We start from the raw sequence: 288358 nt of genomic DNA, 5'->3' as shown, positions 1-288358 counted from the left end.
TATGATACTGTCATTTGTAATCATAACAAAATGTCTTCATGAGTCCCAGACAGTTCTGGAAGAATTAGTCAAGTTATCCTGTGTGGGTATACACACCTGGGCTGAGGTGACAGAATAAATGTGCTTTCCATACAGTCTCAAATTAGTCTCTTGGTGACATTAAGAGAAACAAAAGCAGATTGTCTCCTTAACAGGGCCGGAAAATTCACCCCTGCCAGGAGGGAGACACAGAACACTCCAAAAAGTAGAAGATGTAGGCTCTGGCTCTGGACTATTTATACTCCCCATAAGTATAGGTGGGTGGCAAAGGCTTAGTGGCATGGGATGGCAGCCAGGCAGAGATGAATTTTTCCAGCACTAAGGGCTCTAGACCAGCCGTGGGCAAACTACGGCCCGCGGGCCGGATCTGGCCCGTTCGGCTGTTCTATCCGGCCCGCGGAGCCAAAAGAGCAGAGGGTTCTCTTGCTCTCCCCTCCGCTCCTTCACCAGCAGCAGTGTTAACATGGCAACGTCGGGAAACACGGCCGCAGCTCCTTCTTCTGAGTGGGCGGATTTATATCCCCATTCAGTAGAATGAACAACCTCTCCATCTTCCAGAGGCTCCTTGTAATGCCCGCGGACGCCCCCCCCCCACATCACCCTGGGAATGCGGAGACACGTGATCGTGGTGATGTAGGGAGACACGCCCCTGGAGAGCACAGTATCAGAGCATTAGCTAAAAAGGAGACCAACAACACTGTTCCCACTGAAGTTGATGTTTTAAAGACCAAAAACCTTTCAACCCAGTCTACATTGCCATCTACATCGACGTCCCGGGCATAATTTGGAAGTTGCACTAAAGAAAATGTTTAATTTACTGTTTACACATTTTGTTCTTTTCTATTTGTTTTAGTTTTAAATTATTTTATTATATTTAAGTTTAATTTGAAAGGCTTTTGTACTTTTCCTTTGTTAGGCAATTTTATTTTGCCTTTGCCATCTTCAATATAAGGTATGTTATTGTGCTATGATTCCTCCATTTTTTGAAGTTTCAAATTATAATAATTAGTGTTTCCATTCTTCTTGTTAAAATGTTTGAAATGAATAAAACTATTGAAATAAAAAAAAAAGACCGTACCCTTTTATGTAATGATGTTTACTTTGAATTTATATTAGTTCACACAAACACTCCATCTATGCTTTTGTTCCGGCCCTCCGGTCCAGTTTAAGAACCCATTGTGGCCCTCGAGTCAAAAAGTTTGCCCACCCCTGCACTAGACTGATTCAGGGGTTTAGATGCAACTTGGCAGGTTAAGGGCAGGCAGGTAGGGTACCTGCATGAAGCAGGCCAGGTGGGGGCTGTGGGAGCCCCAACTAAAAGGGATCCAGAATCAGCACATGCTAGTGCCACTTGAGGAAGTAAGCATGCACTGTCCTATTCTCCAATGGAGAAAAACAAATTTCTGATATCCACAGTAATTTTCTCAATGTTTAAATATTGGCAGCTAATGTAACTTTTAAATACTACTCTGAGACTAGCTGAAGAATTGATATATCTATCAGACTTCCCATTTGTCATCTACAAGCAGGGCCTTTCAGTGAAGTCTAGCCATCTGCTTTACCTGCCCAACCTTACAGGAATCCTCTATAATTGTTCTAGATTAAAGACCACAGAAGAGAAGTGCCACTAAATGTATGGCGTGGTACCCTTCAGCCATTCCATGTTGCCCCATTATTTAACACACTACCGTTATTTGACATTTTTCATTCCAGGAGCTCCATAACTCAGAGGGGGCTATAGTCTGTTTTTTATGTATCACACCATAAAAAAAACTCTCAAAACTTCTGATTGTCAATAGAGGTGATATGATTAGTGATTAAGAGTTCCATCTCTGAAGTCAGAAATGCAAGGGTTTGAATCCCAGCTCTACACTATATGAGCACATGAATTTAAGCTATCAAAATCTCAGTTTACTCATCTGTAAAATGGGCTTAAAAACAGCTCATGAGCTTGTTTTGAGGTAGAATGCATGCATAGCACATAGCAGGGTGCCTTGTCCATAGTAACAGCTAAATAAAAATGAGCTGTTCTTAGCTATTCTTGTTAATCCAGATGAATCATAAATAAATGGGCCATATTGCTTATAAAATTTATTTTAAGAAAAGTTGATTCAAAACATTGACAGATGGAAAAAAGAATGACAGTCCCTCAACATAATTAGGTAGAGAGACACTAGAAGGAGGTGAATTTCTGCAGTTAGAAAAATGATTGAGGTTGCTCATGTGGTAAGATGCTGTCAGGAGCCCTGAAAGAGCTCTCTGCCCCACCCCCACACATCATATTTCCTGATGCATGAAATCACATTGGTATATGACAAAGCCTTCCATTCCTGTGTTCAGGGATTTGAGGAGGAATAAGGCAGTTATTTTGATCCCCAGTGAATATAAAAGAAAGGGAGGACTAGGAGGCAAATCCCAGAGGACGAATCCCAGCTCCTTGTCAGATCTGTGAACAAGGAATGATTTCCTTGTTTTGAACAATAAATGAAGTATCTCTTTGAGGCTGAGAGAATAACAAAGATACATGCCTGGGCATTAAGGTTGGGACACAGAGGCTCTCATTCTCACTGTGTGTCAGATTCTCAATGACACCTATTATTCAGATAGGGCCCCACTCTCAGAGATTCTGAGTTAATTGGTCAGGATAAAACCACTTTGGAGACCTGTTTGGCAATTTTTGTAGAGTAAACATACTTCTGCCCTAGGATCCAGATAATCCACTCCTGGGTATACACTCAACTGAAATGAGTGCCTATGTCCACTAGGAGATATGCACAAGAATGTTCACAGCAGCTTCATTCATAGTAACACAAAAATTAGAACCAACCTAAATGTCTGTGTAAACCAGAACTGGAAAATAAAATATAGTAGATTCCTGCCATGGAATACTACACAGCAATGGAAGAGAGTAACCCTTTGATACATACAACAGTGTGGATGATTCTCCTAATGTTGAGTGAAACAAGGCAGAACAAGAACACCTACTACATGATTCTATTTTTATGAAGTTCAAAAACAGTCAGTGATAGAAGACAGAAGAATGGTAACCCTTGGAAGAAGGTGCTGAATGCGAGATGTTCTTCTGAGGTTCTGGGGATGTTCTAAATCTTGACCTGGGTAATGGTAACAGAAGTGGAAACATTTGGAAAAAATTCATTACGTTGTACACTTAAGATTTTTGTTCTCTGCCTATATTTATTTATTTGTTTGTTTGTTTCAAAACTCAATTACAAATAATCTTTAGAAATCCCCCAAGTGGTTCTTATATGTGGCCAGAATTTAGAACCACTGCCATCAGGCTACCATGTCTGCAGAGTATTGTTGTCCTATCCACACCCAGCTGTGTCCTTAGGTAGCAGATTTCACCATGTCATTCCTTGCTCTTATAAAACCACCTATGATATTTCTAAGAGGCCAAAAGAGAAAGCACTAAGTGCATCATTTAAAATTCCCAGCAAGGCTGTTACCTTCATCAATTCAGCTTTTCTACACTCTGCAATTGCTAATGGGAGTTGAGAATTCTCTTGTCAGTTTTTAAACTCTGCAGATGAGGCCCACATGTCTAGGAAGAAATCTCTGGCCTGGTCACTCATCTGAGGGTGCCAAATTATCTCAAGTAATCTCAATCTGAAAAGTGAAGAGAGTGAAAGAAGGGCAATAGTGTCACAGTGCAAAAGATACTAATCAGATATATGGTTCTAATTCAGATTTGCCTCTAAGCTGATCTTAAGCAAATTATTGAAATTTCAAGAGCCTCAGTTTGCTAACCTATAAAATGGAAAAATGAGCTGTGGTCCCAGTAGTTCACTGTTATAAGTATCAAATAAGAATTTTTGTGTGTGTACTAATAAATGTGCCTCTGAAGTCAAAAGGAGGAGAACAAAGCTGCAAATGTGCTGATGGATAGTTTTTCTGCTAAAATATTTTCCAGCAAAAGCCTTCTTGTTAACAAGCTACTCAGTATACTATAACATATACATCACAATTTATCTACCTCCTGTGCAATATCAAAACAATTGGCCTATAATATTTCTAAAATATACTCAGCCATGTTTACATTTATTATGTGTGTATGTATTTGCATAATGATGACTGGATTTACACATCATGCATCTTTCCAGATTTTAGGTTGCCATTACTCTTGGTGTTTTTAAGCACAAGTCTTGTTATGAAATCTAAGAGTCTCTAAGCATAATTACCATTTTCTTGAGCACACAAAAAAAGTTCAACTGCTAGCCTGGAGATGAGAGATTAGTAACCACTAATAACAAACTTGGAATCTCTTCTCCATTGATCAGAAAAGAGATGGTTCCAGATATGGTGCCCAACTCTGTCATGGCAGCAACCCTAACCTCAGTAAGTTGGCAGAATACTTGAGGCAGAAGCTTTGCTGTCACCATCATTTTATATATTGGGAAAAGGTTTTGTCTGCGCCAATCCAAGGGGAGTAGAAACTGAGAAGAGGTGGCCCCAGTAGATACCAATGATTGGCCCAGTTGGTTAGCTGTCCCAGAGCTATTTCCAACCCCATTATCCCTTGCTGTCTCACTCTACAGAGAGTGGAAAGTTAAATGTTTTCCCATATTCCCTGGCTGTTTTGGGTTGCTATATGTCCAGATCTAGCCTATAAGATACAACTGAATTTTTTAGCATTTTTTTTTTGTCCAAAGCATATATCTCACTAGGAATATACTGTATATATATATATATATATATATATATATATATATATAGTTAAATTACTGTGGTTTAAAATTATTTTAAGTATTTCTTCTCTCTGTATTTTTGCTGTTAACTCATTAACTATAACTTTAGATTTGTTTATTTTATTGTGTCTTTTATTTTTAGCAAATTATTTTTAAATTTTAATTTTGTTTAGAGTTATGTAAAGTATCTACATGATTCCAAAGTAAAATCTACAAAGCATGGTATATCAAAAAGCCCAAATTCTATCCCTATGTCCTCTTCCTGGCTTCCTCCTTTCTTTATGTGTGGCTATTTTTAAAGTTTGAGGCAGAAGCTTTGTTGTCATCATCATTTTATCTGCTATTGGGAAAAGGTTTTGCCTACCAATCCACGGGGAGTGAAAACTTATTTTTCTCCATTTTTTACTTTTTATTTTAAAATAATTACAGATTTACATAAAGTTGCAATAACAATACAGAGAGTTCTTGTATACCTTTCATTCAGTTTTCCCTAATGTTACATCTTACTTAACCATGGTAGATTTGTCAAAAATAAGACATCAACACTGGTACAATACTTTTTTTTTTTAAATATATTTTATTGATATTTCACAGAGAGGAAGGGAGAGGGATAGAGAGCTAGAAACATCGATGAGAGAGAAACATCGATCAGCTGCCTCCTGCACACCCCACACTGAGGATGTGCCCGCAACCAAGGTACATGCCCTTGACCGGAATCGAACCCGGGACCTTTCAGTCCGCAGGCCGACGCTCTATCCACTGAGCCAAACCGGTTTCGGCTGGTACAATACTTTTAACTAAAATACTATTAACTAAAATACGGATTTCATTATATTGTTGTTTTCCCACCACTATCCTTTCTCTGGGCCAGGATCCCATCCAGGGTCTTGCATTATATTTAGTTGTCAGGACTCCTTAGTGTTCTTCAATCTGAGATGGTTTGTTAATCATTGTCTCTTATGATATTAACACCTTTGAAAAGGACTGGCCAGTTACATAATGTTCCTTAATTTGAGTTTTAGAGATGTTTCTTCATAGGTAAATTTAGGCTATGCATTTTTGGCAAGAAAACCATTAAAGTGATGGTGTGACCTTCTCAGTTCATCATATCAGGAGGCACAGGATGTCAATTAACTCCATTACCAATGAGGTTAACCTGGTCAAGGTGGTATCTTCCAGATTTCTTCACTGTAAATTTACTATTTTTCCCTTGGTAATTACTAAATATTTGGTGGATGATACATTTAAGCTATGCAAATATGTTATTTCTTCTTAGATTTTCATCCACTACTTTTAAGATCCATTAATAATTCTTGCCTAAAAATTATTTGTGTAGCATTTGCCAAATGATGACTTTTATCTCCATCATTCTTTCTGTATTTATTATTGAAGGGCTATCAAAAAAGAACTTTTCCTTCTCCTACAATTGTTATTTTACTCAATTATGTACCTATATCAGTATGGATTCATGGATATTTACCTTATTCTTTAGTTATAATCCATTATTATCATTATTTGTTTTATTGCTTATATTTTACCAAATTTTACCATTAATTGCCTCTTCAAGTTGACTGCTATGTCCTTTCAACACATCCCCATGGCTTTTTTTAGCACTTTTAATTCTGACAGCACAAGATGTTTTAGTCTTTCCTGTATTTTCACTGCCTCAATCCTGGAATCAGTCATTTTTCTGATGATTTCTGGTTCCTTTTATTGGACAATGGTATTTCAAAACCAATATTTGTGCATTATATATGATCCTTGCTACTGTGATGTCATTGAACTCCATCAAAATTAATTCTTTTGCTCTGTGAAAGATACTGTTAAGAAATTGAAAAAATAATACACTACATTAACAAAGTGAAAGATAAAAATCATGTGATTGTCTCAATAGACGCAGAAAAACATTTTACAAAATTCAATGTCCATTTTTGTTAAAAACTCTAAAAAACGGGCATAGACAGAATATACCTTAAAATAATGAAGGCCATATATAACAAGCCCACAGCTAATATCATATTCAGTGGTGAAAAGCTGAAGTCTTTTCTCTTAAGATCAGGAGCAAGACAAGGATGCCCAGTGCTGCCACTTCTATTCAACATAGTATTGGAAGTCCTAGCCATTAGGCAGGGGAAAAGGGCATCCAAATTAGCAAATACTAAGAAGTAAAACTGTTACTATTTATGAGAAACATGCTTTTATGTATAGAAAACACTAAAGACTCTACCAAAAAAAAACAAAAACCACACCTGTTAGCACTAATAAACACATTCAGTAAAGTTGCAGGGTCCAAAATCACTACACAAAAATCTGTTGTATTTTATACACTAACAACAAACTATTAGAAAGAGAAATTAAGAAAACAAGCCTATTTATAATTACCTAAAAAAGAATAAAATATCCAGGAATAAATTTAACCAAAGAAGTGAAAAACCTATACTCTGGAAACTACTAGTATAAGATATAGATGAAAGAGAGAGAAACACACAAATAAATGAAAAGATATCCCATGCTCATGAATTAGAAAAATTAATATTGTAAAAATGTCCACGTTACCCAAAGCAATCTACAGACTCAGTGCAATCTCTATCAAATTTCCAGTGGCATTTTTCACAGAAATAGAACAAACAATCCTAAAATTTGTATGGAATCATAAAAAGATCCCAAATAGCCAAAGCAATCTTGAGAAAGAAGAGCAAAGCTGGTGGCATCATACTCACTGGGCTGATACTTATTACAAAGCTACAGTAATCAAAACAGTATGGCATTGACATAAACACAGACACATAGATAAAAGAAACAGAAAAGAGAACCTAGAAATAAACCCACACATATATGGTCAATTAATTTACAACAAAGGAGGCAAGAATATACAATGGGGAAAGAACAGTCTCTTCAATAAATGGTGTTGAGAGAATTGGACAGCCACCAGCAAAAGAATGAAACTAGACCACTATCTTACACCATACACAAAAATTAACTCAAAATTGATTAATGACTTGATTGTAAGACTAGAAACCATAAAACTCCTAGAGCAAAACATAGGCAGTAAGCTTCTTGACATCACCCTTGGCGATATTTTTTTGGATCTGACTCCAATGGCAATGTCAACAAAAGTGAAAGTAAATAGTTGGGGCTACATCAAACTAAAAATCTTCTGCACTGCAAAAGAAACCATCAACAAAATAAAAAGCCAATCTATTGAATGGGAGAAGATATTTGCAAATCATATATCTGATAAGGATTTAATATCCAAAATATATAAAAATCTCATACAGCACAGTAACAAGAAAACAATCTAATTTTAAAATGGGCATAGGATATGAACAGACATTTTAGAAAAGAAGACATACACATGGCCAACAGGCATAGGAAATGATGCTCAACATCCTTAACAATCAGAGAAATGCAATTCAAAACCACAGTGAGATACCACCTCACACCTGTCAGAATGGCTATTATCAAAAGAACAAGAAATAACAAGTGCTGGTGAGGATGTGAAGAAAAGGGACTCTCATGCACCATTGGTGGGAATGTAAATTGGTTCAGCCACTACGGAAAACAGTATGGAGTTTCCTTAAAAGTTAAGAATAGAACTACCATACGATCCAAGAATTCCACTTCTGGGTGTTATCCAACAGAAACAGAAACACTAATTCAAAAAATAATGTTCACTGCAGCATTATTTACAGTAGCCAATATATGGTCACAATCTAAATGTCCATAGAGGGGTGAATGGACAAAGATGTGGCATATAGTATATACAATGGAATGCTGCTCACCATTAGTGACAACATACTGTAGACAAACCTAGAGGTTATTATGCTAAATGAAATAAGTAAGACAAAGAAAGGCAAGTACCATATGATTTCACTTATATATGGAATTTCAAAACAAAACAAAACAAAACAAAATTCATAGATATAGAGAACAGATTGGCTATTGACAGAGGGGAGGAGGGTTGAGGGGGTGAGTAAGGAGGAAAGGGGATCAAGAGATATAAACTTCCAGATATAAAATAAGTTATGAGAATGCAATGTACAGTATGGTTAAATTTTAAATTTGCCAAGAAAGTAAATCTTCAAAGTTATTAACGAAAAACAACAACTTTGCAACTTTGAGTGGGGGCTGATGGTAACTAAACTTATTGTGGTGGTCATTTTGTAAAGTACACAAATGTCAAACCATTATGCTGTGTACCTGAACTAACATAATGTTGTATGTCAATTATATTTCAATTTTTAAAATTCTCTCTCTCACACACACACACAAGAAAATGAAAAGACATGCTACAGATTGGGAGGAAATATTTCTAAAACACATACCTGATAAAGAATTTGTTCCCAGAGTATTAAAAACAAACAAACCTCAAAACTCAATAGTAAGAAAGCAAACGATTCAAATAAAAATGGGCAAATAATTTGAACAGATACTTCACCAAAGAAGATACATGGCTGGCAAATAAGCATATGAAAAGATTCTCAACATTGTTAATCATTTGAATATGCAAATTAAGCCACAATGAGATACTACTACACACCTATGGACTATTAACCGCCCAGGATTAAAAGACAAAAACTGATAGCACCAAGCACTGCAAGAATGTAAAGCAGTTAGAAGTCTCACTCTGCTGGAGGGGATGCAAAATGGCATGAAAAACAGTTCAAAAGTTTCTCATCAAGTTAAACATATACAGTACTTAACACATAATTCAGCAATCCCACTTCTAGGGATTTTCCCAAGAGCAATACAAGCTTAAGTTCATACAAAAATCTTACATGAAAGTTTATAGTGGCCTTATTCATAATCACTACAAACTGAAAACAACTCAAATGTCCTTCACTGAGAATATATAAACAAACTGGTATACTCCTACAATGAAATCTTCTTAGCAGTAATATGGAACAAACTACTAACACATGCAACAACATAGATGAATAGCAAACGCATTATGTTAGTTGAAAGAAGCCAGACCCAAAAGGCTACATCCTGTATGATTCCATTGACGTGACATTCTGGAAAAGGCAAAACTATAGGGACAGAAAATAGATCAGTGTTTACCACGGGCTGAGCTTAGGAGGCAGTATAATTACAAAAGGGCACCAGGAAGCTTTCTGGGTTAATGGGAATGTTCTATATCTTGCGTGTCATGGAGTTACATAACTGTTGGATGTAACACCTCATGGTGGTTACATGCATTTGTCAGATTTCATAGACCTATATACCAAAGACAATGAGTTTTTCTATGTATAATTCATCCCTCGGTTAAAAAAAAAAATTTTAAAGGCAGGGAGGAAGGAAGACAAGATATTCAAATCACATCTCTGAATCTCCAGATTATCTATGTCTTGTCAGTTGCTGCCCACAACACTTAACAGGGCGCCATTTAAATTTTCTATAGCTTATTGTGTTTCCGTGATCGTAGGCCTGGAAATAGCCATGAAACATCATGTGGATAAAGTGCCTTGTACATTTGGAACAGGGTTTTACAAGAAAAGATGAGAAAAGCAGCTATTCTATGTTGATAAAAGGTATAAGAAGTAAATCATGTTAAGAGGCTTAAAGGCCTGAGCTTTGGAAATTTTAATTTAAGAGAAGCAGGTGGGCCAATTACTTCCTTTGAATAAAAGACAGAAAATCTTCTCCAGCTTTGTTCAAACCAATGAGTCATTTTGAGTGAATCTGTTCAGAACAATTCCTCAAGGCAGCAGGCATCTATCATTACTGTGGTGGGGAAGAGGTGCCTGCCTACTCTGAATAAGAGCTTTCTCCTCTGTCCTCTTTTAAACCTGAATTCAGATATGTTTTCATCCTAATGTCCTCTCCCCTCTCCCAATCACACCCTTATCTCCTGCATCCTTTATAGCCATTCTGTACTAATCACTCCAAGACTGCCAATTGTCACCCACAGGCCAAATCCAGCCTGCTGCATGTTTTTGTACAACCTGTGAGTGAAGAAATTTTTTCTTACATTTTTAATGAAAAAAAATTCAAAAGGGGAGTAATATTTCATGAAACATAAAAATGAGCTTAAATTTGAATTCTAGTGTTCATAAATAAAGTTTTATTGGAACATAGCCATGCTCGTTTGTTTCTGTATTGTCTATGACTACTTTAGCCCTATAACTGCAGAGTTGAGAAGCTGCAAAAAAGACCATATGACTTTCTAAGCCTAAGATATTTACTATCTGGCCCTTTATAGAAAAAGCTTGTCAACCCATACTTTAGGAGTTTTCATTCTTTTGCCTGTATGTTGAAGTCTACACTATAAGTTTTTTAAAAGACAAGGCCCAGCAGCATCCTTTACACCAGGGGTCCTCAAAATTTTTAAACAGGGGCCAGTTCACTGTCCCTCAGACCGTTGGAGGGACAGACTATAGTTTAAAAAAAACAACTATGAACAAATTCCTATGCGCACTGTGGGCCCGGGACGAGTCGGCTGCTAAGCAGGACAGGCAGTGGCACCCAGCGGGCCGGATAAATGTCCTCAGCGGGCCGCATGTGGCCCGCGGGCCATAGTTTGAGGACCCCTGCTGAGTTTACCACTAGATCGTGTCTCTCTGACATCATAACAAATGTGCTCTTGCATACTACTTTTTGCTGCTGCTAAGCAGAATAGACATGTAGCATTGCAGTAGGAATGTAGCGTTGTAGTAGAAATAATCTGAGGAAAACAGTGCATTCCTTGTTTCTAAAACTGTCTACTTCGGACAGCTTCAGATTATAACACTCAGTGAACACCAAAGCCCCACTGAAGCAAGTCCTGCTCCATAGGAGTATCTCCTGCACAGCAGTTCTTCTATTGTAGTTGCAGCTGGTCTGGTCCTCACATCCAATTGGCCTGGAGACACTAACAGCAATTAAGGCTCAACTACAACAAGACTGTGAACACAGCCCACAAAGTGGTGCACCTAGAGTACCCAGCTCAGGTGACTGGGGAGGCTGAGTCAATGGATCCTACAGGATATCTACTATGCAAGGCCACTTACCAATTCCAGGAGACATAGCAGCTCTACCTAATACATAGAAGCAAACACAGGGAAGCAGCTAAAATGCAGAGACTAAGAAACATGTCATAAATGAAAGAACTGAAGAAATCTCCAGAAAAATACCTAAATGAAATGAACGACAGCAAGCAAACAATGGTTATAAGGTTGCTCAAGGATCTTAATAAGAGCTTCTAGGGACTTGGTGAGACTTTCAAGGATCTTAGTGAGAATTTCAAAGAATTGAAAAAGGCCTAGTCAGAAATGAAGAATACACTAACTAAAATGAAGAATAATATACAGGGATTCAATGGTAGAGTAGAGGATTCCAAGAATCAAATCGATGATTTGGAATATGAGGAAGCAAAAAACACCCAATCAGAAGAGCAATAGAAAAAACAATTAAAAAATATAAAGATAGTATAAGAAGCCTCTGGGACAACTTCAAGTGTACCAACATTCCCATTAGGGGTTTCCAGAAGGAGGAGAGAGCAAGATATTGAAAACCTATTTGAAGAAATAGTAGAGAAAACTTTCCCTACCTGGTGAAAGAAATAGACTTACTAGTCCAGGAAGCTCAGAGTCTCAAACAAGAGGAACCTTAAGAGGTCCACACCAAGATACATCATAGTTAAAATGCCAAGGGAAAAAGACAAAGAGAGAATCTTAAAAGCAACAAGAGGTAGGGGAGGGTGGGGGTAAGGGGGAGAGATCAACCAAAGGACTTGTATGCATGCATATAAACCTAACCAGTGGTCACGGACAACAGGGGGGTGGGAGCATGCGTGGGGAGGGGTTTGGGATGGGAATGGGGGGATGAGGACAAATATGTGATACCTTAATCAATAAAGAAATTAATAAAAAAAACAAAGTCAATCTCTACATATCTGGAATAAACTTGTTTTCAATAAAAAAAAACGAGAGAGAGAAAAGCAGTTAGTTACCTATAAGGGAATGCCCATACTACTGTCAGCTGATTTCTCAACAGAAACTTTGCAGGCCAGAAAGGAGTGGCAAGAAATATTCAAAGTGATGAACAGCAAGGACCTGCAACCAAGGTTACTCTACCCAGCAAGGCTATCATCTAGAATTGAAGGTCAGATGAAAAGCTTCACAGACAAGAAAAAGCTAAAGGAGTTTGTTGCCACCAAACCAGTATTGATGAAATGTTGAAGGGTATTCTTTAAGAAGTTGGGGAGACAAAGAAGGAGAAGGAGAAGGAAAAGAAGAAGGAGAAGGAGAAGGAGGAGAAGGAGAAGACGAAGACGAAGACGAAGAAGAAGGAGAAGGAGAAGTCAACAAATACATATCTATCAATAATTATATCTAAAAATCAAAATAAATGAACAAGGGGAAGGGGGACATCTGTAATAACCTCGACAATAAAGATTTAAAAATACCTGTCTACTTTGTATTCCACTCTTATAGGAAATTTGTAGAGTCCAAAACAATAACTCTTCACTAAGTATCACAATATCCAGTCACTCAAAGAATATTTACCTATCAATTCTACAAGTTATATTGTCTTTGCAATGTAAGTGTAATAATCATATCCAGAATTGTAATGGCAAGTTATACTGATTCTGGGCATTTGTCTACTCACCTTTTCATATTCTAGCATTGCTCATATTTTCTTTTGACATTAATCAAGTTGTGAAGCCAAATGACATAGCAAAAGAGTGCTGGACCCACAATAAGATGTAGAGTCCAAAAATTTACATTTAAATAGTGGTTATACTACTTACACTAAGTGAATTTCCTAACATCATGTAGACTTGATGTCCTTATGTGTAACATGGGAATGAAAATTACACCTCACAGGAACTCAGTGAAGTAGTAATAATATGTGAAAGCATCATGCTTGTGTTATGATGATGATAATATATTTTACTCTATCTTGTGTTCCCCTTACCTTATACTCTCGCAACCTCACTAAAATTCCTTCTCTGCTATTGGGAAAGCCAAACCCACTCTGCTAAGCAAGAGGTTTTCTCAACCAGTGTGGGCAGAAAATCATTTAAAAAATCAGTTGTTTAAACTTTCTGATTAACTGTTCCTATAAACTGACTTGGCTAATAGTTTGGCCCTTAAGCGAACAAAGACTAAACAGTTTAATATTGCCTTTTCTTTCTGTGATTAGGGAAACAGTTTCATTTTCAATTAGCAGGTTCAAAGATATTACACTAATAGGAGATGATGATCAATTAATTATGAGCTACACTGATGGAGAAAATATTCACTTCCCTTTCGCAGCCTTATTATCCTTCAAAAACATGGAGAGTGCATCATCAAGTACAGAAATGAGGATCAGATCTCTTGAGTTCTGAAATAACAGTTTCAAATGTAATCAACCATTTCCATGGAAAACATACCTATTATTAGTCATTAAAGGACAAAAACAATTGGCTGTAGATGCCATTATGAATAATGTCATTGCTATGCACTTGAATGACAAATTTGATTGATGTTGAAAAATGAATGCTATAACATTTTTATATTCAGAAAATTCACCCCTGTACTTGAAGGACTCTTCAAAGGTTTTCTTTGATTACTAATTATTTCTGAGATCTATTGCTGGAGAACCAATACAATGAACCCCAGTTTGTTTAAGACACAGATCAGAGGGTATAGAAGAAGTAGAAACTATTTAAGCCTACGCTTCCTTTTGAAAACTGAAGTCCTACGTAAGCTCAGAATGGCAGATAGGGCAGAAAAAATTGGGAGGCTAGTCAAAATCAGCCAGTTAAATGGTGATCAATTTCTTTTTTAAAAACCTTATTGTTGAAAATACTACAAATTACACTATTTATCTCGTTGACCCCCCTCCACCCTGCTCCAGGCCTTCCCCGCACTATTGTTTGTCCATGTGCTACGTATGTGAGTTATTTGGTTGATCTCTTCCTCTCCCCTGCTTCCTTCTGAAAATGCTCAGTCTATTCCATGCTTCATGTCTCTGGATCTATTTTGTTTGTCAGTTTATTTTCTTTATTAGATTCCACATATAAGTGAGATCATGTGGTACTTGTCTTTCCCTGACTGGCTTATTTCGCTTAGCATAATACTCTCCAGGTCCCTCCATGCTGTCTCAAAGGGTAAGAGATCCTTCTTTTTTACTGCTCCATGGTGTAAATGTACCACAGCCCTTTTATTCACTCATCTACTGATGGGCACTTGGGCTATTTCCAGATCTTAGCTATTGTAAATAATGCTGCTATGAACATAGGGGTGCATATATTCTTTCTAATTGGTGTTCTGGGATTCTTAGCATATATTCCCAGTAGTGGGATCACTGGGTCAAATGGCAGTTCTATTTTTAATTTTTTGAGGAAACTCCACACTGTTTTTCACAGTGGCTGCACCAGTCTGCATTCCCACCAACAGTGCATGAGCGTTCCTTTTTCTCCACATCCTGTCCAGCACTTGTTGTTTGTTGATTTATTGATGGTAGCCATTTAAGGCAGGTGTGAGGTGGTGCTTCGTTGTCATTTTTTTATATATATATTTTATTGATATTTCACAGAGAGAAAGGGAGAGAGATAGAGAGCTAGAAACATCGATGAGAGAGAAACATCGATCAGCTGCCTCCTGCACACCTCCCACTGGGGATGTGCCCGCAACCAAGGTACATGCCCTTGACCGGAATCGAACCTGGGACCTTTCAGTCCGCAGGCCGACGCTCTATCCACTGAGCCAAACCGGTTTCGGCTTCGTTGTCATTTTAATTTGCATCTCTCTGATGAAATACTCAGGTGGAGGTTTAATTTCATAAGGAGAAACTATTTTTCTGCAACAAGAGGAAATAAAAGGAGACGATGGAAGAAATAGAGCAGAATTCTGAGACAGACAAGGCATTTGAAGTGGAGAGAAGGAAAAACGGCAGCTCTCAAATTGAAATTAAGATGAAATGTCTTAAGGTCTATAAGGAATATAAATGACTAAGCAAGAAATTGAATAGTACATCTAAAATATATAACTCAAGTATTTCTTAATTTTGAAATAAGTTGAAAGATTGACAAAATGATTGCTGTTGATGCTGAGTGATGGAAATTTATTACACCATTTCCACTAATTATGTGCACGCTTAAAATTTTAGTAAAATGTTTAAAATCTGAAAAATCCATTGAATAATATACTTATATCTTTTTTAAAGGAAATAAATAAGATTGCATTTTTATTTGTGGGTTGTCAATAAAAATGTTTCCCTTAGGCCAATGGCTCTCAGTGGAGAAAGGATTATCTATTTGTCTCATACATATTACTGTCCAAAATAAATGTTTAATCAATTTAAATTTCCCATAAAATCCTCTGCCTAACACCTTTTTAAATGCTTGTCACATACCTTCATCAAGTTTTAAAATAATATTGCTTATTTAACTTAAAAGCACATTATTGCTCTTCGTTGAAGTAAAAGAATAAGTTTTTATTTTTTGTTATGACTTGACAAGTTGGTTGCAGGTTGGATTCTATTCTGTCCTCTCTATAGCAATATCCAAGTGAAGAATTTCATATGGTTTACAATCTAGCTAGACTTCTTCCTGACACTGACAAAACATTCAGCTGGCAAAATAAACAGCTCAAAACCTCAGAAACATATTAGAGTGATATGATAACCTGTATTCTTCATAACCCTGATCATCAACTCATTTGTTTTCTTGGGAATTGAAAGAAAGATATCAAGAAAAAAATATTCTTGCCCTGTACAAAATGTCACAGTCAGCTAGCAATAAAGATTAAAGACTGAAGAAATATCCATGAAGCAGCCACTTGGTTTCCTGAAGCATGTCAATGATACCCAGAATTCATCAAGTTCATGGTTCCACATCTTGAATTGTGAAAAGTGACGAGGCAATGTGCATGATTGCAACCTTCAGTCAATATCTTTTTTCTGTGTTATATTAGGAATAATGAATTCTCATAAACAGCATGTGGCTCAAACCAATATTCTGAGAAAATAGCCGGTGGGTTTTAGAAATTAGATGGCAAAACTTTCACAGATGATGTTTTGTGATACTGCAAGTATCTTAAAAATAGAATAGCCTAGTTTTCTCGCTTTGGCTCTTACCAAACTATCCATATGATAACCAGGCTCCTGCTCAGGTAAGCAGTAGAATAAAGAGCTTAAGTAATATTGTGGATGAAAATCCTGAACAGGATAGAGGGAGAAGAAGAGAAGACCAGGGAGATTAATGAAAAGGAAGATTCAAAAGCATGAACTCAAGGTATGAGGGGTGGAAGACACCATGGACCCCTTGCTGAGGGGTGGAATTATTTCTTTCATATCAAGACAGCAATGCAAGGACAGAAAACAGGAATTTTTTGAGTCAGATACATTTTATTGGGCAAAATAATGCCTAGCTACCTTCACTTTCAATGACCTTTGGCAGTAATTTGCAGTATGCAAAATAAAAATTACTGATATCAAATGACAGCACCCTCTGACACCAGTCCTCCCTTGACTGGCACTAATCATCAGTTACTGTCCATGAAGAACTTTTTATTTAATGGAGAAAGAAAGCATATGCCACCTTACCTTAGCATCTTATTAAATAGTAGTTCTGGGATTCATTTGCATGGACAACAGACTATGCCTGTAGCCTTGAACTTGATTTGATATTGAGAGTGAGGCTGGAGTGGGACTGATGGTGATTTTTTTTTCTGTAAATCTACTTGCTTCCTTAATGGCTGTAAATTGTCAATCAAATATACATAGACACTCTTAATGGCCAGAGAAGAGCCATGCCATCATTTCCTTTTTTTACTTCGGTGAGTCCCCTAAAGACATAGTCAAAGAGTTGGTGTTGACAGACCCAGTAGAGATACCACTCATGGTTCCCTTATCAAATCATCCCAGAAGAAAGCTCTGTCCAGGTATAGGCACAGCTGTAGCACACAGCCCCTGTACTCTCTGGTCCTGTGTGACACAGACACCTTGGCCCCACTGATGGGGACAGGGGACAAATATGGTCCAGCTCCAAGATCCTGACAGACACTAACTCTTGTGTTAAAAGAGTGAGTTAACTCAGCAACATTGATTGAACTCAGCATTGAACATGCATTGAATGCATGTACTGAATACATGTATTCAACAGCTTTGAACAAAATAAATTGAACTCAGCAGTGAACATGAAGCAAATGTTGAAAGGCAAATATAACTTTTGTGTCCAAGTCTCCCCTATTGTGGTAGGCTGAATAATGCCCCTCCCCAAAGATCTCCATGACCTAATATTGAGAACCTATGAATATGTTACCTAATATAGCAAAAGAGATTTTGTAGATGTTATTAAAAACCTTGCCCTGGCTGGTGTGTTTCAATTGGATGAGCGTAGTCCCATGTACCAAAAGGTCACCAGTTCCATTTCTGTTCTGGGTACATACCCAGGTTGTGGGTTCAGTCCCTGGTAGGCAACCAATTGATATTTCTCTCTCACATCGATGTTTCTCCCTCTCTCTCCCTTCTTCTCTTTCTAAAATAAATAAAAACATATATATATTTTTTTCAAAGCTTGCTTTGTCCTTGTTAATTAAAAAATTAAGGATCTTGAGATGAGGTGATTATTCTGAATTATCTGGGTGTACCCAATGTATTCACAAGAGTTCCTGTAAAAGGGACATGAGGGGGGAGAGAGCAAGAGAGAGGAAGGGTGGAAAGAGATGATAACAGAAGCACAGGAGCAGAGAGAGAGATTAGAAGATGCTAGACTGCTGATTTTGAAGATGGAGGAAGAAGCAATGAGCCAAGGAATGCAGCCAGTCTCTAGAAGCTGGAAAAGGCAAGGAAACAGATTTTCAACTAGAGCATCTAGAAAGAATGCAGTCCTGAAAACTCATTTTGGACTTCTGACTTTCGTAACTGTAAGAATAAATTTGTATTGTTTTAAGTCACTAGCTTGTGGTAATTTGTTAGAGCAGAAATTGGAAACTAACATCGGCAGATAAAATGAGATCAATTTTCTCCTAGTCCCTAAATTACAACAACTTAGGTTCTATCTCAATTGTCAGAAGTTCAATCTTTATTTGACTCCTCTCCACAAATCAAAGGGAAGGATTACTCCTTCTAGGAGTTTGCCTTGATCAGTTCCTACTTTCTTAGTCCCCTCATGGATTGAAGCACTCCTTCCCTCCACCCTTCGGGCCAATGATGGCCCTGCTGCTAGTCACTGTACACTTCCGTGGTTCACGTCCCTTGTATTCCTGCATCACTCCCTTGTATCATTGTGTCCAAAGCATGGCCCTGATAGCCTGTCTTAATTTCCAAAGTGAAATGCGAAGCAGCAGCTTGTAGTAATAAGAAAATAATAATAACATGAAGGCATTGAAATCTATAAACCTCTTCTTAAGGAAGAATACCAAGAAGTGGTGTTCATACCGCAGATGGTCCTGAGGAAAAGATTCATTAAAAAAAAGGGTAGACTAGACAAGATCAAAATTCATTTTTAAAAAATGTACTTATCGCCTCATGGAACAAGTCTTTGTTTCAGTTATATCTATTCAAGCATTTGCATGTTCGGAGTCATGATGTATTTCTCATATGTATTTCAAAAATATGTATTTCTTAATAGGTATTTAATATGTATTTCAAAAAGATTGAAAAAAAAAAACCCTCACCAATTTAAACACTTTTCACTACACAAATAACCTCTCCATTTTCATCCAGAACAGCTTGATATCTTGATGTCACTGGAGGTTTAGAAATCTCCGTTTACTGTTGTGGGTCTTTGCTTTGTGCTTACAAAATAGAAAGATCTATTTGGGCATTTGTTTTTCCCCGAACAACCAAACTCTTAACTCCATTCCACATCCCAAAGGTGAATTGAACTCTAGTTCTCTACAAGGCCTGCTTAAAGCTTTTTTAAAAAATATATTTTATTGATTTTTTACAGAGAGGAAGGGAGAGAGATAGAGAGTTAGAAACATCGATGAGAGAGAAACATCGATCGGTTGCCTCCTGCACACCTCCTACTGGGGATGTACCCGCAACCAAGGTACATGCCCCTGGGACCTTTCAGTCTGCAGCTGATGTTCTATCCACTGAGCCAAACTGATTTTGGCAAGGCCTGCTTAAAGCTTTGAAATTATAACATTATGGGTTGAAGTGGATAGAGTTATTCGCCCTAAAGAGATATGCTCAAGTCCTAACTCCCAGTACCTGTGAAAGTGACTTTATTTGGCAATAAGGTCTTTATAGACATAATCAAGTTAAAAGGAGGTCATACTTGATTAGGGTCCACCCTGATCCAGCAGCTGGTGTCCTTATAAGAAGAGGGAAATTTGGACACAGAGACACACAGGGAAAATGCCATGTGTTGACAAAGGCAGATATTGGAGCGATGTGTCTACAAGCCAAGGAACATCTAGGACTACTGACAACTACCAGAAGCTAGGAAATAAAAGAGGAATATTCTTTCCTAAGGTCTTGAAAGAAAGCATGGACAGCTTGATTTTGGACATCTGGACTCCAGAATTGTGAAAGAATAATTTTCTGTTGCTTTAAGTGACCCAGTTTCTGGTAATTTGTTAGAGCAACCCTAGGAAACTAATACATGGGTTTTCCTACTTCTACCCTCAACACTGAATTTTCAAAGATCTTAAGAAATATTTATATGGACCCTCCTTGAATATTCATAAAACATATCTGAAAAAATAACCAAAAAACTGACAATATTGGTTGCCTTTGGGAAAGGGAACTTGGGACCTGCAGGATGAGGGAGGGAGACTTTTATTATAATACCATTTTGAATCTTAAACCATGTGATGTATTAACTGTTTTAAAAACAAAATAAAAATTTAGAAAATTTATGGCTCAATCTTGACCTACCTAGCAATCTTTCCCCTTTTCCTAGAGATTGCAGCTGATGGAAGCCAATTCAATTTTTTTGAAACAAAAGGGTAAAGTCCTAGGAAGATGGATCTTCCTCTTTCACAGAGAACCCATGGTTCATATCCATCTCCCTTTTGCACCAAAAACACAGGAAGACTAACTGTCCAGTCTTATCCAGAAATATCTTTAGTCATCTGCCTCTCTCTTTCAAGCTATTTGCCTGAGGATAAAAAGGTACAAGTAGCTGAAATAATGTTCTTATCCATGAGATTCATTGATTACTGACTTAAATGAAGAGCCATTGTCACAGTTAACCAAAGAACTTATATGCATGCATATATGCATAACACATGGACACAGACTATAGTGCAGTGAAGGCCTGGGGAGGGGATGGGAGCTGGGAGGAAGGGGTCAAAGAGGAAAAGGGGGGGGACATCTATAATACTTTCAATAACAAGATAAAACAAAATTTAAAAAAAGATATATTTATGTTATTTCTCTTTTTATTGAATTTATTGGGATGAACTTGGTTTCAGGTGTACAAGTCTATAATACATCATCTGTATATTGTATTGTGTGTCCACTACCCTAATTCAAGTCTCCTTCCATCACCATTTATCTAAAAGACATATTTTATGAGCAGATAATTCACATGGATGATTTAAGAAAAAACTCATCAGACAGTTGAGACTGAATTCAACAAAGTATGCATAGTTAATTATATAGTTTGAAGTGTTGAACAAAATGGGCCCAAGAATCTTTCAACATCAAAGCCTCCAGTGGAAAGGGATGCCGTGTAACTCAGTCCCTTCAGTGAAACACTCCCTCAAGAGAACTATTATACACAGTATTTGTGATCAATGCATATTTCATTAATTGAACCAAAGTAAAAGCATAAAATGAAGAACTGGAAGAGACTTTGGAATTCTCAGACATGTTTCCCCTGTAATGCTCTAAAAATTGGCACCAGGCTGTCTGGGTTGGAACACTGACTAACTTTAGCCATGCTTTTTCTATGCCTCAGTTTCCTTATCTGAAAAACAGAGCAATTATAATATCTGCCTCTTAAGGTTGTTGAGGAGGTTAATGTGTGTGTGAAAGGTGGAGATGGGTAAGTCAGGACTCAGCTCAGGCCAGAGGGAGAAAGGAAGAAATTAACAAGTTGTTGCTGAGACAAAGCTATGGCCCAGAGGGAAGCATCATTTCTTCCCATTAAACCAGGGTGCTTCCCACTGAAACAAAATCTAAAAATCAGTGGAAGTAGACAAGTGCTCAAAGGTGAAAGAAGTAAGGTGCTTGGGCAGAAATGAAAACTGAATGAAGGGCAGGAGAAACACCCATTATTTGTCAAGAAATCCTGCCACTGTGACTCTTATTCATGCAGAATTTGAGGGATGAGATTTGGTTTCTCTCATCAGCTCTAGCTAAAGTCATAAAAAATTGTGGCTGCCTTTTAAGCATGCAGTATCTCGACCTTGATTCTCAGCATAGTTATGAAAACATTGGGTACAAGTTGAAGGAGGTGCTCATTTTTAGAGCCTTAGGGGAGAAACCTTTCCCATAATCTCAAAATCAAATCCCTTCTGCACTTTTAATTCAATTCCACTCATGAATTATGCGCTGAGCGCCTATATTATATCATACTTAATGTACAGTGTTTCTCCACATGTGTACCTATGACATATGAGAGAATCTGACCTTTTAACAAGCCCACAGGTGATTCTGATGTGTCCCCAAATTTGAGGACTAATATTTAAAAAGTTACAAAGAAAAAAATACAGGTGAAGCACTGACATTAAAATACAAGAGCATTCTTTTAAAAAAGTGGGTCAGAGGATGTAGTTCTTATTTTAAAAATAACGTAAAATACAAGATCATGTAGATTGAGTCACACTATTAGTGGACCAACAGAAAGGGCAGAGCAGTTGAAAAGAGAATGAAGGTAATTGTTCAGCCTCCTGAAAGGGAGGTTAACCTGAGCTTTGAAGATGAGTAGGATTTAAACAGACATAGAAAACATTCCACACAACCACACAGTGATGAATATGAGCATTCAATTCAGCAAATGTTCATGAATTACTTAAAAAATGACAAACATCACATCAACTACAATGTAGTTGCCATTTTTATTTGGCTGAGTCTGTATTTGAGGGTGACGTTTTTGGTTACAAGTGACAAAAAAATCCAATTTAAACTCACTCAACTCATAAAAAAAAACACACAACTAAGAGGTACTACATTATTTCTTTTTTTTCATTTCTTTTAAAAAATGTTTTTAGTGATTTTTAGAGAGAGGAGAAGGAGGAGGGAGAGATAGAAACATCCGTGAGATGAAAGAGAAACATCATCAATTGGCTGGCTGCCTCCTGCATGCCCCCCCTACTGGCGATCGAGCTCACAACCTGGGCATGTGGCCTGACTGGGAATCGAACCCGTGAGGTGATCTTTTGGTTCCTGGGTTGACGCTCAACTGCTGAGCCACACCGGCTGGACCCACATTATTTCTTCATTCAGGTGAATCTTGGTCCTGCAGCCCATGCAGTGCCACTAATGACCTGGTTTCTCACTAGCTTCTTCTCAGCCTTCCATTGTGTTGGCAACATCCCCAGGGCTTTCACATTAATCCCTTGGCTTGCCCCATATTGTAGCAAAAGAGAAGCTCAAGTCCAAACCTCACATCCTCACACCAACGTGCTTGGATGAGAGTTGGCTTATTTCTGTAGATTCTGCCTATATTTCAGCCCCATTTTGAATCATATTCTCACTTGCTCTTTGCACTCCAGCTCCACTGGCCTATTTCAAGTTCATCAAATATGCTATTCTGACGTCTATCACAGCACATGGGTTTCCATACTTCATTCCTCCTCTTCTTTGCCTGGTTAGTGCTCAAACTTTAGTTCCTAGCTTAAACTTTATAACCTAAAGCAGCAGTGGGCAAAATACGGCCCGCGGGCCGGATCCGGCTGTTCTATCCGGTTCTCTTGCTCTCCCCTCCGCTCCTTTACTTTGAATTTATATTAGTTCACACAAACACTCCATCCATGCTTTTGTTCCGGCCCTCCGGTCCAGTTTAAGAACCCATTGTGGCCCTCAAGTCAAAAAGTTTGCCCACCCCTGAAAGTAAACTCCCTTGCCACCCCTGCCTAACAGAGAAGGTCAGCCCCCTGTTATATGCCTTCACTACATAATGTAATTCTCCTTTGTGGCAATATGTTAATATAACCACTTGATTAGTGTTTGTCTCTTTCATGAGAACAGAAACAATGTCTGGTTTTGTTTACCATTGTATCCTCAGCATCAAACAAGTGCCTGGACAGTGGACACTCAATAAATACCTATTGATTGGATAGGTGGGTGGATGGATGGATGGATGGATGGATGGATGGATGGATGGACTTGGCTTCTAAACCTAGCCATGTAACTAATTGGCTACTCAGCTTTTTTGAGATTCAGTTCTCTCAACTGTGAAATGAAAAGGTTAGACAAGTTGACCTTTAAGATCTCTTCTGAATTTAAAGTGCTGAATTCATAAAGTGTTACTGGCAACACAATTTCTTTAACTGAAGGTACTGTGGAGCAAAACTAAAAAGTGATGTTTTTGGTTACTCTGCTATCATTTTGCAAATGTTATTTTTAATCTAATTCTGACTTTGTGTGGTCTCATGCAGTAGTTAGCAATCTGGAGAAACCGGTATCCTACAACTGTTACCAAGCAGCTGGAATTGCCAAATAGCTAATACAAGTTAGAAAAATATATGCTGACAGTCTAGGCAGATGTTACATAAAATGCTATTGAGAATATTTTGCACATGTTCCTTTCCCCACCCCATGCCATTCCTAAAATTTGCAATATTCAAAGTAAATGGTTATTTCATTTGATGCATGGCTAAAAATAAAATTCCCATCTCTGAGTGATGTTCAGTGTCAAACATTATTATCATATTGGAATAGTTATATTCTAAATTCATAAAATAGCCTTGCTGTATATAAATTCATAGTAATTTGATTAGACCCCCAATATATTTTCATTCAGGGTCAAATTTATAGCCCTCTACTTGTGCATTTAAAAAGAAAATACAATTCATCTTTTCACTTGGCATACCTATGAAACACAAAATAAAATTTCCTACCTGCTCTCTATTTAACATTTAGATCTGAACTATAATCTGCCTATAAATAAGAAATAAGAATTTTGATCAGGCAGCTTTGCAATCTGTTCCAAGTAGTATGGGAACACTTGATTGCATAACAAACCTGCAAGTCAATTAAGTATTGTTAAGACAGTTCAACTACCATTAAATTATTTTAATATATTCTCTATTCCCTTAAAAATGTATACTTTCTAATGAAGTGATACAGCCTGAATATTGATAAGATAAAGCTTTATGTGGAAAAGTCCTTGTAAAAAGAAGCCCCCTTATTGAGGAAACAAAGGCCCCATTGTTCTTTGTGTTTCCTCTAAGTGGCTGGGTTAGGTAATAGCTAACTGTTTCCCAACCCCATTTCCAGTTCCTCTTTGGCTTCCATGCAGACTACATTTCCCAGCTTCCCATGTGACAGATTCCTGGCCAATGGAATGCAGGCAGGAAGTTATATACCCCACTTCCAGGCCTGGCCTGTAAAATTCTCCCATGTAATTCCCTACCATCTTTTTTCCCATATGTTGAAGATGGCAGAGCTAGGACCACCTTGTTTGCTGAACACTATGTGGAGCAGAGCCTCCCACCACTTTCTCATATTTCCAACTAAATTATGAGCTAGCAGAAGAGGAACTATATTATCTCACCCCTCATTCTTAGTATCTCAGGTATCTGAGCTCAGCACACTACCAAACGCCTCCATTAAAAATTCGCTATAGGTGATTATTTCTTTTCCCTCCTTTTTTCTTAATTTTAAAGACAGAAGGGAAAAGGAGAGGTAAAAGCCCAACGTAGTACTTTTTGCCCAAGAATAATTTATCCTTGCAGAAATTGGGCCCATAAAATAGACTGGCTGCAGGAATGGAGAAAATGTTTAGCTGCAGTAGTCTTATTTACCTACAGGCTTTTTGCTTACAACAAACCCTGCTTCAAATGAGTTTGTTATTCCAGGTACTCATAGAAGCAGATGCCAAGATGAGATTAAGTATGAGAAGATTTTACTAATTTTGCCTGTGAGAGAAAATAGAATGTGAACCAGGAAGGCTAGAGGGTCATCAGACCATGACACAAGTCTGACCTCAAGTGAAGAAGAGAAGGAGAGAAGATTGGGTAACAGTGTCCTAATAGTCTAAGGAAGGTTTGGCAAGGCCATCAAGAAATCCTCAAGCCAAAGTTGACATACAGAGGAATACCATGTCCCTCCAGAAAAAAAAAACAAAAAACACAAAAACCTACCTTAGTATCCCTGCCACACGTCACTGGCTGGGAGCGGCCCTCAGAAGATAAGGCTTTGCTATCAAGACTACATTATAAAATTTCCAAAAGCCTCCTAATATTTAAATCAAAAAAGGGGATAGTAGAAGAATATCATGTAAGGAAAAATATCCTGTAAGTAAGTTACATCTAGAAAATTTTTACTTTAGAAAATTAACTTTCATTTGTAATGCTAACAGCAAGACACCCATGAAAAACACACATGGTGTCAAAACAAGCCAAAGGAAAATCGTTTGGGCAAAAAATGAAAAAGGATCCCAAGTCAAATTTATAGAAAAGATTCCTTTATTAACTTTTGGTCAAGAATATGTTTGTATATTTTCAGAAAACAACTCCAAGACCATGTGGATTCCTGCAACAGAGAGGAATTGACAGGTCTGCTCCAGCCATGAAGACAGAAGAGAAACAGTCCAGAGATGGAAGACGCTGACAACACCTTGCCATACTAGCAGTCAGCAGCTGTGCGTCGTGGCAGATTGCCCAGGACCAAACCAGAGAGGGTCGGACCTGCATTACCACCATTTGTCCACCATCCAGAACTGAAATATCATTGCTGACATGTACACATAAGGAACTGTTTGACATTGAAATTGGGACTCAAAAGAACTGTTGGCCCAGAAAGAAACTCACTACAGACTGATTCATTTGCCTCCCAGCATAACCATTATTGCTTGTCCCATTTTCGGTTCTTATAAGTGTATTTCTAGTATCACATGATCTCACTCATCTAGGGGAAATAATGAACAACATAAACTGATGAACAAAAACAGACCCGGAAACAGGGAAGCATCGATCAGACTGTCAAACCTCAGAGGGAAGGTAGGGGAGGGTGGGGGTAAGGGGAAGAGATCAACCAAAGGACTTGTATGAATGCATATAAGCCTAAACAGTGGTCACCGACAACAGGGGGGTGGGGGCATGCGTGGGGAGGGGTTTGGGATGGGAATGGGGGGATGAGGACAAATATGTGATACCTTAATCAATAAAAAAATAAATTAAAAAAAACAAAACAGGAAAAAAGAACCATGAATACCAAAAAAAAAAAAAAAAAAAAAAAAAAAAAAGAAGAAGAAGAAGAAGAAGAAGAAGATAAGGCTTTGGTTCAAATGTGGAGATGGATTTCAGAGCCCAGCAGCTGGGGCCTCAGTCAATTAATTACACTCCCAGCAGTTCTTCAAAGCACATTCTCATAGCGTCCACAGAGCGTTCTTTCTTTTTTTTTTTATTGTCACAGAGTGTTCTTTTAAAGGCAACATGAGTTTATCCATCTTATCTGTATGTCATTTTGTTTCAATAAATGTTAGCCACAATGAAAACATAAATGGTCAGGACCAGAATAAACTAGTCTCAGTGGTAGGTCTCATCATAAATTTTGTTTTTCTCAGTCATTAGTCTCATACTTCTGTCTCACTGAATAGCAGCACCTTAACCCAGTTAGGATTTATATTCATCTGCTAGTTATAGAGATAAAAATGGTTTAGCCAAAACCAATAGGTTTATTTCCCTCTTGTATAAGAGAAGTCTGTGGTTAAGTAGTGCTGAAATAGTATAACAATAGCTCTACAGTGTCATCCTAGACCCAGCCACCTACTATATTTTTATCCCTTCATTCTTAGAATATGACTACCATCTCGAGGTCACCTCATATCAATTAAGGGATGCTGGGGATCCAGTCATTAAGTCTGCGTTCCAGTCAGGATGAAGAGGAAGAAATGAAAAGCATAAAATATATATGCTAGCTATGCTCCCCTTTAAAAAAAAATAACTTTTGCTGTGAAGTCCACTGTATGCAGACAATTCCAGCACATAACTCACTGGCAACACCTTGCTACACTGGAGGCTGGGAAATGTATTCTTTCAGCTGTGCAGAAAAATGCCCCAACTGTTTTCAGAGAGGAGGGGGATGAATACTGGGAGGTATTCTTTGTCCCAGCCTTTTTTTATGTTTGGTTCTGAAAGAAAAGTTTTAACTAAAGGAGACTGATGAGATTTTCCCTGTGCTACCAGATAAATGAATTATATTTATGAGAACCATTGACCCAATTCAATTGCCTTCCAGAAATTTGCACATATTGTTTATTAGTTTCCTTGTCCAAATATCTATTCATTTTGTACTTTCTTTTCTCTCTGGGCAAAAGTAAATTTTTGTTTGTTTTTCTGTTTCTGTTTTCCCCCCACCCATTGTATTAATGACCTTCTAGGCTATCTATCCAGACCACCAGCTCCCCTCTCTGAGAATGTTCTCCCAGACAAAAGTGGTCTCTGAGTCATATTTATAACTACTTAACCGATCACTTGGCCCTTGAATATTGGGCCATGGATAGAAACTGAACCAAGTTGAGCATATCCACTTCTCTCTTCTGAGATCAAAATAATAAATCAGTCTCCACTGTTCATTTAAACAATGGAGGTGTAAAATCAGAAATGATAGGGACAGCCACTTTCTGCCATGTTTATGGGACAGCCAAGAAAGCCAGCTTTTCAACAGGAGAGAGAAAAGCAGAGATGGTGCAGCCCTTATTTTTGCTGTAGTTATGTGGTTCAATGCTTTCCACAGATATTTTCCTAAATATTATATCCAAGTAGATGAACTGGAAGGACCATAAATAGCCTGTGTAGCTAGTGTCCGGTGCTTTCTAAATCACTTTTATTATTGTGACCTAACAAATATAAACCCAGACCCTTCCCTCTATGGTCCTCCTGTGTGGTACACTAGAACTATCATGAAATTTGTTGATTTTTTTGTGCGTTCCCCATCCTCATCCTCACCCCCAGTGTGTGTGCGTGTGTGTGTGTGTGTGTGTGTGTGTGTGTGTGTGTGTAATTTATTTCAGAGAGGAAGCGAGAGTGAGAGATAGAAACATCAATGATGACAGAGAATCATTGATTGGCTGTCTCCTGCACACCCCACAGTGGGGATTGAGCCCACAACCCAGGCATGTGTCCTGACGAGTAATTGAACCATGATCTCCTGGTTCATAGGTCGATGCTCAACCAATGAGCCACACTGGCCTGGAGCCAGTGTATATTTCTTTAAGTAGGTATCTGTTACTTCTTGCCAATACGTCTTACCCTGCCTGCCATAAGTTGTCACAGGTATTCAGGGATAAAGGTAGTGATAAAGGGTTGGGCTGTCGGTTGGCTAATTGGATTCAATTTGAGAAATTGAGTGCAATTGGCTTCTATATTGTGCTAGATCTGGAGACTGCATAAGTGAATAAGACATGGACCCTGCACAGGAATTTATAATTTGCTATCATAAGTGACCCTCAACCAAACTCCAGTATTGTATATGCACATCAAGTCATATCTAGCAAGAAGGAATTAAGATCTCTCAGTTGGAAGATGACTCAATAGTCAGAGACAGAAAGGGACCGGTGATTCCACTGATTTTTTTAGAAACAGGAAACCCCTTCACAAGTTTTTATTTTCCTCTCTGACCTATATTTTTACCTACTCCCCTCTTTTTCTGCACTCAGTATGTAGATAGCGTCACTGAGGAGGGAATTAAAAAGAATGCCAGAGCAAGGTAAACAACAACAACAACAAAATCTACATATAACTACTTTTAGGTTGTTTTCAAATTTAAAAAAAGCTCAGAATTATGCCAGGTTATGAAAGTCTATAAAAAATTGAATGCAGATACAAGAAAAGAATAATACTCGTAGTCTTCCCGTTTTACTTTGATCTGCCTGGCTGTTTTTAAAAAATTGAGTTCCCTGCCTTTTGGAACTTTTTACCAGCAGGAGGTGAGAAATCTTATAAATTGCTGAAAATAAATGGTAACAGTCATTTTTTTTTACTATGGACCATTAGATTGGTGTATTTTGCATGTATCATTAAGATTTATTGCAAATTCTCTAATGGAATGACAATGCTGAAAATGGTCTGTCTAATACAATTGGAATGTAGAATTGGTAAAATTACTACACATTTTCCTTGGAGGAGAAAAAAAAAAGTGTTATCTTCTGCCATGAAAATACCAGTAAGAATAAAGATGCTATTCTAAATGCTTTTGTCTAATTTAACATTTTTCTATCATAACAAAATTCTTATGAATTTCACATTAACTGGTGATTTGAAGTCAGGCGCCTTCAGGAGTGAATGTCTTTTTTTTATGCAGAACACAGGATAATCCAGATCAGCAACATTCTCTTTTATTATTTGACAGGAAAGGCAAATACTTGGAGGGTGCGATTACCAGTGAAGGCCAATGCTATGCCTCTATAAGAAATTGTAGGAGCGTTCCCCTGAGCAATGCTTCTGGGTGGCAGGTGAGAGCTGGAGCTAGATTCAGACTCCAAAGTGGGGCGGAAAAAGAGGCATGTCCTTGTTCCAAGATGCACATAGGTCCATCTCAACCTACAGGTTGGTTTTCAGGAGAGTTTCACACCTCCATTTCCCATCAATACTTGGCACCATTGGTCAAATACTCCCTATCTCCAATAGAAGGCCTCCCCGGTAAATACCACTCCCTTCTACTCCTTGAAATGACAAAACTTTCCTATCACTCCTTGCATTGTTGCCACAGCTTCCAGGGCACCTGACTCATTCCTGGGAAACCGTGAAACCATAAGGAAATCAAATCCAATGTAATTCCACATCTGGAAGTCTGGGAAATACTTCCCCAAGCCTGTAGTTTTAAACTAATTTTTAAAGCAAACCTAAGCATTTTGGAGACTTTATTTTAATTACAACATTAATTTAATAACATATTAAATATTATGCATGTATTCTATAGAAAGGTGGGGATAGTAAAAAGAGAGCTGAATTTTAAAAATCAGTGGCTTTGCCCTAGCCGACTTGGCTCAGTGGCTAGAGCGTCAGTCTGCGGACTGAAGGGTCCTGGGTTCGATTCCGGCCAAGGGCACATGCCTGGGTTGCGGGCTCGATTCCCAGTGGGGGGTGTGCAGGAGGCAGCCAATCAATGATTCTCTCTCATCATTGATGTTTCTATCTCTCTCTCCTTCTCCCTTCCTCTCTGAAATCAATAAAGAAATATATTTTTTAAAAAATCAGTGGCTTTAACATGTATTTTAACAATATGAATAATTTAAATCTGCCTCATGGCAGAAATTTTAGTTATTTAAAATTTAGTGATATGATGGGCTTTAGCTATGTTCAAATGGATCATTAAAAATGGAGTATGGTTAACTCAGGGGATGCCAGAATGCCAGAGGAAAGAAAATATTCATGAAAAAAATATGTGTTTTATTACACATTCAGAAGCTTAAATATTTTCTTACATTATACTTGAAATGCCTATGGTGTACTATATTACAAATGAGGAAATAGAGTGTGAAATTAAGTTAATTGCTGAGTGGTCAACCAGTTTATCAAATGGAAGATTCACTAAACTGGTTTTATGGTATTACTTTAGAGAGAGCTATCACAGAATACACACACTTTAAAAACAACCCTGAAGCATATAAAGCTATGATGATCAATATTTTCTGCAGATATTCTCCCAAAGGTTACATCCAAGTAAATGACCTGGAAGGACCACAGGTAGGTAGTAGATCTAGTTTCAGATGCTTTCCAAACTACCCTTCTGTTATCATGACCTAACTAATACAATCTCAAATCTTTCCCTCTCTTGTTCTTTCATATGGCACACTGAAATCAGAAAGCAGCCCTAGCCGGTTTGCCTCAGCGGATAGAGCATCAGCCTGCAGAGTGAAGGGTCCCAGGTTCGATTTCAGTCAAGGGCTCATACCTCAGTTGCAGGCTCGATCCCCGGCCCCAGGGCCTTGTGTGGGAGGCAACCAATCAGACACAACCAATTGATGTGTCTCTCTCAGATCAATGTTTCTCTCTGTCTCTCCCCCTCCCTTCAACTCTCTCTAAAAATCAATGGAAAAATAGAGCGTAAGCCTGTGGACTGAAGGGTCCCGGGTTGGATTCGAGTCAAGGGCACATACCTTGGTTTCAGGCTCCCGGCCCTGGGGTATGTGTGGGGGTGGGGGGGAGGGCCATAAGAGAGGCAACCAATTGACTGTCTCTCTCACATCAGTGTTTCTCTCTGTCTCTCCTTCTCCCTTACACTCTTTCTAAAAATCAATGGAAAAATATCCTCAGGTGAGGATTAAAAAAAAAAAGAATGCAATTTGGTCATTTTTTTTAAATGCCTCCCTCATCCCCACCCCATCCCCACGCATGTACTCAAGTGTTTGTTTTTTATTCATTTACGAATTTGTTTACCAATCTGTGAGCACCCTGAGGACAGAGACCATATGTAGTTCATCTCAGTATCTCAGTGCCTGAGATATCGTAGGTATCCTGCAAATGTTTGATAAAATGTTTCATAATTATGACTCTCAAGTCACTTATTAGTGGTGGGACTTTAGGCAGTAAATGGAAATCTCTGAGGCTCAATTCTCCTCATCTTTAAAGTGGGGATTAACAATATACTTGCTTACATCATGGAGTTATTTTTAGAACCAAATAAAGTTGTCAGAATATTTGAATTTTATTTTATTACATTGTCATCATCCTTATTTTCATTATTACTCTGTTATCATGAATATTCAGCCATTATCCAAGAAAAGTGATTGTCTCAGTCCTCTCAAGGGTATATGGCTGAACTTGAACCTGAAAGATGAAGCCTGACCCATGAGAAAATAATAATGGGCGCTATGTTTTCATTGGAAAATTTTATTTAGCAGTAAGAGCTCTGATAGTTCAAATTCAAATTCAGATACAGATAAACAATGAGTATGGTTCAGGAATAATTGCGGAGTAGCCATGGTTACAGAAAATCCCTTTGTCAACACCCATTGTTCTATTTATACTTTCGGAGATGCGTCACCACATTTCTATAAAGAGTAGAAATTCATTCATTTCAACTCTCATTGTGTGCAAGCCTCCAATCTTCCCAAGAATAAAGGAGCTGAACTCAAGTGTAATGGGGAAATATGTAATGTAATGGGTGTAATGGGCCATATGTTTGAGGAAGAGTAAACACAGCAAAGATGAAAGAAAATATATAAAGGGAAGTGGAGCTTTCTAAGATCTCCAGCAGGCAACTGTTGAGGGAACAGTGACCCTGAGAAGTTGAACAGCCTTAAGCTACTTATAATTTTCCCTAACCACTCATTCAGTTTTAGATACAAAACAAAAAGTGGATTGGAAGATATTGCAGAAAAAATTATTTTTTAGAAAAACCATGAGGTCAGAAAGAATGAAAGAGTAGATGACAGCAAATGAGAAATGACCATAAGTTTTTTTTAATTATGAGAGGTAACTATTTTTAAAATATATATTTTTATTGATTTCTGAGAGGAACAGAGAGGGAGAGAGAGATAGAAATATCAATGATGAGAGAGAATCATTGATCAGGTGCCTCCTGCATGCCCCTCACTGGGGATAGAGCCCACAACCCAGGCATGTGCCCTGACTGGGAATCAAACCATGACCTCCTGGTTATTAGGTCGATGCTCAACCACTGAGGTATGCTGGCCAGACCACAAAATTTTGAAACCTGGAAAGCAGATGGCTAAGTGATAACTGACTTAACATAAAGCTAACACTTAAGTATCTACAAGGATTCAGGGTTGGGTAGCAATGGCAAGAAAAAGCAATTTGGATTGCAGAATCCCAGGAATGTTCAGAAATTGGCAGCACCAGGTACTTATGGAAGTTGAGTGGCAAAAGGCTGAAAAATAGCCATAGCTGAGAAGAGGGGTTCTGTACTAACAACCGAGGAATTAATTTAGAGGTATTGCATCCCAAATAGTGATATCTTCCTACCTGGCCCTGAGAACACCAGCAGCCACTCACTTTCCAGGTCAGAGAATGATCCCTAAAAAAGTACATACAGGTATGAAAATATGGCAGTCCCCCATAAAACATCCAGACCCCTCTTAATCATGTAATGATAAGGTCAAGCCCCACCAATGTACACAGTTTCCACTAAACTAAGCTTTTTACTATTTAATTCTTAGACTATCAAGACTTTCCATTTAAAGAACATTTCTGACATGAAAGACAAAGAGCAAACATATGAAAAAAAGGAACTAGAGAAAACAGAAACAATTCAGAGAGCAGAAGAAAACTAAACCTCACTATAAGTACTATACACATATGATCAGAGATGTATCATTTAAGAAACAAGAACAGCATGCTATAAAAAAAGAAGCATTCCAAGAAGAAATAAAGACCCATTTGGAATTAAAATATAACATAAAATAAATCAGTAGAGAAGTTAGCTAAAAGATAAAGCTGAAGAAATTTTACAGAAAGTTGAATAAATGAAAAAAAAGAAAGAAATGTAAAATACAAGAAAAGAGATCAGAAAATGAAAGGATCAATATCCAAGATTGAATCATGGAGTTCTAGAAATAAAGACATGAAAATAGAAAGGAGAAAACAATAAAAAAAAAGATTAAAATTCCCAGAATAAGGGGCCAAGCTAGTACCCAGTACTATGCCCTTGCTAAGGTATTACTATAAACTTTCAGAACACTGGGCATAAGGGAAAGATTCTCAAATCTTCCAGAGTGGAAAAAATAGCTCACAAATTAAAGTTAAAGAAGCAGATTGGCTAGAAAACAATGAAATGATGTTATAAAAAATTCTTTAAAAAATAGTTTCAATATAGAATTCTATACGCAGCCATATTATTTTATCTGTTTTGAGGGTAGTTTAAAAATATTTTCAGATATGTAATGTCTCAAACACCTCAGGAAGCTAATGGGATGTTGTGATATTGCGATTTATGATAAGAAATATATATTTGGTCTTCATCCTGGTCTTGACACAGAGCTCCTGAAACCCTTGGAACTTCCTGTGCTGGAAGCACTAAAGGTGTCTTTCATGTTAATGAGGTGACTTTTAAAATGTACCTAAGGCTGGGGTTGGGGAGAGGTGAGAGGCTGAAGTTTGAGGTCAAGCACTAAAGGCCAATGATTTCATCAATCATGGCTATGTAACGAAGTCTACATAAAAACTCGGACTGGGTTCGGAGAGCTTCTGGGTTGGTGAACAATAGAGATTTGGGGAGAGTGGACAGCTCAAAAAGCATGGACTCTTCTCGTCTTTCCCCATACCTTGCCCTATGCATCTCTCCCATCTGACTGTTTCTAAGTTATATCCTTCTATAATAAACCAGTAATCTAGTAAGTAAAATGTTTCCCTGAGTTTTGTGAGCCACTCTAGCAAATTAATTGAACCCAAGGAGGGGGTCATTGGTGGGGATGGGCGCTAGTTTCCTGGGACTGAGCCCTTAACCAGTGGGATCAGATGCTATCTCTGGGAAAATAGTCTCAGAATTAAGGTGAACTACTAGTATAGAACACCCAGCTGGTGTCACAGAGAACTGCTTGGTGGTGTGGAAACCCCGGACACATTGGAATTAGTATCAGAATCCTTATATGTGCTCCACCAAATGAGGGAGTACACTAACACAGAAGATAAAGGATCAAGGAAAGGAATCAAACATATGAGAGAGGATAATTCAGTTTCACCAGGATGAAGGTGAAGGAAATCCCAGAACCACACAGCTAAGAAGTGGGCTCAGAGAGCCACTGATTCAGATTGGATAAAGAGGATAGAGTCATAACTTAAAAGAAATAAAGCTGTAGATTACCACCGGTATTTAATGGACTCAGAGGGGATTGGTACTTCTGGCAGAATGTTTGGGAGGTGAATTAGGGAAAGATATTTAGAAAAATAGCCAAAAATAATGCAATTACTAGCTCCAAAGAAAACAAGTTTTTCAAGAAATGTAATAATTGTATACTACGTAGTTCATTTATGCCTAATAGCTACAAAGTCATATTTTGAACATTGAATTCTGACCTAATTTTAAAAAATTGGTTTAACTGTAGTTTAGGAAGGGGTAGTGTAAGTATATGTGTTTTGGAACTCAGTCTGAGATAGGAAGGGAAGCTGAGGGTAAGAGTAGAAAAATAATATAAATGGAGACACTTTAAAATGGAGTTGGAGCCACCATTCCAGAGGAACTGACTTGCACTCCTCAAACCTTTGGAATGTTTGAACTGGGCTAATCACCTGTGGACTGGGGCAGACCAACATTGTCTTCCAAACAACAGCTTGTAAAGCTAGGAGGAAAGCAAACCTCCTGATGACAAGGACTGAGATTAAGGACTTTATTTAGAACTAGAGGCCTGGTGCATGAATTCGTGTATGGGTGGGGTTCCTCGGCCTGGCTGGCGATTGAGGTCCATTGGGGGCGCCGGCCAGCAGGGGGTAGGGGCCGCGGGAGGTTGGCTGTGGGAGTGCACTGACCACCAGGGGGCAGCTCCTGCATTGAACGTCTGCCCTCTGGTGGTCAATGCACGTCATAGCGAATGGTCGACCAGTTGTAACGGTCACTTAAGCTTTTATATATATAGATTAACACCACCATGTATAACTCAAGAATAACTTAGCTCATTTGCACCAATAGAAATTCCCTCTTGTTGTTGATGTAACTGTTGCCCTTTCCTTTCTCATAATTACCCCGTTCCTTCACCTCCTAATTGGAACACTTTGGGTTTCTGCTTGAATCAGTGCTTCCTAAATAGCTATTCTTTGGATCTCAAATAACTGCTTGTTGCCTCTCACTTTGGCTTTTTCTTTTTATGTTAACAAGAGTTAATCCTCAGCCTCTGTAGTGAGAAATCAATCAATAAAATAGAATTAGAAAAATATTAGAAATGTCAGTGTTGATTTAAAAAAAGGAGGTAAGTCCCAGAAAAAAATAGTTAATAGAATCAAAAGTAGTTGACTCCTAAAAGTGGGTGACAAGTATTGAAGGGTGGGGGAAGAGATTATTCATTTTCATTGACAAACTTGTAGAACCATATGAAATTGTAAAATTATGTGATAAAAATTAATTTTTAAAAAAAGTATTGCTGAGTGATGTAGATGTAAAGTACAGTACAGGGATATTGTCAATAATATTGTAATAACTATGTATAGTGCCAGGTGGGTACTGGAAATATTCGGGGGGAACACTTTGTAAAGTATATGATTGTCTAACCACTATGCTGTGCACCTGAAACTTATGCGAAATAATATTGAATCAAAACTGTAATTGGAAAGAAAATTTAAAATAAAATAAAGCATTGTTGTACATATTCCACTTCCTCTTTCAGATCTATCTACTCTCTGCTTTGCTCCTCTCTGTTTTGTGTTCTGGGGAGTTGACTCATGGTGACCACACTAAATGTCTTAGTTGAATTGGCTAAACAGCAGAGACTGGAATGAGAAAGAACAAGACCAGGACATTACTGTCACAACTTCGGTTGAATGGTTCCCAAAGCTGTCTCTCCTCTTGTCCTCCATACCTATTGGCACTAATGGCTCTACTGAGCTATCCTTGAGTACTGCACTCAGCCTGATGATTTCCCTCCACTCTGCCCACACCTTGGAAACAGTCTTTTTATTAAAATTATCTTCAAAGGACTTAATTTGAATATATCATGTACTTCCTTACAGGACCCTGATTAATCCAGGGCTTTAACTACATCTGCATCTAGATTGACTAGAAAATCAATGATAATATTTTGTCAACTTTTAATAACAATAATAATTTATTATAATAACAATATTTAAATAATACATGTGTATCTCTCTTTATTCTAAATCTCTGGAATAATATTTTTAAGAGTTAATTTTTAAAGTAGTCATAGGTTCACAGCAAATTTGAGAAGGCACAGAGATTTCCCCTATCCCTCTGCCCCACACATGCACAGCCTCCTTCATTATCAACACCCCCACCAGCGTGGTACATCTGTTACAACTGATGAACCTACACAGATATATCATCATTACCCAAAGTTCATAGTCCACAATACTGTTCACTCTTGGTGCTTGTTGTACATTCTATGGGTTTGGACAAATGCGTAATAACACATATCCATCATTACAATATCATACAGAGTATTTTCAATGCCCTAACAATCCTCTGTTCTCTGCCTATTGATAACTTCCCTGCCAACACGTGGTAACCATGATCTTCTTACTGTCTAAGTAGTTTTGCCTTTTTGAGAATGCCATATACAGCCCTGGCTGGTGTGGCTCAGTAAGTTGGGCGCTGTCCCATGCACCAAGAGGTCGCTGGCTTGATTCGTGATCAGGGCACATGCTCAGGTGTCGGGCTGGATCCCCAGTAGGGGGTGTGCAGGAAGCAGCCCATGTTTCTCTCTCTCTCTCTAAAAATCAATAAAAACATAATTTTTTAAAAGTTAAAAAAATAATGTCATATAGATCATATGCTGTATGACAACATTTCTGTCAACAACAGATTACATATATGACTGTGGCCATAAGATTATAATGAAGTTGAAAAATTCCTATCACCTAGTAACTTGGCAGCCATCATAATGTTGTAGTGCAATGCATTACTTATGTGTTTGTAGTGATGCCGCCCTGCCAGTTGTATAAAAGCATAGCACACACAATTATGTACAGTACATAATATTTGATAATGATAATAAATGACAATGTTTCTGGTTTATGTATTTACTATACTATACTTTTTATCATTATTTTAAGGTATACAGTTCTACTCATTAAAAAACAAAGTTTGCTGTAAAACAGCATGCCATATTACGATAGCACACTCATACATTTCATGTTTACTGGGACTCTTGATGGCATCATTTTCTCTTGCGCTTGGTTTAATCTCATATTTTTGTACAGTTACATGCTATACAGGCTTGTAGCCTAGGAGCAACAGGCTATACCATATAGCCTAGGTGTGTAATAAGCTATACCATCTAGGTTTGTGTAAGTACATTCTCTGATGTTCGCACAACAATGAAATCACCTAAGGATGCATTTCTCAGATTATATCCCCATGCTATGTGGCATATGACTATAGTTGGAATCATACAGTATTATAGGTTGTGTTATTTTGAGGTCTTTTTTTTTTACTAGTTATATACTCATTATGGAAAAATTGAAAAATAAAGTAACTAATCATAGTAATTCCACAAGTTTGAGTCAATTGATACTAATATTTTGAAAACCTGCAGCACAGTAATAATTAGGTACCCGTTCACATGGGTATTCTTTATGGGATGTTCAATGTTTATATAGAGGAGAGGTAGTGTAGGGGAATGGCAGAGCATTAGGATGCATCGCAGTCCCACCCTCTCTTAATGTTCCCAGTAATGTGTCTCCACTTCCAAAACTCTATACTTCACTCAACTATACTCTGAGTTCACCATCTTCCCCTCCAAGTGTCTTTAGATAGTATTTCTTCCGACCACACATACCAGACATACCAGTACAGCTATGTAAGAGAAACTCTGTGAATATGACTTTCTCCATCATGGTAACATCTCCAGTAATGTTTTGGTGCTCCAAAGATCTTTTTTTTTTTTTTTGGTAATTTATCTTTATTGTTGAAAATATTACAGATATCCCCCTTTCTTCCCCATTGACAAAGAGCTTTTACCTCCCCACTTCTTAGTCCTTGGTACCCTGGGATGATGTGCATGCCTTTTTTTCCACTTTGGTACCAAAAGCATGGTAACAGGAGATCAGTTCAACATTTTCAGTAGCAGTGAGACCACATGAAAACATGATCTACAATTTTCCAGTTATCCTACAAAAATGTAATCTTATCTTGTTTTACAATCACCTCCACCAAAGTTTTTTCATGAAGTGTTCACAAAGAGATATTAACTTTGATCCATATCTGATATAAGGGAAAAATCACATACGTGTTTATACATAACTACTTTAACTTGGCTAGAATGGAATGGACTATGGGCTAATGAACCCCATCAACAGAAGGCACTCTCACTGCTGCTTAACTTCATACTGTTACTGTCAAAAGCACAGGAGCAATGGTGACATCTTGTGTCAGGTTAAAAAGTAACAGGATCTTAATTCCTTGTGGCACCTACTGAGAGTACGTCAGATGAGCCCTGGCTAACATTCACCTTTATCTGCTTCTTTTAGCTACAGATCAAATAATAAAACAAGGGCGTTGATTTCTCAGGTGCAGAGATTGTATCTTCAGGAAGTATGGGGGAAACTTCACTTGGCATTTGATTCATCTAACTGTCACTTCAATAATAGGCAACCAGAAGTCCCAGTCTAGTTCTTCAACTCAGCCTTTCCACCTTTCCAGGATATTCTGGGTAAAACACATGGGCTCTCACCCCATCCACCATCCTTCTGAAGCAGCCAAAGGGAAGCTGTGGGTCTCTGTAAAATCGCATCTAGTTATCCAACTGCTTTGGGCATTCTCCTGATCGTATTTCTCTAGCAGGCCTTTGAACATCACAAGACATGACTGGAACCTCTGGAGCCCAATAAATAGCATATAAAACACTGCTGGGAGCAGACACTTGGGAAGGCAAATCTCTTGTTTCATATGCTCTGTAGGAGGGCAGTGGTTTTTAACCCTAGCCACACAAAATCACCTCGGGAGCTTATGAAAATATCAATACCTAAATCCATCCCAGACCAATTAAATCAGAATTTCTGGGAGTTGAAGGCAGACATTTTTTAAAAGTCTCCCGGTGATACTAGCATGTATCTTTCACCTAGCTCTCTTGCCCTTGGAACTCAGCCATCATACTGTAAGAAAGCCGAAGTCCCACGGAGAGGCCATTTGCATCCCTGTGTTTAAAGCAGTGGTTCCCAACGTGGGGCACATGCCCCACAGGAGGGCAATTTGATTTTTAAGGGGCGCAATTCAAGAATGAGTTATTAACAGTGAATTTTGTGCATTTCTTATGGTTATGGGGCCTCATATACAGTATATAAATATATATTGTGACATATTTAAGCTTTTCAGTTCTCTATTATATGTTTTGAAACTTTATTCACTATTTTTTCATATCACTTCATATTATTATTTTTTAACAATGTCTTAGTGATTTCTTCCTCAGTACTTCAACTGTCCTTGTGTCCTTTTATTTTTCTCTTTCATGGATGCCATGATCTTTGGAAGCTTGTTTAGACCAAGTTAATGGCCTTTAAGGCTTCCTCCACGTGAATAGGAGTTCACTTTTTGGATAATAAGAATTCTATGTCACGGGGGGGGGGGGGGAGGGCATCAGGATTTTAGAGATGCTTAGGTGGGGCATGGCCAAAAATGGTTGGGAACCACTGGTTTAAAGATATAGGCCTTAAGTGTAAATCACTGATTATTTTTTCTTAAAAAAAAAAAAAAAACTCGCCCTGACCAGTTGGGCTCAGTGGATAGAGTGTCGGCCTGCGGACTAGGAGGTTCTGGGTTCGATTCTGGTCAAGGGCATGTACCTGGGTTGCGAGCACATCCCCAGTTGGGGGCGTGCAGGAGGCAGCTGATCGATGTTTCTCTCTCATCGATGTTTCTAGCTCTCTGTCCCTATCTCTTCCTCTCTGTAAAAAATCAATAAAATATATTTAAAAAAAAAACTCTTAAAATTATTGAGTCAGAGAGTATCTTTTTAAATATATCTATATTGATTAAAATTACTTAATGTGTAATAATTAAAATAATCTAATTATTTTTTAAATGTTACTGAAGGTGAGCAGAATATGCCACCCCAAACTGTGCTACTTTGGCATGTGAATAATTTTGAGCTACAGCAATCATGATTCAGCAAACTCAAGAAAAAACTTTCCCCTCTCCCTTAACTACCTAAAAGAATTTAGATAGGGGGCCTGGCCCAGAAATAGCTATTATGGTGAGATCATTAGTCCCGTAGGTCAGGCTCACAGCCAATGGGCCTGATGATTGGATTTTTCACTTATCTGACCTGACACAATCAGTGAGCCATCTTGTGAGGAAGGCCAGGTTATCTCCATCTTGCAGATGAGGAAATGAGGATTGGGAGGAGAAAGTAATTTGCACAAGACTACCCCTGCTACCAGTGCTGATGCCAGTATTTTAAAACCCAAATCTTTCTGCCTCTTGAGCTTATATTATTCTCACTGGAATACATTGCCTCCTAGATCATAAGTTTGGTGAGATCAAAATAAATATCTTCCTAGTTCTAGTTGTGTCAAAATAGAAGCGGCTCTTTGTTCAGACAAGAAGAACCAAGATAGAGCCTAAATTGTTTACAAAATTGATAGTAGTGGAAATAACAGCAGTGACAATAGAATATGAGCAAATCATTTCTTTTTCCTGCATCTAAGTTTCTTTACGTGATAAATGGCAATGATGAAACAGGAAAAGCTCAAAGACAGGTCAATCTAATGTTTGTGCCAATTTGACAAAGGAACACTGAAAATACTTATTAGTATATTTCTCATCTATAATAACAAGACTATTATGAAAACACCTGGAAACAATGAACAACCAAAATGTTCATAGATAGGACTATGGATAAATGAATTGTGGTATGTTCACCAAATGGAATATAAGAATAGTAGTAGCCCTAGCTGGTTTAGCTCAGTGGATAGCATGTCAGCCTGCAGACTGAAGGGTCCCAGGTTCGATTCCAATCAAGGGCACCTGCCTGGGTTGCAGGCTCTATCCGAGTAGGGGGCATGCAGGAGGCAGCACGATCAGTGATTCTCTCTCATCATTGATGTTTATATATCTCTCACCCTCTCCCTTCCTCTGTGAAATCAATAAAAATGTATATATTTTTTTTAAAGAATAGTAGTAAAAAGGAATGAACTTCAGCTACAGAAAACAATATGGATGAATTGATGAATATTAGAAACATGAGTGAAAAAACACTACATATATTATAATGCCATTTTTATAAAGCTCAAAAACAAGCCAAACTAAACAAATAGTTTAGGAATACATCCATATGTGGTAAAAGTGTTTTGTTGTTAGTAAAAGGGAATGCAAAACTTAGGAGAGCAGTTATTTTGGTGGGAGAAGTAGAAATCATGAAGAGAGCCCGGATGTTAATGTTCCAGCCCCTGTGTGTTTATATTTTAGTATTTCTCACAATCTACATATATATTATATATTACATTTATTACTTTGTATACTGTACATAAAATATTACGTAATAACAATTTAAGACAAAAATATATTTTCTGTTATAGTGTTGTGGGGCAAATTCTTAAAATTTCTTAAGAACAATCTGTTTTCCTTGAAAAGTTAAGAATGTGTAAACATTGAGAAAGAGGGAGCAAGTGAAGTCTGAATTCTGGTGCAAAGGGCCCAGGATGCATTCCTCCAGCTAGCCTTGACAATAGCCCTATCAGCTGATACAGCAGTTTCCTGAAATCAGGGATCATCATTCCAACTCCAAACACCTCAGAATTACTAAACTGGTTCATGTCAGCCAGCCAGCTCCCTGACACCAGAGAAGATAATTTGCCATATTATGTAACCACTTTGAGAGTTTATCTTTTGATTCGCCATGCCAAATCTTTAGTCTCTGGAACATCGGACAGGCATTTTTCAAAGACTGGAAAAATAATGACTGTTATAAGCAACTTTCTGTCATTCTTCGTGTCCTTGATGTTATAAGAAGAGAGTTCATGAAAGAGCTCTGGAGTAATGGATTTATAATTGAGAGTTTTACTTCGGAGTACAATTCCCTGTACTTTTATGGTCTTTTTTTTTTTTTTTAAGGAGAAATGGAACTCTATCTGACATGTTTCTGACCTGGTTTTTAATCCCGCTTATCGTCATGTCAATCTTACAGTCTGAAAAGTGGAGAGGAGAGGGGAAGTGGGGAGAAGTAAGAAAAGGAAAAGAGGGAGAAGAGGAAATGTGTAGGAGAAAGAAGAAGTAGGGAGAAGGGAGAAGAAGTGAGGAGAGGAAGGAGAAGTGGGGAGGGGAAAGGGAAGTGAAGAGGGGAAATGGTAAGTTGGGAAGGGTACAGTGAAGTGGGGAGAGGAAGGGGAAAATAAAGAAGGGAAGCAGGAGGAGCTGTGAAGGGGGTGAGTGGATAGGAGGGAAGAGAGCTGGGGAGGAGAAAAAGAGAGGAAGGGAGGAGGAGAAAGTTACAAAGTCTGAGGAACCATATTTCCACATGCCCTGCTAGATTATTTCCATATAGGTCATCTCATTTATTTCTCACAACAACCTTGTGAGGTAGGTCAGGAAACTTGAGACTCAGTAAAGAAAGAAGCCTTAAAATGACAAAGCCAATAAGTGATTGGATTAACTCCAGATCTTTCTGACTTTGAAACCAAACTCCTTCTAAGTGTCCACCTCTAGGAATTGGAATTACGGAACAAGGCAATGTACCAAGGAGCAGGGGCCTAGAGCACAGTGAGAAGATGGGAACCCCAAATACACAGACATAAAGAAGTTTCATCTCACTAACATGAAGAGTATTTGGTATTATTGACTAACCTTGTTAGCAATTTCATTGAACAGAAGGTACACACACACACACACACACACACAAAATGGGACAGACACTTAATTCTCAACACCCAAGAACAACTGGTTAAACAGAGTGTGAAGAAGCTTTAAACAAATATAAGAGCTTTATCTAAAAATCTAAAAGGCAAGGGAGGTAAAATTGGATGTAGACCTTTAAGAAAACAAATTTCTACTGATTCACATAAAAGACAGAATCACAGAAGAGATTGTATCGGGAAGTTCTAAAAATATAGTTCTGGCTATTTAATAAGAATACTGTAATACCATTTAACGCTAGCATGGAGAAAGAATTGAAGAAACAAATAGTGCTATGAACTCAGGTCTTTAAAAGAATTTTAAAAAATGGCCACACAACCTCTCCCAGTTTACAGTGATTCCAGGGAGGGTTTCAGGCATCAAGAACAAGGTGAAGGTAGCACAGACCCTGGGGTCAAAGCTGCAGCTGAGAGGAATGAAGGGCTCCCTTGGTTCTTTCTTGTGTCCCCTACCAGAGAGCCTCGGTCATAGGTTGAGAGATCGCCATATAGTTATGGAGAGGTCTAGAAGAAAGAAATGGGAGGCGGCTGGTCACTGGTCAATGTTCACTGGTGTCCAGGTCTTAAGTCAAAGGAGAAAAGGGGCTTCTTGACCTTTCTAGATGATCCATCCCAGGTTCCCAAATTCAGGCAAGCAGTTAGGGATTCAGAATATGCCAGGAATATGAGCATGCTTTTACCATCCAGGGGCCTGCCAGGAAACAGATGGCACACTCCCATGGGGTAAGTGAGAAGGGTTTAATGAAGAGCTCTCTGTAAGGACAAGGGCAAGGCAAAGAAGGATGGGGAGTAAACCCAGGGGACAAACAAAGTGGCTGATGCAATCATTCAAAAATTATGAGTCTATGCAAAAATTTAGCTACAAGAATATTCATTATAGCTTTGTTTGTAGAAGCAAAAATATGGAAGTGACCTAAATGTTAGATAGGGGGGAAATTGTGTTATACCCACATGAGGCAGAGATGATCTTACTAATTTTTGTATATAAACTTCAGCAATTGGAATAATGCCTTACATAGTGAATACTCCTTAAACATTACAAATGCTAGTGTGGGGTATATTTACGGACATGGAAAGATGTTCATGATTCCGTTTAAAAAAACAAGTTACAAAATAATGTGATAATAATCTCATTTTGTTTGATAACTAGCTACAGAGATACAGGATGCCAGTTTAGAAAAATGCACATGGAGATGGTTAGCGTGATTAATGATGCTCTGAGGGAGACTGCTTTGTTTTGTTTGTTTTGTTATTGCGCTTCATTTTCTGCTTTTCCTGTAATGAATACAAATTGCCTTTGTAATAAGAAAATACATCTTTTTTTTTTTTCAAGTTTATTTATAAAACAGTGTTCTTTTTCCTGGTGTTTTCCTTTTCCGTCCCTCTTTCATCTCTTGCTCCATAACCTTGAGAGTGGCAGCAGATGGCTGGGCAGGCATGTGGACTGAGGGGAGGGGAGGGAATCCCACCATATGGGAATCATGACTCACAGCTTTCACAGCTTGTGGAGCAAGCACCGAGTACCAAAATACAGAAGAGTGGCAGGGGCCTAGGAAAACCTCCTCTTCCCAATCCTAAGAAGCTGAGACTTGTAGTGTATGCTGAAGATGACTTACGTATCTTTAAGCTACATGGGAAGCAAGATGAACAAGCAAGGAAGAGTATCACTGCTAAGGAAAGATGCTACATTAACAGAGAGCAGGGAGGAGAAACGGTTCGTTTCCTTTTTTCTTTAATGTCAATCATAAATAAGGCTTTCTTCTCCTTTTTTATTTCTTGGACATCATCATCACGCCCATTATCATCATTGCCGTTATCATCACTAGCATCACCAGCATTGTCATTGTCACCTCCTCCAAAATCACTGCCATTATCATCATCTCCATTCCAGATAGTAAACTTCCTAAGAGCAGCAAATATGTAAATATTTCTTATCCTTGTATATACACAGGAACATTTAGTACATGATCCAACATAGGATAAATATGAACTGAATTGTCCAGAATGTAGGCATTTTACCAAAGGAGTAGATAACATGATTCTGGTAGAAAGAGTTAATATACTGCCTAAGAAGTTCATAAACCTTTTTGAGCCAGCATCCCAAAAGGTGGGAATTTTTTAATTGTGTAACCCCCAGAATATTTATATGTATTTATACATTTTATACATGTTATATTACTATAATACAATGTTATACATATTATCAAAGGCACATAAAATGAAAATTGTAAAAGTTGCTATGAAAAGGGTAACTTTTTCCCACATCCCAATGGATCATTTTGGGGTTTGCACACACTGTCATAGATGACAGACTAAGAATCAGAAGTTATTGAAACAAATCTAAAAAGGCGGTTGTAACCAACAATAGGCGATTAAATATAGATGAAGGTCAAATGTTGTATTTGAATTCCCAAAAGCAGTGAATTTGAGGAATTTAATATGCAAGTACACTGTTGTTTTTTAATCCTCGCCCGAGGGTATTTTTCCATTTGTTTTTAGAGAGTGGAAGAGAGGGAAACACAAAGAGAAATATTGATGTGATAGAAACACATCGATTGGTTGCCTTCTGCATGAGCCCCAACGAGGGCCTGGGCTGGGGAGGAGCCTGCAACCAAGGTACGTGCCCTTGACCGGAATCAAACCCGGGACCCTTCAGGCTGCAAGCCAACGCTCTATCCACTGAGCAAAATCAGCTAGATGCAGGGGTCCTCAAACTACAGCCCGCGGGCCACATGCGGCCCGCCGAGGACATTTATCTGGCCCACCGGGTGCCGCTGCCTGTCCTGCTTAGCAGCCAACTCGTCCTGGGCCCACAGTGCGCATAGGAATTTGTTCATAGGTTTTTTTTTAAACTATAGTCCGGCCCTCCAATGGTCTGAGGGACAGTGAACGGGCCCCCTGTTTAAAAAGTTTGAGGACCCCTGATAGGGCATAAGTACACTCTTGTATTACCAACACATCACCACCACATGACGTGTAGCTCTAGTAATTGAATATGGGTGGACTGAGCAATAAGCAAATTTAAAGAAAATCCAACCTTGACAATTATTCAAATGTACCAGATGGTGCCTTGTTCTTGCTACTATCACTATTTAACACTGTTGTATTAAATTAGTGTGTTTTCTTTCTAGGGATTTCTTTTTTTTTTCCAATTTAAATTCTTTATTGTTGAAAGTATTACATATATCTCCTTTTCCCTCCATTGACCTCTCCGTGGCCACTCCCCCTCTCCCCCCAGCACCTGTCCCTTCTAGGGGTTTCTTGAAACAAAATAAGGTTTCAGAGGGCAGGAGCAATATGTGCCCTGCTTCCATCACTTTTGGAACCTGCTCTGATACTAAGGCAACCAGAAATTCTCAATTACCAGAGAGAGCCCTGTTTTTCATTCCTTTGGGACACCATTCTAGCTCTTGGATGCCCCAACAGGAGGGGAGGAAGGAAGGGGCATCCTTGATAGTTCACCAGCGTGGTTTCCTTGCACAAGTTTTTACCCAAATCTGGACATTCATATCATAATTTCAGGTCAGGTTAGGGAACTTCTGCAGAAACTGCCACCCCAAAGAGTGAGCTTGTGGCAACCACAGTGTGTCCTGGGTAGAATAACCTTTGAACCACAACAGTTTATGGAAGGTTACAGTACGGCAGAGTAGAAAGAACAAAGGCTTTGGAGTGGGATCTGGGATGGAATCCTCCATCTGTTACCCATTGCCTGTGTGACATTGGATGAGCTACTGAACTTCTTCATTACAAAAAGCAGTTAGTTAAATGTCATAAGACTTTTTAAGCTTATTAAGAGCTCCAGAAATAATATTGATAGAGCAGCAGGCTCAGGATCCATACTTGCCATTCACTCAGGCATGCCTGTGAATGTGAATACTTGAGGCATTTGTTTAAGATACAGATATTTCTCCCCTAAGAAGTCAGATGGCATAAGCCCATGGTGAATAAAGCATAAACTGGGGTAAATATTCCATAATTCCCTGCCTCTGTGGAATCTGTATTCTTATTATCAAACAAGTTTTGGAATCCCTGCACCAACAGTTATTTACCATTATTGTGACCATTGTCATTGCTCTTTTGTTCCTTCTTGCCCACCCCTACAGCATGATTCCAGGGTGCCACAGTTATGTAGTCTGCCTACTTTCTTCCACCAAAGGCACTGCATTTTCTCCTCCACTTCCTTCCTCCCACCCTCACTACCCAGTCAACCTGCTCTCTGCCATCTGTCGAGTTGGACAGGCCCGAGTGGATGGATTCACATGAAGGCTTGGAACTGAAAATGACTTACTGCGCTATGCAAGCCAGAGATATTTCACAATAAGTGGCATAAACTAGGGAAATTCATCCTAAATAATAATAGTAGTTCTGTCCAGGTGGGATATGTTTTGAGGAAAGGGATTTCTCAACTCCTGCCATTACCTACTTGGTGATTCATTTGCATTATCTGGAAGAATTACTGAGAGCTTGCTACTATAGACTATATCTAAGGTGGGCCTAAGAATCTACTCTAACAAGCTCCTGGATAATCCAACACTAGTGGTCCAAAAACATTTTGAGTGTCAAAAGATGGGTAATGGTGAAAAAATAGCTACATCCCTAAATGCTTGAAAATTTACCAACATAGAGAGCCTAGTCAGCCGTGGGCAAACTACGGCCCGCGGGCCAGATCCGGCTGTTCTATCCGGTTCTCTTGCTCTCCCCTCCGCTCCTTTACTTTGAATTTATATTAGTTCACACAAACACTCCATCCATGCTTTTGTTCCGGCCCTCCAGTCCAGTTTAAGAACCCATTGTGGCCCTCGAGTCAAAAAGTTTGCTCACCCCTGGCCTAGATCATGAATGTCTAAAGTATCTTAACTTAATAAAGTACCACACAACCCACAAACACAAAATCAGAATTTTTCAACAACCTCAACACCTTAACAATCATTACTTTCCGCAGAGGAACATTTCCACAGGGAAATGATGACAAAGAGCTCCAACATTTATTGTAAAAGCATTAAGGAGAGCAGAATTTGCCACCTCAAACTATGCCTCTTTGGAGATATTATTTTTGTCTGGTTAATATTAAGAAACAGTAGACATGGGAGAAGCTCTGAAAACCAAGGGAAATCTCTACCTGTAAGGGTGTCTAGACCCCTCACTAGGGCCTGCCTTCACTATCACTGGAGAAGGCATGGGTTTAAGTCTGTATAATAGCCTTACCCTCGTTTACTGTGCTTTTTCCTGGTCACCTCCCATAACTGACTCTCCATCCCCAATGTCTTCTTTTCTCTTTAGCTGAAGATGGCATTTAAGGTAATGGCTTCTGCTCTTTAGGGGAATTACTCAGTTTTCCTGGGTATCTCCCATGTATACAGGAGGTTAAACGTTAATTTGTTTTTCTTCTGCTAATCTGTCTCATGTTATTTTGATTATTAGACCAGCCAGAAGAACCTTGAAGGAAACTTTTTCCTCCCTGACAAGCATCTTATCCAGTTATTTTAAAATTACGTCTCAACAACTTATAAAAGGTAAGTAGAAGTAAATGTGCTGGCTTTACAGTGACAGACAAGAACACCAAGGTAATTGTTGAAAGAGCCAGCACTCCCAAAACAATGAACTTTCCATTAGCCCTGTGGCACAGTCAGCTCTGCAAATATAAAAGCTTTGAAAACATTCAACTGGCTAGTGCTGTTAATGTTCTGTAGGAAGTTAAAGTACAATGTGAAACAATAAAATACTGAATGTGAGAGCTAGGAACAATGGAGCACGATCCCGGTGTTCTGGCATTTGAGCAGTAACCTATTTGTAAACCTGGAAGGTTACAAGTGCAAACTCTATAACTGCAATTGTCTTCAGGAAGACAAGCTCCATCTTGGGTGTGTAACTGCGTACAAACTTCATTTCTTTAATATGACCTTTTCTCCTTGCTTTCTGATTCAAACTGGCCTCATGCAGAACCTGACTCACCTGCCTCCTTCCCCCTTGCACGTCCACTCCCTTAATCATTAAGTCCTCAGGACAATGAGGTTCTGGTTGACATAAAATAATCTTAGGAACAAAACCCTGGGTCTTTTGACCACAGAGACAAAGATTTGGTCAAACTAGAGATAAGCTGTGCTTCAGCTCCTGGCCCAGAAAAGCAGCAAAACCAGACAAAATGACGCCATGGCTGACATCAGGAGCAGCTGCAATGACTAATGACCCCCCTACCCTAGTGCCAACCGATTAGTAGAGACCACAACCCCAACTCCCTTAGTCACCAGGATTAATGATTTTTCCCTATAGAATCCATCCCCTGGAAGCCACTGGGGAGCCAGGACTTTGGGCATTAGTTCACCTGTATGTCTCTCTCTCTGCATGAGTGCCACTTCCTTAAAATAAACCCTTACTTTCTTTGTTGCAAGACTCCCGTTCATGTCCTATTGGGCTCTGATATGGGCAGGCAAACAGACCCCTTTAGTCTGGTAACAGGAAGCTTTTAAGGACACTGATTTCCAGGGTTACAAACGTATCACTTGACTCTTCAGCCCCACACATCATCTAGGAAAGCCAGTTTTGGCACTTGCACAGATCCAAAGCCTCCTCCTAGGGCAGCTGGAACTTCCTGGAACATGGCAGTGTTTATTTACAACTCATTTAAAGCTGCTGTCACTCTCGAGGAGGTCCAGGATATGGCCCTGATCTGGAGCCCACACTGTCCCTTCCATAGAAAACCTTCCTCCTCTCCCTGGAAACATGCCTTTTTAGCTTCCAGCTGCTGGGCTACCAGGCTGAGAAAAACAGCACCAAGCAGTGTCAGCCAGAAATTTTCACTGCGTCTGCAGTTCTGCTTGTGCCTGTGGGAAGATATTATACTCAACCTTGTACAAGGCTAGTCTTCTTCATATGTTACAACACATTAGATTTTAACCTCTGGTAGCTTTTTGAACTAGAAAAGACCTCTGTCTTTTCTACTTCTGAGTTGGAAAACAATGGGATAATTGGATAGTTTATATATGATATTAAATGCATCATTCAGATTACTTTTTCTTTTTTTTTAAACTTTTGATTGAACTGTAACATACATACAGGAAAAGTGCACAAATTGTATATGAACAGCTCAGCAAACATTTACAAACTGATCATATCCTTTGAATTGGTACCCAAATGAAATGGAGCATTGAAGCATCCCAGAAGCCCCCCTTCATGCCCCCCTTTTAGTCACGTGCCCCTTCCCCCAGAATGAATATGCTGACTTTTAATACTCCATAGATTAGTTTGGCATAGTTTCAAACTTTAAATAAAATCCTAAAAACAGATTTCTTTTTGAGATATGAAATTTAAAGATAATAATATTAACACCAACTTTTTAAAAGTTGGTTCTTTTCACGGTAATTTGAGAGTCCTAATATTAAAGTGGCTCTTAGTCCAGTCCAATAAATGGATTGTGTCCTCCCAGAATTCATATGTTGAAGCCCTAACCCCCAACATGACTATTCTTGGAGATAGGGCTTTTAGAAGGTAATTAAGGAAAAATGAGGTCATTAGGGGAGAGTTTTAACCATATGGGACTGTGGGACTGTGGCCTCATAAGAAGAAAAAGAAACTCTCTCTCTCTCTCTCTCTCTCTCTCTCTCTCTCTCTCTCTCTCTCTGCCGTGTGATGCACAGCAAGAAAGCTAACATCTGCAAGCCAGGAAAAGAGTGTTTACCAGGATCTGAATCAGCTAGCACCTCAGTCTTGGACTTCTTAGCCTCCAGAACTGTGAGAAATAAATTTCTGTTATTTAAGCCACCCAGTCTGTGATGTTTTATTATGGTAGCAGAGCCAACTAATACATCAATTTTCTTTTAGAATGGATTGCACTTTATGAGTAATAAGTTAATCACCGAAAGCCAGCCTCTACATTCAAAATAATGCATTGTTTTCACAATATTAAGAGAAGCTGGCACATAACATGATAATTTCATACTGCCCAGTAAGAAAAGGGGGTTTATTGGATAAACACAACGAGACCTGTGCACTAAGTGTTTGGGTACAAAGACAAAAAGGCCAGATCTCTTTTTTTCTATGAAATCCACATCTTACGTGGGAAGGTTCAATTATTTCAAGTCAATGACAGATATGAATGATTTCTAATGTAGGTTTAGGTGTCCTGACTTTGAAGCAATGCCATAAAACCCCTCTCCTAATCACTGCCTTTGAAATCAGGGTGGTAGCTGCAGTGCCTCTCACTAAAAGTAGACATCCAACACATGTTGTTGATTAAAGAGGTGGCTGGAGGATATTGAAGTGTAGCTGGAACACAGCGAGGTGCCAAGAGGTGGCTGGCTTTAATTAACACTCTGTTGGGAAGAATCAGGCTCCCAGTGGAATCACCCAGAGTACTCAAAGGGAGTGCAGTGATTCTATTTGTAAGCCAGTGTGACAAGAAGCATTTCCACTGAGTCATATTTTCAAAAGCCACCATTTCCCTCTCCTGTAAACAAATGCCAATTAATATGTAGACTGTGACTTTCTTACAGCTGAATGAAAATAAGAGGGCAACTGGGTAGCATACAATTTGCCACGTGGGCTTCTAATTTACAGACCTATTGCATGCCACTTGTGTTGGTGAAAAAACAAACAAATAAGAAATAATTAGAAAGGTAGGCTAATAGGGAGAATAAGATGTTTGTAATCTCCTGGTCCTCCCCATAGCTCAAAGGGCTCTGTTTGTTATTCTGCATCCAAATATAAAACAAATGGTCTGTCTCCAACATAAACTATTTAGACTGAACACCAGCCAAATGAAATCAGCTGCCACTAGATTAAAAAGGCACTTTCTCAGCCAACTCAGATTTTTAAAAAAACATTTTATAAACATATTTCTTCAACTCAAACAGATTTTACTATTCTTTTCTTCAGCTGCACATATAAATAAAAACAGCATCTCCTGGCATGACTATTTGCCAGAAATTTAATTTCAGATAAACAGATGGTGCTAAACTAAAAATATCAGTAGGGTATTAGCTGTAAAATTCAAATTATTTTAGTATATGTTATCTTTAGTCTTTTTTTTTTTCAATAAAGAAGTTTCTTATTCCAAATCCATTACACCAAAATACAGCTAATATTTATTTTTAAGGATGTTGAACAAGGGGCAGTTAGCATTTCTCTATGTCCCCTATCTTTAGGGGCTCTTGTCAAGAAATAACCTTAAAATATTTACTACTAAATATTAGTATTTAATTAATTTTTAATTAATAAATTAATTAAATTTAATTAATAAAATTTTAATACTAAAGTATTAGGGCTCTGGGATAAATCTGGATACAAACTTTAAAGTCTACAAATTGAAGTTAGAATTCTCTTTACTGGTTGGTTTACTTGCTATTCAAGGCTTGGGCACATTTTGTGCACCTGGGTATCCAAGTTCTAAATGGCTAACTTTAAACACAAAGAAGCAGATAGAGAAGAAAAAGATTGGCACAGCAAATAGCTGACAGACAAATCTCCCAATAAATCCAAAAAAAATTGAAACAAAAAATTGAAACAGTACCTCCAACAGCTCAGTGAAAGTTCTCCCCCAAAGCCAATAGCTACAGCAGCTCTGGGAAACAACCAAAGCTCTAACTGATTCAAAGCATGAATTGGATTAGAGCACTGCTTCTGTGCATGTTTATCACACAGCATATATCAGGTCAAACCATGTGAAATTGGCAACATTCAACCAGTTGTGACGATCATATATTTCAACTTAATATTGAGACTGCTTCCCAAGGCCACCTCATTTCTAACCCTGCCTCTAGTACAAATCAAGAACATTATTCAATAAACATAATTCAGAGTGCAAATCTGACTGATATCAAAAAGCTTCTGTGCATGCAGCCAGTGTGGCTCTGTGGTTGTGAGTCAACCTGTGAACCAGGAGGTCACAGATCGATTCCAGGTCAGGGCATATGCCTGGGTGCAGGCTTGGTCCCCAGTTGGGTGCGTGCAGGAGGCAACCGATCAATGATTCTCTCTCATCACTGATGTTCCTATCTCTCCCTCTCCCTTCCTCTCTTAAATCAATAAAAAAAAATTTTTAATCTGTTGTACCTAGCTGGAGTGGCTCAAGTGGTTGAGCATCGTCCTGTGCATCGAAAGGTTGCTGGTTCAATTCCAAGTCAAGACACATAACTGGGTTGCAGGTTTGATCCCTGGTTGGGGCATGTGTTGGAAATCAGTAGGTTATAGTAAAAATAGCGCATACTTTGGAGCCAGGAAGCTATGAATTGGAACCTGACAATGTCCAACTGCCAATGTGGGAGAGGGGATTATAATTCTATTGCGCAACAATTGTAAAGATAATATAGAGAGTTTGCACGTACCCCTTATTTCCACCCACTGGAAATGTTTATTTAGTTTAATATTTAGTATATTCTATTTTTGCATGTAAGTTATGAATATTATATACATTTTTTTCTCTGTAAGAGTCTGGGGGAGGTGTTTTCCAGGTTTCAGTACTGACTATAGGGCTTTAGCTGTGTGAAGAAAGGCCCTACTTAATTTTGGAGATAGAGCAGGGAGAGCTGAATTGCTTCCCTAAGCAAATGGAAAGAAATTGTGTTTGGCTTTTGGGAAGGACAAAGCAGAGAAGGGGAAGAAGACAGGAAGAGCTGAACAAGGACACAAGCTGATGGGAAATTGTAGCGGGGGGTAAGGGGAAGGCCAAGGAATTGTTTTAAAAACCTGGATATCTAATGTTAATTTTAAGTTTGGTCCATTGTAAACCAGGGGTGCACAAAATACACATTTTAACCACATGCCCAATGGCCCAAGCCAAGGCCAGAGTCAAATAGTCTATCCTAGAATGAACTTCTGTACATAAAACTTTATTTTAAAATATTACTTTACTATAAAAAGTTATAGCACTCACTTTTTAAAGTGTGACATTTTACTGTAGCCTACAGCAACATCTGAGCCGAGACAGTGGCTGGACTGCCCTTTCAACCATGGCTCCGCACATTTGCAATTGTGCAGCAAATGGACATTCACTTTTAAATGAATTCAGAGAGAAACCAAGAAGGCACCATAGGTAAACACCTAAACTGCTGCCTCGCACAACAATTTCAAAACTACAACTAAAAGACAAAACGGACATCATCCAGAACCAGAGGAAGGCTGGCTGAGTGGAAATTCTACAAATAGAAGGAAAGAAAAAAGCACACTGAGACTCAGAGAAGCTTCAGGAGGCAGAGGTACTGAGACGCGCAGGTGTGGAGAGGGAGGGCAACTGAGTACGCGGCTGGCTTTCTCAAGCAGGAGGGAGACAAAAGCTCCCGACTGCACTGAACTCCAATTCTGGGTGAGACTCTGGGGACCCAGACTCATATGGGGTGAAACTGGACTGTCAGGAAAGAGAAAAGCACACTAAGACTCAGAAGAACTGCGGAAGGCAGAGGTACCGAGGCACGTGCGAGACTCTGGGGACCCAGACTCATTCGGGGAAAAACTGGACTATCTGGCAGCGGGTGAAACTCAAGGGCGGCTTTCTCTCAGAGGTGCTTGCAGTGATTACCACGGGACACTGAGACACAGGGGCCTATTAGGGCAGGGCTGACGGGAAAACAATGCTGTCTGCTCCGCCCTAAGACTCCTCCCAAGCCAAGCTGAGCACAGAGGCTTCTGCAAGTCTTATCTCATAAGGGTGTCTCCAGCACAGAAGTTCTCCCAGCGTAGACTCAGCTGATCCTTACAGCCAATTGGCCTGGAGGTCAATTCCTCCCAGTGATACCAACAACAATCAAGACTTAACTACAACAAGGCTGTACACACAGCCCACAAAGGGGTGCACCAAGAGTATCCACCTCAGGTTAACTGGGGAGGCTGAGCCTCTGGGCCCTATAGGACACCTAGCACACAAAGCCACTCTATCAACTCAGGGAAGCAGCCAAAATGTGGAGACAAAGAAACAGATCACAAATGAAAGAAATGGAGGAAAGCAAATGACTGGATATAGAGTTCAAAACCACAGTTATAAGGTTTTTCAATAATTTTCTGGAAAAGGCCGATAAATTTAGTGAGACCCTCGAGGATATGAAAAAGGACTAACTAGAAATTAAGCATACACTGACTGAAATAAAAAATATTATACAGAGGTCTAACAGCAGACTAGAGGATTGCAAGAATCAAGTCAAAGATTTGAAATACAAAGAAGCAAAAAAACACCCAATCGGAAAAGCAAAAAGCAAAAAGAATCCAAAAATATGAAGATAGTGTAAGGAGCCTCTGGGACAACTTCAAGCATACCAACATCAGAATTATGGGGGTGCCAGAAGAAGAGAGAGAGCAAGATACTGAAAACCTATTGGAAGAAATAATGACAGAAAACTTCCCCCACCTGGTGAAAGAAATAGACTTACAAGTCTAGGAAGTGCAGAGAACCCCAAACAAAAGGAATCCAAAGAGGACCACACCAAGACACATCATAATTAAAATGCCAAGAGCAAAAGACAAAGAGAGAATATTAAAAGCAGCAAGAGAAAAACAGTTATCTACAAGGGAGCACCCATACGACTGTCAGCTGATTTCTCAACAGAAACTATGCAGGCCAGAAGGGAGTGGCAAGAAATATTCAAAGTGATGAATAGCAAGAACCTACAACCAAGATTACTCTACCCAGCAAAGCTATCATTCAGAATGGAAGGTCAGATACAGAGCTTCACAGATAAGAAAAAGCTAAAGGAGTTCATCACCGCCAAACCATTATTATATGAAATGCTGAAAGGTATTCTTTAAGAAGAGGAAGAAGAAGAAAAAGGTAAAGATAAAAATTATGAACAACAAATACATACCTATCAAAAAGTGAATCTAAAAATCAAGTGAATAAAAAAATCTGATGAACAGAATAAACTGGTGAATATAATAGAATCAGGGGCATAGAAAGGGAGTGGACTGACAATTCTTGCGGGGAAAGGGGTGTGTGGGTGTGGGAAGAGACTAGACAAAAATTGTACACCTATGGATGAGGACAGTGGGGGCGGGGTAAGGGCAGAGGGTGGGGTGGGAACTATGGGGGAAAAAAGAGGAACAATTGTAATAATCTGAACAATAAAGATTTATTAAATGAATTCAGAGCAGGTGCCCAATAATTTTGGCCAGGACTGCCAGCACGGAATTCTGCTCTTGGTAATGTTGCCACCGATTTATTACATTCCCTGCCTAATAGTAATTGACCACAGTCAAAATTTACCTCCTAGAGTTAAAAGTTAGGTGGATGATGACAGAGCAATTTCACTGAAGCAGGCTCACCAACCGAGCTTTGTGCGTGGCTTAAAGATCATTTCTGAATATTTTCAGGAGCCGTGTTAAGATTGTTTTTCTTGCTCTGGCTTTGTATTTCTAATATTTGTGCAGCACTTACAATGCTTCACATGACCACGGGAGATAAATTTGTCCTCAAACCTTGGATCTGGAAATGTGGCATTGGAGCAGGTAATTGGCTTTCAAGATGACAAAACTATCTCTGAATTTCCACCTGCATCTCAGCTTTCATTGCATTCACACCAATTTCAGCATCTTCACTGGAGAAATATGATAGAGGTATCTTTCCAGCAGGTTACAGAGAAAATACTTGCAGCTTCAAGACACATCAGTCTGGATAACTGCTTTAGCAGCTTCCAGCAAATGAACTATCTTTACTGCAAGTAACCATTGGTTGTTAATAAGCTCTGCTATGTTGTATCACTATCTGTAAAGTACAGAATTAAGGGTTCTTTGTCCAAATAATATTTTAGAAAAACATGTTACTGTTGTTGTTGGACCTGCAGTTTGGAAAGCCCGTGGACACTGTTAGGTAAGGAGTTCTTGTTTATTAAAAACAGCAATGAGTTAAATGAATGCTTTGTCAACTTTAATGATCCCAAGGGATTCTGATTTGGGAGTTTGGGGCAGGACCCAGGAATGTGCATTTCTAACTAGCTCCCGGGAGATGCAGCTGCTGGTGAGGGGACCGCACTTGGAATAGGTCTGGGTTCAGTAAAAACCTTGTCCCTCATCCACTATCTTCAATTGGGGGTCTGGTTTGCTGAAGGGGTGTCCATATGCTTTTCTTATTTCCCCAGTTTCTAAGCTTCTTTTCAGCCCTCTGTTATAATAATAATAATAACAACAACAACAACAACAGCTTTATTGAGATACAATTCACATGCTATACAAATAATCCATTTCAAGTATCCAATCCAATGGTTTCTAGTATATCCACAAAATTGTGCAACCATCACCATGATTTTAGAATATTTGCATCGCCTCAGAAAGTAACTCCATATCCTTTAGCTATCACCCCCACCTCCTCCCAGCCTCTGGCAACCACTAATCTACCTTTTGTCTCTATGAATTTGCCTCCTCTAGAGATTTTATAGAAATAGAACTATATAGTCACCCTCTGTTCTTATGTGTTTCCTTGATGGGACAGGAGCACAGCAATATTTGTCATGACTGAACGTGATTAGAAAAACAGCTCTGTTGGGCAACATTCTTTAAGAAATGAGGCTCTTGGGGATGACATCTCTTCCTTAACAGGGTCAGTAGCATTAGTGGTAAAGGATATTTGGATTTCAAAGGTTTACTATTTACTGTTGTGGTGGGATCTACTTATTGTACATGGCCACCACCCCACTTTTTTGAGAATGACCCATTCTTTCTTTTGGAGGACTCATCTTCACAGCTCCAACTGTGTGGTTTTAATGGCACTGCTAATCATAATACCCTCCTCCCAGATCCCATCACCCACGTTATGGTCTGACTGTGTTAGGAGATGTGGCCTTTCAAAGGTAATTAAGTCATGAGGGCAGAACCTCATGACCATGGGAGAAAGCTTGCTTCCTCGCTCTCTCTCCACCCTGTGAGGACACAGCACGAAGGTGGCCATCTGGAAACTAGAAAGAGGGCTCTCACCAGAACCCGACCATGCTGGCACCATAATCTCACAATTTCCAGATCCAGACCATGAGAAATGTTAGTTGCGTAAGCCATCCAGTCTCTGGTATTCTGTTACAGCTACCCCAGCTGACTAAGACAACCCAATTCATAAGACAGGCCACATGACCCAAGCTTGCTCCATCAGAGGACTTTCCCTGGACATTTTCAAATTAGCCCGAAGGGAAAGGAGCTCTTTCTTTTCAGGTGTCTGTGCTGGGAGGATGTAAGCCCTTGAGCTGCCATCAACCAGGGTTTCAACATCCTGGGTGACACCTGCAGAGAGAAGCAGAGACAGGCAGGGAAGGTAATGTCCTGAGGAGAGGAGGATCCCCATCTTGTCCTTGAAATTACTAGGGCTGCCCTGCTTGCTTCCCTAAGAGCTGGTTTATTAGTTCTGGCCTCTATTCTAGAAGTAGAATGGACCTCAGGCAGGCCTAATGGCTCAGGCCCAGAAACTCATGGGAAATTAACTTTTAATGTCACCAGTCTCATGACAAATGAGGAATGTGCAAGGGTTGTTTTGTGTCTATTTCTTATATCTGGTGAATAGGCAAGCAGGTAGTCAGGTTCTGCAGTATGACTGAAAGAGGCTGACAGAGCAAAACAGAGAGAGAGAGAGAGAGGGAGAGAGAGAGAGAGAGAGTGAGAGAGAAGAAGAAGAAGAAGAAGGAAGAGGAGGAGGAGGAGGAGGAGGAAGAGGAGGAGGAGGAGGAGGAGAAAGAGGAGGAGGAGGAGGAGGAGGAGGAGAAAGAGAAGAAGAAGAAACAGGTGAGAGCTTCTACCACCCAGCAAAATTCTTACTCTGTGCTCACCTACCTTAAAGGAATCGCAGAGGAATCAAGGATGCAAGCTACATTGTCTCCTGCTTTATGAGGCTGTTGGGTGCAGCTACGTTTCTGTATCTTTTGACACCAAAGAAAACATATTCCTTTAACTATATCTATGGGCATTTTTCCATTAATCACACCACTGTCCCACTGAGACAAACCATGGGATGAATTATCCGAAGTCCCTTCCAATAAATCCCTTTTTATCTAAAGCCCTTCTAGTTTGCTTTCTCATCTTTCAAAAAGTTCTAATTAATTCAACTACTGATGCTGAGAAATTCAGTCATCAACCTGCTTATCTAAAGACTAGAGGCCCGTGGCACGATATTCGTGCAGGAATAGGCCTACTTTCCCCTGGCTTCACTCCCAGCCGCGTGGAGCTGGCATGTCCCCGCTCCCGGCCCGCCCAGGAACCAGCAAGTCCCAGCTCCCTGCCCACCGGGAGCTGGCAAGTCCGGGGGAGCCAGCAAGTCCTCGCTTCTGTCCGGAGCATGGCTCCAGTAGTTCCCTCTGCCGCCCCACTTCCCCTCATAGCAGGCGTCATGCCCTTCCCGGCCACTCCGCACCTGCATATGCAAATTAACCTCCATCTTTGTTGGGTTAATTTTCATACTCACTCTGATTGGCTGTGGGCGTAGTGGAGTGATGGTTAATTTGCATGTTTCTCTTTTATTAGGTAAGATAATCTGCCCACTATACCTTTGTGCAAAATCTGACTATATATAACTGTCAAGCAAAACGCTGCTAATCCCTGCGGAAGATTCCAAAACCCTCTGCCCATCACATCTTCACATCAGAGTTGCCAAGGAAAACACAATGCAGGCACAAGAACTGGATGGAACAATGCTTTATGTGTGTGGAGAAGAAACTTAGCAAGATCAGCTTCAATAGTGGGAGCCAGTCCCCCAAGGCTAGAGGTTCCCCCAGGCAGCCTATGCACAACCCTCTAGTGCCACAGGAGTAGGACCCTAACCCCTACCCTTGGAGTGTAAAATACTGAAAGTTGGGTGTGTGCCTATGGGATATTGACATACACACTTAAGCAGAATGAAGGGACACTCATTGAGCATGCCCACACAAGGCAATAAACACAGCACAAGGTGTGTGGGCTCTTTATGTCTTAGTGATGACATGTTCCAGACCCAAAACCTATTCTTATATAGCCAAGCAGGGATCAAAAGACTGTGTGCATGAGACTGTCTTTCCATATCCACTGGAAACTTTGGCTTGCAAGATACAGAAAGCATAACTCAAATAGAATTGGCTCATATAACTGATAAAGTCCAGTAGTAAGGACCCCAGCTCCATTTTCATGAGACTCTTTCCTGTGCTTTCCTATGTAATACTGTCACCATGTTAAGACTGGCATTCTTTATGAAAGCAAAATAGCTACAGATTTTGTCTCTCCTGTCATTAGACCCTCCTCTAATTGGACCAAACTTAGCATTCCCAAGATAAAGGGGGAGAGGCTATCTCAAGGTCCACCACACTGACCCAGGCTCTGATTTGACTTACTTTAGTTTGATAATGGTTGAACTTCAAGTATTGTCCATAAATGAACACAGCCCTCCTCCCCAACCCCCCAAAAAACTCAGTCTTCTAGTCAATGCACAAGTAGTTACTGTTAATATAATATTGAATGTTAATTTACAGGTAACACAAGAAACTCAGCCTAACCTAGGGTGTTATAGAGGCTCCCTGGTGAATATTTTTCTTGTGCTTGAAGATATTTCCACTTGAGACTTCAACTCCATACAGACATTGCATTATTTCTGGTTAGTTCTCTAAATATCTTTCCCTAATTCACCTCCCAAACACTCTGCCAGAAGCCCCAGTCCCCTCTGAGTCCATTAAACACTGGTGGTAATCTACAGCTTTATTTCTTTTAAGTTATGTCTCTATCCTCTTTATCCAATCTGAATCAGTGGCTCTCTGACCCCACAGCACCTACTTATGATCCGTGGTAGGGATCAGCTCTTATGCCACCCTAAATCTGTTCCACAGGAAGTCTTTGCATAATTGTACTTTAACCACTTAGTGGTTTTCTTGTTTCCATGTTCAGCCAGTTGTTTGTTTTCTTGTAATATTCTCTTTCATTAACTTCTGACAATGTAGCAATCTTATCCTGCCCTTCTCCATTTATTCTTACAGCTCCCCAGCCTCTCCACATACATGTGAAAATTTAATTTTCATTCTTAGATGTATGGAGACACAGTAGCACTTTTCAGAGCAAGTCAGCAGGTACTGAGAAGGTGAGAACTGACATTTACTAAGCACCAACTATGTGCCAGGCAAAGAGTAGACTTTTTTTTGCATCCATTTAATTCTCAAAAAAGCCTATGACATATACACTGAGTGGCCAGATTATTAAGACCACCCCATCAGTACATCGTTGGGCCACCTTTTGCCTTCAATACTGCAGCGATTCTTCTTGGCATCAACTCCACGAGATGTTGAAAGGTGATGCGAGGAATCTGACACCATGCCTGATGAATAGCACTGTCCAGTTCTGTGAGACTTGATGGTTGTGGAACCAGCTGCCAGATGGCTTTTTTAACTTCGTCCCACAAATGCTCAATTGGATTGAGATCTGGTGATTGTGGGGGCCACCTAAGCAAGGTAAAGTCTCCCTCATGTTCTTGAAACCACTCCTGCACAATACGAGCACCGTGGCATGGCGCACTGTCTTGTTGGAAGAAGCCATCTCCTTTGGGATACGCCATCAACATGATAGGATGAACTTGATCAGCTACAATACTTAGGTATGTTGTGCTATTCAGACATTGTTCCACATGAATTAAAGAGCCCAAATCATGCCAGGAAAACATGCCCCAAACCATAACACTGCCCCCACCAGCTTGAAGGGTTGTACTCATGCATGTGGGGTGCATGCTTTCATGCTGTTTCCGCGAAATTCTCACTCTGCCATCTGCATGATGCAACTGGAAACGTGATTCATCGGACCACATGACTTTTTTCCAGTGCTCGACTGTCCAATCCTTGTGTTCCTGTGCGAGTTGGAGACGTTGTATCTTGGTAACTGCAGATAGCAAAGGTGTTCGAACAGGCCTTCGGCTTCCACATCCATATGATGCAGTGTACGGATAATTTGCCTACAAACGTCAGGTGGTCCTAATAATCTGGCCACTCAGTATATATTTTTTTCTCCCTGATTTACAAATGAAGAAACTGGGCCCCAGAGGAGGAGTTTTTACCCATAGAAAGTTATACAGCTGCTTAGTAGAGTGGCAGAAATCTATACCCAACACTATCTGATTTCAAAGTTTTTCCAAAGCTTCACTCTCATTACCCAGAAATTTCAATTTTGACTGCAATAAAAATCATATGGACAGTTCACACACACACACACACACACACACACACACACACACACACACACGACCTTGGCCCCGCTGCTAGACTTACTTTACATGGGTGAGGCCCAGGCATCAGTATTTTCCTTCAAAGCTCCTTGGATGATTCCAATGAAAACCCAGGGTTGGAACAAATTGTATTAGAATATGTTGTCTCCCAAACTATATCAATAAATTTCATGAAACATAGCAGAAGTCAGACAGCACTTCAATCTTGGCATCTAAAAATAACTGATAGAGGCACCGACACACAGTATTAAAGGAAACAGGGTAATTTTACCTAGGATGCTTTACTCTTGCAATATGTTTATGATAGGCCTGGGACCCAGATAACAGCACAAGCCAGATCTAAGAAACCTGCTCTTGACTTTGCTTCTGAGTCTACATATGATGGTTGCTTTCTCAGTACTACAAATGTCCTGTCCCATATACCCTTGGCCCACCCTGGGTTTACCTGCAGCTACTATAAGAGATTCACTTCAGATTGAAAGACACACAGAGACTGAAAATAAAGGGATGAAAAAAGATATTCCATGAAAATGGAAATAAATAAAACAAAAAGTGGGGTAGCAATACCTATATCAGTCAAAATAGTCTTTAAAACAAAGGCTATAGCAAGAGACAAAGAAGGAGGCAGCCACTCCACTTCAGGGTATTCATCCGAAGAAACACAAAACATTAAGCTGAAAAGACATATACATCCATATGTTTATTGCAGCATTATTTACAATAGCCAAGATATGGAAGCAAACTAAGTGTCCATCAATAGATGAATATTTAAAGAAGAAGTGCATAGATATCCAATGGAATATAGTTCAGCCATAAAAAAAGAATGAAATCTTGCCATCTGCAGCAACAACATGGATGGACCTCGAGGGTGTTATGCTGAGTGAAATAAGTCAGACAGAGAAAGACAAAATACCATATGATTTCACTTATATGTGGAATCTAACGAACAAACAAAATAGACTCAGAGAAGCAGAGAACAGACTGACAGCTGTCAGAGGAGAGGGGGGATTAAAGCACTGGGTAAAAAAAAAGTGAAGGGATTTAGAAGTACAAATTGGTAGTTACAGAATAGTCATGGCAAAGTACAGCATAGGGAATATAGTCAATAATATTGTAACAACTATATATGGAATCAGATCGGTACTAGATTTATCGGGGTAATCATTTCATAAGTGATAATATGTCTAATCACGGGGTTGAACACCTAAAACTAATACACTATTGTATGTCAACTGTAATTTAAAAATAAAAAAAAAAATCTGTGTTGTGTAAACATTTTTCACTGAGCTAAAAACAATTTAGCATGGGCACAGACTAGGGATGACAGAAAAATTCAACTTTTTTTTCTGTCTTCCTGTAATTTAAATAAAAATGAGATAGAAAGGGGGAGATCATTGGGGTTGCAGCATAAAAAGTAATATACCTCTGCCATTTCTTTGCAACATACAAGAGATCCTCCTGAGTATTATAGCTTATAGCAGTCTTAGCTATAGAAAACTTTAAATAAAATTGACTGGCTCAAGGAAAGAATATTATTATTTTGAGAATAAGAATGAGCAAAAATGCCCAGCTCTCTCTCTGAGTCTAAATCCCTAATGAAATAGATAATCCTGCAGCAGAAGAATTCAATTTAAGCTATTATTGTCCCATCTGTGCTGAGTCAGGGCTGGCCAACTTGCACTTTTCTTCACAGAAAGTAGGGCTCCTTTTCAGTAGAATTGCAATATTTTCTCTACAATTTGGATCTTTTCATTGCTGATTGGATTTCTATTATTCCTATTGTAAGAAATTTTAAAACATTTCCTTAAAAACAAGATCAGAAGTTTTAAGTTTATATAGGAGGCTTCCACATTAACCATGCAGTTAAGTTTCTTTTAGTTTTAGATTTGTTTTTCAAACAAAATCTAGATGGTTTCTTGAAATGTCTAAGCTATATCCACAAATGAGCCTTGAACTTCAAGGTTTTGTCCCTCTTTTTTTAAAATAGATTTTTATTGATTTCAGAGAGGAAGGAAGAGTGAGAGAGAGATAGAAACATCAATAATGAGAACCATTGATCAGCTGCCTCCTACACGCCTCCTACTGGGGATGGAGCCCACAACCCCCACATGTGCCCTGACCAGGAATCCAACCGTGACCTCCTGGTTCATAAATCGACACGCTACCACTGAGCCACGTAGGCTGGGCAAGTTTTTGTCTCTTAATCCGTTGGCCCCTGACTTTAATTAAAACACAATTTCATTCATCTTTTGGGGTCAGGACAAAGTGGGATGCAAAGTGGATGTTTCCTCATAGAGGGTGATAGTGTAAAGGGGTAAATTGGTTCTCAGAAAAAAAATTAAAACAGGAAAAAGGGCTGATCCTAATTGCATGACTGAGGGAGGGGGCAGATGTGATATGGGAGCAACATTTGTCAAACTACGGCCCGCGGGCCACATGCGGCCCGCCGAGGACATTTATCCGGCCCGCCGGGTGCCGCTGCCTGTCCTGCTTAGCAGCCGACGAGTCCCGGGCCTGCAGTGCGCATAGGAATTTGTTCATAGTTTTTTTTTTAAACTATAGTCCGGCCCTCCAACGGTCTGAGGGACAGTGAACTGGCCCCCTGTTTAAAAAGTTTGAGGACCCCTGGTAGGCTCACTGAACAGAAGGGCGTGAAAACTGAAGAGGTAGGAATGTAGGGACACCTAAAGAAGTTTGAAGGAAATGAAGCAGGTGGGTAAAAAAGACACTAGGAATCAGTGGAAATCCCAGGGAGAAGCTGGATTTGCATATTTGACCTCAGTATAGTCATATTTCTAAAATACACCAACAATCTCTGTTTTAGCAACATCAATTCCTACCAAACGTTCCCCGTAGGGAATGGGAAACCAGATGGTTGGGCTCAGTCTATCGACTAACATTTTTATTCCTGATAATAATAATATGAAGATGTTCACATATTAATTAAACAGTAGTAGTGTTCCAGATCATCATGCTAATTATTACTGTAGACTTATGGATAGATTGTAAGAGGGTAAAATATATTAAAAGTATATATTCACCTGTTTTCCTGTGCTAAATTAATGACATCTTGGGGAAGCGAGAAGATGTAATATTCTTTTCAACATTTCTCTTTGGGACTTTTCATCTTTATCATTGACTTGAGGATTGTAAATGAAAGTAGGGTTTTTTTGTGTGTTTTTTTTTAAATTCACAATGCATCACATCTTCTTTGAGGCAGATTTTTATCTAAAAGAGGTGATTATTTGTTATCAGCATTCCAAAAACTTTCCTTTATTGGGATTAGTGTCCTTCTCTATGCTTGTTTCTATAACTTATCAAATAACAACATTCTGGTCAGCAAGCAACTTCAAGAGAAAACATGGATTTGAAATGGACAGTACTGAGATTAATAGAAAGGATGATTCTGAACTTTCCTACCTGCGGACGGTTTGAGACTCAGCTTTGTTGTTTTATAATCATCCAATGGCTCCCTACTGACTTGAATTTTATGTGTTGCTCATGAAGGTGTCATCTTATTCAGATATAGCACTTAAATTTTATCCTGTGTTTTAGAACAATTCCTGTTTTCCTCTTTGCTAGGGTAGTCATAGTTTTTGATATATGAATTTGTTTTTCTGAAGTTTTAAGTAATCAGTTGACTTAAGTTCAAACACTACCACATAAAACAAACACTTGTTTGTGTTTTCAAACACAAAATATTACTTAGAAATCATGCTTGCTGTAATGAGTTCTCTTTAAACACTTGGAAATTATAACATTATTGCATGCTTTATTTATCATCTCCCTTTCTCCCACTGCTGTTTGCATGTCAAAGGAACAAGGCAAGCCAAAAGATTTCAGTTTAAGTTATGTGAATGTTACAAATGGTGGAGATTGGAACTGGATGGGAGGGGCACAAATATTCTTAGGTCACTTTATACAGATTTTTTTTTTCTGGGTCTGGTGAAGAGCTAGGTTTTTGATATCAACAAAAACTGTCAAAATTAAGTCAGTTGTGAAAATTCAAACCTTAGGAGGCATTCTTGACCTGAAAAGCGGTAAGCATTATGCTAACTGTCCAGGCCTCCAAGAGAAAATCTGGTGAACAAGACTTTGCAAGAGCAGATTCAAATTTTCTAATGCATGTTTCCCAGTCGGAAACAGATCACTTTTATTACCTTTTTCTTATTTTTCATTTGCAATTTGTGGATTCATAAATATTATACATAGTTAAAATTTGAATAGAATTCTATGATTACTTTTTCATAAATTTGTGGAAAGTAATTAGCTTGATATTGAAGGTGAAAAGTATTAAATAAGCACTGTGATGGATTTTGAGGTTTTAAAACACTTACGGTGGGGAAGTTGATTCTGAAATAATATACATTTTCTGCTTTTGTATCTAAATTGTACTTTTTCTACCTTCACCCCCACCCACATGTACACACTCCATTCATTAATTGCATTATATATGGTAACTGGAGGGGAACATTCTTAGTGAAAACTGCTCCTAAGACTGAAGGAGAGACATATTGCTGAAATTTTAACATTCATCTGTTATGGGATGTTGGAAATAAATTCAGGCACTTTTAGGCTACTTGGGTAGCCTCTGGGTTCTGCTAAGAGCTCTAGTAGCTATTTTTATGCTGATTTTTCTTTAGCAGGCATACATTCTCTCTAGCTTTCGTTACTCTTCGAAGGAAAAACTAAGTCCTTAAAATTAATCTCAGAATTACATATCCTATATAATAAAGCAGTAATATGCAAATTAACCCTCACACCCTCACAAGATGGCTGCCTATGACCAGGCCGGCAGTGGGGGTTAGTGAGGGACAACCAAACCACTGAACCAGCAGGCTGCATGGGGCAACCAGGCTGGCAGGGGGTTTAGTGAGGAATGACCAAATGACTGAACAAGCAGGCTGCATGGGGCAACCAGGCCAGCAGGGGTGTTAGTGAGGGACGACCAAACAACTGAGCAGCAGGCTGCATGGGGGGGGAGGGCCATGAGGGGTGACCAGGCTGGCAGGGGGGGAAGTTAGGGGCAACCAGGCCAGCAGAGGGGGGCAGTTGAGGGCAACCAGGCTGGCAGGGGGGGCAGTAAGAGGCAACCAGGCTGGCAGGGGGGGCAGTTAGGGGCGACCAGGCTGGCAGGGGTGGTGCAGTTGGGGGCAACCAGGCCAGCAGGGGGGTGCAGTTAGGGGTGACCAGGCCAGCAGAGGGGGGCAGTTGGGGGCAACCAGGCTGGCAGGGGGGGCAGTAAGAGGTAACCAGGCTGGCAGGGGGGGGCAGTTAGGGGCGACCAGGCTGGCAGGGGTGGTGCAGTTGGGGGCAACCAGGCCAGCAGGGGGGTGCAGTTAGGGGTGACCAGGCCAGCAGAGGGGGGCAGTTGGGGGTGACCAGGCCAGCGGGGGGGCAGTAAGGGGTGACCAGGTCAGCGGGGGGGGGACAGTTAAGAGTGACCAGGCCTTCAGGGAGGGAGCAGTTGGGGGCAATCAGACCAGCACACAGAGGCAGTGAGGGGTGATCAGGCCAGCAGGAGGGGCAGTTAGGGGTAACCAGGCAGGCAGGCAGGTGAGCGATTAGGAGCCAGCAGTCCAGGATTGTGAGAGGGATGTCTGTCGGGCCTAAACCGGCAGTCAGACATCCCCCGAGGGGTCCCAGATTGGAGAGGGTGCAGGCTGGGCTGAGGGGACCCCCCCATGCACGAATTTCATGCACTGAGCCTCTAGTACACACACACACACACACACACACACACACACACACACACACACATATATATATATATATATATATATATATATATATATATATATATGCTAGACTAGAAAATGTCTGAGGTTTTTCCGTGGTTGATCCATTTCACCCACTGATGTTGGAGTATTTGGACACATTTGAAAAGAAAGAAAAGCAAAAAAAGAAAAAGAAAAAGAAAAAAATCACAAATAAACATCATCTGGTTAGGTTTTACTTATCTTTCTGGCTTGCTTCAATATTTCAAAATCCTGAATTTGATGCACTTTCCATTTGGGTGTCATCTGATAATTTGATCAGTTTGCCATCTGAAGAGAGATAGTCTATTGAAGGGGCTGTGCCTCTCCTCAGGGAGCCTAGCAACAGGCTATCTCATAGGAAGGACTTCAAAATGTTCAGCTGAGAAATGTGATTGCAAATTCCAGATTAGGGTGATTCTCACTTCAGCAAGGCATTGCACTGACGATTACCAAGTCCTCCTAATTCCTGATGGTGCACTCCCGATTGGGTGCCTCCAGTCCCCTTCAATTTTTCTATAAATACAGAGGAGCAGAGTCTTTCTACTGGAGTCAATTCTTGGTGCTTTCAAGTGTGCCATGTCCCCAAACACTTCTCTATGGGAAGAGAAGAGTTGGGAGGTGGTATGTACAATGTATGTCATCATCTGTCATACATTTCATTGGCCCTCCTCTAAGTTTCCTTAATAAACCTGCCTTGCCCCAGCATTATGCACTGTGTGTAGTATTTGTCTCTGCCATGAGACTGGATAGCTGTCACTTAATGTGGAGTAAAGGCCATTTGACCTACTGCTATGGTCTTGGAAAGACAGAAGGGTTCACTGGGGGAGGGGGTAGATATATATTCCCTGGGGTTGTTGGCAAATCATCTGGCTGAGTTGGAATGACCAGTGACTAGGTGTTCACAAGGCTTATGCCCAAAGACTGCAGAAGCCCTGGATCAGTGCATCTAATGAAATGAAAAAGTAGTATGATAAAGCTGCCATAATTCCACCCCCTGGTTCTTCCTTAACAGTTTGGAGATCTTTTAAGCCCTAGAGATGACAAAGAAAGTATAAGGTGTGGCAAGCAGAAAAATGGACTCCTGAAGATGTCCATGTTCTAATTCCCAGAACCTGTGAATATGTAATGTTACATGGCAAAGAGGAATTAAAGTTGCTAATCAGCTGACTTTAAGATAGGGAGATTATCCTGGATTATTAGGTGAATCTGATTTAATCACAAGGGTCCTTAAAAGTGGAAGAGGGAGGCAGAAAAGCCAGTAAAGTTGCATTAGAAAACCTCATAGCTGAGGGAGGATAATGTGCAGAAGCTAATATCTCCTGTTCTGTCTGGTCATCTCCCCAGACCAAGTCAACCAGTCCCTGCAAGACCTGGGGAAGTTTCCAAGTGGCTCCTAATCACCTCTTGGGATATAGTTTTGGGACTCCTTACCTATGTGTGCACTGAGAGCTCTGTGTTACTGTTTGGAGTCTGCCTATTCATAGTGTCTTTCCTAACCTCTGACAAACTGTAAAAACCCTACTTAAAGCCCAGTTAACTTCTGCCCCGGAAGAAAGGAAGCTAGTGTTTAATGAGCACTGGGGAAAAGGGTCTGTAAGGTCTGCAGATCTGAAGACTGAGTGGGTGCTGGAAAATAAACTCTCCTGGTGAGCTCCTAACATGATGATGTTTCTCTCAGCAGAAGGCCTGGCCTCTCACAGACTGCCCAAGGCCTCCAGTTCCCCCTGTTATGTGATATACAGGGTGCTCCCTTTCAACTTTTTCATGAATATATAGATTATCAGTGGATAGAGTCTCTAAAACTCTTAGAAGAAAACCTAGGGTTAAATCATGACTTTGGATTTGGTAATAGATTCTTAGACATATACCAAAAGCACAAGCAAAAAAGAAAAATAGATATATTGGACTTCATCAAAATTAAAAACTTTTGTGAATTAAAGGATACTATCAAGAAAGTAAAAAAAACAACCTTACAAAATGGGAGAAAATATTTTCAAATCATATATCTGAAAAGGAGCTAATATCAAGAATACATAAAGAACTCTTGCAGCTCAACAACAAAAAGACAAACAGCCCAATTAAAAAAATGTACAAATGACTTGAAACAAACACATTTCTTCAAGGAAGATGTAGCAATAGTCAACAAGCAATCTCATGAAAAGATGCTCATCATTAGTCATTAGGGAAATGTAAATCAAAACCACAATGAGATACCATTTCATACCCACTAGGATAGCTGGTTTTTTTTTGTTTGTTTCTTTCTTTCTTTGTTTTTTTGTTTTTTTTGTTGTTGTTGTATTTTTTTTACAAAGCTAAAACTAGAAAATAACAAGTGTTGGCAAAAATGTGGAGAAACTGGAATCCTCATACATTGTTAGTGGGAATGGAAAATAGTGTAGCTACTGTGGAAAACAGTTTGGCATTTCTTCAAAAAGTTAAACATGGAACTACCATATGACCCAGAAATTCCACTCCTAGGTATAAATCCACAAGAATTAAAAGCAGGTGCTCAAACCAAAACTTGTCCACAAATGTCCATAGTAGTACTATTAACAATAGCCAAAAGGTAGAAACAACCTAAATTTCCCTCAACTGATGAATGGATAAATAAAATGTGTTATATATATATATTCCTGTATAATAAAGAGGTAATATGCAAATTGACCCTCATGCTATAACGCTGTCACAAGATGGCTGCACCCACAGCGGAGGCAGGGGTCCCTTAACAAGCAATCAGCAAGGACCTAAGGGTGTGTGGTGCAGGGCCGGTGCAGGGGACCTCAGGCCGTGCCCCCTGCCCAGCGGGGCTTAATGGGGGACCTCAGGCTGCACCCTTTGCCTGGAGGGGCTTGATGGAAGACCTCAAGCCATGCCGCCCACCCAGCAGGGCTTCACGAGGGACCTCAAGGCATGCCCCTGCCCCAGTGCCAGGCTGGGGGATATCAGGCCGCACCCCCGGTCCCAGGCCGAGGTACCTGAGGCTGCGCCCCCCCCCCACCAGGCAGGAATTGACAGGGGCCCTGAGGCTGCGCCCCCCTGCCCAGCGGGGCTTGATGGGGGTGAGGCCGGCCGGGTCTGGGTCTCGCACAATTTTGAGGCACGCACGGGTGGGTGGGGACTTGACTCTGGGTCCTGCAGCACACCTCAGACTCTGACAGGAGAAAGATTTTCATATACATTTTACTAATTTTCTTTCATCTCTGATACTTCTAGTATAGAGAAAGGGCAAATAGAAATATTAAAATATTTCCTTTAATTAATCCCCTTTTAATGTGTACAAATTTCGTGCACCGGGCCACTAGTTCAACCATAAAAAGGAAGGAATGAAGTACTGACACATGCTACAACATGGATGAACTTTGAAAACCATAAGCTAAGTGAAAAAACTCAGACAAAAAAGGGCACATATCTTGTATGATTCTATTTATATGAAATATCCAGAATAAATAAATCAATAGATACTGAAAGAAGATTAGTGGTTACCAGGGACTGGGGAGAGAGGAGCATGGGGAGTGATTGCTCAATGAGTATAGGATTTCCTTTTGAGGTGATGGAAAATGTTCTGGTGATGGTAGCACAACACTGGGGATATACTTAATACCACTGAATTGTATATTTTTAAATGGTTGAAATAGTAAATTATATATTATGTGTACTTTGCCACAATAAAAAAAAACACAATAATAAAAAAGAACAAATCCATCTAGCAGGATGACCATTCAGATCATATCTATCCATCTTTCCAGAAGGATACGAAGACCTTGCCAAATGACTTGCAGAAATCTCTGTATACTATTTGTACCACATTACTTTGATCAACCAGCCTAGCATCATTAGTGACGGTACAAGTAAAAGCATGTGATGTGATGTTCTTTGTGACCCCACCATCCTAGTGCCTACAACTCACTAATTTCCTGTGCTGGTGTTTAAATTATTTTCTTTGAATATTATAATCAATTACCTGGAAAGAACATCAAGTATACTAGAATGTTATTTTTAGTATTGTCTCCTATTCCAGAATTAGGACCCCTCCTCCCTCACTCCCTTCCATTCCTCTGGCTTGTCTCCTACTTTCCAACCACACAAATTCAGGGTCTCGTTTTCTCTGATGGTTTACCATATTCACCTGGGTCCAAACCCTAGTAATTAGAGGCAATGGATTCTGCATCTTTTGTCTGTTTTTCCTTCCTTTTCTCTTTTTTTTTTCCATCTCACCTCTCACCACTATCATCTTAACTCACTTTACTTCAGCCATGCTAGTTTCCTTCTAATTCCTTACATCAAATATGCCACACTTCCTCCCATCAAGTAGTAAGATTTGGCACTCTCCCTGTTCTCTTCGCCTGGAAGGCTTATCCCCCAGATTCTACTGGTTCATTCCCTCACTTTCTTCTGATCTGTGCTCAGATATCACTTTGCCAGGGAGGCTTTCCATTCTATTTGAAATAGCAACTCCAGTAGCCCCTCCTTACAATTTGTCTCTCTTGCTATTTATCACCTCCTGACCTATTTGTTTATCTGCTTATTGTGTGTCTTCCACTGTCACTCCTTTCCCTTCACTTCTTGGTACTTCTCACAGAGTTACTTGTTTATTTTTGCATTGTATGGCTCCCCTGGAATATCACGGGGGTTCCATACTATTTATGTAATAATAAGGATTGACCTTCAACTCTCCTGACCCATTCAGTCAATCAACCAAGACTTACTGAGCAATCTTTACATGCCAGCCATTATGTAAAGTCTCTGAGTTACAGAAAATAAGAAGACATGGCCTCTGCTTGTAAGTAGCCTCTGGACTACTAGGAGTGGACAGACAACAATAAGTCATAGGAGAGGCCATAATATAGGAATGTCAAGGAGGCCTCATTGAAGAGATGAAAAGGGCTGAGATTTTCTGAAAGCTGAGGAAGGTTTCTATTAGTGTTCAAAGTCACTGAGGTGGGAGAGAACATAGCTTGTTCAAGGAATTTTAATATTCTAGGTCTGGAGTTCCAGATGCAGAGAAGGGTAGCACCTGATTATTTGTTTAGTATTCATCTGTCCCCTACTCTCTTTCCCCTTACTTCTTGGGCTTATCTCCTCGTGAGCAAGCCACAGGAGCCTGACATTAGCAGGTGATGGAACATGAGGTCAAGAAGACAAAAGGGGCGAAAAGAGAGCCCAGCAGCTATGCTGTTTGCACAAAGCCCTCATTACTAGTATTCCTGCTTGCAGATGGCCACAATACTTAAAGAAAGCTGCCAAGTCAGATTAAAATCAATCAAGAATATAGACTATGCATCTTAGGTTCAACAGACAGAACTACTGATGATGGAGTCATTGCTATATAAAAGCCTCCCTATTTCAGTGTAGGCTGGAGCAGGGCTGCATTCAGGGAAAGGCTGGCTAACCAACCCAGCATGTATTTGAGTCTGTTTTTTTCTCTCTCCTCCTAAGGATTCATTAAGCAAAGCGTACTGCTCATAACTGATTCATGACTTCAAATCACACAGAGGAGGCCAATTTCTTCTAAGAACAGGAAGGAAACAATCAGGGCTCTGGGCTTGGTTATGGCAGGAACCCTCCAATTGCTTCTCTCTGGCCAGGCATTTGGGGAAAACTAGAGCGTCAGACCCAGACACAGAATGGGTAGTAGACAAATTCTAGGCTAATGATAAACACATGCCTTGAACTTGGTCACCATCATGCCATTTTATTTTTAACAAACCTATAAATAATTATGAAGTTAGGACATTTTAGCTGTAGTGAACTGATTAGATTAGGGAAAGACATGGGCACTGGCACTAAATATTTCAAATAGAAATATTATAGTGTAAATAAGTTAAATTTTAGTCTATATTTTATAGACTACAGTAAAGCCTTGGACTACATCAATCATGAAAAGCCATGGGTTGCTCTGAAAGAAATGGGGGGCATGCCTCAGTACTTGATTGTCCTGATGCACAACCTGGATTGTGGACAGTAAGCCATTGTCCAAACAGAATATGAAGAGACAGAATCGTTTCCTTACAGGTAAAGGTGTCACCAAGGGTCCATTTTATCTTTCTGTTAATCTGTACTTAGAACATACATGAAAAACCGGGCTAGACTCAGAAGAAGGAGGAGTGAAAATGGTGGAAGAAATATTGGTAACGTAAGATAAGCAGATAACACCATCTTACTGGCAGAAAGTAGCAATGATTTGAATTGATTTCCAATGAAAGAGAAAGAAGAAAGTGTCAAAGCAGAACTGCGTTTGAACATCAAGAAGACATACATCACGACTATAAAAGAAATACACAGCTTTAACATAGACAGTGAAGACCTCTAAATTGTTCATTTTGTTTACCTTGGTTCTGTCATCAATTCGAATGGAGACTGCAGCCAGGAAATCAGGACAAGGCTGAGACTTGGAAGGACAGCAAAGGAAGAATTCGGAGAGATCACTAAGAGTAAAGATGTGTCATTAGAGACCAAGACTGAGATCCTCCACACCCTCATATTCCCAATTGCTATGTACGGATGTGAACGGTGGACAGTGAAGAAGGTTAATAGGAAAAAACTTGATTCATTTGAAATATGGTGTTGGAGGAAAGCTGTACAGATACTGTGGACTTCCAGAAAGATGAAAAAGTGAGTCCTAGATCAAATTAAACCTGAAACATCCCTGGAGGCAAAAATGACAAACCTGAAGCTAGCACATCATGAGAAGGCAGTGTTCTTTGCAAAAGACAGTAATGCTGGGAAAATAGAAGGCAGCCGGAAAAAAAAGACCGAATATGAAATGAATTGACTCCATAAAAGAAGCCATAGGCATGAGTCTGCAGGAGCTGAGCAGAGCTGTTGAGAACATGACATTCTGGACATCACTCACCCATAGAGCCACCAGGAGTTGGAGCCTACTCAACCACAGGTAACACACACACACACACACACACACACACACACACACACACACACACTTTAAGGAGAACTGAGAATTGTTGAAAAGTTACTGTGTGAGAAATTAATAATATTCACATTCCATTGTATGCCTAGTATGTACTAAGCATTATGATAGGTACTTGGCACACTTTATTTTATTTCATCTTCAAGATAACTTTCTGAAGTATAGATTACTAACCTCATTTAATAGATGTGGAAACTGAGGTTCTGAAAGATTAACTAAACTGATTAAGATATGCAGAATAGACAAAATTTAAAGCCTGAGTCAGCCTGATTTGAAGGGCATGCTATTTTGTTTGGGGTTCTAAAAACTTCTTTCAGGCTTTTGTGGCAAACACCAAGTACCTTCCAAAATAAAGTCCTGTTGGAGAGAGAATGGGATGAGAATTAGGAAAGTATTTTTACTTGATGTGAATTTACAGTGACGGAAATTATACTAAGGAGCTGCCGTTTCTTTAGTAGTAAAAATGCATGATTTGTCACTCTTAAATTAGGAGCTATCCACAAGCAAAAAGAAAGCAGTTAAAGGAAAGACTTTTATTTAAAAGGAAAGGAGTCACCTCAGTGCAATTAAATCATGACTATAAATGAGGGTATAAAATAAGAAAGCATCTTTATGAGAAACATAGAGAAGCTTCAAGAAAAGAGTCCCTTCACTGAGTGCTTGTGTGTTAGGCATTATGGGGGAGAGCCAAAGGAAATTCCATATACTGGCCTTCTATCCCATTTGTGCCTGATTGTTCTAGATTTTTGACATATAACTCAGAAAACATTTCATTTCTGTTTGGAGTGGAGAGCAACAACAACAACAACAACAACAACACACACACACACACACACACACACACACACACACACACACACACACACACACATCACCAAACAAAGTGGGCTTTGCAGGGCTCCCCAATTGAAAGGAGGCTTAAGGTTCTGAGTGTCCAGCCCTTCATGTAGTGAAGGAATCCCCTCTGCCATGTTATTTGTTTGGATATTTCCAACAATTGGAAGCTCACCTACTTCTATAGCAGATTCCTAATGATTAGTAGTACTTGTTTATATTTTGTCTAAAACCTACCACCCTGTAACTTTCATCCACAGATCCTTGTTTTCCTACGGAACCGAACAAATTCTATCTTATAGCCCATCTATTTCAATGCTGTAAGAGAGCCACCCTTTTGCTCCTATGTCCTGATTTATAGCACTATATGATATAATTCCTATGAAGGAGTTGAAGTTGGTCTATGTCCCTCATGAAATATGCTTCCCAGAATTGAACATAATAAATCAAAGTATAGTAAGCTTGATCATCAAAAGCATAGAACAGTCAGAATAATATATTTCTATTTAAACAATCCAAGATTTCTTTTCTTTTCTTTTGTAGCCTCATCACATTCTTGGCTCTTACTGGCTTCAGGCCACTAAGAATAGTAATACATTTCTATTTAAACAATCCAATCTTCTTTTCCACATGCTGCTAGGTAGTAAGTTCTCCCTATATACTTAACTTTGGTTCCAAGGATAGAACACTAAAACTTCTCCTATTTAAATTTCATTTTAATAGAGATGGCCATTTATGCATTTATTCACACATTTGTCCTGCCTTATTCTAAAAGATACTAGCTGGTATATCATTCCAGGGGCAATGGCAGTTTGGAATCTGCTTTGTCATCTGCTTTTATTCCTACTGCTTCACAGCTTCTTGTTCTCCATACATTGATAACCAGATCCACTCAGCCCATATCCAGGTTACTTAAAAACGACCATGCTAGGAAAATAGCTCTGACCTTTGACAAAACGTTCCAGATTTGACAAAGATAGATCCACTAATCAGCATTCTTAAGATAGAGTGGTAATGCTGGTAAATTATCTTATCATCCATGCAGTTTCTCCATCTTTCCTACAAGGATACTATGAAAATCTTAAAATGCCTTGTGGAAATACAGAAAACTTTATGTCCACAGCATCCCTTTCTTTGACCTACTAATGTAATAAGCAAACCACACACACACACACACACACACACACACACACACACACACACACACACACACAAAGAAGGCCTGTCTATCAGGCTGCCTTTTCTTAATAAATCCATGCTGGTTTCTTTAAGGATCACCTCTTCTCTCTCTGGGAGTCACACACCACCCATATAATATTCTTAATGGAGAATTAATATTGAAATACCCATTAACATTTGCATAACCTACCTTCTCCCTATTTTTGAAAACTAAGGCATTTGCCCATCTCCTGTCTTCAAGAAGCATTTCTATTTCCCATAGATTGCAGATGATATGTTACAAATCTCTTTTGAAAATTGTTTTCATATTCTTAGATATGATTTGTCCAAACCTGAAGGGTGCATACTTTTAGTTTGCATTCTTGGAATGGGAGTGATGGTGGTAGGAGGAGAAAACAGTGTCCCTGATGAATGGGGCTATTGAGCTTAAAAGGAGTGAGGGATACCAGGCAAACAAACAAAAATGCACTGCGGCAGTGAACCTTCTAATTCAAATACCCTCAGCAAGTCTCAGTTCCCTCTTGCTAGTCTTTCGTGCATTAGTTATTACAGGTCTGTGCTATTCTCCTGCTTTGAGTCTTTGATTGCTATCTCCCTCCTGCCAAGCTTGTATGTATCTTTTACAATCTGAGCTCCTCAGAGAGCCTTACTTTTCTCATCAGCACATTTAGCTTCTTGGATTACTTCCTCCACTAGTATTAATAAGGGGCTCTGGTCCCTTCATACAGACAACAGTCTCTTATGCTTATTTGTAATGGACATTTCCTGGAGGTAGATGTATTCATTCGGTTTTATTGCTTTTAGTAGGACCTGCTCCCATTGTCACAGTATCTGTTACTAATGTAGTTGGGAATTAGCCAAAGACCAGAGAAGATGAAGCCATACAGGGCTTCTAAGGTCAATAGGTTAGGAAATAAATTATTCCAGTATCAGGATGAAAACAGAATCCTCACATTAACTTCCTAATTGCTTGCTTACCTTGTTTTTATAATTTTTAAGTGAACAGAACAAAGACACTTGCTGCTGTTCTTATTAACGCTAATGATCAATAAATAGAAATTTTTGGCTGATTCTTATATTTCGTGCATTATGTATGCTTAATTTAGAGCTTATTAGGGCATTGCCAGTTTTGCTCATTATCTCCTCTACAAGATGAATGTGTTTCTTAGGCGAGCAGTTTACATGAAGCAACAATGACTGACTCAGTTTTTGTAATTAAATAAGACTTTTAATATTTACTGCTGGGGGTAGGGAGGGAAGAAGCATGCATTAGCATTTAATATTGAATTATTTTAGATACTCCTAAGAGAAAGAGGTACTTATAACAATTTTCAGCGCTGAATGCTAATGACCATAGTTGACTTGGTGTCCAAGGGAAGTGTTTGCCTGGCATCCTCCCCTAAGCTCTTTTGAGGCTCTTTTCATCCATTAAAATAATGCTCTGAAATATAATCCCAATACGTGCTATAACTTGGATAAAGCTTGAAAACACTAAGGTAAGTGAAGGAAGCCAGACACAAAGGACTACATGTTGTATGCTTTCATTTATATGGCAAATCCATAGACAGAGAGCAGGTAAGTGATTGCCAGGAGCTGGGAAGGGATGGGGAAATAAGATGATGGTGATGGCTAAGGAGTGTGGGGTTTCCTTTTGGAGTGTTGAGAATGTTCTGAAATTGATTGTGGTGATGGTTGCATGACTCTGAATATAATAGTACTAAAAGCCATTGAACTGCACACTATAAGTGGGTGAACTGTGTGATGTGTGAATTGTATCACAATCAATTGTTTTTATAGAAAAACCACATCCTACTCCTCCTGTTGCCATTATATACCACTCCCCGTCCTTCTTTGAAGTACTTAGCAACTGGATTCCTGTCACCATTTCCATTAAGTCCCGCTACTTTGACATCCACATAGATGACTCACTACCCAACACTCAAGCAAGTCCCTTTCTTGGTTTTCTCTGCTCCAGTGACCTTCACCTGCCTTTCTTTTTTTTTTTTAAACTTTTTTTTAAAAAAATATTTTATTGATTTTTCACAGAGAGGAAGAGAGAGGGATAGAGAGTTAGAAACATCGATGAGAGAGAGACATCGATCAGCTGCCTCCTGCACACCCCCCACTGGGGATGTGCCCGCAACCAAGGTACATGCCCTTGACTGGAATCGAACCCGGGACCCCTCAGTCCCCAGGCCGACGCTCTAGCCACTGAGCCAAACCGGTTAGGGCTTCACCTGCCTTTCACTTGGCCACCAACTCTGCCCTTATTTGTTGCATGCCTCTGAAATAATGCATTCACATAGACATCTTCCAATAACTCCAGGTGTCTCATTCAGTTGCTCTAATTACAATCTATAATTAATAGAGGTAGGGTCTTCCTTTTCCTCAACCCCATTACTTCCTTTCTTTTTGCTCTATCAGCATCCACAGCCTCCCTCCCCACTTTCATTGTCACTGTTTTCCTTGTTTGACTTGAATTCCATGCCTCATCACTTCAGTCTCTCCTTCTATCTCAACCATCTGGCAAATCTCAACCCTCTATCAGTGCACTAAGTATAGGATGACCCAGTCACTGATCTCATCTCCACTATACTCTCCATGCCCTCAGTTATCCTTTCATATTGCTCCAGAAGCCTCTCTCAAGTTCTCCAAGGTTTTGAGTAGAAACCTGCTTCAGTCTGCTCAACCCATCTCCACCTCCCTTTTCACAGCCAGCAGATAATTTCCTCTTCTATGTCAGTGATAAAAAAGCTCCTTCCCTATAATTCATTGCTCTGAGCAAAATGGAAGAAATGTCCCTTCTCTTATTAGTCTCTCTACCTGTGCTGTGGCTTGCATCACCTCCTCACTACTCAGCATCTTTGTAGTACTGAGTATTTACTCATTTCCCCCATATCTTCAACTTCTCCCTGTCTACTAACTCCTACCCATCAGCATGTCTTTCCCTCCTTAAGCAACAACAGCATCTCTAACTTGATGCCATGCCCCCTCTTCAGCTACCTCTCTATTTTTTCCTCCTCTTTAAATACAATTTCCTGAAAGAGCTGTGTTCACTTCTCCCCTTTCCATTTTTTCATCCATATGCTGCAGTATTTCTACACATCACTTCCCTCAAATGGCTTTTTAAAAAACCTAGTGAGCCCTTTCTGTTTCAACTTGAATTCTCAGCAATATTTGGCACATTTGACAACTTTCTTCTTATCAGAAGCTGTTTCTTTAGCTTCATGACTCCACATACTTCTGGATCTCCTCCCATACTTTTTTTAAAAAATATATTTTATTGATATTTTACAGAAATGAAAGGAGAGGGACAGAGAGCTAGAAACATCGATGAGAGAGAAACATCTATCAGCTGCCTCCTGCACACCCCCCACTGGGGATGTGCCCGCAACCAATGTACGTGCCCTTGCCCAGAATCAAACCCGGGACCCCTCAGTCCGCAGGCCAACGCTCTATCCACTGAGCCAAACAGGTTTCGGCTCCTCCCATACTTTTGACCACTGCTTCTCAGTCTTCTTTGGAGGCTTCCCCCTGCCTGCTCCTAGAAGTTAGTATTCCTGAGTTGTATCCTAGGTATTTGTATGTGTTCTATTAATGTATAACAAATCAACACAAACTTAGCAATTTAAAAGAACTTCAATATCTCTCAGCTTCTGTGGGTCAAGAGTCCAGTCATGTATAAACTGGGGCTGTGTTCTCATTTGGAGCTTGGGATCCTCTTCCAAGCTCAGATTGTTGGCAGAATTAAGTTCCTTGTGGTTATGGGACTGAGGTTCCTGGGGTTGTTTTTTTTTTTGTTGTTGTTGTTGTTGCTGCTGCTCTTGACTATCAGTTGGGCTCATTCTCATCTCTTAGAGGCTATTCTCAAGTCCTTTCACATGCCCCCCACTCACCAATGAAGAAACTCCTCTCACTGAATATCTCTTATGCTTCAAATCACTCTGATTTCTTCTACTACTAGTCAGAGAAAACTCTCTTAAAGAGTTCCATATGATTAAGTTAGGCCCACTTGGGTAATCTCTCTATTTTAATTTTCATCCTTGGAATGCGAGTGATGGTGGTAGGGGAAGAAAACAGTTTCCCCGAGGAATGGGGCTACTGAATTTAGAACGAGTTAGGAATACCAAACAAAAAAATGTTACAGGTCTGTGCTGTCCCCCTGACTTGAATCTTTGATTGCTACCTCCCTTCTGCCAGGTTTGTATGTGTCTTTACAATGTGATAATCGCTCTATTTTAAGGTTAACTGATTAGTAATAATCTTAATTATATCTTCAAATTCCCTTTGGCCTGATAACCTAACATAATCATAGGAGTAACACCAGGTGAAAAACATCATGGGAACCATATTATAATTCTGTTTTTAACAGTACTTTTAAAAACAATATTATTGTTGCATACATTATTCTAGAGTGATCTCATCCTCTGACTCAGCTTCATTTACCAGTTCTATGCTGATGACTCACAAATCTCTAGCTCCAGCCTTAACCTGACTCCTGAGCCTTCAGACTTGTGTCAACAACTCTTACTATCCATTTGAAGGCCCTATAGATATCTGATTTTGAAGGTTGACGAATGAGTTCATCATTTCTCTACCAGTTCCATTTCTCAGGGAATCATCCCCCAGTATCATTCTTGACTTTATACCCACTCCCCTTACTCCCACATCAAACCAAACTGCACCAATCAATCCTACCTCCTAAATTCTCTCGAATCTGTCTCCTTTTCTTTATTTCTTGTTCAAGCTACCTTCACTTCTCATGTGAATTACTCAACAGCTTCTCAATTGGTCTCTTGGCCAGCAGTCTAGACTTCTGCAGCGGACATTGTGAATTTGCTTACTCAATATCCATTTTAATTTCCTTGTGGTGCTCCTTCCAGAAAATGGAAAACTAAACCCCTCAGCTAGGCTTCTGGTTGTGATGTAGATTCCAACAATAAGTTGTGCCCATACAAGATTTGAAAGGGGAAATGATATATCATGAACAGGGGGCTTGCCTCTGCTATTTCTGCTGGCAAGTATGTTTATGGAAGCATTTGGCTTTCAATGTCAGTTGAAGAGGAAGTCTAATGTCCAGTTCCTAGCCATATGGTTGAAAAGAGGCAAGACCCATGGCATCCATTTTGTTGGCAGCAACTTCTGAATTCTCAATCACAACAGAGGAAGTATAGGCCTGAAGCCAGCAGTTATGGAAAGAGCTTCTTAATATTCCACTGATAATGGCAGGCACAGCGTTTCCCTGACAGTCAAGTTCTGCAGTGCTATTTTGGAAGGTTTTCCTGGAAACTCATCCTAGATTTTTCTCTTCCAGCTCTTTCAATCACTTTTAGGCTGCTTCTGTTTGTATCAGTTATAATGGTTTATTTTATCTACAACTAAACTCTGACTACAATATATCCTACAATTAACCACTTTTCATCCAGAGTGAGCTTTCTGAAACTCCAATACTCAAATCTGATAATGGCATTGCCCATGCTTAAAATCTTGCAATGTCTCCCAATATCCTTATATAAAGCCCAAATGTGTTTAGTTTTTATTTATTTCAGAGAGAGGAAAGAAGGCAGGGAGAGAGATAGAAACATCAATGATGAGAGAGAATCATTGATCAGCTGCCTCCTGCACGCCCCCTACTGGGGATTGAGCCTACAAATTGGGCATGTGCCCTGACTGAGAATTAAACCAAGACTTCCTGGTTCATAGGTTGACACTCAACCACTGAGCTATGCCAGCTGGGCAAAGCCCAAATGTTTTAATCTTGTTTGAAAGGCTCTGCATGATATGGTCCTCCTATTCTCTGGAGACTCTTCTTTACCCAGGAGTACCTGGCCACATTCAGGTCCCTAAGACAGTAATGTACTCATCTCTTCATCTTTGTACATGCTATTCTCCCTGTGTGGAATACTCTTGCCCTGTATTTTCAGCTAACTCCCAGTTTGTCTTTTCAATCTTGGCCTAAAAGCTGTGCACTCCAGGAAACCTTCTCTGACCCCACCATCCATCACTACCATCAAGACTCTGGGTTAGGCAGTCTTATGTGCTCCCACAGCACCTTGTCCTTCCCCCTTTGAAACACTCCACTATATTGGAATTACTGCGTGTAAACTGTGCTCCACCCCAATCATACCAAATGAACCTGTTAGAAAGTTCTATGTCTAAGTTGTTCTCTATTTTATCCCCAGTACCCAGTGAGTGCCTGGCCCAGACTTACTAAATGAGGTAATAAAGAAATTAAAGCATTTTAAGCAGTGGGTCTAATCTCTATTGATGTTTCAGAAAAAAACACTTAGGTGGCCATGTTCAGAAGGAAGTAAATGGGATCAGGTGGAGGGAAGGGGCTGAAATAGTCCAGTTTGTTGGTCTGACATAGTGCAATAATAAGGAGGATGAAAAGAAGAATACTTCACATGCTATGGTAGGGGAAGAGAGGCAGAAAAAAACTAAGAAAACTCAAGAAGTAGAGATAGGGGCTAGTAGTTTATGGACAATAGAGGTGATTTTCTCTAGGAAAAATCACCTAGAGAGACAGAACATAGGGGTCTTAGTTCCTTACCTGCTACTTAGTTCCTGATCTTGAACAATTTAATTTCTCTGGAGTTTAATTTCCTCATTTGTAAAACAAAAATTTTGAATGAAATGACCTTTAAAATTATTTTTTATTAAATTTATTGGGATGAGATTGGTTGATAGGATCATATAGTTTTCAAGTGTAAATTTCTATGATACATGATCTATATATTGCATTGTGTTCCCACCACCTAAAGTCAAATCATCTTCCATTACCATATATTTGGCCATTTTAATTTATTTTTATTTTTTAAAGATCTTTATTGTTGCCCTAACTGGTTTGGCTCAGTGGATGGAGTGTCGGCCTGCGGACTGAAGAGTCCCAGGTTTGATTCCGGTCAAGGGCATGTACCTTGGTTGCGGGCACATCCCCAGTAGGAGGTGTGTAGGAGGCAGCTGATCGATGTTTCTCTCTCATTGATATTTCTAACTGTCTATCCCTCTCCTTTCCTCTCTGTAAAAAAATCAATAAAATACATTTTTTTAAAAAGATCTTTATTGTTGAAAGTATTACATTGGTTCTCCTTTTTCCCCTATTAACCTCTTCTCATCTCCCCCACCCCCAGGCCCTCACCACCCCATTGTCTGTGTCCACGGGTTATGCATATATGCATACAAATTCATTGGTTGATCTCTTCCCACCCACCCTCCCCTGCTTTTAAATTAAATTTATTGGTTTTCTTATTATTAATTTTACTGGAGTAAAATTCTATTTGTTATATTTAAAATGTATGTGATAATTCTGAAACTTTTTTCAATCATTCTGTTAAAATGTCCATGTATTCTAAATAGTGCTTTAGGATGTTTTAACTTTCTCCTATAGTATTTAGAAGACAAGGGCATAATCTGGTCACAAAAACCTGTAAATTTTGATTTCTTAATTCTAAAAAATAGATAATATTATTCACCTTTTAAAATTAGGGAACTTTACTGGAATGTGCCCCCCCCCTTTTTATTTCCTTGGTTCTTTCAGCCTTATGATGTTTAAAATGTTGCCTTACTTACTGCCTGATACAAATGCTAGCCTTTGCAAGAAGATTGTAAAAAAAACAAGCGCAACTCAATTTTCTTTGCCCCTTTGATAGATGAAGAATTATAAATTCTGGACTCAGATTGTTTGAGAATTCTCTTCTAATTTCAGCGTAAATGAGACACATGAAGTAGCACAAAAAGCAGGTTTAGACTTGAGAAAAAGCTATCCACTTGAAAATTCACTGCTCTCCCAATCACAAAGTTCTGGAGGGAGAGAAGGAAGAGGCTTTCCCATGAAAGGATTTTCTGGGCCATGGCTTGACATCACTTCAATCCACATTTCATTGGCTGATCTCAGTCCCATGGGCAAACCTAACTGCAGGTATGGCTGAGGAACAGGGTCTAGCTGTGTGCCAAGGAACAGAAAGGGCAGATTTTGATTACCACATAGTGGTTTCTGTCAATATCTCCAGGGATATTGATTCTGTCTAGCTGTTCCCTCTAAACCCTCTCTTTTCTAGCTCATGTCTGTAATTGCTGACAAAATATTTCAGAGGAGATTCCTACTTAGTTGGGAAATATTTTTAGACTAGTGATATTCATCAGGTGAGCATCTGACTTCTATTGTTCAATCTTCAGGTTTCTCTAAGTGCTCTAATTTCTAACAGGCTATTATTGTATATTAGTTTGTACAGGGCATACAATGATCATAGGCCACTCTGGACTGTGCATAAAGATTTAGCTTCAGGTTCATATAACTGGGACTATTACTCTCCTAATGTTATTAGGCTTAATGAAGTCAGCTATAAAAAATATTCAGATCTCAAGTTACCTTTAGATCATTTGTCTGGGAAAATTATATCACAATTGCTGGCTTTGAGCACTTTCCAGTTATATAGCATAACTTTTTTTTTGTTGTTATAGAGAAATTGTTCTCAAAGTGTGGTCGGCCCTGCATTATCAGCAGCAACCTATCAGAAATGCAAATGCTCAGGCCCCACCTCAGACCTGTTGAATTAGAAACTCTGGGGATGGGGCCCAGCAATCTGTGCTTACACAAGTCCTCTAGAGACTGTCCTAGAAGCACTGGCTAGATTACTGCTGAAACATTTCATTTCAAGGACCACGTCAAAAGAATACTATCTGAAATCGTTTTGTTGAAAACATATCAAATCTCTGTGGTGGGAGCTGTCCTGTACATTGCAGCAGTATCACCAAGTCCCTCCTCCTCCCCACTGTGACAACCAAAATGTCTCCAGACACTTCCAAGTGTCCCCTGGGGGGTCAGAGTAAGGCAAAATTGCCCAGGTTGAGAATCGCTGCTCTTACCCAATATTAAAAAGAAAGAGTCATTTTCTTGCAATTTATTCAAAGCTATAGAAACAGGCTTAAAGAGAGAGCATATGTTTCACATTTCTCTTTAGCTCATCGTTGAGGACTTTGGCAGTGACAGCTCTATCTCTTTGAAATGCTTTGGTTAACGACTCTCATTTTAGGCCACTTTCCTCTTAGGAACAACTTCATCTTTGGAAATCTTTTTTATACTTATTGTGATCGTCTGCACTGATTCAGCACAGAATTCCATTTTAATAATTTATAAATAACATAGCATAGACTAGCTGAAGGAACTCTGTATGAGTTCATAATACAGTGTTAGTACTAACAGAAGGGTTTTTTAAATCTACTTTATTATAATTTTTAAGAAGATTAAGTAAAACCTTCAGTAAAATTAAATGCAGTAATAATCTTTATTACATCCTACCTCAAGATTCAGTCCCTGGAAAAAGAGGCATTATTGCTTCTGGAGTTTACTAAAAATTCTATTTCTCGATTTATGTTAGATGTTATCTGTTTTCTTACTGTTAGTGCAAGAGGATTTAGCAATATTTCAACATCCCCTCACTTCTGCTTCTCCATATTCTCAATATACACATATTACAATTTTTACTTAAATTGCAGTGTTTAATGATGAGCGACAGCATACCCTGACGTCCCGTTGACATCCTCTCTTATTGTTGTAGGTACATACTTTAAACATTTCTCTCTCTTTTTTTTCATTTAATGTCATTTTGAGAGGGAGAGGAGATAAAATCATATGGTCATCACACATTTAACAGAAAACTAAAACTATTTTTGAAAACTTTAAAAAGATTACATCAAAAGTCTCAACATTTTATTGTTAGAAAGTAGACTCCACTCCCTATTTTACTCTTAGCTCTTGAATTTAGCAAACATGAAACATAGATCCTTTTTTAAATGTAAGAAACAAGTGATAATAGCTAAACTTATTGTGATCATTTTGCAATATATATAAATATCAAATCATTATGTTGTACGTTTGAAAGTAATATGTTACATGTCAATTATATCTCAAAAAAAGTAAATAACAGGCAAGTTATCTGATATACTTCAATTCTTCACCTTCTGTATATGTGGGACAAAATTATCTTTCCTACTTAACGATAAATCTGTTCTTTCTTCTGACCTTGTTGAATTTTCCTTTATCTACCTGGGCCATTGAAACCAGTAACATCAGGCAATCTTGCATCCAGAAACTACCAGTTCTTGTTCCATGAAAAATGGTTTTTTAATAAATATCTCTTGTACAAAAAAGGAACAAGTAAAAAAACCTGATTTTTAATTTTCATAAAAATAATTGTGTGCCATCATTAACAACCAAGAAATCAGGACCACCCAGATAACAGAAGCAGAGGATTAAAAAAGATGCCCTATTAACATAATAGATGAAGAAGATACTAGGTGAGAAGAAACACACATATAACAAAGCCCACAATTTAAAAATTGTGGTAATCAAAGTCAAGCGATTAATTACTAACAAAGACAGTAACAAAGCCTCTTTTGTCTTTCAGGGTGAATGCACAATTAGCACTTAATACTAAGACTGAGGAATAAACCATCTATAATCTACTGAAAAAGACCATCTGCTTCTATAAATTTTGCTCTTATAGACTTGCCAAAAGAAGAGAACATATTAACAAAATAATGGGCCCTGCACTGTTAATTACTAGGTTGTTTGCATTTGTGCTGTTGCTATTAGAATTTAATAAGCCATTCCTTCTGCTAAATTAATAAGCAGCCAAGATTATGTAATAGCTGCTTTCAGCTGCTAATTCTTTTTCCCATAATTCCTTTCCCTCCCTACCTCCAACCCCCACCTTTCTTGGCTAGGAACACCAGAGACTGCCAATATGTCATCAGCAAGTCTCCCGTCCTCATTTTCAGAACAACAGACCAACATTAGGAGCATAACCCATGAGTTTAAACTTGGAGATGGTTATCTGAGGATCCTTGAGGAAATATGTTTTGTACTGAAAAAGAAAAAAAAAAGCAGTTTGGATTCATAGGGCATGTTTTCATGGCATGGCATCTATTTAGTGTAGTCAGAGAGAAATGGGTCATTAACATGTACCTTTGGGGCATGATTCGTCAGGAAACTTCGAGAAATTTGGGAAGGAGACCTAAAGACCTACAGAAAGCCAGCTCTGTGCTTTGGGTGGGCCACCTCTTTAATATTCCAGTATACATTAATCATTCATGTTAGTAGCAAATTTTCCAAGCCACATAATAGTGCTTACAAGAGGAGTTATACATTTTTATTTATACATTTTATTTAAAAAATGCCCTCCAATCTCTATTATGTACTATCCTAAACACACAACAGGAACATAATCCCTAATAAAAGAAGCCTTTAAATTGATTAAATTTAGCTTCATGAAAAACTTAGCATTTCTTTTTCACTTTGGGCCATGAAAAAATTCTGGCGACTATGTTTGGGAACCTCCGCAAAAAAAGGGCATAGCTCAACAAAAGCAATTTTCTAGCTTCCTTTGTGAGAACCTAGGTGACGGGTAATGAATAGCATTAGACATGAGAAATCCCTGCCTGCTCAAACAAGGTCACTTAGTCCCGTGGGGCCCCTCTTTCCTCATCTGTAGAGGATGAGTCGGACTAGATGAATCACGCATTCTTTCATTAAAAAAAAAATACGGACATCCATTATGTGCCAGACACGATGCTCAGCACTACAGCTCTTAGCAAATCTATCATTGTATAGTCCTTATCAGTCAACTCACATTTGTTAATTGTGTTATATATCAGACAGTTGAACTAGGCTGGGATGAAAAATTAATAAAATTCAAGATATGCTAAACAACGGCTTAATGAGCATGTGGGTGAAAGAGGGATTCGTTCTTACAGGGTTTGAGGGTGAGGTTTCGTGGAAGATGTGACATTTGAGAGGAAGGGCATGCCTGGCAGAGCAAGTCATTGGCAAGGCTAAACTGGAAGCCAGGTGGTTGGGGGAGGTGGGCATGCCCGTGTGAAGGAAGCCTAGGGCAGACACCAAAAAACGGCTTAGGGTGAAAGGTGTCTAGGGATGTAGCAGTGCGATGGGAAGGAGGGGCCAGATTCCGCACAGTTTGGAGCCAGAGTGATTGCAAAAGGCCCCTGAACGCGTGCACGAGCTCCACAACAGAGCCGACGTGTTTTCCACAGAGTTGCAGCATCCCTCTCTCTCCTCTTCATCATCCCCAGCTGTCACGCCTCCGTCCCACCCTCTTGGGCCACTGGGAGTTATCGGAGCTCGAACTAGGCTCTTCGCGGTCCTGATCTTCCCTACCCCACACGGCGGGGTCGAGAAAGGGTACCATGGAACGCTGCGTTCCCACCACCGAATAGCCTGGGCTGCCGCCCGCGCGCGTCGTCCCGAAGGAACACGCAGGAGTGCGCAGTCGCGCCGGTTCCGGCGGCGGCCGCTTCCGGGTCACGTGGCCTGGCTTCCGGTCCAGACCACCCCTCTCGGTAGAGACCCGGCCAATCGGCTTCCTTGCTCTGTGCGGTCCGCTGCGCTGTCTCCGGTACTGCAGGCTAGTGTTGGGCAGCTTGGTGCGCACCGCCCAGCCCGCCCCTCCGCTCGCCGCAGCCCCGGCTCCTCCCTCGCCCGGCCCCCGGGGCGGGGTCTGTTGGCTCACCCTCCCCTCGCCGCCTAAGCCTTCCCTCCACTAAGCGGGTCCCCTCCCCACGAGCACCACGGCTTCTTCTTCTCAGCTCAGCGACAGGGGCTTCCCCTCAGCCTCAGCCGCCGCTGGCAGAGCAGCGCCGCGCCCGCGGCCCGCTGCCGCCGTAAGTCCCGGGGGACAAGCTGGGGCGCCGGGGACGGGGAGTGGGCTGGGAGGGTGGGCGCGCCCCCAGCCGCCCCGCGCGCGCCCCGCGACCCCACCCCGCGCCCGCCCGCTCCGCCACTGGGGCGCGACGCCCCGCAACTCACTTCTCTCAGCGTCCGTGTCCCGGGATGCGGGGGTCACAGCCCCGGACGCCGCGGCGGCCCCGCGGCACCTGTGGTTCGGGAAGCCCCTCAAGTTTTGTGGGGCATTTTCGGGAAGGGCCCGCGGCCGGGGGGCGGCGGCGGCCGAGGACCCTTGGCGCCCCCTGCGCGGCGGCGGATGCCATTGTCTGCCCCGCTCCTTGCCTGTCACCTCGCTGGGGCGCGATTGGTGATGGAGTGCGGCCCCGGAGGGAAGCATCGGAGGCGGCCGGACAGAGGACCGCTGGCCCCGAGCCTGCTCCGTGGCCGAGCCCGTTGTTTTTAATACCAGTCTCGAGGAATTGAGGTGCCCTATGATTGGCGGCAAAATCAAAGCATTGTTTTTACCAAGAGGGAGAAAATAGTTGTGTCTTGCTATTCGTCCCGTATCTGCACATCATTTATTTTAAAGAGTGAATTATTTATTCGTCCTATAAAGTGTTAGGGCGGGGGATATAGAACCCTGGTACAGACAGCCTTGAAGCCCTTACTCCTTCGGAAAGCAAACCCCCACCCCTCCTGGCTACCAAGATCCTGGAATACCCGTCTGTTCTTTCCCAAGTTCTGGTAATGGGCTTGCATTAAACGTTGTCCAGTTGGTGCTTTACTTGCTGTCCTCTTCGAATGCCGCTATCTTAACCGGACTGGAATGGGAGGCACTTCGATACCCCAAATACTGTTCGTTAATGTTGTGCCAGTGAAGTGTTTTAAGTGAGGTGCAGTAAGCCAATTTTAACTTTAATAAAGTTAAATTGCTGCATCATACCTTACTCAGTATCTTGCTGATGCCTGTTTGGATTAGTGCAAACAGGGACAATAATTTCGTAGCGAAATTTAGGACCCATTTTATTCTAAATTGGTTGTGTAAATTCTCCCACCCCACGTTCAAATTCAAGATGGTGTGGCGAATATTAAGAATCAGGCTAGGCTAGACTCTTACTTGCAGTAACACTATTAAAGGAACTTAGAGTAGTTAAAAGAAATAAAAATACCTGTGTGAAACAACAGATTTGCAGATTCCAAATAAATATATACAACATAGTACATGTAAAATACACTGGAATTCAGCATTCACTCCATCTGTAAATGCTATTTTTAAAATTTTTAAATGAAGTATTTTGTATAATGTTTCTGAATGTACATTATTTGGGCTTTTTAAAGGTTTATGTTCCCTTTCATAATACATTACCACTTTATTGTGTGCGTATTTATGTTGGAATTTTTAAAAAGTGAGATGAGAAGGGATACATAAAATTAGGCTTTTATTAAGGAAAATGTGTGTTTATGGGATATTTTGGGTTAATATTTTAGATCTTTTGTTTATGTAAGCATACAAATAATATTGACTGTAAACTGTAATTGAAAAATAAAAATAAAATATGTAAGCATAAACTGAAGAAAGTGATAGCAGCCTGCCTACAAGTAATTCATCCTGGAACAAGAACAGCCTAAGGGTGAAAAATAGTAGGTCTTCTGTATCTTTCAAATGTACCTAACCCAGTTGATGTTAACAATTCTCTTTGGATGCATATAGAGAGTGTGGAATGTATAGCACAGATAGACAATAGTTTCTTAAATTGCAAGAATTGTCTTTCTTTTACCACAAAATTTTCACTTCAACTTAATGCCTGTTTTTCTTTTTATTCTGCAGATTCCAAACTTAAGTGGAACAGGGTGGGGTGGGGAGCTCTGCATCTGGTGGGAATATATTTCTACAAGAATTTCTGGCTATTTTAACTGGCATAGAAATATTGATGGCTACTAATCATTCATCAGTCAAACTCCCTGCCCACCAAGCTTCTCTGTGAAACATGTCATCTTAATCGTAACTTTATTGAATCAAAATATTGCACGTAATGTTGATTCTATTTATCTTAACAGATGCAGTTTATGTTGCTTTTTAGTCGTCAGGGAAAGCTTCGGCTGCAGAAATGGTATGTCCCACTATCAGACAAAGAGAAGAAAAAGATCACAAGAGAACTTGTTCAAACCGTTTTAGCACGGAAGCCTAAAATGTGCAGCTTTCTTGAGTGGCGAGATCTGAAGATTGTTTACAAGAGGTATAATTTTTATTTTTCAGAAAGGTGAAAGAGCAGAATAAGATGTTGGTCATTTGTAATCTGGAAATTGCAGACTTTTGAGAGAACAGTTAACAAAGATTTAGATGAAAAAGGTTTTAAGTTAAAGCTTTGTATTTTTTTAAAATAACTTGTTTTTATTACCCAGGCTAACATGATACAATCAGGGAAGTTGTTGTAAAATTAATTATATAATTAAAGTCTTAATCATCTTTTTAAGAAAAATTCAGTGAATTCATCCCTTTGCAGGGGGAAATAGAATCAGTATTTTAAATTGTGAGTAATTCTCTGAATTTGGATAAGCATTTCCTCCCACTTCTATCTATAAAGTAATGACTGATAATTGACATGCCTTTCATCTGACTTTTAGAATCTTATTCACTTTTAAACACCTTGAATACATAGACCATTCGAGTCCTATAAATGTTTAAAAATTTTGTGTATATACAGGATCTATTAGTAGTGTTTATTGATTTGATGTATACTTGTTGCTGTGGTAGAGGTGTGATTAGATCTGATAGATAATTTTGCCAAGAATAAAGTAAAAAATTTTTAACACTAGTCTTTTTTTAAAATGCATATATCTTTATTAGCATCTGAAACTCTTAATACCTTAAAATAAATTTCTCAAGATTGTTCTAATCATGTTAAAAGAAGTATAATAAATATTTTTTCCCTATTTCTCTACCCTTAGGAATAATTTACTGTTTTTAAGATACAAGGGTTGCTGCATGTGAAAAATTCTCTTCTATGGGGGATGGGTAGAGAACTAACAATATGGACTACGAGGAGGGTTGAAGAGAAATCTGGGTTTTATCGCAGCTTTCCTGTATTCCACTCCAAGTGTGGATGGTGCATATTGTGGGGGAAATAGTGGAGGAAATAAGGGAGATTATAAGACATTTTGAATTTAAAAAATACTGTAGACTCCTTTCTCCAATAAAATGAATTTAGTCATCTTTGGGTGCTTTTATATCCAGTGTTTGGTTTAGTACTTGTTGAGAAAAAGTCATAGCATTTTAGAGCTGGGAAATGTCTTAGAATATCTAGTTAAGTGATTTTTTTTTAATTGAGGTAACTTGACATATAAATTATGTTACTTTTTATATGATTAAAAAAAAGCTTTTTGCCCCAAGGATAGAACCTTAAATGAAACAAATGGAAGTGGAGGTGCTCTTGTAGAATAAAGACTGGGATCCTGTACCCCTGCTCACTTGGCCTCTACCCTCTGTATAGGAGATGGTTCCTGAGTTTGAAAACTACTACTGTTGATCAAACTTCAATTTTTTTAAAAAAATGAGGATTTGGGAGAAGTGACTTGTCCAAGGTCATATGTTAGTGACTGACATGGGGGCTACAGCTCAAATCTTAAGCTTGGAGGCAAAGGATTTGAACAGTGATCAAAAAAGATTTGCTCTTTGTAATTGGAGAATGGGGTGGGGAGGGGTGAGGAGGGGAGGCGGGGAAGGACTGAGACTGGAAACTGAGGGGGGATCTGTTTGGAGACCGAATTATAATGAGTCCCTGAAAGAAGACCTCTTGCTGTGTGCTCAGCAGGTGGAAAGAGCTGTTACCCAGGTAAATTTAACAAGACTTGGTCACTGCTAGAAGGTGGGAGGGCAGCGAAAGAAGGGGGAGAATGGAGGAATTCCACATTTCTGGTTCCACTGACAGGCTGAATGGTGAGGTGGTAGATAAGTTGACTTTGAGGTGCCTATGTGACTTCCATTTGGAGATGCCTAGTTTTCTTGGAGTAGGCATAGGCATGGAAGTTTGGGGGGTAATTAGGCATAATGTGTTAGACCACCAACATTCAAGTAGGAGGAAAAGGGGGGGAGAAGGTAAGCATAGGGCCAGTAACATGAGAAGAAGAGAGAGTCACCGGTGCCAAATGTTGCATAAAGTTCAATTACAGTAAAGAAAGACTATTAGATTTTACAGTGAGCATTTCATACAATGCCCTTTGTGGGAACATTTTCAGTGGAATACAAAAGACAGAGCTCTCCAAAAAAATGGGGTGAAGAGGTGGAGACATTTAAACAGTAAGTATAGATTATTTGGGGAGCTTTGCTCTGAAGGACAGAAGACGTGGTAACCAACCATAAACATAGGAGTGGGGACAGGGTTTTAAAAAAGATGTGAGAGACGCAAGCTTATTTCTAGATAGGGGAAGGAGTCCCCCGTGTGGAGGAGGAAAATACCAGCAAGGGAATGAATCCCAGGAATGGAGATTCCTGCAGCGGAAGGAAATGGCCTGTTAAACAGAAGGATGAAAAGCGCTAGTTGGTGTGCTTACATGCAGTATTCAGCATACCCATCTTGGGCTACTGATTTTTCTTTTAAAGGCTATAAAGGGAAATGTAACCTGACTCTGATACTTGCCTCAAACTCCTATAAATAAAAGGTGCACTTAAAAAAAGGCTTTATCAAGACAAAATGCACATACAAAAGTTAAATTTAATCTGTTTTTCTATGCATACTGAAAACATCTATTGTACTAAGGACATATTTATTCACATAAACAGGTGATTATTTGTCCCTAGTCCAGCTGGAAGAGAAGACCTTTCAGGCAAAAGAATTACTACCACTTAGCTCCAGAGAAATTCTGAACTAGCACTTAGCTTTCTGTCTTCCTTCCTCAAGTAGTCTCATCCACTTTATCCCTTCTGAACATTTTGCATAACAATTCCCCGTCAGTTTATAATGTTTTTTATTTAAACTGATGAACAAAAAGGTACAGAGGCAGTAAAGCATCAGACTGTCAAATTACAGCGGGAAGGTTAGGGAGAGGTGGGGGAAATAAGAGATCAACCGAAGGACTTATATGCATGCATATAAGAGTAACCAATGGATGCAATACATTGGGGGGGGCAATGGTAAGATATGTACACATATAATACCTTAATAAAAATATATATAAAGGAAAAAAAAAACAATTCCCTGTCAGGAGGGAGCAGTGGGAAAGAAGTAAGGATAAAATTAGTATAGCTGAAAAAATCTACTGAATGTCTGAGAACTTGAGTTCTATTCCGCTTGTATCATTAGCTAGTTTTGTGACTTTGAACCAGTCTTTGGCCTTTGTTTCCTCATCTCTACAATAAATGCTCTTGAGATCTTTTGAAGACAACACTATGCCTTTTTTTAAATTCCTATTTTGTGCAGCATGTTATGGAAGAGGCACTGGATTAAAGTCTTAAAATTAAAAAATACATGCGTCTCCAAATTACTAACTTGAGAATTCCTCGAAGAGCACTGTATTGATTTTCTTTACTAACAAAAGAATTTTAATGACACCGTGGGTATAGAGAACAGTTTATTTAGTTACATTCACCCACCATCAGCTGATATTTAGCTGACTGCAGAGCAGTCATGTGTTTTGAATGTAAGAATAGGCACTTTCAGATGCTCTGAGTGCCAGTAATTAGAGTAAGCCTTAATCCACTCGCTAAAAATAACTGAACATACGTTTCTTCTTACTAGTCTATTACTAATTTTACTTCAGAATCAGACTTACAAATATGCACTAAGAGAACAAAATGAGCTCATGGTTCAATTTTTTAAAGCCATTTCTAAAAATAGGGAGTACACTTCAGGTTCTCGGTAATCTTTTACTAAATCACTACAACAATTTTTATCTCTCTTCAAAGCTGTTAAAATATTGCTTTGAATATGTCTTAATTTTTGCCAGGTGCTGGGTTACTTTATTTAATACAGTTCCTGGCTATTGTTTTTAATATAAAACTTGGGCTCTGGAGTCAAATCACTGTTCCTGGGGAGGTTGCTCAATTAAGTCTGGGTCTCCTAAATGCAAGTAATAATGGTATCTCTGGAAGGGTTTTTGTGATGTTTAAAAAGGTAAAATATGAGGACTCAATGAACGTTACCCGTTGTTATTGTTTCTCTTTCTCCCCTAAACTTTCTGGAAAGAAGTACCTTCTTATAATCCTGATAACTAGATGCTCATCTACAATAAAGAATTCATTTAATTTGGTTGCTCTTTTACCATTCTGAGCAAGAGCAAACATTTAGATAATGTGTTGTGGAGTTTTTGTGTGTGTTTTTTTAAATATTACTGGTTGGTGCTTAAGACGCATCAGTCTGGTGATACTTATATTAATAGTTTAGAAATACTAGAAGTAAATATTTAGAATTAAGGACCTTTGACTAGTGTTAAAATGCTGTTTATTTGTAAGTAAAGAGGCAGTACAGTGGTTATGGAGCAAGGATCGTGCAAGCATTAGATTACCTAACAGTAACATTGAAAAAAATCTTTTCATTGAGTCCATTTGATGCAATGGATGTTGGATGTATTGAAGCAAACAAGACAAAAGGAAGAAACAAAAATAACAACTATGCATTCTTGAGACTTTAAATGCCTTTTGAAGCTATAGAATGTTCCAACGATTATACCTGTAAGTGGCTATCTAATGGCTTCATGGAAGACCTAGTCACATAGGGAGCTGGAGCTATTTATTTTATTTGGAAATTATGACAAATGAAAAAGAACTAAGTTTGAAAAGCTCACATCCTTTCAATAGAAGGGAACTGTTCTTATTATCCACAAACTAGACAGATTATTTCTTATGAAGTTGATACCATTAGTACATGGTGTAAAACAATGGCTGCTATTTTATTCGCAACTGAATACAATGAAAACTTCAGTTGATTTGGATTTGTTTTGTTTTGAATTCCTATCTACTGTTAACATATTGGTAGCTGTAGGGTATTACCAGATGAAGTTTAGTTTTAAAAGTTCTTTTGGCCAAATACTTCCATTGTATTAATTTAAATATTCTACTGTCACTATTGATTTTTGCATCCTCCTGGTGGTGATGGGGGGGGAGGCAAAGAATGTATATTTTTAAGTTTAAATTAGACTGATTTAAGTTAAAAAAGAAAAAAATCTAATAATTAAAAATTTTTAGCCAAAACTAGTAGTAAATTCTTTCTAATGGAATCGTTTAGCACTCTGTTCATGTTAGCTAGTCATGTCTGGTTTTCAATCTAGCATTTTTAATGTCAGTTCCTTTAACCTTTGGTTTTCTTAAGTCAGGGCATCTTAATGTGTCATTTGTATCCACTTCCCCAAATTCAAAACTCTTATTTGGTGAGCATGGATTCAGGCAAATGGAGAGTTATAATATCTCATTGCATTTTAAACAGATAAACAGGTTAGTGCTGGGAAAAAGAGGGAGAAGCTTCTTTGTTCAAGTTGGAGATGGTGCCCTCTTATGTCCTTCTTGATAATAAATGAACACATTCAAATGCCTCTACACTGTTTTAAATAACTGACTAGATATAGAAGTCAGGTAGAATGAATATGGCAAAAAGTCATGCTTTGTATGACAAAGGATGTTGGTGTGGTAGATGGAAAAGTGCCTGGAGTTAAGGTCTGAAGATCAGATTTCTTGTCCCTGTACAACCACTTACCAGGTCCTGTATTCTTGGACTTTTTTTTTGTCTTCTGTAATCAAGGATGATGATGCTTGCTGTTTGAAAGATCAAATAAGATGAGATGTTTTTGATAATATTAAAATTAGTAGGTTGTTATGTAAATACTTATTCTCACACTGAAGAGCGGGAATTCATTGAATTGAGATTGTGCTTATTTATATATTTGCATTACTGCTTTGAGCAGTAAATTGCCCATTGTGTTTTCTAAAAATCACTTAAATGCTACTCAGTGGAAATTACAATCTCAATTGAAATTTGTTTAGAATGTCTTAGGTTTTTTTTGTAAAACCCTTAATTAGGCTTAAACCATTTGAAAATGCTCTTTTAATCCTCTAAAAGGACTTGGTCATTTGCTATGCCTTGAAGGATTGTATGTTAATAAGTCTTGGCTTTCTTGGGTTAAGTATAACCATTAAAATGCTAATTTGGAGGAAACTGAGTTTATCTACCTTATTCCGTCAAGGGAGAATAACTTAGACTTCAATAGGGTAGAACTTGGAAAAATTGAGGCGAGGTCTCAATTTCCTCTGTTCTCTTTCTCTGACTTCTGTAATAACTTGAAACTGTTGTTGTTTTCTTGGGGTTTATTGCACAATCCTAGAAACTTCCTTTTTAAAAATATATGCTGTTAGAAGTCAAGATAGTAGTTACCCGTGAGGGTGGGAGGTTGTGACCTGGAGAGGCTAGGAGAGGGGGTTCAGTAATCTGTTTCTTGAACTGGGCGCTGGTACACAGGCAGGTTCACTTTGGAAACTCATTAAGCTATACATTTATGACTTGGGTTCTTCTCTCTGTGTATATTACACTTTAAAACATTCCAGAACATTGACTTCACATTGACAATACCTTCAATATCAATAAGTCCTTCAGTTGGAGAGTTTATATTCTTCCCTGTTTACTTGTACTTTGAATTAGTCATGCAGTGCATTTTGTTTTAATTAAGTAAACTTCAGAACAACGTGGGTCAGTTACGTTTCAGTATCTACATAGAAAAGAGCCGGAAAGGAAGAAGAGCAAAGTAGTTACTCTTTCTAGATTATGTGATTGAATGATTATTTTCTTTTTTTTTTGCCTGTCTATACTTTTCAAATTTTCTCTTAGGCATTTATTGCATTTGTAATCTAGGAAAAAACTAATCTGTACTATTGTACAAGAGGAAATAAGCTGTATAAACATGGGGTCCTTCACAATAGGATATGAAAATATATTTAGGAACCATGATTATAGGGTAAATTTTTTTTCACGTTTGTTTTTGTTACAGATACGCTAGTCTGTATTTTTGCTGTGCTATTGAGGATCAGGACAATGAGCTAATTACCCTGGAAATAATTCATCGTTACGTGGAATTACTTGACAAGTATTTTGGCAGTGTGAGTAGTATTTTGTTTTAGGGAATCGAATGCCACAGTTTTGTTTTTTTTATCTTTTCTATAACAAGTTTGATTGTCTTGGGGATTCTGACTATTTGAAAGTAACTGTGGGAGAGAGAAAGAATGACTATTTTTTGTCAGTGTGCCTAGTCAGTTAACTGCCAAAATTTCTTGACCCCACAGACCTACTCATTTAATTATGGTGTTAAGAATGAGGTTTAAAATCATGAAATAGAAAGGAGTCCAACTGCAAAGAGTAATATATAGAAGTGCTTAGTGAAGAATTTAGGTTTTGTTGGCAGTTATAATCACATTACCCAGGAAATGGGTATTTTCAAAGATCAGTTTTTATGAGTAGAAAAGTTGCGCATGCAGAGTTGGTCTGACTTAGCATGTAGGCATTGTGTTTTCAAGTACTTGAGATTTGAAAATTAAACTGACTAAATCAATGATGCTTCGTTAACAAGATTGCCATTTTTAGAAAGAACTTAGATGGATTCACTCTGGTCAGATTTTATTCACTATACTTATCTTTTGCTTTATTATTACTTTTTGTTTTGTTTTTCAGGTGTGTGAGCTTGACATCATCTTTAATTTCGAGAAGGCTTATTTTATTTTGGATGAGTTTCTTTTGGGAGGAGAAGTTCAGGAAACATCTAAGAAAAATGTCCTTAAGGCAATCGAGCAGGCCGATCTGCTGCAGGAGGTAAGCTGGGAGTTCTCTAGACACTAGCAAGTTTTGCTTTTGTTAGGAAGTGTCAGTCATCTTCTCTCATTCTTACACCGTTTCAGAAATTACTCTGAAGCATGCTCGGCATGCAGTGTCTGTGTGCAGTTTATTGATTGGAATATGTCAGTCATGTCAACTCCATTATCTATGGATGGATCATTTACTTTGAAAATGGTCTGTCATATTGATGGCCAGTTTTGGACCTCAAAAAACTAGAGTCTAAACCTTTATAGGACAGACTACTTTAAGAAGGGAAAAGATTCATCAAATATTAACAGTAATTTGAGAACTCTCCATCCATTGTTCTGAATTACTTAAGATAACCCCTTTTCTCATTAATGTAGATAATCAGGAGTTGACTGAGATTATGGCATTTTCATTCCAAATTTCATATTTTCACCTCATGTCCATTAAGTGCAAATGTAGCCAAGTAAGTCATAGTGTTATAATTACACTTTTTGTAGAACCCTATAGTTTTGTGTTAGGAAAACTAACTGAAAAGTACTTTTCTTTGCTCTTAGAGAACAAAACCTGTTCTGTCAAGCTACTACATTATTATCTTGCCTTGATATCACTAGAGCCATTAATAAACCTCCTTCCTGTTCTAATTTCTACAGTTGTTCTGGGTTAATTGTATAGTTGATGCTTCTGTACCTTTGATTTCTGAAGTTTAAAATTTCATAGATAAGGCTACCTTTTCCTAAAAACTTAATGATACCTTAATTCAGGTACCAAGTTAAATTAATGCTTTAGTGATAATTGTGGTTTTAATCAAACAAAGCTTATAGCATAAGAAGAAGGGACTACTCAATATAACAAATGTAGCATTTTTCATTACAGTAACTATGAACTTGTTCTCTTTGTGTATGGGTCTTTTTGTTTTGTTTATTCGTATGTTTTGTTTAAATCCAATTTTTTAGAACTTCTGTTATAACAGAAGGGTATATCTCTTTTTCTCCATTATAACTTCTTAACCATTGACCTCTACAATCCCTCTTCATCAGTCACTGACTGTGTCAGCTGTGGGAATTGCTCAAAGTTGAGATGACATCATCTGGGCCACACATATATAAAATATGAGACAATGCATTATACATTTAGTGATCTTGAGTTACCAAGACAGTGGTTAAGATACCTGCAAAAGTGAAGCATTTTATTAGCTGCCCTGATGCCATTCACTATTCAGTAGTGAAATGAGCAGAGCTCCTCTTCCATGTGTATACAGTTTGCTATTTTTTTAACGTCAGGTGTGCTGACTGCAAGCTCATAGTCCGCTCTTGTTAAGTTGGTTTTAGGGTTAGTACTCATTATTTTGCTGTTCACGGATCAGACTTTTCTAAAAATTAGGTCAGAATCAAGAATTGGAGATTTTCTATATTTGTCCCTTCCCTTGATCACTTTTATATTTCATTATTATGGAACTATAGCCTGTTCTATCAGATCCTGGTATTTCCTCCAATTCATTTCCTGATTAATTATATTTGCTTTAAAACACTTCTAAAGTTACTGAAGTTAAGCTTTTAATTTTAATGTGTTATTTTCTGGAAAATTTTGTTTAGGCGGGTATTGATATCTCCTTGTGTCTGGATTTTTTAAAACTATATTGGGAAATTGCTAGACTTCACAGTATGATAAATATGCTAACTTTATAGCATATATTGTAAGTAATGTACTAGCTGATAAAAAAGTTATTACAGGTCCATATTTATTTGTGAGAGAATGTATGTGAGTGTGTGTGTCTCTCCCCTATTGAAGTATTAGAGTAGTAAGCAATGTCTCCCTTTTTGAAGTATTTTTATATCTTCAATTGGGGAAAGTAGGAATGGAGAGACATCATAGTATGACTATAGTCGTGTGTAAAATTTTCTTACTCATCTCACCCTAGTTTTAAAAAAATAACAAAGTTTCTTGTCTTTAGAAGAGAGCTTTGTCCCTGTTTCTCATCTATAACTATGTTTACATTTTTTTGGTACATAAACAAAAGTGATAGTACATTAAGACTTTTTCTAATCAGTGGTCTGAGTGAATCATTTTTCTTAATTTTGCCGTTCAGATTTTGGGAAGGTAGAAGGTGGCTGGTCCATTATGAATTTAGAGTGAGTTATAATACATTGCAGGTTAAGGCCATTATGAAGCCAAGCTACAGTCTATATGGGGAGTAAGGCTTCAGGTTAACAGGTTAACCTGTTATTCAGGTTATTCACCAACATACTGTCACATGAAATCTAGAGGTGACAAGACACTTGTTTCCTAAAATGGATTCATTTATATGTTGATACATGATACATGTTTACATTTCTGAAAGAATATTTGAAAATTTTGTTCATGTAATAGCTGGTGGAATAAGATGAGAAAAATCATTCCACAAACTGCTTAAAAAACATTTTTTATGGACACCAGACAACAGAAGAGAAGTATGATGATAGCTAATGCTTTTTGAGCACTTAAATATGAGGCAGCCTATACTAATCCTCAGGATGCCCTGAGAGTCATGAGAGCCTTTGCAACAAATGAAGTAGAGGCTTATCGGGTCCAGTAACTAGTCTTAGGTAGCAGCTGGCAAAACCAGGATTCCAAACCCAGGTCTCCTAGACTGCAGAGCTGTGTGAAGTCTTAACCACTGTGCTCTTGTCATTTGTGTATTGTCATGGTATGTATATTTTAAACATTCTGTTTTAAATACCAACTTCTGTGTTCCTCAGTAATATTATTTTAAAAATTCATCATTCTCCTGGACATTTCTCTGTATTGAACAGAGTAGATTTCCAATGCCATCTTTTACTTTTTGGACTGGAAATTTCATTTTCCAAATTATTAATAGTTGGAATTTTAAATTGGATATATAGATATAAATCATATATTTCAGATCATTTCTTGTTGCATTCATCAAAACACCTAGATCTATAGTAGCTTTTTTGGTCTTATAATTTGGGGTGTAGTATTCATTTAGTCTATAGCTGTAAAGACACTTATCTAAATGCAGCCTTAAATTTGTAAAAGTTCTAAGTAATTGATTTTTAACCTAGTTTTTTATGTAAAACTAACCCTGAACAACACGGGTTTGAATTATGCAGGTCCACTTATATGTGGCTGTTTTGTTTTTTTCAATAAATACCTGTATTCCATTAGGAGTCCCCAGATATGGAGGACCAACTGTATGCATTGATCTACATCATTTTATGTAGGGGACTTGACTGTCCTCAGATTTTGGTGTCAACAAGGGATCCTGCAACCAATCCCCCGAGGATACTAAGGGACATCTTGAGTTTTGGGGGAGTCAAAAGTTATACTTGGATTTTCAACTGCATGGTGTTGGTGGCCCTAATATCACCACCTCCACACTAGGTGGCTGTTCAAGGGTCAACTGTATTGTGATTTTTCTATTTGGTGTCAGGTTTTTTTACTTAAATTATTTCTAACACCAAAGATGGCTTAAAGATATATGCAAATCAGAAATGATTTTGATTTCAGTCCTTTTTAATTTGTGAAATATACATTTCTATCCTTAATTGTGTTTATTTTCTTTAGAACAATTTCTTTCAAGTTTCCCTTTTACCCATGTAAATGTCATGTAGTTTGTTTAGGTAGTCCTTCGTTTAGTCCTTCTGTAGGCAAACAGGGTAGACAGTAGTGGATAAAGTGGATTTTCGATTAGCATATTATAGTTAATAATGAGAACTTAAATGTGTACTCTGATAATCACTAACATATCAGACATTGTGATTAAGTAATAAAGATACCTTTTTTATTTTACTTAATTACTTGGTAAACAAGGGTTTTACTTTTGACAATTCTAGACCGAACTCTGTTTATTCCTTTTGATATTCAGTTTTATGAATACATAATTAGATTTGGAGGTAAAGCCCAGAAAATTTTGTCCATTATCCAATTTTTAATGCTTGAGTGTTGGAATTTAAAATATGTTTTCTTAACATGCCACTGGTACTTAACTAGATTTTTTAAAAATTAAAATGGGACATGCTGAGATTACTAAATTGACATTCTTTTTTTTCCCTGTACTTTGAACATTTCTCCCCCCTACACACACCAATTAAATATCTATTTTAAGCTAGACTTTTTAGGAGGGGGGGGTGAGAAGGGGAGTGGTACAGTTGGATTCATTTTATTAACGTATAACAAAGGAAATTTTCTTTGTAAAGTAAGGAACTTAACAGATTTTCTTTGCTCCTTAATTTTATAGAGCCAGAATGAAGAATGGGGAGGTTTGTCTGAGGATATCTTATGATAAAGAGCAGTCTAAGACTTTAGTCCCTTTGACCCCCAACTTATTTATTGGTAACTACTAAATTTACCATTTTTGTGGCATGGATAAAATGGAGTGTTATGCAAAGACTGTTGCACGCGAGATGATACCAAGTCCTTGCTTGATCCGTGAAGATCCAAACGTAACTATTGGGCATTGGGCTTTAACCCTCAGCGGTAGATGCATGATGGTGTTGATCAGTGCTTTTTGAGATGTAGCAACCTTTCTTTTTTATACTAACAGCATCGTTTTGAAATTTGTGGGGGTTTCTTTTTGAGCTTTGTTTGCTGTTGGTATTGTTTCTCACTGAAACAACCTGGGAAATGAAAATAAGTGAGGTACCAAAAGCAAGCATTACTCTCATGAATTTGCTTCTACTTAGAGATGATCCACCTTATGAATAGATTGGATTTGCAGTTGTTAATCTGCCTGTCTAGAAAGTGGTGCTCTATGGAAATTAGTGCTGGGCCTGCATGATATATCTTAGTACTATGCGATATTTTTGTGGAAGTAGTAATCTGTTGGACTGCATTAAGAAATGCAAAGGTAAGAGTCTTAGGAGAAAAAGTGATTTCTTTAAAAAAATAAATCTTTTGTAATTTAAAATTATTTAATACGTACTTCTGGAAGGATTTAATAACATTGTCTTTTAACATGAAGTTTGGGGTTTTTTAATTAAAACTTTACTAATTAAGAATATTTTGGCATGCTATTGAAACTCAAGAATCTTACATTGTTTTAAAACAGATACTTTCAATATATATAATATCATTTAGCAGAAAAAAGCATTTTGGTGTAAATATTTTTAGACAAACTCTTATAAATCCTTTACAATTACCACTGTTTATGTTAAAACCTTTAAGCCTAACCCTTTTTCTTTTAAATTGGGTTAAAATTTAACCAGGCTGTAGTCTCTTTTTTAAAAAAAGATATTTTTATTGATTTCAGAGAGGAAGGGAGAGGGAGAGAGAGATAGAAACATCAATGATGAGAATCATTGGTCAGCTGCCTCCTGCATGCCCCCTACTGGGGATTGAGCCTGCAACCCCAGCCTGTGCCCTTGACCAGAATTGACCCCGGACCTTTCAGTCGGCAAGCCAATCAATGCTCTATCCACTGAGCCAAACCGGCTAGGGCCAGACTGTAGTCTTTTATGCTAGCATATTTTAATTTTCTTTTGTAATTCTCACCATAGGATATATTGGTTTTTTACACTGATTTCAGAGAGAGAGAGAGAGAAACGGGCGGGGGGGGGGGGGGAGAGAAAAGGGGGGGGAGAGAAGAGAGAGAAAGAGACAGGTATGTGTCCTGACCTGGAATTGAACCCGAAACCTTTTTGGTATACAGGACAACACTCTAATCAACTGAGCCACCAAGCCAGGGCCATATTTTAATTTTTTATAGGTAAATTTCATTGGTCTGCTAGAACAAGTTCTGTATAAGTGAGGTGTGATTACATTAATCCTTAAAATGGAAAATACAGAAGGGCAGATACAGAAAATACAGAAGGGTGAACAACTCTTGCCTGTCACTTTATAGTTAACTAGAGGCCCAGTGCACGAAATTCATGCGCAGGTATGGTCCCTAGGCCTGGCCTGCAATCAGGGTCATCTTCCCCAGCTGCCTGCAGCCGGCCCCGCCCCCTGCCACCACTCACCCCCTGTTCCCTATCGATCGGGTGACTGGTGCTTAACAGCTGGGGGAAGGGACCGAGAGGTTGGTTGTTCCTGCCCTCTTGCTAGCCCCGCCCCCACCACTGATAGCCATCAGGTGATCGGAGCCTGCCGGCTGGGTAAAGGGACCAAGAGGTGGTCAGTGTGCCTCATAGTGACTGGTCCAACGGTCGTTCTGGTCCTTCTGCCATTAGGGTCAATTTGCATATTACCCTTTTATTATATAGGATAGAGGCCTGGTGCACAATTGGGGGCCAGCTGGCCTGCCCTGAAGGGGGCCCCAGATCGGGGTGGGGGTCCCTGCTGGCTGGGGGGTGGAGCTGGCCGGAGCAAGGGGCCATGAGCGGTTTGCAGGCCAGCCACGCCCCTGGCTTTGTCAGGAAGACATCTGGTCTATGTGGTCTAATTAGCATATTACCCTTTTATTAATATAGATAAGGAACAATTTGGCCAATGTGCTTGGTCACTTGTTTTTACATTGCAATCATTTTGCTCCATGTTTGTGTGTTTTGAGCTCTCTGTATTTGTCTGCTTTTCAGAATTTTGAGGACTCCCCTCACCCACTGTTTGATTTTAACTCATTTCAAGCCAACTCTTGCTACTCTGGGTTATTTGTAATAATGAAAAGTTGGATAACTTAAAATATTCAGTAACCATAAATCTGATTTTCAAAAGTATTTGACAACCCACAGTAATAAATACATTTTATATCACACTAGTTACATACAATAAACGGGGAAAAACTTTTGTTAAATAATATACTCTTATTTTTTATTTTGCAGTCTCACATTTTCTATTCTGTCCTTCCCTTTTTAGTGCTGATCCTGATTTACTAAATTGATTGCATGAGCCCTAGGGTTGGGCCCTGCAAAAGAGCATATTACTACCGTAGCTATTGGTGATGACTTTCTTTCTTTAAAAAGTGCTTTCTGAAAAATTTTAGGGTTTGAGTTCTTTTTTCTCCTACTGACACATTTTTTAAATTTTCTTCTATTGTTTCCTCTGTTGCTGCTTTTAAAAAATTCCCATTGTAGGAAAATTAACAAATACAGGCAAACACAATAGAACACAAACTTACTCACTGACCAGAGATAAATAGATTAACTCAGTAGTTCTCAGCTGGAGTGATAGGCAATTGTGCCTCCTCAGGAGACATTGGGCAATGTCTGGAAACAGTTTTGATTGTCACAACTGGTGGTGGGGATGCTTCTGGCATCTAGTAGGTTAAGACCAAAGATGCCGCTAAGCATCCAACAGTGACAAGGATAGCCCTCCCAGAACAAGGAATTATCTGGCCTCGAGTGTCAATAGTGCTGAGGTTGAGAAATCCTGACTTAATTTAACACCATAGAATATTTAAAGATTCCATTTGTAGGTTGCATTTACATTAAAGACTGCTACATCTTTTCAATATAATACAGGGTGGGATAAAAGTAGGTTTATAGTTGTTTTATGGAAAAAAATACAATAATTACATACAAGAATAATACAAGAATAAACTGTGTTTTGTGTGCTTACAACTATAAACCTACTTTTGCCCTACCCTGTATATAGGGTAGAAGGAGCAAAAAAGAAAACAAAAACCCTAAATATTATGAGAGGAGGACAGATATCCTTAATATCATGTAAATTCCTGGAAAAATCACCTCTGTGATTCACCAAAATTACTCGATGACCAGTACCTGGGGAGATAATCTATGGTTGAGTTCAGCACATACCCACAGCAAAGCTTGTACGATGTCACTATATAATTTAATTTCCCCTAACAACCACCAAATCTGTTAACATCTATTAAGGTAATTGAGTTTTTACCTGGAAACAGAATTGAATATACTCTCCAGGCAGTTAGTCTGCTCATTTTGCCATCCACATTAGGGATTTGATAATTTCTTAAAGGAGGAATAGTTAAATGATCAGAATCTGAATATATAGGCTTGCATATAGACTTTGTGTGTGTTTTTTGATACCCAATTAGCCTTAAAGAATTTACTTAGTAAAGATACTTAGAGTTTGAAATTCAGCGACTCCAAGAAATCGTTTTTTGGAAAATCCTGATTAAATTTAGCACATTTCTAGTTATGATCCAAATGTAAGAACAAGGCAAACACAATACAATTACCCTAAAATATGTGTCAAACTTTGCATATAGTCTAAAGTTATATTTGCTAAGTTAATCTGCTTTTAAATTTTTTAAAGTACAGTTAACTGCCAGAGAAAGTAATTTATCACTAACAGGTTTTAGAGCAGGGTTTATAGAGATGTAGTTAAGTTATCCCCATCATTATTTTTAAGACAAAAATTAAGACAAATATAATAGAAATAGATCAACAACACAATAGAAAAAGACAGCAGTAGCTATGAATAAGTCATTCATAGGTGAAAGAAGACACAAACGGTCCTTTTACTAAGAATATAAATTAAAATATAAGTTAGACCTATTTTTGCTTTGTTTCTTTTTGGATTGGCAGAGATGAGAGAGACCCTCTAGTTTATTGCTTGTGAGCACTTAAACTTGTATTCCATTTTGGAGGATTAGTTTGGTGATATCTGTTAGTGGTTAAATGTGTACACCTTTTGACACATCAGTTATACTTCAAGGAATTTTATCCAACAGAAATACACAAATACACCAATATACAAATGTACAAATGCACCAAGACATATGGTCACTGTAACATTAAGCCATTGGAACATACACAAATGTCCATCAGTGGGAAACAGGTTAAGAAAATTACAGGATGGCCATATATGAAACTATTACCTGACTGTAAAAGAAATGAGATCAGTTTCTATGTAATGTTATGGAAAAGATACTCAAGGGATATCAAGTGAGAGAAGATTTAGGAGCAGGACATTAACTTAATGGTATTAACTCTGAAAATGTTTGAGCACCCCCCTTGTCCTAGAAGTGTAAAATAAGCAGGTATTGTAAGTACGTTTTTAAGTATAAAATATTTTATTTTGTCATTTTTTAAATGACAAAATGCTGGGTGAATGGAAGAGTATACATTGTGTTTATCCATTAGGTAAAACTTAGAGTAGAATTTGCTGGAAAGAAAGTTTCAGCATGTAAAGTGAAGCATTTCTGTACTCTACCATTTTAGATACCATCTGGAGCAATTATTGCTCTTACCACCCATTACTAACTTAATGTAAAAAAATCACTTGATTTTCCTAATGCCTCACAACTGGTTGTGAAATAACACTGACACCATGAGCCCTGTGAGCCCTGTCATTTAAAAGGTTCTTAAAAAGTGCTTCTTTTTATTCCTTGCTAAAAATAGATCTCAGTGAGTTGGGATACTCCTTTGGCCCTTTGTTCTTCAGCATAGGGAATAGGGTTCTAGAGTTGGGAGTAAGGACTTTGCTATAGAATTCGGTGAGAAGTAATCAAAAGGACTACTGTATTCTAGAACATGAAGGACAAATGATATTTCTTTATAATGCAAGGAATAAATGATGCCCATTTGCAAGAAAAGGTGGAGTAGAAATGTAATTTCAAATTACACTTTATTTTCATTAAATGTAAATTATTTTCTCATTGAGTACATTGTTACTAGAAAGAGAAAATCATCGATTAGGTTTTCAATTTTGGGTTCAATACCACTAGTTTACTTTAGCAATTCTCATTTCAGCAAGCCTTAAGCCTTCAGGTAATTGCTAGCTTACCAGTTTTCGTTGTAGTTTTCCCAGATCACTTTACTTTGCATCATCAGCCTTGTATGGTGAATGTCTGGGGAATTTTAAGGTAATGGGTTTGTCTTTTTTAAGGAACATGGGTGGTTTTGAGAACAGGTGTAACTTAATTCCTCTCAATGTTTGTTATCCTACACTTCCCACTCCATCTGGTCCTTTTTGTAGGGGAGTGAGAAAAAGATTATTCTTAGTATGGAGGAGGGTTGAACATATGTATTCTAAGGAAAAGGAGCTAATGCAGAGACTGATGAAAAACAGGAATAGAATAAAGGGAAAAGTATATTGGGAGGGTGAATCGAGCACTGGTCTAGGGCAAGTCAAATTTTTCCTCCTTTCTTGAGTAGGTAACGTGGGAAAGCTGTAGATTGCTTTTTTCCTCACGAGTTGGTTGAGTGAAATTGAGTGTTGTCATTTTCTTGGCTTTGAGAAGCTACATCAGCTAGTGGAGAGCTGCTGGGGACTGAGGAGAGAAGAGAGAGGGAGAAAGCTTGAGGGAAATGTTGAAGTTTTGGAATAAACTTTAATGGGGAGCAAATCAGTGATGAGCATAAGGACTGCCCAGGATTGAAGGCCCATTTTAGATTGAAAATAATAAGTGCCCAATCTTTATTCAAAAAATCAGTCTCCAAGAGTCTGTACTAAGGGCCGTTTTTGATTTGTATTTGTGTAATACAACTGGATTAAAATTTTTTCTATTTTCATTCTGGCCTGTGTTCTCACATAATCTACATTACTGATATTTTAGTGTATTAAGAAACTCACTTTGCTGAGTAGACGATAGTAGGTCTAATTCTGCACAGGGCCCCTTGTATGTTAAGGCAGTGTTTACTCTCACCCTCCCTAATTCTAAATATAAGTATTCCATAACTCCTACGAAGTACTGGTGGTACAAGAGCCCAGGATACTGGAGTTAGGTTTAATCCTTGGTTAGTGATGGGCATACCTATCATTGTTGAAAATCAACCTTAAATGGTAACTGGTCATTAAGACATTTGTTTATAGCACATTATTTTCAGACCCTCGCAGTCTAAAATGGGAAGTTATTTAAAATATGTTATAGCAACTTAAATGTGGTAAAAGAATACATTATTTAGGGTTTCTTTTCTCAAAGGATGTTTTTCCAATAAACAAGGTTTTCTTTCTATGAAGACTGCTCTTCATAATCGATGAATGCTAATTTCTTGTTTAAGTACAATAATCTGGATGATCGGCTATAAAAAATAGCTTGGTTTATCACCAACCCTTTCCTAAAGGTAGTGAAAGGTCTGTCACCTTTGAGAAATGTTCCTATAGAATTATTTGTTCTCTTTCATAGTAAGTCTCCTGGAGAGGAATGGCTGTGTACTCAGCCCTATTTGGAAAAACTTACTTTCCTTTTAATGGCATAAGCTCTCCATGATATAAAATTAAGAGAGAAAACATAGATTAAAAGCTATAATATAAATACTCAAAATCATTGGTATTATTTAGGTGAAAGGTTATTTGACAGACTTAAACTTTTCTTGTTCTCTCTCCAGAAAACAGAATGAATGTGTATCACAGCAAGAGTTTCATGGGGTGTAAGAAAGCATACTAGAATACGTGCTGGAGTACTGACATGCATCAAAATGTAGTAGGATATATAATTCAGTTTGCAATGATAAGTTTGTTATTTATATTTTAGCATTATCTGAAAAGCCTTAATTACAATAAATCCCAAGGGATAGTCCCAATTATTTAATTTAACGGATATTAGGGAATTTTGCTCTTGTAATGATCCATCGTTGTTGTTTTTTTACATAGAGAATACCGAAAGAGGTTCATTGACAAAAAGTATTATTCAATACTGTGACTCACTAATGCCATTGATACAGATGTAGAATTCCCTTGGGAAAATGAGAGCTTCCATAAGAAAAGGAAGCATTTAGAGGTTTAACTTATTATTAATAGTATTATTTTAAGCTGTTTCATTCCACTATAATGTATTCTTAGTGGTGGGGAAAGGGCAGTTATCTCTTTAAACTATTTAGGAATTATCTGAGGATTAAAATTTAACTGGCTTTTCTCTTCAGATACTTTTGTATTTAATGGTTATTTTGTAAGGGATCTATTACATACTTTATTGGAACAATTTACATGACTTTGTAGCCTAACATTTCAAAGTGCCAAGTTGAAGAAATATTAAAATGAGGATATTTTTAAAGCACTCATATAAGCAGTTTTAAACTTTTTTTTGAGTCACAAGTATATTGGTGGGGGTATAATCCCAAGGAGTCTGAAGGGCCAAGGTTCCTCTTCTCAGAAAAATCTGCACATAATTTTGCCTCTAGTTTCAGGAGGTTCTTGGCGTCCCTAGAAATCCATCTCCGGACTCTCTAAGGTCAGTTTAAAACCTCACCTCAGGTTACCTGTGAGAAACATCGTTTTACATACATTTGTAGGCATAGACATTTAACAAATATGTTTGGAGATTTCTTTAAAAGATTATTTCAAAAGTAATATATCCTTAATCTCAAAGGCCTAGTCTTTGGGTGTTTTTGCTTTTTTTAAGCTAAGTGAACCGTTAAAACCTCCATTGCTACTTAAAATACAGATGGGTGACTACTTTTGCACTTTTTCTTGGGAAAGATTTTTCCTTTAGGGTCTACAAAAGAGTTTATGGTCACCTTAGGATGTAATGATTTTCATTAAGGGTTTAAATTCTTTGACTTAGTGGAATTAAATCCTGATGAACTTGAATGTACTGGTGGGAGGGAGTATGTACTTGCATTTTCAGTTAACTCAGCATTGACCAGATGACTTACACTGAAAATATTTTAGGATTCTGTAGGATGTAGGTCATTTTGATTATATATCTATATCTATATGTATCTATACTTTAGATAGATGGATAGATAGATAGATCTATATATATAGTAAAATTAAAAGATGAGTGTGAACTCCTGGACATTGTTTAGTAGTTAAAATATTCAGCTATAAACCAAAGAACAAAATCAAAAATTTAAGTTTTCTTTACTGTGCACTAAACCTTCTAGAAATCTGATTGTGTCTGTCAGTTTGTATACTGTGTATAAGAACATATGCATTTCTTTTGTAGCCACGTCATGAATATTTTAATGTCCCAGTGTACTAAATGACTACTCGACGGGTATGCAGACTCTTACAGAGGAAATAGAGAGCTGATATACTTATGAAAGAAAATATCCTCAGCTTGGTGACCATCTTATAATAATAGAATGTTTCAAATCAACACCTTTACAATTGTAATTTTGTTCCTGTTCTTATTCCTCTTTTTTGTTTTATTTTCAATCTATATGTGATCTTGATGTAGCTTATTCCTGCTTGCAGCTGGTTTAATTTCTTAAAAAAATATGACCTATGAATGTTTTAGTAATATTTCATCTTAAACACATCCATGTCATTTGTGGCCATTTGTGATTAATCTTGTTAAGAGGAAAACTTAGCAATCATTACAATGTTTACCAAAGAAAATACAGCTGAGATGCTAGGTCCAAATAATTAGTGCCATAATATATAGTGTGGCTTGGTGTTCAAATGTTGAAAAAAAAACACCTATATTCAGTATAACTATATTACAGTCTATATGAGCTAATGTGTTTTAATGTATTACATAAAAGTGTATTCAGAAATACAAGAAAGTAAAATCTGTACTATGACATAATTTAAGGTGAAACACAGTTTTTAAAGAAATTTGTAATGCCACATTTATTGAAGATCAAACAATCCTTTAAAAACTAACAGAAAGCTATGTCAGAAAATCTGATCTGCAATATCTATTTAATAGTAAGTAACCCTTTCAAAGCATTAATACTGAGTATAGTCAAATTTGAATATTCAGTTTAAATACTTATATTTTAATGGTTATGGTTTTATCATATAGTCTTCATTTAAAATTCTTATGATTTATTAACTATGGTTTTATATTTCTTAATATTGATCATTATTGTGTATACTTTCAATAAACATGCAACATACTTTATTACAAAAGGAAAGTACCAAATAATTCATTGTTTATACCTAGAGAGTTCAAAGCCTGAGTCAAGTAAGCTATCATTAAACAGTAAATTTAAAAGATGCTCAAACTGGTTTACCACTAAAGGAAGACCATGAAAATGTGTATCAGGCAGGCATGCAGATCAGTTCTTACCATTCTTACCATGGCACCTGGATGGGCTATCAAATGAGAAATTTAGCATTATACATTGAAAGCATTGGGAAACATTGGTCTTTCATTTCCATTTTCCCCTCCATCCCACCCTGCAATGTATTATTTATCTGGTTTTAATGATGCATAAATATGCATTGTCTCATGCCTGTTTGCTCTGGATGTTGTGTGCTGAGCTGTAACAATATGTTGCTTCTTTTGTTTTCTGTATACAGCTGCTTGCTTTAAATTAGTCAATTCTGAAATAGCTTTCCTTGCATGTCTAAAATAAAAATATTGCATGTACTTTGTCTCATGTGAATGACTTTTTTCTTCTCCATTCCTTTTGATAATGTATTTTACATTTTAGTTTTTCCAGCTAATTTCTTTAATTGTGGTAAAAACCACATAACAGAATTTACCAGCTTAACCATTGTTAAGTATACAGTTCGATAATGTTAAGCATATTCACATTGTTGTGATAGATCTCCAGAAATTTTTCATTTTGCAAAACTGAAACTCTGTACCCATTAAAAAAATCCCCATTTCCCTCTCCCCCCAAACTTTGGTAACCACCATTCTACTTCTATGTTTTTATGAATTTGACTCTTGGGCAATAATTTTTCTAGGTAATTTTGAGCTACAATTTCAATGTGAACGTGTGAAAATTATATTTTGTATTCTAAACACAATTTGACAAATTTCAAAGGATAAAATGTGCAAATAATTCTTTGAATCTAGGCCCTTTAGAAAGGACAAATATTTTAAATAATGTATATTTGATAAGCAACATGGTTCTCATTGAGAAATGCTATATAAGATTGCAGACAGCACATAGGGGAAATCTGGCCAGCTCCAGAGAGTAGGATGAGGGACATTTTTACATGGGTAACTACAGAATTGAATGTAGGCACCCTTTTAATTAATACATTAAAGGTTGTATGACACTAAAAATTATTTAATGTTAAATGAAAATTATTTTTAAATTGTTTCATTTTACTATATGTGATTCAGTGCATTTAATGTTTAAAGCTAAACATTAAAAATGAAAGAGATTGGCTTATATCACTCTTGGGAGTGTTACATAATTTCCATTGGATTTTCTTTAAAAGCTGTATCATGAAAATTGAGACATGCAAATAGAATAATACTAGGAACCCTCATGTACACATTACATTGCTCAACTTCAATAACCATCAGCTCAATACTCTGATTATTTCATCAGCCACCACCACTCCATTTTGCCCTCAGTATTTTAGAGCAAGCCCTAGACATCCTATCATCTTTGAAACTAAAGTATGTATTCCTAAAAGATAAGTACCACACCCCATAAGATTAACAGTAATTCCTAATATCTTATTTCTGGTTCATTTTTCCCCAATTAATCTGAAAAACAAGCTGCCTCCTTAGCTCAGCAGGTATTGTGTCAATCTCATCATCTGAAAAATGTATTTATAATTGGTTTGTTAGAACCAGATTCCAACAAGGCTCACATTGTATCTAGCTGATGTCTAAGTCTCAGTTTTTAATAACTCCTCTGCTTTCTTCCCCCTTACCTTTTTGCTGTTAACTGAGTCACCTATGCTGTAAAATTCTCTCCATTCTGTATTTTGCTGCTTGTAACCTCGTGGTGATGTTTAACTTGTTTTCTTCTCTTTCATATTCAGTTCTGTAGTGTGGTTAGGTTGAGGTTCAATTTTGGAGGAGCAAAAATACTTCATAAAAAATAATCGTTTTTACCAAAGCTGATTTTCACCCATTTTTCATTAATATACAAACATACTAAAGGAGATCATACGAACTTTAGAAAGTTGGTTTTTAGTACTTCATTTGCTACTGAATGCTAAGTACCTTCATTTAGATTTCAACTGTGTAATACTATCAGCTAACATGTTTAGCACTTCCTATAAATCAGGCACTAAGACTTCTCTCCCTTAATCTCTACACATGAAGGTAAGTACTATTGATCCTTGCTTTCCCAACAAGGCAACAGACCATGGAGTTTAAGTGTAATTTACTTAAGATTATTCTATGTAGTGTTTTACATACAATCTAATATATGGATTTATGATTTAATATATTTTTTTCCTTATTTTGTGCTGTACCACAATTAGGATGCAAAAGTAAGTAATTTATTAGATACTAAAAATTACATTATTTTCCTTCATGAAAACATACTATGCCTTTTAATTATAAAATTGTTGGAAGTAATACCTGAAATTTGATCTACTTGGTCCCTTTATATTTAGTGAAGTGCAAAATCAGCCACTTTGGGAATTTTTTAAATAATTTTTTCTAGATATGCCGGCTTTGTCTTCCTTTGATGTTAAAAAATTAGTATTGGTTGTTACATAAGACAAAAATGCCTTTTATCCCAGAGCATTCTTTGTGTGTATGTTGCCTCCATTGAAGTCATTGGTTGCCCTGGGGAGGTTTGAGGAGGTGAGTTTCTGAAGCTCTGCTGGGGTCAGTTGAAGTGAAAAACTGAGTAAAAACTCTGAGAGGAAGACATTCCTATAAATACATGTGACATCCCCCTCCCCCCCGCAAAAAAATCATGGAAACCAAAATTATGTGAAGAATTGGGAGAACTCAGGTTTTCCCCTGCTTTTTATTTAGGGAGGGGGGGTTGAATTTTAACACTAGGATAACTTACCTTTCCTGTAGATAGATAATTCAGTAGCAATGATTTCTTAAATTGCCAATGGGTTTGACTGCTTTTTGTGTTACAGCTATTATTGGTCAGTAATCAATGTAATACTTCCAACAATAAGATTTAAAATATATATATATATATATATATATATATATATGTATATGTATATAGTGCGCACACACACACACACACACACACACTTGAGTGGCCAGGTTATGATCTCTGAACGCATAATAATCTGGCCACTCAGTGTATAACCTATATAATAAAAGGCTAATATGCAAATTGTCCCCTCGACCAGGAGTTCGACCAGCAGGCAGGCTGGCCAAGCGCCCATGTCCCCTCCCCCTGGCCAGGCTGGCTGGACTCCACCCCTGCATGAATTCATGCACCAGGGCTCTAATATCCACTGGCTCACAGTAGAACATGCCCTTACCACTGAACTGCTTTCCTTCTTCTCTGAAACTTGTAAGACTTTTGTCAGTTTCACATTCTCAAGCCACCCCACATCTGCTTACCAGAGTCTCACATTTTCCCTCCACAGGAAGCCGAAACCCCACGTAGTGTTCTTGAAGAGATTGGACTGACATAACTCTCCTCCCTTGTTGATGACTTCCTGTGGCATTTCACACACTGTAGATGGTCACTGCCTTCATGTCCATGTTAGCTAATGGTGTAAGATGTCTTGTCAGTATTACTGTTTCACTAAGCTGCTTCATTCAGGCCTACACAATTTTTTTTAAAGGGAATTTTGGTTAATCAATTGATAACTTAAGGGACTTACATGAATTAGAATGATAGAGAAAAAGAAAGGTACCTGGATATTTTAAGGTTTATAGGTCTGTTTCTCTTCATTGGATATCTTATGAAAATGACAATCAGGTTAAATACACTTATTAATTACTGTCTTTGGCAAAGGAAACTTACGAAGCCAAAAGCCAGTGCACTCCAGTATATATGAGAATAAAGGGAATTGACATATAAAATGAATGAAAACTTAACTATGTTGAAACTTTAAAAGAAAAACATCAAATTTATACCAAAGACCCTATTTGGAAACTACATACCTAAAAACAAAGGGAATACACATAGACTAAATTGGAATTATACCGTTTTACACTGAAAATTATTTCTTTGGCATTCCAAACCTGGGATGAAGAAGAGATTGTTTCATAATGGCAAGCATATTATTTTTAAGGCCAAGGAACATTAGACTCCTGAGACAAATTTTGTGGTCATAATCATTTAGTCACTTAGTTGGATTTTGATGCCCCAAAATAAAATAGAATGTTGACTTGCCAGGAATTCTTCATGACAGATTCTTATGGAAAATGTTACTCTCTTCACAAAGTGTTGACTATGTCATTTAAAGCACTAAGGTTCCTTCTGGGGTGCTTGTTGCAGCCAAATTTATTTTGCTCTTCTTTATTGCTTCCTGCCACTTAGAAGTGCTGCAAACTTTAGGGAGCTTCCTGCCCTTCAATAGCATTGAGAAATAGTTATGAGAAATCTTATAAAAATATAAGCATACCATCTTTCATACAAAAGTGAGAGCTGAAAAAAAGAGCTGAATGAGGTAAAATGGCATTATTAGGCCCTATATTTTTAAGAGCTATTTCAATGTCACTTTTATACATACTCCATATGTAAACACATCTTCACGGTTTACACTTTCATTTGTATTTGCTGGGCTGGATTAAGCTTTATTGTGATTGTGACCAATATTCAGGCCATGTGTGCATTGTCTCATCACATCGCCAATTAGTTTTAATAAATGTTCAATGTACACTATTGTAGTGTGTTTTTATCTATCTCTTCCTAAAAGCTTGTCAAACTATGGAGTTGCTGAAGGAAAAATTCTAAGGTGTGTTTTTTTTTTCAGTAACATGTTGAAAATTCACCTCCATTTGAATGTGGTTAAAAGCACACACAAGATAAATGGCAGATGATATAAGGAGTCTTCATATACTTAAAGTTCATTAAAAAATAATGTTGATTCCATGCTACAGAGAGCCTATCTGCACATTTATTTTCAATCAATAAATGCCGCTTTTAAAACCTGATGCATTTGACTTTTCTACTCTTTCTGAATGAGCAACTCCTATGACTCCAGGTAATAAAAAGTATTCCAAAGCAACTGGGTTCCCCCACCTCTGATCCCATGAACTGGAGGTACTAGCACACTCATAGAACAAACTGATTTTGCCAACTACTGTCTCATAAGCAGCAAATCAAAGCTTAGTTAAGGGACCTATTAACTACAGATGGGGAATGTTAAATACTAAAAAGATATTTAAAAATGAGGAAACAAACGAAGAGACAAATAGTACATGCCCGGGGGCGGGGGAGGGGGGGAGGCGGGTGGAAATACCTATGGACCAGAAAAAAAACAACATACAACTCATCATCAAATTAAGCTGCTAGTCAGCTAAAAAAAAATAAAATCTCGATTTAAAGAGCCTCTAACACATTGCTATTTATTCCCTGAAAACAGGCCTTTGGGCTGTGAGCAGTGTAGAGTTGGAAATTTTGAATTATAAGTGGTAATCAGGTTATACTAGTAAGTTTAAAAAAACAACAGTATTTAAGATGGACATTTTTCAGGATAATGAACTGGTCTGTGGTTTAAAAACTGCTTCTTCCTGCCCAGTTGGTGTAGTTCAGTGGTTGAGCATTGACCCATGAACCAGGAGGTTCAGTCAGGGCATATGCCTGTGTTTTGGGCTCAAGCCCCAGTAAGGGGGGGAGGGGCAAGAGGCAGCCAATTGATGATACTATCATTGATGTCTCTCTCCCTTCCTCTCTAAATAATAAAAACTGCTTCCCCTCCATATGACACTGCCACTTAATACTATAACTCATAACCTTGATTGAACACAAGCTGGTGTTTTTAACCTCTATGACATTTTCCCCTCCATGATCTACTAAAGACTGTTCAACTTTGAATACCACCTTTAATTGTGTACAACTTGGCTGTACTTAGGAAAGTATTAAAAATACTGAATTCAGTGATAATTATTTGGCATTAGTGAATCCTGTAGATCAAGCATGTCAAACTCAAAGGCTAACACAGGCCAAATAAATGAGGCATGTGGCCTGTGGGCCACGAGTTTGACATGCTTGCTGTAGATAATTACAGAAAATTTACAATCATTTTTATGGTAAAACAGGCATTTAAAGCCTGGAACAAATCAATTTTTAAAGTAAAATGTATTCTGGACCACATACTTCCTTTTATAGACTACAGATTAAAGGACTTTTTCAACAGATATCACTCATAAATCTGAATCTTGAAGAAATTTCTATTTCTAAGATTCCTAAGTAACCGCTATTTTGTGTATCCTTAAGTCCTTATTTCCATATACTCTGAAAGTCAAGATCTCTAGTATGTCAATGGAAAGGTTACTAAGAAAATTTAAAAATTTATGAGGAAGCGTGAGAGCTTTTATGATCTGAAATCTAAGAACAATATCTTATATTAAGCTTTTAGAATAGAATGTTCTCTCACCACTTTTTTTTTTTACCACAATTGCTATAACAATAGGCATATTCAGTAGCAATGACTCCAATTTTCCTGAAAATGACAAAAATTTACCTGTATATAGAGAACTCTCCAATATACTATAAAAAAAGATGAACACCCTCATGGAAAACCTCTGAGGAGGGACTGCAAATAGGGGGTAGGAGGGAGGCAGAAAAAAATTGACTACCCTTTAGTACCTTAAAACTGAGAAAGTGAATTTTAAAGTAAAACAAAACTGCTCAGCTATTGCATGTAGAAAAATCCAATAGATTATTAATAAAGGGCAAACAACAAAATTTAATGGCCATTAAATATAGAAAAAGTGTTTTACTTAGCCAATTGTACAGAAACAAAGTTAAACACATAAAGTTTACCAAGTTGGTGAAAAGTAATGTGGGGTGTGGGAATAGCAAAATTTATTATTGATGATCTGTGTAGTTTTTCTGGAGGGCAATTTGGAAATACTTCAGTATTCATATCTCTTGATGTAATTTATCCTAACACAATAATCAGAAATGTATAAAAGTAAGGAAATCTACCACAGGATTATTTGTTTATAGCACAGGGTTCTTTAATAGTGTAAAAGTTAAAATAACTTAAAATCTGACAAGAAGGATATGGTTGAATATATTAAGAGTTCCACACTATGCAGTGAGTAAAAATAACATTCAGAATAGGCCTTGAGAAAGTATGACAATATTTTGTGACAAAAAGCATATTCAACTGCAGCCATCTATGTTCTTTGTGTAAAAAATGTGCACACACCCATAAGAAGAAAAAAAAAGACTAAAGTAATGCTCCATTGTTAACTGGTTATTTTTAAGGGTTAGGATTACAAGTAATATTCATGTTATTTATACATTTAGATTTTCTAAAAGCAGCATATAAGTTATCAGAGAAAAAGTATTTTTTAAAATATATTTTTATTGATTTCAGAAAGGGAGGGGCAGAGAGAGATAGAAACATCAATGATGAGAGAGAATCAATGATCCTCTGCCTCCTGCATGCCCTCTACTGGGGATCGAGCCCACAACATGGGCATGTGCTCTGACCAGGAATTGAACCATGACCTCCTGGTTCATAAGTCGACACTCAACCACTGAACCACGCCAGCCATGCTAATATTTTTAAATAGAGTTATAGATGATATGGGGTTCTACCAGACTTGCTAATCCATTTAAACTCAGAGCCCTCTACCCAGGTATGGAGCAGCCATAATAAATAACATATGCAATCATATAAAAACAAAATCAGTTTATTTGGATTTGGGACTATGAACAGTTCCATCTCTACTACCTGACCTTCTCCCACTGTAATTCCTGAACTTAGAGGGGCTTGGACTCCGGCTCCGGCTCCGGCTCCTGCTTCGGCTACGGTGGCTCTTGCTCCGGCTGCCCCGGCCCCAACTGTGGTCCCTTTTTCTTTCTCTACTTCGTGAACTGTGCCTTTCACGACTTTTTGCTGTGTGTCTGTGAGACTTCTTATCCCTGTGGGTACTTCTTCTTTTCCTCTCAGCTTCTCCATTCCTTTTATAGAAACGGGCCAGACTGGGGCTTCTTCTCCTCCTGGGCCTGCCATAGTACTCATCATGGTGGCCCATCCTCTCTCTCCTCTCTGAGTTCTTAGCAAAGGAAGAAGAGCCAGACCGATCCGGAGACAGGTAGATGTCCCTATTAGCTTCCCAAAATTCGTTGTTGGGATTTCTGAACACGTGAAGAAAGTTGCAGTGTTTTCCTCTTGGGCATTGCTGCATTTCATATAAACCTGCAATGGCACAGTGAGGAAATAGCATTTATTGCTGGCACTTTATCCTTCTTAGAAAGTCCATTTCTCATGTTGGACATGACAGAACTATTTTCTTCTTTATATTATTTAAAAGGGGCTTACATAAATTGATGTCACAGTTTTGGTTCCCAGAATTTCAAATATATTCAAGTGCTCTAACAAATGGCACTGTGAAAAGTAACAAATCAGAAATCTTAATTAGCAGGATATCCTGTTTCTCTACTGGATTACTGTGTGGTGTGCAAGTGACACAAGTGGTAACTCCAACTTTTTCAAGGGTTTCACCATCCCACTCACTGACAATGTAGATCCCTAATTAACACTTTAAGAAGAAGATGGTTAACACTGGCCTAACGCTTTTAAATTTACCAAGTATTTTTAATATGGAAGATTCTTGTGAAAGTGAAATCTAGTTGAACAACTCAGAAATCTTCTTGGGGTCCTCAAAAAAAATTTTTAAAGCAGTAAATTTCCCAAATATGTAAAACAGTTAAAAGAGAAATACCTCCATACCACACACTATATACAAAAAGAAAGTTAAAATGATGAGTCCTAAATGTAAGATACGAAGCTATGAAACTTTGAAATAAACATACAAGTAAAATCTTTGTGACACAGGGCTAAGCAATGGATTGTTAGATATGATAGCAAAAGCACAAGTTAAAAAAAGAAAAAACTTAGATAAATGGGTTATCATCAAAATTAAAAACTTTTGTACTTCAATGGCCACTGTCAGAGTGAAAAGACAACCCACATAATGGGAGAAAATATTTACAAATCATAGATCTAATAAAGGACTTATCTGTAGAATAAATCATGAACTCTTACAACTCAATAGCAAAAAGTCATGTAACCTACAGAAAAACAGGCAAAGGATCTGAATACACATCTCTCCAAAGAAAACAGACAAATGGCCAATAAGAAGGACACGAAAAAATGCTCAACATCACTAGTTAATGGGAAAAACTACCAAACTATTATTTTGAAAAACAAAACAAGTGAAATAGTCTCCTGCTTTGGGAGAGTCAAAGTCACACTCAGAATCACCTCAGTGAAACCATACTGGACTGCCAGGAACTGACAAAAGTAAACACCTTTGTGGATAAAACGGGCCCACTTCTTTCATCCCCCAAGCTTTTAAACTTAAGGTGTAATAGTTCTTCTCGTTTTCCAAAGCAAGGGATTCCAAAATATTCCCCCCCTTCAATAAATGGTTTTTAAGTGACAGCATCCATTACGACCAAGTTGCCAAAGATTCAGACTTTGTAAATTATGTATTTTTAAATAAGAGGTGTTAAGCAGACACGTGTAAAGCAAAGAAAAGTAAAGGATCAGGATGTGCTCCCTTAAGACACAAATAGCTCCATCTCTTTGCTTCCGGTACCTTAGCAATACAGTTTGGCTAAAACCATCCAAGAGAAATAATAAAAAAAAACAAAAAAACACAAGGCCATCAAAATTGCTGGCTACTCAAGGGACTGACTCATTTCCTGATTTGGGGCCACTGTCGATGAGTCAGTCTGACTGAATGTGCTCTCACCACATCCCACAGCTAGAATCAATCTACTGCACAAAAGCATGTATTTCAAGTAAGGCAGGGGATGATACAGGTAATGTTTTAGGTGGCAAAGATGAGCAAAGATTCATTAGGGATAAAGATGGGGAAAACAACACAGCTTAAGTGAGGGGAGCCATCAATAGCAAACATCTCTGAAACCGCAATAAGGAAAGGTGGCTTCCAGGGCCCCAACTTCTCAGGCTTCCTAAAGAATTAGACATAGGGCCCCAGCACTGAGGACGAGAAGACCCAATTCTAGCCCAACTCTGTCACCAATACCCTGTGACCTCAATCATATCATGCACAAAGAGACACACAAGGTCTGTTACAGATCTAAAATGTAATGTCCTTTATATAATGATCTCAGCTCATCTACTGTGTGAGGTAAAAGCTATGCTTCACCTGTTTAAAATACAATTTTTTCACTAAGAATTTCCTTTTACATAACAGTAGAACAACTGGGGGAAAATCATCATGTTATATTTTACCACAAATTGCCATTTTCCACCGCGTCACTGGGCAGAATTCACACTGAAGCTGTCGTCCTGCATACCATCTTCCGTTAAACAGAGAAAAGGCCGCTTGGCATTCTTCTTCCCTTTTAAGCCACAAATTAAAGGACACGCTTTACAGTAACGTTCTAATATGTAGATTAATGCTGTTGTTAACAAACCCTCTTATTAGTTTATTGTAGGACCTCCAAGCTTACTGCTTTTGTACTACTAAGAGAGTACTCATTAGAACATTCCAGCTCCTGAAGCTCACCATTTATTCAGGAACCCTTTTTACCCACTCTCTGATGCATGGAAACTGGCTTGAGTCAAAGCTTCTTAAACCAAAAGATGGGACCATTAAAAATGCAGAAGTGTTTCCCATTATCAGTGCCCATTGTTTCTCAGTTAAGATCACTATTCTTATTACAATGGTTAATTTAACTCATTAGCCACGGTGTGGCCCAGGCAAACAACAAAAAAGCAGAAATGATACACTAACTACACACTGAGATTACTTGGGGCTTCAATTCCTGGCTCTTTGGATTTATACTTTCCTCTATTCTAGTTATCCCTTTCAGTTTGTATTTTATTAAAATCATATAAGTAAAAAATAGCTATATTACAAAAGATTCAAAACTATGTACTTATACAAAGAATGAAGTCCAAATGTATTCTTTTCAAATCCCTTCTATATTTCTGTATCAGCTCTTAATATTTACGTTTTTTAAAATACCATGCATATTAAAGCTGTATTATTCCGTGGAAAGAATCCCAGACACCAACATAGTCACAACACTATACTGCGACAAACTGTGAAGACATTTTATGTTCAGAATACTTACGATTGGTACTGAACATACACATTGCCCCTCAGATGAGGTTCCAAGTTGCAGCTGACCTAAGGAGCAATGAAGAATTCTATCATTAAAAAAAAAAAAAAAAAAAAAAAAAAAAACTAAGGAAAAGAAGTCCTTCAGCCATTAAATGCATTTTGTTCAGGTCAACACTACCAAAACTAGTTATTAATATAAGATCCCAGAATCGAAGTACTACCCCACTCTCACGTCTATTTAAGGTATACTTCAGCACATAGCGGTTTTGCAGGCCCCAATGAGCTGATCCCTGTTCATCCAGATCCTTTCCCCCCATAGATGTGAAATATTTCACATATGCACAGAAATCAAGAAAAAAAAATCAGCCCATCTACACACCACCCAAATTTAACACTGACATTTTCCTTTTTGACTGAGAATGTTTAAATATGTAAAACATTAAAGACCCAGTTGAAGCTCTTCTATCCTTTCCTCCCTCCTCCATCACATACATAGGCACTATCCTAAGGCTGGGCATATCCTTAACATTCCAAACATAAATACATACCTACACAAATATCCACAGCAACACATACACACACAGAAATGTATGTCCACTATGCATATATGGGCACACACATATTTATGTATACATATGCAAAGAAACACACATATATATATACACATATATAGATGTTGTATAGCATTGCTTTGCACATATTAAAATTTTACATAAATAGTATTTATTCCACATCCTTTTTTAAAGATGTAATCCCATAAACTTAAGGACTCATTTTCACTACTGTATACTGGATATATCAAATTAGCAAATCAGTTTGTCCACTCCTCGAATGACAGATATCCAAGGCGCTTCCAATTTTTCATCAACAAATTATTTTTTAAAATATATTTTTATTGATTTCAGAGAGGAAGGGGGGAGAGAGAGAAAGAGAGAGAGAGAGAAACATCAATGATAAGAGAGAATCATGGATCGGCTGCCTCCTGCATGCCCCACACTAGGGCTGAAGCCCGCAACCCGGGCATGTCCCCTGACCGGGAATCAAACTGTGACCTCCTGGTTCATGGGTCGATGCTCTACCACTGAGCCACACTGTCCGGGTGGTTATTTTATTTTTTTATTTGGTTTTATATAATGGTATACAAAGTCCTCAAATGTTCATACTAATGTTCAGCTTTTATTTTCAAAATAAATGTTTAATTTTACAAATTTGTTCCCGATTATTTTTATTAGAGTACCAAAAAAGAGGCAGGATCTGTTTGGGAAGCCACATCAGCTATACCAGGGACCTTAGAGATCACTTAAGCCAGTGATTCACAAAGACCCATTAATTAATTTTCCATGGTAAATTTAATGTTTTGGAAATTTTCCTACTAAAAATTTACTAAACAAACACCTTTCCATTTATAACTACCAATGTGATTAGCATGAGCTTGGCTAATAAAATTCTAAACAAAAGAGAACGAATACACCATGGTTAGTAGGTGGCTAGTTGTAGGTAATGGTGTGATTTCCACTAACTGGCCTGAAGTTTTGTGTGTTGTTTTTAAAAATACATTTTTATTGATTTCAGAGAGGATGGGAGAGGGAGAGATAGAAACAATCAATGTGAGAATCATTGATCGGCTGCCTCCTGCATGCCCCACACTAGGGACTGAGCCTGCAACCTGGGCATGTGCCATGACCAGGAATCGAACCATGACCTCCTGGTTCATAGGTCGATGCTCAACCACTGAGCCACGCCGGCTGGGCTCCACCACTGACTTCATGGAGCAGTGTAATGTAGGGACCCCGAGAGGGAAACCACTAATGTTGTCCAATCCCCTCACTTTCGGGATGAGGAAAAGGCATGGAGAGGTAAGGTGACATGTTCCAGAATGCAGGCCTAGCCAAACCGCACTAACATGGCTCCATGTAACGGGTAGCCAGGCAATTCTACTTGAGTGTTTACTGGTTGTGCTGAGAAGTAGTGTGAAGACAGAAAGGCATGCACAACAGAAATAAAAGGCAAAGGAGGGAAGAAAATGTGAAAATCTTAAAATTGGTAGGAATAAGTATAGCTTTGAATTTCACAAGAGCTACTGGTTAGCAGTTGCTCTGCTCTTGGCTATTTCCAACAAGCAGGAAAAAAACAATTTTATTCCTATTTTTCCCCAAATTATGGGACATTTTCCCTACCCTAACATAACAGAATCATTCAGGATTGGATCTGATCATTCACAAAGGAGGAGTCTTCATTGTGGTAGGATTCAACTACTAGGTCCTGCGAGCAGTGGCTATTACATCTGACTTCCCTCTTGCCTTAAGGAACATGTTAGAATAATTCTGTGCAATTTGAATGCCTTTTTTTCATCCCATTTGCTGCACCACAAACCATGACTTTGGGAATACTATGTTCAGTATTGCAATTATCCAATGAATAAAAATAATGTAAAGAAAAGAAATCAAGATCTACGTTCCAGTGTACTTCCAGAAAAAAAGAACATGCACCTGGCTTGGCACTGTCAACACAATGCAACAATATAACAATAATCTCAGTAAGTGGAGTGGTATTACACTGTGCACATTGCAGCTCTAGGTGAGACCCACTATCCACAGAGGGAGGGAGAGAGGGAGGTAGCATGTTCTCTGTCATAGGTGGCCTTTAACTGAATGCTGGTACTGCTGTCTGTAGGGACCTTCCGCAGCAAATTTACCAGCTAGAAGAGTTAGATCACAAAGGTACTAAAGTGATGAAAGCCTTTCCCATCTAGTCCCTGGCACCCAGGAACTTCCATGCTAGTACATGAGTTCATGTAGTACCTCTGAGAGAAGGGAGTAACATTAATTGAGTGCCTGGGTGGCCTACACAGGGCCAGGCATTGTACCACTGCACACGCCCCCACGCAGGCAGAAAGCCTGTACCCTAGCTCTCTTGTTCCATTGGGTACTTCAGTGGGAAGTGACCCAATCTCCTCCTTCATGTGCACTGTGCATGCCCACCTTGAACTGGATCACCTTCCCCACGTTCCTGAACTCAGGGAGCACGTCCTCATAGAAGTCCAGGAACTGCTGGTAGGTCTCCTCTTCACTGTACTCCAGGCTGGCGTCGGGGTCATAGTCATCCCTTCTGCACTGCTCCATTCCAAATGTTGTAAACATGCTTCTAATAAGAAGGGTGGGGCTCGATGTTGGGAAATTGTGTTTACGTGAACACCTGCATATGAAAGGAAAGTTTATATTAAGTAGTCTAATAGTTAGAAATTACACATAAAGTGCTTGCATTAAATTTGGAGATCAAGACTCAAGTAACTTGACTGTTTCGACTTAATTGTAAAATAAATCCATTCGGACATCAACTTTCAATACTTAAGAAAACTGTTTTAAGACTGAGCAATATATTGATTCCCATTAAAATGCAAAAATTATTTCCAAGTTCATTTGCCATTCAGGTACCCCATGTGGAACTTAGGAGGAAAGTAAGAACAATACAATCCTGGTTCTAAACAATCTTCAACTAACCTGATGTTTAGAGAATAGGGTAATCTAAGAGTAGCCAGCTAATGGAGTATTTCAACCTCATACATGTATAACATTTCATAGTTTTCATGGCATTTCTGCATTTTTCCCTCTGATCCTTGCAACCTGTTGGGAGAGTTGGGGCTAGTATTTCTCTGTACTTTGCAAAGAAGAAAGCACTTACCAAAGTCACATGGCTGGTAATTAAGAAAGGATCCAAGAGATCTGAGTTAACCTACAGTTCATTAAATGGTATGGCAAATGTAATTAATTTTTATTTAATTGAAGAAGACTAACCATTATGAAGAACAATTTTCTTTTCATTGTGTAAACTGGACCAGCCCATACCTGAATAATTCTTTAAAGATCTTTTACTTTTTATTTATATCCTTCTCCTAAAATAAAATGAGGGGGTGGGGGAATGTACTTCACAATTCCAAATCATCAAAATTTTCCTGGCCGAAACCGGTTTGGCTCAGTGGATGGAGCGTCGGCCTGCGGACTGGGGGGTCCCGGGTTCGATTCCGGTCAGGGGCATGTACCTTGGTTGCGGGCACATCCCCAGTGGGAGGTGTGCAGGAGGCAGCTGATCGATGTTTCTCTCTCATCGATGTTTCTGACTCTCTATCCCTCTCCCTTCCTCTCTGTGAAATATCAATAAAATATATTTAAAAAAAAAATTTTCCTGAATAGGTTTCTAGTTATAAAATTGATTAGGACACAACTTTTAGGGGAAAAAAACAACCCAGAACTTTTAGAAAGAAAAAAGTTGAAGAACTAGGCATATGCTAGAAAAAAATAATGGCCCTGAAATGACTAAATGTTTAACTCATCCTCACTTTCCATGTGTACAATATGTATCTGTACACCTAGTGAGATACTGCACACAGAATGCCCGCACACACTGTGCCCAGCTCAGAAATGTGCAGTCAGTGTTCATTAATGTGAAATGTTATTTTTCCAAAGGACCTGCCTAGATTATTCAGTTAGGGACCTTCTGATGAGATTCATCTTCCCAAGTACAGCTACTGACAGAACAAAGAGCAATGATTCAACCTAACTGGCAGTATTAGCTGTGAATCAGAATTTTACATGTATGAAGCACATGCAGAATTAAACAAGAAACCAATTTAACAAGGTTAACATCCTGATCATGGGTTTATTACATCTAAATAAACTTGGTTCTAGTTCCCAGGGTGTCAAATGAGTGTTTGTGAGTTCTGCACATGGACCATCTGTTCGGATCTCAAAGAGTGGGAGACCCATATTTTCAAAGAAACTCCCCACTCGGTCCTGAAGGTCAGCCATGTTTAAGAGCCCCTTGTTTAGAACATGCTACTTACCCATTACTCAGATACTTAAATCAAGTAAAACTGGCACAAAATCACATACTTTAACATTACCTTACCCCAAGGACAGCCAATAAATGGTGTGGGTCTCCAAATGCCCCCTCAGGTAAAGCTAACTGTGGGGTCCTTTGGCCTGGCAGGCTGGGTGGAGGGGTGGGGGGGAACGGGACTGCAGGAGGTTGGCCAGCTGTGGGAGGTTGGCTGTGGGAGCACACTAACCACCAAGGGACAGCTCCTGTGTTAAGCATCTGCCCCCTGGTGGTCAGTGCGTGTCATAGCACTGGCCGGTCTTAACAGTCACTTAGGCTTTTATATATATAGATATATGTCTGTATATATCTATATATATATACACACACACTGCAATTAGGATGCAATCCTTTATTGAAGGTCTCTGTAAGAAACATTCTCATGAAAATTACATATGCAACTGTTAACAAAACATCTATCAAAGTTATTGTTCACCTTCCTATTCAATGTCTTTACATGGTATTTAATGGGAGAAACATTTAGAATTCGATACCAGGAAAATTTCTGCCTTTCCAGAGATACTGCTCATTCTTCCTTTTTGGTAAGAACTACACTGTATAGCTCATCATCTGCCTTGGATATATTCAAATCCAGTGCCAAATATACTGCACATTCACAACCCACTTTCTCCTCCTTTTCCTTAATTTCGATTTCTTTTATTTTATTAAACTTAGTGCAGAAGACCCTGAGTTTTCTTTATACCTCACGCATTTCCTTAGTACAGGAAATGCGTGAGGTATAAATAACTACTCTGGTAAGTTTTACCTTTCATCAGTAATTATGTTCCTTTAGGAAGAAAAAAATAACCCCCCTCAAAGCTCTGACTCTAAAATATATCAACTCCAGAAAGGTTCTAGAATTGAACTGTACTAATTACAGAAACAAAACATAAGAAATGCTTAGGCTATGGAAGTACTGACTGATGATGTGACAGATCTCAACAGAAAAGAACAGTTGTGCGATCCAGAGCAAGTCCCTACGGCTCCCTGTAAAAAGGGCACAGTGTTTTTGTTGGAAGGGATGGTGCTGGATTTTGTAACTGCTAATTTCTTAGAATTTGATTTCACAACTCACCACTTGAACAATGAAAATATCCAAATTGCACCGAAACCGGTTTGGCTCAGTGGATAGAGCGTCGGCCTGCGGACTGAAAGGTCCCAGGTTCGATTCCGGTCAAGGGCATGTACCTTGGTTGCGGGCATGTCCCCAGTGGGGGGTGTGCAGGAGGCAGCTGATCGATGTTTCTCTCTCATCGATGTTTCTAACTCTCTATCTCTCTCCCTTCCTCTCTGTAAAAAATCAATAAAATATATAAAAAAAAAAGAAAATATCCAAATTGCTGTCCTACTTTTTTTTAATAGTTGTGATGGTAAAATGTCATATGCCTAACAAAATATTAAGAAACGTTCACAAACTAATATGACCACTGTATTTCCTTGAAAAGACTCTCAGGGGTGAGTTTTGAGAGCCTGATAGGCCATAACCCTTTCCACAAATAAGCACTGTCAACTGATTTCCTGAAACTGCTTAGGACATTTCCCCTTCTAACTTATGCCCACCAGAAGAAGAATCCCAGAATCAGATGACCACAGTCTTAAAATTCAAGGAAATGTTAGAGATATGTTTCATCAATGAGGAATCCTGCAGCTGGAAGACCTTAAATGCAATCTGGTTCAACTATCCACACAAATATAAACTACTCATGCTGTCTTAATTGCACATTGGTGTTTTACATAAATCATTATTATTTCTTGATGAAATTGAGCATACATTTGGAAAACACTTGTAAAAGTACAAAGGGAAATAAAGTTTCATTAGTCCCAGTTCCTCAAGAGGAAACTTTCACTATTGACCAGATCCTGTGACTCCTTTCAAAGATCGTCTGGGCATAAATAATCCTACTATCTACACTAATAAAAGAGTAAGATGAAAATTGACCATACTTTCGTGACGCCCACCAGCCAATCAAGAGTGAGTATGCAAATTAACCCAACAAAGATGGTGGGTTACTTTGCATATGCAGACGCCAAGCAGCCGGGGGCAGGATGGGATGCTTGTGTCGGATGCAGGCATTCCGCACCACCCCAGCCACTCCGGGCCTCTGGGCAGCGTGCGAAGGCAGAAAGGTGGCTCCGGCCAGAGCGAAGGCGGTGCCAGGAGCCAGGGGAAGGCCCATTCTTGCACAAATCTTCGTGCATCGGGCCTCTAGTAAAATATAAAAGGAGTTAATCACCCTGCATTTGGGACTTTCAATCCTGGGGCACATTAGGAACACTTGAGGACATTTCAAAACTAAGGCTTCCCAAGTCTCAGAGACTCTGATTTACTCGAATGAGGACATACTTTTTGTTACAGTTTTCTAGGTGATTCTAATGTGCATCTAGGGTTGAGGACCATTGTTCTTACAAAAATGTAAAATGGTATTAACGCTTAAATTTAAAAAGAAATTTAAAGAGAAAGATAGAGAAGGTTCATAGAGAAGGTTCATATTTTCAAAGAAGGAAATTATCTCATGGAAGGGATAATTTTATGAATAAGATAAACACGAGAGACAACATACAGTTTCTCATCAAATACATATGAAATTGCCTATTCATATCCCTTTTTGGAATTAATAGGACACTAATATATGATTAGATATTTTATTCTGCAGAATGCATAGTAATTATTAGATTTTGCCTTGGGTGGATTCATTCATCATTATGAATTATTTACATAATTTGAGTTACTCATTCATAAACAGGTCAAATTATAAAAATCGCCATTGCCTGGCATACAGTAGCTATGAAGACATCAATGCTTAATTTTCCACATGAATGTCTTGTTTCAAAAGCACTGATGCAAGCAAAGAGGCAGGGAATAAGAGTTTCTCAGAGAATAATGACAACGATAACAAAAAACACTCCAAGAGTGCTGGCCATTTTCCTGACACTATTCTACCTGCTTTCCCTACGTTCACTCTAATAAGGGGTTCACTCATTTCAGCCTTAAACCCCTTATTAGAGGGTAGGGGTGAAGTGTGGGGGGGAAGCAGAAGACAGACATCTAGGGAACTGGAGAAGCAGTAAGAACATAGCAGATGCCTGACCGTGAACACCTCAAACTCAAGCCCAAGTCACCCCTAAAAACAGAACTCAAAAAGCTCAACATTTTGAGGCACTTCATTCTGACATGATAAAGCAAAATTAGTTACCTATCTCCAAATCTGCAAGCTCCCGTTTTACTGTAGAATGGACAGTTAGCTCGATCTTTCTCCATTATTCTTACATCCGTGGGTGGTTCTGGGTTTTGCCATGTGGCACTATTTTCCAACTGTTGAAAATAACCATGATCCATTAAGAATTAAATGTTTAAAATGTATTCAACTGTATTGGTCATAAATAAAGATGGATTCTCTTATTAATATTAAGTTGTAACATGTAATTTATGTTGTAACATGTAATGGAGACTTGAAAAGCAATTGGGCTGAGACACAAACTGTGTCTCTCTTGGTTCCCTGTCACCACTCATTATCAGGCATCATCACGGCGACCAAGAGCAGTCACCAAGGTTTCCCTTTGTCCAGGCATTCTGAAAATGGCCGAAGGAGTTTTTAGAGAACCACCCCTGAGAGAAATCAAGGTTACTCTGAAGCAGGAAGGTAAAGGGTCCATTGTAAGGAGGGGGTAAGAGTGTGCACTGTTTCTTATTCATACATTAAGGAGTATAAACAAGGACAGCCCAAAGGGGTGATTCAATACCATTTGCTTTTATTCATTGATAACTTCTGCAGTTCTTGTTGTTGCATAAATCACAGAGGTGCAAAAGTAACCCAAGATATTTCAGACATGATCTACAGAGCCAACCGCAAAATTAACATTGCTGGAAGTATTGTTTTTAAAGAAATGCTCATCAGTCTCAAATTCTTAATGAAAGGTTTTGAAAATACCTCATTTTCAGCCCGCTCCAGCATCTTCTGCACAGCCTCCTACAAATGGTGCAAACATAGGACTAGTGAAAACCTGGAAGTCAGGTAAGTCACATCTGGTTTCTCTGGTTAAGAATCTAATGTGTAAAAATTTTAACAACCCATGCATACAAAAAGTTTCAGTTTCTAATTTGCTTTCTACAGCACCGATCTTCTGAAAAGATTTCAAAGTTGAGTTTTCATTCAAATAGGACATTTACTGGCTCAGATTGCAAAACATTGAAAATACCTTATAATAGTAACAGTCATATTTAGTATATTTGAGCATATATGTCACGTTCTAGTTTTTAAGATGAGGTATTATGAATATTATAAAACATAATGGTAGCGGAAACATCATAAACATTTAATATATGCTAAAATATGACATGAACAGTAGTAATTAGGATTGATGAAAAATCTCAAACTTTTCAATAAGGCAAAGGAAGTCCTGCAATATGCCAATAGATTTGACCTTATTGGCATTTAAACAAGTTTTTGAAATTATGATCAACAGACTTTTCTTCCCTAGCCCCTTAAAGCATCACATAAAAGATTCATCTACCTAGCTTCTTTCTTAATAACTCTACCTGGTCATGTAAGACCAGTAATTTAAGGTCCTCAGTAACTTAAAAGCTCAAATGAAAACTACCTTTTCCCTACCTCTCACCCCATTTCAGTTTAAACTAAAAACCTACAAGGGTATGACTTAAACTCCCCTTCTTTTCTTCCCCTCCCTATGCATTCAATCTACCAGCTAGAGTCCTATTAACTCTGCCTCAACACACCCCAAATCTGTGTACTTTTCTGTATTAAGCACTACCCTCATCCAAACCAGCACCATGTTCTATCTGGAACAGCTGCCTTCGAACTGATCACCTTATTTTCACTTTTGCCTCCTTGCTCACTACCCCCTTCTTTATACAAAAGTTAGAATGATCTGTTAAAGGTAAAGATATAAATTAGATGAAGTCACTCCCTGCTTAAAAACCCTTTAATGGCTTCCCATTACTTTTAACATAAAATCCAAATTCCTCCTTCGAATCCAGGTCTTACATGATCTGACCCTGCCCACCCTCCTGACCTCTCCACCTGCCTCTCTCTTCTTTGGTCTCTAGGATTAAGGCACCCTGACCTTCTTTCCACTCCAAGCACAGGCCTCTTCCCTCTGCCTGGACCCCTTTTCTCCCTGAGATCTCTGCACTCAGGTGTCAGCTGACAAATAGGCTTCTCATAGAAGTCTACCTTGACCAGGCAATCTGCAAAAGTACTTGCCTACCCTAGTCACTCTATCACATGACTCTGCTTTATTTCTTTACAGCACCTAACATGACCTTATAGCACTTAAAATGAGCTTTTTTTTCTTACTTATCATCCAGCTCTTCCCTCTAGAAAACTAATTCAATTGAGAGCAGGGACTGTCTTTTTTGATACTTTATCTCTATCCACTAGAGAAGTATCTAGCACAGAGCAGAAACAGACTGCATATCCCTATTTATAAGCTTAGAATCCACTTCATTTTACTCGTTTCTCCTTAATGTCTCAACAGACTTCCTTTGAAATAAATGCCTTAGCTTTTTGAAAAAAAAGCCTTAGCTTTTATCTCATGTCAGAAAGACTGCAATTGAAGAACATTCTACTACTAAAATGGGAATTGATTAGTCTCTATTAAAAAATGACGAGTTCCAAATGACTGCCCTGTCCCTAAAACCTAGGGTGGTCCTGTCTTATCTGGAAAGCAGTGCTCAAATATGGGTGTCTAAAAAAACTTGCACTGGAATTAACTGATAGCCTGAGACACAAAAAGCAAAGGTCAAAGAGGCTGCTTCTACCCCATCATGACTAGGGTGTAAATAAATGCATTTTCCCCACGATATAGTGATTAATTATCCAATTTTATACTAATCAAACCCAGCAATATTACAGAAAAGATACATCCTGATGAATGACTCAGGAAAGATGAGCTGTGATATCTTTGAAATAAATACACTGTTAAGGAACAGCAACAAAATATACCAGATCTTTAAAAAAGAATCCCGAAGATACAGACAGGAGATATGTACATATAACCTTATAGATTTTTTTAAATGAGCAACTATGTGTTGGCTACAATTGAATTATAGCCCCAAATGGAAAGGAAGTCAAGATTTAATAACAAAATACCTTCCTAATTCAATATTTGAGTTCCTGATTTCTTTCAATTAACTAATTCTTGCTGACATGTCATAAGCAGTTAACTCTTATAAATCAAATAAATGTGGAAACTATACAAAATATTATTCTATAAGTCAACCCATATACAACAGCATTTGCTCTAGAGTGGTACATAGTATAAAGCAGGGGCCCACTGCCTGTTTTTGTAAATAAAGCAATAAAGTTTTATTGGAACACAGCCACAACCATTCATTTACAGATTATCTATGGCTGCTTTCACGGCACACTGGCAGGGCTGGGTGTTTGCAACAGACACCGTATGAACCATAAAGCCTAAAATGTTTATGCTTTGGCCCTTTACAGAGTTTGCCAATCCCTGGTAAAAAGGGTAAGATGGGTAAAGCTGAAGAAAAACCTTAATTAAAGTATATGCCAATGCACAGAGGAAAAACTCTAGAGCACCAGAAGCAAACCCTAGTGTATACTTTACTAAAAACGTGACTCTCTAAACAAAAAACCGGAGCCCAAGCCCTGCTATGCCTATACCTTAATCTTCAACCCCATCACTTGCCACATCAGCTCACTAAGAGGATACGCAGTGCGTTTATCCTCCTGTGACAGGAATCACCTCTCTTTCTCTCTTCTCCTGTAGCTTCTGCTCCTCCTCTTCTTTCTCTTTTCTCTGCTGTTCTTCCCATTCTTCCTTTAACTTTCTCTTTACAGGAGGGAAAAAGGAAAAGTAATATTTTTTTCAGACTTACTTTTTATAACATTTCACATACAGGACAAATGAAACAATTTTTTTACAACATTTGTAAAATGGATGATATCCATTTTTTTAAATTCAAGATATATAACTCTTAATGAGTTTTGGGTTAACTAGTTAGTCAACTGGTTATCTGATAATACTGTACCTCCTGTTCTTCCTGCCGTCTTCTAGCTGCCTCTTCCTTTTCCTTCTTTATTCTGAATTCTTCTTGTGCCTTCTGCTCCCGCAGCAACCACTCCTCATGTAATTTTTGCCTATAAATGTGGTAAGGCAATCAAATAAAAGAAATGGGCATTAATCTACAAATACACACACACACACACACACACACACACACACAAACACAAAAGCAAAAAATGGCACGTTTGGGAATGATTAAACTATCACGAAAGACATTTTCTAGAAAGCCGTTAAGTGGGAGTAAGAGGGTCAAAAAACATGAGTAACGATCTTAGAAAAGCACTACACTTACTTCAGCAACTGTCTTCCTAGAAGGCAATAGCTTAAAATCACTATTTCTACATTTTGTATTTATGACATCTCTCACATAAAACAATGACACTACAACTTTCCCTGTAGGTTGACCATAGTTGATGTTTACCGGTAGGTGCCAATAAAGCGAGTAACAAGTTTCAAAGCCACATCTAGCTTTTCACATTCAAAATGTATTACCCTTCCTATTCTGCACATTCTAAAAGTGGCAACTGCAGGATTGCAGCAGTAGGGAAAACTGGCATCTTCTGCCATAAGCCTTTGGACTGCTACTATATACAGTTAAGAGACTCCTGTGGTTTGCTCCAAGCGCTGAAAACAACTTAAAGAAGGAAAATAAAACTAAATCATCATGTCTTTAAAATGAAGAAAGTTACAGGTTTTAAGAAAAGGTGACAAGGAGTTATAAAAATAAATTAGCAGGTGTCCAGTTTATTTTAAAAATGACCTATTATAAAGAGTGATGCTATCTTAAAATGGTGTCCTGGACATCAAATATCACAAGTTTCTAATTTAAAGATGGGTTATGGCTCAAAAGTTTATTAGCCAATCGGGGGTGTTTAGAACCCAGATTGCATTTCCCAATGGAATCTGGAAATGGAAAATGAAATATGAGAAATTATTCTATATCTCTTCAGCAACATTAGGAGTTAAATAAGGTTTTATGTCTAGGGACCTAATCACAATTTCAAATAATCTATGGGGAAAATATATTCCATTTCCAACTGCAGATTCTAGGAACATGTCTTTTAGCCATGATAGAGACTGGCATACTGCAAATGTTGAAAGTTATACATGGATTTTTGACTGTGCAGGGAGTTGGTGCCCCCAACCCTCATGTTGTTCAAGGATCAACTGTGTAACATTACTGTAACAGAAATCTATAATAACAACAACCAGAGTTATCACAGCACCTCCTATCTGCTAACACTATGTTAAGTACTATGCATTTACCCCGATTTTATGAGGTAGGTACTATGATTGACTTTATCTCTATATTTAAGGCAAGGAAATTGAAGCTTAGAGAGATTAAGCAACTTGAACACAACTAGCAAGTAGCAGGGCCAGGACTGGAATGCATATCTGGCTGAATCTACTCCATGTTCCCAATCACTATTACATTTTTTTCTGTTTGGCATTTTGATCAATTCATCTATTTATGTGCTTAGGTAGATAACAGGAATTATAAGAAGCAACATTTCTAATGAACACACTAAATAGAGAGTGTCTATAAAGTTTTTTCTCCTTTTAAAACTTTTTTACTTTTTTACTGTGGCAAAATATACCATAAAAATTTACCATTTTAACCATTTTTAAGTGTACAAGTGAGTAGCATTAAGCACATTCACATTACTATGTTTAACTTAAACAAAGACAAAACTACCCCCTGAAAAATACTAGAGAAAAAAACTAATATTTTTGTCATTTTGGGATGGGGGAGGCCTTTTTAAGTCAGACACCAAGGCAAGATTGCATGATGAAAGTTGACAGTATGAAAATCAAATGATGGTAATTAATGCTGTAAGCCAAGTTAGGATTGATAACAAATGAGATAAAATATACATCACACATATGACAGATAAAGAATATTCTTAATCAAGTTATAACACTGCTCACACAACAAACTTAAAAATATATAACAGAGAAATATGCAAGACTTAAGCAATCTATAAATATGTAATAAAATATATAAAGATACTCAACCCTACTAATTAAGAAATGTACATTTGAAACAATAAAATACAACTTTTGACTATAGGAGTTTATAAAATTGATAATACCTAGTGCAAGTGAAGGTATGGGGAGATGGGCACCTTGATTCACTGTTGGAGGGGCTGCAGACTGCAAACTGGGAAGCCCTTCCTACCTGCCCATCTACATTGTATGTGTATTTATCCTTTGATCGCAACCATTTCATTTCCAGGCATTTTCCTAAGGAAATAACAGGACAGTTACCAAGGATATATATGGTCACTGCAACTTTTTAAAAAAATCCTCACCAGATGACATGTTTTTCATGGATTTCAGAGAGAGAGGAAGGGGGATGTGAGAGAAAAACATCAATTGCATCCATATGCTGCCCAACCGGGATCAAACCTACAACTGAGGTACGTACCCTTGACAGGGAATCCAACCTGCGACCCTTCAGTGCTCTGGCCAATGATCTAACCACTGAACATACCGGCCAGTGCTTTTTAAAATGCAACTTTTTATATAATAGTAAAAAACCTGAATGTAAATTAATAGGACATAGTAAGCAAATGTTAGTTAATAGTAAATTACCTACATGTCCATTAGTAAATTATAAATTATGAATAAAGAATAAATTATGCTATATCTATATAATGAATACTATGTTGCCATTGAATTGGTTGAATTGGATCTCTGCATGAACACTAAATAAATGGCCTATATATTTAGCAAAAAAAGCAATTTACAGAAAACATATAAATATCATCCTATTATAGAAATACATGTACATTTTCTCTCTTACATTCTTTTTTTTAATATTTACCTGAAGGTATTTTTTAATGGATTTTTAGAGAGGAAGGAGGAGGGAGAGAGACAGAAAGATGGATTGGTTGCTTAATGTAGGCACCCTGACCAGGGAGGGATTGAACCCGAAACCTGGGTATGTGCCCTGACTGGTAATCGAACCCACGACCTTCTGGTGTACAGGACTATGCTCCAATCAACTCAGCGACACAGGCCAGGGCCCCCCCTTTTTTTCTCACATTCTTAACAGTGACTATCTTTGGGTGTGTTGAATTCATTAAAGCCCTTTCACTTTTTACACTTAATTGTTTGGATTTTTTTCAAAAACATTTATGAATTAGCAAAAACAGAAATACTTCCATTAAAAATATGACAACATCTCGTTATAGCCTGTCAGCTAGAGATTTAATTATCCAAGGTATTTTATGACTTATTTTGGACAGGGTGCTAGAAAGAAGACCCATATTAGTAAAGACATAATATTCAAATGAAATAACTGCTTCACAAGAAGTGCTTCAGTCTGTGCTGACCTCTCTATCTCCAACAGCTTCTCTTCTTGTTGCTCAATAAAAGATTCCTCCTCTTCCTCCTGCTTCTTCTGTGAGAGTCCTGGGGGAATTTAAATGTTTTATTAAACTATCTGAGAACAAAACCTTAGTCAATATTACAGGGAAAAATACAGATACATTCTTTAATTTTTACATTTATGGTATGATCCTGTTTTTAAAACTTTCTAATAATAAGGCTCCAACTGCCCAACTTTGGTACAATCTGAGCATCAAAATGAACAATATTAGAAGTTGATAAGACATTAAATTTAGAAAGTTAATTGATGGCTTCACAGTGATACTCAAAGAGGTGGTGGGGGTATGGGAGGAAACAAACATATTTGCAGAAGAATGGATTAAGAAATGTAGAAAGACTTAATTAGAAAAGCCATCACTTTTGCAACCCCCACTGTAACAAGTAATTTATACAAAGATGCTAAAAACATCAAACATTGGATGAAAGTTTGCTGTGATTTATTTATACCAGGGGTGGGCAAACTTTTTGACTCGAGGGCCACAATGGATTCTTAAACTGGACCGGAGGGCCGAAACAAAAGCATGGATGGAGTGTGTGTGAACTAATATAAATTCAAAGTAAAGGAGTGGAGGGGAGAGCAAGAGAACCGGATAGAATAGCCGGATCCAGCCCGCGGGCCGTAGTTTGCCCAAGGCTGGTTTATATCATCTCAAAATACCAGCCCAGAAGTGAACACTAATTACAAGGGGAAAACATTGATTGGCAATAATGACCACACTTAGCATCACAAGAAGTAGAACCACCTGACATTATAGCCCCCTCTCCCCCGTTGTATGCAATGAGAGCATCAGAGAGCATCAGCTTTGTAGGAATTTTGCATAAAGCGTATAACCTGAAGCTAATCAGGAGAAGACAGACTAATCCAGAATGCATGGCTTTTCAAAATAATCAATCTTGGTTTGAGAAAGTTTAAATATGGCCTATAAATCATATCACTGAATTATTATTCCTTCACTTGAGTGCAAATTTAGTATTGTGGTCCTTATTCTTAGGAGATGCAGGCTGAAGTATTTAGGGGTGAGTGGTCATGATATCTGCAACGGACATGCAAAGGTTCAGGAAAAAATGTGTACATATGTATCTAATGTTAACAATGGGCAAATCAAGGTGAAGGATTCATGAATATTTATGGTAGTATTTTTTTAAAATATATTTTTATTGATTTCAGAGAGGAAGGAAGAGGAAGAGAGAGATAGAAACAGAGATAGTGTACATGTATTTCTATAATAGGATGATATTTATATGATGAGAGAGAATCATTGTTCGGCTGCCTCCTGCACAGCCCCTACGGGGGGGATCCAGCCCACAATACAAGCATGTGCCCTGCTCAGGAATCGAATTGTCCAGGTTCATAGGTCAATGCTCAACCACTGAGCCACGACAGCTGGTCATATGGTAGTATTTTTTAACTTTCTGTACATTGGTACATCTTCAAAATAAAAACATGAGAAAACAAATTTTACTATAATAAACACATATCTTTTCCTATTCAGAATTAAATTTGAGGGGGAAAATGAGGACAACTAAAGTAACCTTAAGGAAATGTAACAGGAGATCTCAGGCTTAAGGAAAAAGATTTTGTGCCTGTCACACATATTGAGTTTAAGTATAACCCAAAGGTTCACCTTATCCTAGATAATTTACTTTTCTTAAGCAAATAAATTTTATTTTTTCAACACTTGAAATTAAAAGAAAGTCGGTAAAAAAAAATTGGGGTAAGTTCTAACTCACATAGAGTATCTAATAATTCAGATAATTAAATGAACTAAAGTACATAAAGGGCTCCCAAAGAACCTGGCACAGAGGCTATGACTGACTGACTTACAGAGGCATGTCCATATAGACATGGCCTGGACACAGCCAATATGCAAAAATATCTGTTGCCTGACTCACTCAACTCCTCATCATGCCTCAAACCAAGCTCACACACTCCAGGTGATTACTAAGAGTTCTGGGTGTAGCCTTTTCTCTACATATATGTATCCTTGCATATATTTGATCGTACAATATATCTAACTGTATTATACATGCAATTCTGTATGGAATCATGCCAGTTTTACAACTTGCTGACAAGGCAGCTCACTTAAGGTTATTTTAAACAGAATTGGGTGCTAAAGAGACTACCTGTAATTGAGAGGCCGACATTCCAGAAATTTCTACCAATCATTTGTCAACTCACTCTTACAGCAATTTTTTAGAATACCTCTAATCTAACCTTCTGGGCACTGTTTACCCATTTAATGTGTGCTACAATGAACAGCCTCTCCACAAAGGCTCACTCCCAACGCACTTTGCAAAGTCAAAAGGGATAAAAAAAAAAATCCAATGCAATACAAACAACAGCTATAGGATTTAAAATGATAAAGAAAAAAAGTAAGAGGTTTTTAAAAAGTGTTAGAAGAAAACAGATTAATAAACAAAGGTAGCTGAGAACTTTAAGGGGGTCGGGAGATCACTAACAGCAACAATAACTTGAATTACCCTGTTTTTCCTTTTATCCCTGATGCTTTATCCTGCCTCTAGGGGGCCAGTTTTAAATGAATAAAAAAGGAGGTGCTAACAAAAATTGCAGTTAAGCACACTGCTTTTTCCATTCTAAATATTCCAAGCATTGCTTCTAAATCAAGCATGTCAAACTCGCAGCCCACAGGCCACATGAGGCCCACAATGAATATTTTTGCAGCCCAGCCAATATAATGGTATGTAAGAAATCCTATCCTATATAATAAAAGGCTAATATGCAAACTGACTGAATGGTGGAATGACCAGTCGCTATGACGCGCACTGACCACCAGAGGGCAGATGCTCAACGCAGGGCTCACGGCTGGCAAGCACAGTGGCAGGAGCCTCTCCCGCCTCCACAGCAGCGTTAAGGATGTCTGACTGACAGACATCCCCTGAGGGCTCCCAGACTGTGAGAGGGCACAGGCTGGGCTGAGGGAACCCTCCCAAGTGCACAAATTTCATGCACCGGGTCTCTAGTGTTTTAATAAAAATTCCGTAACTTAATTTTTACAATATCCTATTATACATAATTATTAATAACTACGTTCACTAATGACTAATTACTATAATCACGTTACATTCATTTCCCTTACGCGCCTTATGCGCAGGTGCACCATTTCTCTCCACTAATACTAGCAGCGAATATTTTAGCAGCCGATGGCCACATCATTAGTCTTGGACTGACTTGTTTGGTGTGCACAGCAGGCAATATTTCGCTTTCCAAGAACAAGAAAAACAGGTTTATTTGCGTTACGCTTATTAATTTGTGCAGTTATTCAGTGTCTGGTAAGTTAATGTTCAAGAAAAAAATACTAATTTTTATGGAAATGTTCTATTATTTTATGTTAACAATTACTTATTTCAGCCCTTTGTATTCAGCATGTCTCTATCGAAATAAATCTACGTTTCTATGAAAATGGAAGCTTTTGTTTTTTTTGCGGCCCACATAAACTTAAACCTTATTTATTTGGCCTGTTAGCCTTTGAGTTTGACATGCTTGCTCTAAATAATTAATAGGCAACTCCAGTGGTAAATAAAACTTCTATGGCTTTATTTCTCAAGGCCCAAGAATCCTGGTTACTTGAGGCCAGGGTCTGTGAACTTCAAGAATTGTCAGGATAACTTAATAAGCATATTCTGGATAATCTGGATAGCAACCATTATAGCTCAGTACTCCAGTGTGATTTCAGTGCTTCCATCTGCATTTATAACTACTATATAATTTTATAACTAAGTTAGTAGTACTAATTTCATTATATTAAACAGACAAGTTTAATATATAAATGTTAGATTCCACCATGTGAAGGACAAATGATTTTATGGCCAGTACAGATGAATGTTCCACAGTATTTTAACAGAAAAATAACCACAGGGCAATAGTATTAATAGTAGCATTTCAAATTCCAATCAATGCCATAGTCATGTATCTGTCTCCCATCATCTGTAACATCAATGTAGATGTGTAATTCCAGTTGTATATATATTATTTTGTATATATATTATTTATAGTTAAGTTTGGTAACTAGTTTTATGCTTATATATTTCAATAAAGTATCATTAACAACTTGAGTCAACAAAGGGTCTCTTATATTACTAAAGTTTGAGAGAAACTTGCAAAATGTCTAAAATCCTCAACTCCTGCTGGTTTTGCAAGAAAAATATTCACCGAATACTTAATACGTGCAAGGGCTGTGCTAGCTGCTGTAATTCACGTGTGCACCTGTAACATTAGATAGTTCCTAAGTACCTACACACCATCAGTGGATGATGATTCACCAAGACCTCTTCCTCCTCTGTAGTACGGTAACGTGGTGTCCGACATGACTTGGGAAGCAGTAGCCCCAGCAATTCTTATCAGATACAATTCTCAGCATCCTTCTGACAGTGGCAAGGTAAGAGGGCAGTGGGAGAGCCATTTCATCCATACACAGAACACGGGATAAGAGGCCGGTTACCTGAGTCTCTCAACCGAGCGAGTTCCTGACGGCGTTTCTTTCGTTTCTCCTTCTTCAGGGCGGCCCTGTACTTTTTGTGGCTGGGAAAAGCAGACAAGCACACTCGCCGTCAGTGGACGCACCTGCCTGGGCTCCCCTCTCCTCGGCGCCCAATGACAGGAAATCCCTCGGCCGCTCGGGAGTGAAATCTTGCTTCCCGTGCTTTAATTATAGAACACGCATTTGCCATTCCCTCGCCCTTTCCCGCCCAGACGGCAGGTGTTCTCCATCCCGCCACCTGCTCTCCGGACCACCTCCCCGAGCCCACCGACGTCTGGGACAGGATAGAGCCCCGGGAGGGTTCGATCCGCTGCGGAGGCTCGCGGGCTTGGCCTAGCTCCCCTTTCCTTCCTGCTTGCACACCCTGCATGCCCAGGCTCGGCCCGCTCCGTCCCCTCTTCTAACCAGCTCATCTCCCTCAGCCCAACTTACCTTAGTTTGTCCGGAAGCATCACCGTCTGGGGCGCCGCCATGTTGCCAGCGCCGCCACGCCCACAAGAGCCTGCCGGGAAAGGCGGGCTCGGGAGAGCGCGCAGCTGCGTAGGAACCACGTGCCCTGCGGTCTCTCAGGAGGGCGGGGCGTGCCTCCGCCCAGACGCACCCAAGTTAGAAAACAGGAGGTTTCCGTAGGTGACTCGTCTCCCGAAACCCTGCACAAATAAATGTCTCCTTCTCGAGAAACCCTATACCGGCCTGCAAATAACTCTTCCCTCCTACTGCTCTCGACACCATAGTGGAATGGCTTGTGGCCATGAGGTTAAAGTAACACTTCTTCCTCTTTTCTCCTCATCCCCGCCCATAGCAGCTCGCCTTGCTTCCCAGTCCGACTTCCCAGGCTCCTCCTCCTTCCGCGATTCCACCTATCAGCGCCTCAGACCAAACTCCGGACTCACCCCCTTCCATTCACATCTGCGGGATGCAGAGGTGAACTTAACTCCCTGGCCTAGCTTTGTACCTCTCGCCTCCAAGTCAAAATTACTGAGCTACCCAATTACTAAACTGTCCCGGCTTCCCCTAGGTTCCTCCTTGGAATCATGCAACCGAAGCACAAACTACAAAAAGCATGTCCTACTCCCTCTTACAGACATTTGGAGTAACACACCTCCAAGTTGATCTTGTCCGGTTCAGTGCTTCAGTAATTAGAGGCTTTGGAGTTGGATGGGTTAGGAAACTCAAGCCTTGGCTCTCTGATCTTGAGTAAGTTCCTTAATGTCTAGTCCTCACTCTATCTATAAAAATGGAGATAGTAACAATAGTTTTCATACGTATGCTACGTATTGGCATGGTGCCTGGCAATAGTTGCTATATCATCACCGATGTGAAAACTTCCCGACCCCCTCAAGATGGGTTAGGTATTTGCCCTGCCTGTGCTCCAAGCATAGGTATTTAACCTTTTATAACACCTATCACACTATAGTGCACTTCGTTGCTTTCACACGTCTGCTTCTTGCACTGAATCTTTAACTCCTTGAAGGTAAAGACTTGGCAGTTATATTCCGAAACTAGAGAATGCCCTGAGTGATGCAGAATGTACCTACGCAAATCACCATTTTCTGATTTCCTGTGACCAGGACTTATGCTGAAAATTACTGCCATACTGAAAGCATCAGTTTTCGGGTTGCTGTAACGTTTCTTATAAATTGCACTAGACTTTCACATAATAACAAGAAGGAATGTCTTCTAGGAAGATAATCCTAATTTTAAAAGCCAATCCCATTTCCAAACTATAGTTACCATCATTAAAAGGATAAATCATAAGATAAAAATAAGGTATGTAAAAATTTAATGCAAGATACATTCTGCTATGATATTCTGATAAAACAAGGTTATCTTTATTCTGCAATATAACATATATTTCCTATTTTCCATGGTGACTAAAATACATCTACTTATTCTCAAGTAAGTATACTTCAGTTTATGCCCCTTCTATGGGAAAAATGCCTAAATTTCTATTTTATGTTGTCAGTAGAAAATAGCTGATTATCTAAAAAATATTTTACTTATATAAATCATGTAGTAGATAATGCTATTATTAAATGTCTTAGTTATTATAAAGAGACCAAAGGATAGTCCATAAGTATATTTTTTATTTACTGCAAGCATAAAGGGATTTTTTAAAAAATGTCTACTCTCTGAATGCCAGGTTTGGACTCTTCCAATTAGATTTTTTTCTTGCTCTAGTAGGACAATGGTATTAGGATTCACTCAATGGTCAATGCAGGAAACATCAGGAAAGAAAATTTCATTCTTTTTTATAAAATATGTTTTTATTGATTTTTAAAGAGAGAGGAAGAGGGATATAGAGATAGAAACATCAATGAGACTGCTGACTCCTGCACACCCCCAATTGGGGATTGAGCCTGAAACCTGGGTATGTGCCCTGACTGACCAGAAATTGATCTGGGGACTTCTTGGTTCATGGGTTGACGCTCAACCACTGAGCAACACTGGCTGGGCAGAAAATTTCATTTTTACCTACTATTAATTTCAGTATTAAATTTGTTCAAGGACATACAACAGGGTCTCAAGTCTCTGCAACCCTCATTGCTATGCCAAGGGATGAATATATATATATATATATATATATATATATATATATATATATATATATATATCCAGATTATAGTTATAACTTAAAATAGCAAGATAAACTACTTATGAATGCATATTAATATGAAAAATGCTGATTTGTAAAAACTGATTAAAAGTTTTCTTTGGAGGAGAGAACTATCCAGTGATAGTTGTTACTATTTGAGTCTTTTGTCTAGTGATAAGGTCAAAGCAACACAGCTTTAGGTGGTTGAGAATGAATGGTGGCAGAATTGATCTCCCCACCTAGAACCCAAACCGAAGTACCATTTCTGAAGACTGGTTGAAAAAAAAAACACAGTAATAAAAATGTATATATACTGACAATGTCTTAGTCAGTTCTGGCTGCTGTAACAATATACCAGAGATTGGGTGGCTGGTAAATAATCACAATTTATTTCTCACAGTTCTAGAGGCTGGGGGGATAAGATCAAGGTGCCAATAAATTTGGTATCTGCTAAGTGCCTCCTTACTGATTCATAGATAGCCATATTCTCGATGTGTCCTCACATGGTGGAAGGAGTGAGAAAGTTCTCTGGGGAACTTTATAAGGGCACTAACCTCATCATGAGGATTCCGCCCTCATGATATAATCATCTCCCAAAGGCTCTACCTCTTAATACCATCACTTTGAGGGTTAGGATTTCAACATATGAACCTTGGATGGGGGCATGGGGGGCAGGCACAAACACTCAGTCCATAAACACAAGAATGCATTACTATTTACCTGTAAAGTAGCTGGTATTGTTTATATGTACTAATTATATGGTAAAATTAGAGCTTATTCCCTTAAATGAACTACCCACTTTGATCAATAACATTATATATGAAACAACTTAACTAACAAAGTTGAATTAAAAATACAATAAAACATTAAGTTAAATAAATATCAAGTAAATAATGTTGTTTCTTTTAGTGACAAAGAAAAATACCTAAAGCAATTACAATACTGTATTTTTGCTAATATCACGTCCCCCAAAAAGACATCGTCCTAAACTTTTTTGAGGTTGATGCCTGGTTTTAGAATAGCCAACATTACCCTACCCCATGTAGCACTGGGAAAGGGGGAAGGGGCTGGCAGCTTGCCCTATTGGTGATGTCAGCAGATCATGCCCTGGTTTCATAGAAACAGGTGAGCTGAGGGGGAGCAGGTGGTTCTTTCCATTCTTGCTTCGCTAGTAAAATCCTTATGAGTTTTCCATTCACTTTCTGATCTACATGTTAGGATATCTCGCAGATTTTACAGACATATTCCATACTCAAAGCAACTAATAGGAAGAAAAGCTCATTCAACAAATACTAATATTATAAAGATGGTTTTATTAATCTAGCATTACTTAATGAAGATGAGCAGCAATTTCAATACAAAATTCTTTCTCAAGCCCTTTGACAGATCTTATCCCCTTCGGGTCTAGGAAGGTACCAGTAAAACACTTCTGGAGACATAAAAGATATAACATGTTTCCTGATAGGGTGTCTCAGTAGCCAGGGAACCTCTATTATCCCTTTTGGGGGCAGATAACTAAGGCATGCATGAAACCACACCTCAAGGCAGTTTCCATAACCTCCGCAGAGAAGGTGACCAAAAATGTATTATGCAAACATACATACAGGACATGGCTGAGAGTGAATAGGGTTCTGTTAATAATTACACCAGAACGTGAGGCGTAAGTAAATCAGGAGTTGTAAACTGAGAAACACCCTATAAATACAGGGCAGGGCAAAAGTAGGTTTACAGTCGTGAGTATGCAAAACACTGAGTTTATTCTTGTACTTAAATTTATTAATTATTGTATTATTTTCCATACAGACAACTGTAAACCTACTCTTGCCCCACCCTGTATAGTTAACCCTTCAACAATGCAGGGCTTGGAGCACTGACATCCTTGTACAGTCAACAATCTGTGTATAACTTTTGACTCCCCCCAAACTTAACTACTAATAGCCTACTGTTGACTAGAAGCCTAGCTGATAACATTAATACATATTTTGTATATTATATACTGCATTCTTACAATACAGTAAACGAGAGAAAAGAAAACGTTAAGGAAATCATAAGGAAGAGAAAACATTTCCAGTACTGTACGTATTTATTGGAAAAAAAATTACGAGTAAGTGGACCCACGCATTTCAAATGCAGTTCAAGGGTCAACTGTACACCCTTTGTACCTCTAAGATATAAGGGTAATCCGGTGTTCTATACATTGCTTCTGGCTCCAATTTGGAAGACTCACAGCCATAGAATTTTGCATTAAGCGTTTGTAAGAGGCCTAGGAAGGAAGCTTGTGTGAGAGGAATAATGCATATCTTGTGTGTTTATCATTTTGAAGACAAGTATGGTTTGAAACAGATCAATTGAGGTAAACACCCCCCCCCCACATTTATCTTTCTAAGAAGTATATTCATTTCCCAAAGTATACTTGCTTCCCTTTCCCAGAAAAGGCATACACCCTAGAAGCAAATGCCTTCACTCCCCCTTCCAACCTTCTTTAGGGCAGATATATCCCCCTAAGTTTACATATACAACTTCAATTCTATCTTTTCTTCCTACTGAATTGTTATTTATTTTTAATTAATAATACACATAGAGTAAAACTTATCATCTTAACTTTTTTCAGTGTATGGTTCAGTAGTGTTAAAGTATATTTATCCAACTCTATCTTGCAGACCAGATGACTAGACTAGCATATTCATGAAAGAAATGCTACTAATTAATGCAATATTGAGTCTGAACACAGGCTTATTGGCCATTAGAAGCATTCCAAGATATTTACAAGCAAGGGCAACAGTGGCATGGATTCCATGGAATATGTAGAATTACCTAGATTTTAGCCTGTCTGCCAAGTTTCTCCCCCTATTACTGTAGCAAAAGTTTTCTAAGCCACTGTATAAACTGGGAGATTTATTTTGATCATCTGTCTTGCCCAGAGCATCAACTAAAGCAGTGGTCGGCAAACTCATTAGTCAACAGAGCCAAATATCAACAGTACAATGATTGATATTTCTTTTGAGAGCCAAATTTTTTAAACTTAAACTTCTTCTAACGCCACTTCTTCAAAATAGACTCGCCCAGGCCGTGGTATTTTGTGAAGAGCCACACTCAAGGGGCCAAAGAGCTGCATGTGGCTCGCGAGCTGTAGTTTGCCGACCATGGAACTAAGGCAATAAAGTTCAGACAGCTTTAAAAGGAAGCTAAGATTGTTTTGTCATTGTGGAAAATATTATCATAGTCTATGAAACAGTGTACAAATAATGCAAAATAATATTATAAACTATAGATTATATTACTAGTCATTTGAAAAATACTTCCATAAATATGTCATGAAAGAATTCTAAGTTCTAGGCACTTCAAGCATTTTCTTTAAAATGTTCTACCCTGCATATGCTTTCTATATGATCAGGCCTTTAAGTAAAATATCTGATCTTCAGAAATGCAAAAAGATTTTCAGATATCAGTAAATCTTTGTTTTCCTAGGATTACAAAATATTTTTTCTGTATCATAAATTGATAGTAAGTAAGCAAGCATATCATGTACTCGTAAGTTAACTAAAGATCAGAGCAAATATGCTCACTGAGAAGGCCTTATAAAAGAAAATTCATCCGTGTTTTGAAATAAAATGTACCTAAAATCATGGCCAATGTTCAGCCAGAAAGTACCAGTTTGTGCCTTACCAGTGGTTAAACATTTTGATTGCCATCCCTACTTACAACTCTATATAACCACTAACTGATATAAAAAGACAGCTCAAAAATGTCAGACATTAAAAGACATTATAAAAACCAACAGATTGCTTTAAGAGAAACTTGTGTTTCTTGTTGCTACTTCAGTGATAAACATCATTATCAATAAAAGACTGAAGGAGCACTACCATACCAAGAAATGCACCTGTATAATTAATATTAAACGCAGGTGTTTAGAATAGTCTTAGTTAACAGTTTTTAAAAACCTATTATGTATTAAAGCAAAACACCACCTACATATGGGCATCTTAGGGGCTAGCCTGGCTGGTCGATGGCTTGGATTTTGCTTGTATATTGAGGATATAATCATGACGGAAGGATGAGCGGACAGTGCGGTTCATGAGGGGCTGCAGGGGGCGGAAGTTGTCCACCATTCTTTTTTCTTTCTCCCCCTCAGAAGTGAAAAGCAGGGTCCGAAATTGCTCAAGCTAGAAATACGAACAGGAAGTGTAAATAATTTCAATGGAAAAAACAGCTTCACCGCATTAATAAATTACTTTCATTTTTATGACTCTGAAACATTCCTCTAAAATTGGACACAGCAGAACTTATTCTGGGTAGAAATGCCTTCAGCATTGGACAGGGAGGAAGATCTGTGGAGAAGAGAGCAGCAGCAGGTGGTGAAACCAGCCGGGCACTTGGAACCCAAGGACTACAGGGTCAAAGGCCCTGTCCCCCACATATTGGCCATTTGCCAAGAATAAGTTACTTCAGCCCTGACCGGTTTGGCTCACTGGATAGAGCGTCGGCCTGCGGACTCAAGGGTCCCAGGTTCGATTCCGGTCAAGGGCATGTACCTTGGTTGCTGGCACATCCCCTGTAGGGAGTGTGCAGGAGGCAACTGATCGATGTTTCTCTCCCATCAGTGTTTCAATCTCTCTATCCCTCTCCCTTCCTCTCTGTAAAAAATCAATAAAATATATTTAAAAAAAAACAGCAGCTCACTGAATGAAAAAGGAAAGGCCTGGTACATAGAATAATGGCGCCAAAAATGTTTTTGTGTTGTTTTTTTTGCGTGTGTGTGTGTGTTTTTCTCAAATTTTAACTGAATTGTTAACACAATGTATCCTTGATTGCTTACTGCCCCTGGACACTGGGATGCTCCTTGCTGACACTGTCCAAAAGAACTTTCTGAAACGATGGCAAGGTCCTCAGCAGTTCATTAGGGTAGACACAAACCATAGACAGCTTCTGAGCGCTTGAACTGTGGCCAGTGTGACTAAGGAAGTGATGTTTTAATTTAATCTTCATTTGAATGTATCTATATTTAAATTTAAATGGCCACATGGGGCTAGTGGCCAATGTATTAGACACAGCAGCTCAGTACAGAAGGAGCAACCCCAAGTCAAGGGTTCATTAGTGTGGCAATAGCATTAATCAGTAGCACCTTGCCTTTCTGGGCAACTATGGGGTGGACTCAACTTCAAGCCAGCCGGAAAAGCTATTCACAACCTTTCTCATTATTCAGTCAGGTGCAATATAGCTTGAAGGACAACCTGGGGCACAGTAGAGCTGCAGAGGCAGGATTGGGACCAGAGGCAAGCGCCAAACAGTTACCCTACTTACAAATTACATGTATACCCTCATTATACCTTCATTAGATAGGAATGTGTCCAAGTAACTGAGGTTGTTCTGTTTTGTTTTGTTTTGTTTTGTTTTTTACAAATTGCAAATATTAGAAATAGCCCAAACACCATTAGATCTATAAAATGGATTGGTACATAGCCATTAAAAATAATACCGAAGATAATGTTTATTATCTACAAAGTATTCCACACATCAGAGTGAAAAGAGCACAAAATGGTTCATACAGAATGATTCCATTTTGTTTTAAAAAAAAAAAAACAACTACGTATATTTATACAGATAAGAAACCTGAAGGATATTCTGAAACAATGATTAACACTGAGTGGTTAGATTATAAGTGACTAGGATTATAGATGACAGCTCTATCTTTTTTTTTCCGTTGAAATTTTATTTCCAAAGTCCTCCATGTAGGACACTGACCCAATGGTTTCTTTATTTTATTTACTTATTTTTCAGTGTCATATCCATTTTTAAATATGAAGGATAGGGTAGCAGATTAAATGTATAGGCCACCAAGCCCAGGCTCATGGGCAGACAAGATCTGTATTTTGCCATTGGTTTATAATGGATTTCATCACATGGAATTAAAAAAAAATACACAGGCTAATTCACTAGTTGCTTTCTTTATGACTTCTGGTTTTGATATATAGTTAGAAAAGCTTCCTCCATTTGGAGATAAAGGGGAGCAGAATTTGTGACCCCAAAATATGCTTTTGGCATAAGGATTATTTTGAGCTGATTATTTTTATTAAACTGCAGACACAGAGAAGCTCTGAAAACCCAGTAGAAGTTACCCTTTTATATATTTATTTGTTTGTTTAAGATGTTCTCTTTTCTTTCTTTTAATATATTTTTATTGATTTCAGAGAGGAGGGGAGAGGGAGAGAGAGATAGAAACATCAATGATGAGAGAGAATCATTAATTAGCTGCCTCCTGCATGCCCTCCTTTGGTGATTGAGCCTACAACTTGGGCATGTGCCCTGATTGGGAATTGAACCAGTGACCTCTGGTTGACACTCAACTACTGGGCAACACTGGCCAGGCTGTTTCCTAAGTTTTAACTTCTCTTTCTGGTTAATTTGAAGCATTTCCTAATTCATACCTAAATTAGACAAGAAGTTAGCGCATCTACCTAATAAAAGAGTAACATGCTAATTGACTGTACCTTCACGACGCCCACCAGCCAATCAGGAGTGAGTATGCAAATTAACCCAACAAAGATTGTGGGTTAATTTGCATACACAGGCACTGAGCTGCTAGGGGCAGGTGGGATGCTTGCATCGTCGTCATGGCGATGACGCAGGCATTCTGCACCACCCCAGCAGCTCCGGGCCTCGGGGCAGCATGGGAAGGCGGAAAGGCAGCTCTGGCCAGAGCAAAAGTGGTGCCAGCAGCCAGGGGAAGGCAGGCCCATTCTTGCACGAATCTTCATGCATCAGGCCTCTAGTTTTAATAAAAATGTATAAGCATTGTAAGTTAAAAACTGATCCCAAAGTTTGAGCCCAGGCTTGTTTTGAAGAGGAAAACTAGAATTTCCTATATAGAAACATGGAAAGAATGTACCTGATCATGATCAACCTCTACAGGCTGCTTCTTAATGATCCAGGTGACAGACTCGGAGAGTGGTGGGGTAGTCAGGGATCCTGAGTAGGTCCAGTAGTCTGGGCAGGTGGGCATCAGGCAGGCAGGGTCGAACGACCCAAATTCCACTATGGTATCCTGGCCAAGAGAAAAGGTCACCAAACTATCATTTCATGGTGATGACAACCACCCAGGAAACAGATGACAAGGCAACAACTCTAGGAGTGTCTGGGGACCAGCCGTGGTCCAGAGGAGCTCCTTAGGTCCTCTGGACTGAATCACGCCCATGCCTGCAATTAACTCTGTATTTCTGAGACTCCTCAGTGGGAACACAGCAGAACCCATTTTCTCCCTCCATTCTAGTTAGTTTCTGGCAGGTGGTCTCCTCTGAATTTGGGGGGGGCATTAGGTGGTGGCTGGTGCACAAATAAGGAGGCTTCCTTTTTCAAGAGACTAATAGCATCCTCCTTTCTAAAATGCAATGCAAATTAGGAGGAGCCAGGATCCTAGACTCAAAAGGGAGTGAGAAAGAAGGAAGGAAGGAAGGAGGGGGAGATGGGGAGGGAAAGAGAAAGAGAACAACATATGGACTTTCAGGGAGCAGCCCCTTTGGGATTCTGAATATTGAACAACTGATCTTGGGGCTGGACAAAGGTATCCGTCCTGAAGGATATGGGCAATTGTTATTTAGAGGTGGACAAGCCAAGTTTCTGTCCAACTTTTCTCTGCTTCCTGCCTGAGGGAGGGTAGCTAGAGTCAAGAAGGCTGCTCTAAGTGTGTCCACAAGGACTGAGAGGGAGCAGTTGGCGGGAGCAGAGGGGGGGACCCATTATGTTCCCAAGTCCTCGAATGCTCAGGGCATGGCAGCAAAACCAGTGGCCAGTGCCCACCAAAGAAATCCCTTCTGTACCCTGAGGGCCAGGGTGCTCTCAACACAACAGCACCTAAGCCAAGCTGTTGTCTAGGAAACTTTCAAAGAGAACCTGAATTACACTGAAATTAATTACATTTCCCAATTCAAAGGGCTTTGTTAGTATTTCCACCCTGAGACTGCAACATAAAATATATTACAAGTGCTTTTGGAAAAAAAAATATTACCTTATGCTTAATTGATGGCAACGTATCCACCAATTTTTGTAGCTCTTTATGATTTTTCCCTAGCTAAAGAAAAGGCAATGAGGAAATATTAAAAATAATTGACATCTCACTTGTGAAATTACAACAGAATGTGAATTAAAATTAACAACCTGGTGATTCCATAAAAGCAAACCAACCATACTACTTAAACTATACTTAAACTGGTAATTTAGAATATTATAAATATCACTGAATTAAATTAGAACAGAACAAAAGAGCAGGCTGTTTGCTGACAGGATCAGCATGCGTGCAGGGAAAGGTGCCCCTCCATTTAACTATAAGGTCTGAAATTTAAATTCATTAAAATTAAAAACTGTTCCACAGTCAAAGTAACCACAGTTCAAGCGCTCAGTTGCCACATGTGGCTTGTGACTACTCTGTTGGACCGTGCATTTTTACACCATTTAAAATATATTCATAATAATCTTGTATTTTAACCATTGTTTATTTTTATCCCAATATTCTTAGAACTTTGTCATGCAATGTTCAGTCTTTTCATCCTAGAATACTACACATCAATTAAAGTTGGTAATGTTTTCTTACCTTTAAAAATACTCCTATCACAGCCAAACCATTTTCTTCCAGTACTGCATCCTCAAAGTTTTCAAATTTGACTGCATTCCAATGCACCAGGTGCAGCTGAAACACCATTAAAAGTTGGTTTGACACATGACCACATAGGATTGATCAAAAATAGCCTTATTCAACATGATATTTTAACACGTTTCCTCACTCATAATAAAGCCACTGGGAAAAGCATATGGAATCAAAATAAAGAACAAGAAGAAATGTATGCAGCAGCAGAAATTAATTTGGAATAGAGACATTTATTTGGAGAGGAAAATAAAAGAAAAAATATATATAGCAGAGTGAGTAACATTTCAGTGAGGGAGCAACATTTGTCCATTCTCGCCCTGATTTGCATGAAACACTCATATCCCAAATCCATTTGCATATACAGGAGAGATGTTTATCTTGAGAGAAATAGATTCACCCTATGGGAATGAGATAGGAGTTGAAGACACATTTCTTTGAGTGAGAACCAGTTAAAATATGTTTCTTTTAAAGCTAACACAAAACTAAATTAGGGAAAAAAGTTGTTAGAAGAAAAATTGTGCTTATGTGCTCCCTATATTTCACTACAAATTATTCCTCATCCATCATTCATGAATGTTTCATTACCCAGCCTCCCAAGGAAGACCCTCAAGGTCATGCTTACCTTCCTTTCCTCTCCTCTCCTTTCCTAAAGAGGACCCCGCCTCAAGTGCTGTTGCTCTTAGGGTAGAAATGCTTGTTAAATCTCACTCTTTATGTCTATTTCTTCATTTAGGTTCCCACCATCTCTCACTTGGATTAATTAGATGTGGTGGTCCTGCACTGTTGCCTAGGTTTTTACTCTAGCCCAGTGGTCAGCAAACTCATTAGTCAACACAGCCAAATATCAACAGTACAACGAGTGAAATTTCTTTTGAGAGCCAAATTTTTTAAACTTAAACTTCTTCTAACGCCACTTCTTCAAAATAGATTCGCCCAGGCTGTGGTATTTTGTGGAAGAGCCACACTCAAGGGGCCAAAGAGCTGCATGTGGCTCGCGAGCCGCAGTTTGCCGACCACGGCTCTAGCCTATGGTTTGAACTTAGCTTAGAATTCTGAAAGAAGTCCATTTTGTAATCTTTTTTTTAAAATATATTTTATTGATATTTTACAGAGAGGAAGGGAGAGGGATAGAGAGCTAGAAACATCGATGAGAGAGAAACATCGATCAGCTGCCTCCTGCACACCTCCCACTGGGGATGTGCCCGCAACCAAGGTACATGCCCTCGACCGGAATCGAACCCGGGACCCTTCAGTCCGCAGGCCTACGCTCTATCCACTGAGCCAAACCGGTTTCGGCCATTTTGTAATCTTAAGGTTGATCTAAGCTATATTATTTGAGATGAGGGCAGTTATCATTTTACATGTAATAACTGGGGATAATCTAATATGCCCCTGAGAGAGCTATTTAGATTTATAGGAATCACCTGATTCTTCCTGATCATTTCTTCAAACTAGAAACTCAGAACTATCCCCACTCCTCCGCAGCTGTCACTATTCCCGAGCTTCTCAACATACCTCTGCCGGGTAGCATTTGCTGTCCACAGTATGCTCGGAACCCCAGGCATCGATGGCCCCCCAGTGAAAATGGAACTGCTTCAATCGATAGTTATCTTCCAGGGGTCCCCCCTTGATCACTGAAATGACACATCCAACAATTTTAGGGCACAGTTTTTCACAAGGTGGAAGGTGGAGGGAAAGGCCGAATCTGTGGGTGAAACTTCTATATGAACTGTCCTAAGTGGAACACACTGTGTTGTATACAAGTGTTTATAAACTTAATTTCCATGCAGTTAATACATGTCTAAGGGGGAGATCTGCACTCTGAATGGCACTGAGACTTAACTACAGTCCAAGCTATATACAATTGTTAAAGGTCAATTCTTGACTTATTTTTTATATTCTCCATTTACTGTGCCCAGTTTTTTGTGGCTATAGTAAAATGTATATTTCTCTCAGCATATATATCCAACTCAATCTCATAAAACTGAAATATGGGGACAAAAGATATTCTATTTATTTTTTATGCACTGATACTTGGCTTTTCAATTTTTGTAGATATCCTTCCCTTTCATTGAAATAGAATAGGAAATTTGCAAGTTAAAAATTATCACCCATCACCCTTTGGACAGAGTGAACAATGTGAGTCATCCACACACTTCACCACTAGGTTTACCGTGTTGGATAAATACCTTTGGTTTAGACCAGTGGTCGGCGAACTCATTAGTCAACAGAGCGGCAAACAGCGGCTCACAAGCCGCAGTTTGCCGACCACTGGTTAAGACTAATGTTTTTTGAAACTCATGAAATCAATACATTACAGTATATGCAAAATATTTGGATGTGAGTTTTTCAACTCACCCTTCCTCAGTTTTTGGGTGGTGCTAATTTTCTTCTTTTGCTTGAATTTGCTAAATCATTTTATTTTCTCATTACTTCCATCTAATCAGGCCTTGGTGATATCTGTTCATGGTTAAACTAATACAACAACATGAAAACCATCCATCTCATCTATCGTAATGGTCTTTAGCATTTATCGCATCATTTGTTGAATTTTATATACACAAATGATTGAGTACGGTGATCCCAAGGACCAAATACACTAGATATGTCATACAATGGTCTTCTGTGTATTGTACTGGCTTTTGAAAATATTTTACCTAACTTCCTCTTTAAAAATACGAAGTTTTGTAAGAAATGAGCAAAGACACCTATGACTTCTTTGGGTGCAGGGAAGCTGAGAATAATACCACATGATTCGCTAAATTAATAGGAAGATGGTACTAAAGTGTACTGATATGAAAATAAAACATCTCCTCAAAATTCTTATTTTTCTGTGCCAGCTCCATATTGTGAGCATGACTTTGGCAAATAATTAACCTAATCTGTTTAATTCAATTGACGTTCTGGTCCCAAGTTTAGTGACCAGGGCAGAGGAGACCGCAAGCTTTTCTCTCCTATCCCCAGAAACACACTGGCAAAATTTCCTAGACACTTACAGTGTGTGTCTTCTCCAAAGACAATGAGCAAGGCAGAGAGGAGATGTCACCAATGGGTGGCTTCAAGGGAGCAGGGCAGAACTGGTCTTCAGGTGTGTTTGGATTCACCCACATAATACTAAAGACATTTTTACATTCGTTGCCAACATTTAAATCTGGATGATTTCACATAAAAATCCGCGCTTTCAACTTAACTTGAAAATGAGACGTCCTGACCATGCTTCCACTGGGTGACAGTAGGCTGGACAGGAGAAATGGTCGCCCCCTTTAGGTGGTCCCACCAGTTCTGTCTCCCCACCACACTGTAGCTCCTTGGGCAAAACCATCCCCTCTTCCTCTTTCTATTATGAGCACCTGGCACAGTGCCTGACACTTAGGAGATCCTCATGAAAACAGGAACTAAAAAAAAAAAATAGACTGTAAAGTGTTTGTTAGTTGAAACATCACTGGTAACCTCAACAAGAGCAAGGAAAATGGTGGAGTCGGGCAGGGCAGATGCGTGGATGAGAAGGGCAAGTACAGTTGGCAAGAAATGGGGAAGAAAATGGACACAGAAGTTAGTGAATTAGAAAGCAGAGCAGTCATAATATATATATCAATTATATACTTATTTATTTATTGTTGATATTTCGTTCTTTCTGTGCTCTGAGAAGAGATTAAATATGTAAAAATTAGATAGGAAATATAAAACAGCTAGCATAGTGTCAGGTAAGCAGCCTATGTAATGTTCACTCCCTTCTTTTGCTTTTTAGAAAATTTATCTTTATTGTTTAAAGTATTACAGATGTCCCCTCCCCCCCCATTGACCCTCTCTACCTCGCCCCTCCCAGGACTACCATACTATTGTCTGTATCCATGGGTTTACATATATGCATAAAAGTTCTTTGGTTAATCTCTTCCTGCCCCTTCCTCCCTAAAGTAGAGGTGAGGGAACTAACAGAGAAAGGGATGGTGAAGGAGAAGATAATACACAAGCCCCATACAAATAAAAGGAAATACAGAACGGGCATGAAACTTTTTGGGGTGATGGAAATGCTCTAAAATGGGATTGTAATAATGGCTGCACCGCTCTGTAAATTTACTAAAAACTACTATTTTGTTTTTTCCAAAAAAGTAGATGTAGGACCAAAAATACAGAAGGAGAACTTAGATTCATTGGGGATGCTTCTATAAGTGTAAAGTAAGTGAAGCCAAATGGGGCAGGAAGCATCCTTCGGAGAACAACAGAACTCAACTCTTTCTCTTGAATGCCTGATATTGCTGATGAGAGTAATTTCAGTGAAGGTGATAATTTATGGGAATCATTTACAGGACTCAGCCTCGATATAACTCAGTGCCCTTTCCCACAATATTTTGCATCCCTCATATGCACTCATTAAAATCAGTAACTGTGTTCTATTCCGGGGAGCCAAACACAACAATATTCAGCAGAGGGCAGTGGTATGAAATGCTCACAACCCTTCTCTTACCCTTTTCATTTCTGTAAGGCTGATCGTGATGTGATATCCCCTCTTTCATTCCTGAGTTTAGTAATTTGAGTCTTCTCTTATTTTTCCCCGTTGGTCTACCTAGCCAAACATTTGTCAATTTTGTTGAACTTTCCAAAAAACCAACTTCTGATTTCACTGATTTCTGCTCTTTATTATGACCTTCTTTCGGTTTGCTTTAGGTTTAGTTTGCTGTTCTCTTTCTCGTTTCTTAAGGTAGAAGAGTAGATTATTAATTTGAGAAATTTCTCCTCCAATACAGGCATTTTCATTTATAAATTTCTCTCTAAGTACTGCTTTTGCTGCATCCCATAAGGTTTGGTATATTTTGTTTTTGTCACATACCTTCCCCAGCTTGTTCCCTTGCACACTTTATCCTCATTTCTTTGTAAAGCACACTGTAGCAGCATTTCCTACTTTTTTTTCTGGGAAATTTATAGACATTAGTATTTATTAGATCCTTTATTTTCTAGAATTAGAGTTGTTTCACGCCTTACTTCCTTTCTAGGATGTCTTTGCTTTCTTTTAAGTTTCTTTATTTTTTATGTTCATTCATTCTTTCTTCCTCTTTGAATGTTATTGATTATTTGGAAACAGCATGGAGAAATAGCAGTGAAGAATAAGCAGGAGATATGAGGTAGTCACTGAAATGTGGAAAAAGAGATAGAGTTAGGTACTTATTAAAGATTAATGATATCTGAAAGAAAATAATTATTAAAGCACAGTGAAAAGGAGTTACCTATTTTAGTCCTTCCTGACAAAACAAGTGGAAAATTAGCAACCTCCTTACAAACTTCCTTGCATTTTGTAAAAAGAATGTGAAACTGACTCACCTAGGGAAGGTAAGATTAAGGAATGATTCAGTTTGCTGTGTTGGTAGGTATCTAGAGAGCTATTATGAGGAAAATGTTTTTTTTTTCCATATAAGATTGCCCATGCAAATAGGTGGATGAAAATTCTTGGGACTATTGTTCAAATGAGAAAAGCATGACTGAAAAATAAAACAAAAAGCCCAGCCAGTGTGGCTCAGTGGTTGAGCGTTGGCCCTTGAACTAGGAGGTCAAGGTTTGATTTCCAGTCAGGGCACATGCCCAGGTTGCAGGCTCGATTCCCAGTAGGGGGCATGCAGAAGGCAGCTGATCCATGATTCTCTCTCATCATTGATGTTTCTAATTCTCTCCCTCTCCCTTCCGCTCTCTGAAATAAACAAAAACATATTTTTAAAAATAAAATAAAAAACGGCCAAAACAGGTTTGGCTCAGTGGATAGAGCGTCAGCCTGCAGACTGAAGGGTCCCGGGTTCGATTCCGGTCGAGGGCATGTATCTTGGTTGCGGGCACATCCCCAGTGGGAGGTGTGCAGGAGGCGGCTGATCGATGTTTCTCTCTCATCGATGTTTCTAGCTCTCTATCCCTCTCCCTTCCTCTCTGTAAAATATCAATAAAATATATTTAATAAAATAAAATAAAATAAAATAAAATAAAATAAAATAAAATAAAATAAAAAACGATTTGCCTTGAACGATCTTGGGATTGACTCACTTAAGAAACCCATTAAACAACTTCCTAAGGATTTTAGCTCAATAAAGCAATAAAATATTGGCAATAGTCCCTAAACTACCAAAGTTATTAGAAGGTTGATCACTATTTAGAATCCTCATGTTACCACTGTAACTAGCTAGTTTATTAATATTAATAATAGGAAAGGAGCAAAGGGAAGGGCAGACATTATAAGCATGGTCATCTGGGCAGCTTCACCAGAAAGCTGCAACGTTACTCTTCCCAGGGAACCACCATTCCATTCCCTGAAAATCACTGGAAGGAAGGGTCCAACAAAGGGGAAGATGGGTGCAGGCGAGTAAGGTCAGGGTGATGTAGGGAAGGTGCTTGCCTGTCAGTCTAATCTGGGAACAAATATAATAGGCTAGGGGTGGGTCCACTGCAAGCCTGAAAAATCTTGGAAGGGTAAAATTCCCCAGACAAAGAATTCTCTCTTGTTCCTCTTGCCACTTGCACCCCTGTTTCCCACTTGTACTACTGTTTCTCATTTGCTCCATGACCCGTATGGGCCATGTGCCTCCAGAGTCATGTGGCCCTAGAAGCTGCATGGCCCATGGCCATGTGGCCCCCACATGCAATGGACCACAGCTGGGAACACAAACTAAGCTAGCCGGTTGCTGGACTGGACCGTGCAAATATGGAGCAGAAACTCTAGGTAACGGTTTTGATCCTAGCCCTGCTGAAGATAAAATAGGACTTTTTCTATGGCAAGACAGAGGGAGGTGGGACCTTGAAAAGAAAGCCCCTTAACATTACCTCACCAATAAAGCTTTCTACAATACCTCATCTTCCCATGGGAGCCTCAGGAAATTCTTATTCTTGCAGCATCCCAAGAAGCCCACTTTCACCAACGACTGATGGGGACATGGAGAGCACCCCACCAATAACATTCAGGAGAAAAGAAGGTTGCTAAGGACGAGCTGGGGCTGATACTAATTCATTGAGGGGATTGCTATGCATCCAGAGTGAACATCTGACAGCTGGTGTTCTGTGGACTGGGTCTGTCCATTACTCTATCTCCGACAGGAGTAATGGTAGAGCTCTAAGGCAAGATGGTTATCTGAAACACAGGACTTCAGCTTCCTGTTTTGAGGATTTCTGGAATCCTTATATAAAATATATTATAGTCTTCCAGTTGAGGTGGGGCATACTCTAGGGTTTAAAAAATGTAAGAAGGAAGACACTGGTGAATCTGGAGAAAAGGAGTAGTTTCTAGCTTGAGAAATGTAATTAAGATATTTAGGGTTTGGGGATCATGTAAAATCATGGAGGAGAAAGAAAAAATGGGGTACAACATAGAGACACCTAAGCCCTTAAGGATAGACTAGAATACTTTCTGAATCACAGCAAAGAAGTATGTCAGAGGGAAGAGAACCAGAGAGAGATGAACCCCATTGCAGGGTCAGTCTGTTTGCAGTTGGTCAGAGGGCCATGTCTAGGTATCAGAGCATCACTAGAAAAATGCAAGGAAACCCAATATACAGTTGAGAATCCTCGAGCCAGGATAAACACAGGAGTGAACACTGTATTTATGTTTTAAGTTACGCTTTTACTTCATTTATGAACTTTCACAGACTCATTTCTTCATATTCAGAAGAAGAAATTAATTTCCTTTAAATCAGGATTTCTCTATCTCAGCTCTATTGATATTTGAAGCTGGATAACTCTTCATAAATGCTGTCCTGCCTATTATAGGATGTTTAGCAGCATTCCTGGCCTCGACCTACTAGATGTCAGTCACACCACCACCTGCCAGTTGTGACAACAAATGCCTACAGGCATTGCCAAATGTCCCCAGTCCCTGGGAAAAAATAGGTGGCAAAATTGCCACAGGTTGATAACTTCTCTTTAAAAAGACACACTATTTCAAATAATAATTATTTCAATGTAATTAGGACTATTTGATACCATCAAATTTGGCTTGGAAAGGAAAAGAAAAAAGAAACCTGTATAGAATTCATCACACTCTAAAGTTTCAGGTAAACTTTGAAATCATTCAGATTAATTTATATCTGACGAAGACAAAAAAAAAAAGATTCAAAAGCAATATAATGTTTTAATTTTAAAATCTGTTAAAATTGTGTTTCTTGCCTGGCCGGTGTGGCTTAGTGGTTCAGTGTTGACCCATGAACCAAGAGGTCACTGGTTCAATTTCCGGTCAGGGCCCAGGTCCAGGTTTTGGGCTCAATCCTAGTAGGGGGCATGCAGGAGGCAGCTGATTGATGTGTCTCTCTCATTGATGTTTCTATCTCTCTCTCCTTCTCCCTTCTCCTCTCTCTCTCTAAAAAAAAAATCAATAAAAACACATTTAAAAAAATAAAAGTGTGTTTCTTTTAAGTAACATTGCTTAACTAACAAAATTAACAGAATGTGAGTTTCCATTTTTCTAATATACTACTAGCTTTAGCTAGTTGTTAAGACTAAAACCTCATGCACACATGAATATTCTTTTCACCATTTCAAAGGCATTGAAATCTGATCAGTTAAATCTAATTAAACAGTGTTACTATTTAACATAAAAGTGTCTTGTAAAGTCAACAAGTAGAGAAAATTAGTACATATTCATAAACCCTACAAAATAAATTTTGGACACAGTTTTTAATTTCACACCCTATCTTCTATATCAATTATAAATCTATACTTAGAAATATGCTTATTTAGTAATAAAAATACTACATATACTAGAAGAAAATATGCATAAAAACTTACATTGAAAAAGTAAGTCCAACGTGTCCCATCAATGCTAACAAAAGAGGTCGTGCTTCCATGGAGACAGTGTGATATAGCCTGTGCCCATATGAAACTGTGCCTTTAACTCCAGATGACACTACCAGTCTGGCTCTCACCTGATTTATCTGTAGAATCTTCAAATTCCACAAGGAAAGAGTATCCATTATTCCAGAGGTGTAGGCAGGTGGTCGGGTCATAAGAGATGGTGAGCGGTTTTAAGTCAGGATCGTAGACACTATCCCTCCACCGGATGTTGATGGGCGACTGGCGCTCGCCCCCCGGGACCAGGTCCATTCTTTCCCAGAGTGGGTGTACTAGGAGAAAGCACATCGGGACTGCCATCAGGATGTCCCTTATTTGGGTCACACATCAGGCGGTTCTATTTGTGGAGATCCTGTTGAGGCTAATGGAAACGAGAAGTCTCAGGACTTAGCCGCTTAGGGGCTTCATGGACTGACTAAAGCAGAGGACATGGACGTGGGCAGGTCAGAGAGCCCTTTGCGGAGAAGCAGCCTCTGATGTCTTGTCAAACTGCAGCCTCTCAGTCCACCTTCTAATTTCACTTAAACGAAGTGCAACATAGTCTTATGATAACAAGAAAAATGCATGGAGATTAGAATTGATAATTTCCTGGGCTCCACCTACTAAACTAAGGTTTTTTTTAGGGATATGCCCATTTTACTTGTATTTTTAAATTTTTATTGAATTTATTGGGGTGACATTGATTAATAAAATTATATAGGTTTCAGGTGTACAGTTTTATAGTACACTAGAGGCCCGATGCACGAAATTCATGCATGGGTAGGGTCCCTAGGCCTGGCCAGTGATAAGGGCCAATCTGTGGGGTGACCAGTGGGGCAATCGGGAGGGGGGGGAAGGGGGCCCCAGTGGCACCCGCCTTGGCCGGCCTGGTGCTGCCCGTTCGCTGGCCCTGCCCCCCACTGCTGCCGATTTTCTCCCTCTGCAGGGTAACTGGCAGGCCTTCGGTGGCCCCTGCTGGCACCCACCTTGACTGGCCTGGGGCCTGCAGGCTGGGGACAGTTCCTGAGTTGAGTGTCTGCCCCCTGGTGGTCTGTGCATGTCATAGTGACCAGTGGCTCCACCAGTAGTTCTGCCATTTGGTCAATTTGCATATTAAGCTTTTATTATATAAGATTATCTGTATATTGTATTATGTATTCACTACCCAAAGTCAAGTCTCCTTTCGTCACTGTCACCATTTTTATCCCCCCTTTACCCTCTTCTCCCCCCGCACACACACACACCTCTTTCCCTCTGGTAATCACCATATTGTTGTCTATGTCTATGAGTTTTTTGGTGTGTTTTTTTTTCTTACAAAATAGAAACAGGCTCATAGATACAGAGAACCTACTGCTAAACTAGTTTTAAACATAGGAACATATTAATGAAATTTTCAGTAACACACATATTCAACAAAGTAAATGGGGAAAGAGGATAAATAATTTTTGGAAAGCAAATGTTCAGTCAACCATTAAGGTTTTAATTGGTTGGCTAGTAGAAATAAAGGCTTGCATTGCATGCATCCTATAATTTTGCTTGCTGTTTTGAAGATTTCTGGATTCCTTACACACAATGTAATATTGTAGGCTTCCAGTTGACATTAGAGCACACTCTAGGGCAGCCGTGGGCAAACTACGGCCCGCGGGCCGGATCCGGCCTGTTCGGCTGTTCTATCCAGCCTGTGGAGCCGAAAGAGCGGAGGGTTCTCTTGCTCTCCCCTCCGCTCCTTTACTTTGAATTTATATTAGTTCACACAAACACTCCATCCATGCTTTTGTTCTGGCCCTCCGGTCCAGTTTAAGAACCCATTGTGGCCCTCGAGTCAAAAAGTTTGCCCACCCCTGCTCTAGGGTTTTGGAAAAATTAAGAAAGATACTGATGATTGTGAGAAGATAAGGAGTAATTTCTTCTTAGTTTGAGACATATAATATGTTCAGGGTTTAGGGGCCCTGTTGATGGAGAGCAGAGTGAGTCACCCCAATATCTCTTTGGCACAAGAATTATTTTAGACTGAATTTTTAAAGAAACAACTGACACATGAGAAGGTTTGAAAATGCAGTAGAAGTTATCCTCTTGTAAGAAACGTTTATATTTATAAGGGAATCTCCATTTATAAGGGTGTCTCCCTCTCTGTACCAGGAAGAAGACTAAATCTGTAGACTCTCATCAATGGAGAAGGCACTGACTTAAATCTATATAACAACCTTACTCTTGTTTACTGTGCTTTTCCTGATAACCTCCCATACTAGAGCCCTGCCCCCAAATCTTTTGTCTTTAGCTGAAGACTGTATTTAAGGTGGTGGCTTGGGCCTTTTGGGGGAGTTATTCAGTTTTCTTGAGTCTCTCCCATGTATACAGGCGGTATCCATGTTATTAAACTTTTGTTTGTTTTTTCTCCTGTTAATCTGTCTTTTATTATTGGAGGGGGTTGGGTCTCAGTCCAGAACCTAGAAGGATAGAGCAAAAATTATTTTTCCTCCCCTACACTGTCATATCATTTAGAAGAAAGGAAAATGGGGGGAAATAGAGATACTTAAGGCCTTAAGGACAGACTCAAATACTTCTTGAATCACAGCAGAGAAGTATGTCAGACCAAAGATAACCAGAGAGAGATAAATCCCATTGGAGGAATTATATGGTCCTATTTAAGTGTGTATGCTAACTTCACCTCTTATGTAAGCAAGATTTGAAGATTACGAAGCCATTATGCAAAACCTGGGTAGACTATTACCATTGCTAAGGTTCCTGGAGTTCTGTTTATAATATTAAGTGTACAGACACATTATGTCCCACATGGGCACTGATAACATCACTGATGCTGATTTTTCTACCAAAAATTCAAGAACCAGGTCTTGTAATTGCACAGGAACTTCATTTCTTTTTTTTTTTTTAAATATATATTTTATTGATATTTCACAGAGAGGAAGGGAGAGGGATAGAGAGCCAGAAACATCGATGAGAGAGAAACATCGATCAGCTGCCTCCTGCACACCTCCCACTGGGGATGTGCCCGCAACCAAGGTACATGCCCTTGACCGGAATCGAACCCGGGACCCTTCAGTCCGCAGGCCGACGCTCTATCCACTGAGCCAAACTGGTTTCGGCAGGAACTTCATTTCTTTAACATGACTTTCCCCCTTAATTCAAGCTAGCTTTGTCCAGTCAATAGCAGCACGGCATACTGCATGTCCACTCCCTTAATCACAAAGCCCTTAGGACATCAGGTTCTGGTTAGCACCATAAGGTCTTAGGAACAAAACCTCAGGTCTGTTGATCAAGGGAATAGTTTCAAACTGAAGATAACATCTTGGCCTCAGTTGTGTGTCAGTCCCAGGCCCATGAAAGCATAACATCTTTACCCTCACCAAACTGGACAGAATGACACCACAGCTGACATCGGGACTTGATACAATAACCACTACTTCCTATTCTGGCCCCAAATAATCAGTAGAGCCCATGACCTCAACTCCCTTAGTCACAATGATTAATAATTGTTTCCGTATATAATCTGCCCTCATACAGGCCATTGGGGAGCTAGGTCTTTGAGCATTAGCTCACCTGTGTCTCCAAACTTGGTGCCATTTTCTTAAATAAACCTTTACTTTTTTTGCTGCAAACTCCTGCTCATGTTTTATTGGGCTTTGATGTGTGCCAGGGGTCCTCAAACTTTTTAAACAGGGGGCCAGTTCACTGTCCCTCAGACTGTTGGAGGGCCGGACTATAGTTTAAAAAAAAAAAACTATGAACAAATTCCTATGCGCACTGCGGGCCCGGGACAAGTCGGCTGCTAAGCAGGACAGGCAGCGGCACCCGGCGGGCCAGATAAATGTCCTCGGCGGGCCGCATGTGGCCCGCGGGCCGTAGTTTGAGGATGCCTGGTGGGCAAATGAACCCCTTTAGTTTGGAACAGTCTTTGTGGCAAGTCCCTGATAAATCTCCACAGACTTCCTGATAACACAGACAGATCTTTTGAGACATCCATGCATGATGGATTGAACCCATGTATATAATTTGGGGTGTTATAGTTCTCTGCCCTTTAGAAGCACCATAGGTGGGTAAAACCAAGACCAACAGGAAATCATTACTAATGACCCTCTGCACCTCACCTCACTGCTATGAATGAGTCTAAGGATTTGACAAGGCAGCTGCTATACAAATACCCTTGTGCATGGCAGGGTCCCTGACACTCTTCTTTTCATTAAAAAAAAAAAAAAGACAACAAACAAAAACAAAAAACAGACATTTGCCTCTGATTTACTCTTACATAGGAAACATTCTTCTTTCTGAGGTAGCTGCCCAAAGCTGGAAGTGCAAGATCTTAACCTTGTCTTTTTGGGCAAAAGTACCCCAGCAGTACAGACATAAAGCTCTCCTGGCAGTTTCTAGGCCAGTAGTTCTCAACAGAGTGATTCTGCCCCCAGGGGATATTTGTCAGTGTCTAGAGACATTTTTCATTGTTATAACTGGAGGAGGGTGCTACTGACATCTAGTGGGTGGAGGCCAAGGATGCAGCTAAACATCACACAATGCATAGATTACCTGACCCTGGATTTCAACAACGCCAAAGTAGAGAAATCTTGGTGTAGAGCTAAAAGCAAAGACAAACTCAAAATATTCTTCTTCTTTCTATTTTTTCATATAATGCAGTACTCTCGCCTGTAGAGAGGTCTGAAATCAATGTTTTGGGTTTCTCCGTTAATATAAACGAACTTGTGAAAAACAAGAACTTTCTGTTTCAGAAATCTAAAATGGAAAATGTATATAAATTGGTATAATATACTCGTATTATAATTGGATTAGAATGCAAATTTCTTGCAGGTAGGAGCCATATCTTCCTCCTTTTTTGTTGTCTTGTAGTGCCTTATCTGATATATGCCTTTTAATTTTTTTTAAAAATATATTTTATTGATATTTTTCAGAGAGGAAGGGCGAGGGATAGAGAGCTAGAAACATCGATGAGAGAGAAACATCGATGAGAGAGAAACATCGATCAGCTGCCTCCTGCACACCTCCCACTGGGGATGTGCCTGCAACCAAGGTACATGCCCCTGACCGGAATCGAACCCGGGACCCTTCAGTCCACAGGCCGACGCTCTATCCACTGAGCCAAACCGGTTTTGGCTATGCCTTTTAATTTTAGTGTTGAACTGCTATTGTTGGGATAAACAACTGCATTTGATTGTGTGATGTTTTCAAACTTCTAGAAATACCTCTGAGATATTCAGACTTGTGGCTGGGGACTTGAGAATTCACACTTATTGTGTGTCAGTTTTATGTGATTTAAAATCTATTCGCCCTAACCAGTTTGGCTCAGTGGATAGAGCGTCAGCCTGCGGACTCAAGGGTCCCAGGTTCGATTCCGGTCAAGGGCATGTACCTTGGTTGCAGGCATATCCCCAGTAGGAGGTGTGCAGGAGGCAGCTGATCGATGTTTCTCTCCCATCGATGTTTCTAACTCTCTATCCCTCTCCCTTCCTCTCTGTAAAAAATCAATAAAATATATTAAAAAAATAAAAAAAATAAAATCTATTCATGACAAAAGTTAAAGCTGTTTTTAAGAGTGAAATTGTTTTGATCTAAGAATGAAGTTGTTTTGATATAAGTGATATAAACTGAGTCAGGATATTATCTCATTTGTTCTCATTGATAACTACTCAGTAGCTCAGCTGCTGAGGGGCACTACAGGGGCTTATCCATAGCAGTATATGAAGAGACAACTACAGCAAGGGGACATCTATAATAAGAAGAGCGTAATATGCTAATTAGACCCGACAGCCAAATGTCCTTCCAGACGACCTTCTGGACGAAGCCGGGGCTGCGAGGGCAGAGGCAAGCCATGGTGGCTGCGAGGGCCGAGCCCCTTGCACAAATTTCGTGCATCGGGCCTCTAGTTTAGACTATGAATACCCAGAGTTTGTGAGGACTACTGAGAGTGTTTGGTCTGGGCAAGGTGGTCTCTTGTGCTGTTTCAGGGAGTTACTCAGTTTTCCTGGGTCTCTCCTATGTATACAGGAGGTATCCATGTTATTTTTTTTTTTTTAGAAAATACGTTTTTTAATATTTTTTCTTCTCTTTGCATTTATAACATAATTCACTTCAATCACAGAATACTTTTTTTCTCAATGCCACAAACTGTATCACAAATGAAGCTAGTGCTGCTGCTTATCAAAATGTACAAGACAATTGATCTTTTTTATAAATCCACATTATATGTTAACTTGTTCCTAAAACTCCCTTCCCCCCCCGCCCCTTTTTTGGCCTGGTATCCATGTTATTAAAATTCTGTTTGTTTTCCTTTGATTAGTCTCTCCTTTATTGGGGGGGGGCAATAATTCAGAAGGGTAGAATGAAAATAATTTGTCCTCCCCTACACATACAAGTGTTATTATGTGCTTCCCCTGCTGCTCTGCAAATACGAACTCAGCTGGCTTTCAATCAGTTGTGGGATGAAGGAATATAATAAAGAACATAACTGGGGAGGTCTCATTCTTTGTTATGTATATTTCGTACTAGAGGCCCAGTGCATGAAATTCATGCATATGTAGGGTCCCTAAGCCTGGATGGCAATCAGGGCCTATCAGGTCCTTTCAGCTGCCAGCCGGGCCTTCCTTCTGGTTGCCAGCTGGGGCCTCCCTTCCCCGGCTGCTGGCTGCCAGACGGGGCCTTCCTTCATTCCACACTGCCCCTAGTGGTCAATGCATGTTATAGCAAGCGATCGGTCTCCCAGTCAAACTCCCACAGGGACAATTTGCATATTAGGCTTATATACATATATAGATTACCCTACTGACCACATTATTTTTTCTTTAAGAATATTTTAGGTTTACCTCTTTCTTGCCTCACCCATGACCACCAGCCTAGTTCCAGTCTCTATAGCCCAGACTTCACACCATGCTCTTGGTTGCTTTGCCTCCTCTCTCACTCTCCTCTACTCCATCTTCCCAAACTCCAGTCTTGACATTTTCTCCAACCACTCTGACCTTTCCTTCTGCTGAACTCACACTGCATTCACCCTCACACCATTTAGCACCTACGGCTAAATGTCGCATGCAATGTGCCTTTACTTTATCTGCTCAAAGGGCCTGTGTCAACTCTAAGCCGTAGGGCCTGAATCCTGTACTTCTGCTACAGGCCCAGGGCTGAACTTGGTACCAGGCACAAAGGAGGCACTTAATGCTTACCTTACTGATAGAGAAAACCAAACAAGTTGACACCAAGGCTCTCTAGCCTTGCCTCTCACCCATAGTCTCTTCAACCAGGCAAGCAGGTGTACCCAGAACACCTCCTGCATTCACATGATCACAGCTGCCTGGTTTTTTTCTCATCTATGAAAATCCTACTGGCTCTCAAGGTCAGTTCAAACCCCTTCCCTGACAGCTGCACATTACATTAAGCATCCTCTCATCTTCCGTTACTCCTAGGCAACTGCTCTCTGTACCTGCACTGTCTAACATGGTACCCACACACCCAGTGTGACTAGTTGAAATTCAAATGTGCTATAAATGTAAAACACTGAGGGACCTTGAAAACTTATATTGTTTGCAAATATATTTCAAACAAAAGCAAAATATTTCATTTATAATCCTTATATTCATCTTACTTTAAAGTGATAATATTTTGGATATATTACATTAAATAAAATATATCAGTAATATTTATTTCACCTATATACTATATATAATTCACCTATATATTCTATATTAGTAGAATTACAAAAATGAACAAAATTTACCTCCCCCAGTTTTATTGAGATGCAGTTGACATACCATTTGTTCATTTTTAAGTGTGATTATTAGAAAAGATGGAATTGCCTACATAGCTCATTTTTGTGGTTCACTTTATTTAACTACTAGATAGCATTAGGGACTTACACTTTTCAACTTTCTGTTAAAAAAGTAAAACTTTATTACCTAGATAAATATTTTGTTCCACTTTAAGCCTCAAAGTGCCAGTGTTGAGAATAAGCCAGTCTGGGTAGGATGTGGGCCTGGTGGTAGGAAGCCACACCCAGCAACCAGAAATGTACTATAACACTGGGCAGTTCATTTTAATGAAAACACGGTCAATGTGAGAGGAAATAAGATATACTCTCAATAAAAATATATTTATGGAGCAGTTTCAAGTCCTTGGCTTTAGCTAGATTATCATTCCTAATTTACAAGCATTGCTTTCTTACCTATGCTTTTATTATGTGCAAATGGGATCAAAAGAGACTAAACCCAAAGAGAAAAAATAGAGAAACCTTGACCTGAAGCAAGCCAATATTTGAAAACTCTGAGTCAACCCCTTTAAACTAATGGAAAATATGAAAAATACCTCTTCAATGATCTATTTATCCATTTAATCTCTCTATAAACTCAAACTCATCTCTCCACAGATACAAAGTTTATCCTCTCCTATCATTTCTTAACCAGAGGCAATTTTGTCCCTTAGAGCTCATTTGGTAATGTGTACAGACATTTTTGGTTGTTGCAACTGGTCAGGGATATTGCAGTCATCTAGTGGGGAGAGGCCAGAGATGCCATCCAACATCTTACAGTGCACAGGACAGCCCCTGACAACACAGAATGACCACCCCCATGTCAGTGGTACTGCAGTGGAGAATCCCTGCCCCAAAGAGAGGTAGATGGTAACTGGTCTTTTGGCAGGGGGATTAGATGTGAGAGGTTTCAGCAGAGGCCATCTGCTGCCTCATTTGATCTGCTATGTTTACAGAAGAACATACATTCAACAAGTTGGTCAGCTAGAAGCAACCACAATGCGTAACTCAGGAAAGAATATTCCAGGGTGTGATGCTACTGTTTTGAACTGCCGGCAAACATTAACATGCATCTTCTAGAGTGTTCAGATCCACAGAAATCATTCGCAGTCTGTGGGCCAACCTTCATAAAAAAACAAACAAACAATAGCTGCCCTAGCCAGTTTGGCTCAGTGGATAGAGTGTCGGCCTGCAGACTGAAGGGTCCTGGGTTCGATTCCAATCAAGGGCACATGACTGGGTTACGGGCTCAATCCCCAGTAGGGGGCGGGCAGAAGGCAGCCGATCAATGATTCTCTCTCATCATTGATGTTTCTATCTCTCTCTCCCTCTTCCTTCCTCCCTGAAATCAATAAAAATACATTTTTTTAAAAAGACAATTTCTAACAAGAAAACAATAAAGAACAGGTTTCAAAATATTTGAACTGGGATCTCGCCCTTGTCCCATCTCTGTAGGACATCATTTTAACATGTTCAAACTGGTCAGGAAAAGGACTTTCCAAATCTTACTGCAGTAATCATTTTGCAATATACATGTGTATCAAATTACCATGTGGTACATCTTAGACTTACACGTGTTATGTGTCAATTATATCTCAGTAAAGCTGGGGCAAAAAGAACTTTCCACATTCCTTTTAGAGGACAGATAGAGAAACAAGTAATTAATTCGCAAAGTTCTTAAGGCATATAAACCAACTCTGGAATGCCACTGACATCCCACCCACAAATCTTTAACATGAGTGACTGTTATGAAACAAGTATCCTGCTCTCCTTAAGGTAGCAGGGTACTCACAGGCTCGGTTCCGGGTTTTGTAAGAGCAGGTGTAGAGGCTGCAGGGCCTCACTGGTGTCGATCTCAGAATTTGGCATCTTCTCCACAGCAATTTGCATAAAGAGGCTTGAAGAATGACCCGCAGGCTACTCATCACCACCATCTTTGGCTTGAAGTCTTGGGCAGTTTGCAAGGAACTTGTAGGAACCTAATAACCCAGAGGCAGGAGGAAAGAGGAGGAAAAGCTGTAAATAGTCAAGATCGAGGACCATGTGGAATCCCCTAAGTAAGATGGCAACATCCAGACTATCACTACACATGATGGGGTGAGAGGCTCAAACTTAGAGTCAACAGTTTATACACTCTTGTTCCTCAAAGGCATTGGTCATCTCATTGACAGGATCTGGATGACTAAGTCAGGCACCCTGCCTTTCCTTAGAGATTGGCAAATATTAGAGGTCCAGAGAAACTATCCTCTTTAACCATAAGAATGAATAGACTGTTTACAGTAGAGTTCTTAAAATTGAAAAAAGATACTTCCTGAAACCCAAATTGTCTAGCATGATAGCTATCCTATCTAATAAAAGAGTAATATGCAAATTGACCATACCTCCACTACACCCACCAGCCACGCCCACCAGCCAATCAGGAGTGGGTATGCAAATTAACCCAACCAAGATGGTGGTTAATTTGCATATCCAGGAGTAGAGTGAAGACTGAAGACAGCGTAGAAGGAAGCCAAGCATTGCAGAAGGGAGCAAAGCTGCGGAGAAGCAAGCAAGTGGGGCTGCGGAGAAGGGAGGGAAGAAGGCGGGCCGGCGGGGAAGCAGGCGGGCCAGCAAAGAAGGGAGGGAAGCAGATCACTGCAGGAAACCCTATTGCAGGAATCTTCCTGCAACGGGCCTCTTGTATATATATAAAAAGCCTAATGTGCAAATTGTTTGACCAGGAGTTTGACCGGGAATTCAACCACTCACTATGACGTGTGCTGACCACCAGGGGGTGGCGCAGAACATGGTGGGTATTGGTGACGTGGTGGGATGGTGGAGCAGGTGAGCGGGCGGTGCCAGACCAAGGTGGGCGTGAGTGGGGGCCTAAAGGCCCTGCCAATTTCCCTGCAGACAGCGACCAACACTGAGGGAGAGCCTCCACCTGGCTCCCAGGCACTGAGGGAGCCAGGCGGGGGGAGGGGGGCAGGCAGCCTCTTTAACCATAAGAATGAATAGACTGTTTACAGTAGAGTTCTTAAAATTGAAAAAGATACTTCCTGAAACCCAAATTGAAAGCCCCCTGCCCTAATCTATCACCCAGCAGGTGGGATGGAGGAGCAGGTGAGGGGGCAGCGCCAGGCCACAGCAGGGTGCCAGGCGGGGCTGTGGGGCTGCAAGGCTAGGGGTGCGAGCTGGGGCTTGGAGCCTGGGGGTACAACCTGGGGCCCGATCCCCACAGGCCACCTGGAGGGACCCCACCCATGCACAAATTCATGCATGGGGCCTCTATTTTATATATAAGAAGAAACCAAAGATGAAGGCTCCCTCCAGGCAGGCTAAATTTTTTTAAAAATTAGTCTGCATCTGGATTGCTTAAAAACAACAATGCAAGATACATCCTGCCAAAATAGTCAGGGGTGGTTTTGAAATCCAAGCTTAAATATAACCAGTGACTGCCAATTTTAGGTGTAGCACTATTTTCCTTGGTTAATTGGAAAATGCAGAAGATTAATCCTGAACTAACCTACAAGTAGATTCAATTTGAATATTCATTTATGACTGCACTGATGTCCTCCCTACCTCTCACATGTTCATAGTTGAGAGTCTCAGAAGACTATGCTTTCCAAGGCATTCACTACAGTGTTCTGAAATTATGGTAATGTTAACTTTGAATGCTTCTTCCGCACTCCCCACCCAATATTGCTTCATCCATTTTTTCTGAAACTTCTATCCCTGTACCAAGTAAGCAAACAAGGTCAAAAATGGAAAAAAAATGTTCCTTGATTATATATTCACTCCACTATAGAATTTAAAGTGTTTAGAGTGATTACTTGAGATGCATTCAGACAACTATTCAGACACCATTTGAGCAACAATGAGTACAGTTTGGCTGCACAGCTGAGTGCTCTAGCCCTGCTGACCTCTCAACCTCATATCCTGCCTGCACACCAGCCACATGGACTTTGGTTTTTCCAACTCCTGATGCTCCCTCTAGTCTCAGGGTTTATGTAGATGCTCCTCCTTCCATAGACCACTCTCACTCCTGCTGTGGCTCATTAACTCCTATCCACCCTTTAATGACCACATCCACCGTCACCTCAAGCCTGCTTGACTGTGGCCTCTCTTGGTGAGCCCAGGGCCCTTTTGTTCTTGGTCACAGTTGAATTAAATACCTCACCAGGAATGTAATTTATGACTATCTCCACAGTATCTAAGCCCCATGGTGGTAGTACTATCTATATCTCAGAAACAGGTGCATCTCTTAGGAACACAGTGTCTGGCACATGATGGCTACCTGATGATCTGAAGAGGGAAAGACCTTGATCCTAATTTCAAGAACTGAGAACAGTGAAGTGACTGCTAGTATGTTCTCAGTATGAAGGGATTTTTCCTTTTCCTACACGTCACCATCACCCATTTGCAGGTTTATTTACACACTTTGAAATGTATAAATAAATCCTATATAATAAAAGCCTGATATGCTAAGTGTCCAGTTGTCCGGTCATCCGTTCAACCAATCAATGCGTAATATGCTAATGATATGCTAAGGCTGCTCAACCGCTTGCTATGACATGCACTGACCACCGGGGGCAGACTCTCTGACCAGTAGGTTAGCTTGCAGTTGGGGTCCAACCTATCGGGACTGAGTGAGATGGGCAGGACATGCCTTGGAGCTCTCCCGTGGTCCCTCCCCAGCTGGCCAACCTCCCGCATCCCTCCCCGGCTCCAGTTGGGTCCCTCAGCCTGGCCTGCGCCATCTCGCAATCCAGGACCCCTTGGGGGATGTCAGAGAGCTGGTTTCGGCCTGATCCCGCAGGCCAGGCCGAGGGACCCCACTGGTGCACGAATTCGTGTGCCAGGCCTCTAGTGTATTTATATACATTTATGAAAACACTTTTAAATGTTTAAGAGGAGGGTCTCATATCCCTTCCTATAAGATATGAAGGACCCCCGAAGTTCTGCCTGATCTGTAAGAGGAACCTATTGAACCCAATCTGGTGTCACAGAGATGGGAATTCTGCCAGTAATCATTTTCATTGAAACATTATCATTTCCTTTGCCCCAGGCACCATGTTGGGGGCTGGGATGCAATGAGGAACAAGACATGAACTCTAGCTTCCATATGTGCAATGTCTCCTCCTCAGAGCTTCTTGAAATGCACATCCCATGGGAAGGGAAATACACACCAATCCAGTTCTCAGGAGGTATTAGTGCTCCTCAGATTCTGCCCTCAGCCTATTGGAGGCCTCTCAACAGTTTGGCAATGCCAGGGGAGGGCGGCTGCCAAAAGGCACAAAAAAGAGAAATTGAGAAGCCACTAAAGACACATATCACTTACAGACTTGAATTTTATTGTTCACACTGTTTTTCCAAGAAGAGTGTAAGATTTTTAAAAAAGCACATTAGGATCCCCAAGGATGCAGAGAAAGGAGGCATCTGTCCTGATTTCACCATCCCCTCTCTTCATGTACCTCACTGCTGTTAACTGGCTGTGAACTAGCTCTTCTACCCTTGACTCCACCAAATCTGAGCTAGAGGGGAGAAGGCTAAATCCATGGGAACCGTGAGGTGTGTCCAATAAAGGCATAGGGTACTTACTTCCTATTACTACCCTGAAAGGAACAACTGAGGGCTCAAAGCAGAATTCTTATTAACTAGAGGCCTGGTGCATGAAATTCGTGCATGGGGTGTGTGTGTCCCTCAGCCCAGCCTGTACCCTCTCCAATCTGGGACCCCTCGAGGGGTGTCTGACTGCCTGTTCAGGCCTGATCCCAGTAGGATCACCCCTAACTGCCCTCCCCTGCAGGCCTGGTCCCTCCCAACTGCCCTCCCCTGCTGGCCTGATCGCCCACAACTGCCCTCCCCTGCAGGCCTGGTCCTTCCCAACTGCCCTCCCCTGCTGGCCATTTTGTGGTGGCCATCTTGTGTCCACAAGGGAGCAGCCATCTTGTGTGTTGGAGTGACGGTCAAATTGCATATTACTCTTTTATTAGATAGGATTAGCTACTAGTGCATGTGCCTGGACAAATAGTGTATGTGCTGTGTGCTGTTGTCCGCAACACTTTGCCAATGATCACACTGATCTCAGGGAGCAGAAATGCATGACACCACATGAAAGGGGACTGGCAGAAAGTTCTTCAAACCTACAGAGGCTCTGCACCTGCAGGTCTGACTTCCTACCTGGGGTCTTTAGGGCTGTGACACCTGAGGTATGTCTTCACTGACAAAAGAAGTTGGAAATTCTCAAACCAAATTAGAATCACTTTTGTTCATAGTAGTTTTATGTGTGTTTGTATATATACATTTTTGGAGGCAGCAGATATGTCAAAATGTACCTTATTTCTGTTTTTCTTTCTATCCCTGAATTGAAGCAGTAATGAGTGACTATCTCATCCAAAGCATTGTGCTGGGTAATGATGAAAAAGTTATGTTTTTTCACCATTCCCACAAGCTTGCAATCTACAAGGAAAAGCTATTTAAACAAACAACTTTTGTGGGTTTTTTAGTTACCTTTTTATTGTAGTAAAATATACATAATATTTATCATTTTCACTTTTTTAGTGGCATTAAATACATTTACAATGTTGTGTACCCATCACCAGTATCTATACCCAAAACTTTTTCATCACTCCCTGTATAAACTCTACCCATTAAAAGATAACTCCTCATTCTTCGGGATGCCCCAAGCCCCAGTAACTTCTTTTCTACTTTCTGTCTCTATGTATTTGCCTATTCTACATACTTCATATAAGTGGAATTATACAATATTTTTCCTCTGAGTATGGTTTATTTCACTTAACATAATTAAACAAATACTTCTTAGTCAAGCTAGATATGAAGACATCCCTGACTTAATTCAATGAGAACAGAGGGCAGAGGCTCTAAGTTTCAGGAGGGGGTGACATCTGAAATGTGTGTCATAGGAGAGAGACTATTTTAATAGGAGGCACAAAGACAGAGAGATCGACGGGGTAATGTCAGCAAAGGGGAGGGCAGTTGTGGGGGAGGCAGGGGTACTTAGGAACCAAGGCCAAAGAGGACAATTGACGTTGAAATAGGTAGAATCTTGGGCTTATTTCATAATCAATCCCAGTGTTTGGGAAAAGAAAAAGTGAAAGGAAAAGGACTTCTTTCTTGCTTATAATCTAGATTTTTTAAAAAAATATATATATTTTATTGATTTTTTACAGAGAGGAAGAGAGAGGGATAGAAAGTTAGAAACATCGATGAGAGAGAGACATCGATCAGCTGCCTCCTGCACGCCCCCTACTGGGGATGTGCCCGCAACCCAGGTACATGCCCTTGACCGGAATCGAACCCGGGACCCTTCAGTCCGCAGGCCGACGCTCTATCCACTGAGCCAAACCGGTTTCGGCTATAATCTAGATTTTTAAAAATACAGTAAATTCCAGGAACACAATGCCAACTACAAGGTATACTCAACAGAAGGGACTTGCTGGTCTGCCCTTCAAAGAGAATGTTGTGATAAGACAAGGTCAGCAGCATGCCTGACCACCAAGGGAGTTGTAAAGATGAGTGGGCATGCTCTTGGCCCTGAACAAGGGGCCAGGTGAGGGTCTGAGACCTGTTTCCGAGGTGCCCAGAGAAGTCTGGATAACTGATCCTTGGTTTAGCTCCAGAGCCATCAGGAAAGCCCCAGGGCAAGTCTGAGTTGGCGCAACAGGCCAGAGCAGTCCTGCCTTGGGGACTGCTCTGCATTCTGCAATCATGCCATCTGTGCACAATGCCAAGGCTGGCACCTGATGACACCTCACCCAGAGGAAGTGTCTCTTGCCTACTTCCAGACTGGCTCTCGAGGACTAGGAGGACACAAGAGCTCCAGAGGCCTGACGTCAACCTCACCTTCTAGTTCCTCCTCCACAAAGCCCACCCAATAGTGGGCTGCATGTAATGGTCTGGAAGTCTGAACTTCTGTTTGTCTCCTAGGAATACTGTTGATCTCACTGCAGGGGACACTGACTGTGAAGACGACCTTGTGTTTTTTTATAAAACCAAAATGTTGTTTTTGGTAATGAAGCCAAATGTATCTGAACTTCCCATAATCTCAAGTCTGCCAAGAATATTTGTTAAGGTATTGGCCAAGCAGATGCCCAGGAGACACAGTGGAAGGTAGGGAAGGATGGGGATTTGAGATTAATTCAGAGAATATAAATTTCCAAGAGACTGGAAGACTTTCAAATATTATTCCATGTGTACGGGAGGAAGCACTGATGGTTTCTGATGACTGTCAGCACAGTGCAGGATGGATGGGAGTGGGCAAAGAGTGGAGCCAGGAAAGTCAGTGACGAGATGATTCCTTCAACCATCTTTCCTTCAATTCCATCACTCTTTTTTCCCCCATCACTCTTTTATTCATTCATTCATCAAGATGTCAATCAAACATATGAAATGCCAGACACTGTTCTAGGATCAACAGGGTAATAAAACAAAGTCTCTACCCTTGCGGAACTCATATTCTAGTAGGGGGAGACAGACAATAATCAGCAATGATATAACAGATTCAGTGAAAAGTACAGCAGGGTTAGGTGAATTTGGAGTGCCACTGGGAAGGGAGTGTCCGATTTTTAAATCAATTGCTCAGGGGAGGCCTTATTGAGAAGGTGAAATTGAGCAAAGGATTGAAGGAGGTGAAGGAATTTATTATATGGGTATCAGGGTGAAGGGTATTATAGGCAAAGGAAATTGCTTGTGCAAAGACCCTGAGGTGGGAGTGTGTCGGGCACATACAAGGGATGGTAAAGAGGCCAATAGGACAGGAGTGAACCAGCAACAGGACAGGAGATGAGGTTGAAAGGTAATGGATGCCAGATCAAGTAGATGTCTGGGCCACTATAAAGGTTCTCTCTCCAACTCAGGTTTCTCAACCTTGGCGTTTTGACCAGATAACTCTTTTTTTTTTGGGGGGGGGGCATCCTGTGCATAGTAGGACACTTAGCAGCCTGTCTGGTCTTTACCTACTAGATGCCAGTGGCACTCGCCCTCCAACTGTGACAATCAAAACTGTCTCCAGACATTGCAGATGTTCCTTGGAGAAGGGGGATCAGCTCTGATTGGGAACTACTGCTCTAAGAGAAATGGGGTTACGATGAAATTTCTGGAGCAGAGGAGGGACTTAATCTGATTTATATTTCTAAAAGATCATTCAGAGTACTCTAGGAAATCAAGTGGGATGTAAGGCAGGAAAGAATCAGGAAAATCATCCAGATAATCCAGGGGTTAGATCTAAGGATGTTGCAGTGGAGGTGGTGAGAGGTGGTTGGGTCTTAGCTACAACTTGGAAATAGAGCTTGTAAAATGTGCAAGAGAGGAGTCAAGGATGACTGGATGATTCTTGGCCTCAGCAACTGGAAGAATGGAGTTGCCATGAACTGAGAGGAGGACAATACTGTGTCAAACAGGTTTTGGGTGGGAATTCAGTAGCTCAGAATTGGGAGTGTGAAGTTTAAAATGAAATTGCAGTGATCCAAGCGGAGAATATAAAATACTGAACTTGATAGTGGCAGTAGAGAGGACCAAGGCACTTTGCATTAAGAGATCACCATTTTGGTTAAAAATAAAACAATAGGCTTTGCACTCAACTGGAGTAAAGGGAGGAAGCTGAAGAAGGCTTCATGGTTTTACAGCTAGATGATGCTGGTGGTAGAACGAGGATGGATCCCTGACAGAGAAACAGAACTTGGCACAAGGTGTAGGTGAGAAGGCAAAGATGACTGCTTCATCTAATTATACACTGGATTTGAGGTCCAAGGTAGATGAGAGGAAAGGTCTAGGAGAGTTGGCAAAGCAGCTCTGGTCCTCAGGAGAGGCTATGAGGCTAGAGAGAAGGTACACCCTCCCCACCCCAAGGAGTGACAGGTGTACAGAGGGAGACTGAAAAAATGGAGTGATTAAGGAGGCCAAGGGATGGAGAAGGAACAGTTAAAGGCAATCAAGGAAGCAACAGAGCATGGGAAGTCAGAGGTAAAGAGGATTCCATGAAAATCCAAATAAACAGAAACTCAGTTTAGCTCATGCTGGGCTACAATACCTGTAACAATAGTTGAGATTATTTATACTCAAGCCTAACACCAATCCCATATGTTACATTAAAAGTTATGGAGGGCCCTACCCGGTTTGGCTCAGTGGATAGAGCGTCGGACTGTGGACTGAAAGGTCCCAGGTTCGACTCCGGTCAAGGGCATGTACCTTGGTTGCAGGCACATCCCCAGTAGGGGGTGTGCAGGAGGCAGCTGATCGATGTTTCTCTCTCATCGATGTTTCTAACTCTCTATCTCTCTCCCTCCCTTCCTCTCTGTAAGAAATCAATAAAATATAAAAAAAAATTTTTAAAAAAGTTATGGAGGTGGTTATTTAAACTTACCCAGGATCTCATAAAACCCAAGCTCGTGAAACCACAAATAATGTTTAATTATCAAACATAATACATAACAATGAACTACTACCATACATTACTGGCTTTCACAGAAAATTTGTCCTTACTTAAGTTTGTCCTTAAAGATGGGACAGTTAACATAAAAATAAAAGGTCAAAGTGAGAGGCAACAAGTGTTTAAGATTCTATAGAAGAGCTATTCAGGAAGCACTGATTCAGGTAGAAACCCAAATTATGTTCTGATTAGGAGGTGAAGGCAAGGGATTTTTATGAGAAAGGAAAGGGGAATAAATGCAGCAATAGAAGGAATTTCTCTGAGTGTTAATAAGCAAAGGAAGAAATTTCTATAGCTGCGGATAGGCTAACATCTGATACTAATTTTAAAGAATGTCTTTCATTTTCAGTCATGTAGTCATATCTACTTTGCTATTAGCTTTGCAAACAGTGGTTGGGATACAATGCCATCGGTTTATTTGCTCAGTTTGAACAATCCAAAGGTTTGAGGAGTAAGACATGCTAGGCTCTTTTGGGATGACAGCTCCGACTCCATTTTGAAGTGACTCCGTCCCCATTAATTTTTTACAAGCCCAAGAGGGCTAAGTTTTCTGTACTATAGGACTATGCCATCACTAATTATGCATGTCTCGAATTTTGCTAACAGGTCCCTTATCTGCTGTTTTGCAGACTTAGAATCGCGTGAAAAAGTAAATATACTGAAAGCCTTGAAAGAATCATTCATAAATCATGTATTTATTAAATGACAAATAGAGTGAACTCTGCCTGATTAAGACATTTATATGTATGCAAAACAGACAGCAATGAAGTCCTACTAAAGGTAATGATTACATTGAGAAAATTCCTTGATTCTTATTCTATTGACCCTTAAATTTCTCACCTCTTGATTTAGAAAGGAAGCCAGCTTGCAATTCTCTGAATTTAAATGAGACGTTATGTTTCCATGTCTTGACTGAGAAAGCTCAGCTTCCTCCTCTCACCCACTTCTTTTCTGCGAGTATGCTTCTAATCTGGGGTTGCCAAAGGTTTCAAAACACATTCCCAGTGACTGCTTAATCTGCTGCAACAAACTATGCAAGTGTGGCCTGTCCTCCTACCATCAGATTTCCAAAATATTCATGTTCACTCATTCACTCACAATTCAGCCAGTCTTTCCTGCATTTCAACTGTGAACCTTCACTGCCTCTCCCCGGGCTCCAGAGAGGTGTGTACAGGCACAGAGAATCGTGTCCTCGCTGCTCTTGGTCTTGTGGTGAATGTCAGTCCTGGTACTGATGTAAAGATTACCTGAGTGCAGGAGGACAGCCCTACATAGCTGAAAGGTTTCCCATTTCCAACATATCCAAGAACAGTGCCGGCTCTGAGGGATGTGCAAGGGCAGATCAGGGGTAGGGTCCCAGGTAGCTTCCCTCACCAGAGAAATCTGGCTACTCCTTTACTGACTAGATTATCAGTAAAGAAAGCAGGGGAAGCAGAAAACGAGGTGGTTTTCAGTAGCTGGGAGAGAACAAGTTCTATCCAAATTAAGATGTACACATTAACTTCTTGTACCTCTCAAACTTTCCCCGTTAAAATACATGGGAGGGGAGGGCAGGGCACTTACATGAATATTAATGAGTTGCCACCAGCCTCAAGGCAGTAGCATTTAACACTGAATTCCACAAAGACTCACAGCCATCAACATTTGTACTTCCGAGGTTCTCCTCCAATTCTGGGGCAAGGCACGCAACAAAAAGGCCAGAAGGACTCGGGGGAAGCAGAAGACTGAGATTTGTCCCCGAGGCACAGCTGTGATGCTGATCCCCTGCGTTGGGGGTGGGGGTGGCTGTGACTCCATCCACAGACCCTGGCAAAGTCAGGGGAGGGAAGAAATACAATGCTGACCCAGGTTAGTCCCAGCTTGCCGCGCCTCGGCTTGTGGAACCACAATCTCAGATTCGTAGTCCTTACCTGTGTCCAGCTATTTCACAGCAGTTTCTCGAGTTAGTCACATCCAAACAGCCCTGGCAACATTCCCTCCCAAGGAACTGTCCTCACACTCCCCACAAATTCCCTGGGGCAGCTGTTTTCCCGTCAAGTGCAAGTAACCCTAAAGGAAGTGCAGCCTTTCGGTTGGTGACTCCCATAGAAGAGGGCTGCACGGGGAGGGGGGGGAGGGGGGGGAAGGCGGGGAGGGTAATGCCTTCCCAGCCTAACCAGTCCACGGAGGGTAATGCCCTCCCAGCCTAACCAGTCCTCCGCGCTCCGTGGTGACCCCAGCAATACGCGCAAACAGCTCCCCTAGTTCCAAGACCAGGCAGGGCAGTGCTGGGGTATGTGAAGGAAGGTCCAGCCCTCCCCGAGTGGGCCAGCCCCCGCTGTAGCCAACCCCCCCCCACCTCCCGCGCAGCTCCACTCAGCCACCGGCCCTTACCTGAGCGTTTTCCCAAGAGCTTGAACCTTACTTAGTCCTGGGACCGCAGCTGGCACACTTAGCCATCATAGCCACACCCCCTCGTCGTGTTCCACGGCAAAAGCCACGCCCCTCGCCTCTAAGCCACGCCTCATATGACTCCACCTCCAAGTCCTTACTTGCTGCCCTGGCCACGCCACTCCAGAAGGTGCCCCTCTCAGCCTTCAGGCCCGGCCACCCGCCTCCCGCCACAGTCACGTCCCCCTCTCCGGGTCACGCCCCTGAGCTCCGCCTGGGCCCGCCCCTCCACCTTGGTCACGCCCCTGCGCCCCCCTCCAGGCCCCCCCTCCTCCCGTGCGGAACTTTGTCGCAGGAATTGGATGTCACGTGGGCGGCCCCCCAACTTGTCTCTAGAGAAACCCTCCGGCCGGAGAACTGAGCGCTGGCATCCTTTTGTCGGGTGAAGTCAGACTTCAGAGCCTAGTCTAAGAAATGATTTTCCTCCGGTTTTCCCCCATTTCCAAACATCAGTATGATATCCTGAGAGCAGGTGGCTCAGGAGGGACACGCAGACACTGAACAGATCGTGCAGGCACGTTCCTTCCAGCTAGTTTTCGCGTCCACTTCATCCGAGTTTCCTCGAGCCAGTGTTCACGTGCTCTGAACTTGAACTGTGTGAACCGGTGTCCCTTCTAGTCCCTTAGGCAGATGAGTGGGGTAAACAGAACTCCTGTATTCTTGATGTCTCCTCCAGATGAACTTTCCCAGGCATCAGTGAGCTCGTGCTGTCTAGGGCCTGTCGAGACAACACACAGACTGAAACTCTGGTTGCAGCCGTGCGTGCGCTCACAGATTACTCCGCTTTCCTTTCTCTCTCCATTTACAACTCTGGGTCCACAGGAATAATGCGACCAGGTTATAACCAGCTTTTCTACCCCTGTACAGAAATCTGATTCATCCATTTAAATCATATCATTGAATACATGCTCCGCGGACAAATAAGATGAGCCTCAAGGGGCTTACAGTCTGAAGTTGTCCCAACTTGGGTTTAGGCGTGACAATTATGACAAGAACATTAGAGAAGATGTGGCAAGGGGTTGACAAGTGAAAAAGGATTTGGTAATCACAGGTCTTCTTGGACTGATTAGTTGGAACGCTTTTGGGTAGCAAACAAAAAACCACTTTTATAGGACTTAATACATTTCTTTAAGTAATAAATTCTCAATAAATCTTCATTGAATATTTGCCTTTTTCACATGTGGAGAAAGATAACATATCCCACTTGGCAGTAAGATTTGCTACTTTTATTTCTTCATATATCAATAATAAAACTTTTATGATAGCATATTTAGTTACTTTTTTCCTTCCCAACCTCCATTGCGTTTCTGGCTCATAGATAGAGGGAACATTCGCAAATGTTGCACTAGAAGGAACACAGAGAAAAGAATGTTTCAACAGAACATTCTGACCCTGAGAACCCTAATTCATTTATAAAAAGTTTCAACTGTCAGTCATATTGGCCTGAAAAATTAACTCACAGAAATTGATCCAAATACAGTCTATATAAATTACTGAGTTGATACAATTAGTTCTACCTCATCTTCTTCCACCAATGATTTGAGGCAGCTTACTAAAATATAGTCATTACTGGATAAAAGAAATAGTTGAAGGAGCCAAGAAAAGGGGGACTCAATGGAAGGAGAATAATGCAGGCAATGATAAAATTAGCATTTAAGTATGCAGGCCATCAGATCCAAAACAGTTGTTTAAGGTTAGCCAGAGATTTAAATTTTTTTTTCAATAACAATTGACATACACTAGTACATTAGTTCCAGGCATACAACATCCAGGGGTCCTCAAACTTTTTAAACAGGGGGCCAGTTCACTGTCCCTCAGACCATTGGAGGGCCGGACTATAGTTTAAAAAAAAAAAACTATGAACAAATTCCTATGTGCACTGCGGGCCCGGGACGAGTCGGCTGCTAAGCAGGACAGGCAGCGGCACCCGGCTGGCCAGATAAATGTCCTCGGCGGGCCGCATGTGGCCCGCGGGCCATAGTTTGAGGACCCCTGGTTACATAACTTATGAAGTGATCTAGTACCCAATAAGTCTAGTACCATACTATCCTTGATCCCTCCATTTACAACTCTGGGTCCAGAAGAAAAAACAATTAAAGAGGTTATAACCAGCTTTATTTCCTGTCCAGAAATATCTAACTGGACACTTATGGGGGAAGGGCTCTCTCCATTAGCCATTCAGTCACCTTATCAAGTCAAACCATGTTTATCAAGTACCTTATTCCAGTGACAAATAAGGCAAACCTCAAGGAGCTTAAAGCCTGAAGTTGCCCCAACTTGGGTTTTGATACAATAAGAAATGACTAGAAAGGAAGGTATGTTAAGATGCAAAGGACTTGTAATGGTAAAGTTAATTTGTATATTAGGACCCACAAAATGGAGGCCACTCCAGGGACCCAGCCCATGTCACAAATCCAAACCTAACTCATCCTGCACTTATGGGACACGCCTGTCAAGGAAACCCAACACACACCAATCACAATTGTCCAAGTCAGCTTAGCTAGCTTACTTTACCCTAGAAAACAGGAGCTGTTATCCTCATAAAGAAATCCCCTACCTCCTAGCTCATCCTGCCCTGTTTCCATGTTGCCTCTTCTAACATTCTAGAAAACTCACTCTTGCCCAAACTCCCTCGGGAAGAGCACCCCTCTGCTTGTAAGGCACTGCACCCCACCCCCAACTCATAGACTATATTCCCTTCCTTGCATAAAAGACATCAAACTCGTTACTAAATGGTTTAATCATTTGACAGTAACCACAGGTCTTCTTGATCTGATTAGTATGAATATCTTTTTTTAAATATATTTTATTGATATTTTACAGAGAGGAAGGGAAAGGGATAGAGAGCTAGAAACATCGATGAGAGAGAAACATCGATCAGCTGCCTCCTGCACACCTCCCACTGAGGATGTGCCCGCAACCAAGGTACATGCCCTTGACCGGAATCAAACCCGGGACCCTTCAGTCCGCAGGCCGATGCTCTATCCACTGAGCCAAACCGGTTTCGGCTAGTATGAATATGTTTGGCCAGAAAACATAGGAAGCAACTTTTAGAGTACTCACTACAGCTCTTTACACAATAAATTACCAATAAATCATCATTGAATATATATGCCCCTTTAACTCATGTGGAGTGCTACATTTTCCCCTTCATAGTAACAAGATTGGCTACATGTAATTTTTCATGTGCCAGCAATAAAGATTTTAAGATCACAGATTAGTTCCCTTCTCACTCTCCATTTCGTTTCTGCCTTGAAGACAGTGGGAATATTCACAAATGTGCTACAAGGAACACAGAGGAAAGAACAACTTTGCAACAGAACATTTTCATTAGGCTCACTCTGACCCTGAGCACTCTGCTTCATTTATACAGAATGTTTTAAATATCATTCATTTAGTGCCTTAAAAAATAATAGGAAATGAGACCAAATACAGACTGTGCAAGTTACTGTTTTAATTTTTGTGTAGTTAGCAATAGTTTACTCCTTTACAATGATTTGATGCAACTTATGAAAATATAGGCAATATTGGATGAAAGACATAGCTGAAGGAATCGAAGGAAGGGGAACTTGAGAGAGAAAGAACAATGCTGCCAATAATAAGATAAACAAGTAGGCAAGCCACTGGATCCTGAACCTTTCCTTGTGAGCACAGAGGAAAATGTCCTTGTTAAAGTGTGTGTATGTGGCGGGGGGGGGGGGGGGAGGGGGGGCGCGCGGGGGCAGAGATTTGACTATGAACTTCTGAATGCTCATCGAGAGAATGACAATCATTTTAAGGTCTTGCTATGTTCATAAGATATAAAAGCTAGGGGTTTTGTTTGATATATATTTTGAGTAGCAAGAGAAATCCTGGTCCCTCATAAGGTGATATAAGCTACTAAGTGGGAAATAAGTGTCATAAGGAAATACACAGTTCCCCTCAATGGAAACCATTGCTATAATGACAAAGCACAGTGCTTTGCTAGTAAATTGATGCTATGTACTATCCAAACTTTCCTATTCAGCTGAGTAAAGTATAAAAGTCCTGAATGGTCTGGCCGAATCCAGGGTAGTATTTATTTATTTATTTATTTATGGGGGAGGGGGAGAGAGAGAGAGAGAGAGAAATATCACTGTGAGAGAGACACATCCACTGGTTGCCACCCGAATGCACTCCCTCTCCCCCAGGAGCGAACCCACAACCTAGATACCTACCCTTGACTGGGAATCGAACCAATGACCCTTTGGTGGGTGGGCCAATGTTCTAATTGGCCAATGCTCTAACCACTGAGCCCACCAGCCAGGGCCAGAGTAGCATTTAGATTACTACTACCCAGGATGACAAGTAGATTTCAATTTGCAAGTCAACTCTTGATTCATTCACAGAAACTGCCTGCATAACCTGTGCTGGGCAGTTTGGTGGCTGTGTCCACATTTGTGATTAACATCGCATAATGGGTGATTGGCTGTGAGCAACAACCTATCCGGCACCTCTAATTTGTAGAAATAGAGGTCTTGCATGCAGGTCTTTAGAGCCTTCCCAAAGTGACATTTCATTACAGGGTGTTGAGAATTATCCTGTGTGGTAGAGAGTATGAGGTCATTGTCATTGGCCAAAACTTCAGGGTAGACACTTCGAGATATTGATTCATTCATGTGCTTTGAGGAGGAAGGTAGTTTAAGGTTCTATAATGAAAATTGGCCCCCATCACCTTTTTATAAAGGCTGGCAGAGAAAGTACATATGGGCAGGGCTAAACACTTTTGGGTAAACTCCAACAGGCAGCCTATTAGGTGATTAAAGACCAGAAAAGTCACCCCCTGGCAGTGGGCAAGGAGACACCTGATTGGTGGTATTGCTCTTATATTAATCAGGGGCCAGGCAGATATACAATCCTTAGTTCATCCTAGCTTGATGCCTGTGTTGGTGGCCAGAGCTGTTTCATGTCTGAGGCACATAAAAAAGACCAAAAAGTCCAACTATATTTTCCTAGCTGCAGAGATTTTAGCTTAGAAAAATAAGCTTTGTGTACCAAGACCATGAAAAACTTTCAATGTAACATTCAAGAAGCAGTGTAAATATTTAAACATCTACAAGGAAATATCAGAAAACTCAGTGTGAGTCTTGCTTTTACTGCATGGAAGTCATAATTTATTGTCTTCATTCACAGGATGAGACACATAGACAGGCACACAGCATCCCATTTAAGTAACTGTCCTTTAAATCCCCTCTGTAGGAATATAACACTGGCAAAACGACACTCATTCAGTTTGTCTAATTTTTGTTTTCAAGCAATAGTGATTAACTTTCACTGAAGGAAAAAAATGTTAGCCTGGCCGAAACCGGTTTGGCTCAGTGGATAGAGCGTCAGCCTGCGGACTGAAAGGTCCCAGGTTCGATTCCGGTCAAGGGCATATACCTTGGTTGCAGGCAAATCCCCAGTGGGGGTTGTGCAGGAGGCAGCTGATCGATGTTTCTCTCTCATCGATGTTTCTGGCTCTCTGTCCCTCTCCCTTCCTCTCTGTAAAATATCAATAAAATATATTTAAAAAAAAATGTTAGCCTGTAAAAAATACACCAAAGTTCATAATGGTTATGGCTGTCAATTAATTTACCAAATTTGATGAGCCATTTGAATACCCTAGTTTCATAAGATTTTCGCATCTTAAAATAAAGCATAAAATATCAGGATGAAGACAAAAATATTTCAAAGCTTTGTTTATGATACATCCTGAAAGTGTTTTAAATTTTCTTTCTATTTAGGAATGAGAAAAAAATGTAATGCACCTCAAGATACTTCATTCCCAACAGTGTTAGGAGTCTTAGAAATCCAGTCTATGATTATGATTAGTCAACTGAGTTACTAGAATATTAAACAACCCAATATTGATGGGCCATGAGAAATGCAACCCTTATGTTATTAAGAATGTTTTAATCCTAAAATCAATTATTTTTACTTTCCAGCTAGATCTTTTGGAACCATGTGATACATCCAAAGCTCCATAAACTCCAATTTTCTATCAGAAATCTGTAACTTAACATTATTATTAAGAGCAACCTATGAGTACTTATCAGGTACAAGGACTAAGCATTAGGTACTAGTGAGTGGAATGCACATTGATACTGGCAGTATACATGCATTTTAGTTAAAGGAGTTTTCAAACAGTCCCAATGTCATAAACTAGACAGTGGTTCTCAACCTTTCTAATGCCGCGACCCTTTAATACAGTTCCTCATGTTGTGGTGACCCCCAACCATAAAATTATTTTCGTTGCTACTTCATAACTGTAATTTTGCTACTGTTAATGAATCGTAATGTAAATATCTGTGTTTTCTGATGGTCTTAGGCTCTACAGCAGCGGTACTCAACCTGTGGGTCGCACAGGTTGAGAACAGATATTTACATTACGATTACGAAAAACACAGATATTTACATTACGATTCATAACAGTAGCAAAATTACAGTTATGAAGTAGCAACGAAAGTAATGTTATGGTTGGGGGTCACCACAACATGAGGAACTGTATTAAAGGGTCGTGGCATTAGAAAGGTTGAGAACCACTGAACTAGAGGATGTTGTAGAAAGTGAAGGCCTGCAGGACCCAGTGGGGACAAAGGAGGGGAAAAGTGGCTTCCTCCCCAAACAGCCTTTGTGGGAATCAACTCACTAGTCCCAAGAGGAAGGTGCTGTAACCACATAGTGTTTTCTTGTAAAGATTTTTCAATCTTGTTACTTAATACTAATAGTTAAATGTTTACTCAAGAATGGGATATGTAAAGGGGATAAAATCTGAGTACACATTTTATATTAAAATTTGAAGCAAGATTTTTTTTCTATATGGCTTAAACAGAAAAAGAAAATAAAATTTTAATTAGGCAAGTCAGATAAAGTAGATAAGGAAGGGTAAAATTAATCAGTTATGGTAATAACGATCTTGAGATTTAATTAGAAATAAGATCATAGGTTTGATTATTCTAGTCCAGTGGTCGGCAAACTGCGGCTCGTGGTCGGCAAACTGCGGCTCGCAAGCCGCGGTTTGCTGCTCTGTTGACTAATGAGTTTGCCGACCACTGTTCTAGTCTATAATTAGCCATCCTAAGAATATAAATGAAGTTATTGTAATAGTAAATTCAGAATATAGAGCAAATAATATATCATAAGCATATAATATGTGTGCTAGATATTATATATTATATATATTAAACTGATCTCTCATTTAACCAGTATCCCATAAGTTTATTAAATGGTACTCTTTAGAGAGACATTAGTTAGGCCTTTAACTGGTCCTTTCTTCCTCCCTATTAGTTGTGTTAATGGAAATAACCCCACATAAGAATAATAATAATGGGAAACAAAGATTTATGAAATTTGCAAATTGGTAAGTTACGCTGATGGTAGCAATATGGAGAGAAACCTTCATAAATATAGAGCTATGAACAACCAACATGTTGTAGCCACCACAGGGAAAACAGTTTTAAAAGAGAAGACACCAGGGTCAAACTTCACTTTCACAAGCAGTATAAAAAGTTAATTAAAAGCAACTTGTTGCATTCTTTCAATATAACACTGGTGTGTCCAACCTGAGACCTCTTCAAGGTAAACTGTGCACACCTAAGTAGCTTGCACCCAGCAGTTAAGACTGAACCTCATCAGTGGTACCCAATTCAATGACGAACAGATGAAACAGGTAATGAGAAAACTCACTACACCTACAGCCAGGAGGTTTTCCTCAAAATGACATATGGATTACTTATTTATACATGTGAACAATAAAAGTGATGATGCCAATTTACCAAGTGTCAGCACCAACTGTCTCCAATATACTAGATTCTAGGTTGCTGTTTCTGATACTGGGAAACTAAGAAGGAATACGCGGTCCCTTACCCAAAAGCATCTGCACAGTGAAAGTAGCTCCTCAGACTTGGGTGCTATTGTTATCTGGGGCTGGATAACACTTTTCGGTGGGGGCTGTCCTGTGCACTGTAGGATGTTTAGCAGTATCCCTGGGCCCCACCTACCGATTAGATATCACGGAACTCCCAGCCCTCTGAAGTTCCACCAACTGAAAATGTCTCTAAATGTTCTTTGGGGACAAAATTGCCCTTGATTGAGAACCACTAGGTTAAAATAGAATAGGTTTGCACATGAGGCAAAAATATCTTATCACCATATTTATATTAACCTAATGATAGTTTAAAGGGAGTAGAATCATTTTTATCTAATTATTCTGAACATATTGGGGTAATTATTATAAACCTCTTTAAATTGTTTATTACATATCAGTTTCATTACAATTAAAAGGTGAAGGATCACATTTGATTAAAACTCTACCACTTCTATTCTAGAAAATTAGTGAGTGGTGCTAAATAATTGTAGTAGATACTAGTTTTAAAAGTGCAGGGTTTTTAAAAATCTTATGAAAGGTTTCGATATTCAATGATTAAAAGTTTTATTTGATTTACTTTAATGTGTCACAGCCAGATATATTTCCAAAAACATAAAAATGTACAAAGTAACATATTTTAAATGGTTTCACAATTTACTGTAGTAGATTTAGGTGGTAAAGGTTTAGAAAATTCCTGTTTGTGATAATTGGGGGTCAAAATTCAAAAGCAACATCAGTTCTCACTACCTCTTGTGAGTGAAGCATACACATGCCCACATGCATTTATAACTCTTATAAACTTTAAAAGGCATCTGGAATGACTAAAAAGAATGACTCACGTGTTTTCTGTTTGTGTGATCTCACATTTAATTTACCTTCCCGAGCAGATCAATAGCTATATGCTGAGAAACTGCTTTTCAAGAGTATTGTGGAGTATGAAAAACATGGAGAAATCAATTTCTTTTTCCTGTCTCAGGAGACTTGGTGCTTTTCGTAATGCTCATGATACACAGTAATCTCGCTTTTTATCTGCATTCTCTAAACTTGGAACATTGGAAGTCAATAGTAACATATTCAAAATGATTGAAACTACTTTACCTGTCATCATTACCACTGTTACTAATAAGTTATTAGGCTCCTATATGTGGAATGCTGAAATGAGCATTGTATGAAGCAAGTTACAAGGATACAAATTCTGTGGACATTCACTACTTAAAACTTGTACACCAAACAAACACTAAATTTGTGCAAGATATTGAAAAGTATAAGAAAGCAAAGACAGTAGGTTGAGAGATATGAATCCTAGAATGTAGCTCTGTTTTCCATCTATTTTATTGAGATTTCCACCAAGCTATTTAACAATTAATTCATTTTTAGTATTTTCTATGTGATATGTAATGTGTGGTGTCTTTGGATTTGAAGTCAAGTTATTGACAGTGCCTCACATTTGTCACTAAGGTTTTGTCTTTCTATTTACCTGACAGAACCAATAAAAGTTGATATTTTGAATCATGCCACATTGGGCCACACATCTGACAATTTCTTTTGTTGTTGTCAAAGAAATCCAAACATATAAGCACATCAGCCCATTATTAGGAATTTGCTTTATCCTGATATCAAAATCTTATTACCTTGAGAAATTTTCCATTTCATAGTTCTTTAATATTATGAATTTTGATCTGCTTTAAACAATACGAAACAGTCACAGATAATGCTTTTATAATTATAGGAAATTTATCAATATAATGTTCATTCATGATTCCTTTAAAAAGAATATTATAAGATGCTTATTTGAAGTTTTTAATAAAATATATTTGGAAATAATGGGTAAATTGTATAGACTTCCTCTTATAAATTCTAAGATTAAAATGTATTAATACATTTGAGACTAATAAGAATACTATTTAAATTATAACATATACATATATTTATAGTTAAATCTGAAAAGTACTTAGAAATTTAGAAAACACTTTTCTTTCTTTTTGTTAATCCTTACCTGAGGATATTTTCCCACTGATCTTTTAGAGAGAGTGGAACAGAGAAGGAAAGAGAGAGACAAACATCGATGTGAGAGAAACACATCAATTGGCTGCCTCCTGTACGCACCCCAACCAGGGACCAGGGCCCGGGCCAGGGAGGAGCCTGCAACCAAGGCACCTTCCCCTGACTGGAATTGAACCTGGGACCCTTTGGTGCAGTGGTCGGCAAACTCCTTAGTCAACAGAGCCAAATATCAACAGTACGACGATTGAAATTTCTTTTGAGAACCAAATTTTTTAAACTTCAACTTCTTCTAATGCCACTTCTTCAAAATAGACTCACCCAGGCCATGGTATTTTGTGGAAGAGCCACACTCAAGGGGCCAAAGAGCCGCACGTGGCTCGCGAGCCGCAGTTTGCCGACCACGGGTCTACAGGCTGAGGCGCTATCCACTGAGTCAAACTGGCCAGGACAGAAAACACTTTTCTAAATAATTACTGGGTTATAGAAAAATATGAAAACTATAATTATGATTATTTTGAAAATTTATTAATAGTGAGATCACTGTACTTCTACTCATGTCATGTGGCCAGATCAGTACTCAGAGGAAAATTACCAGCCACAGATGTTTCCATTATTAACTAAGATTCAAAATAAATGAGCTTATTAGTCAATTCAAGAGTTATTAAAAGAATAGCAACACAAGTTTAATAACTGGAAGGAGTGTTAAAGGATTCCAGGGCAGGAGGAATAGGGAAACTGAGACAGGAAAGTTAAAACAAGGCCAAATACTGTGGGCAGCTTGTAACTAACAAGCCATTATCTTCCTGAGCCAAGGTCACAAGAGCAAATGGTTAAAAACCTCCCTAATGAGAGAAAGCAGAAAGGGAGGGGAAAAGAGAAAAGGGGAAAAGAGAAAAGGAAAAAAGGGCCATTTTACTCCCTCAGCAGAGAAGCCAGCAGTCTCAAGACTTGGCAAGATAAAGCTGCCAGGTGCTTCTCATGAGTTCTGGGAAAGCCACAACAAAGTTAAAAAAAAGGGGAGGTGACCTTAAAAATTACTCTGTAGCAAAACATTCAGCAGAGGAATTTTGAAACCTATTAGACAGGAGGGTATATAATGCCTTGGCCCCCACCCAACCTGCTCTTCAGATTAGCTGAGAGCCCTTCATAAGCCAGATGCATAGGTGTGCTTGCTTTGCTTTTTCAATAAAGGTGCATGCTTTCATTGCTTTAACAAATTGGCTTTTCACAACGGAGTCAAGGTCTCAGGTATAAATTCATTTATATGAGAAGACAAGGATCAAGGTTGGGTACAGCCCTCTCCACTGACTCTGGGGCTGTCCTGCCTGGTAACACCTCTCTGCTGTTGGTGAGAGGTGCCTCTAACAGGAGGACTTAATAAATGTAAATAAGATAGATAAATCAGAAAATAGAAAGACTAGAAATGAAATTAATCCGAGAACACGTTCCTTGAAAATACAATAAAAAATAGCAAGACTTCTGGCAAGCCTAATGGAAAATGAGAAAAAAAATTAATGTATTCACTACCAAATATATAGGGAACATAACAACACAAAAATTTTATGGAAAATATTCTATAAAGCTCATGAGAATACTGGAAAATCTGAATGAATTCAATGATTTTCTTAGAAATTACAAAGAGTCTAAATGGATTTTAAAAGAAGTATAAGCCCAGCCGGGCGTAGCTCAGCTGTTGAGCATCGACCTTGGAACCAAGAGTTCACAGGTTCGATTTCCGGTCAGGGCACGTGCCTGGTTGCGGGCTCGATCCCCAGGCGGGGGCTTGCAGCAGGCAGCCAATCAATGATTCTGTCTCATCATTGATGTTCCTATCTCTCTCCCTCTCCCTTCCTCTCTGAAATCAATACAAATATATTAAAAAAAAGTATAAAATCTGAAATGACTAAAAGTGAGAAGAAATGGAAAATTTTCAGAGAACTGCTTACTCGTTAGAGTAAGGCTCCAGGCTATTCTCACCATTATGGTGTACCTGTTCTGACAGGGCCACTACAATGAGACAAAGCAACAACAGCACCAACAGTTAGGTATTACTGTTCAAAAGTAGGAGGTAAGTTTAAAATGATGTGTAGATGACATGAAATATAGGATTGCTTAACAGGAAAATGCAAGAGGATAATCATATCAAATTGAAAGGGGAAATTAATAGCTGACAAAGAATGTCTGTACACACACATTAGTGCAAAAAAATTGAGGACAAACAAACACTTTGGCAGAAAAGAAGGACAAAGCATTACGTAAGCAATGTACCAAAAAAAAAAAAAAAAACCCAAAAAACAAATGACCATTTAACATATAAAATGTTCAGCTTTACATGAAACAAAAAAGTTACAAATCAAAGCAGTATTTATACACTGCTGTACCATTTTATTTGCCAAAAGAGCTTTAAGGACACGGGTAAATGAACTTACACATAGTGCAAAAAAAATATGTACATAGATATAAAACCTTTGAAAAGAATCTTACATTTTTGCATATCATTTGATGAAAGACAATGGAAAATAAACATACACATAGTTCAAGAGAGATAGGTACACAAACAGTTTTGAAAAGAATCTTACATTTTTGTATATCATTTGCCTCCAAAATTTAAATTTTAAGAATTTATTCCAAAGGTGTTATTACAAGTGAGCAAAAAATTGTTAGCATCCAGAATATTTATTATAGCATTTTTATTATAGTAAAATGGAAAATAAGAAATTAGAATTAAAAACATATGATTCATTACCACTATATTATAGAGCAGTGGTCGGCAAACTGCGGCTCGCGAGCCACATGCAGTCTTTGGCCTCTTGAGTGTGGCTCTTCCACAAAATACCACGTGCGGGCGCGCACGTACAGTGCGATTGAAACTTCGTGGTCCATGTGCAGAAGTTGGTTTTCGGCTCTCAAAAGAGATTTCAATCACTGTACTGTTGATATTTGGCTCTGTTGACTAATGAGTTTGCCGACCACTGTTATAGAGGAATAGTTAATGATGTGGAAATATATCCAAAATACACTAAGTTCAAGAAAGAAGGGGGCAAAGCTTCATAATAGTATAATCTCAAGTTTGTTAATGAGACTAGTAGAAACAATACGATATAACTTTAAGGTGTACACTATGTTGATTGATACATTTATATATTGCAATATGCTTACCACCATCATCTTTGCTAACACCTTTGCCACATAACATAATTATAATTTCTTTTTTTGTGGTCAGAACAATTGAGATCTAGTTTCTCAGCAACCTTGAAATTTATAGTACAGTATTGTTGTCCATACTGTGCTGTGCCTTAGATCTCCTGGACTTACCTACTGGTTGCAAGTTTCTACCCTTAAACACGGCTCCAATTCCTAGTTTTGTTTTTAAAAAGAAATCTATTTGTATTCACACACACACAGAGGAAGACCCAAGGCTAAGAAAGATATGTTCCAAATATTTGGACAACATTAACAATGGTCATTGATGCTGGTGGAATTACAAGTGATTTCTACTTTTGTCTTTGGGCTTCTCTGTTATTTTCTATAAAGAACTTAAATTGGTCTTTTTTACATTTAAAAAATGATACAACAAACATTGGGAAGTCATAATTCAATAGGGAAGAGATTTTCTTCTCATTTCAAATGAATGGCTTAGACTACGATTCAGCATTTTACTGTCTTCAATCTTCGTCACATAGATGATTAAGCAAAAGCAAAAGAGAGGTATTTGACACTTTTTGAAGTCTCAGGCTAAAGGAAAGCTGAATTGGATTTCTGTCTCTAACATGACTTTGGCTTTTGATGCCAGTTATCAGCTTGTTGCAATATCTATCTATTGACTTTTCCTTCCCATGATGACTTTATCTTATCTAACATTTGCCAAGATAACTTGATCTAGTCTGACCTTGTTTGCAAGGGTTAGTTATGTGAGCTTTTCCTTCTAGGAAATTTTCATTTTAGTGAAATGAAAATTCACTAAATAGTGACACTTCTAGAATGACTGGACTAACTTTTGGCTGCCTCTCCCACAGCCAACTTTTGGCAACTTCTCCTGACACTGTGCCCTTGCAACCAAAGTGGAGGAAAGGCAAACAAGCTTCCTCAGGTGGAGTTAGCAAACACAGAGGGGCCATCTATGATAACATACCACCCTAAGTCGGAGGGGGAAATGATATGACTCTCAAGACTCTCAAAGTGTTGCAGAAATGTTGTTGTTTGCATTTTCTCATTGTTGCTTTAAAAATACAAACTTTCTATTAACATCCGGGTCACCCAACCTAATTTTCCCACTCGTGGTTTTCAAGCAAAAAGTCAAATTGGGGGGCCAAATGCATGAAGAGGCAGCATGGAAGAGAGGAAAGCCCTGACATCGATCGACCCTCTGTGGGGGCTTCTATTGGCCTCTATAGAGTGCCCACTAGGGAAGGAGTCTTGTCCATTATTTATCTTAGAGCATCTCTGAGGTTTTGCTGCAGTTTCAGTTTTTACCAATGAAGACCTGAGATGCAGTGCGGTTCAGTGTGGTAGAGAGGATTCAAGTGACACCTATTCACTCCTCCCATTGCCGCCGAAGCCTTGAACACCAGAGCCTTGATTTCCTCACTGTAAGATAATTTTAACAACCGCACCAGTGAGGTGCTCTTTGGAGGATTAAAGAAAGAACCCAGCAGACCTAGTTTGTGGTGGGCAGCTCTTGACTACTGCTCTATAGCATCACTGACCTATGTGCTCAGCAGCCACGTGTGGCTACTTCATTTCATCAAGAGTTCCTTTCACAGCAGCACCAGCCCCATTTCAAGTGCTCAACTGTCACCCATGTCTACTGGCTACCACTTTGTGAGGGCAGCTATAGAGCATTTCCATCACCACACTGTTCCATTGGACAGCACTGCTCTATGTCATCAGCTGTGATTTTGCACAGCTGCCACACCTTCAGGCTGACCAAAATCATTCCCTTTGAATTGGAAGCTGGGCCAGGATGTTTGCCTGCAGAAGTGTGAGTCAGGTGAGGCCCTTCTTGCAAGGCCTTTGTTCACCAGAGGTAGAAAGGGGTGATATTAGCTTCCCAAATTAAGATAGCTTATCTGTCAGCCAGATAGATACTTCAGGCCTGAAAAGATGGGAAGTTCATACCAGGAAAAACCTCCAGAGAGGACTCAGTTCCTTCCTTCTTGTGCTTAACCAGACAACAAAGGGGCAGGGGGAGAATTCTGACTTTGAGTCAGCAGGGGAAACATTCTTTCAAGCTAGAGTTTGCAAAGCACAGCTAACCTGTTTTCCAAACAGGCTTTTGTAAATAACTGACAGGAGATGGGCTGCTTCTGTCAAAGTATTAACCCAAGTGATGGGGATTAATCATTAAACCTTCTAGCTGGTGGCTTAATTGTTTCTCTGCTATTTTAATGCGGGTCATAGAATGGCTAAGGCAGCTTTAAGTGGAGGGCAAGGTTTGTTTTTTATTTCCCTTTCTCTGTTTGCCCTTAGCTTTCCACCATGAAACTATGTTGTGGACTCTTTCTCCTGGTGACTACTATTCATGTTGAACTCCGAGAATCAGGTATGTCACCTTGAAACTTAAAAATCTGTTGTCTGATTGGCAAGTCTTTGACTTAAAGAACTAGTTATTTTTCTAAATTTGCAACTGAGTGAAGGCTTGAAAGTGAAGCCTCTGTTTTATTAATTTGGATAAAACTATTAAAACATCTGTGATAATGAATTTAACCTTTTGGGAATATTTGTGGCCAAATATTTGTAGCTCTGTTTTCTGGTCACTCCAGTTGCATTAAATGTTATAATTTTGCAGGCTCTGTTTGGCACATTTTGCCATCAGATGCTGCTCTTTCACGTGCTCAGTAGCCACCTATGTCTAGTGTCTGCCATATTGGACAGCACAGATACAGAACATTCCATCATTCCAGAGAGTTTCATTGGATGGCATTGTTCTATATCATAAGCTTTAATTTTATACAACTACCAGACCTTAGCATTGACCAAAACCAATCCCTCTGCAAGAAAATGCTTTCAAAGTGAGCTTATTATCAGGCCAGCTTGGGAGATAAAACAGTAAGTGGAGCATCTTTGTGTTCATTTTTAAAACTTAATTTCTAATAACACTGTGCTTTCTTTAGTAATGGGCCCTTCTTTATAATTATCTTAAGCTTGAATAAATTATTCTGAAGACCTCACTCTGATGTTTTATTAAATAATGGATTCAAATGGAAATTATTAATAAAATGGTTTTGCTTATTTATGGTAGATATCCAAACTGATGGATAAATATATGCAACTAGTATGTGTTGCTGGTTTTGTGAAGCCATATTCTCCCAACCCTTGCCATTTGTTGTCTGGTTAAGTGCAGGATGGAAAGAATTGAGTGAGATATAAAGAAGTGTTCCTTTCAATTTCACACATCCATTGTGCACCTATTATGTGTCAAATATATGCACAGCAGGCAGCTAAGCTACTATGAACATTCTTGTCCATGTAGTTTCCATATGCTTTCTTTTCCTCGGATATTTACCCAGGAGTGAAATTGCATGTTTAGCTTTAGTAACTCTTTCCTATCCTCTTCTAAATTGTACATTTACATTCCTTTTATGCATGGAGACTATCTCTTTGAAATGTTCTGAATGCTCTAGCTTTCAATCCTTTAAAACTTACCCAAGATAAGTGGTTCCATTGGCAGGATACTTAATCTAGAACTATGTCAGTCCTGTTTTAATCTAAATCATTTGCGGCTTTGGTTTTGTGAAGAAAATTCAACTCTTACCCAACACCAGTTGGTTTACACTCTTGGAATTAAGAGGAAACAATGAAAGGATAGGTGATCAGGTAAAATTATCCCAAACATCTGAAAAACAACTTAATCTCATGCTCCAACTAGAGGTGGCTAGCATCTTCATCTCCACCTGCTTCACTGAACATATAATTTTCATATTCACTTCAGTAGGCTTACCTCCATCTCAGCATTCTGTTAATAAGCCTTTCCTGTAGAAATAATGTCTGTGCTTAACCCTGAACTACAATTGTCTTTTTTGAAGTTTGTAGCCATGAAATCTTTCTATACTTCAGCTCTTAAAGCAGGTAAGAGGAACCAAAGGGAGAATGAAACTCAAACTCATTTTTCCTTATATCTATGAAAGTCACTTTGAGGAAAGAGGATCTTAAAATTAGTCACTAAAATGGAGATTTGGGTTTTATTTGTATTTCAGAAAGTCATTCTTTTTATGTCTGAATTTATTATAGGTAGTGAAAGAGAGCCTATCTAAACCCAGTCTTTCTTCATGCTCAGAGAGTTGTTTCACTACAATGTAAATTAGTTTTTAAAATCCATCCTATGAGCAAAATAGCCATGACCAATAGACATATGAAACAGCCCCTCTGGTTTTCAGTCAGTGAGAATGCTTCAAACACAGTGATGGCTTCAGATTTTGTCTAGTGATGAGTGGGGAGGCTATGAGGGGACTATGTTGAAATTACAAGCAAGCTTCCCTTTCACTGAAATCTATTTATATAGAATGGCTATGAGAGAGGTGCTGATGGAAAATACCAGAGGCTAAATTCCCCCCAGCTCATTCCATGGGGCCACTACTGTCTACATACTTACACCTTTACATGTGTAAAGTGGCACACACATACAAAAAAACAGCAATAAATGTGACACAGATGTAGTTGTTGCTACTCGTATGGTACACAACATTTTCCCAAACCCAAAATGGGCAACATGGCTGACTACAATGATTGGCCTTAGGAAATGCTCTTCATTGTGTCTATAGACCAGTGGAAAGATTGGTGGTAAACATGTGTTATGAAGGAAGAGAACTACTTTGAAAACAATAGGGTGGGGTGGGGGCTGCTTATGTTGAGTGATCAGAAGTAGACCTCTCTGAAGAGATGTGATTTAAACTGAGACTGGATTAACAAGGAGCCTGTAAGGGGAGCAATGTTCCAGGCAGGAGGAGCTGGCCGTTGGCAGGACGTCCTGAATGGAGGGACGTACTGATCCTGCTGCCAGACAGTATGAGTCCCAGCAATACTGCTGTTGTGGCTGAGGGACAAGTTTGCCTAATGAATCGGGATGTGTTTAAAATGCAATTCAAAGTCTTGGGCTGACTTCTACATGCCCTACCATAAAGGAGACTTAATCTTATTTTTTTTTGTAATATATTTTTATTGATATCAGAGAGGAAGAGGGAGAGAGATATATAAACATCAATGAAGAGAGTAATTGATCAGCTGCCTCCTGCATGCCCCCCACTTGGGATCAAGCCCGCAACCTGGGCCTGTGCCTTGACTGGGAATTGAACTGTGACCTTCTGGTTCATAGGCCGATGCTCAACCACTGGGCAACAGTGGCCAGGCAAGGAGGCTTCATCTCTACACAACCACTTCCCCTGTGGGAAAGGGCACCACAGAATACTAGATGGGCTTGAAGATAACTTTGCAGAGAGGTGGCCATATCCCACGTGGCCCTGGATGGAAGACATGCTTGGCAACTGGCTCAGGTTTGAAATCTTCTGCCTCTCAGAGATCTTTTGGTGCCGATGTTGGGCAGAATAAATCCTGGAGAGTAGCTGTTATGGAATGAATTGTGTCCCCTCAAAATTCATATGTTGAAATCCTAGCCCCCAGTACCTCAAAATGTGATTGTATTTAGAGATATGGTCTTTAAAGAGGTAATTAATGTAAAATGAGGTCTTATACGTGGGCCCTAATCCAGTGGTCGGCAAACTGCAGCTCGCGAGCCACATGCGGTCTTTGGCCCCTTGAGTGTGGCTCTTCCACAAAATACCACGTGCGGGCGCACACGTACAGCGCGATGGAAACTTCGTGGCCCATGCGCAGAAGTTGGTTTTCGGCTCTCCAAAGAAATTTCAATCGTTGTACTGTTGATATTTGGCTCTGTTGACTAATGAGTTTGCCGACCACTGCCCTAATCTAATACGAATGGTGTCTTTAAAAGAAGAAAAGATTAGGACACAGGTAGAGAGAGGGAAGACCATGTGAAGAGAGGAGAAGGAAGCCATTGACTAGCCAAAGAAAGAGCCCTCAGAAGAAATCAACCCTGTCCACACCATGATCTTGTACTTCTAGCCTCCAGAACGGTGAGAAAATACATTTTTGTTGTTTAAGCTATCTAGTCTGCAGTATTTGTTACAGCAGCCCTATCAACACATTTCTAGGATGGCTTCAGGAATTCCAATCTTGAACATTTGTTGTCTATTGTTTTGTCCACCCCATTATTGCTTATTCTATGAATATTACAGAAAACTCAAAGATACTGAGATATACTGATTTGAAAATATAGAGTAACTTACTAAAGATAGTCAAGAAATAAACAGAATAATGAATACTCTCATTTTCATCCCACTTTTTGCCTGGTCCTTACTATAGTATCTCTTCTATCAGCTTAATCACCTCCAGTGACAGAGAGCTCAGTATCTCCTGAAGATGTCCTGGCATATTGGGAAACCCACAGTTGGCGTATTCTTGCTCCAGTATAACATTGATTGACAATGAAAGGGAATGTCCTTTCTAAAGGGAGGCCCTGGCTGCACACATGCAGGAGGTGCTGGAGGGCTGAACCGCTCCAGTCCCCATCAGCCCAAGCAGGCAGTGGGAGAGAAGGCTGGGGATTCAGAGAGGCAGAGGGTGTGAGCCTACAAGAGAGGCTGTGGCATTTCCACTCTTTTCCCCATAGCACTCTGGCGGGACTGAGTTCTAATGTGTATACACCTGCAGCCAGGTGGGGTGCTCACAGCTGGGCCCATGCTGAGTTGGTGCCCATGCCACACCAGTGACTGTGTGTTCTGAGTGATCCTCAGATGAAGAACTGCTCACAAGAGAGTACAGTTGTCTGTGAGGGGAGAGACTTTGTAATAGCCAAAAGCAACAGGAAAGTTACCCATCTGCTCCAAATGCCGTCAAGGAGCGGGGAAGCAAGAGCTGACAGCACCCAAAGGCAATGGCGAGGGAAACATGGACCTCTTTCTTTATTGTGCTCTACTGAGGCTGGCCTGTTGAACTGCATTGTGGTTGGATCCAGAGAATTCTGTAACCTTACTGAAAACCTACTATGTGCTAGCCCTGAAATCACTATGAAGGATAAGACCAAATCTAGCTTGATTCATGCTTTTATGCAGTTCACAAAGGATGATTTCTACATTTTTAAATGGTCAGGAAATGAAGAGGAAGAATATTCATGACACCTGGAAGTATCTGAAATTCAAATTTCAGTGTCCACACATGAAGTCCCATTGGAACACAGCCATGGTAATTTGTGCACCTATGGTCTATGGCTGTTTTCCTGAGACAAGGAAAGACATGAAATATTTAGTGGGCCCTTTACAGAAAAGTTTGCTAACGCCCACAGAAGACCATGACCTCTGATCCCAAAGGGTGTCAATCTAGCAAGAGAAAACCTCTTAGAAATAGTTCAATGACAAATTGTTTTTAAAATGATAGTCCTTAGAGTGAATTGGTCTTAATCTTGCATTATGCACATCGATCATTTTTACAATCAGATCAAATTAAATAATGTGATCTACTTTGAAGCATACAGGGAAAAACCATGTGTATTAATTATCAATCTGTATGGGATTCCCATTGTGCTATTCTATAGTTGCATATATAAAAATCAGAAAGGGCTATGTAATTGACTGGACCCCGTGCAAAACCAAAATGCAGGCCTTGTTAAAAAATGATTAAGAATTTCAACATGGCAACAACAGAAGTTTAAAATAAGGCCAGACCCTGCAAGGGCAGGGGCCTCTGTGTCACCCTGGTCCCGTGCCCATAAAGCTGGCCCTGGCAAGGATTATAGGAAGCTAGATTAAACGTGATGAAAATGAGGCAAGTCCTTTGAAGTAATTATTCACAAATTTTGTTAGGAAATGGTTTTATTATTTGCTTTAAAAAATTTAAATTATTGTTGAAAGTATTATATATGTCTCCTTTTTCCCCCATTGACCTCTCCCTGGCGGCTCCCTGCGCCAACCCCCCCGCCCCCAGCACACATCCCCACCCTCCTACTGTCTGTGTCCTTTGGCTATGCTTATATGCATGCATACAAGTCCTTTGGTTGATCTCTTACTCCCCCAACCTCTCACCCCGCTTTTTTTTTTTTTTTTCAATCAGAAAGGAAAATGGATGAAAATTCTGTGGAAAGAAGGCTCTAGTTAAATTAGGTCAGATTACCTGAGGTTTTCATGGGACTTTGAATGAGGATGGCAAGCAGATGTTTTCAAGTAGTTTTTTAAAAATATTTTTATTGATTTCAGAGAGGAAGAGAGAGATAGAAACATCAATGATGAGAAAGAACAATTGATCTGCTGCCTCTTGCAGGCCCCACAATGGGAATAGAGCCCACAACCAGGGCATGTGCCCTGAACAGGGAATCACACCATGACTTCCTGGTTTCATAGGTTGATGCTCAACCACTGAGCCAACCAGGCCGAGCAATTTTCAAGTTTTAAAATAAGATTTAGGCCAGATTGATTAAAACTGTTTCATCGGGAATTTTTAAAATTGAAATATATTTTACATATAATATTGTGTAAGTTTAAGGTGTACAACATACTGATTTGATACATATATTGCAATATGATTGCCATTGCAGCATTAGCTAACACCTCCATCATATCACATAATTATCTTTTTTTTTTTGTGATGGGAATACTTAAGACCTAGTCTGTTAGCGAATTTGATGTTTACAATATAGTATTATTGTCCATCATCACTATACTGTGCACTAGATCTCTAGGACTTATTTATCTATTAGTTGCAAGTCACAGGTATATTATAATGTTGAAAGTAGTTTCTATAGAAAATATAATCTAAGTTTAGATTATTTCCCAAGATTACCCAATTTTTTTTTAGAATAATATATTTTTTTTTTTTTTGCAATAGTTAGATGTCTAACTCAGGCATGACATTTTCTTTCTGAGTTAATGGTGTAGGGCACAAAATGGGTTTCCTCCTCTGCCTATTCAAGGAAAAGTCATGTGATCTAAAAAAGGAACAACGTGCTGTTGTATCCATGGTAAGGGGATTAACAGTCTTGTGCTTGTAAGACAGCATCCCAGCTCCTATTTAGTCCTTTTGATTTCCAGAAACAAGAGCCCGATTCTTAGACCCCTTGGATGCAGTTGGCCCTGTCTGGCGCCATTGATGAGAAATGGCAATGGAGCCAATTCTTGGAGAATCACCTTCAGTCCAGGGCTCCCCACACTTGAGGAAAGGCAGTGGGCACTTGTACCTTTTTAGTGATTTGCTGAAATAAGCCACTTATGTGCCCATCAAAATCATTTCTTGGTAAAAACTATTGGTTAAAGTGATTATTAAAGTAAATTTAAAGAATTCCATCAGACCCATCTATATTTACAGTCTGAAAATGTAGATTTTCTATTTAGCTGTGTTAATGGCATTTCAGTTTATTACATTAAAACACTCTTTAAAAGACTTATTTAGGTCTATAATGTTGGTTGATTAATTTATCCACTTGGGCAAACCTTAGAGGAACTTCAGTGTGGTCCCATTTGGAAGAAAGATCAGGGAAGAAGTCACCTTATTTATACACAATCTATACATGGAAGGAATTTGTGTCTTTGGTTGCTAAGTTAACCACTAAAGTCTATACAATCAGTCTTCATGTTACTTTCATTTTAGCACCAACTTTCCTCACATTTACATTTCTTCTTGGCTACCCCTATATACACTATGTTCAGGAATCTTCGTATACTACACAGTTATTTGTGTTACTATGTTGTCTGAATATCTCTGAGTGGGTCAAGTTCTGTAGAAGCAATCTCCCTCCTTTTCTTTACCCCTTTTTTATTTTTGCAGTCCTGGCCCAATTTACTTTCTGTTTGTCCCTCTTAGAATAATGTACAAACAGTGAGTAGAAACAAGAGAGTTCATTACTCCATTCTGTAATTCATTCATCTGCCCCTTCTTTTCACAGTCACTGAGTGCCCACATTGGCCACAGGCCAAGAATACAGGGGCTCACAGTGTAGGGCAGTTTTGGGCCTTGACCTTATGTCCCAGGGCCCAGAGAAGTCTTGTGTGACAGATGACAACATCTTTGATAGTCTCCCTGGTGACCCTCAGCTGATCAATTTTAAAGGGATGTTCTTTGCTTGGAAGCAATTAAGTTCAAATCTGGGCAGGGATGCGCAACCCTTCTGACAAAGGAGCCCTTTGCCCTCTCCACTGTCCTGGGTCTATTCTCAGACAGGGAATGGAGTCCCGTGTGCAGATTTTGACATCTCAGGACTTATTGGATTCCACTTTGGTTTCTCATCTTCTGGTGCCCTTAGGACACTGTGACCTTGGTCTTTAAGGTCTTAGTGGCACTAAACGCCTGCACCTGGCACTTATGAGCAGGGTCATGGAATCTAAATGCCCTTGCAGTAGAAAATCTTCCTAACCATCCCTAACTGTATTGCCTAATCAATGTTAGTCTTCAGTAAACATTTATGTCATATCTAATAGTTCATTATATCGTACCCAGACAAGTTTTTCAATTACCCTTTAGCTCTTGCTAAAATATATCTATATATTTATTTATATGGACATATATATGTTTTAATTCAGAATAATTTTATATTTTAAAGGAGTTGTACAGAGAGTTCCTGTCTAATAATGGTTCTCAACTGGGACAATTCTGTGTCCCATCCTCATCCTAGGACATTTGGAAACATATGAGGACATTGTTGGTTTTAAATTTGTGATAGGTAAGGGGATATGATGAAAGAGAGGTGGTACTGTAATATAGTTGGCAGAAGCCAGGGATGATCAGAACTTCCTACAAGGAACAGGACAGCTGCCAACATGAAGACAGGCCCCAAATGTCAAAGTGCTGAGATTGAGAAACCCTGCTCTAGACACTTCACCTAGCTTCCTTTAATGCTATTGTCTTACCGAAGCAATGCATTCATCAAAACTAAGAAATTAATGCTGGATCAATACTATGGACTCCAGAGTTCACAATTTGATATTGCCTGAGGGTTTCTCATGATTTACCAATCTAAGGATTTTCAGAGAAGAGAATCACAGAGGTAAAGTAGCTTTCTCCACATCTGGTGTCAGGGGTGCACCATGTCCACATCACATCACTGGTGATGTTGAACTTGATGCTTTGGATCAGGTGGCATCTGCCAAGTTTCCCTTTTCAACCTGTATACACTAAAGAAAGCCTCTAAACCCACTGAGTTGTATCCCAATGGAAACATTAAATACAATTAAAGAACCTGAATTCATGGTAACGGACAGTGTAGTTCCATGGTGAGGAGGACACAGGGAAGAATTGATGGAGTGTATGCATTCCTCTTCCTGATTTATTTTTCTTACAGCACTTCTCCCACCTGGCAGTGTGTACATTTATTTACTTGGTTATCTTCTGTCTCCGCCCCTTTAGAAATCAAGCTCCAAGGGAGAATACAGCTATTTTCTGCCTCTAAAGACAAATACCACAAAATTCATGTTTGAGCAGTATTTAGAGACTTTAGGTGGAAAGAAAATCATAGGCAAGTGTTCAAATGACCACTTCCTTGGCTCCTGGCCTCCTATCTTATGCCAGCAGTATTACTTGGTGTTTGTTTAATTTATAAAAATGCTATGTGTTACATATAACATCACAACTCCTACCTTTTTCATTCAGTAAGTGTAGTTTTGAGATTTAACCTTTTATTAAAAAAATGGGTAGCTCTAGTTCAGTAGCTTTCCACTGGAGGTGATTTTTGTCCTTTAGGAGATATTTGGCAATGCCTGGAAACATTTTTTAAAAATATTTTTTATTGATTTCAGAGAGGAAGGGAGAGGGAGAGAGATAGAAACATCAATGATGAGAATCACCGATTGGCTGCCTCCTGCACACCTCACACTGGGGATCTAGCCCATAACCCAGGCATGTGTCCTGACCAAGAATCAAACTGTGATCTCCTGGTTCATAGATTGACACCTAACCACTGAGCCACGCTGGCTGGGCTTCAGACATTGTTGATTGTCACTAGTGGAGGTGGCCTAATGACAACTACTTGAGAGAGGCCAGGGTTGCTGCTAAACATCCTACAATGCACAGCTCAGCTACCCAACACAGAATTATCCGGCTCAACAGTCCAGATGCCCTGGGCTCTTTCTTTCCTTGAATCTGTGGACTCGCTTGATAGCACAGACCAGATTTCCGTGATCCATTCCCCTACTGATGGACACTGAGGTTGTTCCAGTTCTCAGCTCTGACAGAGTTTGACAGAGAACAGTCTCACTGATGTCTCTCTCTCTCTGTAAGAGAACTGCTGGTAGCTGCACTCTGTTCTAGGAAACACTTCCAGAATGGCTGGACCCAAGGACACCCCCGCCTCCCTGCACTGCCTGGGATTCCAATTCTCTGCATCTTTACCAGCATTTGTTGCGATCTTACTTTTTAATTTTTAGCAACCCGAAGGGCTTAAATGAGTAACTCATTTAAAGAAAATCTTTACATTGTCTGATTATTAATAAGGGCAAAACCATGAATAATTCACATGCGACAGCATTCTACAAAACTGGGGACAATACTTTTCTCAAGCATGCACTTAATTTTGTTCATCTCTGTATCTTGGGCATGTTTTAAACACACCATTTTGGGAGAACAAGCTTGACTGTTTTCTGCCAGTAGAGGTCACTGTCCCTCAGCGGTTCTCCACCAGTGTCTGTCTCTCTCTCTCTCTCTCTCTCTCTCTCTCTCTCTCTCTCACCTCTCCCTAAGCCTCCACCCCCACTGCCTGGAAGAATATTTGACAATGACATTTTCACAATGTGAGTATGCTTCTGGCACCTAGAGGTTAGAGACCAGGGATTCTGCTAAAGCCAATGCAGAAAATAGCACTCAACAAACAATTATCTGGCCCCAAATGTTAAGAGTACCAATCTGGAGAAACTGTAGTGTGGAAGAATCCTATTATATTAATTGGTGCTTAGGTAACTTCCCAGGTAGCTGCCCATGATTACAGGGTAGTGGGGTAGGGGTTGCCAGGGGCTATTCAGCTCCCAAGCATTCCTGTTTTTTTGGAGATGCAGAGTAGATAGGGTTAGATCAACAAGGGTTAGGCTGTAAGTGGGCATCAGGGTGCAAGGACAGCATGTGGGGTGTTCGCATATGAGGGCCATCTGTGCACTGGGTCCTACACATGCCAGGCCAGTGCCGCCTGCACACTATAACCTCACAAAATGCCCCCTGCTCTCTGAGGCCTGGGAAACCTCCAGCTTCCCACACTGCTGGCCCCAGGTGTTTGGCTCTGGGCAGAGGGGCCTAGGAGGCTTTGACTTCTGTACTTGACATTTAAAGGGATAAAATGTAATCACTTATACCAGGTTCATAAAGGAACAGAACATTGACAGAAGGGCACATTCTTTCATTATTGAAAAAATGAACACAATACACTTACATGCTATTTTAAGGAAAAAGGATTTACTTTTACTAGTAAAGGATTTGTGTTTCATTCTTCTAGAATGGTTGCTAATGTCCATCGGAAAACACCGATTTTACATTATGATTCATTAACAGTAGCAAAATTACAGTTATGAAGTAGCAACGAAAATAATTTTATGGTTGGGGGTCACCACAACATGAGGAACTGTATTAAAGGGTCGCGGCATTAGAAAGGTTGAGAACCACTGTATTAGAGATTAGCATGTATCAGTGGTGCTCAACCCAGGGTGAGTTTGCAATAGACATTAAAGAATGATGAGAAAATTTTGGTTGTCATACTTGGGGTACTACTGGCATCCAATGGGTAGAGTCCAGGAATGCTATTAAACATCCTACCACAGGGCAGCCTCCCACATAATAACCACTGGTATATTTATTGGGACTAGATAAAATTTATGGAGAATAAACAATTCATGGAGAATAACAACTTAAGGGAAATTGACATTAAAGATGTTTTTAGGATGACTTCCTATTCAATTACATGGTATAAGTTTTATTTTTTTAATTCATTAAATTTTAAAAATACTCACCTGAGGATATTTTTCCATTGATTTTTAAAGATTGGAAGAGAGAGGGAAAGACAGAGAGAAATACTGATGTGAGAGAAACACATTGATTGGTTGCCTCCTACACAAGCTCCAACCAGGGCCTGAGCCAGGGAGGAGCCTGCAACCAAGGTACATGCTCTTGAACAAAATCGAACCCGGGACCCTTCAGTTCCCAGGCTGACGCTCTATCCACTGAGCCAAACCAGATAGGGCAAGGTATACATTTTATTAATTCAAGTTTATTGTGTCCCTTAGGAATGTTTTACAGTTTTCTTGTTGACATTTTATGTTAAGTTCTTTCCAAAGTATTTTAGTTTTTTAATTTCCATTATAAGGAGTGCTCTTTCTTCCCTTATATTTTCTAATTGTGATTTTTATACGTCAAAGGAATTGACGTCTATAAATTAATATGGGACTCCACTAATTGTTTATCCAATTGCCTTTATCTTTTTTCATCTAACTTTATTGGCTACTACTAGAATTTAATTAAATTTTATTTAATATGCTAATAGTAGGTACCTAACCATATTATTCCTAATACTGAAATACCCTTGCAATACTAAAAAACCCTACACTTGGACAAAATATATATTTCTTCTGATGTACGCTGGATTCCATTTCAATATCTTATTTGGTTTTCTTTTTTCCTAAACTTCCTTGAGAGATATTGATCTACTGTTTACTCTTTTGGGGGATACCAACATTTGGTGGGTTTTGGTTTCATTGTTACATTGCCTTGGAAAAAAGAATTTGGAAGATTTTGTTATGAAAAGAAATCAATAAAAATCCAATATAAACAAGTAAAAACAGTTATTATAGTTTAGTTAGTTTATTAAACAGGATTTTTTGTGTTGATACAATACATTTAATTTCTAAAGGAGAAACAAATACCAAGTCTAAACTCGCAACTTAGGCTTTACTGGATTCAGTCCCTACTGTAAGATTCCATAGTAAAGTTTACTTAACTAAAAGGTTTTAAACATAGCTATTTCTAGCCTTCATTTTTTCCCATTTAAAAGAGTCTTAATTTTTATAGAGACTCTACCCAATGCGTATAGAGCAAAATATATGTCACTGTCAAGAATAAAAGCAGGAGTCCCGGAAACCAAGATGGTGGCATAGGTAAATACCTAAACTGCTGCCTCGCACAACAATTTCAAAACTACAACTAAAAGGCAAAACGGACATCATCCAGAACCACAGGAAGGCTGGCTGAGTGGAAATTCTACAACTAGAAGGAAAGAAAAAAGCACACTGATACTCAGAGGAGCTGCAGAAGGCAGAGGTACCAAGACGCGCGCGTGGAAAGGACTGGCAACTGAGTACGCGGCTGGCTTTCTCAATCTGGAGGGAGACAAAAGTTCTCGACTGCACTGAACTCCAGTTCCGGGTGAGACTCTGGGGACCCAGACTCATTCAGGAAGAAACTGGACTGTCTGGCAGTGGGCGGAACTCAAGGGTGGCTTTCTCTCAGAGGTGCTTGCAGCGATTACAACGGGACACTGAGACACAGGGGCCTATTAGGGCAGGGTTGACGGAAAACCAATGCTGTCTGCTCTGCCCTGAGACTCCGCCCCATTCAAGCTGATCACAGAGGCTTTTGCAAGTCTTCTCCCATAAGAGTGTCTCCAGCACAGAAGTTCTCCCAGTGTAGACATAGCTGATCCTTACAGCCAATTGGCCTGGAGGTCAATTCCTCCCAGTGATACCAACAACAATCAAGGCTTAACTACAACAAGACTGTGCACACAGCCCACAAAGGGGTGCTCCAAGAGTGTCCACCTCAGGTAACTGGGGAGGCTGAGCCACTGGGCCCTATAGGACACCTACCACACAAAGCCACTCTATCAACTCAGGGAAGCAGCCAAAATGCAGAGACAAACAGATCACAAATGAAAGAAATGGAGGAAAGCAAACGACTGGATATAGAGTTCAAAACCACAGTTATAAGGTTTTTCAAGAATTTTCTAGAAAAGGCCGATAAATTTAGCGAGACCCTCGAGGATATGAAAAAGGACCAACTAGAAATTAAGCATACACTGACTGAAATAAAAAATATTATACAATAACAGCAGACTAGAGGATCGCAAGAATCAAGTCAAAGATTTGAAATACAAAGAAGCAAAAAACACTCAACCGGAAAAGCAAAAAGCAAAAAGAATCCAAAAATATGAAGATAGTGTAAGGAGCCTCTGGGACAACTTCAAGCATACCAACATCAGAATTATGGGGGTGCCAGAAGAAGAGAGAGCAAGATACTGAAAACCTATTTGAAGAAATAATGACTGAAAACTTCCCCCACCTGGTGAAAGAAATAGACTTACAAGTCCAGGACGCGCAGAGAACCCCAAACAAAAGGAACCCAAAGAGGACCATACCAACACACATCATAATTAAAATGCCAAGGGCAAAAGACAAAGAGAGAATATTAAAAGCAGCAAGAGAAAAACAGTTAATTACCTACAAGGGAGCACCCATAATGACTGTCAGCTGATTTCTCAACAGAAACTATGCAGGCCAGGCGGGAGTGGCAAGAAATATTCAAAGTGATGAATAGCAAGAACCTACAACCAAGATTACTCTACCCAGCAAAGATATCATTCAGAATTGAAGGGCAGATAAAAAGCTTCACAGATAAGAAAAAGCTAAAGGAGTTCATCACCACCAAACCAGTATTATATGAAATGCTGAAAGGTATTCTTTAAGAAGAGGAAGAAGAAGAAAAAGGTAAAGATAAAAATTATGAACAACAAATACATATCTATCAACAAGTGAATCTAAAAATCAAGTCAATAAAAAAATCTGATGAACAGAATAAACTGGTGAATATAATAGAATCAGGTGCATAGAAAGGGAGTGGACTGACAATTCTCGGGAGGGAAAGGGGTGTCGGGGGCGTGGGAAGAGACTGGACAAAAATCGTACACCTATGGATGAGGACATTGTGGGTGGGTAAGGGCAGAAGGTGGGGTGGGAACCGGGTGGAGGGGAGCTATGGGGGAAAAAAGAGGAACAATTTTAATCATCTGAACAATAAAGATTTATTAAATTAAAAAAAAGAATAAAAGCAAAAAGCTTATGTTCTATGTTTTAACACCTCTTTCTGGTTAATTTGAAGCATTTCCTAATTCATACCCAAATTAGACAAGAAGTTAGCACATTTTAATAAAAATGTATAAGCATTATAAGTTAAAAACTGATCCCAAAGTTTGAGCCCAGGCTTGTTTTGAAGAGGAAAACTAGAATTTCCTTATACAAAAACATGGAAAGAATGTACCTGATCATGATCAACCTCTACAGGCTGCTTCTTCATGATCCTGGTGGGGTAGTCAGGGATCCTGAGTAGGTCCAGTAGTCCGGGCAGGTGGGCATCAGGCAGGCAGGGTCAAACGACCCAAATTCCACTATGGTATCCTGGCCGAGAGAAAGGGTCCCCAAACTATCATTTCATGGTGATGACAACCACCCAGGAAACAGATGACAAGGCAACAACTCTAGGAGTGTCTGAGGACCAGCCGTGGTCCAGAGGAGCTCCTTAAGTCCTCTGGACTGAATCACACCCATGCCTGCAATTAACTCTGTATTTCTGAGACTCCTCAGTGGGAACACAGCAGAACCCATTTTCTCCCTCCATTCTAGTTAGTTTCCGGCAGGTGGTCTCTTCTGAATTCTTGGGGGGCATTAGGTGGTGGCTGGTGCACAAATAAGGAGGCTTCCTTTTTCAAGAGACTAATAGCATCCTCCTTTCTAAAATGCAATGCAAATTAGGAGGAGCCAGGATCCTAGACTCAAAAGGGAGTGAGAAAGAAGAAGGAAGGAAGGAGGGGGAGATGGGGAGGGAAAGAGAAAGAGAACAACATATGGACTTTCAGGGGGCCGCCCCTTTGGGATTCTGAATATTGAACAACTGATCTTGGGGCTGGACAAAGGTATCCGTCCTGAAGGATATGGGCAATTGTTATTTAGAGGTGGACAAGCCAAGTTTCTGTCCAACTTTTCTCTGCTTCCTGCCTGAGGGAGGGTAGCTAGAGTCAAGAAGGCTGCTCTTAGTGTGTCCACAAGGACTGAGAGGGAGCAGTTGGCGGGAGCAGAGGGGGGGACCCATTATGTTCCCAAGTCCTCTAATGCTCAGGGCATGGCAGCAAAACCAGTGGCCGGTGCCCACTAAGAGAATCCACTGAGGTGAAGTACATCTCCCCATGTACTTCATGTTAGTGTCTCTAGTCTGAGATTGAAACATAAAAATATATTTCAAGTGATTTACAAAAAAATATTACCTTATGCTTAATTGATGGCAATATATACACCAATTTTTGTAGCCCTTTAAGATGCTTGTGTAGCTAAAGAATAATAAATGAGAAAACATTAAAACAATTGACATCTCACTTTGTCATGCAATTGTAGTAGAATGTGATTTAAAATCAGACCCCTGGTGACTACCTAAAAACAATCCCCAGTAGTGAAATTGCACTTAAACTGACAATTTAGAGTGTTATAAAGGTCACTGAATGAAAGTAGATACAAAACAAATGAATAGGCTGTTTGCTGACAGGCTAGAGCCCACAGTCTACAGGGAAAGGTGTCACCTTCTCCATTTGCTCCCCACTCTGAGCCTCACTGGCATTTGGTCTGCAGAAGCTCCAGAGGCTGAAGCTGTCAGTCAAGCCAGAGTATAGTAAGGTCCAGCTTTCAGTCACGCCCTTGAGTCCTCAAGGGCTCTTTCCAGAAGTCTCAGTGTAATAACCACGTTTTATAGTTTCTGTATTTGATGCTTTGATATTTGACATCTTGCTGAAGTAGAAGGGTGGCCCCTCCCAGGGTTAGCTAATTCCTAGAGAGAACAAACAACTGGGAGTATGCCTTTCATCTGCAAACCAACCAATCCACAGTCCAGACTCCAGCCCCCTCCTTTATAGGCTTCTTAATCTCTGGGCCACTATTCCTCTGCCCTAATCACCCCAGGGCCTGGGACCAGTCAACTATGGACAGCTTCTCCGCCCCAGAACCCACTGAAATTATTCAAAACACCCAATCCTAAACCTGTTTATGCTGCCTCCCTGATTCTTTCCCATGGACTCCACAATAAGGGCTCTGTCCATGTCTTCTTTTTCTCTCACTGCTTCCTGACCATCCCTGGTGCTTTCCCACGTGGCCCTGGGTGGTGTGCCAAGGCCTCCTATTTTTAGGGATCTGTGAGTATAACAAAATTCTTCCTTCATGACAGTCATTTCCATGTCTGTGTGTCTTCCCATACCTGATGAAACCAAATCCTGGGTTCCCTTTAAACATTCAATCTCCAGAGTGAACCCAAGCAGGGAGCTTGCAGGAGGCCTGCACCTGCAGAACCTGCAGGAACTCAGAGGCCCGGTGCAGAGTGTAGTCCCCAGATTTTCAATCTAGTTCTCCAGTTGCTAGTTGTGTGACCTGGCAGGAAAGCACTTAACCTCCTTGAGCTTCACTTTCTTCAACTGAAAAATAGAGATGACAATATTGCTATCAGAGACTTCTTGGGGACATAAACAAAGTGTATAGTCACACAGCACTCATAAATATTACCCCCTTTTATGTTCATTTCCCATAGTTGTTTGCCTGTATCTTTTTATTCCATTTAAAAATATTCTTAACTAAGCTCACATTTTAACCAGTATTTATTTAGGGTTATTTGCTTTTATCCCTTTACACTAATGCTTACAAATAGAGATATAATGCCAACCACAGAGATAATTTTGAAGTTTCTTGGAGTCACATTTAAAAAGATTTTTAAAAAGAGAAATTAATTTTTATAATATATTTTATTTCACCAAATATATTGAAAAATACTGCCATTCATTTCAACATGTAATCAGTATGAAAAATTGAGGCAGTTTACACTTTTTTCCATACTTCTTTAAAATCTATTATCTTACATGTACAGTATACATCAAGTTGGAAGCTAAATTTTCATCAGAAATACTTGGTTTGTATTTAGATTTCTATGTGGCTCTTATATTATTTTACTTACTTACTTACTTACTTACTTATTTATTTATTTTTAATCCTTACCTGAGGAAAGATATGCTTTTATTGATTTGGGCGGGGGGAGCGAGAGGGGGAGAGCCAGAGACGAAGAGAGCAAGAGAGAAACATCGATGAGAGAAACATTGATCGGCTGCCTCCTGTAAGCACCCAACTGGGGACCAAATCCACAATCTGGGAATGTGCTGTGACTGGGAATACAACTGGAGACCCTTTGGTGTACTGGATGATGCTACAGCCAAGCCACACAAGCCAGGGCTTACATTATATCTTTGGAACGCATTACTCTACATGTTTGTTAGCTTATTCTCCTGTGCCTTGTCCCTGTACTGTACTTTAACTTGAGATGTGCTATTTCCTCATCTAATTGAAAACCACCCTAGTAGGCCTAGAGCTCAGTGCAGGACTGGATACACAGGGACCCTCCATGTGACTTTGTGAAGATGATCATAGTAAATTGTTTTATTAGAGCACCAGGGCTGTAAAAGGCACTTTGATGCTGAGCCCAATTAACCTAGCACGTTATCAGCAGAGGAGACTTGAGCCCACACTTCTTGGTGCTCAGTTCATTCAGCCCCATTTGTTAGTTCCCTATAGCTACAGATACCCCTGAGGCCGTTGATATAACCCCAAGGGGCTCTTAACCTGCTCATTGTTTCTCAAGACTACTTGAAAGTTAATTAAAGACAACACAGGCTGGGTGTCCTGACCTAAATTATCTGGGGATTGACAGAATTCTTTGTGAAGAAAACACTGTAAAATAAACACAATAAAGTTAAATCCTCAACATAGTTCTTGGAAACTGCAATTTTAAGGAAAATGACCTATAAGGCAACCAATTTTATTATAGGCTCATTGATATACAGAAATATGCCATAGAAACTTAACTCTTATTTATTATATCAATGAGCCTATGATAAAATTGGTTAGTCACAGTTTCCAAGAACTCATCCATGCCTGTAGGTGAGCACTTACTATACTATTGTTCTCCAAGCATTATTTGTGTTCTTCACAATTAAATGGAGAAATATAGAACAACTTTCTAATACAGTTCAGTTATAATATCGACCAGTCCTGTCAGACAGAACTTCCTCTAACGATGGACATTTCCAATATAGTAAGTGCTAGCCACATGTGGCCATACAATTTTAATAAATTTATATTTACATGTAAATACATACATGAAGCTAGTGGCTACATTTATACAGTGTCAGTCTATTCCAAGTTGTTCTACAAAGAAATGTTTCTCTTCCTTCTAAAAGTAAGGAGACTGAGAGGAAAAAATGGCAGTGGAATAGACAGACGTGTCCCGAGCCTTGTCCCGGAGCAGATAGAAAGAACAGCTTAGGGTCACACGGGGAGTGTTTGTTGGTGAGTTGAGGGACAGCTATACTCCAGGAGACAGTGAGGGACTGCTGGACGGGGCTCCCCTGACCAGGCAGCCCCCACTGCTGCTGGGTTCCCTCCCAGAGCAACCAGCTCAGACAGGGAGAACGCGCCATCTTGAGGGGGAAAGTGGATATTATGGGAAGCCTGAAAATCTACAACTATGGCACCCACCAAACAGCTGCAAACCCCAGAACACCGGTCCCCAATTGGCGCAAACACGCGGATTCAGAGGAGCTCTACACTCCACCACAGAAAGGTCAGATTTCGCCTGGGATAAGGTGAGGTCTCTGGTCCCGGCGGGAGAGAGAAACACACACACTGCGGGAGCTGGAGGACCGGGGGAAGTCTGAGCCTAGAAAAATCCGTGGCTGTTGGGGCTGGCATGATCCGTGAATATGGAAGGGGGTCCTCAGAGCTGCTAACAGAAAGGTAACCAATTTTAATCTGATGCAAAAGGACAGCCCAAAAATTTTAAAAGTGTGCCGGCTGCTTAGACCAAAGGGGGAAAAAAAGACTGCACAGACTTGAGCGCAGCCCTGGAGTTTGCACACTTATGCTGGCTCTTTTGTTTGTTTGTTTGTTTGTTTTTGTTTTTTATTTTTCCTCTTTAAATCCTTGCTTCTGATTACTAAGCCCAAAACCTAGGATCATCCATTTGGGGACACCCTAAGAGACTGCAGGGGAAAGTTGTTTTACTGGAAACTGAGGATCAGAATGGGGAATAACCATCAGAGAACCAGCTCTGGGGCAACCCACTCCCACAAACCGGTATTGAATGCCACAGGGAAAGCAGGATCTAAGCACTGTAGAGAGGACCTACAGACCCAGAGGTCAATCCAGAAACACTGCCACCCAGGGGTTGAATCACAAATTGACTCTTGTGTAAACACAAATAAAAGAATACAAGAAATAAAGACACACTGCCTGCTTAAAAATCAGGACAGGCTTACAACACTGAGGAGCAGTGGAATGCAGGGAACTGCAATACTGTCCTGACTAGGAAACAGGCATGCCAAACAGAACAGTAGAGGAAGTGAATTACCTTCACTACTACACATTTTTATTTTTATTTTTTTCATCTTATACTTAAGAAACTTTTTTCTTTTTTTTCACTTGATTTTACCTTTTTAATTATTACATTTTTATTTTCAATCAGTATTATTACTACTACTATTTTACCTTTTTTTTAAAGTATCATTTTATTTTCTCTATTTTACTTTGGGATTAGTGTTCTACATTCTATTTTCATCTTCCCTTTAGCATCATTTTACTCTATCTCAACTTTACCTTTATGCCATCACTCACTTCCTAACTTTTGCCCTTTTGTTGTCCTGTTTCTCTTACCCTTTAACTGCTTTAGATTTTCCCTGTTCTTTGTTTTTACCCTGTTAAAATTTCACCCTACTTATATATCTAATTTCCAATCCCCTGCTCCAAGTCCATACACACCTCTCTCTTCTCTGTCTTTACTATCAAAAAAATTGTTTTTATCTCTGTCCTTTTGTTGTTGTTTGCTTGCTTGTTGATCATACCGATTTTTTATGCTTGTTTGTGAGATTGTTTTGCTTATTCTTTTTTGTTTTGTTTTCATTTGTTTTTTGCTTCTATTTTTCCTCACCTCGCTTGATATTAGTTGTCATTTGTAGTTTGTATTCATCTCCAGGTACTTGTTGCTGACATTTGTTGGGATTAGTGGCTGTTCTATTGGAGTTTTCTCCCCATAAATAGTTTGTTCCCTCTTTTTTCGTATTCTCTTTCTTTTCTCTCTTACTTTTCGCCCCCCCCCCCCCCATTTCCCAATTTCATTTTTGCACTCCTTTCTTTCTTTTTTCCCCTCTTCTTCTTTCTCTCCTATTCTCTAATTTGCCTTTCTCTGGTGGTCACCTTTATTTGGGATTATTAATATTGTAAATACATTTCTTTTCAGTGCCTTGTGCATTGTACCTGGTTGTGTTGTATTTTGTGCCTTTAAATCAATGCAGGAGAGAGAGAACTACATAACCAGATAACCAGAGAAGAGAGACCATGGAGAGACAAAGGAACAGCCTGCATATGAAAGAAAAGCAGGCATCACCAGAAAAGGAAGTAAACGAAATGGAGCCAAGCAACCTGCCAGAGAAAGAATTCAGAGAAATGTTCATAAGGTGGCTGAAAAGAGTGGAAGACAAATTCGACAATATGAGTAAGAACCAAGAGGAAATGAAGAAGAACCAAGAAGAAATGAGAAATAACATTGCTGCTGTAAAGAACTCAATAGAAAGCATCAAGAGTAGACTAGAAGAAGCAGAGGACCACGTCAGTGAGCTGGAACAAGGTAGGAAAAAATACCCAAGTAGAGCAGCTTCTAAAAAAAAAAATTCAAAAGCAGGAGGAGAGCCTAAGGGAACTTTGGGACAACACGAAACAAAACAACATCCGCAACATAGGAGAGGAAAGTGAGCAAGGAATAGAAAACCTGTTTGAAGAAATAATGACAGAAAACTTCCCTGACACAGGGAAAAAAAACCCCACACAAATCCAAGAAGCTCACAGAGTCCCAAGCAAAATGAACCCCAAAAGACCGACGCCAAGGCACATTATAATTAAATTGGCAAACACCAACAACAGAGTAAGAATCTTAAAAGCAGCCAGAGAGAGACAGAAAGTTACCTACAAAGGAACCCCCATCAGACTAGCAACTGATTTCTCAACAGAAACTCATCAGGCCAGAAGGGAATGGAATGAAATATACAAAGTCATGCAAAGGAAGAGTCTGAATCCAAGAATACTGTACCCAGCAAGGCTATCAATCAAAATTGAAGGTGAAATCAGGAGCTTCTCAGACAAAAAAGGACTAAGGGAATTTATTACCACAAAACCAGCAATGCAAGAAATGCTAAAGGGTCTGCTGTAAAAAAAAGAAATAGGAAGCGAAGAAGGAACACAGGGGTAAAGAATAAAAATGGCAACAAATAAGTACCTATCAATAATAACTTTAAAAGTAAATGGATTAATGCCCCAATAAAAAGACATAGGGTAACAGACTGGATGAGAAAACACAACCCATTATCTGCTGTCTACAAGAAACCCACCTCAGAAAAAAAGGCACACACAGACTGAGGGTGAAGGGATGGAAAAAGGTTTTTCAGGTGAATGGAAATGAAAAAAAAGCTGGGGTAGCAATACTTACATCTGACAAATTAGATCTCAAAGTGAAGGACATAACAAGAGATAAGGAAGGCCACTTCTTAATACTAAAGGGAGCAATCCAACAAGAAGAAATAACTCTGGTAATCATATAGGCACCCAATATGGGAGCACCCAAATACATAAAAAAACACCTGGAGGATATCAAGAGAGATTGACAGCAATACAATCATAGTAGGAGACTTTAATACCCCACTATCACCATTGGACAAATCCTCTAAACAAAAACTCAGCAAAGAAACATCAATCCTAAATGACTCACTAGACCTGATGGAATTGACATCTTCAGAACATTTCACCCCAAAGCCACAGAATATACATTCTTCTCAAGTGCACATGGGTCATTTTGAAAGATAGACCATATGTTGGGTCATAGGCAAAGTCTCTTCAAATTCAAGAAGATAGAAATCATATGAAGCATCTTCTCAGATCACAGTGGCATAAAACTGGAAATCAACTACAATAAAAACAATCCAAAAAAACCAAACATATGGAGACTAAACAGAATGCTATTAAACAATGACTGGGTTACCAGAGAGATCAAGGAAGAAATAAAAAAAAAATCATGGCAACAAATGACAATGAAAACACAACAATCCCAAATCTATGGGACATAGCGAAAGCAGTCTTGAGAGGGAAGTTCATAGCTCTACAAGCCTACTGCAAAAAAAAACACACAAGAAAGAATGGTAATAAATTACCTAACCCTACAACTCAAAGAGTTAGAAAGAGAGCAACAAGAAAAGCCCAGTGTAAGCAGAAGGAAGGAAATAATAAAGATCAAAGTGGAGATAAACGACATTGAGACCAAAAAAAAAAAAAAAAAAAACAATAGAAAAGATCAACAAAATCAAGAGCTGGTTCTTTGAAAGGATAAACAAGATTGATGAACCTCTAGCCAGGCTCTCCAAGAAGCAAAGAGAGAGGACCCAAATAACCAAAATCAGAAATGAAAGAGGTGAAATAACAACAGACCCCACCGAAATACAAAGGATCGTTAAAAACTACTATGAACAACTCTTTTCCAACAAACTGGACAACCTGGAGGAAATGGACATATTCCTAGAAAAATATAATCTTCCAAAACTCAATCAGGAAGAATCTAAACATCTCAATAGGCCAATAGCTAGGGAAGAAATTGAAGCAGTCATCAAAAAGCTTCCAGCAAACAAAAGCCCTGGGCCAGATGGCTTCACAGGGGAGTTTGCCAAACATTCAAGGAAGAACTAAAACCTATCCTCCTCAGACTATTCCAAAAAATTCAAGAGGAAGGAACACTTCCAAGCTCCTTCTATGAAGCCAGCATCACGCTAATACCAAAACCAGATAAAGGCAACACAATGAAAGAGAATTACGGGCCTATATCCCTCATGAACATAGATAAAAATCCTCAACAAAATTCTAGCAAATCCAATCCAGCAGTATATCAGAACGATCATACACCATGACCAAATAGGATTTATCCCAGGAATGCAAGGATGGTACAATATCCGCAAATCAATAAACGTGATACATCACATAAACAAATTGAGAGATAAAAATCACATAGTCATATCAATTGATGCAGAAAAAGCATTTGACAAAATCCAACACCCTTTCTTGATAAAAACTCTCAACAAGGTGGGAATAGAAGGATCATACCTCAACATAATAAAAGCCATATATGATAAACCCTCAGCTAACATCATACTCAATGGGTAAAAACTAAAACCATTTCCCCTAAGAACAGGAACAAGACAGGGATGCCCACTCTCACCACTCCTGTTCGACATAGTACTGGAAGTATTAGCCATTGCAATTAGACAAGAAGAAGAAATAAATGGCATCCAAATTGGAAAAGAAAAAGTAAAGATGTCCTTATTTGCAGATGACATGATATTGTACATAAAAAACCCGAAAGACTCCATCTAAAAACTCATAGACTTAATAAATAAATTTGGCAATATAGCAGGATACAAAATTAATGCCAAGAAATCTATGGCATTTCTATACACTAATAGTGAACATACAGAAAGAGAGAATAAAAAAGCAATCCCATTTACCATCGCACCAAAAAAATTAAGATAGCTAGGAATAAAGTTAACTAAGGAGGTAAAAGACCTATACGTGAAAAACTTACAGGACACTGAAAGAAGAGATAGGGGAAGATGCAAACAGATGGAAGAACATACCATGTTCATGGATTGGGAGAATCAACATCATTAAAATGTCCATACTACCCAAAGCAATCTATAGATTCAATGCACTCCCCATTAAAATACCAATGGCATATTTCACAGACCTAGAAAGAACTCTCCAAAAATTCATCTGGAATAAAAAAAGAGCCCAAATAGCCACAGCAATCCTGAGAAAGAAGAACAAAGTAGGAGGGATCTCAATACCAGATTTCAAGCTGTACTACAAAGCCAATGTTCTCAAAACAGCCTGGTACTGGCACAAGAACAGACATATAGACCAATGGAATAGAATAGAGAATCCAGATATCTACCCAAACCAGTATGCTCAATTAATATTTGACAAAGGAGGCATGAACATACAATGGAGTCAAGACAGTCTCTTCAATAAATGGTGTTGAGAAAATTGGACAGATACATGCAAAAAAATGAAACTAGACCACCAACTTACACCATACACAAAAATAAACTCAAAAGGGATCAAGGACTTAAACATAAGACGGGAAACCATAAAAATACTAGAGGAATCCACAGGCAGAAAAATCTCAGATATATGCTGAAGCAATTTCTTCACTGATACTGCTCCTAGGGCAATGGAAGCTAAAGTGAAAATAAACAAATGGGACTACATCAAAATAAAAAGCTTTTGCACAGCAAAAGAAACCATCAACAAAACAAGAAAGCCCACTGTATGGGAGAACATATTTGCAAATGTTATCACTGATAAAGGTTTAATCTGCAAATCTATAGGGAACTCATACAACTTAATATAGGAAGATAAATGATCCAATAAAAAAATGGGCAATGGACCTAAATAGATACTTTTCAAAAGAAGACAGAAGGAAGGCCAAGAGACATATGAAAACATGCTCAAAGTCACTAATTATCCGAGAGATGCAAATCAAAACGACAATGCGGTACCATCTCACACCTGTCAGAATGGCAATCATCCAAAAATCAACAAACGACAAGTGCTGGCGAGGATGTGGAGAAAAAGGAACCCTCGGGCACTGCTGGTGGGAATGCAGACTGGTGCAGCCACTGTGGAGAACAGTATGGAGTTTCCTCAAAAAAAAAAAAACCTAAAAATGGAGCTCCCATTTGACCCAGTAATCCCACTTCTAGGAATATATCCCAAGAAACTAGAAACACCAATCAGAAAGGATATATGCACCCCTATGTTCATAGCAGCACAATTCACCATAGCTAAGATTTGGAAACAGCCTAAATGCCCATCAGCAGATGAGTGGATTAGAAAACTATGGTACCTCTACACAATGGAATACTATGCTGCTATAAAAAAGAAGGAATTCTTACCATTTGCAGCAGCATGGATGGACCTGTAGAGCATTATGTTAAGTGAAATAAGCCAGGCAATGAAAGAAAAGTACCACATGATCTCATTTATGGAAAATAAAGAACAGTATAACCTGATGAATAAAAAGATAGATACAGAGGCAGTAAAGTACCAAACAGACTCTCAAATTACAGCGGTAAGGCTGGGGAGTGTTGGGGAGGGAGGGAAATAGATCAACCAAAGGACTTGTATGCATGCATATAAGCACACCAATGTACACAAGACACTGGGGGTGGGGTGGGATGAAGGCATGGGACAGGGGATAGGGAGGCTGGGGGAAGGTCAATGGGGAAAAAAAGGAGATATATGTACTAATATATGTAATATTTTAAACAATAAAAAATATTAAAAAAATAAAAGGAGACCATGACAAGAATCATTGAACTAGTAACAAAACTGTACTATTTCCACTCTAGATGATAGTCTTTGCATTTCATTAAATTAAGAATTAACATAGTTAAATGTATTTTTTCATGGTCTAAGACAGCCGTGGGCAAACTACGGCCCGCGGGCCAGATCCGGCTGTTCTATCCTGTTCTCTTGCTCTCCCCTCCGCTCCTTTACTTTGAATTTATATTAGTTCACACAAACACTCCATCCATGCTTTTGTTCCAGCCCTCCGGTCCAGTTTAAGAACCCATTGTGGCCCTCGAGTCAAAAAGTTTGCCCACCCCTGGTAAGATCTCACGCCTAAATTACTTCAATGTGACAATTAGTCTAAATTTCACGGGAAAGTACACTAAGTGAAACTGATTTTATTTTCATCTTGGGTAATAGGTGCGAGGATTTTATCTTTATTTTATCATGTTACCAGTCCCCACAGTTAAGACTGTCAACATTTACTGTCTGCTACTTGAGATAAAAGCAAACAGCAATTTGAGTTTATAGCCAGTGATTAGCTAGCGGGGAGGGTGGACAGTGAAGGTAAAGCAAGGAACACAGGGCTCTAGTGAAATGCTGCTTTCTGAATTTGCCGTATCTTCCTCCTTCATTGACAGCTTAATTTGCTTCACCCCATCCAAAAAATGGTCAAACTGAAACACTTGAGGGAGACACTGAGCCTATGATGATGAGAAAGGTGGTGATGAGGATTATAATCCCAGGACCAGAATAGCCACCAACAGGGAGTCCTCTCTGTGGCAGACACAGCTAAGGACTTGCCAGTTACCTCTGCTCACCTCCAACACTCTTGGGTCACTCATTCTTGGTCACAAGTGAACACTGGGTCTTCTGCTGGGGTACTGAGCTGCCAGAAACAATGAGGATTATCTCTATACCAGGATATCAGCACAAGACATGCTCACTGGCCCAGGGCAGCAGAGACCATCCTGGGTGAAAACAGGGAGGGATGGTGTCATATGACAAAAGCAAAGTCAAATGCTGACTGTCACCTGTTTTTCTTAGCAACTTACATACAAGAGTATCTGATGTGGGAATTTAATCAAGGGAAGTCCCATTTCCTCAAGCCACCACTACTTTTTGTTGTTGATTTTTTTTTCTTTTTTTTTTTTTAAATATATTTTATTGATATTTTACAGAGAGGAAGGGAGAGGGATAGAGAGCTAGAAACATCGATGAGAGAGAGACATCGGTCAGCTGCCTCCTGCACACCTCCCACTGGGGATGTGCCCGCAACCAAGGTACATGCCCTTGACCGGAATCGAACCCGGGACCCTTCAGTCTGCAGGCTGACGCTCTATCCACTGAGCCAAACCGGTTTTGGCTGTTGTTGATTTTTTTGTCAGCAAAAAAGAAATAAAACTATCTTAAAGATATGAGCATATTGGATTTTAGACTTATACCTTTCAACTTTCTGTTAAGAAAAGTAAAACTTTATTAACCAGATAAATATCACTATTTTTCCCCCAATTTAAGCCTCAAAGTGCCAGTGTTGAAACTGGGTAGGATGTGGGCCTGCTGATAGGAAGCCACACACAGCAACCAGAAATGTATTATAACTCTGGGCAGTTCTTTTTAATGAAAACACGGTCAATGTGGAGGAAATAAATACACTCTCAAAATATATGAATGAAGCAGTTTCAAGGCAATAGGTTTAACTAAATTAACATTACTAATGAATTCCTTTTTTAAAAAACAAATTGCAATGCTCTAGCAATTTGTATTTTTATTTTAAGATGAATTACTCTGCTTTTACTTTTTAAAAAATGTTATTGATTTTTAGAGAGACGGAGGAAGGGAGAGGGACAGAAAGATAGAAACATCAATAAGAGAGAAGCATCATCGATCGGCTGCCCCCTACAAGCCCCCCACTGGGGATCGAGCTGCAACCTGGGCATGTGCCCTGACCAGGAATTGAATTGTGACCTCCTGGTTCATAGGTCAACGCTCAACCACTGAGCCACACCAGCGAAGATCATTGGATAAAATTTTAGAACATAAATACTTCCCTTTCTCAAACGCACATATTTAAAATAACAGGATTTCAAATATCCTATATAATAGAAGCCTAATATGCAAATTGTCCCCTCAATGGGGATTTTGACCAGGGGGCGGGGCTGGCCAGCCAACTGCCTGTGGCCCCTCTCCCCGGCTGGCCCCACCCTGGCTGGTTGTGGCAGCAGCAGGCAGCCAGGGAAGGGAGGCCCTGGCTGACAGCTGCTAGGGACCCTACCGGTGCACAGATTTCATGTACTGGGCCTCTAGTATAAAATAATGCTCACCTTGTCAAAGACATTTAGTAATTGCAAGTCAGCTATGGCCTTTTAGCTTTAATAACAAAATTACACACCAAGACATAAAAAGATAGACACTTCAGAGATAAGATATATACTGGACAAGGTCAGCATTGCTGCCTAAAGCCAATCACAATTCTTTAATGAAAAGTAACAGTTTATCGAGAAGTGGTTATTTAAACTTAACTCACATATCTCATAAAAACCCAAGATTATAAAACCACAAATAATGTTAATCCTCAAACATAGCAGACAACAATGAATAACCTACATTACTGGATTTCACAGACAATCTGTCTGTCCTTAAATCTGTCCAGAAAGATGGGACCATAGACTGGATGGGTCCCAGGGAAGGTAAGCTTTCTATGCTACATGCCCTTTGCTATCACTGATTATTTATGTATGAGATTAAATTTTACTTACACATTCCTCATCTGTTTTGCAGACTTAGAAATGTGTGAAGAAAGAAGATTCTAACAGCCTTGTAAAATCACTCATAAATCATGTATTTATTAAATGCCTCAGCTCTTGAACTGTCATATATATATACATATGACAGATAGCAAAAAAAGTACTTACTAAAGGTTATGAAAACATTGAAAAAAATCCCTTGATTCTCATCAGATTGACCCTTCATTTTCTCATCTCCTGATATAGAAAGCAAGTCAGCCTCTTGCAATTCTCTGAAATTTAAATTAGAGGTTATGTTTCCATGTCTTAACTGAGAAAGCTTAGCTTCCTCCTTTCACCCACTTCTTTTTCTGAGCGTATGTTCCTTATCTGGGGTTGCCTAAGGTTTCAAAATACATTTCTTAACCTGTTTTGTGTGCCGCCTCGGATATGAAATGCACTTTCCTCTTTCCATCATATTTTCACAATATTCACCTTCTGACAAAATTCACTTAACTTTTACTGTGTTCCAACTATGAGTGGTGGTAAACTTTTGTATGGCAGGTGTGTACGGGGCACAGGAATGGAACCTTTGCTGAATTTCGCCTTGAGGTGAATTTCAGTCCTGGTACTGAGTTTACAATTTCTGAGTAAAGGAGGAAAGCCCTAGAAGGCTGAAAGGCTTTCATTTACAAAACATGTAAGAACAGTGCAGTTCCTTACCAGGGCCCAGAAGGGAAGGTGGATGGGATGAACTTTGGTTCACTGTAGATGCCAATGCAGGCTGAGAGCAGTAACCTTTCTGAGGGATATGCAGGGGCAGATTATGTGTAGGGTTGTAGGGCAGCTTCCCACCAGAGATTTCTGACTTCTCGCCATATTGCAGCAAGACTCTGAAATAGCAAAGAGGATATACCCAGATTGTAAGTAAAGGAAGAAAGGAAAGCAAAAAGCAATATGGTTTTCACTGTCTGACAGATAATAAATCCTACCTAAATTAAGGTGTACACATCTTCTTACCTCCTCATATTTCTCAACAAAAATAACGGTGGGTGGGGATTACACTGATTATAAGAACGAGTTTCCAGGAGCCTTATAGCAAAAGTTTTTAACTCCTGCCAGAAGAATCATAGGCACCAACAACGTTTGTATTTTGTAGTTTCTTCCCCTCCAGCTTCCGGGACGGCATACAGAAGAAAAAGGAAAGAAGGAAGAATTGAGAAGTAGAGAAGGCTCAGCGTAGTCCAAATGCCACAGCTGTGCTACTGACCTTCTGCTCTGGGAGTGGCTGTGAATCTTTCGGGGAAAGATCAACAATGCAAGTCTGAGTGAGACCCAGATACAGGCTCCTCGGTTTCTGCAATTGCAACACCCTCCAGCACCCACATTCTTTGGGACAGCTGTTCTACTTTTAAATGGTCAGAAGTCTAAGGGGGTGTAGTTGTCCAATGACACTGAGGAGTGGAGGAACAGGGTTAGAGAAGGAAGGGGCGATTCCCTGCCTCCTCCCCACCATTCTTCAGAGAATTCCCGCCGGGGCTGTGGCCATCCTCACGAGGTCAACAGCTGTCCCGGCTCCGGGACGCATCGCAGAGCGTGGTCGTGTATGTAAGAGGGTCCCTGTCCTCTCTATTAGGCCACGTCCCCTTGCTGCTCACGCTCCACATCTCCCGGGAACCTTACCCAAACGCTCTGAGCACAAACCCCTGCACTTGCTACCTGGATGAGGTTCATGCGGGCGGCCATCTTGGCTACGCCCCCTTACGCCTCGCTACGCCCCTCACGCCAGTTACGTCATTTCGCTTATTCATATTACGCCCCCGTCCGCCCAACAATGCCTTAAGCCACGCCCTGGCCACGCCCCCTAAGGGCAGGTGCCCTCCACCATCGAGCGCCTGCGCGCTAACTTGGCTCCGCCCCAGCCTTCCGCCTGGGTTCAAACCTCCTAGCGGGACTACTTTCGCGACGCCTCTGAGGGCAGCAAAGCTACGCCCTACAGACCGGGCGCACCCTCACGTTCAGGGTACGTCCTTGCGTACACTACTCCGTGGCCCTCCTCTCTATTGGTGTTCACTCCACGTCTGTCCCCTGGGCCCTGTCCTTGCTATTAACTCTAGTAATTCCTGTGCCTAAATTTACCCCTCCCGCAATCCCTGGGCTAGGCCAAGGCCACGCCCCTACCCTCAGGGCCTGCGCCTGCGCTCCTTCCCGCGGTTCCAGGCTCTGCTCCTCCGTTCTGGGTGGAATTTCTTCCCTCCTGCATTCCACGCCCCTCTGTCCTGGCCAGTTCCAACGTTCTGTCCCTGATACGTGGCAAGACCCATTGGCCAGGCTCATCCCGCTCCTGCGCATTTTCCTACATTCAGTCTTGGCCTCTTCCTGGGTTCCCAGGCCACCCACTTTTGGTTCCTCTCCGACCAACTGGTGTCTCCCGCTCTCCCTCCGCTGGTGGAGCATGGGCCTGGGAAGCCACGGAGGAGTGGGCGCGGCCCACGAGTTTCCAGAGAAAACCTTCCAGGTCTCAGAGCTAGAAGTCAGAGGCATTTATATAATGGAACAGGCTTGGGGACCCTAGATCCTCGTCTAGTAATTGACTTTTCTTCATATTTCTCCCAGCTCCAAACACCACACCTTTGAGCAGAATCCGGATCGGAAACATAACTGGGAACCTACTGGAACTGTGTTCCTACCAGTCCCCCGACTGACCTTTAGTGCTAGGCAGCTGCACGGAGTAAGCATGCCCCTCTACTTCCTGATGTAGCCTTCAGATGATTTTTCCTAGGCACCCTGTGTGTAGGGCCTGTGGAGACAATACCACACTTGAACCTCTGCCTACGGCCCCCTACTCTGAAATTAATCTTCTTTACTCCCTCCAGTTACAATTCTGGGTCCACAAAAGTGAAGCGGTTATTACCAGCTTTTTTTTTTTTTCCTGCCCCGAAGTCTTGGAACGGGCACTGCTGGGGGCAGGGCACTTTCCATTAGCTATTCAGCTATTCATTAGTTTAAATTGTTTGTGTTCCAGTGACAAATAAGAAAACCACAAGAAGCTTACAGCCTGAAGTTCCCCCACTTGAGTTTGGCTGGAACAAGATTTGATGAGAAAGTTAAGGAAGGTGTAATATGGGGGTTGTTTAATAGGTGGAAAAAGACTTGGCAAACGCTGGTCTTTTTTTAAAATTGAAATATAATTGACATAACTTATACTAGTTTTAAGGGTACAACATAATGATTCGATATTAGTGTATCTGTTGAAATGATCACAGTAAGTGTAGTTTATGTACATCTCACTACTCATAGTTACAGATTCTTTTCTTGTGATGAGAACTTTTAAGATTTACTCTCTTAGCAACTTTCAAATCTATAATACAGTATTATTAACTATAGTTGCCATGCTATATGTTACATCCCATTACTTATTTATTATACAACTGGAAATTTGTACCTTTTTACCCCTTTCACCCCCCCAACTCCCACCCCTCACTCCACCTCTGAGTCTCTTCTCCATATCTGCGTTTGTTTGTTTTTTGCTTTTGTTAGTTTTTTAATATTCCACATATAAATGAGATTGTATGGTATTTGTCTTTCTGTCTGACTTAATTTCACTTAACATAATGCCCTTCAGGTCCATGTTCGTTTGTGTTTTGAGAAGCATAGTTTTTCTTGACTTTTTTTTTTTTTTAATATATTTTATTGATATTTTACAGAGAGGAAGGGAGAGGGATAGAGAGCTAGAAACATCGATGAGAGAGAAACATCGATCAGCTGCCTCCTGCACACCTCCCACTGGGGATGTGCCCGCAACCAAGGTACATGCCCTTGACCGGAATCGAACCTGGGACCCTTCAGTCCGCAGGCCGACGCTCTATCCACTGAGCCAAACCGGTTTCGGCAGTTTTTCTTGACTTTTAGTCTCAAGGGAAATCCTGATTCTTCATCATGATACGGAGAACTAAGTAGGAAACAAAGTATGGTAAGAGTTTTATATAGATACTCTCAATGTAAATTGTGGCCACAATCACAAAGCACAGTGCATTAAATCAATTCTGTGACACTCCCAAACTTCCTTTTCATTTGAGATCACAGGCTTTATTCAGGGCAGCATTTAGATCACCATTCCCCATTATGGCAAGTACGTTTCAACTCACATGTCAACTGCTTGTGGAAGTTTTGTGACTAAGTCTATGTTCAGAAGGAAGACGTTCTCTAATAAAATAGCAAAGCCTGTGGTGGGTGCAGGATGGATGAGTGGCTGCAACACCCTATCTGGCATTTCAGATTTGTAGTAATCGAGGTCTAGCATGCATGTCTTTTAGGCAGTCCTCAAAAACAACCTTTTTTTACTATAGGCTTTTGATAACTTTCACACAATAGCAGGATCAAGGTCATTATTGCTGGCCAAACTTAAGGGCAGAAACTTTTTTTTTTAAAATATATTTTATTGATATGTTACAGAGAGGAAGGGAGAGGGATAGAGAGCTAGAAACATCAATGAGAGAGAAACATCGATCAGCTGCCTCCTGCATACCTCCCACTGGGGATATGCCCGCAACCAAGGTACATGCCCTTGACTGGAATCGAACCCGGGACCCTTCAGTCTGCAGTCCGACGCTCTATCCACTGAATCAAACCGGTTTCGGCAAGGGCAGAAACTTTGATATATTGATTAATTCATATATTTTGTATATCAGCCAGAACAAGGTTACTTAAAGATTCTTTTATGAAAAAGAGAACATCTAACCAAAAAGACACATGGCCCAATAGCCCCTCCACCTCTTTATAGAGGTTGGCAAAGGAAGTACCTATAGGCTGGGCTAAACGTGACAGGGTGACTGTCAGCCAAACAGAAGATGAAGGATGGAAAATGCTACTCTGTAGAGCATGGCTGCAATAATTTTAGCCTAGAAAAAAAATCACGACTTACCTAACTGAGAATACTCTTTTTGTATAACAACCCAACAATATTGGAAACAGTTCAACATCTAGGAAGAAATGTCAGTACTAAGTCTTGCTTTTACTACACAGAACCCGTTTTAATGTATTGGCCTTCATGTACAAGATGAGGCACGAAGACAAGCACACATGCATTCTGTTTTAAGAAAGTGTCCTTTAAATTCCCACCTTAGGAATATTAAGTTGGCAGGATTACATTCACTCAGTTTGTCTGAATTAATCTTTATTTCCACACAGTAGTGATTAACTTTCTCTGAACTAGAAAAATGTTATCCTGTGGAAAAAAAAGTGACAAAGTTCACAATGATTATGGCTTTTGATTAACCCTCAAAATTTGATGAACCTTCAGATTTTTTTTCTCATCTTAAAAAGGGCACAGAATATGGGAGTGGAAACAAAAATATTCCAAAGCCCAGGATTTCTTGTTTATCAATGATAATGAAGTTGGTTTTTTTTCTGGCCAAGAATGTAAAAACAAATTGCAGTGTACCTCATAGGTACTTCATTTTCACAGTCTCGAGCTACTTAGAATGTCAGTTTATAATTCATATAAGTCAATTCAGTTTTATTAAATTATCAAATATTCAAGGGGCATGAGAAATGTAGAATTGAATCAAATATAGCCCCTGCTCTCCAGGAACTTAAAGTTTGTAGGATACAAAAGTAAATCATGTCAGCAATAAATGCATGTATGGCTGTGAACAAAATGCTGTAAGAATGCAGTAGGAGAGAATAGAAAGTTAGTAGTTTGGACAAGTTTACAACAAATAAAAATCTGTAACAAAAACTAAAGAAAGTTGAAATGATATTGAGATAGGCCTGTAAAAATGGCCAATATGTTTAAAGTTGCAAAATAAAAAAGGGAAAGCTCCCAGTATTGAGGTTAAGGAAATACTGTGAAAAGAACACACAGAAAGATCAGAGGTAGGATATAGCCCACTTGCAGGGACTAGCTGGCAGAATGGCTTAAAGGAGGATGGAGCAGCGGCATTAATGTGGATACTCTGAAAAGCCCAACTTAGCTTCAGATCTTAACGGTTTCAAGATTTTGGATTCTCTGACATAGGCACCGGGGTGCTAATGAAGATTTCATGTGGAAATGACTTCATTGTAAATGACAAGGAGAAGGGCAGTGGAATGTAGAAACATCATTCAGTGATAGTGCGTTTTAGATGTCTGCTTATTAATCATGGGCTGTTGGACTGGGTCCAGCAACCAGGAAATTGTTCTTTCTTGTTAGCCATCTTAATAAAAAGATAAGTGAGTTTATTTTAATAATAATTTCAGAATGTGGAACAAACGAGTTTATTTTAATAATCTCAGAACATGAAACAAATGATGTTAAAATCTCATAGTATGCTTGATTTTATACACACACACACACACACACACACACACACACACACACACATTTGGTTCCTTTTTATCTCCTGTTCTTCCTTTTGTCAATTATTTCCATTAACTCAAATATGAGGAACAGAAAGGTACTATATAAAGGCCTAAAAGATGTTTCTAAAGTTTGTAGGATGTTTGGCAGCATCCCTGTCCTCTAACCAACAGATACCAGTAGCACCTCTTCCCCATTTGTGAAAACCAAGAATGTCTCGAGTTGCCAAAATGTCTTCTGTAAGAAAAAAAAAATCCACCACCCCCACATCCATTGACAACCACTGAGTTAAAATACAGTATTTTCCACAATAGACAAAATACTTTATTTTCCCATGTACCTTAACACTGAAAATTTAAAGAGAAAAATAACTTTTACCTCCTAATTATACTGAAAATATTAGACAAATTACTATAAACATCTTGATACTGTTTTTATAGCATATCAATTTCATTTCAGTTTAAATTATGAAGAGTCACATTTATTAAAAATTCTACAACTTTTAGAAAATGAATGAGTAGAGCCAATAGTTTTTAAAGGTACAAAATGTTTAGCTATTAAAGGTTTGATTTCTTTTAATGTGTCACAGCTGGATACATTTCTCAAAACCCAATAAAATGTGCAGAGTAAAGTTATATTTGAAATGGTTTCACAGTTTACTAGTTTTAGGTGTTATGGTTTTATGAATACCTGTATGTGGTAATGAAACAATAATTGGGGTTAAGTTTTAAGAGCAACATTGGTTCTTCCTACCTCTTGTTTTATTGAAGGTAAATGGAGCATATATATCCCCACATGCTTTTATAGCTCTGATGATATTTAAAAGGCATCTCACATGAATAAAAAGAACAACCCACATGTTTTCACGTGACCTCATATTTAATTTACCCTCCTGAGCAGTAGATCAATAGTTATGTGCTGAGAAACTACTTTTCAATACCGTTGTGGAGTATGTAAAAACATGGAAAAATCAATTTCTTTTTCCTGTTTCAAGAGACTCGCTGTGTTTCCTGTTGCTCATGGCAACAATAATCTCAACCTTTTATTTATGTTCTCTAAGCTTGGGACATTGAAAGTCAATAGTAAGGCCTGGGGTGAGGAGTGGGAGTGGGGTGGGAGAGGTCAATAGGGGGAAACGGGGACATATGTAATACTTTCAACAATAAAGATTTAATTTTTAAAAAAGAATGTCAATAGTAACATATTCAGAATGATTGAAACTGCTTTACTTATCATTATTACCATGGCTACTAATAAGGTATTAGGCGCCAATATGTGGAATTGCTGAAATGAGCATTGTATGAAGCAAGTTTGATATGAATTCTCAGGAGGTTTAATACTTAAAATTGTACACGAAAATAAAGACTAAATAGATACAAGATTTTGAAAGGTATAAGAAAGTAAAGAGAGTATATTAAGAGGCAAGAACAATAGTATCTAGTTCTGTGTTCTACCTATTTTATTGAGCTATTAAGTTCTTTATTAAATCATTTTTAGCATGTTTGAAGAGATCCATACCTTTTAAGAATCTTCATATTTTAAGTCAATGTCTTTATAGTTTCTCTTTCTATTCACCTGACAGGACCCATGAAAGTTGATATTTCCAAAAAATATATATGTTTTTATTGATTTTTAGAGAGAGAAGGGAGATGGATAGAGAGATAGAAACATCGATCAGCTGCCTCCCGAACACCCCTTATTGGGAATTGAGCCCGAAACCCAGGCATATGCCCTGACCAGGAATTGAACCAATGAACTCTTGATTCATGGGTCGACGTTCAACCACTTAGCCACACAGGCTGGGCAAAAGTTGATATATTTTTTAAAAATATATTTTATTGATTTTTTACAGAGAGAAAGGGAGAGGGATAGAGAGTTAGAAACATCGATGAGAGAGAAACATCGATCAGCTACCTCCTGCACACCTCCTACTGGGGAGGTGCCCGCAACCAAGGTACATGCCCTTGACTGGAATCGAACCTGGAACCTTTCAGTCTGCAGGCCAACGCTCTATCCACTGAGCCAAACCAGTTAGGGCAAAAGTTGATATTTTTAATCATTTCATTTTGGGCTGCTGTTTCTTTTGTAATTGTTCAATACTTTTCTAAGCAAATACTGGAATATAGAAAAATTAAAATTGTAATTATAGACTTTTTTGAAAAGAAGGATGAGATCACTGTGCATCTATACTTCTTATGTCATGTGCCAGAAGAATACTCCAAGGAAAATTAATAGCCACAAATATTTTCATTATTAACTGAGAATGATTAAAAAGAAATAAGCCTATTAACCAGCTCAAGAGTTATAAAAAGAACAAGAAAGCCAGTATAATTACAACAGGGGTAAGGACTTAATGAATGTAAGTAATACGAATCACAAAGCAGAAAGAAAAGAATTGAAAATTAAATTCAAGATCTTTGATTAAACAACAAAACTAGATAAACCTCTGGCAAGATAATGGGAAAATGAGAAAAAAAAATACACACCAGAAAATATAAAGGGAATATAAGCAATGAATGTAGATTTTTTTAATGGCAAATATATATAAAGTCCATGAGAATACTGGAAAAATCTTAAAATGAATGATTTTTTTGGAAATTGTCAATAGCCAAAATGGACTCGGAAAGAAATATGAAACCTATAATAAATGGCAATACAAGAAATGAAACTTTTGATATAACTCTTCCTCCAGAATAGGAATGGTCCACATTCTTCAACTCTGAGTTTTGTATTTTTCTGCATTTTAAGTATTTGTAAACATAGACAATGTTAGAAATCTTTCTGTAACATTTTCAAGATGGCAATATAAAAGCAGGAAAAAATAAACTTTAAGAATCAGCACTTGAGCCCTAACCGGTTTGGCTCAGTGGATGGAGCGTCGGCCTGCGGACTGAAGGGTCCCAGGTTCGATTCCGGCCAAGGGCATGTACCTTGGTTGCGGGCACATCCCCAGTGGGGGGTATGCAGGAGGCAGCTGATCGATGTTTCTCTCTCATCGATGTTTCTAACTCTCTGTCCCTCTCCCTTCCGCTCTGTAAAATAAATCAATAAAAATATATATTTAAAAAAAAAAAGAATCAGCACTTGAGCCCAGCGGTGTGGCACAGTGGTTGAGCATCAACCCATGAACCAGGACATCACCATTTGACTCCTTGTCAGAGCACATGCTGAGTTCCTAATGGGGGCTTGATTCCTAATGGGGGCATCCAGGAGGCAGCCAATCAATGATTCTCTCATCATTGATGTTTTTATCTCTCCCTTCCTCTCTCACTCTGAAATCAGTGAAAACATTAAAAAAAAAAGAATTAGCTACATGATATTCTTCTATGAAAATAAGTTTAAAAACCATAGGAAAAAAGCAGTAATTAAGTCTAGAAGCATGTTAAAAATCACCAAAATGAGTATATCTAAGGGATCAATATAAGGAATTTATTAATATAATGCACCAAATGGTAAAAACTCTAGAACAGCCGTGGGCAAACTATGGCCCGCGGGCCGGACCCGGCTGTTCTATCCGGTTCTCTTGCTCTCCCCTCCGCTCCTTTACTTTGAATTTATATTAGTTCACACAAACACTCCATCCATGCTTTTGTTCCGGCCCTCCGGTCCAGTTTAAGAATCCATTGTGGCCCTCAAGTCAAAAAGTTTGCCCACCCCTGCTCTAGAATCATATTAAGAGATGCTGAAAAGACAGTTGATAAAACTCAACATTAATTATTGATAAAAGAAAATAGTAAACTAGAAATAAAAGGAGACATTTATCTTATGACAATTAAAATTTAATGTGACTCACCAGATGCTGTGGAAGAGCAGTAATCCCATTAAAGTGAGGAAGACGACAAGGTCCATGTTATTCCCATTACATCATCCTGTTCTGATAGTGCTGCTACAATGAGACAAAACGACAGCAACATCATGCAAGAAGATCCAAGGTTAAGGAAGGTGTGTATCAACCATTAAAATATATTAATATTGGTCATCTATGATAGTTCATTATGGGTATTTTGTACTTTTCTATATTTTCTGTACAGAATTTGTGTTGTGATTTTTTTCTGTTGTTTTTAAAATGAGACAACAAACATTGAGAAATTGTAACTTAAAAGGGAAAATATTTTCTCTCTTCAAATGAGTGGCTTAGACTACCATTCAGCATTTTACTGTCTTCAACTCCAGTTACAAAGATGATTAGGTAGAAGCAAAAGAGAGGTATTTGATACTTTTATGAAGTTTCAGGCTAACGGAAAGGATTTCTGTCTTTAACATGGCTTTGTTACAGTCTGTATTGACTTTTCCTTCCCATGATGACTTTATTTTGTCTAACATTTGCCAAGATAACTTGATCTAGTCTGACCTTGTTTGCAAGGGTTAGTTATATTAACTCTTCTAGGAAATTTCCATTTTACCTAATAGTGAAATTTCTAAAATGGCTGAGTTAACTTTTGGCTGCCTCTCCCTCTAGTCTAACTTCTCCTGACTCTGTGCCCTGGCAACCAAAGTGGAGGAAAGGCAAAAAAGCTTCCTCAGGTGGAGTTAGCAAACAGAAATGGGTCATAGATGATAACATACCACCCTAAGTCGGAGAGGGAAATGATATGACTCTCAAAGTGTTGAAGAAGTGTCATTGTTTGCATTTTCTAATTGTTGCTTTAAAAATCCAAACTTTCTATTAACATCCAGGTCACCCAACCTAATTTTCCCACTCATGGTTTTCAAGCAACAAGGTCGAATTTGGGGACCAGATGCATGAAGAGGCAGCATGGAAGAGAGGAAAGCCCTGACATCGATTGACCCTCTGTGGGGGCTTCTATTGGCCTCTATAGAGTGCCCACTAGGGAAGGAGTCTTGTCCATTATTTATCTTAGAGCATCTCTGAGGTTTTGCTGCATTTTCAGTTTTTACCAATGAAGACCTGAGATGCAGTGCGGTGGAGAGAGGGTTCAAGTGACACCTATTCACTCCTCCCATTGCCACTGAAGCCTTGAACACCAGAGCCTTGATTTCCTCACTGTAAGATAATTATAACAACTGCACCAGTGAAGTGCTCTTTGGAGGATTAAAGAAAGAACCCAGCAGACCTAGTTTGTGGTGGGCAGCTCTTGATTACTACTCTGTAGCATCATTGACCTATATGCTCAGCAGCCACGTGTGGCTACTTAATTTCATTAAGAATTCCTGGAAAAAAAAATGAAAAAAAAAAAATTGCGGCGGAATAGACAGATGTGTCCCAAGCCTTGTCCCGGAGCAGATAGAAAGAACAGCTGAGGGTCACACGGGGAGTGTCTGTTGGAGAGTTAAGGGACAGCTATACTCCAGGAGAAGGTGGGGGACTGCTGGACGGGGCTCCCCTGACCGGGCAGCCCCCACTGCTGCTGGGTTCCCTTCCGGAGCGACCAGCTCAGACGCAGAGACCACGCCATCTTGAAGGGGAAAGTGGATGTTATGGGAAGCCTGAAAATCTACAACTGTGGCACCCACCAAACAGCTGCAAACCCCAGAACACCGGTCCCCAATTGGCGCAAACACGCGGATACAGAGGAGCTCTACACTCCACCACAGAAAGGTCAGATTTCGCCTGGGATAAGGTGAGGTCTCTGGTCCCAGCAGGACAGAGAAACGTGTGCACTGTGGGAGCTGGAGGACAGGGGGAAGTCTGCACCTAGAAAAATCCGTGGCTGTTGGGGCTGGCATAATCCGTGAATGTGGAAGGGGGTCCTCAGAGCTACTAACAGAGGGGATATCTAAAAAGCAACCCATTTTGATCTGATGCAGAAGGACAGCCTAAAAATTTTGGGAGTGTGCCGGCTGCTTGGACACAAGGGGGAAAAGGGGACTGCCTAGGCTTGCACACAGACCCGGAGTTCGCACACTCTTTTTCCTCTTTGAATCCTTGCTTCTGATTACTGAGCCCAATACATAGGATCACCCAGTTGGGGACATCCGAGGAGAGTGCAGGGGAAAGTTGTTTTTTCTGGAACCTGGGGATCAGAGTGGGGAGTGACCGTCAGAGAACCAGCTCTGGGGCAGCCCACTCCCACAAACCGGTATTGAGTGCCACAGGGAAAGCAGGATCTAAGCACAGGCTAGAGAGGACCCAGAGGTCAATCCAGAAACACTGCCACCAGGGGCTGAATCACAAATTGACTCTTGTATAATCACAAATAAAGGAATACAAGAAAGTAAGACACACTGCCTGCTTAAAAATCAGGACTAGCTTACAACACTGAGGAGCAGTGGAATGCAGGGAACTGCAATACTGTCCAGACTGGGAAACAGGCGTGCCAAACAGAACAATAGAGGAAGTGGATGACCTTCACTACTGCACATTTTATTTTTTTTATTTTTCATCTTTTACTTAAGAAACTAATTTTTTTCTTTTTTCCTCACTTGATTTTACCTTTTTAATTATTACATTTTTATTTTCAATCAGTATTATTATTACTACTATTTTACCTTTTTTTTTTAAAAAAAAGTGTCATTTTATTTTCTCTTTATTTGACATTGAGATTAGTGTTCTACATTCTATTTTCATCTTTCCTTTAGCATCATTCTACTCTATCTCAACTCTACCTTTATGCCATCACTCTTTTCCTAACTTTTGCCCTTTTGTTGTCCTGTTTCTCTTACCCTTTTCCTGCTTTAGATTTTCCCTATTCTTTCTTTTTACCCCCTGTTAAAATTTCACCCTACTTATATATCTCATTTCCAATCCCCTGCTCTGAGTTCATACACACCTCTCTCTTCTCTGTCTTTACTATCCAACAAATTGTTTTTCTCTCTGTCTTTTTCTTGTTGTTTGCTTGAATGTTGATTATATTGATTTTTTAATGCTTGTTTGTGAAATTGTTTTGCTTATTCTTTGATTTTTTTGTTTGCTTTGTTTTTGTTTGTTTTTTGCATCTGTTTTTCCTCACCTTGCTTGATATTAGTTGTTTGTTGTACTTTGTATTCATCTCCAAGTCCTTGTTGCTGGCATTTGCTGGGATTAGTGGCTGTTCTATTGGAGTTTTCTCCCCATATATATAGTTTGTTCTCCTTTTCTTTCATATCCTCTTTCTTTTCCCTCTTACTTTTTTTTTCCTTTTCCCAATTTCATTTTGGCACTCCTTTCTTTTTTTTTTCTCTTCTTCTTTCTCTCCTATCCCCTAATTTGCCTTTCTCTGGTGGTCACCTTTATATGGGGTTATTAATATCATGAATACATTTCTGTTCAGTGCCTTGTGTGTTGTACCTGGTTGTGTTGTATTTTGTGCCTATAAATCAACACAGGAGAGAGAGAATTACATAACCAGACACCCGGAGAAGAGAGACCATGGGGAGACAAAGAAACAGCCTGCATATGAAAGAAAAGCAGGCATCACCAGAAAAGGAAGTAAATGAAATGGAGCCAAGCAACCTGCCAGAGAAAGAATTCAGAGAAATGGTCATAAGGTGGCTGAAAAGAATGGAAGACAAATTTGATAATATGTGTAAGAACCAAGAGGAAATGAAGAAGAACAAAGAAGAAATGAGAAATGACATCACTGCTGTAAAGAACTCAATAGAAAGCATCAAGAGTAGAATAGAAGAAGCAGAGGACTGCATCAGTGAGCTAGAAAACAAGGTAGGAAAAAATACCCAAGTAGAGCAGGTTCTAGAAAAAAATTAAAAAGCAGGAGGAGAGCCTAAGGGAACTTTGGGACAACACGAAACAAAACAACATCTGCATAATAGGAGAGGAAACTGAGCAAGGAATAGAAAACCTGTTTGAAGAAATAATGACAGAAAACTTCCCTGACATAGGGAAGAAAAAACCCACACAAATCCAAGAAGCTCACAGAGTCCCAAGCAAAATGAACCCCAAAAGACCGATGCCAAGGAACATTATAATTGAATTGGCAAACAACAACAACAGAGTAAGAATCTTAAAAGCAGCCAGAGAGAGACAGAAAGTTACCTACAAAGGAACCCCCATCAGACTAGCAACTGATTTCTCAACAGAAACTCATCAGGCCAGAAGGGAATGGAATGAAATATACAAAGTCATGCAAAGGAAGGGTCTGAATCCAAGAATACTGTACCCAGCAAGGCTATCAATCAAAATTGAAGGTGAAATCAGGAGCTTCACAGACAAAAAGGACTAAGGGAATTTATTACCACCAATCCAGCAATGCAAGAAATGCTAAAGGGTCTGCTGTATAAAAAAAAAAAAAAAAAAAGAGAAATAGGAAGCAAAGAAGGAACACAGGGGTAAAGAATAAAAATGACGACAAATAAGTACCTATCAATAAAACTTTAAATGTAAATGGATTTAATGCCCCAATCAAAAGACATAGGGTAACGGATTGGATAAAAAAACAGGACACATATACCTGCCATCTACAAGAAACCCACCTCAGAAAAAAAGATGCACACAGACTGAGGGTGAAGGGATGGAAAAAGGTTTTTCAGGCGAATGGAAATGAAAAAAAAGCTGAGGTAGCAATACTTATATCTGACAAATTAGATCTCAAAGTGAAGGACATAACAAGAGATAAGGAAGGCCACTTCTTAATACTAAAGGGAGCAATCTAACAAGAAGAAATAACTCTGGCAAACATATACGCACCCAATATAGGAGCACCCAAATACATATAAAAACTCCTGGAGGATATCAAAGGGGAGATTGACTGCAATACAATCATAGTAGGAGACTTTAATACCCCACTATCACCATTGGACAAATCCTCTAAACAAAAACTCAGCAAAGAAAAATCAATCCTAAATGACTCACTAGACCAGATGGAATTAATTGACATCTTCAGAACATTTCACCCCAAAGCCACAGAATATACATTCTTCTCTAGTGCACATGGGTCATTTTCAAAGATAGACCATATGTTGGGTCATAGGCAAAATCTCTTCAAATTTAAGAAGATAGAAATGATATCAAGCATCTTCTCAGATCACAGTGGCATAAAACTGGAAATAAACTACAATAAAAACAAACCAAAAAAATCAAACACATGGAGACTAAACAGCATGCTATTAAACAATGACTGGGTTACCAGAGAGATCAAGGAAGAAATAAAAAACATCATGGCAACAAATGACAATGAAAACACAACAATCCAAAATCTATGGGACACAGCGAAAGCAGTCTTGAGAGGGAAGTTCATAGCTCTACAAGCCTACTGCAAAAAACAAGAAACAACGGTAATAAATTACCTAACCCTACAACTCAAAGAGTTAGATAGCAACAAGAACAGCCCAGTGTAAGCAGAAGGAAGGAAATAATAAAGATCGGAGCGGAGATACACGACATTGAGACCAAAAAAACAATACAAAAGATCAACAAAACTAAGAGCTGGTTCTTTGAAAGGATAAACAAGTTTGATGAACCTCTAGCCAGGCTCACCAAGAAGCAAAGAGAGAGAACCCAAATAACCAAAATCAGAAATGAAAGAGGTGAAGTAACAACAGACCCCACCAAAATACAAAGGATTGTTAAAAAATACTATGAACAGCTCTATTCCAACAAACTGGACAACCTGGAGGAAATGGACATATTCCTAGAAAAATATAACCTTCCAAAACTCAATCAGGAAGAATCTAAACATCTCAATAGGCCAATAACTATGGGAGAAATTGAAGCAGTCATCAAAAAGCTTCCAGCAAACAAAAGCCTGGGGCCAGACGGCTTCACTGGGGAGTTTTGCCAAACATTCAAGGAAGAACTAAAACCTATCCTCCTCAGACTATTCCAAAAAATCCAAGAGGAAGGAACACTTCCAAGCTCATTCTATGAAGCCAGCATCACCCTAATACCAAAACCAGATAAAGGCAACACAATGAAAGAGAATTACAGGCCAATATCCCTCATGAACATAAATGCCAAAATCCTCAACAAAATTCTAGCAAAACGGATCCAGCACTACATTAGAAAGATCACACACCATGACCAAGTAGGATTTATCCCAGGAATGCAAGGATGGTACAATATCTGCAAATCAATAAACGTGATACATCACATAAACTAATTGAGAGATAAAAATCACATAGTCATATCAATTGATGCAGAAAAAGCATTTGACAAAATCCAACACCCTTTCTTGATAAAAACTCTTAACAAGGTGGGAATAGAACGATCATAACTCAACATAATAAATGCTATATATGATAAACCCACAGCTAACATCATACTCAATGGGCAAAAACTAAAACCATTTCCCCTAAGAACTGGAACAAGACGGATGCCCACTCTCACCACTCCTGTTCGACATAGTACTGGAAGTATTAGCCATGCAATTAGACAAGAAGAAGAAATAAAAAGCATCCAAATTGGAAAAGAAGAAGTAAAGCTGTCCTTATTTGCAGATGACATGATATTGTACATAAAAACCCTGAAAGACTCCATAAAAAATTAATAAACTTAATAAATGAATTTGGCAATGTAGCAGGATACAAAATTAACGCCAAGAAATCTATGGCATTTCTATACACCAATAGTGAACTTACAGAAAGAGAGACTAAAAAAGCAATCCCATTTACTATCACACCAAAAAAGTTAAGATACCTAGGAATAAACTTAACTAAGGAGGTAAAAGACCTATACGTGGAAAACTACAGGATACTGAAAAAAGAGATAGAGGAAGACGTAAACAGATGGAAGAACAAACCATGTTCATGGATTGGTAGAATCAACATCATTAAAATGTCCATACCACCCAAAGCAATCTATAGATTCAGTGCACTCCCCATTAAAATACCAACGGCATATTTCACAGACCTAGGAAGAACTCTCCAAAAATTCATCTGGAATTAAAAAAAGACCCCGAATAGCCACAGCAATCCTGAGAAAGAAGAACAAAGTAGGAGGGATCTCAATACCAGATTTCAAGCTGTATTACAAAGCCACTGTTCTCAAAACTGCCTGGTAATGGCACAAGAATAGACATATAGATCACTGGCATAGAATAGAGAACCCAGAAATCGACCCAAACCACTATGCTCAATTAATATTTGACAAAGGAGCATGAACATACAATGGAGTCAAGACAGTCTCTTCAATAAATGGTGTTGGGAATATTGAACAGATACATGCAAAAAAATGAAACTAGACCACCAACTTACACCATACACAAAAATAAACTCACAATGGATCAAGGAGTTAAACATACAATGAGAAACCATAAAAATACTAGAGGAATCCACAGGCAGAAATTCTCTGACATATGCCAAAGCAATTTCTTCACTGTTACTGCTCCTAGGGCAATGGAAACTAAAGAGAAAATAAACAAATGGGACTACATCAAAATAAAAAGCTTTTGCACAGCAAAGGAGACCATCAATAAAACAACAAGAAAGCCCACTCCATGGGAGAACATATTTGCCAATGATATCAACGATAAGGGTTTAATCTCCAACATTTACAGGGAACTCATGCAGCTTAACAAAAAGAAGATAATCAACCCAATCAAAAAATGGGCAACTGATCTAAATAGACACTTTTCAAAATAAGACAGAACGAAGGCCAAGAGACATATGAAAACATGCTCAAAGTCACTAATCATCAGAGAGATGCAAATCAGAACGACAATGCGGTACTATCCCACACCTGTCAGAATGGCTATTATCAACAAATCAACAAACGTCAAGTGCTGGCGAGAATGCGGAGAAAAAGGAACCCTCCTGCACTGCTGGTGGGAATGCAGACTGTTGCAGCCACTGTGGAGAATAGTATGGAGTTTCCTCAAAAAACTAAAAATGGAACTCCCGTTTGACCCAGTGATCCCACTTCTAGGAATATATCCTAAGAAACTAGAAACATGAATCAGAAAGGATATATTCACCCCTATGTTCATAGCAGCACAATTCACCATAGCTAAGATTTGGAAACAGCCTAAATGCCCATCAGTGGATGAGTGGATTAAAAAACTGTGGTACATCTACACAGTGGAATACTATGCTGCAGTAAAAAAAAAGGAGTTCTTACCATTTGCAACAACATGGATGGAGGTAGAGAGTATTATGCTAAGTGAAATAAGCCAGGCAGAGAAAGATAAATATCACATGATCTCACTCATTTGTGGAATATAATGAACAACATAGACTGATGAACAAAAATAGATTCAGAGACAGAGAAACATCAATCAGAACGTCAAACCTCAGGGAAGGTAGGGGAGGGTAGTGGTAAGTGGGAGAGATCAACCAAAGGACTTATATGCATGCATGTAAGCCTAATCAATGGACACAGGTAACAGGGAGGTGGGGGCATGAATGGGAGGTGGGGGTAATGGGGGAATAAGGACACATTTGTAATACCTTAACCAATAAAGAAATTAAAAAAAAAAGAATTCCTTTCACAGCAGCACCAGCCCCATTTCAAGTGCTCAACTGTCACCCATGTCTACTGGCTACCGCTTTGTGAGGGCAGCTATAGAGCATTTCCATCACCACATTGTTCCATTGGACAACACTGCTCTATGTCATCAGCTGTGATTTTGCACAGCTGCCACACCTTCAGGCTGACCAAAATCATTCCCTTTGAATTGGAAGCTGGGCCAGGATGTTTACCTGCAGAAGTGTGAGTCCGGTGAGGCCCTTCTTGCAAGGCCTTTGTTCACCAGAGATAGAAAGGGGTGATATTAGCTTCCCAAATTAAGATAGCTTATCTGTCAGCCAGATAGATACTTCAGGCCTGAAAAGATGGGAAGTTCATACCAGGAAAAACCTCCAGAGAGGACTCAGTTCTTTCCTTCTTGTGCTTAACCAGACAACAAAGGGGCAGGGGGAGAATTCTGACTTTGAGTCAGCAGGGGAAACATTCTTTCAAGCTAGAGTTTGCAAAGCACAGCTAACCTGTTTTCCAAACAGGCTTTTGTAAATAACTGACAGGAGATGGGCTGCTTCTGTCAAAGTATTAACCCAAGTGATGGGGATTAATCATTAAACCTTCTAGCTGGTGGCTTGCTTGTTTCTCTGTTATTCTAATCCCGGTCACAGAATGGCTAAAGCAGATTTAAGTGGAGGGTGGATTATTTTTCCCTTGGTTTGTCTTGTGTTTTCCTCTCTGAAAGAATGTTGTGGCTGCTCTTTTTTCTGGTGACTGCTATTCATGGTGAACTCTGTCAACCAGGTATGTAGCCCTGAAACTTAAAAATAGATGAATAGTTTATAATGTTTGATAAGTCTTTGATCGAAAGACCACTTTATTTTTCAAAATCTGTAGACATGTTGTGGCTTGAAAGTTGAGCTGTTTTATGAGTTTGAAAGAAAAATTTAAACCATCTGAGGTGATTACAGTTAAACTTTCAGGAATTTGGAGAGCAGTTTATTTGCATTTCTGTGTTCTGTTGATTTGATTTTCATTAGATATTAGGATTTGTTAGGCTCAGTTTGGGCAGATTTTATCATATACTGCTCTTTTTTCTTTCTGGCAGATGCAGAAAATGCTTTTAAAGTGAGACTTAGTATCAGAACAGCTCTGGGAGATAAAGCAGTAAGTGGAGAACCTGCGTGTTCATTTTAAATTTTGTTTGCTAATAACATTGTGCTTTCTCTAATAATGAGCCTCTTTACCTGGTTATTTTAAAGTTGTATAGATTGTTTCTAAAGACCTCAAATCCAGTATCTTCTTAAAAATGAAAATATTATAGTAAAATAGAAATTGTTAATAAAATGACTTTGCCTAAAATACTTTATCTACAGTTTATGCTAGAAAGTATGTGAAGGTTTGTATTATACAAAACAATTTTGTACCCTTGAACATTTCAACCCAGCATAGTGCAGCAAAGCGGCCTGAATCTGGCAGTTGGGTCTTGGTTGGGTTCTGTGCTTCACTATTGTGGTCATTTGAATGTTATTAGCCTCAGTTTTGTAGACATTGAAAAGAGGTCATATTTCATCCGCATAATAGTTTTCGTAGCACAAAATTTTCACATTCTAACATGAAGTTTCTTTAATTCTTCCTAAATATCAAAATGATAACATGAAATGTATTGTTATAAAATTGAAATTTAATAATCATGGTGCTCATGTAGTTATAGGAACAGTAAAGAGTATCGAATTAACAAGATGGTATTTTGTAATTTTAGTTTCAGTTTTCCAGTATGGTCTGTGAAAATTTCCCCCAAGAGAAGATATTAAGATGCTTAGGCTATAAACAGTAGAGAACAGCTAAGGAAACTTAGAGGTATTCTGTTTAGAGGCTATGTTTTATTTTATTCACTCAATGAGGAATCATTATGGCAGCCAACATTTATTGAGAACCTAGTTTACTTTCTAGGTGGGCCCCTTCTTGAGCACTTTGCTCACATCAGCTCATTTAGCTGTCACAATAACCCTTTGAAGAATGTGGTACAGGTATTCCTATTCTCATCAAATGGATGAGAGGTGCAAAGAAATTAAGTGACCTGCTCAAGATCTCAAGTCAGCAGGTAACAGAGGTAAGATGGAACCCAGACAAGTCTTGCTGCAGGATCCACTCTCTCTCCCAGTGCTATACACTGTTTATCCCAGGATCCTCTGAGAGCAGGCACCATGCTGGGTTCTAGGGATACAGAGCAGCTAAAATCAGGCTTGTCCCTATCCTTGTGGAATTATAGTAGTTGGAGAATTGGTTGTCCATTAAATGGTCAGTGAACCAAATGCAAATGTGCATTCTGGACAAATATTATAGGAAGTAGAAGTACAAGTGGGTTTTGGCTTCTGCAGGGGCCTCAATACCTGACGTTTGCTGTGAGGTCTGAAGCATGAGTAGAAGTGACCTAAGGGATAAAAGAAAAAGGGGCAGAGGAAACAGCATGTGCAAAGGATTCTTCATGAAGGAACTTGATGAGAGTGAGGGGTAGAAGGAAGACTGAGTTGTCTGGAACTGGAGCAGTGAGGAGGAGCGTGGCACATGATGAGCTTAGAGAGAAAGGAGGAGTCAGGCCAAAGAATATGTGGACAATGTTCGGGAGTTTTGATATTATCTTTAATGTCATGGTAGAATTTGTGTTTGGAAGACAGTTTAACAACAGTGTGGAAGACAGATTGGAGGGTAGTAGAGTAGAAAGGTGGCACCAATTAGGAGGTGATAGGCATAGTGGAGGTGGGAGGTGATGTTCATTTGAAATACAGTGTGTTGGTGGAGAGAATAGGGAAGGGATTCGAGAGCCATAGGGATGGTATGACAAGGAAGGGATAAGGAGGAGTCAAGAATGAAGCTTTTGTTTCTAATTATGCAACTGCATGGGTGATGTCCTATTTATGAGTTAGGCAACCAAGTAAAGACAATAACAGACTTTAATTTTGAACTTGTTGTGTTTGAGCTATTATTGATAAACAGGCAAGGACAGAGCTGGCTTGAGATATACATTCCTGAGTCATTTGCTCTAAGATGAAAATGGAAAGCTGGAGTAAATGACAATGCCCAGGGGAAAAGTACAGAGGTCCAACAGGAGAGAGAGCTTTGAGTTTCTCTAAAACTTGAAGTCCTTGTAGAAGACAGTGAATCTGCAAAGGGGGCAAGAGGAAAACTAAGAAACTCTTGTATCACAGTTGGGAAGAGAGTGCTTCAAGATGAAGAGAGTTTTCAAGAGTGGCAAATGCTGTTGAGAGGCCAAGCAAGATGAGAATGAAGAATGCTCATTGTGTTAAACAATGTGGAGATAACTGGTAACTTTAGAGAGAGCTGTGTTTTTAGAATGGCAGAACTGGAAGGCAGATAATGAAGAGGTTTAAGAAGAAGTGGTCATTGAACATATAATGAGAGAAGTATGGACAACTCCTTCAAGTATTTTGGCTGTGAAGGACCGAGAGAGACATAAGTAGGTGGAAAAAGGAAGACTGAGTAAAGTGATTTGGTTTTGCTGTTGTTTTAATGGGAAAGACTTGAGTGTGGTTAAAAGTCAAATGATAGGCCCAAGTCAGCATTGAACGACAGGAGAGGGGAAACTGATATTGTTTAGAGCCTGAGAAGGGCAGAAAGGAAGTGTTCCTAATAGAGGTGGGTGGGACAGCCATGGACAGGAGGAGAAACACCACATCTATCCCTTGAGAGAAGGATATGAATAGAATGTGTGTCTATGGAGGAAGTTTTGTATTTGGTGACAGGAGGTTGGGGGAGTTTAAATTGTAACTTGAGATGTATCTTTACATTATGAAGCAAGAGCATCTAGTGAGATGTGAGGGATAGCACTGAGATTTGTGGGGCCTGAAGAGGGCTTGGAATAGTCATTGTGAACCATGAGAGAAAGAAAACTGATGGGGAAACCTAAGGCAATGTGGGAGTAGGTCACCATGAATTTAGAGTAACCAACAAACCTCGTTTTATGATTTTCTCCAGTAATACTTGATTACTCACTATAATATGAGGTAGGCTACATTAGTTTCCTTGTGCTGCTGTAACAAAGACTGGGTCACTTAAACACAGCAGTTTATTTTCTTTCAGTTCTGGAGGCGAGAAATCCAAGATAAGATGTCATTAGGGTTGGTTCCTTCTGAGTTCCATGAGGGATGGAGTCATTCCAGGCCTCTCTTCTTAGCTTGTAGGTGGTTGTCTTCTCCCTGTATCTTCACATGTCTTCTTTCAGTGTGTTTGTGTGTATCCAAATTTCCTCTTCTTGTAAGTACACCAGTCATATTGGATTAGGGCCTACCTTATTGATCTAATTTTAACCTAATCACCTTCATAAAGTCACCATCTCCAAATATGATTACATTCTGAGGTACTAGGATAGGACATAAAAATTAATGTTTCTTTGGGGGTGGCGGCCTAATTCAGCCCATAACATGTACATACACTCAGGTTTCAAGCTAAGAAAATTTGTACTGATGTTTATAAAGGAAGGAAGCTGAGAGGGGGAATCGGGTTCTGTGGGAAAGAAGAAAGGGAGGAAGGGAACTGACTGTATTTGTCCATTATGAGATGTCCAAATGTCCTATTTATTGGCTATTAATACTACAAATCTGAAGAAGATAATGCAATGGAAAACATGCCACACTTGGAATCATAGAATGTACAAGAAATTCTATCCTGAACATTATGGTGATATAATCTATCATAGTTTCCAGTTTTTAGTATCTAAGAAAGATGGGGCGGGGGGGGGGGGTACCATTGTGGCCACAATTAGAATCCAGTGCACCATTTTTGTTGTCGTTAATCCTCACCTGAGGATATTTTTCCCATTGCTTTTCAGAGAGAGTGGAAGGGAGAGAGAGAGGGAAGGAGGGAGGGAGAGAAACGTCCATGTGATGTGAGAGAGACACATTGATTGGTTGTCTCCCGCACACGCCCTGACTCGGGGTGGGGAGTGAACCCCCTACCCAGTCATATGCCCTTGACTGGGAATCGAACCCAGTCTAACCACTTAGCAACACAGGCCAGGGCAATCCAGTGCACTGTTTTTTATCTCATGCCTCTTCGCTTTTCATTTCTGTTTTACTTCTCTTCAGTATGCCTGGGATACAAATGAAGAATATCTCTTCAAAGCGATGGTGGCTTTCTCCATGAGGAAAGTTCCCAACAGAGAAACAACAGAGTAAGTAAACAGTGAAAAATCTTAATTGATAACTTGCAGTATTATTTGAGACTAGAAGCCTGATGCACGAAGATTCCTGCAAGAATGGGCCTTCCTTCCCCTGGCTGCTGGCACTGCCTTCACTCTGGCCAGAGCCGCCTTTCCCCTCTGGCCCTGAGCAGCCTTTCCTCCTTCCCACGCTGCCCAGAGGCCTTGAGCGGCTGGGGTGGTGCTGAACGCCTGTGTCGTCACTGTTTGGCACCTGTGTATGCAAATTAACCCGCCATCTTTGTTGGGTTAATTTGCATACTCTCTCCTGATTGGCTGGTGGGCATCATGAAGGTACAGTCAATTAGCATGTTACTCTTTTATTAGGTATATAGTGTAATAATTTAAAGCTTGATTTTGAAAAAAAAATTATTAATCTCATTTTAAGGGAACCACATTTTTGTTTAACTTTTACAAAAGCTTTCTGCATTTCTGTTGTATACATATTTCTCTTGCTAATGAATAGATAGAGAGTATAGATAAGAACTCTACTCCCATTGTATTCGGCTTCTGTAACAAAATACCACAGACTGGGTGGCTTAAACAACAGAAGTTCATTCCTCACAGTTCTGGAGGTTGGAAAGTCCAAATTTAAGGTGCTTCCAAGGTAGGTTTCATTCTGAGGGCTCTTCTTTTGGCTTGCAGGTGCCACCAGATCATTGTGTGCTCATGTGACCTCTTCAATAAAGTGGAAGTGGAAGGGGAAAGAGTGAGCACTCTGGTATTTTTTCTTATGAGGACACTAATCCTATATTATTAGGGCTCCACCTGTGACCTAATTTAGCCATAATAACCTCCTATAGGCCCTATCTCCAAATACAGTTATATTTGGGGTTTGGGCTTTAATATATGAATTTGGAGGGAGGGGGACAAATAAATCCATAGTACTCATTTTGAAAATAACTTAAATATGTATAGGTTTGCTGGTATCTATCATAGTACCTTGTTTATTTTCTTAAAGGCTTTAGTACAATTTTAATAGTTTTACTTTTTTATCTATTCATCCAGAGGAATTTTTTTTTTTTAAATATATTTTATTGATATTTTACAGAGAGGAAGGGAGAGAGATAGAGAGTTAGAAACATCGATGAGAGAGAAACATCGATCAGCTGCCTCCTGCACACCTCCTACAGGGGATGTGCCCGCAACCAAGGTACATGCCCTTGACCGGAATCGAACCCGGGACCTTTCAGTCCGCAGGCCGACGCTCTATCCACTGAGCCAAACCGGTTTTGGCTCATCCAGAGGAATTTTCTCTAGTTATGATGTTTCCTGCCATCTCTATCTGTGATTAAGGTAGCATTCCTGGTTTCTCTCTCCTCTGTCCCTCATTCTTCCCCTTGAGAGGTAAAATGAATGATCTGATTGGTGAGCTGCAAGGAGAAATTGGGCTTGGGTTCTCTTCTCCTTCAGAGCCTTCCTGCCCTCAGGCTGCAGCCATTTGCTGCTCCCTACAGTAAGTACAGAATCTGGCCCTGCCTGGGCAGGCACACACCTGGAAGGCTGTGTATGCTGGTTACAGCTAAGCACTGTTTAGGTTGGTAGGTTCAGATCATAAGTTGTTGAATATCTTGTATACCCAGTGTGTGGTGATACCTGCCTCAGTTCAGTTCTACATGGGACACTGTAGAGCAGTGGTTCTCAACCTTTCTAATGCCGCGACCCTTTAATACAGTTCCTCACGTTGTGGTGACCCCCAACCGTAAAATTATTTTCGTTGCTACCTCATAACTGTAATTTTGCTACTGTTATGAATTGTAATGTAAATATCTGTGTTTTCTGATGGTCTTCGGTTCTACAGCAGTGGTTCTCAACCTGTGGGTCATGACAGGTTGAGAACTGCTAGCAGGGTCGCCTAAGACCACCGGAAAACACAGATATTTACATTACGATTCATAACAGTAGCAAAATTACAGTTATGAGGTAGCAACGAAAATAATTTTATGGTTGGGGGTCACCACAACGTGAGGAACTGTATTAAAGGGTCACGGCATTAGGAAGGTTGAGAACTACTGCTGTAGAGGAATTGATTTCATTTCAGAATTTTTTTTTAAATTAGGAAGGAAATTGGTCTGCTGATTAAAGTTACATCCTCCAACCCAGCCTTTTATTTTGGTCTCCTATCTGCTTCATTCTTTTGTCTTAATTTTATAATGCTGCAGAAGCTGGTAAAGAGGATTGCTATTTATTGGTCTCCCTCAAACCCACACAATATATGATGAATGGGCTATAAATATAAGGAAATCAAGTAGGATTGGAATTTGGGGGAGCAAATTAAACATGTGACCCATGTATTTTTGTGTACACACACACATACACTGAGTGGCCAGATTATTATGATCTCTGAACGCATAATAATCTGGCCACTCAATGTATATCCTATATAATAAAAAGCTAATATGCAAATTGTCCCCTTGACCAGGAGTTCGACCAGCAGGCAGGCTGCCAACTGCCCATGTCCCCTCCCCCTGGCCAGGCTGGCCAGACTCCACCCATGCACAAATTCATGCACCGGGCCTCTAATATATGTAGCTATAGATATAGATATAGATATAGATATAGATATAGATATAGATACACACACACACACACACACACACACACACACACACACATACTGAGTGGCCAGATTATTATGTGTTCAGAGATCGTAATAATCTGGCCACTCAGTGTATATGCATATATATTTAAAAATAGGTAATATTTTCACGTGATTCAAAAAATTAAAAGAATGAAGTCTATAGTAAAACAAAATTATGCCCTAAGTGAGCTCTACTCCTATTTTATAGATGTTTAGAAAAAATATATTTGCTGTTACTTGATGCCTTGAACCTTTAGTACTCTTTCCACAATTATTTATAATTACTTTTTCCAACAAAAATTAGATAATAGCATCACAAAAAAATTCAAAAGAAAAAACATAAGAAAAAAAGCTATTGGTCATCTCACAATACTAATCCCTTAACTAGTCTCTTTTTATTTTCTAATCCTTCTTATTCAGCAGGTTTTATATGTTGCTGTGTTCATTTTACTATTATATCCTCTAAGTGCCTAAGTTTCATCTTGTAAATGTTAAGTGAGATGTTTCCATTCTTAGGAAAAGTTCATTTAAACATTTCAGATTAATTTTGAGGAATTCACTTTTGAAAAAAATTTTTTTTCCAGAACTCTGGGCATTGTAGGAGTCTGGGAATATCTGACCTGGATTAATTGCAAAAATATGTTTTCCTTGGAATTGGGTGCAGAAGATATATAAAGGGTTTTGTTGACAGAATCAGTTGAAAAAAATAAAAAGTGAAAGCTAGATCAGGGTCAGCAAACTTTTTTCTGTCAAGGCTCAGGCTGTGAGTCCCAGCAATACTGCTGTTGGGGCTGAGTGACAAGTCTGCCTCATGAATTAGGATGTGTTTAAAGTGCAATTCAAAGTGCTGCTCCGAATTCTACATGGCCTGCCATAAAGGAGGCTTCATCTTTACACAAACGCTTCCCCTGCGGGAAAGGGCACCACAGAATACTAGGTGGGCTTGAAGATAACTTTGCAGAGAAGTGGCCATATCTCATGTGGTAGGTGCATGGAAGACACACTTGGCAGCTGGCTCAGGTTTGAAGTCTTTTGCCTTGCCGGGCCGGTGTGGTTTAGTGGTTGATTGTTGACCCATGAACATGGAGATCATGGTTTGATTCTGGTTAGGGCAGATGCGGGTTTCTGGCTCAATCCTCAGTAGGGGGCGTGCCAGAGACAGCCGATCAATGATTCTCTCTCATCATTGATGTTTCTATCTCTCCCCCCTCCCTTCCTCTCTCTCTAAAATAAATAAAAAACATATTTAAAAAGAAATAAAGTATTCTGCCTTTCGGAGGTCTTTTGGTGCCAGTGTGAGACAGAGTGAATTCTGGAGGGTGGAAATATCCCTTTCTGAGATGGCTTCAGGAATTCAAATCTTGAACATTTGCTGTCTATTGTTTCATCCACCCCATTATTGCTTATTCTATGAATATTACAGAAAACTCAAAGATACTGAGATATACTGAATTGAAAATGTAAAGAGTAACTCACTAAAGATAGTCAAGAAATAAACAGAATAACGAATACTCTCATTTTCATCCCACTTTTTGCCTGGTCCTTACTATAGTATCTCTTCTATCAGCTTAATTACCTCCAGTGACAGAGAGCTCAGTATCTCCTGAGGATGTCCTGGCATATTGGGAAACCCACAGCTGGCATATTCTTGATCCAGTATAACATTGACTGACAATGAAAGGGAATGTCCTTTCTAAAGGGAGGCCCTGGCTGCACGCATGCAGGAAGTGCTGGAGAGCTGAATCGCTCCAGTCCCCATCAGCCCAAGCAGGCAGTGGGAGAGAAGGCTGGGGATTCAGAGAGGCAGAGGGTGTGAGCCTACAGAGAGGCTGTGGCATTTCCACTCTTTTCCCCATAGCACTCTGGCGGGACTGAGTTCTAATGTGTATACACCTGCAGCCAGGTGGGGTGCTCACAGCTGGGCCCATGCTGAGTTGGTGCCCATGCCGCACCAGTGACTGTTCAGAGTGATCGCCTTGCTTGTTTCCCTGCCAGCCTCCAGTCAGGTGGAGAGTTGCTCACAGAGAGTACAGTTGTCTGGTTGTATGTGAGGGGAGAGACTTTTTAATAGCCAGAAGTGACAGGAAAGCTACCCAACTGCTCCAAATGCCTTCAAGAAGCAAGAGCTGACAGAGCACCAAAGGCAATGGTGAGGGGAACATGGACCTCTTTTTTTATTGTGGTCTACTGAGGCCAGCCTGTTGAATTGCATTGCTGTGGTTGGATCCAGAGAATTAAATTAAGAATAGAAAGTGTAGTATGTGCTAGGCATTGATATTTAAATGATGGGTAAAACCAGGTTTCATACAGCTTAGGCCCCCACACCCAAGAAGCTGACTCTACCAGAAATTATAGGAGGACGGACTAAATATGATTCTTTTGGAATCATTACTAACACATGTTTTTTTTTAAAAAAAAATCCTTATTGTTGAAAGTATTACATATGCCCCCTTTTTTCTCCCACTTACCCCTTATAGCCCACCCCCATCCTACTGCTCATAGTATTTTCTTACAATCCTTGATATCAAGTGGTTTTCTCTTTTTTTGGATTTTCGTAATAGTAGAATGGAAGATGGATAGAAAAATCTAAATGATAGAAAGTTCTTATTTCATTATTCCAGGTTGCTTGAACTTTTGTTGGGACTTTGATTGAAGATGACAACCAGATGTTTTAAAGATTTTACAATAAGTTTAGGCCAGGTTTACTAAAATAGCTTCACAGGAACTTTGAAATGTTGAAAATCATTTCTATGGAAAATATAATCTAAATTTAAAATTTTACTCAAATACTGGCTTTTAAGATAACCTATCATTTTTAGCAAGAGAGGTAGAAGTCTAACTCAGGCATGACATTTTCTTTCTGAGTTAATGGTGTAGGGCACAAAATGGGTTTCCTCCTCTGCCTATTCAAGGAAAAGTCATGTGATCTAAAAAAGGAACAACGTGCTGTTGTATCCATGGTAAGGGGATTAACAGTCTTGTGCTTGTAAGACAGCATCCCAGCTCCTATTTAGTCCTTTTGATTTCCAGAAACAAGAGCCCGATTCTTAGACCCCTTGGATGCAGTTGGCCCTGTCTGGCGCCATTGATGAGAAATGGCAATGGAGCCAATTCTTGGAGAATCACCTTCAGTCCAGAGCTCCCCACACTTGAGGAAAGGCAGTGACTTTTTTGTTTGTTTAATGTCTTAGCCAGCCTTGGGCAAACTACGGCCCGCGGGCCGGATCCGGCTGTTCTATCCGGTTCTCTTGCTCTCCCCTCTGCTCCTTTACTTTGAATTTATATTAGTTTACACAAACACTCCATCCATGCTTTTGTTCCGGCCCTCCGGTCCAGTTTAAGAACCCATTGTGGCCCTTGAGTCAAAAAGTTTGCCCACCCCTGTCTTAGACTTACTATTCTTCATGGAAGTGTCATGCAGGAGGGATACTTAGTATTCTGTTGAAGAAGACCCTATGCAGCTAAAAGTATTGCCCCTTTTTTGGTAATATCAGTCTTGGGTAAATTATGGAAATAGTGCTTCCTAAGACCCTAGTACAGTGGGGGAGGGGTATCCTAATAAATACTCGATAAAATTTAATACACAACAGAACACATTTTTAAAATTTTGCATAAGTATTAAAAGCACCCTTATGCTGACAGATGCCATTATCTTGCATTTGAACACAGCTCTTCCTGATTTTCTAAGTACATGTGTATCTGTTATCGTTTTATCTATGAAGCAAGTAAGAACTATTATTAATCCATTGCCTTATTTCTTGTATATCGTTTTAATGTGCCCAGGGAACTTTAAAAATAACTGCTTTGCTCCTGTATTTGTATATGTGTTTGTATTTAATTTGAAAAAAGGTATATTTACAAGAGAGTTGCAGAGATAATGCAGAAAGATTCTGTGTCCCAATAGTCTTCAACCTGAGGGTATTTTGTTCCTCCACTGCTCCTGAGTATATTTGGAAATGTCTGGAGGCATTTTGTTTTTCACAATTTGATGTGTTCTTGGCATCTGGTGTGTAGAGCCTAGGCATGCTGCAAAAATCCTTCAAAAGAATAGACAACTTCTCACAAGTAAGAATTAGCCTAAAATGCAGTAGCACTGAGGGTCAGAATTTCTACTCTAGACCCTTCACCCATTTTCCTAATGTTATCTATATATATATAAATGGCTAACATGCAGTGTCCCCTCGGGAGTTTGACTGGCAGACCAGGAGTTTGATCGCTCACTATGATGTGTGCTGACCACCAGGGGGCGGCGCGGAATGAAGGAAGGCCCTGGCTGTCAGCTGGAAGGCCCTGATCGGCTCTGATCACTGGGCAGGCCTAGGGACCCTACCCATGCACGAATTTTGTGCACCAGGCCTTTAGTGTTAAATAATTATGATAAATATATCAAAATTAAGAAATTAACATTGGCTCTATGTTATAAAATTGTGGCATTTTTCAGATTTTCCCTTTTTTAGACTAATGTCCTGTTTCTGTTCTAGAATCTATTCCTCTTTAGGCTGATCCAATCTAACAGTTTCTCCATCTTCCCTTGTTTTTCATAACTTTGACATGTCTGAAGAGATTTATAAGTGTTTTTCACCTGGGTATAGTACTGATTCCAGCCATGTAGCATATCAAGGTTGCATATGGAAATGGGGTGTTGTTGGGTTATATCTATTCCTGGAGATTGTTGTGGAATTTAGAAGGTGGGGATGAGAGATAACCAATTTGGTACCCATGTCAGGACATTGCCACATAATGAGGAATTTCCTACTCAAAATGCCAGCAGTGTTCTCAATTGACACACTAAGATCTCAAGCCCTTTCTAGTCATGTAGAGTGAAAAGCCTAGTCTCCAGTCTAGCAAATGACAGGAAGTAATCTTCAAAAGAGAAGCGTCATTTGTTGAATTTCAGTCCAAGATTTTTTTGTATCTAACAGTAACTGTCTTCGTTGAAAATGTTGGATTTACTCTTTTCATCATCATTTTAATCTTTCAGAAATTTTTATTTCAAATGTTTTTACTTTATTTGCCAAGGTGCTGTATTAAAGCATGAGTTGGCACCCCAAAGAAACACTGAATAAATAACTTGAATTCATAGTAAGAGACAGTGTAGTTCCATGGTGAGGAGGACACAGGGAAGAACTGATGGAGTGCATGCATTCCTCTTCCTGTTTTATTTTTCTTACAGCACTTCTCCCACCTGGCAGTGTGTACATTTATTTACTTGGTTATCTTCTGTCTCCGCCCCTTTAGAAGTCAAGCTCCAAGGGAGAATACAGCTATTTTCTGCCTCTAAAGACAAATACCACAAAATTCATGTTTGAGCAGTATTTAAAGAGACTTTCGGTGGAAAGAAAATCATAGGCAAATGTTCAAATGACCACTTCTTTGGCTCCTGGCTTCCTCTCTTATGCCAGCAGTATTACTTGGTGTTTAATTTATATAAATGGCATGTGCTACATATAACATTACACCTCCCATCCTTTTCATTCAATAAATGTATTTTTGAGATTTGTCCTTTTATTTGTAAAAGTGTAGCTCTAGTTCAGTAGCTTTCCACTGGAGGTGATCTTTGTCCTTCAGGAGATATTTGGCAATGCCTGGAGACATTGTTGATTGTCACTAGTGGAGGTGGCCTAATGACAACTACTCGAGAGAGGCCAGGGTTGCTGCTAAACATCCTGCAATGCACAGCTCAGCTACCCAACACAGAATTATCCGGCTCAACAGTCCAGATGCCCTGGGCTCTTCTTTCCTTGAATCTGTGGACTCGCTTGATAGCACAGACCAGATTTCCGTGATCCATTCCCCTACTGATGGACACTGAGGTTGTTCCAGTTCTCAGCTCTGACAGAGTTTGACAGAGAACAGTCTCACTGATACCTCTCTCTCTGTAAGAGAACTGCTGGTAGCTGCACTCTGTTCTAGGAAACACTTCCAGAATGGCTGGACCCAAGGACACCCCCCACCTCCATGCACTGCCTGGGATTCCAATTTTCTGCATCTTTACCAGCATTTGTTGCTATCTTACTTTTTAATTTTTAGCAACCTGAAGGGCTTAAATGAGTAACTCATTTAAAAAAAATCTTTACATTGTCTGATTATTAATAAGGGCAAAACCATGAATAATTCACATGCTATAGCATTCTACAAAACTGGGGACAATACTTTTGCCAAGCATGCACTTAATTTTGTTCATCTCTCTGTATTTTGGACATGTTTTAAACACACCATTTTGGGAGAGCAGGTTAACAGTTTCTGCCAGTAGAGGGCACTGTCTCTCAGGGATTCTCCACTAGGTGACTCTCTCTCTCTCTCTCTCTCTCTCTGTCTCTGTGACACACACACACACACACACACACACACACACACACACACACACACACTCTCTCTCTCTCTCTCTCTCTCTCTCTCTCTCTCTCTCTCTCTCTCTCTCTCTCTCTCCTTCCAAGCCTCCGCATCCTGGAATATTTGGCAATGACATTTTCACAATGTGGGTATGCTGCTGGCACCTAGAGGTTAGAGACCGGGGACTCTGCTGAAACCCTGCAACACAGAGGACAGCACCCAGCAAGCAAGAGGGAATTATCTGGCCCCAAATGTTAACAGTGCCAAGCTGGAGAAACTGTGGTGTGGAAGAATCCTATTATATGAATCTTTGAAAGAAAGACTATGACAATCTCCAAGATAATAAAGATGCCTATACTTAATGTTTAAGATAAGAACAAACTTTTTAGTATGCACACTGGACAAGCAGGGGTGAGAAATGCCTTCCTCATCAGTATGTTCCTAGGAAAAGGCAGGAGGGGTGGGTGGGTGGGTGGATGGGTGGGGGTCTGGGGCTTGGCAGACCTGCCAGTGGGATGGTGGTAGGTGACCCGGTAGTATCCTTGACTCATGCAGGGGCAGAGTAGTACTCACCAGGGTAAAATAACTGTGGGTTTGAATTTTAGGAGTTGGTGGTGGCAGGGCCTCAAGTAATAGGACACCAGCATGACCACACGCTTCCAGTTCTCTCACAGTCTCCAGCCGTGACTGTGTGACCTGTGCTGGTGGTGTCCTTACATCAGGGTGGATGACAGACAGGAAAGGCTTAGGGAGGGTAGTGGCATTGTCTTTCGACCTGTTGCACCAGGAGCAGAGTCCCAGGCCTGGGCACAAAGGAGAGGATCACTCCGTTTCTCCATACGGCTTGAAGGCCAACGGCCTGTGCTCTAGGCTTGGCCTCCTTCTCTTTGCGTCTGGGTCTCAAACTAGAGTTGTCTGTCAAACTTCCTTTTTCCTTTCTTGCATTGGCTGAGAGGCCTCAGTACTGTCTTCTTGGCACAGGGGTCAAGGTGCCCTTGGGTGGGTGGATACATGTGTATGAATAGAGGGAAGCACATTTCCAATTTACAGTTAGAAAGCAGGTAACTGCAAAAACAGTGTTCAAAGGTTTATGGTAAACTGATCATAGCACTTTAGTTTGGAGGTCTGTTACTGGTCCAGCCCCAATACTGGAGTGGGAGAGGCACAAAAATAGTGGCCATTAGAGCAACTATTGGATCAAGAGTGGGCAGTGGATTTATCTGGATCCGAGAAGCTTCAGTGGTTCAGAGGCCCAGTGTTTGGAAGGCAGGGTGCTGCCAGCTAACAGGTGATGGAGAGTGAGGTCTCTGAAGCTCTCTACTAAATAATTCTTCTTGATTTTATTTTTTGGTAGAGTCCTTATTTAAGGAATGGTCCTCAAGTATATGATTTTGAAACAAAAGAAATTTCCTATGTAATTTTATTCTTAATAATACCTGTCTTCATAATGGTAGAAATTACTTTTCATTAATAGCTGAGACATCTCTTAAGATGGCAATAACACCAGAGTGGATAGTCCAATGAAATGTGGCATAATTTGCTTACAGTGTTTTTTTTTTTCTTCCCATCACCTGCAGAATTTCCCATGTCTTACTTTGCAATGTAACCCGGAGGGTGTCATTCTGGTTTGTGGTTACAGATCCTACGAAAAACTACACACTTCCTGCTGATGAGATACAGTCAGCCATAAGGTAATCACTGTGAAATATGCCTTCTACAAGTAAATCAACCTGTTGATTAATTCAACTCTTTTCATAGGCATTAAAGAAATTTATTTCTGCTTCACAATATTTATTTATTAAGATGTCAGAGATTTTATTTTGCTTGCTTGTATTAGAGATTATAGATCAGTGGTTCTCATTAAGGGGTACTTTTCCCTCCAAGAGACATTTGGCAATGTTGCCAGATATTTTTGCTATCACAGCACAGGGCAGAGGGAAGTTTGCCACCAGGCAAAAGTTAGGGATGCTGCTACACATCCTACTATGCCCAGGACAGTATCTCACAACAAAGAATTATTAGACCCCAAATGTCAATCATGCTGTGGTTGAGAGACCCTGGTTTAAATATTAGCTAAGAATGTTTAGTACTGTCTTTTTTTTTTTTTTTAAAGCAAGAACACCTTGTACAGAACTCTTGTGTGATGGTTCATCACATGAATTCTGGAGGCCAAATGTTTAGGTTGTTAATTCTGGTTTTGCTTCTTGCTAATTATTTGAATATAGACAAATTACTTATTCTCTTTTGCTTTCCTTTTTTCATTTATAAAACAAAAATAATATGGTACCCCTAGCTCAGATTTCTTGGGTCTCTAAGAACTTACCTTCCTTATTCAATGTACAGTCTTTATCTTTAAAAGATACCTTTTAATCTTATTTTGTAATTTTTCAATTACAGTTTACATTTAGTATTATTTCATATTGGTTTCAGGTGTACAGCATTTCAAGTTAGACAGTCATATACTTTACAAAGTGTTCCCCTCTATATTTCAAGTACATATCTGCTACCATACATAGTTATTACAATATTATTGACTATATTCCCTGTGCTTTACTTTGCATCCTCATGACTACTTTGTGACTACCAATTTGTAAAAGATACCTTTTTTAAAAAGAGATAAAATTAGGATTCATACAAATAAAAAGTAAATTCTATCAAATACTTTATTATTTCATTCATTAATGAGGAAACTAGTAAAATATTAAAACTAGTTCAAAGGAGACTTCAAGGAAACATGCACACATAGGAATCGAGGAATGGTGATATTCATTTAAAAAAAGATGCACCAGTTTATTTATCAAGTAGTCATCAATCATGTTCCACCAGACACAATTCACTTGATTTTCTGTGGACAGGAATCATTTACATTATGTTAGTTTTATATACAACTTACAGTTTTGCAAAATAACTCATAAACAATAAAAGGCAGAAATTGTCCAGAAAGGTGTTCTTGCCAGATACTCAGTGATATTTTTTACCCATTTCAAGATTTACAGTTTTCCTGACGGTTCCTCTCCTCCTCTCCTTGTGATCATAACAGACTTTGAAAAGGGAAATGTAATCTTTATTACATAGAAGCAGAAGGATGCAATTTGTTTTTATGTCAATTACTGTGCACACTTTATGTGTCAAAACTTCAGATCTCATGCATGATTGATGTTGGGCAAAGGTATATTGGAAGAAATAAACTATAGGGTATTCCAAAAATGCACATACAATTTAACAGCTGATAGCTCAATTGATGTTTCTTTCTTTTCAGATTTAACCCATTGGAATTAATAATTATTCAAAGTGTGTATACATTTTTTGGGACACCCTGTATTTTCCGAAAAAGAAAAATGAAACAAAGTAAATAACTCTCTTTACTATGGATTTATAGGTTACTAAGGTGTACATTATTGTCTTTACCAAGGAGAAATATCTAGTGAAAGAACTCATTTGCTTTCTGTAAAATATTAACATTTAAGATAATGAGCACATGATCAAATGCCAAAGGTTTTGTGTGAACAATCATCTATTTCCCTTGCTGAAGCAAAGTTATTGATGCCAGGGGTGGGGAACCTTTTATCTGCCAAGGGCCATTTGGATATTTATAACATTATCCGTAGGCCATAGAAAATGTTCAACTTAAAAAATTAGCCTGCTATACTTGGTCAAACATTTCATTAACTCACCACTAATGCTTTGGCAGGGCCAGACTAATGATTTCGAGGGCCTTATTTGGCCTGCGGGCCAGACGTTCCCCACTCCTGATCTATACCAGTGGGAAATGATTTAATTTGCTTTAAATGATGATTTGAACTAAATTGTTCCTACATTTTTGCTACTAAGAATACTGTTAAGATCCACCACTTAGGTAGTAAGAACTAGGAATATTGTATTAGTATTTCACGTGAAAAAGGACTTTTATTCAAGCCCTGTGATGTGGGAAGGCTGCAAGGAAAATGAAGGCACTGTGGTTAAACCAGGCCTCAGTTCATGTAAGGAGGAAGAGTGTTTAGGGTGAAGGTAGATATGTAGAAGAATATGTTCACAACAAAATGTTTGTTTCAAATAGCAGGAGAAGCTATTCAGGGGGTGAGAATGGCTAATGGAATGGAAATTTATGTCAGGGAATGGATAGGGCGCGACAGGATTGTATGAAAATAAAGGAAAATTTCAGGATGCTAAAAAAAAGAGCTAGAGGAAGACATGAACAAATGGAAGAACATACCATGTTCATGGGTTGGTAGAGTCAACATCATTAAAATGTCCATACCACCCAAAGCAATCTATAAATTCAATGCAATCCCCATTAAAATACCAATGGCATACTTCAAAGACCTAGAACAAATTCTCCAAAAATTCATGTGGAATAAAAAAAGACCCCAAATAGCTGCAGCAATCTTGAGAAAGAAGAACAATGTTGGAGGGATCACAATACCAGATATCAAGCTATACTACAAAGCCACTGTTCTCAAAACTGCCTGGTACTGGCACAAGAACAGACATATAGACCAATGGAACGGAACAGAGAACCCAGAAATCAACACAAGCCATTATGCTCAATTAATATTTGACAAAGGAGGCAAGAGCATACAATGGAGTCAAGACAGTCTTTTCAATAAATGGTGTTGGGAAAACTGGACAGATACATGCAAAAAATGACACTAGACCACCAGCTTACGCCATACACAAAAATAAACTCAAAATGGATAAAGGACTTAAATGTAAGATGGAAAACCATAAAAATCTTAGGAGAAGCCATAGGCAGCAAAATAGTAGACATTTGTTGTAGCAATATATTTACAGATACAGTTCCTAGGGCAATTAAAGAGAAAATAAAGAAATGGGAGTACATCAAAATAAAAAGCTTCTGCACAGCAAGAAACCATCAACAAAACAACAAGAAAGCCCACTGCATGGGAGAACATATTTGCCAATGTTATCTCCTATAAGGGTTTAATCTCCAACATTTACAGGGAACTCATACAACTTAATAAAAGGAAGATAAATGATCCAATCAAAAAATGGGCAAAGGACCTAAATAGACACTTTTCGAAAGAGGACATTCAGAAAGCCAAGAGACATATGAAAACATGCTCAAAGTCACTAGTCATCTGAGAGATGCAAATCAAAACAACAGTGAGGTACCATCTCACACCTGTCAGAATGGCTATCATCAACAAATCAATAAACGATTAAGTGCTGGAGAGGATGCGGAGAAAAAGGAACCCTCATGCACTGCTGGTGGGAATGCAGACTGGTGCAGCCACTATGGAAAACAGTATGGTGTTTCCTAAAAAAATTAAAAATGGAACTGCCATTTGACCCAGTAATACCACTTTTAGGAATATATCCCAAGAAATCAGAAAGGATATATGCACCCCTATGTTCATAGCAGCACAATTCACCATAGCTAAGATCTGGAAACAGCCTAAATATCCATCAGCAGATGAATGGATTAGAAAACTATGGTACATCTACACAATGGAATACTACGCTGCTGTAAAAAAGAAGGAATTCTTACCATTTGCAACAGCATGGATGAAACTGGAGAGCATTATGCTAAGTGAAATAAGCCAGTCAGTGAAAGAAAAATACCACATGATCTCACTCATTTATGCGTAATAAAGAATATTATAAACTGCTGAACAAAAATAGATACAGAGGCAGAGAAGCATAGAACAGACTGTCAAACTACAGTGGCAAGGCTGGGGAGGGTTGGGGGGGGGAGGTAAGAAATCAACTGAAGGACTTGTATGTATGCATATAAGCATAATCAATGGATGCAAGACACTTCGGGGCGGGGGGCGGGTGGTGAGGGCATGTGCTGGGGGATAGGGGAGGCCGGGGGAAGGTCAATGGGGGAAAAAAGGATACATATGTACTACTATATGTAATACTTTAAAGAATAAAATAAAATTTTAAAAAAAGAAAAGAAAGGAAACAATACCAAGAGGGAAGGATAGAGTGAAAAGAAGGATGTGGCATTTAGAGTGCAGGCAAGAGAAATTTCAAGTCTGAAGGATCTATATAGTTGGGCAAAATAATACTAGTTATACCTGATTTGCCTAACAGTTTTTGCTTCACAGGCATGTTTGTATGCATCTGTGGCATTTAATACCAATGCCAGTCCTTTTTGAGTCATTATTCTTATTCCACATTTATAAATGAGGAAATTGAGATTCAGGGAGATTAATAGATTTTCTAAGGCCACCATGCTAGAAAAATAAACAGCAAGAACTTGAACCCAGGCATGCTGCCACCAAGTCCAGTGGATTTTTTTTCTCTCTCTACTAGAGTGTTTACACCTATAGAATCAGGTGAGGGAATGACTGACCAGTTCTAAGATGGCTGTTTTAGCTGTTTTGTGAGGGTCTGCCGTATTCAAGGCCAGTCTTGGCTGAAAGATTCTTACTGATTGATACCTATTGGGGATTTCAGTGGTGGACTGAGGTTTAGTCTGTACTGAACTGGAACTTCTAATCAGCCTGAAAGGTGATAGAATAGCAAAGTGTTAACCAACCAGTAGATAGGATGAGAATGCAGAGCAACTTTTCATTTTACTCTGACTTAGGCCTTAGAGTTCATTATTTTGTGGAAATATTTGTGTTCCTGGATTATCAGTATTAGGTTGTAAAAAAAGAAAACATTCCACAGTTTGGTAAAAATCACATTGACATTATCCCCTGCTGTAGATTATCTGGTTGGGATTATCCTTTATATTAATGAATAATCATGCCTCAGCATAGATTTTTATTTGCTAAAGGAGGTCTTTCCTGATAGCTTGGTGCGGATCTGCAGAGATTCTCAAGCCATTACTGTCAAATTCAATACCGGCACTGTATAAGACAGTAGTCACCAGCCATGTGACTATTGAGCACTTGAAATGTAGCTAGTCCAAGGTTAGATATGCTCTAAGTATAAAGAACACACTGAATTTCAAATACTTAATACAAAATAAGACGTGAACCAAGGCAATATTGATTATATGTTGAAATTACATTTTCTTAGATGTATTGGGAAAAATGTATTATTAAAATTAATTTCACTTGTTTGTTTTTACTTTTTAAAAAAATGCAGCTCCTAAAAATTTTTAAGTCACACATAAGACTCACATTGTATTTCTATTTTTCAGGGCTGCTCTAGAGGGAGATGAAGTCAGCTTGTCTAGTGTGAATTCAGTAAAGGCCATACCATATCTCCAAGAAATCTCCTCATCTAGTTTTCAAATTCCAGTTAGAAATTAATTTTTTTTTGGTTTCAGACAAAGAAGTCTTTATAACCAACCCTTCCCTAAGGCATGTTTCCATGCCTCCCTAACTGGTGCCACCACCAAAAATGCAGATTTTCCCCAGGAAAAGTAGCATATTTACCTTTATGCTTTCTAGACTTTTGGACTCCTAAAGCACCATTTACTTTAGTCATATAGAACTACTTGCAGTTTACTGAGAAAATCATACTATACCATGTCTCCATTCCTGTGCTCACTACACAATTTGGTCTAAAGAACTCCTACCTGTTCCTCAAAACACAGTTCAAAAGTTGCCTTCTCAGGAAAGCAGCCCTGACTTCTCACTATAATGTACTTAGCCCTCTGCTGGGCCCCCTAACTGTACCCATATTTGCCTTTTTCATAGAACATTTTGTATTGCACTGTGATTGTAGAGGAGCTGATCTGTCATCCTTCCCGTAGGTCTTTAGTATTTTTATTTCACATTGTATCTACAGCATGTAGCGCAGTATTTGGTACTTAGTAAGTTTTCCACAAATGTTTGTTGAATTAATGGGGGAAAAGATCCAACTGATGGGTTTGCAACTGCTCCTGGATTAATGTTTTCTTTTCCTGGTTTTCTTTTGTTCTCATGTTCATCATTTACTTGTTAACATATAATTTTATCTTTTGGGGCTGTTGGTATTTATGCAAATCACCTTAAATAGATCCTTGTCATTTTAATCTAGATGCTACCCTCTTAGGAAATAAAACATGGTGGGCAGAGCTCAAAGTTCAGGACTTCTGGTTACTTCTAGAACATTTGCAACAAGGGAGAGCAGTAGTGCATAGAAGAGCACCTCTCTGGCAGTGAGCACATTAACTTATGAAAAGAATACCACAGCATGAGTGCCCTCGTCAAACTGTCTAATCATGGAGAGATAGGTCTACATTTTCTGTTCCTAATTTTTTTTTTCTGTCTTGTTTTCTTTGTTTTTATTGTCATTGTATTTTAGAATGAATAGGAACCGGATCAACAATGCCTTCTCTTTGAATGACCAGACTCTGGAATTTTTAAAAATTCCTTCCACTCTTGCACCACCCACTGACCCATCTGTGCCCATCTGGATTATTATATTCGGTGTGGTATTTTGTTTCGTCATAGTTGCAATCACACTATTGGTTTTATCAGGAATCCGGCAACGTAGAAGGTAAGATATTGAAAGGGAATGATTAAAGAGTGTTTTTCTGTTTGCTCATGACTTGGAAAAATAAGGAGAGGATTTGTCCCTAGCTGAAGATAAAGCCTTATATCTGAAACTTTGAAAAAAATGGTGATTTAAAAAATATCATCTATGCTCTTGTATTTAGAGGCTTTTTAGAGTCCAATGTCCCTTATTTAATTATGCTTCTTTCCATTACTATAATTCTCTGTATTCTACACCATATGAATGTTACATATCCAGAGTCAATTTTAAATCTACGTTATGATTTTATAAGCTAGATATACAGAGCTAAGACTTTTTGGGTGGGCAGAGTTGGTCTTTGGTAGTCATCCACCTCCAAATGCCAGCACTTCCAGTTATTTCCTCCCCACCTTGGCCTACCTCTTCTTGGCCTAGTGCCTGTAGCTGCCATCTTGTCCCAGATTCTTTTTGGCTGTTTTGTACTTCCTCCCTTTGATGGATGCTCATCCCTGTCTAGTGCTTATGGTATGATATAGAACTGCATTCCTCAAAGTGGCCTTTGAATAAACTCCCTGAATCAGACTCACCTGGAACACTTGTTTCAAATGTAGGTTCCTTGGCTTTATCACAGACCCACTAAATTAGAATCTCTGAATGGGACGCATTTTAATAAATATTCAGGTTACATTAATTAACTTATTTTGACAGCTTCCAAGTTAGCACCTTATGAATAGATTTCCACTCCTTGAGTTTATTTACCTGGATGCTGGGACACTTGCAAATTTTGCTGTCTAAATGATTGATATTACTTCAAGAGAGAACTTCAGACTAGTGGCGGAGTTAGTAAGGTGCAGGGTGAGAAGAGACAGGATTTCTCAGCTTGATGAAAGGAGAAAACTTTGTTTACAAGTACCTCTGATACAGAGGGGAAGTGGAGGGAGGCCTCAACTCTTCACTAGACACTTGATGCTTCTAAACCTTTTTTTCTGACACCGAGAAAGGAAAATTCTGATAAGTGGGACATGCATTGTTTTCAAAAGGCTTGATGCCCAGATAGGACATGTAAGATCTGTTTGGCCAAGTGTGTGTTCAACTCAATGTTTCTCCTGAGGTTTGCTACTTTCCATGTGTTTCACCTTAGTTACTAACACAAAGGAATGATTTTAAATCATGGGCTTTATAATTTTTCACAAATGATAAGTGAAATGCTGTGGAATAAATGTGATTTATGTCTAGTCCCAAATTAAACTCAAAGATTGAGATCAAGTTGTGCTTGCTTGATTTTCTTGAGCTTGGCATGATATGTAATACAAAGAAACTTGGTACAAGTCGTTTATTATTATTTTTTGAATATTAAGAAATATTATCTGTAATATTTGAATACTTACATTGAATATTTTACAGTTTTGCATTAATCCTAAAATGCTATAATTCTATGGCTTCTATTGATTGTAACCTTTATGGATTGACTTTATCTCCTTGTTTCCCAATATAGTATAGGAGTTTAAAAAATGGACTCTGGAGATAAACTGCTTAGATTCCAAGTATTTATCACCTGATTCTGCTCTTATATATAATCCATTAACTGTATGGATATCAGGAAGCACAGGCAATGAGTCAGGGAAATCAAGCTCAGGCGAATATGGTTTGTGGTGCTAGAATCATGTTGGTTAATTTTTTTCCTCTGTGTGCAGATAACTTTGCTAGAGCAACAGTGAGGTATACTAGAAATAATTAACTTGGTGGGGTAAAAAGAATTAATGCAGTAAAGTGCTTAGAGTGGTGCCTGGCATACAGTGAGCGCTCAATAAGTGTTAGCTGTTACTATTATTTTATTATCCTGCCATTTGCTGGCCTTTCAGCTAGTTTGTGCTGGGATCAGCTCTTTCCTTCTGAGTAGATTCTACAGTAATATAATAATTGGGTGTGTAGCATCATAATCTGTTGCCTGGGAGAAGTGAGGCTGTTGTCACAGCTTTGCCTCCACAAATTCATTTCATGTTCAAACTAGGAAAACAGATGGACAAATCCCTTTGTAAACCTGGAGAGCATCAATAATTAGCAAATATAGTCAGGACAATTATGACAACGTTCTGAAGATAAATTGATTTGTTGTGTTTTAAGTTTGCTATAATCTGGTGGGTTTCTCTTGAGCAAAGTATTATTTCAAAGTGAGGAGAGGGTATAGTTTTAAGTGGGGAGAGCCGATAATTGTGATGAAAGCCTTTTCTAATCATGGAAAAGATATGATCTGTCCCTAAAACTTTTAGTCTTGAGGGAGACAAGATGAACTGCATTTACTTCACAATGATGTCTGTACTAGATCTATGACTAGCCCCAGCCCAGATATAGATGTTTTAGTTCTTTTGTCAGCCTTATGATGATGTTGATGATGATGATGGTGTTGGTAGTAATAATGATGATAGTGATGGTGGATGATGATGTTGACAATGATGGTTATAATAGTGAGGGTGATGTGATAATGGTAATGGTGATGATGTCGATGATGTGCTGTGTATGTTTTAGTAGAAAGAGCACTGGATCAATACTATTGGTTTTGCGTTCCAGTCTCAGGCCCTGGCATTTATTAGCTGAGTGAGCTTGAGTATGTCACATATGGAAAATGAGAATAATATTTTTCACCTAGCTCCCTAATTGTTGCAGAAATTTTAGAGCTAATAATTGTGTTTTTTTCTTTGCTGTTCTTAAATGTGCATACTCAATAGGAATCAAATATGTGTTTTGAGTGAAGCCTGCGAGACTAAATAGAGTTCTAGGTCCCCTGCTTTCACCAATCTTGTTGCATTCTGAAAGACAAGTTACTCTACATATTTGAATCTTAGCTCAAATATGAAAAATAGGGATACCAATACATTCTTCATAATATTGCAATGGGAATTAAAGGAAATGATGTGTGCAAAGCACTGGTTTCTGCCATGTAATAGATACTAATTAGTATTATGGCTATCACATGGCAGATATAAAGTGACCTGCCTACAGATATATGGTTAGAAAGTACTGGTACCATTGTTTAAAACAAGGCAGACTTGATCCCAAAGCACACCAATCTCACTGTGCTGCAATGCCCACTGAAATTGTTCCAGCAACATGATTTTCCCCAGGAATCATCCATATTGATTATGAGGACAGCCCCAATTCTCCAATAATTTATTATGTGTTTAAAAATCATATTTGTCTATCTTTTGTTGTTTTAATGGCTATTCTTGGGCCTTGTCTCTTCAGCCCTATCTTTTTGAAGGAAGACAGAAGTACTCCACCACTACTTTATCTTGAGCAATCCCTATTCATTAACACCCCCTAGTTCTGAGGGACATGTGATACTTCTTTTGTCCCCTCTTCTCTCTAGATCTGTGGGAGATTATTCACTCTCAAGGCTCCTAGGGGCTAGTTTCAGGTATTTTAGTCACTTAAAAATATCTATATATCTATATATTATTGATTTCAGAGAGGAAGGGAGGGGGAGAAAGAGATAGGAACATCAATAATGAGAGAGAATCATGGATCAGCTGCCTCCTGCATACCCCACACTGTGGATCAAGCCCATAACCGGGCACATGCCCTGACCAGCAATCGAACCGTGACCTCCTGGTTCATAGGTCGACACTCAACCATTGAGCCATGCCAGCTGGGCCAGTCACTTTTTTTATTATTCTCTTCCTGAACTACCTGACATTACAGGAACAGCAGAAGTCATTTAACACTTCATTTTATTTTTCAGGATTTTTTTTCAGAACAACAACTCGGAATGATTCAGAAAGATAGTTAAGTTTTATTATTCTTAGTAGAAGCAATGCACAGGCAGTGAATCAGTTTATTACAGTACACACCATGAAACGTGACAAAGTGCTATATCACTACTGTAAGATCACCTTTGAACTGCTTATCATCTCCACCAGCCAGAATGTTACTGACGCTGCAATTTGTGAAGCCCAGCAATGTCAAGACTCTGTACAACTGACTCTGAGGTCACAAAAGAACAATATGTGCCTACTTTGCCACTGACACAGCTCAGTTTGCTAAATTTCCACAGCAATTGCACTCAGAATCTCTTTTGGTTGAGAAATCCTTCTTCTAAAAAATATAAACTTGTCCTCATCTGTTTGCATCTTCCTTTTTAGTTCCTCCCCATTCCTTTGTGATGACGGATGGATTATTTTTCCTTTGTGGTTGAAGAGGGGGAGGCAAGATTCCTTGCAGTGATCTGCCTGGATTCAGATCTCTGCAGTTTTCTAATTCCATAAAAACATTTTTAAAGTGAAGAAACTGGTAAATAAATACTGGCAGCTGTTATTTCCAACACTGTTGCATTGCCACCTACTCCAGACTGCTCCATCCACTAAGATTTTTGTAATATGGCTTTCATACCTAACACAGAAATTTTAGGGTAAGATTGGACTGTTTAAAATTTCCTTATTGTTATGGATATTTTTATTCACTCCAAGCCCAATCAGGAGTGACTTGGGGGAAAATTGATTGAGCTAGGCATTTTTTTTCTTTCTTTTTTTTTTTTTTAAAATATATTCTATTCATTCTTCTACAGAGAGGAAGGGAGAGGGACAGACAGTCAGAAACATCGATGAGAGAGAAACACCGATGAGCTGCCTCCTGCACACCCCCCACTGGGGATGTGCCCGCAACCCAGGTACATGCCCCCGACCGGAATCAAACCTGGGACCCTTCAGTCCACAGGCCGACGCTCCATCCATTGAACCAAACCAGTTAGGACGAGCTAGGCATTTTTAATGATAATTTATAAATATACATTTGTTTCCAGGGCTTCATCCCTACTAAAATATCACTCCTCTCTTTTATAATCTATGAAAAATGGAGGGAGGGAGCATAAGTGAAATTTGGAGTTTTTCCCTTTTATTGAATCTATTCTTTTCACTTTAGGACATGGACTGTGTCTCTTCCAACATATAGTAGGCACTTAAAACATAGTTATTGAATGAATGTTGGGTACTATGAGTGAAATGATGAGATTGATCATTATAGAATGTCAGTTTTGTTTTTTGTTTTTTGCTTTCTGGAGGACATGGAAAGTAACAATACTCCTGTCCAGAAGAGGAGGGGCCAGAGTATTCTAATCCTCTGGTAGGTGATATCATCTGGCAGGAGGACCTTCTCATCACATGAAACTCTATGCCCACCCCAACCTGTGTTGATCTCTGATTGCTGGGGCCTGGAATAGCCATTGTAGTGCCTCACTCTGAGGATGGAGAAACACAGAAGCCTATCCTTTCCTAGGTCTCTGGGACTATAACCCCCAACTTTCAACCCAGCATTGGGTCTTATAGTGACACATTTGACAGAGGCATATAAAATGGCACAATACTTTCAAGTGATGACAGTGGGATCTACAGTATTGGATGCTACTTTCATTATGAACTGTAGCTATTTGAAATTATCTAATAAACCATCAACAAAGCCTGGCAAAATCTATACTAACTCCTAATTCCTAAGGTAGGATAATGAATATTTTCTTCCATCCATTTGAAAAAATAACAAGAGATAGAGGAAATAACACGTATGTATATGTCCTTCCTTCCTTCCTTCCTTCCTTCCTTCCTTCCTTCCTTCCTTCCTTCCTTCCTTCCTTCCTTCCTTCCTTCCTTCCTTCCTTCCTCCCTCCCTCACCACCCCCCGTCTTTCTTTTCAGTGGATCGCATTCAAGATATACCTTTGGGTACTGTCTGAATAACTTAGTCCATCCGCCCATCCATCCATCCATCCATCCATCCATCCATCCATCCATTAACTTTTTATCCTCCCAATCAGTCATTGATATACATTCATTGATCCATCCATTTACCCTCTGTATAGCAAGCTAGCCAGCCACCTATGTGTCTGTTCATCCAATTCTAAGCCTACTCTGTGCTGAGTCCAGATTAGCTGTTTTATAAAATATCTTTAAATTTATTTGGATTTCGATTACTCTGATTACTTCCTCCTGAGAGATTAAGGTTAAAAAATTGGTGATGGGGTGGGGCAGGAACACAGAATTACATATATAATATATAATTTTAGTGTGTCACATCTGGAGGCACTTGTGAATTTGTCTCATTTGTTGGTGATGTTCACCAAATTCCTCCCTTGACAAAATACAAATGTCTCTTTATAATTAGTACATTGCTTGTGGGGGTGATATATTGAGACCATGTAAATATCCTGTTCCCTAACCATTTCTCATTCAGTGGTTTAGCATCCATTCATGAGCCTCATTAGAATAAATTATAGTGGTGATTTTCTGTTACTCCTTCTATATCAGCTACCATTCTTTCATAAACACAAGCTCTCTCTTTTCTCTCTCTCTCTTCATACTCCATATTATTTAAAGCATATTGAAGTGGACTTTCATATAGGACTAATAGGAAACTCTACCTCAGTCATCACTGGGGCATCTTCACCACCACCTCACCTTCCAGAGTCACTAAGGTTCTAAGGCACTTCCATAGTGGTGGGAGTCTGTCCCGGTCACCACAGCAATGCCTATCATCCCAGACATGTGATCATTCAGGTCTGCCTCTTTGGAGTTTCCTTAAATTCCTGGGACAATAGAATCTTTGGTAAGTCTGGAAGCTTTGTGCTTAACATCATGTTTCCACCATGCCCCAACACTTAACTTGTGATAAGCCTCAGGGAAACTCCTCCTCCCTGTGATTGCCTAGAGGTACCCACTTCTCTTTTTTGCCCCTTACCTCTATGATATCAAGCATAATTGGCTCAACTGTTTTGGTCTTTCACAAAAGACAGGAAGAACCTTTCAATTAAAGTCTGTAGCTTTCCACACTCCAAGGAAATATTAAGGGCCTGGTTACCACTTGGGTTGGGGTAGCAGTGTCTACAAAGGGTCTGAGAATGAAAACTCAAAATTGATCCTGTCATGTAGTATTTTTGAAATGACCTGGAATTATAGCTATGAGATGTAATGTAATCAGTAAAATGTGTTTTGAGTTCCAAAAACATGGCTTACAAATAAATACAATTGTTTTGTAATGAGTAGAGCCAAGCAGTGATACCTACAATTTATAATGTTTACTTCCTTTCTCTAAAGTAATGTGAGTTTGCTTCTTCATAAGCCATTTCAATTTGATTTTCACTCAACATTTGCAGACCATTAATTTGTCAAATCCTGTGAGAGGAATTTATTACTTTTTTCAATTCAATTTTTGTGAAGTTCTCCTAGAGCCAAATTTTTTAACTTACTAATTTACCATACATTTTCCTCATATTCCTGCATTCAATTTGTGTGTTAATGTAATGTATATATGTGTGTATGCAAACATAAGCATTTATATAAATATACATATGTATTCATATGTATACATATGTTTGTATTCCAAGTAAGATCATTCGATTTGATCAATATGTATATGTCATCCATGAAGACTTCTTATCTTGATAGCATCTTTTCACCACATCAGCTCTTTTTTAAAATATTTTATTGGTTTTTACAGAGAGGAAGAGAGAGGGAGAGAGAGTTAGAAACATTGATCAGCTGCCTCCTGCACACCCCCCACTGGGGATGTGCCCGCAACCAAGGTACATGCCCTTGACCGGAATCGAACCTGGGACCCTTGAGTCTGCAGGCCGACGTTCTATCCACTGAGCCAAATGGGTTAGGGCACCACATCAGCTCTTTATGAGCTTTGAAACTTATTTGAAAACTAGGGGCCCAGTGCACAAATTTGTGCACCTTGAAAGGAACTGTGGGCTGCGAGGCTGCAGTGGGCACTATCGGCCCATCCTCCACGCCCCTGCCTGGCTCCTCCCACTGCGGCCCCTGGTCCCCTGTCTGCCAGCAGTCTTACTTCCCCCACTCCCCCGCCGTTGCTCCCACATGCTGATGGAGCCAGCCCTGCTCTCACCTGCTGATGGTGTGGAGTGATTGGGGCCAGTGCCGGCAGCGGGTGCTAGTGGGGCTGTTGCCATCAGCAGGTGTGAGTGGCAGCCACTGCCCCAATCGCCCCTCAGGAGCTGGGGGAGGTGCAGAAGCCCTTGGGGGCAATTGGGGCTGGCAGCTGCTGGTGCTGAGCGATTGGGACCAGCGCCGGGCACCAGCAGCAGGTGCGAGCAGCGGCTCTGGCGCTGGCAGTGGGTGCGAGTGGGGCCGGCAACAGCAGCAGGTGCAAGCCCCGGGCAGGATCGTGGCATGCGGGAGCAAATAATTTTCAGTAACCACCAGAGGTTTACCCTGATGACAGCAACCAGCGTCCCACCTTAGTCTGGCACCCCTGCTCACCTGCTCCACCATCCCACCACGGCCAACACCCGCCATGTTCCGTGCACACTTCCTAGTGGTCAGCGCACATCATAGCAACCAGTTGTTTGGTTGTTCACCATTTGGTCTATTTGCGTATTAGAGTTTTATATCCTATCTAATAAAGGAGTAATATGCAAATTGACCATCACTCCAACATACAAGATGGCCACCCCCATGTGGTCAAAGATGGCTGCCGCCATGTGGACACAAGATGGCCATCACAAGATGGTCAGCAGGGCAGGGTAGTTAGGAGAGACTAGGCCAGCAAGGGAAGGGCAGTTGGGGGTGACCAGGCCTGCAGGGGAGGGCAGTTAGGGGTGACTGGGCTGGCAGAGGAGGGCAGTTGGGGGTGACCAGGCCTGCAGGGGAGGGCAGTTAGGGGTGACTGGGCTGGCAGAGGAGGGCAGTTGGGGGTGACCAGGCCTGCAGGGGAGGGCAGTTAGGGGTGACTGGGCTGGCAGAGGAGGGCAGTTGGGGGCGACCAGGCTGGTAAGGGAGGGCTGTTGGGGGCGACCAGGCCAGCAGGGGAGGGCAGTTAGGGGTTACCAGGCCTGCAGGGGAGGGCAGTTAGGGATGACCAGGCCAGCAGGGGAGGGCAGTTAGGGGCAATTGGGCTGGCAGGGGAACAGTTAGGTGTCAATCAGGCTGGCAGGGGAGTGGTTAGGGGGTGATCAGGCTGGCAGTCAGGCGAGCAGTTGGGAGCCAACAGTCCTGGATTGTGAGAGGGATGTCTGACTGCCCGTTTGGGATCGGGCCTAAACAGGCAGTCAGACATCCCAGAATGGGTCCCAGATTAGAGAGGGTGCAGGCTGGACTGATGGACACACACACCTCTGTGCACAAATTTTGTGCACCGGGCCTCTAGTATATAAATATAGCATAAGTTTTTCATCATTCTAAGTTTCCTCTTTCCTTTCCTGCTTTCCCTATTTGTGTAAAAGACCATGCTTTCTCCTCCTAGATTCCAATAATTCTTTTTATGTGCATTTAGGAAGAACAAAGGACCATCTGAAGTAGATGACACTGAAGATAAGAGTGAAAACACGATCACAATTGAAAATGGCATCCCCTGTGACCCCCTAGATACGAAGGGATGGCACATTAATGACACTTTCATGACAGAGGATGAGCGGCTCACCCCTCTTTGAAGGGCTGCTATTCTGCTTCCCAATAAACTCAACACATGTTTCTGTGCAACTGTTGAGTACCACAAATTATTAAGGGCAGATTACATATTTTGTTTCACCATTCTTCTTTTGTAAGAAAATTTGAATGTGCATGAAAGTGAAAGGCAATCAATAATACCTGTGAAGACCATTGGAATCATAAGCTGTTGACTATTCCCAATATTCTAAAGTATTTCCCTGACAGCACAGTGTGTAAGTGTAGTCATTTGGTGTTTGTAATTATTGATTTAGAAGTCCATCAGTATTTAAGCATTTTCAAAAATAAGGACTATCTATATTTTAAACTCTGGAGACCTAAGGAAAAATATTTTTCCAATGGAGAATCCCTATAATATGGTGTGGAAATAATTATGAATATTATTTATATCATTCTGTATATGACTAAGCATGGATAAAAGTAATTATTGTACAAGGAATGGATAAAAATGGAAGTATTGATAAACAAGGTAGAATTTGATCCTGTTATAACTGTTGCTTGTATATTTTCTGTCAATCTCTACTAGTGCAGCTCTATCTGTTGACTTTTTCTGCAATTTGTAGAAGTACAATCCATACTAAATAAAATGCCAATTATTTTTTTGATTATGTGACTGTGGTCTGAGGTTTATTTTTACACTGTGAAACAGTAAGCCTAATTTTTATTATATTTAATCTGTTCTACAGACCTAGAAATGAATTATTTTTGTTGTGTGTATCCTTCCTTGAAGACATCTTGTACTTTTTAGAATTGGTTTTCCTTTCAGATAGGCCATGTGTCATTCTAAATGCTAATAATTATTATACACTTATTAATAGAAAATTTACTGCTCAGTCTCCCACTGCTATCACCCATAGTTGATGTAACAGCAACAGTCTCTAGCTCACTTCCCTGCCTCCAGTACTGCTCCCTGGGTATCGACTCTAAGATGGATACTTACATGAAGGTTTATTGAGGTCTGCTCTTAGGAAATACACCTGTAAGAAGTGAGGAAGGCGCGAGTGTGGCAGACAGACTTTAAGATACCTACCATCTCCTGATGTTTACACCTCCATGCAACCTGCACTCCTTGAGTAAGGATGGGACCTGTGACTTGCTTCTAATGAATAGAATACAGCGAAGGTGATGAGCCATCACTCCTGCAATTACTTTAAATTATGTCTAAGCAGACTTGTTCTAGAGACTCTCCTTGATGGCTTAAGTAAGTGGCCGTTGGGAAAGCCCATATGAAAGAAACTGAGCAGCCTCTAGGAATTGCTGCTGGCCTGCTGGCACTGAAGGCAGCCTCTAATCAATCAATAGCCAGCAAGAAGCTGGGGTCCTCAGTCCTACAAACACAAGGAAACTGATTCTGTTAACAACTGGAGTCAAGTCTCTAGATAAGAATACAGTCCGGCCAGCACTTTGCAGCCTGAGCAGAGGATCCAGTTACGCTGACCCATGGGCATTGTGAGATGATCAATTTGTTTTTTAAGGCACTAAGTTTTGAGGTAATGTTTTATACAGCAATAGGAAACTAATGAAGTAGGATTAGACAGAGGAAGAAGTGACCAGCAACATGGTTACAACAGAAGCCTCAGCCAGTCCTTCAGGGAGGTTAGGAGCTGAGATTGTCCCTGATTGAGTGAGGGAAGATGGATGGGCCTTTGTATCTCATTAGCCAGTTATGGCCATGGGTGCTGTCTGGGAGAGGGTCTGCCCTTGGGAAAGATAGCTCCCTGTGGCTGGGGACAATTCCCATGGAAGGACTCAGTTGTGAGACTTTTAAAAGCCAATATTTCCAGAAGCTGAGGATATATGTACATGAGCCCTGAAGAGAAGGCCTTGTGGACCCCCAGAATGTCCACCACACCCTTTCCAGATCATTGGCTACAATATAGCTTGAATGAATATCCAAAATGCAAACCTAATCCTGTTGGTTCCTAATATAGAAGCTTTTATTTTTATTTATTTTAAAAATTATATTTATTGGAGGTGACATTGGTTGATAGTAACATCATATAATTTTCAGTTGTACATCTTATAATTTAACATCTGTATACTCTGTTGTATGCTCACTAAATGGCATCGTATTTTCTTTAGGATAAAGCCAGACTTCTTAACACTGGGCCAACTGTAGTTTCACCTTTACTTTCCTCTCTAACTTCATCTCTCACCCTTTCTTCCTTTTCTATCTCTTTGCCTTTCTTTTATCAATCATAATAGTTCCCTCACGTCTAGGTCTTTGAACAAGGTGTACCCTCTACCTAGAACACTCTTCTGTATCTCTCAGCTACTCTTCCAGCTTATCCTTAGGGTCTATCTCACTTAAACATCTTGCCTTCCTAGAGGTCTTTGCTGGACGTCCTGGCTTTGTGCTTTTAGAATGCTCAGATAATTATGCTCATCTTGTACTTTATATTTAAATGTGTTTTATGGAAGAAGGGGACCACAAACCAAGAGTGCCCTAGGGCCCCCCAAAACCCTAATATAGCCTGTCTCTCTAAACATTTTCGTAACCCACTTTAGTTTGCTCCCACCTCTAATTTGATAGAATTAATTATTGGTTGTACCCTCACCATATCTATATAAATTTTCAATTGTAATGATTATAATATTTCATTTTATTTATTTGTTTACATATCTATCTTCACCCTAAATATAATATTCTTAGAGGCAGTTTTCAAGTCAGTTAGCATACTGTCTTGTCTTCCTCTTCCCTTCCTTTCTCCCTTCCCTTTTTCTTTCATTTATTCTGCAATGGTGAGCAAAACTGAACACAGTCCCTGGCCTCATAGAGCTAGAAGTCTGCATAGTCAGAGCTCAATAAATGTGTGCTTATAGACAAGCATGTGAAATTGTAGTTGTTGCAAGCTCATAGTCTTATCCCTTCTGAGAGCAAAGCCAGAATTTGTGGGTGCAAGGTTTTTGACTTGGACACCATTTTTACTTGGAAACCATATGCTCTTTATTATTATTAGAGCTTCCTTATTTTTAGGAGAGGAATGAGTTTTGATCTCATTGGCAACGTATGATTTACTAAAGAACCATTTTCTATCTTACATCCTTTTGAGTTGTATACACCAGAATAGGGTATCTTTGCATATAGAACTGATGAAACATCTTCTGAATTCAATCAGTGTGTACTAGCAAGCAAAATCCAAAACATGTATTGTCATGAAGATGGAAATTGTTCTTGGTAGGGAGAAAAAAGTTTAGATATTACAATGGTTTATATTCCTCCAAAGAGAAACAGTACATAAACAGATACAAAGTATATCTATGGCATTAAAATTTCATGGGTAAGCTATCAGGAAAATATGTCTAAAATGTCTCAATAATGGGAAAAATGGTTGAGAAACACTGATCCTAGATAGGCTTATTATTTTTAAGGCATAGATAAGCCAATTTGATCACTAAATCATTTTCTTCACTGTGTTTATTCTCATGCCAAGGGGGATTTATTCCAGTTGCAAAGGTCTGTTCCACTAAATATACTTATTGGGTAAGTCTTCTATGCTAGCAGAGATGTGCTGTAAACCTGACAGTCAATATAACAGCAAAATGGAGCTTATGTGTCCTGCCTACTGCCTTTGACAAACACTCTGGGTAATCAGAGTGTAGCAATCATCAACTACACCTTCCATTTTTAATGTAATGATCCTGCTATGTGCCACAAGGGAACACATTGCGAGGTGATATGTACTGGAAATAAAATGTTGTAAAGCAATTGGAAATATCGCTGTCATTCAAGTCCCCAAGTCCTTAACAAAAGCTACAATGAAACTGGAAAGATGGAAGTGTCTGAAAACCAAGTCACTACAGAAAAAAAAATTAGCTGGTATGGTGAGATCTGGACTTGGTTCACAGAAGTATTGTAAATGCAAAACTTTTGGGGGGTGTAGTTTTCCACGTTTTTCATCAGGACCAACCAATATAAAATATCACTATATAAAATAATGCAGTGAGTTCTTGAATTTAGATGATACATGATCAGATTTCAAATGTGAATGTCACCAAACGAAATATGCACATTTATGATTACTGGATAAGGAACAATAGGATAGAACACAGGTTAAGAACCAAAAATAGTAAGACATTTCTTTTTTTAAATTTTTTATTGATTTCAGAGAGTAAGGGAGAGGGAGAGAGAGATAGAAACATCAGTGATGAGAGAGAATCATTGGTCAGCTGCCTCCTGCATGCCCCACACTAGGGAGCGAGCCCACAACCCTGGCATGTGCCCCTGACCGGAATCGAACCAGGGACCCTTCAGTCCGCAGACCGATGCTTTATCCACTGAGCCAAACCAGCTAAAGCAGTAAAACATTTCTTAGAGTCCAAATCCCCAGTCCTTATTTCACATTCATGGGGTTTCTTAACGTATTTTATTTACCATTTTACATCTTATTTTTCTTCATTAAAGTGTCACATATCTAGTTACCTCAATTACATAAACAAATGTATGGAAGTTTTCTTCTTTCCTGCTATTCTTTTTTTGCCCTTTCCTTCCTTCTTTCCTTCTTTCCTGCCTCAAGAATTTACTGAAATGTCCACTCTATGTAAGATATCATGTAAGGATCAGGAAACATAAACAGAGAAAGAATGTCCTGGAAAGGACCCATTCATTATTTATGACAAAATTAAATTTATTACTAAGAATACCATTCTCATCTAGAAATTGTGGCTTGACTGGATGAATGAACAAATGAATGAGTGAATAATTTCTAGTTATTTATTGAGTTATTTTGCTCTTTATTTTCATAGTATTGTTTAAAAAATAATTTTTATAGGTTATGGGTGCAGAATAAGAGCCAATTTATAAAACATAGTATTAGTTTCCTCTTTAGTCTAACACAGTGGTCACAGTATTAGGGTAGCAGTAGTAGCAGTAGCAGCAGCAGTAGTAATAGTAGTAGTTGTAGTTGGTGTAAGTCTCTATGGTGTTACTGGGCAGTACAGGAGTTTGGCCGGTAAAGAAATGACAGCTGTGTCCCTACATGTCATTTTTCCATAGTTATTCCTTGATGGTGCTTATATTTTTAAAGACTAGTGAATATCCTATATAATAAAACCCTAATATGCAAATCAACCGAACGGCAGAATGACTGGTTGCTATGACATGCACTGACCACTGGGGCTGGTGCTCAACACAGGAGCTTCCCCCTGGTGGTCAGTGTGCTCCCACAGGGGGAGCACCGCTCAGCCAGAAGCCGGGCTCACTGCTGGTGAGTGCAGTAGCAGTGGTGGGAGCCTCTCCTGCCTCCACAGCAGCACTAAGGACCCCTCGGGGGATGTCGACCTGCCAGCCTAAGCAGGCAGGCAGACTTCCCCGAGGAGTCCCGGACTGCAAGAGGGCACAGGCTGGGCTGAGGGACCCCCCCCCTCAGTGCATGAATGTCGTGCACCGGGCCTCTAGTATAACAATAATATAGATGTAGGGTATTGGATGAAGTAATTCATTTAATCAGACCCAGAGAGAGTGATACTATTTTTTTAAGTGTCTAATGTCTTTTGTCCCAATCTGTAAGTAGGTTCCCGAAACAACAGGGATAGGTCATATCCAAGCCCATTGGAAAGGGTGGAACAAAAGCTCTTGAGAATGGCATAGAACAAAGATCAGCACTGGCCACTGGTGGTAGGCAAGCCTGAAAGATGCCATTGTCAGGCACTTTGCTATGTTGAACAAATAGCTCTTACTTTAAAAATTTAGCAAAAGTTCAATTAAGACTCAGGTTTCAATTGCTCTTAGTCATCCTAAACCATTGGTTCACAGCCCACCATAATTAGAGAACAATGAACTATTGTGGCAATATTCAGTTTTTAATCAACGTTGCATTTGAAAACTTATGAGGTTGAACCATATGAAATTGCTGCTATGCAAACACTTTTGACCTAGAAAAATGGCAAATTCTTATGGTCAAGCAATTAGTTTGCTAGTCAGTTCTTTGGAATTTTGGAAAGATGTTACTAAAGATGTTTCATGTAAATACATCATGTAAGACAATCTTCAGGCCAGCTCACAAGAGCATATTAACCCCTGATATAGTTGAAATATTGTACATTTATATTAGAAGACAAAACTGTTATAATGCCAGCAATTCAATGAAATAAAAAGAAAAAGACAATTTAATAAGTACCAGCTTTGGTTGTGTTTTGATTGTCAGTGCTTGAGGAAAAGCAGGTTTTAATGAGAATAAGAAAGTACATGGAACTAGCAAAAGGAACTTATAGACACGATGAAAACCTTTAAAGGACATTGATTCTGGCTAATTAAAAATTAAGTTTATATTCACTGTCATGGCTTCATCATCATCCACTTGCTCCCCAACTTTTGCATTCTGGCTTCCATTCCCATAACCCTGAGGAAACTGCTCCCTCAAAGGTCACTAGTGAATTTCTGGTTGTCAAGGTCACAGATTCTCAGTCTTCATCCTCCTGAATCTCTTTGAATCATTTTACGGTGTAGGGGCATCCTATATCCTCCCCTTTGACACACTCTCCCTTCTTGAATTGTCTGTGATATAGAGAAGTTGAAAGAGAAAGAAATAAACAGGTGAAAAATTGAGTGATTTTTGTGTCAAGTGTAGTGTAGTTCTCAATGGTGAAAAGAAAGAAGAGAGTTGCATCTTGTGCATAATTAAGGCAATGGAGAAAATATTTGGAATTAATTATTATCTCTGATGACCATCAATAGGTTTCCATCCAGAGAAGCCTTGGAGTAGGAGAAAAAGGTGTGCAAGTAGTCATTGTTTATTAAATGTTTAGTTGCTTCACATAGTGGTAGAGAGCACCAGGGCTAGAAGAATACATGTCACAATTCCTTATCTGCAACTCCAAAATCCAAAGACCTATGAAAACTGCTTGGCAGCAACACCTGACCTGAATAGATATGGTGTTCCATATGATATTTATCTATTGTGCTTGATATTATTGAATGCAGAAATATTTAAGTTGTTTGGCAATAGGATTCTACTGGGAGTAGAATAATATATGGCATATGCACAATACCACCAATACAGCCTGATTTCTAATTCTAACACCACCATTTACTAATTGGGTGGTCCCAGGGAAGCAGGGATTCATAAAAGTGGAGAGAAGGCAACCCAGCGAAATAGCTTGTCTCCATTTGATATAAATAGACTAGCTTTAAAAAGAAACTAATACTTGCCCTATTTGCCCAAAGTGTTATTGTGAGAATAGAAATAAATAATAAAAAAGCAAAATTAATAAAGAATATGTGCTTTGTGAATAAAATTTTTATTAAAATTGATTTTGAGCCTGACTGGTTTGGCTCAGTGGTTGAGCATCAACCTATGAACCAGGAGGTCACGGTTCATTCCTGATCAGGACACATGCCCAGGTTGCAGCTTGATCTGCAGTGGGGGGTGTGCAGGAGGCAGCGGATCAATAATTCTCTCTCATCATTGATGTTTCTATCCCTCTCCCTTCCTCTCTGAAATCAGTAAAAATATATTAAAAAATAAAATAAAATTGGTATTGAGACTACTCAACTTGAGACCATAAAGAAGAATAAGAGGGTTCATTTAAGGGAACTTTTTTACTATATAATTATATATTCATACTAGAGGCCTGGTGCATGAAATTTGTGCACAGGAGTGGGGCAGGGGGTCCCCTCAGCCCAGCCTGAACCCTCTCCAATCCAGGACCCCTTGGGGGATGTCCGACTGCTGGTTTAGGCTCGATTGTGGGGATCGGGCCTAAACCAGCAGTCGGACATCCCTCTCACAATCCAGGACCACTGGCTCCTAACTGCTCACCTGCCTGCCTAATCACCCCTAACTGTCCCCCCTGCTGGCCTGGTCACCCCTTACTGCCCTCCCTGCTGGCCTGGTTGCCCCCTACTGCCCCTGGGCTGGCCTGGCCACCCCTAACTGTCCCCCCCACCAGCCTGGTCGCCCCTTACTGCCCCCCCTGCTGGCCTGGTTGCCCCCACACAGCCTGCTGTTCAGTCATTTGTCAGGTTGTTTTGGTCGTGACGGCCCCTGGCTTTTTATATATTAGGATCTATAATGGCTGAATCTCAGAACT

At 39.5% G+C, this 288358-nt stretch overlaps 4 protein-coding genes across 10 annotated transcripts; 2 read left to right on the top strand and 2 right to left on the bottom strand.

The window, feature by feature from the left end:
* The first annotated feature begins 90109 nt into the window (after positions 1-90109).
* Positions 90110-119067, top strand: AP1S2 (adaptor related protein complex 1 subunit sigma 2). 7 transcript variants are annotated; one of them, XR_013959815.1, is made up of 7 exons: positions 90472-90758; positions 92821-92999; positions 99733-99841; positions 100410-100547; positions 104773-104867; positions 112514-112563; positions 113281-114654. XR_013959815.1 is itself a non-coding variant. In XM_080653918.1 (6 exons), exons 2-6 carry the CDS (start codon positions 92821-92823, stop codon positions 113318-113320), a joined length of 516 nt encoding a protein of 171 aa, XP_080510044.1. In that variant the 5' UTR covers positions 90507-90758; the 3' UTR covers positions 113321-114654. The 7 variants fall into 7 exon arrangements, 5 of the variants coding, with proteins under 5 accessions (XP_080510047.1, XP_080510046.1, XP_080510045.1 ...); XR_013959814.1 differs by lacking the exons at positions 112514-112563; positions 113281-114654 and adding an exon at positions 117549-119067 and having other exon boundaries at positions 90501-90758; XM_080653918.1 differs by lacking the exon at positions 104773-104867 and having other exon boundaries at positions 90507-90758.
* Positions 119068-121083: 2016 nt separating this feature from the next.
* Positions 121084-145811, bottom strand: ZRSR2 (zinc finger CCCH-type, RNA binding motif and serine/arginine rich 2). The gene is made up of 11 exons (XM_080652490.1): positions 145446-145811; positions 144975-145054; positions 140460-140538; positions 137087-137195; positions 136801-136887; positions 134001-134039; positions 133266-133384; positions 128178-128391; positions 125207-125262; positions 124359-124468; positions 121084-122291 (listed from the first exon to the last, which is right to left on the bottom strand). The coding sequence occupies exons 1-11, from the start codon at positions 145484-145486 to the stop codon at positions 121783-121785; spliced, it is 1443 nt and encodes a 480-aa protein (XP_080508616.1). The 5' UTR covers positions 145487-145811; the 3' UTR covers positions 121084-121782.
* A 3093-nt stretch (positions 145812-148904) lies between these two features.
* CA5B (carbonic anhydrase 5B) lies at positions 148905-185715 on the bottom strand. The gene is made up of 8 exons (XM_080653916.1): positions 185602-185715; positions 174592-174778; positions 165136-165333; positions 157763-157881; positions 156194-156289; positions 155612-155674; positions 154496-154651; positions 148905-151772 (listed from the first exon to the last, which is right to left on the bottom strand). Exons 2-8 carry the CDS (start codon positions 174731-174733, stop codon positions 151593-151595), a joined length of 954 nt encoding a protein of 317 aa, XP_080510042.1. The 5' UTR covers positions 174734-174778; positions 185602-185715; the 3' UTR covers positions 148905-151592.
* Positions 185716-249007: 63292 nt separating this feature from the next.
* Positions 249008-280937, top strand: CLTRN (collectrin, amino acid transport regulator). Its single transcript, XM_080653915.1, has 6 exons — positions 249008-249169; positions 249474-249532; positions 253471-253556; positions 264075-264188; positions 270709-270903; positions 280155-280937. The coding sequence occupies exons 1-6, from the start codon at positions 249112-249114 to the stop codon at positions 280309-280311; spliced, it is 669 nt and encodes a 222-aa protein (XP_080510041.1). The 5' UTR covers positions 249008-249111; the 3' UTR covers positions 280312-280937.
* Positions 280938-288358: the final 7421 nt, after the last annotated feature.

The sequence above is a fragment of the Plecotus auritus genome, assembly GCF_963455305.1.
Source record: "Plecotus auritus genome assembly, chromosome: X".
NCBI lineage: Eukaryota > Metazoa > Chordata > Mammalia > Chiroptera > Vespertilionidae > Plecotus > Plecotus auritus.
Note: the sequence above shows the minus strand (reverse complement) of the source record. Positions and strands in the feature narration are given on the sequence as shown.

Excerpts from the sequence above, each read along its gene's own strand:
- AP1S2 (XM_080653918.1), top strand. The coding sequence starts at position 92,821 with ATGCAGTTTATGTTGCTTTTTAGTCGTCAGGGAAAGCTTCGGCTGCAG. Across the intron at positions 93,000-99,732 it reads CTGAAGATTGTTTACAAGAG|ATACGCTAGTCTGTATTTTT; the intron begins GTATAATTTTTA and ends TTTTTGTTACAG. Across the intron at positions 99,842-100,409 it reads TTGACAAGTATTTTGGCAGT|GTGTGTGAGCTTGACATCAT; the intron begins GTGAGTAGTATT and ends TTTGTTTTTCAG.
- CA5B (XM_080653916.1), bottom strand. The coding sequence starts at position 174,733 with ATGGTGGTGATGAGTAGCCTGCGGGTCATTCTTCAAGCCTCTTTATGC. Across the intron at positions 156,290-157,762 it reads GCAAATGCTACCCGGCAGAG|CTGCACCTGGTGCATTGGAA; the intron begins GTATGTTGAGAA and ends ATGGTGTTTCAG. Across the intron at positions 154,652-155,611 it reads TGCCATCAATTAAGCATAAG|GATACCATAGTGGAATTTGG; the intron begins GTAATATTTTTT and ends TCTCTTGGCCAG.
- ZRSR2 (XM_080652490.1), bottom strand. The coding sequence starts at position 145,486 with ATGGCGGCGCCCCAGACGGTGATGCTTCCGGACAAACTAAG. Across the intron at positions 140,539-144,974 it reads CGCTCGGTTGAGAGACTCAG|GACTCTCACAGAAGAAGCAG; the intron begins GTAACCGGCCTC and ends AAATTCCCCCAG. Across the intron at positions 125,263-128,177 it reads GGAAGGTGATCCAGTTCAAG|GTCAGCTGCAACTTGGAACC; the intron begins GTGGGCATGCAC and ends ATTGCTCCTTAG.
- CLTRN (XM_080653915.1), top strand. The coding sequence starts at position 249,112 with ATGTTGTGGCTGCTCTTTTTTCTGGTGACTGCTATTCATGGTGAACTC. Across the intron at positions 249,533-253,470 it reads CAGCTCTGGGAGATAAAGCA|TATGCCTGGGATACAAATGA; the intron begins GTAAGTGGAGAA and ends ACTTCTCTTCAG. Across the intron at positions 264,189-270,708 it reads GAGATACAGTCAGCCATAAG|AATGAATAGGAACCGGATCA; the intron begins GTAATCACTGTG and ends ATTGTATTTTAG.